The sequence below is a fragment of the Talpa europaea genome, assembly GCF_964194135.1.
Source record: "Talpa europaea genome assembly, chromosome: 8".
NCBI classification, from domain to species: Eukaryota; Metazoa; Chordata; class Mammalia; order Eulipotyphla; family Talpidae; genus Talpa; species Talpa europaea.
Genome location: NC_140075.1, coordinates 43,649,698 through 43,938,055, shown reverse-complemented (window position 1 = coordinate 43,938,055; position 288,358 = coordinate 43,649,698). Strand labels below are relative to the sequence as shown.

Sequence of the window (288,358 nt, the reverse complement as noted above, 5' to 3'; positions counted from 1 at the left end):
ATGTCTTCGAGAGTACTTATTCATTCTTCCATTTCATCTATTCTGCTTTCATTGCTTTCCCCAGAGTTCTTTAGCTCCTCCATTAATCCTTTGATCTGCACTTCTTTCACTTCCCTCTTTCGGGACTCAATTTCATTCTTCTGATCATAGATTATTTTTCCCTTATCATTGTTTTCCTTCATGACTTCTTTCATTTTTTTAATCATGGCAATTTTAAATTCTCTATCTGGAAGGCTCAGAAGTTCTTCCAAGTCACTGTTGTTGCATTCTGGTGGATGATTTTCTTTTGTGGTGTGTCTTTTCCCTGAGGACTTGCTTGGTTGCTTGTAGTTTTTCTTCTCCCTGCTGCTTGTTTTCTAATTTGTCCTATGCATTGGGACAATGTGTTGCTGGTACTGGCTGGCATTATTTGGTATGCTTTTTCTGGGATGTCGGTAACTGGTGGTCCAATCGAGTCAAAAACTGTTAGGCCAGAAGTCCAGTAGGGCAGTGGTACTATGAATATGTTAGTGGTCGCTGTCACAGAGAATCTCCTCCTTCTATATTTGTTTAATTCCAGAGGTGGGTCTTGCGGTCCCACAGGCTATCCTGGCCATGGCTGGATCACCTACTGGGTTCCAAATCACTGGATCCCTTCTGGGCTCCAACTGGCGGCCATACAGAGCCTGGCTTATGGGGGCTTTTCAGCTCATCTCTGGCTGTGGGGGCAGCCCTTTCCAAGTTCCATGCAGTCTAGGTGGGTTCCGGACACAAAGATACCTGGTCTGAAAATAATTTGCGTACTGTTAATGTTTTAAAGACACCTAAGTGTTGCTGATTTGTGAACATTTCAAGTAAATAATGCTGACCTAAATCTATCTAAACAAAAAATTGGTTGCCAAGCCATACATAAGATTTTGTTAGGCAGGAAAGAGAAAAGAAATCATAATGTAGGGCCTCCTTGGTGGCACAGTGGTTGAGCGCCACGCTGAGAAGCTGTCCGCAGCCTCTGCAGCCCCGGATCAATTCCCCGCTGGTCATGGAGAACCCCACATTGCGCAGCAGACCTCTCCTGCCTCCCCTGCTGCTCCCCTCAGCAGTGTCTTCACTCTGCCTGTTCTGCTCCCTGCTCTGGCTCTGGTGAATTCTCTCACCCTCCCATGCTTCTGACCTGTACCCCAGTTCTTGTATAAAATAAATAAATCTTTAAAAAAAAAGAAATCGTATTGTATCTAGACTTTAGTGAAGTCTTTTTGGAGAATTCTCCCTATGTATTATTATAGAAATATTGGTAATAGTAAAATTGGTGCACTGGAAACTAGTTGATGATCATACTGTGGTTGCTGATCTAGTTAAACTTGCAGAGAGATTTGTCAATAGTGGATGTTAGTCCCGGACTGTTCTTAGTCTTAATTTATGTTTCTATCTATTAAGTATTTGAAAGTATAAAATATAGGCTTATTCAATTTGTAAATGACATGACTTTGGAAGTTATCAAATTACTAGATGAATATGTTGCATGGATATTTTGGAAAATGAAACCAAAAATCCTAAGATGATCAAGACTCCAAGAGTGCAGGAAGATAAGGAAGGAAGAGAAGAAAACATGAGAGAGGAAATCAAACTTGCCACTCCATCTGCTAATATTTAAAATAAAATGTCAGTTTTAAAGGCAATTAATGCTACAAATGTTTTGTTTTTATTAATTTCACTTGTGAGTTTAAACACAGAGAATGGATTGCATTTGACTAACAGCAGTAGAATACTGGGTGAAGAAGATACACAGGCTTAAAGTAGTTCATTTTTTGCTTCCATATTATGAGGTCTGGCAGAGAAACAAAAATGAATATAAACAAACAGGACTACATCAGTCTAAAATATTTCTATACAGAGAAACAAACTATCATTAAAACAAAGACACTACTGAAAGGATGAAAATATTTGCACACCATATGTCTGGCAAGGGGCTGATATCAAAGATCTACAAAGAACTCATACAGCAGAACAAATGGCAACAAATAATCCAATGAAAAAACAGAAGAGCAAAATAGACATTTCTCCAGAGAAGACACACATAGGCCATAAGGCTCATGGAAAATCTGCTCATCACCTGTAATCAGGGAAATTAAAATCAAAACTACATGTGATAACTTTTTTTTTTAAATAGAGGCATGTTTTATTTATTAATTTATTTGTTTGTTTTGTTTATACATGCACTGGGTACAGTCAGAAGCGCGGGAGGGTGAGAGAATTCACCAGAGCCACAGCGGGGAGCAGAGCAGGCAGAAGGACCGAAGTACACTGCTGAGGGGAGCAGCGGGCGGCAGGAGAGGTCTGCGCGCCATGTGGGACCCTCCTCTGGTGGCCGGGGAGCAGCCGGGGATCGAACCGGCGCCGCAGAGGCCGCGGGCAGCTTTGCAACCCAGTGCTCAACCACTGTGCCACCGGGGAGGCCCTACATGTGATAACTTTTCCTAGCTGTGAGAGTGGCCTGTATCAAAAAGTCTAGAAAGAGTGTGGGGAAAACCCTTATCCAATGGTTGGTAGGAATACAGCCCTTATGAAAAACGCTATGGAGCATTCTCTTAAAATACTAAAAACAGATCTTCTATACTATCCAGTAATTTCACTCTGAGTAGCTACCTAAAGAAGGCAAAAATACTAACTCAAATGGATGTTTATGCAGCCCTAGGTTCACTGCAGGATTATTGACAATAGCCATGTTACGAAAACCCAGGTATCAAAGGACAAATGAGTAGATTAAAATGTGGTATATACACATAATAGAATACTACTCAGCTGCAAAAACAAACCTCTTGCCATATACAACATGAACAGGACTGGAGGGGATAATGCTAAGTGAAATGTCAGAAGAAGGAAGGCAATCACATGGCTTCACTTGTATGTGGAATATAAAGAAACAACACAGAATCAATCAAAACTAATCAAATAATAAGCCCTAGAAATCTATCTGTAGAATTCAGATTATCAGAGGAGAGATGGAGGCTGGAAAGCAAAGTGTGGAGAGAGCCCAATGGACTTGGTGGAGGACAGTGGTGGTGGGTGTAGTGTGGTGACATCATCTAAAGAGATGTTGAGCCTGTATCTCTGAATCATATATAATGTTCTAGAACAATGTTACCTCAATAAAAACAAACAAATAGAAGTAAGAGTCAGGGGTAGAAGGGATTGAAGAGGGTGGATTCTTTCCTTCCACTAGGGGCACCAACTGGTGGAAAGAAAGCCCTGGGGACCTTCACTTCAGCTGGCAGGTGCTAGGGAAGGAGAGGCAGTAACTCTCTGACAAATAACAAAACAAAATAGGAACTTCCCTCACTACTGATGTTAGGAAGTAGATTCCATATTTGAAGGCAAGTCAAAGTGCAGAAATAATTATGGAAACTCATAGCTTTGTGAGCAGCAGTCAGCCCAGGCATTGATCAGCACTGGCTTGTTGGTAACAATCACCTATTCTAGGCAAACTTCTCCAAAAAGAAGTTCTGATCTCCATTTGGCTGCATTGTTGGAAAAGAGGCAGGTTGTTTAATAAGTACCCTGTGTCCCAGTTTGTTCACAACAAAATGGGGGAAAACAGTGTCTTCAGTAACTGCTCCAAGTGCTCAGTGTGAACATTAAATGAAAGCTTGGCACAAAAAATCCTTTGAAATTACCACTTTATTTGAAAGGTACAATAGTAGTAATAGTATAAGTTGTTATGGGCTATCGCTACCCATTTAGCACCTCATCAATCTACACTAAGTTTGTTTTTGTCTGTATGGATGTCCTGAGTTCACAGAATTTTATCCTCCTAAAATCAGAGGATACTGCCCAAAACTGCTGATCTAGTTATCAAAAGTAATTATTTACCCACCTGCTTTAGGATGATTTTTAAAGGATATCGGGGAAAGTATGTTTAGAAACTGCTTCTGCATGTAACCATGCAGGTGCCCAGACAAATGAATGCATATATGTCCACATTCAGTGCATTACAGAACTATGTACCTGCATGAGGGGAAACAAACATACAGCATGAGGTCAGGTGGTTAGTAGGCCACTATTATTGTGGAATCTATATGGTCATAAAGAACTAGTTTTCTTTATTTTTCTGCTCTGCCTTCCAGAGCATCTATTATCTCATCAGTAAGATGGCTGGTGGGCTTTCAGTCATCATATACACTCTTATTAAGGACAGAAGCCCACACATTTAAAGGTCTTCTGGAAAAAAGGAGGTCAAAGAAATCATTTTGGCTTAGGCTTAAAGAAGTAGACATACAGGCATTTACAGATCAAGTTAAGGGGTTCGAACTTTCTTTAAAGGCAAGAAGAAAACAGAATAATTACCATTAAGGAAAAAAAAATTTGTTTCCAATTTATGAGCCTCCCCACGCCCTCCCACAACCACCTGCTGACACATATCAGAGACCTATTGTGCCAGGCCCGTGCCGCATGTTGAGAGTGAACCCCAGAACCCCCTTCCTTCCACCACCTGGCTATCAAGAATAAACAACACAGAACAGAGGTCTGCTGCTAGGGAGAGTAGTGTTCCTCTGATATGCAGGAACAGAAGGAGGGCTTAAAGCTAATCGAGCTTACTGATTCTTCAGTGGTACCCAGTACACTGATTAGTCTATCAAAGACATTCTTTGGTTTTGATTTTTGATTTTGGAATCTTTCTAGGTTTTCCATCTATGCTTACACTACCCATCCACTCTTGCATGTGTAGAGCCCTCTGCATACCAACCTTAGTTATTTAAAATTCCCATTTAATGGTTTCTGTGCCATAGCTGAATCTACTCTGATGGTCACTGATGGTCACAGCCTTTCAGACTGTATTTTCCTTTGCCTTTTAACAAGTTGCTTTTAACCTTGTAGTTTTTTTTTGTTGAAAACTGAACTTGGCCAATAGGAAGTAAAGTAAATCAGGCTTTAGCATGAGATGATTGAAATTATATTTTTATTAAAATACAATATTTGCTATAGTTGTAGGTTTGAGAGACTTCAAAAAAATTCCTCTTGTGTTTTTTGGTCTTCCGTTGTCTTTGAATTTCCCTAAGAATTCCTTGTTACGGTGTGTGTTTTACAGCACTTCCAGTGGTAATCAACTGTTCTTATACTGGACACTGTTGGTGTGGATGAGTGTGATAGAGGAGACATGTTCAATAATTTTATGATGAAATCTTTTAACAGGGCTGTGTCCCTGTCCTTCACAAGTATATCTTAGTTCCCCTCTCTCCATTTAGGTGAGACAGGAAGGTTGGGGAGGTTGTAGTCATAGAAATCTCCTTGCCCCAAGTAGGATAAGTCTAGGGCAAAATCTTTTCCCATAAAGTATGCTTCCATTAAATATGATGAAGGCTCTGGACATATTTCGCAAATTTTTTTTTAACTGCCTGCCAGAGCCACAGGAGAACTGGCTGTGTTCCTGGAGGAAAAACGCATGGAAATTTGGAGGCCTCTCTAAGACTACAGTCCCCAGTAGTTTCAGTCACTCTAGTCCAATCTCTCTCTTCAGCAATTCATCAAAATTATAATTTAAGCCTTCCTAGTTTATGGCTTTAGTGGCTTCTGCTCTGGGTAAGTAGTTCTTGGCTGTCACTCCCTGTATTCGCTTCTCTCTCCAGATTTTAGAGTGGGGAATTGCCCTCTAACCGCAGTTTAGATGAGTCTGAAATGTGTTAATTTAGTTTCTTCAGAGATAATTTACAAGCTTGTTATGTTGGAGCTAAAACTGAAAAGTCCCTTTAATTTCTAATCTTTAAGCAAAGATATTGCTGTACAAGATGGGTTCAAATTAGAATAGTACAAACTAAGTCAAGTTCTCATGTTAACTATTTTTTTTTAAGTTTGGATTTGATTTCTGAACGTTATCTCTAAAATCAATGTTTGACTAATTTCTCTGATCCATTTCTGTTGGTTGAGCGCCGCGCTGTGAAGCTGCCCGCAGCTTCTGCAGCACCATCTGATCCCCGGCCGCCGGGGAGGGTCCAACAAAAGAAAAAAAAAAAGACTTCAGTGTCTAACTGTAACAGGGTGGTCCCCAGGAAAGGGGGAGGTTCCAGGTTCCCTGCCCCACCCAAGGAAGGGTGGAGCTGAGCAGGAAGAGAAGCTGCAGAAGAGACTGAGGAAGGAAGCAGGATGGAGCCAGGAGACCTGGAGGAGGCACATGGAGCCTAGAGACACGTGAAGAAGCTGCGCTTGTCTTTTGGTCGTGGACTGGGTGACACAGATGTGGGTGAGACCCATGGGGAGGTGACCATGGCAGCTTTTATCTTGATGTTGATTTTGCTCTTTTCCTTCCGGGCTTGTCCGGTTGTTTGTGACCCTTTTCTGTGGGTCCCCACTGGAAGATGCTTTAGACTTGTGGCAGGCTTTGGGGCCTTGCTCTGGGCCAATCCCATTTGGATGGACTTTTACCCACGAGGGGACGGGTAACTTTGGGTGCTTAATTTAGAAACTAGACTCTTTGCCTTACCTGTATTGTTTCCTAGTTGCATTAAAGTTCCTTCCCATTAAAGTCTCCTATGTTTTGTGTTGATGCGGCGGATGGCAGAACCCATTTAGAAGAGGCAGGTTTGTGGGGCTTGGGCTGCCCCTCTCCCTGTCCTATAACATAACTTGCCAATAAAATTAACCAGACCAACCTGCTGCCATCATCTATCCACTGTGTTATCGGTACCTGGACCAGGTACTACAAAGCAAAATGAAATCCATGTGGCTAAGCTTACTTTCAGAGTTTATCAAGAGTTGGGGGTGAGGGGTAGGTGGTGATGTTGTAGAGCAACCCCGATACAAAACGGGGTGCCTGACTGTGGGTCCTCACCCGCGCGCTTAAAAGGACTTATCAATGCTCTACTGCAGGCACACGTGAAAGGTTAATAAAAGGTTTATTTACAAGGGAAGGGGAAATGAGGAAATGTACAGCTCAGGGAGAAAAGTGGGAGACAAAGTTTCCCACGTATTTGGTTTTTATATCCAACCTGGCTGCCCAACTCCACCCTCAGGTCCCAGCCACCCTCCCCTTGGTGGTGATGGGATTTGTCTTTCCCAGAGTCTTGATGGCTTTGGTCTGGAGTGGGGGTGGGGTCCACAAAGCCTGTATGGGATTATCTCAGGACATCCTTTCCCCCTAACAGTGAGACTAAGGGTCCTGGGAGCACACACTACCCACTGTGCCCACAGTTACCCAGCAAGGGGAATGGTGACCGTGTCTCTGCCGAGAATCAGGGCAGTCATCACCCTAGCAGGACAGGCACTGAGGGCTCAGATAATCTGTGCTTGGCAAGTGACTTTGGCCCCATGCACTAGACAGGAGCTTGTGTGTGTCTCTGCAGTTTCCACAGGCCTCGACCTGACTCCCAGCCACACCCACACCGGAGTTTAGCAGCTAAGGAAAAGCTTGCGCTCCAATGGCTTGCCTCAGGACATAAGATTTGAACCTACCGCCTGTCTCCTTTGGGCCTATAGGGAGCAGCCGCTCCAACAGCCCCCTAAGAAGCTCAATGCTGATTAGATCTTGTTGCATCCAATGGGGGGGCCGCGCACAGTGCAGGGGTGCGCCCGGGCTGCCGTTGCCGGGAAACCGTGTACACTCGGCGAGCTCTGCCTCTGGTTCCCGCTGAGAAGTGGTGGCTGCGGGAGGGTTTTCGTCTGCCAGAATGGTGAGCCGCTCCTGGGTCAAAAATTACTTACCTGTTAACTTAATTGTAGTTTAGAGCCTGTTTCTTAAAAAGGACTTGAAGTGCCTAAGCTGAAAATGAAGTGGGGCGCTTGTGTTTGCTTTTAGAGGCCTCGCGGGCTGGTACTGAAGGGTCTTCAGTCTTTTGCCTTTCCCCCACCCACACTGTATGAATCTACTCGGTAAACATGTTTTGCATGTTTTTGGAAATTTGGATAAAGAGTAAGAACCTCTGAGCAAACAGTATAAAAAGTCCAGGAAAGAGCGAATGAGTAAGTAGCAATAGACAGTGCGATCCCAAATGTTAGTGGGAAAACCGCTTCAGGCCAGCGCTTCCCGGCCTCAGGGGAAGGGCTGGGGTAATGAGGGGAAGGGGAACTTCTGTGCAGTGGTAAAGAGCTAAGTCTGTACCTCTCATGCCTTTGACTGCAAGTCCTGCTGTTGTCAAAATCACAGAAGTTTTTATTATGGAATGGCATTAAATGGTACTTAGAATTTAATGATAATTGTAATAGGTGGGATAGGGACATTAAGATACTATTACATTAGAAAATATATTTATAAGATGCATGCCTTTGACTCCAAGTACTGCTGTTGATTAGCTGATGAATCTTGGGTCAGGTTGCTTTTATTTTTTTATGCTGGTTGCATGAGATGGGAGTAATAATGGTACCTACCTTCATTGGTATCTCAGTACTTTTTAAATCTACCACATTTATGTTTTTTTTTTTTTATGGTACATATTTCTCTCAATTTAATAAGGAAGTAAAATTCCCTTTATCACTGTTTGCTTTATATCTTTGTATCATTTGTTACTTGGTCTTGGATCAATATATTTATTAAAATTAGATTTTGGAATACTAAAGTATGCATGCTCTTTTTGCATTATAGGCTTCCAGAAGGAGAGTTCTGAGTTTCACTGAAAGACACCAGAAATTAGTAGATGAACACTACAACAAAAAATTGCATGTTGATGCCTTAAAAAAGATAGAGAAGCAAGTCAGGGGTGAAATCGTGCATAATGAAAATGATGACCGAGTTGAGCGCAAGAGATTCCTCAGATTATTACAGAACCAACAATTTGAGTTGGATATGGAAGAGGCCATTCAAAAGGTAAGTTTTACTATTCATTCTCGTTATTTTTTCCTTCATTTTCTCCTTGAAAATGATGAGTGCCAAATGTTAATACTGGAATTGAGCAGAGAGACAATAGCATCAGCAAAGTTTGCCTCATTGTATGTCAGCCCAGTGATGAAGAGCTGCGTTTTTGAATCCTTAATATTAGCTGTGAAACCTTGGATAAGTTGCTTTTAGTTTTTATTATTTATAACAGGGGAATACTACTACTTCATAGGATTGTTTTAAAAATGAATGAGTAAATATGTACAAAGTCCTTGGAAGAGTGCCTGTAACAGAAAAAGTACTCAGGTTTATTTTTCATAAATGTGAAACTCAAACTTACTAACTTCTATAGTTTAGTCATATAAATACAATTATATTGCTTTCCATAAAATTCTAAATACAAAAATTTAAGAATTTTTTTAATTTACTTAGATTGACCAAGGAGAAACAGTTATTAAATTGTAGAAAATGAACACCTAGGTTTTAGGTATGAACTTTCTCATATTTATTTTATTTTATTTTATTTATTTTTTTTTTTTAGAGGCATGTTTTTATTTATTTATTTATTATATTTGTTTGTTTGTTTTGTTTATACATGCACTGGGTACAGTCAGAAGCGCGGGAGGGTGAGAGAATTCACCAGAGCCAGAGTGGGGAGCAGAGCAGGCAGAAGGACTGAAGTACACTGCTGAGGGGAGCAGCGGGTGGCAGGAGAGGTCTGCGCACCATGTGGGATCCTCCTCCGGTGGCCGGGGAGCAGCCGGGGATCGAACCGGCGCAGCAGAGGCCGCGGGCAGCTTCGCAACCCAGCGCTCAACCGCTGCGCCACCGGGGAGGCCCCTCATATTTATTTTAGAAGTATTGCCTTGAAGAATTTAGGCACTGTATATAATTCCTAAAATATGGGGATAATTTATTAGAAATTTCTGAGTAGTTTAGGTGATAAGACTGATAGAAAAGGGAAACCAATAAAAAAATGAGTTCTCATAAATGTGAAGAGGCTGTTTTGATATTACAATTATCTTTTGAGTGGCTACTATATGTTCAACATTTTATAGGGTATTGTATGAAATGTCAAAAGCAAGTTTTAAAAATGGAACAGAGAGGGCCTCCCTGGTGGTGCAAGGGGTTAAGACGTAGCCTATGAAGCTGTTCACAGCCACTGCTGCACGAGTTCCATCCCGGCCAGCCAGGCAGCTACCCACATGGCACAGCAGACCTCTCCTGTCTCACCCACTGCTCCCCTTAGCAGTGTACTTCAGTCAATCTGCCTGTTCTGCTCCCCACTCTGTCTCTGGTGAATCCTCTCATCTGCCCACAGCTCTGGCCTGTACCTCAGTTCTTGTATGCATAAATAAATAAATCTTTAAAAAAATGCAACAGAGAGATATGAATACCTAGACAGGATTTTTTTATTCCTGAGCCAGAAGATGTGGGGGTTAGATTTTTTTTCCTCCCTTAATTTTAAAGAAAATCACACATATCAACTCTCTTCTGCATGTCAATAAGCATCTTATAAATATATTTTCTAATGTAATAGTATCTTAATGTCCCTATCCCACCTATTAGAATTATCATAAAATTCTAAGTACCATTTAATGCCATTCCATAATAAAAACTTCTGATTTTTGACAAAAATCTGCTTTCAAAGTTGATTTGTTTTAATCAAAATCCAAATAAGGTTTACATAGTCTGTTAGTTGCCTCTTAGTTTAAAACAGTCTCTCCATCATTTATTTACCTTCATGTTTTTAATGTGTTGAACTGAGGCCAGTTGTTTTATGCGATACCCCACAGTCTGAATTTATCCGTTTGCTTCCTTATTTGTTACTTTAGTTTATCCCACTAGCTCTTGTATTTTCTTTCAAAGGAAATTAGCAGTAAAGCTATGATTAGACTTACGTACACCTTTTTTTGACAAGTATTGCATAGGTGATGCTGGCCTTGATAGTGAAGTGTAACTGCAGGTATATGATGTGTGGTGTTACTCTGCTTTTAATGACGTTAATGTCCATGAGTGGATTGTAAGCAGCCTAGATCCTCCATTGTAAAGATCCCTAGCAAACCTTCCATGCTTCATATAGGGAGTACATGATATTAATGTGCCCTGTTTTGCTATTAAACTCAATCACTTGGTTAAGGTGTTATTTACCAGGATTTGCCTCTGTAATATTTAAAATGAAGTTATTTTAGAATTATTTTACACTTTGTAAATACTAAATACTTTGAGAGACACTTTGAGACTATCCAAGTATGCTGCTTCTGTTTAATTTTTGTCCACTAATGTTGAAATTCAGTGGTGAATCTTGCCTTCAGCAGTTACTACTTTCAGATACTAATGGTTATCTTCTATTTGCCTCATATCTTTTATTTACTTATTGGATTTTTTTCTGTAAGAGTTGTCCTCTCCCATATATTTACTTCTTTATATCAGTGTAGATTCATTAATGAATTATAATCAAAAGAATGGTATAAACAATACTTAATTTTGTTGTTCAGTTCCAATTTTGATCTTTCTCGGGGTGTCTGCTGTGCCCTTCTTACATGATCTAGCTTGTTTTGTTGCATTCACTTGCTTTCTGGTTCCACAAGATTTCCAGGCTCAGCTTATTATTTCCTTGCCTTGAAATCAGCCAATTTTCTTAAGGAGATTTGGTTACTTTTATTGGAGAACAGTACTTAAAAACCAAGCTCTGAATGATAAGGCATGCTCATCATTACTGGGATTTGACAGTTTTACTTTTAGACAGAAAGAACTAGAACTAAAAGTACACTCACCAGTGCATTCACACACATCTGCATTTACTTTTGCATTTATCTGCATGCATTTATTTTTTTATTTTTTAAATAAATTTTATTTTTATAGTCCCCATACAATTGCAACCCCCTTATTTTGACCCCAATCCCTCCCCTCCCCGCCCCACATAGTGTCTCTGGTTCATAGTTTTTTGTTGATTTTGATTTTCACTGTCTTATAGTTACTCATTTTCCTGGTCCCTTATTTAAGTTTTCTAGATTCCTGCTATGAGTGAGACCATCCGGTATTTTTCTTTTTCTTTCTGGCTTATTTCGCTGAGCATGATCCCTTCCAGCGCCATCCATGTTGCTGCAAATTGCATGTGTTTATCTTTTTTGAATGCTGAGTAATACTCCATTGTGTATATGTCCCACATCTTCTTGATCTAGTCATCTATTTTTGGGCATTTGGGTTGTTTCCAAAGCTTAGCTATTGTAAACAGTGCTGCTATAAACATAGGGGTGCAGGTGCTCTTTGGAATTGATGTTTCTGTGTCCTTTGGGTAAATACCTAGGAGTGGAATTGCTGGATCATATGGAAGCTCTATGTTTAGTAGGTCCAGAAATCTCCACACAGCTATCCACAGTGGTTGGACCAGTTTGCACTCCCACCAACAGTGCAGAAGAGTTCCTTTTTCTCCACACCCTCGCCAACATTTGTTGTTGCTAGTTTTTTTAATATGTGCCATTCTCACTGGTGTGAGATGGTATCTCATGGTAGTTTTGATTTGCATTTCCCTGATTACAAGTGATGTTGAACATTTTTTCATATGCCTGTTGGCCATTTGCATTTCCTCTTCAGAGAAGTTTCTTTTTAGCTCTTCTGCCCATTTTTTGACTGGACTATTTTCTTTGTTGTTGTTGAGTCTCGTCAGCTCTTTGCAGATTTTTGTGATCAGTCCTTTATCAATAGTGTTGTGTGCAAAAATGTTCTCCCAGTTGGTGGGGTTTCTCTTTGTTTTTGTTATTGTCTCTTTTGCTGTGCAGAAGCTCTTTAATTTGATGTAGTCCCAGCTGTTGATCTTTGCCGTCACTATCACTGCTTTGGGTGATGTGTCTGTAAAGATGTCTTTGATGTGCATATCACCTAATGTTTCGCCTATATTTCCTTCCATGTATTTTATGGTTTCAGGTCTTATGTCTAGTTCTTTAATCCATTTTGAGCTGATTTTTGTGTATGGTGTGAGGTAGTGGTCAAGCTTCATTCTTTTATCTGCATGCATTTATTATAAAAAACCAGTCTACCTTGGTACCACTCAGTACAGTTTAGCACCACAGGGGTCATGTTAGCCTTTCCCCATTCCATATGTATAACTTTCTCCAACAAAAGGGAAGCTGGCTTTCATTTTCTACAATATATTATTTTTTGATTGTTTCAACCCCAGGATACAAATAAAGTAGTTTCTGAATTGCTAACCTTCCCCCATGAATAACAAATTTGTTACTACAATATAGATTTGGGTAAGTTGTTTTTCACTTTACCCTTATAATATCTATTCAGACATTGTTTTCCAAGGTCACTTACATCCATCACTTCCTAAACACCTTTATAGTCATATGTGATTGATTTTTAATACATGTAATATGGCATAGTGTCCATTCCATTGACTGCTAACAATTATGGGGCTCCTTTTTGAAGTGATGAAAATGTTCTGGAATGTTGAAAACTTAAGTCCACATAAAAACCTGCATAGGGAGGTTTATAATTGATAAAACTTGGAAGCAACCAAGATGTTCCATAGGTGAATGTATAAATAACTCAAATGCTAGGGTATCTTTTGATGATATAAAAGGAAATGAGCCATCACATAATGAAAAGACATGAAGGTACCTTAAATATATATTGCTCAGTGAAATAAACCAATCTGAAAAGGCAACATATAGTATGATTCAAACTTTGATATTCTGGAAAAGGTAAAACTATAGAGACAATAAAAAGATCTATGGTCTCAAGGGATTGAAGAGCAGGAGGGCTGAAAAGGTAGAATAGGATTTTGAGGGGAATAAAACTATTCTGTACACTGTAATGGTAGATACATGTGAAAAACCATAGAATGGATTTGTCAGATAAGTTTGTCAAATCCCATAGACTATACAACAGCAAAGCGTAGATCTTGATGTAAGCGATGGTCTTGGGTGATAGTGATGTTGGTGTAGGTTCATTGATAACAAATGTACTTCTTTGGTGTCGGTTGCTGATTGTGAGAGAAGCGGTGCATGTGGTGGGGGCAGGGAGCACAGTGTATACGGGAACTCTTTCCTTTCTCCTCAATTTTGCTTAAACCTAAAACTGCTCCAAAGAACAAAAAATAGTCCATTTAAAATTTTAAAAATCTGGAACTAGGTAGGGGTGATGGTTGTACATTGTGACTATACTTAAAAACCACTGAGTTTATATTGTGACATCTCAATTTAAATATAGATTATTCCAAGAACATCATATAAATGGAATCAAACAATACTACCCTTTAGAGATTGATTGTTTTCACTGAACATAATTTGTACAGATCCATCTAGATCATTACTTCTTTCCTCCTTTTTTATTGCTGAGTTCTATTCCATGGTATGGATGTGCTATTTATTTGACCATTTATCTGGTGAAGGATGTGTGCATATTTCAATATTGGCTATTTTAAATAATATGCTGTGAACATTTGGATACAAGTTTTTAAATAAATGGTGTTTCCATATCTCTGGTATTTTCATTAATGACTTGAGATTGTAGTTGAGTTGTAAGGTAATTGCTGTTAGCTTTATAACAGTTGCCCTAGTGTTATCATTTTTACATTTCCACCCAGCATTTTGTGAGGCAGTTTCTCACCAGCACTTGGTTATGCCACTATTTATTTTAGCCACCCTATTAGGTGATGCAGTGACATACTACTGTAGTTTTAACTTGAATTTTCTGATAATGATATTAATTAAGGCTACCATTTTACCTGAAATGTACAAAAGAAAAACAAATGAATATATCCCAGGGAAGCAAAAGGCCAAATTCAAAACATGGGACATATGTTCTGTTTCCTACAATAAATCAGTGGCAGGGGGGTGGAGGAAGTTTGTTTTCGAGAATAAACGAGCCTGGAGAGAAATAACATGATGCAATAGGTATACTTTGAGACAATTGGAGAAACATGAATATGGACAAGATATTACTAAAGAATGATTGATTATTTAGACACACTGATGGCATGATTGTTAGAGAAGAATAAAATCTTCCTGGGTAGAGATCATTACTGACTTATTTACATGATAATGGCATATTTTGGATCTGTTTTAAAATACTGGAGCAAACAACAAAAAGTGAGAGTGGAGTGGAAGAGTGGAGAAGAGATTGCCAAAATAGGTGTAACTGTTGAAGATGAGTGATGGCCATCTGAGGGGTATTTTAATATTTAGATTTTAGTGATTTTGGTGGTATCTGATATTTTTCATAAGTGATCAAAAAATGCTTATTGAAATAACACCTGGTATTTTAAAATAAAACAATTTCTGTTACTCTGAAGGCATTTTCTGTTACAACAAATTCAACCTTGATGGAAAAAATATAATTTTGGAGGACAAATAACTTTTTTTTTTATTCAGGCAGAAGAAAACAAAAGACTGAAGAAACTCCAGCTTGAACAAGAAGAAAAATTGGCTATGGAATTGGCAAAACTAAAACATGAAAGTCTAAAGGATGAAAAGATGAGGCAACAAGTAAGAGAGAACAGGTATTGTGGTTTCTATAAATTTCACTTACTACTTTAAACTTGTATGAAATAGTTAGCACCTGATTTTTTTTTACTATCATTGTACACAGTTAATATTTTGCCTAGAAATACTGCTTTAAATTCTATATTCATTTCACAAAAATTGTATATGGAATAGGTTAATATTTAAGGTAAAAATAAACATTGACTCTTTCCTCTTAACATGTTTAGAATGACCTTTTATAAATAAACTTACAGAAGCCTACTCTTAAAATCTTTGGTGATAACTAACTTAATTTTATACCCTAGGTAAATTACCTACAGTATTTCTAGAAAGTGGTCACTTGTGGTTCAGCACTTCTAGTGACTAATAGGAACTTAATATTTCATTCAGTCCTGACTTTTTAAATTTTTTTTGAGCCTCTACTATAATTGCTTCATTTTGCAATTTTGTGTTATTACAGGTTACATTGAGGAAGAAAATTTACATCAAAATATTGCATAAACTCAATATAATTGAGTGAGAATGCTAACCTTTAAAAAAATTTTAATCTTTAAAAAATTTTTTTTAAATGAAGTACCATTGTTTTATACCCTTGTTAATATTTTGACGGTATAGGATTTCTTCCTCAGGTGTGGTCATCATAGTACTCCCACCACCATGAACACCCATAGTCCTTCACCATAGTCCATTGCACTTAGCCCCTAGCCCCCTTTATTCATTCATCTATCGATGATGGACACTTGTTTCCATATCTTGGTTGTTGTAAAAGTAATGCTGTAATGAACATGGATGTGAACATATCTTCTGATATGTGAATAAGTTTCTTTTGGTCTTTTTTGGAATAAATACCCAGAAGTTGAATTGCTGGTCATATGATAGTTTCATGTTTAAGTTTTTAAGGAACCTTTAAACTACTTTCCATTGTGTCTGCATCGATTAACATTCCTGCCAACAGTGCTCAAGAATGTTCTTTTCTCTACATCCCTGCCAGTACTAGTTATTCTTGTTTGTTTTTATTTTAATGAAAACTGCTCTCACAAATGTGGTAGTGATGCTGAACATCCTTTCATATACCTGTGAGCCATCAAAAGATACCTAGAGCCTACTTAGACAATCCTATTTTTAAAGAATTTCACCCCTATTTCAAAATTAATTTCCCTGTAACTTTCTATCATTTATCTCATTTCTGATTAAAAAAAAAAACCTAACAATAACAAACTTAGTTCTTTAGGACATCCTTTCATATTTATGAATTCACTAAATATTGGGCTGTCGGAAAAGTCATAATATATTTTTGCTTGAAAAATAGAGAAAATAACATCAAGACTTTCTGAAAACCCCATATTTTCTTGTTAGCTAAATGTCCCTCATTCCTTCATTTGTTTCTTATATAACATGGTTTCAAGCTTCTTCACCATTTTGGTTCTCCTTTTGATGTTTCCTAAAAAAAAAATTAAATAAATAAATTCTGCCACCACAATTATTCATAATACAGCAGGATAATGCTTAGTACCCCTAAAATGGTACTATTAGCCACATTTTTCTAGTCTGCTTCTTAATGGTAGCTAACATTGAATTATGTTTTAGGGACAGCTATATCCCCCTGCTGATGACAACTCAAGGCTAACTAAATGCTCCTCTACTTCTGTAATTGAATATACTGAAATTTTACTTTGATAGTTGTAACACTTTGGGAGCAAGCCTTCTGGAGACAATTATATGACTGATGGCTAAGCCTCAGTGTTTGAGCATCACGAAATTATATATGTTTGGCAAATGTATCTAGATATACATTTTTCTGAGTCCACAACTTTTATCAAATTGTTTAGGGTATTACTATTATTTGAACAGATTTAGAATTACGCTAACTTCATATTGCCATAGTCTCAAACTATGTTTTTTGGACCTTAATTGTTCAGTCATGTTAGCTACCATTCACGGTTTTATGTTATCTGTAAATGAAATAAATATTTCAACATCTTTGCTTAATTCACTGACATAAGAGTGAAATAGAGGAGCTTTCCACTTCAGTTATTATAAATTAGGTGCTTCAGATAAATGCTGCCTCTGAGAAAAGAATGTCTAGAGAAAGTATAAAAATAAGATCTGCCAGAGTGGTAAGAAAGCCTGGCATTTGTAGCTGCATTTCCTCTGAAGGTTTCTGCTGATTCCTTAAGTAAGGCTGTGAGTTCAGAAGTTAACAGTGCTTATAGCCAGTAAGCTTATGGTAAGGTGTAAACAATATGCTTATGATTTGTGCACTTTATCATATTTTACTTGACCAATACAGAATTTAACTAGATTTTATTAGTTATAAACAGATGATGATGTAATGTGTGAACAGGTTAGTAGAAAATGTTTAGAATAAAGCATGGAGAGACAAAATGATTGGAAAATATGGAATATAATGTTAGAGATGAGGGCTATAGTCAAAAATTCTAACAGATGTATAATTCTAGTACTGGAAGCAGAAATGAAAGGATGATGCAGAAGCAGTATTTGAATAGATAAGAATTTCCAGTATTTGAATAGATAAGAATTTCCTAATCACAGGCTAAAACATGATGGTGACAACTGCACCTTAACTTATCCTAACTGACCATTTCAAATCCAACAATAGAGGAAATCTTAAAAATCACAAAAGCAGCCCAAAAGGCGTTACTTTGAAAGGAGCAACAATAACAAGTATGACTGCATTTTGAACAGCAACAGGAGTTGAGATGAAAAAAAGCCCATCTATAATTATATACCTTGTGAAGATTTTCTTTAAAGTTAAGTCATTCAATTGAGAACTCTTTCAAATAGTGTGCTCCCTCCCAACATGTCAAAACTGCTAGTTTTTTAATAAGGCAAGGTAAAATTTTTGACTGTCATGCAGAAATGAACCATTTTTCTGATCAGTGTATTCATTTGCAAATTGGCAGGTCTAAATTCCGGTAAAAGTTTGCAGTGGGCCTTACATAGACCTAAATAATTAAAATTCATCCATATTAATATTGGCTCCATAAAACTAAAAGAGATACATTGTTAAAACCAGGGTAAATTTTTGAAAATAATTGAGTTCAAAACTCACTAGGCTCTTTAGTTGATGTTGAACATATTTTTTTAACCTAAGAAAATATTTAAAAGTCAATTTTATCACTGCTTTCAGTTACTATTGGGAAACTGCCTATTTTTGGAAACTCTATATTATAGCTCTTAGCAACTAATCACAATGGCAAAACTGATTATAATTTATAATTATTTACCATTATAATTGTAAAATTATATATTATTAGCAACTGTATATTTATTATAGTTCATATATAGCTTTATGAAAGCAAAAACAAGTACCTCACATAATTTGATTTGTTCAAGACAAAGTAGCTCAGAGGCAAAGATAGTCTTTGTTTATTAAATGTATAACCAGTTTCTTGCAGATTCCAGTAGTTATTTTCTAGACTGACAGTCAAGATGTTAATAAAGTCGGTGACATGGATTTAAAAGTGTCAGTATTTTCAGAAAAACAAAGAATTGATCACTAGTAACCTTGAACAAGCAATTCTTTAGGTGGAAGAATGAAAATCATCCCAGTATTAATTTCAGGAAGATAAATTTCAGTCATGTTAGCTACCATTCATGGTTTTGTTATCTGTAAATGAAATAAATATTTCAACATCTTTGCTTAATTCACTGACATAAGAGTGAAATAGAGGAGCTTTCCACTTCAGTTATTATACATTAGGTGAAATTTGAAGATGTAACTCATTCTTTGTGCCTGCTGGGATTTTAATATATGTGTGTGTGTGTGTGTGTATGTATGTGTATATATATACAAAGTGCTAAAAATATAGAAAACTAAAGCAGAAAACGATAGGAAGAAAATGCAAGGAGTTACAGTAGTCAAGTATTTTATTGTAAAAAATAATGGACAGTTTTTTTAGAGTTGAAACAAACATGTTGTGGTTGCTGTATTGAAAAATTGAAAATGAATATATAATTACATTAATACAGGAGAAAATGTGATCAGAAAAGAATCTAAAAAAGTTGTGCAGAAGAGAGTTACCATAACAGCCCTGAGTCTGACAGCCCTGGAAAATCATATTTAGGAGTTTGCTCCTTGAAAGCTGGGTTTTAGGAAGGTTCTTAACACAATGATGAGCGCCCAAACTGGGAAAACAGCATGGTTTATGCTGAACTCCTCTTTCCCTTCTAGGAGTCTGGAAATTTGGTAGATGCTAGGCAGAGTGCCCGTGTGACAGACCCCTCATAAACACCTTGCACTACCAATGTCCAAGGCTCCAGTGTGTCCACACCTCCACCAACACTTTAAAAATTTTTACTTTTATGAAAAATGTGTATCATTGTGATTCTGATGGGCATTTCCCTAATCACTAATGATGTTAAGTATGTCTTGCATGTGCTTATTCTCCATTGTTTCTTTTGAGGGAATCTGTAAGGGCTTTTGAATTTGAATTGGGTTCTACATCCTTTGTTGTTGAGTTGTAGGGATCCTTTCTATATTCTGAATATTAAATCTTGCTAAGTAACTTGCTTTGATATAAAACTCATCCACTATAACTTTTCTTTTAGCTTGATAATATTAGCTGGACAGAAATTTTAACCAGTATTGATAAAGCATCTTCTGTGACCCAGGTCCTAGCAAAAATATTTTAAGTGATGATTACTTAAAATAAAAGGGTTGTTTTGTCTAGAAAAATAATTACAATGTCCCATTTCACATGCATTCTGATTTTGCTTTGGATTAAGAGAGGCAAGTATTTTTTTCAAAATACTTAAAAAATAATGTCTTACCATTAAAATTTTTAATTTCATTTATTTTTAAAGAAAACGTGATCCTCAAATTAATTTTTTTCCAACAGTTTTGAAATCAGAGAACTGGAGAAGAAATTAAAAGCAGCTTATATGAATAAAGAAAGGGCAGCTCAGATTGCTGAAAAGGATGTCATTAAATATGAACAAATGGTAATCATGTTTGTGATTATGTTCTCTGTATTTTTAGCTTCATTTAGAAAACTAAAATTAGAGCAATGTTTTGAAAATTGTTAAATACTCTAAAAAATTTATGCTGTTAGGTTTCTCAAATACATTTACACTTTATAGATTATTTAAGGTATAGGAAATTATGGCTTATTTAATACTGGATCTTCTTAAATATCAGAGCCTTTCAAAGTTGAAATTAAGTTGCTGCTTAGAATGCACAGCTGTATTCGAGTAATTTTAGCATTCTTTACACTCTTTGACAAACCAATACAGTCCAAGTTACTACCATGATCAGTATATTTTATATTAATTTTCTTATTTTTAAAATGTTTCTAAAAGTGATATTTTATAATGCTACATAGGAAACTTTCCTGTTTTATAAGCAGCATTCTTCTTTTCTATTTTATCCCCTTTCTAACTCCTGACACATATGGTCAACTTCAGGACAAGAGTCACTCAGGGAAAAGTGTCTCAGACACACCAACAGCATTATGCTGTACAGTATAAAGCAGGACTTACTGAAGTAACACTTAGAGAGCTGGGTGTATGTCGTTACTTGTGCTCTCATTACACTGAGAGGTTAGACACACATGAAAGTTCCAATTGGATTATTAGTCTTTGACGGTCTCCTCTCATTTTTTGATATTAAAGCATTTTGGTGACAGAATTCACTCTTCTACATCCCTTTCAAAGATGATTTATGGCTATTAAAAAAAAGAGAGAAGTTGGCTAGAATACCATGGATTAAAAAAAAACGAGTTGTAGAACAATCAAGTTGGAGAATAATACGTATCACAGATCATTTGAATTTTTTTAAAAAAACCTGTACAGATACTTATGTGTATATATATAAACATGTATTTATATGCACAAGTGAACATAGCCACACACAGTACACCACCATGAGAGGAGTAATATCAAAATGCTGAAAGAGTACAGTACAGCAAAGGCATCAAATAAGAATATTGACCAGAGTGCATGTGTTAGGATAGAAAAAGTCTGGAGGGGGTTACACAGAGAGCTGTTAACAGTGATAACCTTGGATGTGGGAGGGGAGTGTGAGGAGACTTTAATTACTACAGATGTAGTTCTGTTCTACCCTTTCAAAATTAAAGTGGAACGTAAACAATCTACTGTTGGACCAGTAGTTTGCAATTTTAATTATCCTGATAATTGAGGTTATTAAAGGAAGTTTTAGATATTTTAATCTGACTCCTAAAAGCCCTGCTATTTTTGATTAAAATTGACCCACAAAAAGTTAAAGTCAAATACTCCTAGGGGGAATAGGTGTTAGAATATCGAGGTTATAGTTTTGGCTGCACCTTCATTTTCTTATCTGAAATGAGAACAATATACATCCATAAGTATGTGGTAATCTGTTCATAAATGTCTTTGTAATTTCATATTTTTTCTAAAGAACCTAGTACAATGTGTTACGAAAACAAGCAAAGAAAAACTTGATCAGATCATATTATCAGTGTATGTGTTAAAGGCATCAATTAGATCAGGAATGGTTTTCAGAAATTTGGCATTTGTACTTTAGTCTGTTTCTTTTCTATGCCTGATATTGCTAATCATTCTAGCATTTAGGATGTGATAAAATGGTTAAGGGTAATTTTCAGATTGCCTCAATATCTCAATATATTTAAATTTTTAAAAAGATTTATTTATACAAGAACTGGGATACAGGCCAGAGGCACGGGAGGGTGAGAGAATTCACCAGAGACAGAGCAGGGAGCAGAACAGGCAGATGACCGAATTACACTGCTGAGGGGAGCAGCGGGTGAGACAGGAGTTCTGTCTTGCCATGTGGGAATCTCTCTGGCCAGCCAGGAATCGAACCAGCACTGCAGAGGCTGTGGACAGCTTCACAGCGCTGCACTCAACCTGCTGGGCCACCGGGGAGGCCCTAAAGTAGCTTTTCAATGTGTTCTTGAAGGACTGCCAATGGAGTGAGGCTCTTGTGTAATCAGAAGGTTGAGTTTTAAATAGGTAGTTGAGTATGGATCATTACTTTTTTTTTTTCAACTTTTTTAAATGAGATTTTTTTTTTAAGATTTTATTTATTTATACAAGAGCTGGGGTACATGCCAGAAATGCAGGAGGGTGAGAGAATTCACCAGAGACAAAGCAGGGAGCAGAACAGGCAGAAAGACTGAAGTACAATGCTGAGGGAAGCAGCAGGAGAGGCAGGAGAAGTCTGTTCCCTGGCCGCCCAGGAATCGAACCTGTGCTGCAGAGGCTGCGGACAGCTTCACAGCGCTGTGCTCAACCCGCTGCACCACCAGGGAGGCTCTAATTTAAAATTTATTTTAAAAATGATTTCAGAATGCTCAAATCAAGGCATTTACCCTTCAGGAAGCAATACTGTAACTCAGGGAATGCCTTAATAAGTGAATTAAAAATTATAGAAAAGAGGTACAGTGACATATGCCACCCATTTAAGTTAAAAATAATTACAAAGGACCTTTAATAAATGAGAAAGGGCAGACTTGAAAGTCAGTGGTAGGAAAGAAAATTCAGGCTGGGGTAACAGAGCTGCTCACACCTATTTAATAAAACACCTGTATGAAAAAGTACCATCCTTACTCTGAGATGCAGCTGACACAAAATGGAACTAAAATTGTAGAAATTGCCTCCAAGTTTTAAATAGGAAAAAAAAGATGACTGCTGATCTGGCAGTTAACATCGTTAAGATTTAATAAAGATTTCTACTTTTACTTACTGTTTTCCAAATGTGGAGTTACTATCTTCATCACATATTACCTTAGGGAGCTCCTGAAGTAATAGAAAAGCCTCTTTAGGGTTTGATTCATTCTTTAAGCCCTTTAAGTGGTAGTGACTTTCCTTTGCTTTTCACCAGACAGGTGAAAATATTTTATGTAACAGATTTTATAATATACAATTACATATTCAAAAATATTATGATATACTGCGCTCCTATGTGAAAATGGAAAGATGAATTTTGTTACAATTCCAGAAACGTGATGCTGAAATAGCCAAAACCATGATGGAAGAACAAGAGCGAGTAATAAAGGAAGAGAATGCAGCAGAGGACAGACGAAATAAAGTGAAGGCACAGTACTATCTTGACTTAGAGAAGCAACTTGAAGAACAAGAAAGAAAAAAGCAGGAAGCTTATGAGCAGTTGCTGAAAGAAAAACTCATGATTGATGAAATTGTTAGAAAAATCTATGAAGAAGATCAATTGTAAGTTTATCCCAACTTTCTTACATGTCTAAATAGGTATATGAAATTAATTTAGGCTTCTTGGGAAGAAGTGAAACTCCTAAATATTGCCTGACACATAGTTAGCCCTCAGTAGATGTTATGATCACATAACAAATGATTACATGGTAATTATCAGATAACTAATGTTTAGCACGTGACTGAGTGACTAAACCCTTGTTTCATATGCCCATATCATATGTTAGAGGACTTGTTTTTGATGAATTTCCTTGTTAGACAGTTGAAGTGTAGAGTATTCTGAAAGTTAGGTAGACAGGGTATAGTCTTTGAAATGAGATGCGTGACACTTCACTCAAAGATTACAGAAGAGGCACAAGTAGTAATTGGAGAAGATTCATACCTGTTATTATATGATGTGGTACGAATTTTAGTGTTGTATGAATGAATAAACAAGCAGAAAAATAGGAAAAAGCACCTTTCCCCTTTACTGACTAAAAGAAATGACACTTTCTGATTATTTCTGTTACTATAAAACGCTACTGTTTCTTAGGGAAAGACAACAGAAGTTGGAAAAAATGAATGCAACTCGGAAGTATATAGAAGAGTTTCAGAGAGAGCAGGCTCTCTGGAGAGAAAAAAAACGTGAGGAAATGGAAGAAGAAAACAGGAAGATCCTCGAGTTTGCCAACATGCAGCAACAAAGAGAAGACGACCGCATGGCCAAAGTTCAAGAAAGTGAAGAAAAAAGGATACAGCTTCAGAATACAGTAATTGAATAACCACTTTTTTCTTTTATTTATATTTTACATCTTTTTTTCATTTTTTCTTTAGTGTTTGCTTTTCTCAGTAGTCCCCATAGTTTCCACCACCAGTTCACCCGTGCACCATCTCCATAGTCCCTTGTGCTCTTCCCGCCCTCTTTTTGACCCCTCTCTCTCCCCCTCCCCTGCAGAATGTCTGATTTATAGTTGTCTATTTTTGGTTTTGTTTTGTTTGACTAACCACTTATTTAGCACTGCAGAAATCCTGAACTGTTAGAGAATTTGGTTACTGTGTGTGTGTGTGTGTGTGTGTGTTGTGGTGGTTTTTTTTTTTTTTAATAGCTGACTCAGAAATTAGAAGAAATGCTGCGGCAACGTGAAGATTTGGAACAAGTGCGACAAGAATTATACCAGGAAGAACAAGCTGAAATACATAAGAAGAAACTAAAAGTAAGTTTTGGAAGTTGAGGAAGTATTAACCTAGAGAATAATAATTTGAGATGAACCCAGACATTTAAACAGACTAACATTAATAATTTCACTATATGTAAATGGTGTAAACATTGTAATGACGAGAAATTTTCAGGCTGGATTTAAAAAAAAGCTAGATCCAGGCAGCATTCACAAAGTACATAAAAAACATGATGCAACTATGTTGTGTAAAAGAAACACAATTTAAATATGAAGACACATGTAGTTTAAAAGCAGAAAGATATATTGATACTATACAAATACTAAATCAGAAGCAAACTGGAGTGGAACTCGTGATAATAGGGCAAATTCATCTCGAGGATATAATAGTGCTAGAGGTATATGAACCTACATTAAGCTTTCAAATACATGAAGCTGAACTATTAAAAGCAAAAAGAGAAAGACAAATCCAAAATTACAGTTGAAGATTTCAGAGATTTTAAAAGATTTATAACTATGCTGTATATTTTCCTCATTAATAGGCTGTATAACTTAACCATGAAATCACAGGTTGTAGTGTAAAACAATAACAAAGTTGACCTCAAGTTAAAATGATTTGCAGCTTTATTAAAACACATTTAGCATATCTGTATGATTCCATTTCTGGGATCTTTTTTTTTTTGTATTTATGTGTGGCCCCCTCCACCAATCCCATACAGTTTTGATAACTGAGGCCACTTAATAAGTCTTTGATTGTTTTAGTTCTTCTGGTTTCTTTGTCTTTCCATATAAATTATAGCATTATACTGATTCTATCTACAAATAGTACTTTGATGATAGGAATTGCATTAAATCTGAGCATCAATTTTGGGAGAATTGACACGTTGAATCTTCCATTTCATGAACACATTGACGATTTAGATCATCTTTGAATTTTTCATCATATTGTTTTCAGAACACAAATCCTATGTTTTGTTAGATTTACATCTAAATTTTTTTTTTTTTGGAGCAATTATAAATGGAATTTGTTTTAATTTCAGTGTCTATATACTCACTGCTAGCAAACTGACATTTATCTTGTATCTCATGGCTTTGTTGAATTTGCATTTTTTTCTATAGTCATGAATATACAAATACGATCAGTTTTAGTTCACCTTATATTGCCCATTTCACTGTCTACCCCTATGTTAAGGATGATGAGAATAGACCTAAGCTTTCTGTATTGCCTGTCTTAACATTTTTACTAAGTTGAAGCCCATCCCTATTTTTCAGGTTTATTTTTAAATGAAAGGGTATTAAATTTTGTCAAGTCCTTTTTCTATGTCTATTGATATGATCATGTGGTTTTTCTTTAGCATGGTGAATTGACTTGATATTTTGAGAATGGAACCAGTTTTGCATCATTAGAATCAACCCCACTTAGTCTTGGTATAATTTAATACATTGCTGGAATCTGTTTTCTAAAATTTCATTTAGAATTTTTAATGTGCATGTTCAGGAAAAATATTAAATTTTAGTTTTCTTCTTATACTAGTGTGAGGATAATAAATAACCTTAAGTATCTCCTTTCAGAGTAAAACTCAAACTAAGATACCTCGGAATTTCTTGTTCAGAGTTGTTTTATAGCAAAATATTTCAAATTATTTAGATAAGGGATCTAAAATCTCATGGATTTTAGAACTTAAAAGAAAGGAAGATTATGCAGTTTACATTTTATATCTACATAATCCCAATTCAGCCATATCTAAGGAATACATGAACACTTTTCTTGTTGAAGAAATACAATGATGTTTTATCTTGCCAAACACTTCCAGATGTTTTCACCATTGTATTAAACTAAAATTTATATGGGAGATGGATGCCAGGAAATGTCAATTTCAAGTCATTATAAAATTTCTGTGTGCAAAGTATGGTAAGCTCTGAGGATTCCAAACCTGAGACAGTATCTCTGCCTTCAATGAGTCTTTTAATGTCTGTATATGGTAGCTAAGCACAAACTATGTATTATAAAAACACTACGTGCCCAGTATCCCAAAGATACTCTTCACCCTTTTTGGTGAAGAGATAAGGCATGTACATATGAGATAAATGGTGGAACAAATAAATGGTATAAGGCCAAAAAGAGATAAATGAGTTAGACCTCCTAGAAAAAACTTTATGAAAAGTCTTTTTTAAAGGGGGTTGGAGAGAAGTGAAGAGATTGAATACTCAATCACTGAATCTTTATAGCTGATACTGCAGACTCTCTTAAAACCTATATCAACCCTTTTTAAAAACATTTTTGTCTTGTAAAGGCAAGTTAAAATTATATTTCATTTCTTTTAGATAGAATTCTTCATATAACCTGGTTTAATTCCAACAGCCTTCTCCCCCATTCAAAGGTATGAACATGGAAGAGAGCTACATGAGATGGCAGCCACATGCAGCATGAGCACGTCTTTGGGCATAGCTTGGGTAGAGCCAGAATGACATTTGAGCACTGGGATGGCAGCTACATTTCCTGGTCCTCCCGATGATCTGTAGTTAACCCCTTCTAGTTTGCGTTACTTTGAAGAGCCCTGACCATACAGTTTGATGTCAGGGAAATATTGTGAATGCTTTTAGGATACTGGACTACTTGGCATTTGTGTCAGAATTGAGCAACATTGGTGAAAGAATTTGAAATTTACATCACTCCTAATTAAAAGCAAAAAAATGTTATTGATAGAATATATGTGTTAATCAGGGGTGATTACTGTGAATTTTTTGGTTATGCTTGAAATTTTTCATAAATGTTGCAGAAAAGTACTTTACTTCAAGTAAATCTGAATTTCCCTGAAAATTTGATTATCATTGCAAGATTAATGTTCTGAAAAATAGTTAAGTGATTTGAGCAAGTTTCAGGGAAGCCTGAAAAGATAATTAGTTGGTACAAATTTCAGACCAGTTTTTATACAGTTAGGTGTGCAAAATAATTTTAAAGTCAGCTTTTTCCAACGTAGTTAGGTAAACATATACAAATTAACATTCCAAAATATCCTGGTAGCCAATTTGTTTTAAAGGATGGGGCAAAGTGTTATCTTCAAAAGGATTACGTTTTCAGTTTTATTTCATATTGTAACACTAAGCTTAACGAAACTATCCCATTCTTTTATATATCTGCTAAAGAGAAAGTTACTGAATTAACTTTTCTATGTATTACCGTTTAGGAAGAAGCAGAAGAGAAATTGAGAAAACAAAAAGAGTTGAAGCAAGACTTTATTGACCAAATGGCAGTGAAGGAAATAGTACTCCAGGCTGCAAAGGAGGAAGAGGAGGTCTTCAGGAAAGCAATGCTAGCCAAACTTGCTGAGGATGATCGAATAGAATTAATGAATGCTCAGAAACAAAGAATGAAGCAACTCGAACACAGGAGGGCTGTGGAAAAACTGATTGAAGAGCGTCGCAACCAATTCCTTGCTGACAAAGTAAGAGATATTTTCTGGGGTTTTTTTTTTTTTTTTAATTTTATCATTGAACAGTAATCAGCACATCTATTCACCTACTAAACATTTACATGAGAACCTTTTTATTTGCCAAATGTTATAGGTCTGTCTACTAATCATACTATATATTTATATATATCTGTAGAGAAAATATTGCTTATTTCTATGTGTTAGAGATTGATTAGAATAATTACGGAAATCCTGATAAAAGAGCCACGATGTCAGCTCTAGAGGCTTTTTACCATAATAGAATCTTTAACAAGTGGAGAAAATAGTAACCTAAGAGTGAGGTGATGAAGACCTAGACTGGAACAAGTTAAAGGAAAAGAGTTTATTATTTAGTTTTTTTTTTTTTTTTAAATTGACCATACAGGTTAAAGTAGGAGGATGAGTTAGAATAACTCAAAGGTTTCAATTATGAGAAACTTGAATACAAATGCTGTCATGTTTTGAGTTGGAGCAAAGATATATAACTTCAGCTTTAGTTGAGTTTGAAATAGAAATGCAAGTTGAAAATACCCTCAAGGCAGTAAAATAGAAGAGCAAAGCTTAGGTTAAGTTTTCTTTAGAAATGCAGAGAGGCTCAAGCTGATTCCTCCAAACAGTCAAATGGCCAGGGACTGAGTTTTGGAGAACATTCTGACTAAGGAGGTAAAAGGAAAAATCGTGACCACAAGGTCAAGGAATGGTCAGAAAGATGAAGCCATCTGGATGACTGAGAGATCAGCTGTCTTTTGCTGTTGCATAAAATGTTAGGTTACTTAGGGTTCAATTTTTGGCTCTTCTGTTTTTATTCAACTCATGCCATAGTTCTGTTGCCATATTTCCAAATGCCTAAAGGACATATTAGAAACCTAAATTCTCACAAGTTTTGTAAAAGTGAACTGAAGTTTTTCAATTTCTGTAGCCTGAATCTTGGTTAAAGATAGCATATTCACTCAGTCACCTAAGCCTATTACCTTTACCTTGTAAAAATCATTCCTGTATTTTTTCCCTTTCCTATCTAATAATTTTTAGTCCTATTGATTCCACATCAGCAATAATGCTTAAATCTTTTTTTTCATAGCTTAGTTCAGACTTTCAGTACCATTACTGTGGACTACTGACATGGTCTTCTAGCTGGTCTCCTTGTGACTCGAGTTCATCTGACACCAGTTACTATGCTTAAAAAGAAAAACCAACTCATGTTCTCCTTAAACCAAGTAGATTACTACAGCACAGAATTCTAACCCCTTAGCATTGATATAAGCCAATTATATGTAGAATTACATATAAAGTACCTAGCATTTTGCCTGGCTAATTGGTTATGTACTTTAATAAAAGTAATCAATAAGGTGATTAACAGTGTCAGAACACAGTAATCAAGGATGTTAAAAGGCTTTCCAATTTGATCTAGAAGGCTTTGAATATTCATGTGTGGCTGACTTTAACTATAGACCATAATAATCAGTCTGAAAAGTTAGCAAGACAACTATAAATAAAACTTTAAAATATAGGACTTTTAGATAATTTGCATAATTTTAAATTGTTACTGTTTCCAATATGAAGCTTTAAGTGTCAGCAAGATTGGGTCACATTGTAATTTTGAGCCAAGGGTTAAGGCTGGGTTTTCATGATCATGAAAGGCATTAATGCATTCCATTTACAATTCTATAGTTTTTAAGTCTGTTTAGATTTCAGAGATATTCCATTTCATAAAACTATCTGTAACAATTCAAAAAAGGTATGAAAAACAGTTTGTCTCAACTATTTACCCTAAGGAAAAGCCTATATACTACCTAAATTAAACCGCACATACGTAATCAGATAAATATAACAGGTGAGCTTTCCTCTCAACATGACACTTGCTTATTTTCCCCTAATAAAAACTTAGTCCTGTTGTGATCACACATGACTAAGGAAGTATTACAAAAAAAATTTCAAGTACAATGATTCCATGTTAGAGTCTATTACCTTATTTTAGATAAAATGAGATCAACTCAACCCTTTGATTCAATAGCAAGATGAATGACACTGTAAATCTTTCTGCAGTTAGCTCTCAATGCTACTGTTGATTTTGTTAAAACAAATACATCTAATGATTTTAAACAAGATATTCTCATGAGAAGCCATTCCATGTTTAAGTAGCAATGGATATGGCTGAAATCTCCCATCTTCTGTAACTTTGAAGAGCTATGAGGTAATACAGAAGAGCTTGACTCCCATTGTAGTAAAGAAAATACCCTTTCTGATCTAAATGACTTTGATAAGAATTGTCTGAAGAAATGACTTGGTTATTTCAAAGTTTAGCATCAATATTACTTAAAAGTAATCCTTCACAAGAATTTAACCAATTTCTGCCTTTAGCATTCTTCCCTATCCAATAGAATGATTTGGATACAATTCCATAAAAGTTCAATTAAGCCTGAGAACTTTTCAAAGCTACAGAATTCTTCCATATTTGATGGCACATAATTTTGGTGATTATAAAAGCATATTTACAACTCCTTTCTGTATGAAGCCTGTGCTTGAAAAAAATGAAATTTTTATCTTTTACATATATTCTATTTTACTTTCTTTTGATCTTACACTGAAAATTATCTTCAGTGCCTGGTTTATGGTAAGCACTCAATTTGTTGACTTAAGCAGGAAATCACTTCTTTGAATATTCCCTTAGTAATGAAGGTGTTTTCCTGAAAGCATGTACTGACCTACCTAGAATCCCAGTCATAACTCTTGTCCTTGTAACTTTAAAGGAATAGTGACTGTAAAAGATATAGATATGTGAATATATAATATACACAACATATATACATTACCATCTTTTGACGTTAGTGTCCATAAATAGTTCATCAATTATCTAATTCATTGCAAGTATAATTTTATTTGAAAACTACTTAAAACAGTCACAAAATTCATCTTTTATTTATATTTAAAGCAACATGAAATAGAAGAATGGCAGTTGCAGCAAAGAAGACAAGGATGTATTAATGCAATTATTGAAGAAGAAAGAGTAAAGCTTCTCAAAGAACATGCTACAAAATTACTAGGATATCTCCCCAAAGTAAGTGATATTTAATTCAAGGTATAACCGGTATTAGGAATTCAAAGATTCTGGCTTTTGTTAGGCAACAAGTGGAATTTTGTCCTGTTTATTAGATATCTCCAAAATAGGAGTTTGACTTGGCAAATCCTTAGAAGTTTATATATATTTACTGATTTTAACTTTCAGAGATTCTTTTCCCCTTTCAGTCTAGGTGCTCTAGAACTAACTGAAGCAATTGTGATACCAATTACAGAATTTTCTTGTGTACAAAGTAATACCAACAACAGTCACATACTTGAACTAAATCTGAGACAGATCTGCTGTCCGATAGGAGAGAAGATTGTTATAACTAACTAGGTAGAGGTAACTTTGGTTTAGAAAGTACTTTAAGAAATAGCAAGCTTTCACATATGAAATACTATAAAATGAGTTTCATAGGCCCTTTTAGCATCTGGACTTATGTAAATAAGATTTCCATCCTAATGTAGAAATTGTGCCATTTGGTAATTCAATCAGAAAAATTGAGTGTAATTTTGTGTTCAATCCAGTGGTAAGGAGAAGCAAATCTGAGTAATTGCCTGACCACAGGATCTTATAGTCTACTTGGTAGACAGAATATGGAATATGTTGATGACAAAAGTGATATCTGAACCCAAGAATCTCCCAGAATATATTTTTTGTAAGGAAATAATTATGGAAGCAGGGGCGGGACCTAATAAGCCTGCTATCTTTAAATGACCTAAAGTGTCCTTTTGGATACTTTACATCCTTTTAGATTACAAGAGAAGTAAATATTTAATTTTGCTTTAGGGAGTCTTTTACCTATACTAGAAAGGAAAAGTAAAAGAGCTAACTGTTAAGTGGCTAAACTCTTTAAAGCTAGATTCATTCTAACAAGATTGAATGTTTGCTAATTAGCCTGAGAACTATGAGGCAAGAGCCAGTCCCATGTATCAGTCTAGCCAAGCTCAGTCTTTTTGACTCGCACCTTCCTCAGATATTGCAGGACTATTTCAAGACAGCACACAGTATACATTACATTTCTTCCCATTCTGCCAATCCAAGCAGCAATGCTTACAGTAGTACAAAGAGCCCAGGTTCCTATGCTGGAGCTGATAAATCAGGAAATTGTTTTGGTATCTACACTCAGCATATCAAGGTACCATTTTTCAAAAGTAGTGAATTTTTAATAAATATTGAGTTCCATTAACTTGGAGATAGTTTTATAAATTGCTATCTATATTTGTTAGTTTGCAAGCATTTAATTAAATAGTCTGACTTTCAAATTAATGCAAAAAACATTTTTCTTGTAGGGAGTATTCAAAAAACAGGATGATATTGATATGCTCGGTGAAGAATTTCAGAAAGCCTATCAGAAAAGGCGCGAAAATTGTGAAGAGAAGTGATACCAACGTTTGGGAAAACTTGGATTCTTTTTCATGTTACCAGTAGATGTCAGTGTAACTTTTGTTTTACTGTTCAGTAATATTATTAAGGCTCCATCTTATTAGGATTTTCTAAAACATCTCTATTGGAAATATAAAAAGTGTTTTCTGATAAATTAGCAACAAAACTGCTTTTGATCATACTGTTTTTGTACTGGTAATCTGAAAAGCTGAATTTTCACACCTACCAGATTACAGTATTTCATGTAGATAAAATTCAGGCTAAAACCCAAGAGACTAACTTCACACTCACCTGCTGTCCAGAAGTTTCTTTCTTCATCCCCTTTTCTCAAGACAGCATTTATCCTGATTAACAGAGCAGTTCACCTTGGGCTACAGTTAGTGCTATGCTATGTGTTTTCTTCACTGATTTGGCCAAGGAAATAAATATTTAGAATTTGGGTTTAAAATATCTTTCTGTATAGTATAAAAAAGTAAATTCAAAGACCTTTATTACTTATAGTGCAGTTAAAAGGGGGCTAGTAGAGCATAAAGACAGAAGTCAAAAGAAGTTCTAACAAGGATATTATCAAAGACTAAAGTAGATCACCTAGGAATTTCCCCATTCAAGTGCCTTCATAAATTCCTCTTCAGTGAAAGACAGCATCTTGGCGGCTTCAATATGCATCTGTTTTTTTTAAAAAAACAGTATTTTATAATTTAGCATTGAGTGAAAACATAGGAAACTTGTAAAGATGTATTCAATTGTAAGCACTGTTGTAAGAATGTATAGTCCAATAACCATATTTGAAATGGTAAATGTACTCATAGATCAACCTATCAAAGACTATTTGTCCAGTGATAGTATTGAACCAACCTACTTTTGAGAGAACAATTCAATGATACTGTAATAACCTTGAAAACAGGAAAATGGCAGAGCCACCAATGCATGTTCTTACCATCAGATGATGTGTGTCAAAAAGGGAATTGCAATGTTTTGGAATCTTTTCTCTCAAGGTTTCAAGAGGCAAACGAATCCTCTAAAATAAATTCTTGCATATACTTTCCTTACCAGTTTTATTTAGACTCACCTTCTGCCTTTTTAAAACATCGATTAATTTTAATTGTTTCTTGAATCCTATCATTAATTCTCCTTTTTGTTTTTCTAGCTTCTTGTTTTCTGATTTTAATGCTTCAATTTTTTTATGTTCTTCATTTGCAATATCCTGTGCAAAGGAAAAAAACTTTTCTTGAATGCTGCAATCTTTTAATAGAGAAAGTTATAAAACGAGTCATCACAGAAATGTCACTAAAACTTTGATAACTCTTAATGATCAGCTCACATTTTAAAAAAATGTTTTAAAAAACAACTCAGTTATAAAGTAGCATAAATTGGATCAACTTTGCTGAGGAAATGAGACAAGTCAGGCTGCCAGGGTGGTAAATATTTCCAGGTAAGAATCCTGGAAAGAATGGTGCCTCAAAATCTGAATGCATTTTCCTTCATATCCTTGGCAGACACATAAATAACTTAGCCTGCAAATGTTAAGACTCCTAGGAATCCATGAATAGTAATAGGTGCGGACTACGGAGAGAATTCAGCTACTGCTCATGACAAGGAAGACAGTGCAGGAAAAAAAAGGTGATCCTTAAGACAGGTTAGTAAGTTATTAAGCACACAAAGATTGATAAATGTTAAAGGAAGTCCAAATGGAAATCTTAACCTATAAAGAAGATATGTTCATTTTTTAAAGGATAACTGAGCATGACATTCACAAGATTAAGATGCTTTATACCATTGTTCCCCTACAGAACACCCATGGAAACACTAAATATACAATATACACACCAATGTAGCTTTATGAGAACACTCAAAGTAAACAGCAGCATCAACCAGGCAAACACGTGACCAAAATAAAGGGTGGCATTTATGATCACCCTTTCACTTCACCCTCCACCCTCCTGGGCACAGTGGAATGAAGCCTTTCAATTCCCTTGAGATGGAAAGAAAGAGTGAAACTTGCTTATGACCTCTGTATTGTCTGACTCAGAGCATTAATGGAATGGTGGCAGTTTGGCTATCAGGATAGAGGCTGCTGAAAGTAGTGGTGGACATATGGGAGCTTAGAGGGCAGAGGAATAAAATACAGCATCTGAGGCTCTGACAGGAAGAGGGGCTGAGAGTATTAGGAAACTAAATGAGAAAAAAGCTTTAGGACATACCAAAAAAACACAAAGTGGCAGCAGGATTTCCTTATCAGGAATAACTTTGAAAGTAAATAGTCATCAAAATATAGCTAAAGACATATGTAGACTGGAAGGATGGAAATAGATATTCCATGCAAATAGTAGCCAAAAGAGAATAGGGATGGTAATATCAGACAAAATAGACTAAGCAAAAAAAGTTACAGGACACAAACAAGGGCATTCTGTAATAAAAAGGTTATTCCTCACTGGTGAATATGCACCAAACATCAGGGCTTCTAAATACAGTCAGATGTTGCTTAATAGTATTTAAGTCAATAGTAAACCACATGTACAATAGTGGGCCCAATGGGCTGTAGCATATAGCCTAGTGTTTAGGTTATAACACTTAAGTTTGTGTAACTGCATTCCATGCTATTTGCACGAAGATGAAATAAACAAGACATTTTTAGGATGTGTCTCCATTATTAGACCACCATGACTGTATATGAAGCAAACATTAACAAAATTGGGGGGAGAAATAGATGGCTAAACAGTAAGAGTAGACTTCAGTAACTAATTTCAATAATGGCTAAAACAAGACAGAATATCAGAACTTGAAAAACCCTATAATCAACTGCATTTATAAAAGATAGAACATTCCACCCGACAATACCAGAATTCATTTTTTTCTCAAATGTACAAGTCACATTCTCCAGAATGGATCCTGTGTTGGTTCACAAAACAAAAAGTTATTAAATTTAAAAAGACATTATATAAAGTATCTTTACTATTCATAGTACAATGAAATTAGAAATCAGTAATAGGAGGAAACTGGAAAATCCAAATCTGGGAATTTAACACCCTAACAACCATTTACCTAAACTAACAAAAATAGAGAAGATTCAAATAATGTCAAGTAAAATCAGGGATGCTACAACTAATGTTATAGAAATAAACTTTTAAATGAAAGCAGCCATTTAAAGGAATACTAAATCTCCCAACAAAGAAAAGGCAGGAGCAGGTGGCTTTACAGGTGAACTCTGTCAATTGTTTCTATGTACTGACAGTAATCCACATTTAGGAAATTCAGAAAACAATTCCATGTAAAATACTATCAAAAAGAGTAAAACAATAGGAATAAACATAATCAAGTAGGTTAAAGAGTTATGTAATGAAAACTTCAAAACACTGTTCAGACACAAATGAAATTGTGGACTGAAACACTTAATATCATTAAATGTAAACACTACCCAAAGTTAACTACCAATTCAGGACAATCTATCAAAACTCCAATGGTGGCGGTTACAGAATTTGAGTCATTATATGGAATCTTAAGGAACCAAAATAGCTAAGCATTCTTGCAAAAAAAATTAAAGTTGGAAATCACAGTTTCTGATTTCAAAACTTATTTCAAAGCTAGAGTATTTAAGACAGTGTGGTACTAGCATAATGAAATATGTAGACAAATGGAGCCCAGAAATAAATCCAAACATTTAAAGTCAAAATTTTTTCTTTGAAGAAAACAGAAAGAGCATGAACAAAATATGCACACCAACAGCCCATATACTACCCTTCACTCTACCATCCCACACCTCTGCACCTCTGGTAACCTCAGTTGTTAACGTACACTAGTTTGTGTTTTGCTTTGTCAGCTCATCTACTTTGTTTCCTGATATCACCCATATAGGTGAAAACATCCAGTATTTATCATTCTGGTGATTGCATAGTCCCTCAAATTTCTTACATTTTGCTGCAAATGGCAAATGTTCATGTATACTTATAGCTGAATAGTACTCCACTATATATATGTACCACATCTTTCGCCAGTCACATTTTGTGGGCACTTAGATTGCTCCAATAACGTAGCTATGTAAACAGTGCCACAATAAACATTATGGAACATATGATTCTTGAGCTGATGGTTTCATATTTTTCAGATAGATACCCGGAAAGGGGCCTTGCTGAATTAAACAGTATTTCTATTTTTAGTGTTTTAAAAAGCTCCACACCTCTTTCCACAATTGTTACACCAATTTACATTCCCATTAACAATGTGTATGGGGGGGGGTTCCTCTATCTCCACATCCTTGCCTTTTAAGGTAAAAAGTTTTGACAAGGATGCTAAGACCATTCAAAAGACCATTATATCAAAGGCACAGGAAACAATAGGACTACATATAAGAAAAAATTGTGTGCATCAAATCAACTGTGTGAAGACAACCTACATAATGAGAGAAAACATTTGCAAATGAGATCTATATAAGGATTTAGTATCTAGAAAATGAAAAACTACACATTAGTAACAAACACCTAATTTTAAAAATGGACAAAACACAATTATAAGAAATAAAGGTACTGTCACAGTAATACTAAGGGATATTAGTACTCCAGCTATGGAATATCAGTAAGACAGAATAAACAAGGAAACACTAGCCTTAAATGAGGAGATAAACCAAATGGATTTAATATGTCTATAGAACATCCCGTAAAAAGCCCCACGAACACATTTTTCTTTCAAAAGCACAACTTCAAGAACAGACTGTTATGTTGGGACATGACAACTCTGAATAAAACTACAAAGACTGAAATCATACTCATACCAAGTAATTTTTCTGACCCTAAATCTGTAAAGGTAGAAACCAACTATTAAGGAAAAAAAAAACAAAACAGGACAAGCCATAAATACATGAAGAGTAAACAATATGATGCTTAATACCATCTGGAGTAAAGAAATTAAATAAAAAATACTCTAAAGAAAACAAGAATACAAGCCATCAGAATCTATAGGATGCAGCAAAAGCAATCTTAAGTGGGACGAGAATTAAAGTACGGGCCCACATTAAGCAAGAAAAATCTCAAATATTTTAATACTACACCTAAAGCAACTTGAAAAAGGACAAGACCAAAAATTAGTAAAAAGGAAGGAAATAAAAACAAGAGCGGAAATAAGACATCAGAAACACTGTACGAAAGATCAATGAAACCAAGATTTCGCTCTGTAAGAAGATTAAGTTGATAAACCTCTACTTGGAATAACAAAATAAAAGGAGTGATAACAATAAGAAGTGGAAATCAATGTGGAGAATTATCACAAATGGCATATAAATACAAAGTGCCATGAAACTATTATGAACATTTATACACCAATAAATTAAACACTGAAGAAATGGATACATTTCTAGATCAGGATAATTTACCAACACTAAACCAGGAACAAACAATAGTGGAATAAACCAGCCACAGGTATGGAAATTGAAAACAATAAATCTCCCCTCAAGGAAAAGCCCAGGACCAGACAGCTTAACAATTTCTATCAAACCTTTGAAAAAGACTTTATGCCCATCTTGCTTAAATTATTTCTAAAAATCCAGTAAAACACTAGTACATCTTACAGTAACATTATCTTCACACTTAAACTAATAGACAGCACAAGAAAATTCCAGACCAACATCCTTAATGAATGTTCATACAAAAATCTTCAAATCAAATTCAACAATATATCACAAAATTTATATATTTTATGATCTAGTGGGATTTATCCCAAGATGTAAGGACAGTTTAATATATGTAATACACTTTATCAACAAAAGATAAAAACCATATGATAATATTGATAAAAGCAAAAAAAAAAAAAAAACCAACTGATAAGATTCACCACCGTTTTATGATAAAAACTCTAAACAAGATGGGAACAGAAAGAACATACCTCAATATAAGAAAGGCCATATATTACAAACCACTGGCCAATATGATACTTAATGGTGAACAACTGAAAACTTTTCCCTTAGGATCAGGAACATGACAAGGATGCTAACTGTCACAGCTTCTGATTAGGTTAATATTATAAGTTTTAGCTAGTGCAATCACACAGCAGGAAATAAAAGACTCCAAATTGGAACAGAAGCGATGAAATGATCAATACTCCCAGGAGATATGACATATATAAAAACCCCTAAAGACTCCACCTAAAATCTATTAGAAGTAATAAATGAATACAGCAAAGTGGCAGATTTACAAAATCAACATACAAATCCATTACATTTTTATACACAATGAGAAGAAATTCAAAAAATAATTCAGAATTGTTTCAAGAATAATCAGCTATCTCAGAATTAACCAAGGACGTGCTAAGTATCTCAGAATTAACCAAGGACGTGAAAGACCTATAGAATGAGAACTACACGACATATTAATGGAGCTAAAGCATGACTTAAGTAGATAGACATTCGTTGCATGGTCGTGGTTGGGGAGAACAAATATAACCAAAATGGCTACCTAAAGAAATACATGAATTTAATGTAAATGCCATCAAAATAACAATTATTTGAAAAAATTAAAATTAATATGAAACCATAAAAGGCCTCAAATAGTAAAAGCAATCTGAGAAAAAAGTAGAGGTAGAGGCATCATGTCACCTGATATTACCCTATAAAGCAACAGTAAATACAACAATATGGTATTGGCATAAAATTACACACATGGATCAACAGAACAGAATTGACACCCCAGAAGTATATCCATGTACAGAGCAATACTTAATCTATGATAAAATAACAAAGACCAGGTACAATGGGGGAAAGGGAGAGTCTAACAAATGGTGCTGGGAAAACTGGAAAACCACATGTAAAGGAATCAAATTGGATAATACTCTAACTCCATGCACAAAAATAAATGAAAGATTTAGATATAACACCTGCAACAATTAAATATACAGAAGACAACAGTGCTGATAAATTCTGTGACATCAACGATTAAATATGTGCTTGGAGACTTGACAAGGGAAATAAAAGCAAAAATAAACAATAAAAGCAAAAATAACTGGGATTACCCCAAGTTAAAAAGTATGACTAATACCAAGAAAAAAAAAATGGAGGAGACATCACTAAGATGGTGACAGGAAAATGCTTTTGCTCCTAAGAGAAAGCTACCAACTAGTCAGAAACAGATTATATAAAGTGCATGGGTGAGAGAATCCTAGTCTATGGTTATGCTTAAGCACCCCCTGAACCAACACAGACATCAGAAAGGACACCAGAGATAACTATACCTCAGCATAATGGGACATGGGTGGAGGGAGATGTGTGCTGGCGGCAGTCTACGGCAATGGAGGAGGGATGCTGGCCCAGCCAGGGCCCCAGGGGAGGAGAGAGCAGAGATGGTGTGGAGGCACATGCCCTTTTCCCCCAGTGAAACCTAAAGTGGAGGTGCTAAGATGGTCCACATGGACCAGGACCCAACAAGAATAACAGCGAAAGCTCTCTAGGCTGCATTCTCCCTTCCCAACCCCTCAAGATCTATACTGGCACCATTAATTATGCCAACAGTGGATAGACTGCCAAATTTCAAATCTAAGCCTAAGAGAGGAGGGTTAGCAGCAGTGTTACATTTGTAAGCCAGGCATCCCCTTCACATCCATGGCATTAGCGTAATCCCCACCTCCCACCCCCACTGACATGGCATCAGATACCTACCACCCTAAGCATCTCATCAGCCAGCAGTAACCATAAAATTAAATAAAAATATGCCCATAGCACCATGTAGGGTAAATGGTTTTCAGGCTTTTCTGCCTTGCTACCATTAGGATTACCCTGCCTGATGGGGCCCCTGCAGTTGTTACATTGTTGTGTTGTTTACTTCTGTGGGCCATGGGAGGAGTATTGAGATAGTCACTGAGAGAAGCAGGAGAAGAAGCAGGAGAGAGAAGGGGAGAAAAGAAAGCCAGAGAAGCCCAGAGTGAAGACTTGCTGGGGGCCTGGAGGCCTACTAGCCTCCTGGCCCCCCGGCCCCCCTGCCTGCCGTGTACCTGTTTGCCACACTACATGTAAAGCTCAATAAAAGCCTGTTAAAGCCATGGAGCGGTCTGGGACTCCTTCTTTACCTGGTCTGCTCAAATCATAGAAAGCCTGCTCTGTACTCATCCTGCCTCTACACATCACCAGTTGGAAAAGATAAGCAACTCAGTTGCAAATTGCTAATCCAGATTCCAAGTAGGCATAGTATACAACACCAGCCATTTGAAAGTTGACTGTAATAAGACATCACAAGGACAGAATGACAACACTCCAGAAACCAAACTCAGTAATGCATGGAAGACTGTATTGTTCCAACACAGAAATTCAAAATAAGAGACTTAAGGAAGGTGACAGCAGAGGAAATACCCTACTTTACCCCGAGAAAAATGGACTGAGAAAAGTCCAGGTGGGCACTTGACTCATAGGATCCTACAACTTGGGGCAAAACGGAGTGCCTCAATCACTGGGGACCAACACTGCATATACCAAAGGAGTCACTGAAGAAATTTAATACTGGGAAACAAAAGCATGAGCTGGAGAGAGGCTTCCACTTGGGCAAAAACAGCAGTTCATATCTGCACCTGAAGGAGGAGAAACCGTGTTATCGATCTAACTGTGAGAGAGATGGGTAAGAATACTGTAGTAAGCCAGGAGAATGGCTCCTCATCCATTTCCTCCCACAGTGGGCAGACAGAGGAAACTGAGGAGACACAGTGAAGTCATTCTGGAACTCAGAGGCTCCACGTAAAGCTTAGTCCACTGAACACAAACATGCAGGTCTTGAACTGAAGAAGAGGCCAGCAGTAACACAGGCAGAGCAAAGCCCAAGCGCAGCATTCTCCTAAGTGACTGACGGTCCAAGACACTCCCCCCAACCACTAAAAACCCAGCTACAGATTAGTTCTTTCTGATATACAACACCATCTACTGGAAAAGTGGGAGCTCTGCACTCGTAATAACAGTAGTCAGAGTAAATAATGGGGAGATTAAAAAAAATTAAAAAATGAAATAGCTATCAAATACAAAGATACAATACTATTGAGTGAAACAAGTCAAAGAGAGACAAGAAAACACAAATGCAAATTAACGAGTTCAGTATTAAATATCAATGAGCAGAAGGTACAAACTGAAGCTTTAATTAAGAAACTAATAGAAGATGACATCACCAAAACTCAGACAGAGGTGGTACCTTCCTTCGTGCCAAAAAGGAGCATGTAACAGTTAACCAGAGGGACACTACACTGAGAGACACCCATGCAATAGTGTGAAACAGATACCCCATGGACATCAGAGAGCAACACAGACTGCAGACAAGAGACACAGGGGAGTCATTAAACAGGAGGCCGCCGGACAGAAACATCTGGAGGCAGCATTCCAGGGTAGGGGACACAGCAGGGCTGTTAGCCAATAGCTCTGGAAAAGAGAATGTATACAAAGTGTATACATCCTTAAATGAGATACACATATGGAGACGCTGGGGTGTTCTACATAGATTGCATTTCTAGTAAGGAAAAGGACAGATAAAATGCTCTACATTTACCACCCCCCCCCCCCAACATACACACACTCCTTGGAAGTGGTACTGAATTTCTGAGGTGCACTGACAGAGGAAAGACTGCAATCTCAGATTTGGAAACAGAGGAGTGATACCAGCAATGCCACACACTTTTGCAAATGCTCTCCCACCACCTGCTCATTCATACCAGTTGCTGAATCTCTCTGGATCCCTCCCTTATCCTAATTACACAGCTATTGCAAAAGCAGGTGTTAGTATCTATGAAAACAAACAGGGACCCCTCAAAAAAATCATATCAGACCACAGTGACACAATTAGAAGTAGACCTTAAGTTACTGCTACAGATATTTTTTAAAAATAGGGAAATTTAAAGCAGCAAGATGGACATTAAAAATATATATGGTATCTTAAGGCCTCAAGGGAATAGGACATCACAAGGAGAGAGTAAGTTTGCAAAATCCAAGCACAAAGACATAGAAGATTCTATTTCTGATTAAATAGAATTCAAAATTAAAGAAAATCAAAGAAATAAAACACAGGAAGGCAAATAAAAGTGATATAAGAGTACTCAGAGACCACAAAATTCAGAAAAACTATTAAGTTCAAAATTAATGAACTGAAAGTAGAAATTAAAGTTTTAAATAATAATGTATTTAGAATGTAAGGAATTCAATAAATTGGATCAAAAACTCTAGAGAAAGTCATGGAAGCAGAATAGACCAACTGGAGGTTCAAATCTGTGACCTTGAGGATAGTAGCACACAAAGGATCTAAGTGGAAAGAGAAAAAATATGTAAAAACAAATCAATAAACACATCACAAACTATTCCAACTGTTAGGAGAGTCAACAGATATCCTCAAGGGGAACAGAGAGAGTAATGGTGAGTTTATTCCAAGTAATAAAAGGAAAAATCCCAAACCTGGGGAAGAAATTGCATATACAAGTTCATTAAACTAAAACAACACCTGATATCTAAGTGCAATGCAACCTAAATCAAGACACATCATAGTGACACTACAATAATGAATACTGAAGGCAACTTGGGAAACAAAGCAGGTAACTTATACTCCCATTAGGCTTATCAGACTTCTCAGCAGAAAACTATAGACAAGAAGAGAATGGGATAATATACTCAGATGAAAATTGTATGTCAAGAATACTATATCCCACAAGATTTCCTTTCAGAAAAGAGTGAGAAATGAAGACCCTCCCTGACAAACACAAGATGAAGCAGTTTGCCACTACTGTACATCCCCTACAAGAAATTTTGAAAACAGTTCTCCTACCTAAATCAAAGTGCAGAAAGACTAAAAAATATGTGTAAGGAAAAAGAAAAACCAAGACATAATAGCACTAGTAATTTCTCATGTATAAATAATCACCTCTAATGTAAATGGACTGCACTAATGGATCAAAAGGCACAAAGTAACCGGTTGAATCAGAAAATAAAATCCACCTTACTGCCCTCTCTCCTGGACTCATCTGAGACCCAAAGGTAAACATCAGCTCAAATATTGGAAAACAATCCTACAAGGAAATGGTTCCCTAAAAGTGGCAGGGAAAGCCACAGTAATAGATAAAATAGGGCCTCCCTGGTGGCGCAAGGGGTTAAGACGCAGCCTACGCAGCTGTCCACAGCCTCTGCAGCATGAATTCGACCACCGGCCAAGGAGCAACCCACGTAGCGCAATAGATCTCTCCTGACTAGCCCACTGCTCCCCTCGGCAGTGTACTTCAGTCAATCTGCCTGTTCTGTTCCCGGCTCTGTCTCATCCCCCACACCTCTGGCCTGTACCCCAGCTCTTGTATGCATAAATAAATTTTTTTAAATCTTTAAAAAATTATATTAAAAAATAGATAAAAGAGACTTCCAGCTAAAAAAGGCAAAAAGAGACAGGTGTACACTATATAACTATTATTAAGGGATAAATCAGGAAGTTATAACATTCATCAATATATGCACCAAGTGAAGGAGGATCAAAATATATACACCAACTATTAAACCTAAAAGCAGACATTTACAGCAACACAACTGTAAGAGACTCCAACACCCCACTTGTATCAATGGGCAGATCAACCAGACAGAAAATCAACAAGGATACAATAGCATTAAGTGAGGAGTTAGACCAGAATAGGTTTAGTAGATATGCATAGTGACTACACGCCCAAATAACTAAGTACACAATCTTAGAGCACACACTGAAGGCACACAGATCATTCTTGAGAATAGAATACATTGGGCCACAAAACAAGTATAAAGACTGAAAATATATTAAGGATATTCTCTGACACAATCATATCAAACTAGAAATCAACCACAAAAAAAGTGGGGAAAACCTCAAATATGTGGAGACTAACACTCTAGTGAATGACTGATGGCTTAATGAGGAAATGAAGATGTAAGTTAAAAATACCCGAAGACAAACAAAAATGAAGACTTAGTTACTAGAACCTATGGAATGACACAAAAGCCATGCTAAAAGGGGTTTATGTAAGAATACAGGCCTATAGCAAAACAAAAAGGATTTCAAATAATGTACATTTATACCTTAAGGAACTAGAAAAAAATGAAACCAAAAGCCAGTAGAAAGGAAAAAAAAATTGGAGTGGATATAAGTAAAATAGAAGTTACAAAGGCAATACAAAAAGATCAAGGAAACTAAAAGCTGTCTATTTTAAAAGATAAATAGACAAATCTTTAACTAGGCTCACAAAGGGGGAAAACAACTTAAAATACAAACAGTAACAAAAGAAAAGTTACAGATGTCTCAAAAATACAGAAGATCGTGAGACTACTGTGGATATGTTAATGGCAATAAAATAGCATAGAAGAAATGGACAAATTCTTAAAAGCATACAACTTTCTGAGACTGACTCAGGAAGAAACAGAAAACCTAGAGACCAGTTGTTAGTAAGGAAACTGAAACAGTAATCAAAAGCCTCCCCAAAAAACCCAGGACCAGATGGCCTCACTGTGAATTCCAGGAAAACTTTAAAGACAAGTTACCAATCCACCAGTCTCTAACACAATATTAAAGAGGGACTGCTTTCAAACACATTATAGAAGACCAGCATTACTACCAAAGGACAAGGACATCACACAAAAGAAACTAAAGATCAATATCCTTGTATAATAGAAGCAAAAATCATGAACAAAACTTAAGCAAATCAAGTTCAATATGTTAAAAGGATCACACTGCATGATCAAGAAGGATTTATTACAATGATTCAAGGATGGTTCAACATATGGAAATCAAATATTCACATCAACAAAAGGAAAAATAAAAATCATATTATGACATCAACAGATGCAGGGAAGGCATTTGACAAAATTCAAAGTTCATTCCTGATGAAAACTCAAAAATGAGGATAGAAAGAATAATAAAGGGCAAACCCACAGCTTAAATCAGACTCAATGGGAAAAACTGAAAGCTTTTCCTCTAAGAGTAACCCTTGATTTTAGCTTCTCCCTTATTCAACCAAAACATTTCTAAGGTGACTTCTGTGTTGTTAAATCCAGCATTTTCTTAAGAACTCAAAGAACTTGACCTCTCAGTAGTATTTAACATTGCTGATCACTTTTTTAAAAAAATAATGATACTCTTCAAGGCTCAGCTCTAGGCCCTTACTTCACTGTCTCCTCTCTCTTTCCTATCTTCCTAGTCAACAGGAATGGCATCACTTACTAACTCTGCATATGTTAGTATCTTGTTACCATACCAACTTTTGATGTCTCCTATTGGACATCTCAGAATAACTTCAAACTTAACTAAATCAACTTAATCTTCCTCTCCAAACCTCTTATATGATTTCATATGTCAGTGAATGGCACTATTTGATTCTCAAAGTAAAAAGAAAAATTCCATAAGCTTCCCTCCCCACAATTCCATACCCAGTTTATTATCAGGTCACAGTGGTTTTCCCTCCTAGACTCATTTTGTTACTTAGTTTCTTTCCATTTCTACCACTGTCAGTTTAGTCTAAGTAACAACATCTCCCATATGCACTGCTGCTCTTAACCAGTCTATCTGCATCCATTCTGGCCCATTCCAATCAATACTACACTTCCAATCCACAACAGACACAGAGAAAGTGTTTCCAGATACCTATCTGATGATGACATAGTCTATCTTCAACTTTTTCAAAGTATCTGTGTGCTGGCTCTGCACTGCTCTTGGAATACATAACATGGCCTAAGGGACCTAGAAGGTTTGGCTTCTACTTGTTTTTGAAGCCTTACTTTGCAACCCTCCCTGCACAGTCATCCTTGCCTTTCATCACCTTGTCTTCTTTGTTACCAGAGATTTTTTACGTACCTTTTCTTCTGTAAAATAATCTCTTCCCTAGAACATAATTCCTTTGTATTATTCAGATTTTCATTTAGAATTACATTTTCAAAAATGTGTTTAATGACCTAGTTACCTGCTCAAAGTACCATGAATCCTTCTTCATAGCATACACCAGAGCTGCACATAGGTTTTGTTTGTTGAGTGCTGAAATAACACTGATCTCCACTACTAGAGTTTATAATTATAAGGACATTTTTTTTAAAATCACTGAAATCACTGTTCTTTCCAGCTTCTAGTAAAGATCTGGTAGGTACCTAGCAGGCCGTCGTAAACATTTCTAAATGAATTAATAAAGAATTAGAAATTATCTCTTCCTAAATGAAGTGATATTGGTGACATTTAAAATGAACAACACAATGAGATACCATCTTACACCAGTGAGAATGATACATATTTAAAATCTAGCAACAATAAATGTTGGCGAGGATGTGGAGAAAAAGGAACTCTCCTGCACTGCTGGTGGGAGTGCAAACTGGTGCAACCACCATGAAAAGCTGGATGGAGGTTCCTCAATCTGTTAAACATGGAGCTTCCAAATGATCCAGTGATTCCACGCCTAGGGATCTCTTCAAATGACACAAAAACATTAATCCAGAAGGACACCTGCACCCCTATGTTTACTGCAGCCGTTTACAACAGGTAAGCTATGGAAACAACCCAAATGCCCAAATATAGATGACTGGATCAAGAAGATGTGGTATGTACACATCATGGAATATTACTCAGCAATCAAAAAGGATAAACTCATGCCATTTGCAGCAACATGAATGGTGCTGGAAGGGATCATGCTCAGTGAAATAAGCCAGAACAACAACAACAAAAAAAAATCAGATGGTCTCACTTATAGGAGGAATGTAGAAGATCCAAATAAGGGATCAGGAAAAAAAGTTATAATAAAGTAAAAATCAAAATCAACAGGCCAACAATAAACCAGAGACATTCTGCAGAGGGGGAGAAGGGAGTAGGATCAAAACAGGGGTGGGAAGAGCACAAGGGACCATGGTACAGTTCACAGGTGAATGGGTGGTGGGAATTTCACAGGGACTAGAACCAAGATGAAAATACATACATTGTACAAAAATGAAAAATGATATAAAAACTAAATAAAATAATTAAAAAATAAAATAAAATGAACTTCAAGCCACCAACTAATCCAATGCCATGTTTTTTAAATAGAATTCTAGTTAAACAATCACGTAGTTGTCTTCCATCAGTCCTTCAGTGTGTTTCGGAGGCAATCACTGCTCTAGGCAATGAGGCACAGTGTGAATGACAATCAGGGCTCCTGCACTCAAATAGCATCTGGTTTAAGCTGTTTTTTTGGTTTCAAAAGTTTGTTTTCTAGCCTCTATGAAAATTATGTTTATCATTATTTTTTAAATAAATGGTTAATTTTCTAATGACTATGAAACAATTCTGTGCTTTTGCATGGAAACCTTATAATTTCATAAACATATAGATCTGAATCATTTTAATTATCTACCAAACAATAATTATGTCTAATCAGAATGAGAAGCAATGTACAAAGAATTAAAATGGAAAACTATACCTACTCACAAAAGAAAAATACACATATAAATTAGACTCTAAGGAAAAACTTAATTCATATCCCAGAAACATCAAAGATAAAGTTAGAAATAAGGCAAAATAGTTGGAAAAAAATCAAATTTAAGATACTTTTTTCAGAAACATTTAAAAAATTTCTGATCTCAAAACATCTACTTGATAGCAAATAGTGGGATAGCACCTATAAGATAGACTTGGGGTGAGATGTTTGCTTAAGAACACTTTTAAGGGCCTCCCTGGGGGTGCAAGGGGTTAAGGCGCAACCTATGAAGCTATCTGCAGCCACTGCAGCACAAGTTCAATCACTGGCCAGGGAGCTGCCCACATGGCACAGCAGACCTCTCCTGACTCGCCCGCTGCTCCCCTCAGCAGTGTATTTCAGTCAGCCTGCCTGTTCTGTTCCCCACTGTCTGGTGAATCCTCTCACCCCTCAAAACTCTGGCCTGTACCCCAGCTCTTGTATGCATAAATCTTTAAAAAAAAAAAAAAGAACACTTTTAAGTAGTTTTATAATAGTACTAATGGTCTTGAACTCAATTATTCTCATACCAAGTCCCTGTTACTTGAATTTACAGAATGGCTGGCTAGAATTAGAATCGTGTGTTGTCATAGAAACAAGTTTTTCTTCCTACTTCTTTAATGTGTATGGAAACCAAATTAACAACCAAAATCAGCAAATCCTGACACATACATGGCTATTCCATTTTATTCTCTTCAAAATCCCTTTAAAATGTACCAAATTGGTGCATTCTCTAATACCAGCTAGTAATAGATGAGTAAAGATGTTACGAAGAGTTCCTAACTTGTTCGTTTAACCACCTCTGTTACAAATCTATTACTGTTAAGTGTTACTAATTTAATCCAAAAGGTATCATCTGTGTATATAGAACAAGGGCGATTCCTAATTTTATCATCTAAGATACATTAAATTGTCAGATATTATCCTAAGGGAAAGATTCCAATGAAGCATCACTTTCAGATTGACACAGAGCCAAAAGCTGATGGCCAATATTTAATAAAGATTGTACAAATGGCTTTCATACACATCACTATTGGAGCCTTTGGTTTTTTTCTTACTTAAATCTCTGCCAGGCAGTGGTCAGATCCTGGGGATACAATGATGGCCCTTATCCTAGCTCTAACAGGGCTTATCCAAGTGTCCTCACAGCAACAACAGCATCACCATCACCTGGGAACTTGTTAAAACTGCCCATTCTCAGGCCTTATGACAAATCTACTGAGTCAGAAACTCCAGGAGCGGGGCCCAGCCATCTGTTTTAGCAAACCCTTCAGATAATTCTGACATGAGCTCAAGTTTGAAAACTATACCCTTAAAACAGCCCCTTCCGTTATTTTATATTAGGAAATCGAGGCCCAGAGGAGGATTTAACAGATTTGAGACAGATGAGACTTTACTATAGCATATAATGAGGATTTGTTGGATGATAAAACAATGATTCCTCCAAAGAGTTGTACTGTCACCCAATTATGGCACTAGCCCAAGCAATGTAATCCTAACTTATTAAAAAGGCACATATTGATGATGACTATATCTCTTCTGAAAGAGAAATGTTTATAACATCAAAATTAAAAATTTTAAATTATTGTTTTGGACTCTTGCATCAAAGAGGAAGTAACCAAAGATGATCACTACCAAAAGTATTAAATTTTTCCATACCTTGTTATTTTGCCTTAATTTACTTAACTCCAATTTATATTTTTCTGCTTCTTCTAGAGCTCTATTCAAGCGAACTTCTGTAGTACTTTGATAAGTGGCAGCCTGTTTTAGTAATCTTCTTTTATTTTCTAGTTCCTGTACAGTGAAGAGATATATGGAACATTTGTAAAGGTATTACAAATTTAATTTTGCAACATTTCACATTTACACAATCCTTCCTCTCATATTTTACACACACACACACACACACACACACTCACTCAGAAGCTGAACACTGAGGTCTCAGGGAATTCTTACCCTCAACTGGGATGAGGAAGATATACCCTTAAACATGTAGTCACAAATTAGGCTTTCCACATCACTTATTGTGTGGATTTTCTTCTTTTTATTGATCTAAGATACAATATACGTCTTCTATGTTTACTTTATAGTCACTTCTTCATAGCAATAGATCTTCCTTTGTGAACTTCCCAAAATGCCAATGTAAAACACAAGTTTTCATAAGTACTATTTTCATGTAAACCTGTTAAGGTCTGTCATTTAAGAAAATACTTATTTAGATACAGATCATTCTACTTTATTTAGCCTTAAGGAAAAAAACCCAATTTTGAGCACAAACAACAGAACTTATTTTCCACATCTTGGGATGAGTGTAGATTTGAATTTCTGCAAATAAGATGCTGCTACAGGCATCTACAGGCCACGCTGAGAAGACACGATCATAAAGGATGAACTCCAAGCACCACCATAATCACAATCCTGCTGCAGATGTGAACTTCAGCTACACCACCAGTACTTGAATCTCTCCTGCCCCCAAGCCTTTGCTCATGCTCTCCTTCTGCCTCACTCCCTCCCTATTCCTCATTTTTACCTGGGTAGCCCCTACCATCCTTAAGATCCCACTCAGGATATGCGTGAGAATTTTTCACATAAGGATCCTACAAGAAACCTTTCCTCACTATCCTCCCAGAGCAGATCAAGTACTCTTTCTAGAGAGCTTTAACGGCATCTTGAAATACATATATCACAGGAGCTGCTGTGTGGAACTGAAACTATTCATTACTTCACTGTCCCCTCCCACAATAAGCTCTATTTCCACAGTGTTTCAGTGGCACAGAAGAGGCACTAATGACCTTTACTGAATTTATTTTGTAATACTTAACTCACTCTTTTGTATCCCCTATAATGCCTAACACACAAAATCTTATACAGAAAATACATTACACGGAATTAAAATGATGGAGTTAAAAATACAGTTGTCTGTTTTCTTCTTTTACAATTTTTTCTCCTGGCTGTATCACTGTGTTTTATTTGAAAACTGATCTCCCTGGCTCTGAGTAATTAAGGGCAAAACAAAACAAAACACATGCTGCTCTTTATGTAGGCTTCTAAACAAATCAAACTGTGTATGGATACCATCTGCTATCACCAGCCTTCTTCACAGCTTTGTGGGTGGTAGCTACACTAGGAGCGAGCCTGATTTATCTCACTGCACACATGGAAAAGACAACGATTTTCATTAGCTACTAAGTCCACAATTCTTGCTGCCTCACTTCAGCTTCCTCTCATAAGAATAAGGAAATATATTTTTGCCTTTCTCTTTCCTGCTGGTGACTTTGTAACCTACTTTATAGAAAAATGAAAATCCTTCACCACAAGATACCCCCACCTCCGCATCTATTCTGCACCCTTCCTGAGAGTACTTGAATCTCTCCTGTCCCCCTTGAGAGAAATGCACCCTTCTTGAGAGAAGTGAAAGAGAAAAAGAATAGGAAAGTAGGAAAGTTTTGCTACATGAGTAAATTCATGAAAGAAAGGGAACACATATCAAAATCTTGAAAACATTTGTTTTCAAACATACTCAACCACTTCTTACAAAGTGAAGATTGTTACACAAGAGCTTGTATCTTGAACATAGTCAATAAAGAAAATCTATCCTTACCAAAAAATTAAGTAATTTACATGTTCCTAGAAAAAAAAATTATGAAAAAAATCTCAAGCTCTAATGAATGCATGGACCCAAGAAGAAATAATTTGCCTTTCTCCAATAATTTTTTGAGTATTCATAAGGCACTGAAAAGGGCAAGAGAAGAGAAAAGTATCAGTAGCCATAGCACGTGACAAAATGGAGTAAAACAAATTGCCCGAGAAGTCAAATGAGGAAAAATAAGATGTGGACAAATAAATGATGAGACAAGGTTCTAAAATCAAGTGGTTAAGATACAAAACCAATGGACTTGGAATAGGAAAACCTGTCAGCTGTGATAGACTGTTTCCATTCCTGAAATTGGAAGTAATGATATTTATGCCTAATAGGTTTTACTTAGTCACCACATTTATTAAGCACTTACTAGGTGCCAAGTACTATTCTACATGACAGGCACACAATAATAAAAGTTCCTCCTCTCACAAACGTGCATTCTAGTGGACAAGACAGATGATAAACACACATATGCACACATTTGGGTAATATCTGGTAGTGATAAGGGCTATGAACCAAAATAAAGGTAAGAAACAGCAATAGTGACAGGTTTAATTTAAGACAATAAAGTTAATGAAAGATTTCCACATGGAGAGATGATTTATGTATGTAAAGATCTGGAGCAATGAAGACAAACTGAGGCACAGAAATCTTTTTAGCATGTTAAGAGATTACCTAAGTGGCTGAAGTGGTTTCTACTGAGTGACAGGCACATTGCCAGGGCTTGAGATAGGGTAAACAGGCGGGGTAAGCTTAGCTGATTTTGTAAGCACAGCCTAGGAATCTGGATTTTTGTTCTGAATGATATAGGATGTCTTTGAAAGAGTTTTAGTAGGGTGTATGTGTTTGTGTATGTGTTGACCTTGGTTTTATTAAGGAATATAGTAGTCACACTGGCGTTGCTATTAAACGTAGGAAATCCAATCTAGGAAAAGAAAATTAAAAAGACTTATATGTACTAAATAAATTAAATTGATAATTAAAATCTCTCCAAAAAGAAGTTTCCAATCTGCATGGTTTTAACAATGAACTCTGTCAAACATAAATCAATTTAACAGAACAGAGTCCAGAAAAAGATCCACATAGACTCAATTCCTTTTCTAGATAGGTAATGTGTATTGAAATGGAAAAAGAACCATGTTTTCAATAAATGCTGATAACCTTCATAAGGAAAAAAAGATGAATCTTGACCCTATCCTCATGCCATATATACTTGAAATAAATCATAAATCTTTTTATATATAATATATACACATAAAAACCAAAACCATAAAACTTCTTTAAGAAAACAGGAGAAAATCCTCATGACTACCTTGGGATGGGCAAAGATTTCTTGAAAAGGATGAAAAAAGGCACTATTCATTATGTATATATGAATTCAACAAAATTAAAAATAGTTTATAAAACCGTATTACTGCAATAATTTTTTTAAAAAATAAAAATTTCTTCTTCTTGAAAGACACTGAAAAAAATAAAGTCACATCAGACTAGGAAAAACTATACACAATACATATTCTTCTAGCAAAGGAATTACATAAGAAAACATATATAAGAAAAACTCTTACTATAGTGTTTTTCTCAATGGACAAAAGGTTTGTACAGACACATCACCACCACAAAAGAATTTCTCTGAATGGCCAATAAGCATATGAAAATGTTCAATGATCAACAGTTACAAAGGCAACACAAACTGAACTGTAATAGGTACTACTCTTATGCCTCCAGAAAGGGTAAAATTAAATTGACAATACCAAGTGTTGATGACGATATACTATTATTCACTCATCCCAGTATATCAAAAATATTATAATTTCTACATGTAATCAATGTAAAACTACTGAGTTTATTTTACCTTTTTATTCTTCTTTGTCTTAAGCCTGCAAAATCTCTTGTCTGTTTTATACTTAGAGCAAGTCACCATTTGAACTAATCACACACAGTGAGTGGCTACTACACTGGCTTAGGCTATTAGATACTATAATTTTTATCTCTAGATATGTAGGCAAATGTGGTACATTCATATGTTACACTACTCAGCAATGAAAAGAATCTCAGAAGATGGAAAATAGTCGGCAGTTCCTCAAAGGCTTAAGTCTAAAGTTACCAGCAATTCCACTCCTAGATACACATCCAAGAGAAATGAAGATTATCCACAAAGTTGTGTTCATAGCAGCATCATTCAAAACAGCCCCCAAAATAGAAACTACTCAAACATCCATCAACTGATAAACAGATAAATAACATGTTATACCTAGAAAAACAACTATTATTCTATAAGGAATGAAGTATTAATATGTACTACAATGTGCATGAACCTTGAAGAAATTATGTCAAGGAAAATATGTCAGTCACAAATAAAAATAGTTTATAAAAAGTTTTACTGCAATAAAATAACATTTTTAAAAAATTAAAAAAATTTTAAATCATACATAATGTATGATTCTATGCATATGAAAATGTCCAAAATAGGCAAATTTATCAAGACAGGAAATAGATTACAAATTGCCTAGGGCTGGAAGGTATTGAGGAAGAAGGTTTAGCTTCTGGTAGCTGAAGGGTATGGGAGTGTCTTTTGGGGATAAAAATGTTCTGTGATAGTTGCACAAATCTGAATAAGTGAAAAGTTACCAAATTGTGTACTTTAAAAGAGTCAGATATACTGTGTGTGAATCTCAATAACTCTATTAAATGTTCTCCTCATATGGAGACAATTACTATCAAATACTAACACGAAATACAAGCAAATATCTAGCAAATACTAACAAAATAACTGAATAACCAAAAGTGATGTCTATACAAACATGTAACTTCAATATTTTAGTTTATTTTGGCATTATGTTAGGAAAAATAGCAACTTTTTACCCTTTCCACTGAAGACAGCTGTTGCTGTAATCCATCACATTTTTTGATTGCTTCTTCAAAAAGTGTTTTATATTTTTCTGCTTGAGATTGTTGCAAATTAATTGTTCGCTGCTGTCTCACACAATCTTCTTCAAAATTTTTTACTTGAGACTTTAAATCCTGAATTTCATCCTCCTATAGTTATCAAATTATAGATTACGTGAATAAACATGAGGATTCAGAATCAGAAAATAAAACAGGGAACAAAAAGGAGCTTCATGTGGTATTTGATAATACCCATTTCATGAGAAAAAATAAATGACTCCATCTTCATCTGCAAAAATGGATGTGAGGGGCCTCCCTGGTGGCGCAAGGCATTAAGAGGCAGCACTATGAAGCTATCCGCAGCCACTGCAGCACGAGTTTGATCCCAGGCAGGGGGGTGACCCACATGATGCAGCAGACCTCTCCTGCCTTCCCTGCTGCTCATCTCAGCAGTGTATTTCAGTCAGTCTGCCTATTCTGTTCCCCACTCTGTCTCTGGTGAAATTCTTTCACGACCCCTCACCCCTGGCCTGTACCACAGTTCTTGTATGCATAAATAAATCTAAAAAATGGAAGTCAGGGCCTCCCAAGTGGCGCAGGTGGTTGAGCGCTGCACTGAGAAGCTGTCCGCAGCCTCTGCAGCTCAGGTTCGATCCCGGATGGCCGGCGAGAATCCCACCTGGCGTGGCAGACCTCTCCTGTCTCGCCCGCTGCTCCCCTCAGCAGTGTGTTTCATCAGTGTGTTTCTGCCTGTTCTGTTCCCCACTCTGTCTCTGGTGAATCCTCTCATCCTCCCGCACATCTGGCCTGTACCCCAGCACTTGTATAAATTAAAAAAAAAAATCTTTAAAAAAAAAGGAAGTCAGATGCTTTATTGGTATTTAATAGCTCATACTTGTAAGTCTAATAGAGAATTCTAATTGCTAACAATTTTTAAAAATTCTTTAGTTCTTAAAATTTAACATCCCAGAATAAAGTTCAGTACTTACAATTTTTTAATTCAAAATTTAACTAGGAAATGTATCTTAAGAAGCTACTTCTAAAAAATAATTTAAATTGCTTCTGAAATGTTTGTGTTAGAGCATTTATTTTGAGAAGTTTTTAAACTTACCTTTTTATTACATTCACATACAACCTTATCCAGTTCCTCCTGCATAACATGGAGTTTGGCCCTTAGAAATCTGATCTGTGCTTCTGTGGAATGAAGTAATTGTATTTATTGTACTTCATTAAATCTGAGATATCATCAAATGTGAACAGACGATTATTTTATGAGGTAAAAATGTTCAAGATGGTACTGATGCAAAAATCCTCAACAAAATTTTAGTTATCAGAATCCAACAATGTATCCATAAGATAATTCACCACGACCAAGTAGGATTTATGCCAGGGACACAAGGATGGTTCAACATCCGAAAATCAATCAACGTTATCCAACACATCAACAAAAAGAAATATAAAAACCATATGATAATATCAATAGATGCTGAGAAAGCTTTCGACAAAGTGCAACACCCATTCATGATAAAAGCCCTTGAAATTCTTGGGATACAAGGAACATACCTCAACATCATAAAGGCCATCTATGACAAGCCAACAGCCAGTATCATTCTCAATGGTGAAAAGCTGAAAGCAATTCCATTAAGATCTGGAACAAGACAAGGATGTCCACTCTCACCATTGCTTTTCAATATAATACTGGAAGTCCTAGCCAGGGCAATAAGACAAGAGAAAGACATCCAAGGAATCCAAATAGGAAAAGAAGAAGTCAAACTATCACTATTTGCAGACGATATGATATTATATATAGAGAACCCCAAAAACTCCACAGAAAAGCTAATTCAACTCATCAATCAGTTCAGTAAAGTGGCAGGATACAAAATCAACACGCAAAAGTCAGTAGCCTTCCTATACACAAACAATAAATCTGAAGAAGAAGAAATCAAAAAGACCATCCCTTTTGTTATTGAAACAAAAAAAATCAAATATTTGGGAATAAATCTAACAAAAGAGGTAAAGGACCTATACAAAGAAAACTATAAAACACTGTTAAAAGAAATAGAAGAAGACACAAAGAAATGGAGAGACATCCCCTGCTCATGGATTGGAAGAATAAACATTATTAAAATGGCCATCCTTCCAAAAGCAATATACAGATTCAATGCTATTCCAATCAAAATTTCAATGTCATTCTTCAAAGAAATAGAACAATTATTGATGAAATTCATATGGAATCACAAAAAACCCCGAATAGCCAAAGCTCTCCTGAAAAAAAAAGAAGGGAATGGAGGCATCAGACTCCCAGACTTCAAACTATACTACAAAGCCATAATCATCAAAACTGCATGGTATTGGAACAAGAACAGACATACAGACCAATGGAATCGAATAGAAAATCCAGAAATAAACCCACAGATTTATGGTCAACTAATCTTTGACAAAGGAGCAAAGAATATGCATTGGAGCAAAGAAAGTTTGTTCAATAAATGGTGCTGGGAAAACTGGGTCGCTACATGCAAAAGAATGAAGCTTGACCACCACCTCACACCATACACAAAAATCAACTCAAAATGGATTAAAGAACTAGACATAAGACCTGAAACCATAAAATATATAGAAGGAAATATAGGCGAAACACTACGTGATTTGCACATCAAAGACATCTTTACAGACACATCACCCAAAGCAGTGATAGTGAAGGCAAAGATAAACAGCTGGGACTACATCAAATTAAAGAGCTTTTGCACAGCAAAAGAGACAATAACAAAAACAAAGAGAAACCCCACCAACTGGGAGAACATTTTTGCACCCAACACTAATGATAAAGGACTGATCACAAAAATCTGCAAAGAGCTGATGAGACTCAACAACAACAAAGAAAATAATCCAGTCAAAAAATGGGCAGAAGAGCTTAAAAGAAACTTCTCTGAAGAGGAAATGCAAATGGCCAACAGGCATATGAAAAAATGTTCAACATCACTTGTCATCAGGGAAATGCAAATCAAAACTACCATGAGATACCATCTTACACCAGTGAGAATGGCACATATTAAAAAAACTAGCAACAACAAATGTTGGCGAGGGTGTGGAGAAAAAGGAACTCTTCTGCACTGTTGGTGGGAGTGCAAACTGGTCCAACCACTGTGGAAAGCTGTGTGGAGATTTCTGGACCTACTAAACATAGAGCTTCCATATGATCCAGCAATTCCACTCCTAGGTATTTACCCAAAGGACACAGAAACATCAATTCCAAAGAGCACCTGCACCCCTATGTTTATAGCAGCACTGTTTACAATAGCTAAGCTTTGGAAACAACCCAAATGCCCAAAAATAGATGACTGGATCAAGAAGATGTGGTACATATATACCATGGAATATTACTCAGCATTCAAAAAAGATAAACACATGCAATTTGCAGCAACATGGATGGCGCTGGAAGGGATCATGCTCAGCGAAATAAGCCAAAAAGAAAAAGAAAAATACCGGATGGTCTCACTCATAGCAGGAATCTAGAAAACTTAAATAAGGGACCAGGAAAATGAATAACTATAAGATAGTGAAAATCAAAATCAACAAAAAACTATGAACCAGAGACACTTTTAGGGGGGCGGGAGGGGAGGGATTGGGGTCAGAATGGGGGGGCTGCAATTGTATGGGGAATATAACAATAAAATTTATTTAAAAAAAAAAAAAAAAAGAAATATAAAAACCTTGTGATAATATCAATAGATGCTGAGAAAGCTTTCGACAAAGTGCAACACCCATTCATGATAAAAGCCCTTGAAATTCTTGGGATACAAGGAACATACCTCAACATCATAAAGGCCATAAATGACAAGCCAACAGCCAGTATCATTCTCAATGGTGAAAAGTTGAAAGCATTTCCATTAAGATCTGGAACAAGACAAGGATGTCCACTCTCACCACTGCTTTTCAATATAATACAGGAAGTCCTAGCCAGAGCAATAAGACAAGAGAAAGACATACAAGGAATCCAAATAGGAAAAGAAGTCGTCCAACTATCACTATTTGCAGATGATATGATAATATACATAGAGAACCCCAAAAAGTCCACAGAAAAACTAATTCAACTCATCAATCAGTTCAGTAAAGTGGCAGGATACAAAATCAACACACAAAAGTCAGTAGCCTTCCTATACACAAACAATAAATCTGAAGAAGAAGAAATGTAAAAAACCATCCCTTTTATTATTGAAACAAAAAAAATAAAATACTTGGGAATAAATGTAACAAAAGAGGTAAAGGACCTATACAAAGAAAACTATAAAACACTGTTAAAAGAAATAGAAGAGGACACAAAGAAATGGAGAGACATCCCCTGCTCGTGGATTGGAAGAATAAACATTATTAAAATGGCCATCCTACCAAAAGCAATCTACAGATTCAATGCTATTCCAATCAAAATTTCAATGTCATTCTTCAAAGAAATAGAACAATTATTGATGAAATTCATATGGAATCACCAAAAACCCCGAATAGCCAAAGCTCTCCTGAAAAAAAAAAAAGAAGGGAATGGAGGCATCACACTCCCAGACTTCAAACTATACTAGAAAGCCATAATCATCAAATCTGCATGGTATTGGAAGAAGAACAGACACACAGACCAATGGAATCAAATAGAAAATCCAGAAATAAACCCACAGATTTATGGTCAACTAATTTTTGACAAAGGAGCAAAGACTATGCATTGGAGCAAAGAAAGTTTGTTCAATAAATGGTGCTGGGAAAACTGGGTCGCTACATGTAAAAGAATGAAGCTTGACCATTACCTCACACCATACACAAAAATCAACTCAAAATGGATTAAAGAACTAGACATAAGACCAGAAACCATAAAATACACAGAAGGAAATATAGGCGAAACACTACGTGATACGCACATCAAAGACATCTTTACAGACACATCACCCAAAGCAGTGATAGTGAAGGCAAAGATAAACAGCTGGGACTACATCAAATTAAAGAGCTTCTGCACAGCAAAAGAGACAATAACCAAAACAAAGAGAAACCCCACCTAGGGGTTCCTAAATGTTCCCACTAGGGGAACATTTTTGCACACAACACTAATGATAAAGGACTGATCACAAAAAACTGCAAAGAACTGATGAGACTCAACACAAACAAATAATCCAGTCAAAAAATGGGCAGAAGAGCTAAAAAGAAACTTCTCTGAAGAGGAAATGCAAATGGCCATACCATCTTTCACCAGTGAGAATGGCACATCTTACACCAGTGAGAATGGCACATATTAAAAAAACTAGCAACAACAAATGTTGGCGAGGGTGTGGAGAAAAAGGAACTCTTCTGCACTGTTGGTGGGAATGCAAACTGGTCCAACCACTATGGAGAGCTGTGTGGAGATTTCTGGACCTACTAAACATAGAGCTTCCATATGATCCAGCAATTCCAATCCTATTTACCCAAAGGACACAGAAACATCAATTCCAAAGAGCACCTGCACCCCTATGTTTATAGCAGCACTGTTTACAATAGCTAAGCTTTGGAAACAACCCAAATGCCCAAAAATAGATGACTGGATCAAGAAGATGTGGTACATCTACACCATGGAATATTACTCAGCATTCAAAAAAGATAAACATATGCAATTTGCAGCAACATGGATGGCGCTGGAAAGGACCATGCTCAGTGAAATAAGCCAGAAAGAAAAAGAAAAATACCGGATGGTCTCACTCATAGCAGGAATCTAGAAAACTTAAATAAGGGACCAGGAAAATGAATAACTATAAGAAAGTGAAAATCAGAATCAACAAACAACTATGAACCAGAGACACTCTATGGGGGGTAGGGGGCGGGGAGGGATTGGGGTCAAAATAAGGGGGTTGCAATTTATGGGGAATATAAAAATAAAATTTATTTAAAAAAAATGTTCAAGATGGGGAGTCTAGCAGGAGATCCCTAGTTGGGAACACTAAAGAACAAATCCACCCTACAGAAAGGAAGGTTTCATATCTCAACCCTGGCAGTAAAGAGGGCAAGAGAAGAAACTTGACTGAGAATCTGAACCACAAATCAGCGCTAACGTAAGTTTCCAGACTGAATTTATATGTACCAAAGTGGTCCAAAATACTTTATGCAGAATTTAAAGTGGTTGCAGGTAGGTTAATACCCCCAAGTATCTGACAGACACAAATACAAATCTTATCTAACAAAAGCCAACTTCAGTACAGGTTACTGTGGCTATAAAATGCCACTGACAGTAACACACATCCCATGTAATATGTGTCGTAGAAGTAAAGAAATATACTAGTATCTTACCACTGAAGCTTGCTTCTATCCTTCTTAAAATCTACCTTAGTTATTTCATTGCAAGCAAGAGTTTTTTATTCAACAATACCAGCAATAAATCTTTGAGGTTTATAAAATAAAAACCGAAGTTAAAACTCATCTCTAATTCATTCAGTCTTTCAATGAAAAAAAAAAAAAAAACACATTAAGTTTCTACTATATTCCAGGCCCAATAGTGATTTATAAGCTTTGCCCTCAGGAAGCTTATCTTGAATAAATACTCTGAATTGTCTCTGAGAAGTCATTAGGATACATCCCGCACAGCACAAAAACTCTCCATAGATAATTCCTGTTCCAAAGCTCCCAGGATTACCACAAAGTTCACCAACTACAGAGGCTCTAACCTTGCCTAGACATCACTAGCCTCAATATTCCTTCTGGCTTCTCATGTAACTCCAGCTTAGCAGAGGATATAAAAAGAAAATGATATATTTTAAAGTGTGAAATTTTCAGCATTTGGTGGAGGAACAGAACAGCATTTCTTCCCCCATTTCTTTCTCTCCCCAAATTTAAACTCAATAGTTTCTCAAAGAGATCAGTGGTCTCATCTCATGAGTCTAATCAGCAGTCTGTGCTACTAAACTGCTTTTTGATCTTTTCATCACCCACATAACCCAGCCACTACAGGCAATCATCTGAAATAAAACTCTCCCAAATGAGGAGACAACTATTCTGAATAGGGAAGACAGGCAAAGTGATTTAAAAAAAAGAAGTGATTCAGCAATAAAAAGAAAGTAGCCATTTCAGATAGCCAATTTGCACGGGCTCCCTATATCTGGGAGCAGGAACAATGTTAAAGGGCCATCCACGGGTACTGTACTGAGGAACAGCTAACATCTGACCATGTGTTCTTCAAAGCATCTTAACAGTCATAAAGGCAACTTCCTGCTCTTAACCTATCTGCCCTCCTGACAACCAGCCTCAGAAATATGGTTAGGTCAGCAAGTGTAATACATGCATAAATGAAGTACTCCTCATGCATGACTAACATACCACACAAAAATCATTACACATACAAATTATTATGATTTTCAAGAATCAGGAAATTTTAAAGATAAACCTCATGATCACCTAATACACGCTGCTTAATTTTCAAATGAAATTTCTACTACAGAGAGCCAAGTGATTTGCTAAAAGTCACAATTATAGTTAAGGATTACCTATGTTCATATATACTCATTATTTTGTTTACAACAGCATTGGTAGTGCCTCATAAATTCAACAATTTTAGAGGAATTACTGGCAACTAACAGATTTTTTTAGATGATCAATTTTATCATTTTTTAGTAGTAAGCAGTTTATAGAAAATTATATTCATCAGAAAACTCATTTATTTTACCTTATGTTTCATCAATAATTCACTTACTTTTTTGCATGTGTTGATTTAACAGTCAATAAACACAGTGACATTAAATGAAAGGAATTCAAAGCTATTTTTTCTTTCAAATTTTAATGATAAGCTATGGTACACTTTAACCTTAGTAAGTGGTCAATGAAACCAATAGTATATAGTATCTATTTTTACTTTTTTTTAATGGAAAATATCAAACATAACATAAAAGTGGAGACACTAGTGCAGTGAAATCCTAATTATCCATTACCCATCTTCTACAATTATACTAATAATCAATTTTTTTCCTCTATAATCCTACTCATTCCTCCCACTATCATGTCCCACTAGATGATTCTGAAAAAAAAAAAAAAAAAAAAAAGCAAGATATCACAATTTTTTTTAATGTAAGAAAAATAGCTCTTATATATCTTTTTCTAAGTAACTGTCATATAGGATAGAAATAAAAGAAAACCTACCTGTTCCAATGTCTTTACTAACACCACAAAAAATATCATCTGCATCATCAGGTAGGCCCTCTTCTTCCATTTGCCCTTCAATTTTGCTAATTGTTTTTGCAAGAGAAAAATCTGAGAAGTCATCTGGTATGGCAACATCATTGGCAGTATGTACATCAGAGTATTTCAATTTTATACTAAAAAAAATCAATATATACACATATTATATATTATAACCACATATATATTAAAGACTTCCAGATATGACTTAATAAAATATCCAAAAGCAGATCAAATTATAAATTTAAATGATGAAATTGATAATTGATATATATTTTTTTTTAACATTTTTTTATTCAGGCAAGACAGAAGAGGTCTGCTGCACCATGTGGGTATCTCCCAGGCCAACGGGGATTGAACCTTCACTGCAGAGGCTGTGGACAGCTTCACAGTGCTGTGCTCACCCGCCTGCCCTAGCAGGGAGGCCCAATAATTGATATTTTCAAAGACTACAAGAGGTTGCATAGACTTTCATTCCTTGTAAGTCACACAACCACAATGCTAAACAAGGCTTTATGAGGCTATTCGGATACTGCCTCCAAACTCAGCTTCCTATGTCAACTCCAGCCTTTGGCTTTAATTATACCTGCTACCGGAGAAAATTGTACAAAATGGTATCTAGCCATAATTGTGCAAAAAGTGAACTCTTTTTTGTTTGTTTGTTTATTTATATATTTATACAAGCACTGGGTACAGTCAGAAGCGAGGGAGGGTGAGAGAATTCACCAGAGCCAGAGTGGGGAGCAGAGCAGACAGAAGGACTGAAGTACACTGCTGAGGGGAGCAGCGGGTGGCAGGAGAGATCTGCGCGCCATGTGGGACCCTCCTCCAGTGGCCGGAGAGCAGCTGGGGATCGAACTAGCGCTGCAGAGGCTGCTGGCAGCTTCACAACCCAGCGCTCAACAGCTGCGCCACTGGGGAGGCCCAAAAAAAGTGAACTCTTGAAAAAGAATTAGAGTCAAAAGTTATTAGCTCAATAGCAAAAAATTTTTTCTACCTAAAGAAATACATTCTAACCAGGATGAAAGCTAACCAAAAAGTTGAATTTTTATTGTTTAATAAGTTAATGGAAGAAATATGAAATACAAGTCACTTCTAAAGGCACTGAAAAGTGGGTGATGCCTAATACATCAAGTTTATGGTTCTAAAAGTCTTAATTTTTTTAAAAAGATTTATTTATTTATGCATACAAGAACTGGGGTACAGGGCCTCCCCCGGTGGCACAGGCGGTTGAGCACCACGCTGTGAAGCTGTCCGCAGCCTCTGCAGCACCAGTTCGATCCCTGCCAGCCGGTGAGGGTCCCACATGGCGCAGCAGACCTCTCTTGTCGTGCCCGCTGTTCCCCTTAGTGTATTTTGTCAGTCTGCCTGTTCTGTTCCCTGTTGTCTCTGGTGAATCCTCTGACCCTCCCACGCACCTGGCCTGTATCCTAGTTCTTGTATAAATAAATCTTTAAAAAAAAAACTTAAAAGAAAAAAAGAACTGGGGTACAGGCCAGAGATGTGGGGAGAGGATTCACCAGAGACAGTAGGGAACAGAACAGGCAGATTGACTGAAATACATTGCTGAGGGGAGAAGTGGGTGAGTCAAGAGAGGTCTGCTGCGCCATGTGGGTATCTCCCTGGGTAGGGATTGAACTCAAGCTGCAGTGGCTGTGGACAGCTTCACAGTGCTGTGCCTTAAGCCCTTGCGCCACCAGGGAGGTCCCCTGTGTGTAATTATTTATTTGGACAAGTGGTAGGCCTACAAATCTAATAACTTACTGTGAATAAGAAACTGGCTGGCATTACCCACTGCAAGTGTGACCCTCCTTTTCTGGAAATCTATACTCGAGAACCTCTTGGGTCCCCTTTTTATGCCTTATTTTTCACCAAGAAACAATGGAAAATAAATTATAATGGTACTGTAGTCTTTATTTTGAGCAGGTCAAATAATCATCTGTATCTAAATAGACTCAATAATGTATGGCACTCTGTTATAAACTCAAAAAGTAAAAGACAATTTAATCTATTTGAGAAAATTAGGCAGAGAAAGATACCTAAGTAGTGGTCTTAGTTCTAAGAAAACATCTCACTAATAATATTTAAAAAATTTCAAATATGGCAATTTTGCTTTAAAAAACAAAAAAATGTTCATTAACTACAATAAGACACTTCTGAGTAGAAAATATTTTAAATTATTGAATGTTAGTAAAATATATACAGTATAGTTTTATGAATTTGGGGTTTAAAAAGATTTGGAGAAATAGAGTTCGGTAGTTAATGATGATACTATGAATTATACAACTAAAAAATGAAAGTAATACTTTTAAAAGTGTACTGTACCTTGAATTTGTTTTCCTTCCTTTATTTGCAGAGTGTAGTTTGTTTTGAACCTTATTTACTAGATCAGTGTTTTTTTTGGTCTTTGACTTCATGAAGAAAAATTTAAAATATTGATTAGATTCTAATCATTTGCCAAAGGAAACACTTTTGTAACACACAGAACTGCTAGTTTTCTACATAAAAGAATTGCTATGCTCATAGAATTAATCAATTGTATTTTAAAGAACCCCAGAACTGTATACCTGGAAAAGACCTAAATATCACTATGACTAAGAGATTCAAAGATAAAGAAAATGAGTCCCATAGATAAGAATATTCATCTTGCCGGAGGAAATTAAACTGGATGTTCTGACTCATAGTATTTAACTTGCACTGATAATTCCCCAGACAAGCTTTTACTTAAACTGGTCCCTCGGCCTAGATTCTCACAGATGGGAAACTTGTAGATCCTAGTAAGTCCAGCAGCACCTGGAACAGTGATCTAAACACTCTAAATATTTAAAATTAATGAATAAAAGTTCTTTGTATGAGTGCCTTTCTTAGTCAGATCTTCTACATAGCCAATCTGTACTTAAAGAGAAAATTAAAATTCCTTAGGTTACAAACTTCACTTAGATTTTTTTTCCAATGTACCTCTAAATTTTTCAGTGAATAAAGACAAAAATTATTCAATTTCTTTTACAAACAATATTTCATGAAGTCATTTCTTCTGTGTATTAAGGTTTATATTCTATTTCCATAACTCACATCCCCTTTCTGTTTTGTCTAAGTATATAAAAATCACCTAAATTCTACAGAATACAATTGCATTCACAAAAAGTGTGATTTCATACCTTTGTTTCTGAATGTAGATGAACTGTCTCTTCAGACAATAGACCTCTACAGACCAAAAATAAACTTCATACATTAACCATATCAGGCTGAGACACAATAAAATCCAACAGTGATTACATTTGAAAGGAAAACATACAGCTAAGAAGCTATGAAGTAGGCCTTGCTATAATTTTAGTTATGCACATGCCAATTTATTTTAAATGCATGGCACAAACAAGAGAAGTGCTTTAATTACCTTCGAGAAGATACAATACCAATAGTTTTGCAGGAACATGCAGGACAAATTTTAACAAATGGAACTCATAAAGAAGAGTATTGTCTACACACAAGGATTACCTATTTTACAAAATGATTCACAACAGGACTTTTCATTGTGAGCCCACTCAATGTTATCCTTTATCTAATGTACTTTAATACTTGTTCAGTGTCTGTTTCCCCATTACAATGTGAACTCCATGAGGAGAGGAGTTATATCTGTCTGGTTTACTACTCTACCTAGTACTTTGCATAGTGCTAGGTATATAAACCCTTAAACTGGCACTAATACTTGTTAAATGTATGAATAAATACATCTAAAATATAATTCATTCTATGTCAAGGTTTTCAAAAATATTTGGAAGTTTAAAACAAAGTAAAAATAGGGGCCTGCACACTATTTATAATAGGCAAAATCTGGAAACAACCCAAATGCCCAAAAATAGATGACTGGATCAAGAAGATGTGGTACATATACACAATGGAATATTATTCAACAATCAAAAAAGATAAACTCATGCCATTTGCAGCAACGTGGATGGAGCTAGAAGGAATTATGCTCAGTGAAATAAGTCAGAAGGAAAAAGAAAAATATTGGATGGTTTCACTTATAGGAGGAATATAGGGAAACCAAATAAGACATCAGGGGAAAAAATAGTAACAATACAAAACACAGCAAAACAAAAACAAACAATTATAGACCAGAGACATCATGTAGGGATGGGGCTGGGGGAACACAGGGGACTGAGGTGATGGTGGACGGGTGAACTGGTGGAGGAAATTCTATGGGGACTACACCTGATTGGGGGTGGGGGTGGGGGAAAGCAAACTGTTTAAAAATGAACAATGGGCCTCCCCAGTGGCACAGCAGTTGAGCGCTGGGCTGCGAAGCTGCCCTCAGCCTCTGCAGCGCCGGTTAGATCGCTGGCGAGGGTCCCACATGGCACGCAGACCTCTCCTGCCACACCCACTGCTCCCCTCAGCAGTGTCCTCTGTCGTCTGCCTGTTCTGTTCCTGGCTCTGGCTCTGGTGAATTCTCTCACCCCCCCCCCCCCGCGCTTCTGACTGTACCCAGTACTTGTATAAATAAAAAAATCTTTAAAAAAAATAAATAAAAATGAACAATGATGTAAAATATACATAAATTAAAAATAAAATAGGGGTCTGCAAACTATGGCCCAGATTGAACTTACAACATCCATTCACTTATACACTGGTTAAATGACTTTTACAGGACAACAGCAAAGTCAAGGAGTTGCAAAAAAGACTATATAGCCCACAAATCCAAAAATATGTACTACCTGGTTCTTTACAGAAAAATTTTGTCTACCTCTGATCCACTGTCTAGATCATCCCCAACAAAAACAGGTGTAAGCATTTCTGAAAACCTACCACATTAATAGATATTGTTGCTATGAAGAAAAAAAAAATAGAAAACTATCATCTCCCCTGAGAAACTAACCATAGTGGAGTACATAAAAACAAAATTACATCAGATGCTACCTACTAAACTAATAATGCATAGGGGTTTTTCTCAATATTAGACACAAACATATACTTAACATAGATAATATCAACTACAACCTCATAAGAATTATGAATGGTTGCAAGAAAAAAATAAGACTTAAAATATTTTAAAATTTCAGAGGTTGCTTAATCCTCTTATGTAGGACATGAAAATATCCCCAATTTTTTTTTTACAAGATTTACATATCCTCTTTGATCACCTTCATTTCAAAATAATATTTGTCATTTCCTTACATTTTGTACCTTTCATTTCCCCTCGACTTGCTCCCTCGGGTTTGGCAGAGTGATATTATTCCCCAAAGTAATGAACTTAAACATAGTACTCTGACCTTTTTAAAATCTCTCCATAAAAGGTTTGAATGCAGTAAGACGGAAATGATTTGTGTCATAAACCTCGCTTTTAGCAGGCTGAAGGATAAGTATGCAAGACAATTGAGAAATTAAGTTCTGGCTTCCCTACCATATTGTTTGGCAGAGAACATGGATGTTGGACACCTAAAACAACATATACTGCCTAACTGTAATCATTTAGGTGAATTATCACTGTTCTAAGTTAAAATGGATTCTCTTTACACAACTATCTTTCAACAGTTCCCAAGTTAAGAGCCAAGCTATCATCTTTCACATGATAAAAGCCATCTGTTTAAACAGTGGCATTTAAAAAAAGACCACCTGACCTAGGTAAAGAAAAGTGTCACCACTTTACACCTACGAAAAATTTAGTAAATGAAGAAAATCAACAGATTTATTTTTATGCTTGTGAAATTGGTCTGTCGCTTCAACAGAATCTAGGATTAGCTGTTGCTACCATCATTTCTATATTTTAGTTTACTAGATAGAAGGTAAGCCTAATCTTATTAAAATTCTACAATTTAGATTATGTAAAGCCGTTAAATCACATACCAAAAAATACCAGTGTTACGTATAATAAAAGTAAATAATTGCATAGTATATGCACACATATTAGATATGTATGTATCAAATAAAGTGATAATCATTTTTATGGAATTTGTTTTATTTAAAAATTAAAAGCAACACACTAAGCATTAATTCCTTGGGAGCAGTACCTGTCTGTTTACTCACCACTATATACCACCAGTAGCTAATGGTGTTCAAAATTCTTTTTTCTAGATTTCTTGAAATATAATTTGCATGTAGCAAAATATTCTTTTTGGTATCTAGTTCTATAATTTGAAAAACTTAAATGGTAATGTAAACACTGCAAAAACAAGATAGAGAATATTTCCATCATCCCAAAAAGTTTCCTGGTGCCCTTTATAATTATTATCCTCCACCACTAATCTGATTTCTGTCCATATAATTTTACCTTTTCAGAATGTCAAATAAATGGAATTGCATAATATATACATTTGTTAAGTGTTGTTTCTTATACATAGCACTCACTTTGATGCTGTATCAGTATTTCATTGCTTTTTATTGTCAAGTAGTATTCTTCTGCATGGATATACCATAATTGCTCATCCATTTACTCCTTGATGGATATTTGAGCTAGTCTAAATTTTTTGGCAATTATGAATAAAGCTGTTGTAAACATTTGCATATAGGTTTCTGCTTGAACATACTTCATGTTTCTTGAGTAAATAACTACAGAAAATTGCTGAATCACTTCAGAATGCAAAAGTTATTTTTTGGTAAAATGAACAGTGTCCCAACATTTTAAGTCAAATAAGCTGTCCCTTAAGTAGCACATCTTTTTTCTTTTTTCTTTTAAGTTCCTAAGTCCTCAGGTATGTTCAAAAACATACTCTCGTAGAGCTGTGCAACTCTCATAGCCTGCTTCTTCATCTTAGAAAACTGAGAGGACTACATAGTTCTTTTAAAATTTTTTACAGTCACAATTTCAAGTTTCAGTCCATTACTCTAAAGGTTTCTTTGCTGGTACAACCCTCAAAAACTGAGTTTCCTACCGACTAGATTATAGTCAGTTTTAAGTATCATTAGCATACCCATAGTTCTTCCCCAAATTAGACTTTTTTAGAATTCTATTTCTTTACCCTGAACACTTCTGTCCCTTCCTCCGCCTTCTTTCTCCCCATTCCCCCAACCTTTTAAAAATAAAAATGGTTTACTCTGAGTTTCAGGCTTCTGTGGAGAGGCTATACCTTTAGTCAGGTCTTTGCCATGAGTGATTTCTTAAAAATATTTTATATATTTCTTACATCATTTTTCATTTTTGCACAATGTATGCATTTTCATCTTGGTTATAGTCCCCATACAATTCCCACCCCCCTTATTTTGACTGTAATCCCTCCTACTCCCCCCCCACACCATGCCCCCACATAGTGTGTCTGATTTATAGTTGCTTGATTTTGATTTTTACTTTATTATAATTAGTCTTTTTCCTGGTCCCTTATTTAGGTTTTCCAAATTCCTGCTGTGAGTGAGACCATCCAGTATTTTTCTTTTTCCTTCTGGCTTATTTTGCTGAGCATGATCCCTTCCAGCGCTATCCATGTTGCTGCAAATTGCATGAGTTTGTCAAACTGGAAAGATTCACTAGGCCCTCCAGACACTTATGTAATTCTTGCCCTGAAAACCTTAAGTCATTGAAACATTTGGTCAGTGATTGTGAAGAATGCACCTGAAGTCTGGCGTTTGTCTTGAGGTTGTTCTTTAATAGGCTTTGCTCGTCAAAGCACTTTCTCTATTTTATCTCACAATATTTGTGGCTAACTCTATAAAGCACTTTCTCTATTTTATCTCACAATATTTGTGGCTAACTCTATAAAGGGTCATCAAGACTCTGGCCTGCTGATTTCTGTCAAGGGAACCAAAACCATTCAATGGGAAAAGAATGGTTTTATCAAAAATGGCGTTCAGACAACAAGATAGCCACATGCAGAAGAATGTTCATGCCTATGTTATACTAGATACAAAACTTAACTCTAAGACCTAAATATAAAAGCTAAAACTATAAACCCCCTTAAATGAAAACATATGGATAAATGTCAATGACTTTAGATTTAACATTGTATTCTTAGATATGGCTCCAAAAGCCCAAGTGACAAGAAAAGATAAACAGTGATGTAAAAAATATATATGTGTGTGTGTATATATATTTTAAAAATGGCGTTTGAGAAATTAAGTCACTTACCTTAAACTGTAATCATCATCTTCATATGATTTAACTTGTGTGGAAGTAGGCCTAGAGTGTACCTCTTGCTGATCTCTCTAGTAAAATGAATAAAGAAGACATATAGAGAAAAAGAACTAGAATATATTTAACTGTTTCCATCCTATGGTATGAAAATAAAAGTCTATAACAATGTAGTTCCACATTTCATTCATTCTGGGTTAAGAAAGTCAATTCTCAGGAAAAATGTAAGTGTATAAATGTCTTCTTATGATCTTATCTGACCCCTGCTTCCCTATTATATTAGAATCTCCCATCTTGTGTAACATTCAAAACAAATTAGACTCACAAGAAATGAAAATATATCTGTTTAATGGGTAGAAAAACTTTTCTCAAGTTAGACAAAGCTTGAATGTTAAGACCAGAAAGATGCTGAAAATGAAGCACTTACGAGTAAAAGGTTCTGGCAAAGATCTAACAAGAAGTGAAAGTGAGTAAACAAAAATTCAACAAGGCAAAAGGTATATCCTTTAGTTTCTGTGGGGATAGGATGTACTTACTCGCCCCTTTTCCCAGCTCATCCCAGTTTTATGCTACACTCTTGTTTGAAAAAAGAAAAGGTCCTTATTAGGGGACTCTGAGCACAATACATAATGAATCCCTCATTCTACCATAACATTGGGTTTCTTTGTTCAAATATTTTCCTATTCTTCAGATACTGGCAAGGTCTAAGAGACAAATAAAAATATCTAATTACAAATGCAAGTTAGCAAACTAGTAACCATTATCTAAATGTATTAGTTGCAATGTTATATATATTTCTCATTCCAGAATTAAAATAAAATATATTACCTATTATTCCCTATCCCCATCAACTCCATACTACATGACCAGGGAGAGGTGGATTTGAAAAAATGATTATGATTAAGTTAGAGTGAGAACTGAAAGATTTGAAAGCACTCTATTCCTGTAAGGAGTGCTGCTTTATCTTATTAATAGTGGGAATGTTGATGCATAAAGAGGAGTGCTTAAAGTAGGAACCTTCAATTTGGTACTCAAAATGAAGCCAAAAATGCCTGCAGTCTAGTGAAATTACATTACATTCTTCCTAACTTTAAATCTGATTATGGTCTAGCTCTAAGAATTTGAGTTATATCCCACTGAAAAGTTTAAAAAACAAACTCCACATATACACAACGGAGTATTACTCAGCAGTCAAAAAAGATAAACTCATGCAATTTGCAGCAACATGGATGGAGCTGGAAGGGATCATGCTCAGCGAAATAAGCCAGAAAGAAAAAGAAAAATACCAATGATCTCACTCATAGCAGGAATTTAGAAAACCTAAATAAGGGACCAGGAAAAAGACTAATTATAATAAAGTAAAAATCAAAATCAACAAGCAACTATAAACCAGAGACACACTATGAGGCGGGGCGGGGGGGGGTGGAGAGGGGGAGGGAATAGGAGGGATTACGGTCAAAATAAGCAGGGTGGGAATTGTATGGGGACTATACCAAGATGAAAATGCACACATTGTGCAAAAATGAAAAATGATGTAAAAAATACATAAAATAAAAGAGGAAAAAAAAAAGAAACAAACTCCCACCAGAGTACAAATTAACCAGGAAAATGCAAGTGAAAACCACAATGAGAAACCACTTCACTAGTGAGAATGGACCACATAAGCAAGCTAGAAACAAATGCTAGAGAGGATGTGGAGATAAAGGAACCCTCTTACACTGCTACTGGGAATGCAAACTGGTCCAGCCACTACAGAAAGCTGTGTGGAGGTTCCTGAGAACACTAAAAATGGATCTACCATAGTTCCAGCCATTCCATTCCTAGGAATCTACTCAAAGTACACACACACAAAAAAAACTAATTTGAAAGGAAACCTGCACTCCTATGTTTATTGCAGTACAATTTACAATGGCTGAGATAATGGAAACAACCCAAATGCCCCAGAATAGGTGAACAGATCAAAAAAAGTCGTGGCATATTTACGCAGTGGAATATTGTTCAGCAATCAAAAAAGACAAACTCATGCCATTTGCTGCAACATGGATGGAGCTGGAAGGGATTATGCTAGCCAAATTAAGTTTGAAGGAAAAAGATAAATATCAGATAGTCTCACTTACATATGGAATATACAGAAACCAAACAAAAAGTCAAGAAAAAGACAAAACTAGCAAGCTGATCACAGATCTGAGGCCTACAGCAAGAGAGGGGGCGGGAAGGGGGTCAAAGCAGGAAAGAATACTATGGCAATGGCTCATGGGTGATACAGTAGCGGGTAAACTATGGGGAGTACATTTGAGGGGAGAAACCTATTACTGTACAAAAATGAACAATGATGTAAGAAAATAAAAATAAATGACTATACAAAAACATTAAAAAGCTAGCACTTAAAAGGCATTACTTAAAACTGTACATTTACTTACAATTACTGCCTCAGCTTGTCGAACCAGATCAGCCGTCTTTGCCTCCAATTCTGCATTTAAACGCCTAAAAGCAGAAAATAATTTATTAGAATATGAAGATTCTCAAAAAAAGCAATTAACTTTCAGCAATGACACATTAGCAAATATATTAAGCAACAAATGCCAAAACACAGATGTGACATTTTTATTCTAAAATTAACAAACATTAGGACATTTTCCAATTTCCATGACTCCTTTGTGGTAGACTCTCAGACAGTTTAACTCTTGGCTTCTCTCTGGCCCTTACTTCAGGTGAAATGACCTATTTGGGTAGAATAATCAGTAAGGGTTCAACACAGTTCCACTCTCCATCTTCTGGGATCAACTCTAACTAGGATCATGAGTGGGGCAAGATGGGGAAGGAAAGGCCTGGATTGGCCTAGAATGCTGCTGCAAGGAGGGATATAAATCTGTGGTTTAGTGAGCACACCTAATGTGGTACATATCTCAGTACATACTTCAATATCAGCTTCATCAGAAATAAAGATGATGATGTCGACCTCCACCTGTCACTCTTCAAAAAATTCTCCCAGTCTGTTTGGAATGTAGCAAGGAATAGAAATACTACTTGTCCATTAAGGTTGCAAATATACCAACAGACCAATGGAATAGAACTGAGACCCCAGAAACAAATCCACACCTATATGGACAATCTACAATAACAGAACCAAAAACATACATTGGAGCAAGAAAAGTCTTTTTGATCAATGATGTAGGGAAAACTGAACAGCCATATGCAAAAGAATGAAGCTGGATCCATATTGCACACCACACCAATATTGATAAAACATAAAGATGTAAGATCTGAAACCATAAAACACATAGAAGAAAACATAAGCAAAACACTTCATAACCTTCAATGATACCTTCATAGATATTTCTCCAACAGCAAGGAAACAAAGAGAACATAAACAACCGGGACTACCCAGTTTAAAATGCTTCTGCATTGCAAAAGAAATTGTAACTAAGATAAAAAGACACCCAGGTGAATGTGAAAAAAAAAAATGTGTATACCATACATCTAACAAGGGGCTAATATCAAAGATCTCAAAAAAAAAAAAAAAGAAAGAAAAGAAAATAACCTAATCAAAAAATGGATATAAGAGCTAAACAGGCAGTTTTCAAAACAAGACATACAGGTGGTCAACAAGCATATGAAAAAATGCTCATCATCACTCATTAGGGAAATAGAAATGAAAACTGCAATGAGATATCATCTCACTTCTGTGAGAATGGCCCATATCAAAAAGACCCAAACCCCCAAGTGCTGTGAGGATGAAGAGAAAAAGGAACACTCACAATGTTGGTAAGATGGGCTCAGCTCCAATGGAAAGCAATATGGAGATTTGTCAAGAGAGTAAAAATGGATCTACCATATGACCCAGCAATTCTACTCTAAGTATCTACCCAAAGAACACAAATAAATGAATTTGAAGGGCAACTTGCAATACTATGTTCATTGCAGCACTATTTACAGCAGCCACGATATGGGAACAACCTAAGAACCCCAAAGCAGACCAGTGGATCAAGATGTGCTATATATTCACAATGGAATACTACTCAGTGATCAAAAAAAATAAACTTATGCCACATGCAGCAACACGGATGGAGCTGGGATTATGCTAACTGAAACAAGTCAGACGGCGGAAGGCTAATACCGGATGGTGTTGCATATGTGGAATATAGAGAAACCAAACAAAGGGTCAGATAAGGTCTAAGCAGACTGCAGAACTGAGACATTCAAGGCGGAAGGAAAGAAGTGGGGCGGGAGCATCATGGGCTATGGTGGTGCACTGTGGGTACTTTGGTCCTGTGAGCATTATGGTAACAGCACTAGAAGAGAGGTGTTGTATACTTCTAAAATACAAACAGCATAAATCAAAAAAAGCCAGTGTTAGTAGTTACCCTATTATAATAAATCAATGAAAGTATTAAAAAAAACCCAAGAGTTCTGGTAACAGACAAACCTGTTTGAATTTGAAATATGGTTATACATTTTACTTCATAATTTTGATGAAGTATCTTAACCTCAGACTGGTATTTACAATAATAACACTTCTTTTTTTTTTTTTTTTTAAAGATTTATTGATTGATTGATACATACATACATACAAGCACTGGGTACAGTTAGAAGCATGGGAGGGTGAGAGAATTCACCAGAGCCAGAGCGGGGAGCAGAGCAGGCAGAAGGACCGAAGTACACTGCTGAGGGGAGCAGCAGGCGGCAGGAGAGGTCTGCGCGCCATGTGGGACCCTCCTCCGGTGGCCGGGGAGCAGCCGGGGATCGAACTGGCGCTGCAGAGGCTGCGAGCAGCTTCGCAACCCAGCCCTCAACCGCTGCGCCACCAGGGAGGCCCTACATTTATTTTCTTAATGTTTGGTATTATATGTTATTCACGCATTTTCAATCTTGCCCATCATCATTTCCATGTACTCAGTCTGTTTAATAATAGTAATAATAATGTTAAAAAGACCACAAGAATGGCAGTACCATTGAAGAAAACTGTTTCAAAGGAAAAACTGGTCAAAATCCTACCACATCATGCAATCATTTTTACTTCTACATTACCTTCTAATTTTCATTATAGGGTATATACAATTTTTACTGTTTTCCCCTAGTAATACAGAATCTGTTTATCTCAAAATCTTTATAACTAGTGCTTTAAATTGCTAATTTACCAATATTCTAATGAGTTGTAATTAACATAATGTACTGAACTGTTCCTACTGTTAAAGCCCCTTTTCTACTTTTAAAGGCTAAGACTAATAAACATCTTCAAAAGCATGTTTTTTTTATTCTATTTACAGGTCACATTTTGAAGGTCACATTTACATATTCTATTTACAGGTCACATTTAGGCTTTTTTGAAGTTATCTGAAGGAAATATTTTGAGCAATTTTAAAATTGAGATTATCTTTGTTGTTTTTCATAGATATAATTCAGAAATGACAAGTCCCACTTCCAGAAGAAAAAAAAAGACAACAGTACCATATCCCTTCTTGAAACAGCCTATTTTTTTTTTTAAGATTGACTTATTTATTTATACTAGCACTGGGTACAGTCAGAAGTGCGGGAGGGTGAGAATTCACCAGAGCCAGAGCAGGGAGAAGAACAGACAGACTGACGAAGTACACTGCTGGGGGGAACAGCGGGTGGCAGGAGAGGTCTGCATGTCATGTGGGACCCTCGCCCGGTGGCCAGGGATGGAACCAGCACTGCCGAGGCTGCGGGCAGCTTCACAACCCAGTGCTCAACTGCTGCGCAGCCGGGGAGGCCCCCAGCCTAATGTTTTAAGAAATATTTTTATATCTTAGGAGGAATTCATAAATATCTAATAAGACAAAGTTGCATTTAAAATGCTACTACCTGATTTTTCACATTTCTCTAACAAGAATCATGAAAACCTAAATATAAGCTTCTGGTAATACAGTAGACTGGGATGACTCACAAGTCTATTATCCTCTAAACCCATGGAAATGTTGAATAAATTGGAATGAAGGAAATATTACTAAGCTCAAGCTCAGGCAAGGGAAATACCCTGGCACTAAAAATAAAACAGCATTCAAAATGAGCAGTAAACAGAACAGGAGCCAAAACAGCTTACCAGTTAGAAACTGATGCACATGTGGGAGTCATGCAGGGCTACACCTGCGAAACAGACTGCCTACACCCTACCCATAACCTTAGGTGACGGGAAATCAAACTAGAGCCATGGGTGGAAACTGTTCACTTGTGAGTAATCAGAGCACGCAGGACAGCAGCCCAAGTTCACCTTACCTGGATGGTGCAGAGACCCTATGTGAAAACTCTAAGATAGAAAGTTCCCAGGAAGCAGTGAAAACTCTGATAAACTAGAAAAATTAAATGCAAAACCACCACCCTAATGGACATTTACTCTTCTAGAGCACATGGAAGTCTCTAAGAAAGCAAATCCCACTAAAGATGACTTTACAAAGGTAACAAATTCATAAACAAGTCATCAACATGGAAAATCAGCAGAGACAACAAACTCTACCATAAAATGTGGAGATAGTAAAGCAAAATTTTACTTTGGGGCATGGGGGGGGGGCAGCAAAAATAGAAAACATTAGGCAAGAATCAGACATTATTACAAAAGAACACTGAATTTGTTAAAGAACAAATAGAAATTACAAAAATTTAAAGTCACTGAAATTAAATGCTCAAAATCAGTGAATAAATTGAATAGAATGAACTGAAAAGGGAATGAATTAGAAGACAGATATGCAAATATCACCTATGAGGTGTTACAGATAAAAGGGGAAAAATACAAAAAAGCAGAATGTATGATAAAAACACATGCATATCTACCTAAAACAAAGTGCAGAAGGAACTAGAATAAGAAAATGTCAAACTATGAAGAGATAATTATTATGAGACCTTTCCAAAACCGGACATATGGATCTCAAGCACAATTAGAAAAACAAATCCACACACCTGTACACATCAACAGTGAAACTGCAGAACTTCAATGACAAATAGTATTTAAATTATCAAAGCAATTATGTAAAAAACAGAAAAAGTCCTTATAGTATTATTATCTAAAAAGCTACTAGGAGATGGCATATCAGCATTGCTAGAGTCCAATGGATATGAAATGGTACTTTAATAGACTGTAGGAGAAAACACTGATCATCTACAATTCTATGTTCACTGAGCTATCTCTGAAATGCAAAGTAACAAAATTTTCAGAAAAGACTGGAAAATTTAAGACTCAGAGAACACAATTAACTAGCTTAATCTAACAGATTAGTCACCAAAAAGCGTTTATTTCTATCACAGAGCACAAAGGATATTTACAAAAATTGACCATTTACCTAATCACAAATAATTTTAATACATTTTAAAAATCAATACCATATTCTTTGATCGCTGTTCAATAGATTTTAAAAAAATGAAACATATGCTTTAGAATTAAAAGCAAAATTCCTAAATATTCACTATGAAAATCAAACTTTAAAACAAAATTACAAAAGAATAAAAATATATATATATATATCAAAACAGGCCCTGAAATATAGATAAGCTGTAACTGGAGAGAACTTTATAAAAATTAATGGTTTTTGTAAAAATAAAATTAAAAGTGAAACTAAAAAAAAATCCACCACAAATAGAAGATTGTGGAAGAATAAAGACAAATGAAAATTTTTCAAGTTGCCTTGAGGTAAAATTGGTGTATAATATTGCATATTATTTAGAGGCATAGGACCATATTTCCTAGGATGCATGTCACCGCACAACACCCACCACCCGTAAGTGGCTTTACCATAAGCCACTGTGACCAAAACCTCCACACTTTGTTTATCCCTCTCCTCCTCCCCATCTTGTAGCTCAAGTCTACAGTCAGGTTTGGTTTTGTTTCTCTGTATTTCACTTAAAAGTGACACAATCCAGTATTTGTCTTTCTCCTTCTGACTTACTTCATTTAGCATCATCCTCTCCAGTTCCATCCATGTTGTCACAAATGGCAAGAGTTCCCTTTTTTTTTTCCCCCCTATAGTTGAGTAGTATTCCATTGTATATAAACACACCATTTTAATCTACTCATCTGTCCCCGGGTCCCTGGACATTTAGGTTGTTCCTATAACGTGGCTATTATAAATAGTGCTGCAATGAACAAAGGAGCTAGAAAAACTATCAACTAACCAAAATTTATCCTGGAAATAGTAATCATTAAAGAAATTGAAAATAACTCCCTCAACAAAAAGCCACATCAGACTCAGTTTCACCATTTTAATCAAAGGGCAGATGATCCTTGGTTACAAAAAGCTTCCAAGAACAGAATAAAACAAAAAGGAAAACTATTCAGCTTATTTAGTGTGGTTAGGAGAACACTGTTGTTATTACAAGGAAAACATTAGAAAAAAATGTAAGATTGATCTTACTCTTGTTAAAGACACATAAAGCAATCAAATCAAATGGTCTATAAAGATATACAAGATATGTACTTGTGTGTTAGAACATTAAACAAGGGGTACATAAAACCATTTTATCAACTAATTAATTTTGGCGGGGGAGTTTTGGTAAGACAACCTTCATACAAAATAGGAATGGGAAATAACATCCTTAAACCTGATAAAAGGAATCTACCAAAACTATATGGCAAACCTCAAATGTAATCATTAAAAGCAGATTCCATAAAATCATAACCAAGATAAAGACAATCACCATCACTTTTTCTGTTCCATATTGTACTAGGGATACTAACCAGATTCCAAATAAATAATGCATCACAAAATATAAAGGGACAAAACTTAAAATTCATATCTATCTGCCTTAATCAAAGGCCAAGGGCCTCTATAATGAATGAAAAAGAGTTCTATTAACCGATCACTTGGATCTATATAAAGGTGTAGGGTCAACACACAAAAATCAATGGTGTGCCTACACATCTAACCAATAACCAATTAGAAAATGTAGGAGGAAAAAAGTCATTTCATTATAGCAAGAAAAATTTATATAATATGCAAAATTTCTGATGAAGGACACCAAAAATGGACATGTACCATTGTAGGGTAAGTAAAGTATCAGGCTTTTCCACCCTCCCACCATTAGATTAAATGCATGCCTGATGGCGGACACCTGCCATCAGGCAGGTGGGCATACGTAGGTGGGTTCACCTGGGCTGAGAGACTGGGCTCATAAGGGTAGCGTCACGGGATACTGATGAACAGAACCACCAGAAGAAGAAAGAGAACGGGGCCACGAGAGAATGCCAGAGAACCCAGGAAGAGTCAAGACTTGCTGGGGGCTGGGAGGCCTGCCAGCCTCCCAGCGTCCCAGCCTGCCATGTACCTGGTAAATCCCAATAAAAGCCTGCAAAAGCCACCGAGGGCTCCAGAACTCTCCTTTACCCGTCTGCTTGGGTCACAGAAACCTGCACTGTGCCATTCTGCACTACAACCCTATTAGTGGAAAGGAAGATTCAATAGCATAAAGAGATCAGTTCTCTGCAAATTATATAAATCCAAGATGATTGGCATTTATGGGCAGGGGCTGGCAGAGGGCAAGAGAGGTTTTTCCTACCAGTTATCAAGACCAATTAAAACATGTCACATAATCTTTATTATTTAGTTCTCTGGTTATATAACAGGCATAAAGCTTGAAAAATCTATTGACTGGAATGATAAGCATATTCCTTAGTCTTCTCAGTGATTATATTTCTTTCAATTATTTGACATGAACTGATTGTAGGAGATTCTGGACTGAGGTTGCAGAAAAGTATTATGTTCTGAAGATTGAAAAGACATCCCAAAATGCTTAATACCAATATACGTGGCAAAATAGTCTAATAAACTCATTCTTGCCTGTGAGAAACTTCTGCATGGTGAACAAACAGCTTCATACAAAGCAGATTTGCACACTCACAGTACAGATAACAGAATAAGTAACAACTAGGCACCTTTGCCACAAAACAACTTCTGCTACAACAGAAAAGCTCCTGTAGCTGACTTTTAAGCAGGACCATATTCCTCGCCACACAGCAGATCCAGGTGAAAAATACACCCTTGAAGATCTAAACTAATTAACTCAATCAATGCAGTTATTTAGTGCTATCTGGTGATGGTAATGAAAATAACTACTTTGTATTAAGCACAGCTGACTCAACTGTATGTGGACAACAAACTTTTTTTTTTAAGACTTATTTATGCATACAAGAACTGGGATACCGGCCAGAGGTGTGGGGGTGAGAGGATTCACCAGAGACAGAGTGGGGAGCAGAACAGGCAGACTGACTGAAATACACTGCTGAGGGCAGCAGTGGGCAAGACAGGAGAGGTCTGCTGCCCCATGTGGGTCACCAACCTGGCTAGGGATCCAACTCATGCTGCAGTGGCTGTGGGTAACCTCATAGTGCTGCAGTCTTAACTCCTTGCACCACCAGGGGGTACCCAACAAACTGTTTTAAGTGCACTCTCAAACTGGAAGAGTGGGCCTATTTCATCAAAGGGAGGCTGATTATGGTCCTACGTGTCTAGGTCCTAAATGCTAAAGTCAGCACACTTCAATTTTTACTTTAACTGTGCTTTAATTTTAAATACATATCATATGCTATGTATTTGAGGAACTGCCAGGATGTTTTGCAATTTCTAAATTAGCTACTTTAAAAAGACTTGTTAAAACATAATTTTGGGGAAGTAAAACTATATACAATGGCAAATAAAAGGTAGGGTCTCCAATCTTGTGAACTTATTGTGCATTGGAAGAAATAGACAATACTTAAGCTAACAAATGAATATGTTGTAACAAAGTATACTAATTCCAAAGAAAAGTTAAGACAATAAAATAACCAGGAGCCTATTTAGCATGTCAAGGAAGACTACTTTGTCATTACAGGTAGACGACTTGTGAGACTGCATTCAAGGAATGACAGGAACTAAAAGGTCGCTGAGACTGGAGGCCAAGAGGCAAAAAGGAGAAGGTACAAGATCAAACAAGAGGCAGAGGCCAGGACTGACAAATTTTTGAAGTGCAACAGGAAACCACAGGAAAATTTTAAGCAAAGTAGTAGTGACTTGATCAAATTAAAAATATTACTCTGGAGTGTGAAAACTGGGGAATGAAGAGTGGAATGCTCTGAGAATGAAAGCAGGTGTGGTCAGGATAAGTGTAATTACACTGAGAGCAGGTAAGGTAAGCCTCCTTACCTCCACCAAACGTGGATAAAGACGGCAATTCCAAATGTGCACTAAGAAAATTCAGAAACCAGCCTCTAAGAAATTTCCATCTGCAACTCTAGGAACTTGAAATTAAGTAAAATCACTGAAACTAAAAACTGAACTAGTCATGGTATTTCTGCTACCCAAAACCTTCTAGCTCCTAGTAGCATCTTGCAAACATATTTACTAGGATTAAATTTCGCCCTTGGAGGACACAGGTGAACTCAAGGGAAAGAAAAAAGGGGAGAGGGGAGTGCAGAATATGAGGGTACAGAAGTCCAGGGACCAGGAAAAGTACTTATAAGCAGCCTTATGTGGGTGAAAGAAAAAAAAAGGCTGAACTGCCGACTTTCTTACTTATATTCCTCCTCCTGGGCGAGGAGGTCCCGTCGACGCACCGCAGGCTGCTGAACGCGTGGCTGGGGCGGGGTCCCCGAAACGCTCCGTCTCTGTGAAAGGGACATTCTTTCAGACACGAAGTCCAGCGTCCCGGTAACCTAGCGGCCCTCTAGGCGTCTGGGGAGGAGCTAACCCTGAGTCTGTAGCTTCTCCCCGCCATCTTTTGTAATGCGACGCTGTTACCGGGGCAACGACGCAACGTCTCGCGAGACTTCCTGCATCTCAGGTGCTCTCCAGTCTGCGGCTGTACCTGGATCCCCTTTGGCGCTCAAGGCGGAGGGTGGTTTTAAGGTGCCGGCTGGGAAGTGGGCGCAGCAGAGGTCCGCGGCCCAGGCACTGCCAGAGCAACCCAAGCAGCCAATGAGGTGCGTCGACTTAAAGGTGATTAAGAGGAGGTTTGGAGGGCTTTCAACCAAGAAAGGCAGGTTCATTTCTAATAGTCATTAGGAGGCAAGCTAGTCAAGCCCCGGAGGGTAAATGATTGAAATAATTGTCAGGCTTTTCTGCCCTCCCGCCATGAGAATTGATGATGGATCCCTGCGGTCCTCAATGCATGCCTGATGGCGGGCACCTGGAGTAGGTTGTGGGCATGCCTAAGTGGATACACCTGTGCTGAGACTGGGCCTATAAGGGTGGTGTCACGGGGATGCGATCAGAGAGAAAGAGAGACCAGAACAAGTCAAAGAGCGAGACCAGGAGAGAATGCCGGAGAGCCCAGAAAGAGTGAAGATTCGCGGGGGGCTGGACAGCCCGCTCACCCCCCAACCCCTGCCTGCCGTGAACTGGGTAAACTCAACAAAAACCTGAAAAGCCACCAAGGGCTCCAGGACTCCTCCTTCACCCGTCTGCTCAGACCAGAGAGAACCAGCTCTATGCCTTCCTGACACTACAAGCCCCAACTCTGTTGTGCTTTTCCAAATTTAGTGATCCATCCCACCCCACCGTTTTTGTTTAAAATTTATTATTCAGTAGGATTTCAAGTTCCGATTTCTTACATTTATTTACAGCATGGTGTAGAGGCAGGAAGACCACAGTGCAGGTTTTTTATGATCCAGCAGACCGGGTAAAGGAGGAGTCCTGGAGCCCTCAGTGACTTTTGCAGGTCTTTTATTGGGGTTCACCAGGCATATGGCAGGCAGGGGTGCTGGGGGGCCGGGAGGCTGGCAGGCCTCCCAGGCCCCAGCAAATACTCTATCTGGGCTCTCTGGCGTTCTCTCTGCTTCTCTTCTCTCAGCTTCCCTTTGTTCTTGGCTTCTCTACTCCTCTGCTTCTTTCTCGGCTTCTGCTGGCGTCTCCATGACGCCATCCTTAAAAAGCCCAGTCTCAGCCCAGGTGAATCCCATCTACCTATGCCCACACCCTATTCCAGGTGCCCGCCATCAGGCATGCATTCAGGACCGCAAGGATCCATCATCCATCCTGATGGCGGGAGGGCAGAAAAGCCTGATACTTTTTACCTTACCCTACACATGGTCAAGGGCTTAGCCTCTCAAGTCAGTCTGCAGAAGGGCAAGGCCTATGTGCACTTACCTGTTATTATAGTTATGTGATCTTGGGCAAATCACTCTGTAGCTAGACTACTACATCGGTGAAATGGAAGTGAGAGTAATGCCCGTCTCATAAAGTTAATATAAGGAATAAATGCATATGTGCTTAGGATTATGCCTGGAACACAGTCAAAAATTTCAAATTGTTTTCATAAAATTTGGGAGTTCAGAAATAAATTTTTACATATAAGGTCAACTGATCTTCAGCAAAGGTGCTAAGACCATTTATGAGAAAATAGTCACTTCAACAAATGGAACTAGGATAACTAGATTTCCTCATGTAAAAGAAGCATCTCCTTTGTTGGGGTACCTTTGATAAAATTAAAATAGAGTCACTGCATTTTGCTCAGCAGAACACTGCTGGGAGACATAAAGTAGATAAGGAAGGGACTGTGATAAAACCAAGGGAGCCAGACCCTGAGTCTACATGACCTAGAGCTATCAGACTTCCAGAGAATGTGGAAACAAGGCAAACAGAACCCAGACATCGCCTAAAGGCAGAAGCTAGCTGAAAACCTGATATTCCAATTGATAACACCAGCAAGAACCAAATCCCCAGGTCAGAATAAGCCTGGAAAAATAGGGTATAAAAAACAAACAAATACACCAAATCCTACCTGGGCATGGACTTCTCCCTGATCTTCTCCCTACAACACCCTTATCTTATGTACAAAAATTAACTCAAAGCAAACCAAAGACTTAGCCCAGAGAGCTAAAACTTAAAAGTCCTTTTAAGTCAATAAATGATACAATAAAAATTAAAACTGTTTTGTTTCAAAAGATTCCATAAGATGAAAAGGCAGACCACATAGAGGAAAATTTTGCAAAAATCTTATATTTCCTAACAGACTTGTGTCTAAAATACACACAGAACTAATAAAACTCAAAAAATGAAACAACATACAACTCAAAAATCAACTGGTCTTCAGGGAAATGCAAATCAAAACCACAATGAGATGCCAAGTCATATCCACTAGGATTACTGTAATAAAAAAGATGGACAATAGCAAGTGTTATTGCAACAGGGTGGTCCCCAGGAAAGGGGGAGGTTCCCTGCCCCACCCAAGGGAGGGTGGAGCTGAGCAGGAAGAGGAGAAGCTGAAGAAGAGACTGAGGTAGGAAGCAGGATGTAGCCAGGAGACCTGGAGGAGGCACATGGAGCCTAGAGACACGTGAAGAAACTGCGTTTGTCTTTTGGTCGTAGACTGGGTGACACAGATGTGGGTGAGACCCATGGGGAGGTGACAATGGCAGCTTTTATCTTGATGTTGATTTTGCTCTTTTCCTTCCGGGCTTGTCCGGTTGTTTGTGACCCTTTTCTGTGGGTCCCCACTGGAAGATGCTTTAGACTTGTGGCAGGCTTTGGGGCCTTGCTCTGGGCCAATCCCATTTGGATGGACTTTTACCCACGAGGGGATGGGTAACTTTGGGTGCTTGATTTAGAAACTAGATTCTTTGCCTTACCTGTATTGTTTCCTAGTTTTATTAAAGTTCCTTCCCCTTAAAGTCTCCTATGTTTTCTGTTGATGCGGCGGATGGCAGAACCCATTTAGAATAGGCAGGTTTGCGGGGTTTGGGCTGCCCCTCTCCCTGTCCTATAACATTATGAAGCTGTGGAAAAATCCAAACCCTTGTACAATGTTGGTAGCGATATAAAATTGTACAGCCACTGTGGCAAACAGTCTGGCAATTTTTCAACAGTTTATACACAGAGTTACTATACAATCCAGCAACCAACTACTAGGTATACCCAAGAGAAATGAAAACTTATACCCACACAAAAAGTCGTGCACAAATGCTTATAGCAGCCTGCAGCGTAAGTGATTATCAGGCTTTTCTGCCCTCCCACCAGTAGGATTAATCATGGATCCCAGTGGTCCTACATGCATACCTAATGGTGGGCACCTGCAGTGGGGTGTGGACATACATAGGTGTGGACACCTGGGTTGAGAATGGGCTTATAAGGGCGGCATCATGGGGAACCAGAAGAATGAAAGAGAAGTAAGAGAAAACGGGACCATGACAGAACGCCATAGAGGCCAGAAAAGAGTGAAGATTCGCGGGGGTTGGAGGCCTGCCAGCCTCCTGGCCTGCAGGCAGCCCTGCCTGCCATGTAGCTGGTTGCCACACTACAAGTAAAAGCCTAATAAAAGCCTGAAAATCCACCGAAGGCTCCAGGACTCCTCCTTTACCCCTCTGCTCAGATAATAGAGATCCTGCTCTGTGCCCTTCCTGCCCCTACACAGCATTACTTAGAATAGCCAGAAAGTGAAAATAACCCAAATGATCATAGACATTAAAGTATATTCACACACAGGAATGTTATTCAGCATCAAAAAGGGAATAAAATGCTGATACATACTAAAATACAAATGAGCCTTTTTAAATAAAGCTACATGAAGGAAGTAATTCACAAAGAAAACATATTATCTAATGCCATTCCAATATGACCATATATTACATGAAATATCCAGAATAGGCATAATCTATAGAGACAAAAAGTAGGTTAGTGGTTGCCCAGGCCTTGCAGATGCTGGGAGATTGACTAAGGGGTTGCAATGTTTTTGGAGAGGGTTACAAAAACTGTTCTAAATTTGATTGTGATGATGATCAGACAATTCTATGGCTATACTCAAAGCCAATGAATAATACGCTTTATATGGGTGAATGGTAGGTATATAAAATATAACAATCAAGGGCCTCCCTGGTGGCGCAGCGGATTAAGCACTAAGCTGTGAAGCTGTCCGCAGCCTCTGCAGCGCGGGTTCAGTTCCCGGCCTGCCAGGGAGAAACCCACATGGCGTGGCAGACCTCTCCTGCCACACCCGCTGCTCTCCTCAGCAGTGTCTTTGGTCCGTCTGCCTGTTCTGCTCCCCACTCTCTCTGGTGAATTCTCTCACCCTCCCGTGCCATTGACCTGTACCCCAGTTCTTATATAAATAAATAAATCTTTAAAAAATATATATCAATCAAATTGTGAAGACATTAAAACAATGGTTAAAAGATGGAGGGATGGAGAAAGATACACTAAACTAATGCTAATAACTAAAAAAGTCAGAATAGCTATTTTAATTTCAAATGAAGCTAAATTCAGACATGGGAAATAATCAGGGACAAAGAGGAGACATAACAATCCTTAACGTGTATACACCTAAAAGCTGGACCTTGAAGTACATGAGGCAAAACTAATAGGCCTACAAAGAGATATAGAGAAATCCACTATTATATTTGGGGACTTTATCACCCCTCTTTCAGTAATTGATAGTTCAAGCAGGCAGAAAATCAGTAAAGATATAATTGCCCTGAGCAGCACTATCAATCAAATTGAAGTAATTGACATTTAGAGAATACTCCATACAACAACAGCAGAATACACATTCTTCTGAAAGTCAGAAGAAACATTCACCAAGAGAGGTCACATCCTGTGTCATAAAATGCACATTAATAAATTTAAAAGAGCAGAAATTGTTTTAGTTTCCTAGGGCTGACTCTGTAACAAAGTACTGCAAAGTGGTTGGCTTAACATAAAAGAAAATTATTATCTCACCATTCTAGAGGCTAAAATCAAAGCTTTAGGAGGACCATGTTCCCTTTGAAACATTTAGGGGTGCATCTTTCCTTCCCAAGTCCTAGGATCTGCTGGTGGCTATCACCCCTTGGCATTCCTTGGCTTGTAGCTATATCACTCCAATCTCTGCCTCGATGACCACATAGTATTCTCCCCATGTGTTAATGTATTAACATGGCAGTTCCTCTTCTTATAAAGACTCCAGTCATTAATTTAGGACCCTGTTTCATGTCTGTCTCAGCCTATCAATAGTGGTGCTATCATCTAGGAATGCTTGGGGGCACTCACATCTGTGCTCAACTGGGATGTCAGAAAAGTCATGACATATTTTTCCTATGCTTTTTCTTTTTCTTTTTCTTTTTTTCTTTTTTATAGAGGCATGTTTTTTATTTATTTACTTGTTTGTTCGTTTTTCGTTTATACATGCACTGGGTACAGTCAGAAGTGCGGGAGGATGAGAGAATTCACCAGAGCCAGAGCGGGGAGCAGAGCAGGCAGAAGGACCGAAGTACACTGCTGAGGGGAGCAGCGGGCGGCAGGAGAGGTCTGCGCGCCATGTGGGACCCTCCTCTGGTGGCCGGGGAGCAGCCGGGAATCGAACCAGCGCTGCAGAGGCTGCGGGCAGCTTCGCAACCCAGCGCTCAACCGCTGCGCCACCGGGGAGGCCCTCCTATGCTTTTTCAAGCAAAAATGCAAAGTGTCTTTTCCAACAACGCAAACTTGTGGTGCGCCCTCATCATTTCTCTAATTAGAGCAGTGTTGTGGTTGGACTGGCCCTTGAGGTTCTATTTAGGCCTGCAAGGTATACCACAGCAACAACCATCAGGAAACATTGAAAAAGCAAGATTAATTACTCACAGACTTCAGAGGATGCCTGGTATGTGTGGGGCCATAGAGTGAGGTAACATAGACAGTGAAAGTAAACTGGGGATCTGCTATGTTGGGGTGAGGTGTATCCAGGTTTTCATGGATTTACACTTTATGGTGAATCAGGGTGTGGGAGAGGAAATGTGGAGTCACTCAAGCAGTCATCTATCTAGTTTATCCAGGGCTTTCTTAAAGGTTAACTCATAGGTTACCTCTGAGTGATGGGGGAGGCATGACTCTTTATCTAGTTAGCATTAGTAGGATGTCATTCAGCTAGCAATGTGTTTTATTTAAAATTAACATCTTTGAAATAGATGACTTGGCAATCAAAGTTTAATGTCAAGTACTTACATTACGATCAAAAAAATTTATTGCTAGGTGCTTACACTACAGACTCAGAATTGACTATTGAATAATTTTGGCAGGCCTTGAGGTATGGGGCATGTTCCTAGTTGATTGGTAGCTGGCCGTGGGATGATTAAGGCACAGGAATATTGCCTACTGGGTTTACAGGACAGAAGAGATATGACTCTGGATCAGTTAGTTTGCATAGCAAAATGAGTCTCCAGAGGGAGCACTTTGCCATCTCAAAGAATTGGTTAGCCACATGACAGTCTCCACAGTCAGAAAGGTTTTATTTTAAGATGTCCTAATATCATAATACAGAAAAATTTAAAAAATTCAATACTATTATCAGAAATGGAATAGGGATTATCATTAATGATCCCATGGAAATTAAAAGTATAATAAAAAATACTATAATTATATACCTCCAAATTCATACATTAGATAAAATGGACAAAGTCCTTTAAAAATGCAAACTAGCAAAAATTATACAAGGAGAAATAGATATTCTGAGCAGTTAAGGACTGAGAAAATAAACTCCCAAGAAAAAAAAGCACCAAGCCCAGGTGGTTTCACTGATGAATTCTATCACACATTTAAGGAGGAAATGATACCAATTCTCTAGAAATTGAATCTTCTAGAAAAATGAAGGGAACAGTTCCAAACTTATTCTGAGTCCCATAAAGGATAGTATAAGAAGAGAAAACTAAAGAATGGTTATCTTTCATGAATACAGATTCAAAGCTTTCAAAGAATATTAGCAAATCAAATTCAACAACATGCAAAATTATACAATACAGCCTAATTTATTATAGACAAATAAGCATGGGGCTTAATATTTTAAATTCAATATAAGTCAGCAAATCAAAAGGATAAAGATGAGTAATGTAAATTTATGCAGCAAAGTTTTTTTGAAAATCCAACAACCTTCATGGTAAAAATTCTCAGGTAAAAATTCCAGGTATAGAGAACATCCTCAATTTGATAAAGAATGTCTATAAAAAGGGCCTCCCTGGTGGAGCAAGGGGTTAAGTACAGCACTGGGAAGCTTTCCGCAGCCACTGCAGCAAGTTCATCCCCAGCAGGCCAGGGAGCTGACCCACATGGCGCAGTAGACCTCTCCTGTCTCACCAGCTGCTCCCCTCAGCAGTGTATTTCACTCAATCTGCCTATTCTGCCCCCTACTCTGTCTCTGGTGAATCCTCTCACTCCCCATACCTCTGGCCTGTACCCCAGTTCTTGCATGCATAAATAAATAAATCTTAACAAAAACTAAAAAAAAAAAAGAATGTCTATAAAAAACCTACAGTTAATAACATACTTGACTGTTTGACTATGAGAAACTAGATGATTTTCCCCTAAGGTCAGGAACAAGGTAAGGATGCTATCTTTCGCCATTCTTACATCTTACTTAAAGATCTAGCTAGTAAAAAGACAAGAAAAAGAAGCAAAATGTACACAGATTGGGAAGGAAGAAATAAAATGTCTTTGTTCAGAGATGACATGAGTATCTACGGAGAAAATTCCAAAGAACTAACAACAACAAAAACCCTGGAACTGTATAAAATGGATGACCCTTGAGAACATGCTAAGTGAAATAAGGCAGACACAAAAAGACAAACAGGGTAAGATTCTACCTATATGAGGTACCTAGACTAGGTAAATTCAAAAACAGCAAAATAGAATAAAGGTTACCAGAGTGTGGGGGAGAGAGAGGATTGAGGAGGTTTGGTTGTTTTTGCTTGCTTGTTTTTTAATTCTGTTTTTATTTCATTTTTTAAATTTAATGCATTTTCTTACATTGTTGTTAATTTTTGGACAATGTTTGATTTCTCCCCTCAGGTGTAGCCCCTGTATTTCTCCAACCACCATGGCACCTGTGATCCACTGCCATAGTCCCTTGTGCTCTTCTCTGACCTGTTTTGACCACTCTCCCTCCCACTGCCCTATTGTAGGCCTCCGATTTAGGGTCAGCTTGCAAGTATTGTCTTTCTCCTGACCCTATGAAGAGTTATTCTTTTTTTTTTAATTTAAATTTTATTTTTATATTCCCCATACAATTACAACCCCCTTATTTTGACCCCAAGCCCTCCTTTTCCCACCCTCCATCCCCCAAAAAGTGTCTCTGGTTCATAGTTGTTTGTTGATTTTGATATTTTCTTTCTTATAATTATTCATTTTCCTGGTCCCTTATTTAAGTTTTCTAGATTCCTGCTATGAGTGAGACCATCCGGTATTTTTCTTTTTCTTTCTGGCTTATTTCGCTGAGCATGATCCCTTCCAGCGCCATCCATGTTGCTGCAAATTGCATGTGTTTATCTTTTTTGAATGCTGAGTAATATTCCATGGTGTATATGTACCACATCTTCTTGATCCAGTCATCTATTTTTGGGCATTTGGGTTGTTTCCAAAGCTTAGCTATTGTAAATAGTGCTGCTATAAACATAGGGGTGCAGGTGTTCTTTGGAATTGATGTTTCTGTGTCCTTTGGGTAAATTCCTAGGAGTAGAATTGCTGGATCATATAGAAGCTCTAAGTTTAATAGGTCAAGAAATCTCCACACAGCTCTCCATAGTGGTTGGACCAGTTTGCACTCCCACCAGCAGTGCAGGAGAGTTCCTCTTTCACCACATCCTCGCCAACATTTGTTGTTGCTAGTTTTTTTAATCTATGCCATTCTCACTGGTGTAAGATGGTATCTCATTGTAGTTTTGATTTGCATTTCCCTGATTACAAGTGATGTTGAACATTTTTTCATATGCCTGTTGGCCATTTGCATTTCCTTGAAGAGTTATTCTTTTTTTTTTTAACGATTTATTTATTTATTTATACAAGCACTGGATACAGTCAGAAGCGCAGGAGGGTGAGAGAATTCACCAGAGCCAGAGTGGGGAGCAGACCAGGCAGACTGACAAAGTACGCTGCTGAGGGGAGCAGCGGGCGGCAGGAGAGGTCTACGCGCCATGCGAGACCCTCCTCCGGTGGCCATGGAGCAGCCGGGGATTGAACCGGCGCTGCAGAGGCTGCAGCTTCGCAACCCAGCGCTCAACCACTCCGCCACCAGGGAGGCCTTGAAGAGTTATTCTTTTTATTTTTTTTAAATATTTATTTATACAAGCACTGGGTATAGGCAGAAGCGCGGGAGGGTGAGAGAATTCACCAGAGCCAGAGCGGGGAGCAGAGCAGGCAGAAGGACCGAAGTACACTGCTGAGGGGAGCAGCAGGCGGCAGGAGAGGTCTGCGCGCCATGTGGGACCCTCCTCTGGTGGCCGGGGAGCAGCCAGGGATCAAACCTGCGCTGCAGAGGCTGCGGGCAGCTTCGCAACCCAGCGCTCAACCGCTGCACCACCGGGGAGGCCCTTGAAGAAGTTATTCTTAATGGGTACAGAGTTCCAGCCTGGTGTGATGAAAAAGTTCTGGAAATGGATAATTGAAATCATGGCATAACATTATGCAAATATTTAATGCCACTAGACTGCTGAAAAAGTTTAAATGGTAAATTTTGTGTTATATATATTTTATATAATTAAAAAAAATCCCAAAGAGCAGCATCCTATAATGTATCTGATCAGTTCTTCTCAAAACTATCAAGGTCATCTGAAAGAAAAAGTTTGAGAAACTGTCATAACTAAAAGGAGTCTAAGCAGGCATGGCAACGAAATGTGAAGCGCTATCCTAGATAGCATCTTGGAATACAAAAAAAAAATATATGAGGCTAATAACCAGAACAATCTGAATTGGTTATAGACTTTAGTTAGGTGATAATGTGTCAATAATGGGTCATTAATTCTAACAAATATTCCATACTAAAGTAATATGTTAATAATAAAGGTAATGGTATATATGGGAACTCTGAACTATATTGTGAAATAAGCAAAACTGATTCTGGAAATAGGTAATCAATAATAAATGGACTAATGCCCATAAATGGAATGTCCTCAGAAAATACAGCTTAGGTCTATAGTAATATGGAAAAGTTGCTCTAAGGTAATAAAATGATAGCTCTAAGTTACTACTATAACTGAAAAAGACTAGAGTAGTTATAGATTAGTATTGTCCCTACACTGCTAGCAAAATCAAACACAAATCCTCTTCAGAGAAAAATATCCCCAATTAAACCAAACAGATTCCTGGATTAAGATCAAGAGAACATGTCACAAGTAGTAAGAAATCACAAGAAATAAATATTTAGAACTTGCAAGAAATTCACATATTAAAATTTTAACAGCTGAAATAAAGAATACCTATTTAGAAAATATTTAAAGAAATAAGAAATAGAATCATAATCATGAGCAAGCAACAGGAGCCTAAGCAACGACTAAGCAGATGAAACTGAGAATAAAATGAAACTTCTAAACATTTTATATTTATTGACCTGAAAATACTCAGTAGATGGGTCAAGTGGCAGAATAAACACAGATAATTTATAAGCCATAAAATATCTAACAAAATTATACAGAATAAACAGAATGGTAAGGGCATGGGACCATAAAAATATGTCAAACCATTAGAGAAGTTACACTGAGAAGATCAGTTATATAATCAGATTCCAAGAAGAGCAGGTTTTGAAAATTAGAAGCAGTATTACAAAAGTTAATTGCTTATAAGTTTCTAGAATTGAGGAAATGAATTGAGGAAATGCACAGATTCAATAAGCACAGAGTAGCAGAAGGAGGGTACATTTTGAAATCTATTTCTAGACCTGTCATAAAATCCAAAACACCAAAGAAAAAGAGATCTTTAGAGCTTCCAGAGGGAAAAAAAGGCAGGTAACCTACAAAGAGGCAATTAGACTGAATACTCATGCTTAGGTAGAAACAATGGAAGCCAGAAGATGGTAAAATAATGAGTGAAATCCCAAGGTCATAGCCCATTATAATGGGAATTTAGATTAAGTATAATTGATGATTAACCACTAATTAATAATTAATAATGAATGATTAACTCCCTCTTTCTAATCCCAATTCACAAATTGGGTAGGATAAAGTTATCATCTGAGTGGATGCTGTAGAGGATGTGGAGGAAAGGGTAAAGCTGGGTAAAAATTAAACAGAGAGGAAGAGGGTGAGTCTTCTTTTGTTGCCAGTAAGTATCCTTCTAGCCTCACCTCCTTTTATTAGACAGTCTAGATGAGTCTCAGTTAAACAGGAGAATACCATAATTGCTAGCACTGACCTAGAAATTCTAGCCAGTATGACAAGATCCAGAATTGGCACCATTGGCATTTATTTTGAAGCAGATGGTCACCAACAAGTGATGCCAAACCACAACTAAGATAAGCAAAGATTTTAATTATAGAGCCAGACCCCTAGAGCTTCTAGTCAATCAATTAGACAAACTCAGATGACTCACTAATTTTATTTTCACAATAAGCCCACTCTTTTCACACAATTGGAAATTTTTATCTTCACTAATCTTATTGTAATATTTTATTCTATCTTCAAAGTGATCAAAGAGAATGATTTTAGTCTAGAAATATGTCCACACTCACAAATGCTATATTGCAAGAGTAAGAGGGAAATAAAGATATCTTCAGATAATAAAACCTAAGAGATGTACAACCCATGTTGATAGTAAAAGAAGTTATACAAGACGTACTTTAAAAAATGACAAACAAGGGCCTCCCTGGTGGCATAGCGGGTTAAGCACAACACTGTGAAGCTATCTGCAGCCTCTGCAGCACCAGTTCGATGCCAGGCTGGCCAGGGAGCTGCTCACATAGAGCAGCAGACCTCTTCTGACTTGCCCGCTGCTCCCCTCAACAGTGTATTTCAGTCAGTCTGCCTGTTCTGTTCCCCACTCTGTCTCTAGTGAATCCTCTTGTCCCCCACATCCCTGGCCTGTACCCCAGTTCTTGTGTGCATAAATAAATAAATCTTTTTTAAAAAGACAAAATAAGTAATACCAGAGGAATGCCTTGAGATGCCAGAAGTATGATAAGCAAAAAAATGGTAAATATATATAAAGGTCTAAATAAATAATTTTTTCTAAAATCCCAATTATGAATAATGCCTAATTTGTGATTTTTTAAAAAAAGGAACAAAAAATTGGATTCTTATCAAACTGGAAATAGAAGGGAACTTCTTCAACATGATAAAGAGCATTCCTTGCCCCACCCCCAAAAAAACCTTCATCTAATATTTAACAACAAAAAATTCCCACCCAAATGTTTTCCCCCAATATAAGGAACAACACATAGATTTCCACTCTCATCACTCTTCTTCATAATTATACTAGAGAACTGTAGGTTCTGCCCTGTGCAATAAGGTAAATTAATCAATTGATCTACCTCGGAATGGAGAAAATAAAACTCTCTCTATTCATGGATATGATTGTCTCTTTGGAAAAATTCCAAATAGCCTATTTAAAAATCCATGGAACTACTTCATGAGTTTAGCAAAGTTATAGGATACAATGTCAATATACAAAAACTTATTATAGTTGTATTACTTGCAAATCAAAGTTTAAAATGCAGTACTATTTACAACAGAACACTTACCAAAAAAGAAAAGCAAAACAAAACCCCATGAAATGTTTAGGTTTAACTCTACCAAACTATGTCAAACTGTATGTAACCTAAAATTGAAAATAAATTAAAAAAAAAAGCATAAAGGCATTCAATGGAGAAAAAAATGGCCTTTTAAAAAAGAAACATTGCCAGAAGAATTATAAATCCATATAAAAAAAGTTAAGCTGGATCCATACTTCACATCATATAAAAAATAATTTGTCGGTGCCTCATGAAGTTAGACAGCTCCATATATCAACAATCGATACAATTACCCAACATAAATGAAAACATGTCAAACACAAAAGGCTCTGGGTTCATTAATATTAAAATCTGCAAAAGGCAAAGCATGTGGCTGAAAGCAAATTTATGGTTGCCTAGAATTGGAGATGGAAAGAAAGCATGGATTAGAAAGAGCCAGAGGAAATTTTAGTTTTTGAAAATGTTCTGTATCTTAATTGTGGTGATAGACCCATGCTTATCTAAAAATGCCCAAATTCATTAAACTACAAAGTTAAAATGAATTGTCTCATGCTGACCTCTTTTAAAGAATTTCTTATGATTTCTTTGTTTTTTTTTAATTTTTTTTACCACACCATTCTCTTTTTGCTAGATATTTTCCACTTTGCATTAGATATTATTTTAAGTAAATAATTTTAAATCACAATTTAATCACTGTCCAAAATTTCTTTTAATAATTATTTGATTTCTTTTAAATCAACCTTAAAAAAAAAACTATTATTCACAACTCACAAAGTTATAGATTGCAATTTTTAAAAGTGGCCTGTATTAATTTGGTGCTGATGTGATTTTACAATTTTATGTAGATACCAGAAAAAATTTTTAGTTGAATAATAACTGTTATTTTCATTTTTTTAACTTAAAAATATACAAGATAAACATTTTTTTTGTGTCTTCTCTGGGTGGTAACTATTCATTTTTCAGTAGACTAGTCATGGTTGGCTTCAAGGGAATTAATCACCACCAAAACAATAGCATACACACCAAGCAATAAATCAAATATAATGTTTAAAGTAATTATAAGTGGATAGAAAGAATCCAAGTAAGTCCAGTCAAAACAATAGAAAAGGGTTATAAAATCAACATAATCTTAATTTCTCTCTTCTTTGATATGTGTACTAAAAAGTTTTAAATATTTTCTTTGGCAACATAAATTCACTAACACAAATTCAATTCATGTAAGGAAAGTTCTTCTTCACTTACAGAAAAAGTTACCATTATTAAAATATGGATTATCTAGTCTATTTGGTATGATAAATATAGATGTGTAAGTAAAACCTATCTATTTATTGAAATATTTTGCTTTAAAATTATTACCAGGAAAAACATTTTAAGTTAATCTTTAAGAAAAAGACTAGTGCAATGCTATACAATATGCAATAGGAAAGTTAACATCTTATGAGTCGTGCTGTATACATAAAATGAATAATCAAGAAAAATTCCTTTCCATCTCACTGCTGTTCTTAAACATAATAATCTATTTTGGGGAAGAGAGATGGTTTCTGTATGTTCTTCCTCAGCAGATTGGCAATTGGCAGCAAACTACAAGACACACTGACAGCAGCTTATTCTTTATTGTGTATTTTTCAGCAGCTGTTTCCTACCTTCAAACATTGTGTAATTAATGTCACATGAGGTCAGACAGAGTGTTAAATCTGTAGGCCTTCCTGAGCAAAAGTGGAATACTAGCTATAATTATTCAAAATCTTCTCTGTGCCAGTGTTAATGTGCAATAATTATTAGCTCTCATTGCAAAGCTGCACCATACTTTGATCTGTCATCCCCTAAATGACAGAGGTCTCCTCAAGTCCTGCCCTGATAATACCAATTTTCTGGTATCTTTCTGATAATACTTGTCTACCTACGGAATGACTAAGAAAATTGTCCACAAATCAAATCAGGGAAGGCATGTATCATGTCTCACTCTGCCACTTTTGAATAAGGAAGTATGCCGTGATAACAATGATTTTGATTAGTCCTACTATAAATGGAACCTGTAAATTTTTAGTAGTCTTCCATAATTCAATTCCACAAATCTTTGGGGAAAAAATTTAAGAAAGTTTGTAATTCTCTGTAGTTATCACATCTGTTGTAATATTATGTTTCAGGGTAATGAGAAAGAATAAAATGTAACATTGGCTATGGAAACATTGTGAAAACAAACAGGAATTTAAAGGATGTTGCAAATTCTGGGTCTTTATCCAATAGTGTTCATCACTCTGCATCTGACATAAATAAACAGTCATAGCTGATTCAATAATGTGGAGCTAGTAACTGGATAGAGAAAGGGCTTGGCAGGGTGAGGGCAAGGGAAATTGATGGGAATTAAGTTTAATATGTATATAAAACAAATACAACATGGAAAATGTGAGTGTCTTAAGAAATCCTTAACATTATCTATAAACAACCCCCATCTATTCAAGATAAAGTATTTTTAAAGTTCAGATTATACAATGGAATAAAATTTTTGAGCAGAATAAAGTCTACGATAGGCCTATATTATAGAGAAATGAGGAAGCAGAATTTTAAAGAAAAGTTTAAAAATTCTCTCCAGATTGTATGGCTTATTAACAGTAGATTTGGTATTAAAAGCCAGGTTTTATGATCCCAAGCCCATTGATCTTTTTACTATAAATGTTTTTCAATTAGAGTAGTATTTTTATAACCAATATATATTTCTTATTTATAATGTGTTTCACAATCATAATTTAACCTTTAGAAATGCTAATAAAACAGATTTTAAAAAACTCCTGTTCTGACATCATGTATAACAGCCAACTATAAAAAGTATAAAAATAAAATACTTTGTATTTTAGAGGTGTAAAACTGGGCTGGATTGGAAAATCAATTACATGTAACCTGTAAGTTCGCAGTTCATAAAATGTTTAAAATTATGTTGGAGGAAATGAGTCTGAACAATGTAAATGTTAAGACAGCAATATGATAGAATTTCTGATTAAGGAAAGGCTAAAACATGTAGAAGGCAAAATTTCATGAAGTCTTGATAAAACTTCATGGAGAAGGAAGGACTTTACTTAAGGCCTTCAAGAATTTGTTACATGTGGAAAATATTGGGAAACAAATCATTTGGATCTGGAAAAAAAGGAAGAAGAGACTGGAATGTTAAAAAAAGGCAGTTTATGGTGGGTAGCAGTGGGCAATAAGGTGTGAATGATAATTAAAAGATAATAGAAGGCTCTTGAACATGGGAATACTACTACAATTTAAAAAGAAAACTTAAAAGAAAAAAAAATACATCCAACAAGAATGAATAAAAAGAATAGAAGGAATATGTAGGGGTCCTGGCTGAAAACTATATTGGTAATCTAGGCATTTAAAATATTTGAAAGAAACAAAATCAAACTTTGAAAGACAATGGTAATGTGCAAAGAATATCCTCTTAGACTCAGAAAGATCTGGGTTTGAGTCCAGACTCTGCTACCCATTAGCTGTAAAACCTTGGTATAACTATTCTGAGATTCAGTTTATTGGTAAAATGAAGAAACCCATTCTATAGGATTATTTGGACAATGAATAAGTGGTAGATATGATTTTTTAAAAATATACTAGATTCATAATTTTTGCACATTTAGACTCAGCTATGCTAACAGTTAGGCTCTTCCTTTGGGAAGCCTCATAACCAGCGTTGTTAACCAGTGGAATGGACTGTCAGCGTTGTTAACCAGTGGATTCTTCATTACTAATAAGCATTCAAGCAGAGGCTGAATGAGACTATGTATATGGACATAGTAGACAGAATCTGACATTGGATGAGACATTTGTTATGACTTAAATGCGTAATTCTAAAATTTATATGGTGAAATACTAACCACCACTCCCCTGCCCCAACACACAATGTTATGGTATTAAGAGGTGAAATTTTTGTGAAGTAAACAGGATTACATGAGGTCATGTGGGTGAAGCACTCATAAAGAGAATTAGTGCCCTTATTAGTGCTTGCTTTCTCTCTCTGCTCCTTGCCTTGTCAGGATACAATGAGAAGTCAAAGTCTACAAACTAAAAGAGAACCCTGACAAACAAGCTAGCGCTCTGATCCTAGACTCCCACTTTCCAGAATGGTGAGGAGTAAGTTTCAGTTGTTTATAAACCACCTCATCTATGGTATTTCTGTTATGGCTGCTTAGAGGGACTAAGATAACACCAAACAACATAATTTCTCCAGTATTAAAGTTCTATTGTTGAAGACTTTGAAATAATCATTGTATCTGTTATTTCTTACAAGTAGCAGCTAACAAGTTATCAATCACTTAGCACACAGCTTAGAGAAGAGGGGTTATCTATACTCTTCACCCACAGTATGATCCATGGTCATGAATTAACAGCGTCAAAACTACCTGGGAACTACTAAAATACAGGCTCTCAGAACACATCCCAAACCTACTGAATCAGAATCTGCATTGTAACAAGATCCTCAGGAGATTTGTAAGCATGTTAAAATTTGAGAGGTGCTTCTCTGGACTTTTTAGGATTATGTGGTATATTTCCATGTTATTTTAACTAATGGGGCTCTATTGTGGACACAGAGGGAAGACCTTTGAAAGAAAATAGTTTTAAAAGCTGTTCAGCCAACCATAGAGAATGGGAGTGTCAATAAAGAAATAACATCACATTAGGAGTCAACTTACCTCATCATTCCCACAATAGCATTTCATTGCTCCTAATTCTAGTGCTCCACCATAAAGGTACAGTCTTGAGGCTGCTGCTCCTGCCAATGACAAAATAATCCTTTCAGAGAAGATGTCTCACTGCTACTCTCTAAGAGAAATGTCTCTGGCAGTGGCCAATAACTGGCTCTAGGCCACCACATTCTCTTTTAAATTGAGGAAACAGGTGCCTGGTATCATGCTTTGCTGAATTTTGCCTCCCTCACTGGGGGCCGCATGTGCTGGGACCACCACAGCACTCATGCCCGTACCTCCCACAGCTAGATCCACAGTAGTCAGCTTTTCAGGATACCACTTTTAGCCAAAGTTGTAAAGATAGGCTCATTTACCTATTTGACTGATTATTTGCTACCTTTAGGTCTCATAAGCTATGGCTGTGATATGAATCCTGTAAACCTGAGACTGACTGTTTATGCTTAAGGACTGTTGCTGGTTTATATGTTTATACAAGGGCTATGGGTACATCAGACACTCAAATATTATCACAAAGTTTCAAATATCTGTACATTCATCTTGCATAATTCCTCTAAGGATAGGAAAGAACTTACTTTATCTAAATTTAGGTGTTTTAGAGAATGAACAAAGTTAAAGAAAAGATGGAGTGGGGAAATCAGTGAGTCAAAGATATTTAAAAAATACATATTTCAAGCAACCTTAGGATGCAATTATGAACATAATATTTATTAAATGACTTATTTCAGAGTTTTCGGGGGAATAACTAAAATTTTCTGCATGGAAAGTTTATTTTCAAAATTTTAAAATAATATATCTCTGATGCAACAATAGAAGTGTTTGCTGCTTTCCAATAACCTGATTTAAAATTTCACATGGTAAGAGTACTAAAACCAACAGAGATAATAAACAAGAATAGAATTGCCACCAGCTACTACATTGTCAAAAGAAGAGTAAATTATATACCAAGATTTATACTAATGGGAGATACTTGCAAAGTTAGAAATAGAAATGCAACAATTAACATCTGAGTTTGCCTGTATTTAACACCTCATCATTCAACACTTTCTATTGATAATTCATTCCTGTCTGGGTCTCCTTTTAAATATCACATGCTAACTTTCTGAAAATGAAGTGCATTTCCCAAAGCACTGAAGTCTCTCCTTATTTAAACTTTAGAATATATTTAAATTCATTTATAGGAATATCTTCAGACCAAGAGTTTCATCATGTACTTATCATGTTTCCTCTCCTACTTATTTCAAGTACTAAGGTGGATGACAATAGTGTCCGACGTGCCTCGAGAGCAGTTACATCTTAGAACTTAAATGAATATAAAAGAAATGTTTTGTATACGTTAACTTGGTAGTTTAGTTGAAATATCATCTTTAATAAAGGAAATATATAATTTTAAATAAAATAGTTCTTTTTATACAAAATCTTTGTGACTATATTTTATTTTATTTTAAGATTTATTGCATTTATTTATGCATACAAGAGCTGGGGTGTAGGCCAGAGGTGCAGAGGGGTGAGAAGATTCACTAGAGACAGATGGGTAACAGAACAGATGGATCTACTGAAATACACTGCTGAGGGGAGCAGCGGGCAAGACAGGAGAGGTCTGCTGCTGCTGTAGGTTAGCTCCCTGCCCAGGGATTGAACTCATGCTACAGTGGCTGCCAATAGGTTCAGAGTGCTGAGACTTAACCCCTTGTGCCACCAGGGAGGCCCATGACTATATTTTAAATGACTTCATGAAACCAAAATTTTTTTCAGTTCAATATTTCAGCAATCGCTAAATCTGATTGCTTAAGGCATTTTGCTGAAACTAGGATCAAGAGTCTCTAGGTAGGCCTAAGTTTTTGCCTAGCTAGAAACCTAGAGATCAGTCCAGAGTTGCCCTGTTGTCCCTTCATTCTTCTCCATTCAAAACATTATTACACAATATGCAGGTATTGCCAAACCATGCAGCTGGCTGCAGTCCAACTCTAATGTGGTTTTAGTTCTCTGTGATAAAATTTTTTTATGTTAAAGTGCATCTCCACGCTTCAATATTTTGAACACAAATCCAGAGGCTTTTGCATCTAATCAGATATCTTCTTCAAAGGAGGATAGGGTTCTCACCCTTTTATAATTGCTTTTGGGGCTAAAATGGTATCTTATCATAACACCATTATCTCATTTGAGACAGGTTTATTAGGCAGGTCTTTTTTTTTAATCAGAGTTAATAAAGAGTAATCTGGCATAAGTTTCAAACAAAGTTACTTTGGACCTATGGTGTCCTTTTTATTTCTGTAATGTGAAATATATCTTTCTCAGAAAGATACACAAAACAATGGTGAAAAGTCGGTTATTGGGCCTCCCCAGTGGCGCAGCGGTTGAGCGCTGGGCTGCGAAGCTGCCCGCAGCCTCTGCGACACGGGTTCGATCCCCCGCTGCCAGTGAGGGTCCCACATGGCGCACAGACCTCTCCTGCTGCCCACTGCTCCCCTCAGTAGTGTACTTTGTCAGTCTGCCTGGTCTGCTCCCCACTCTGGCTCTGGTGAATTCTCTCACCCTCTCGCGCTTCTGAATGTACCCACTGCTTGTATAAATAAATAAATCTTAAAAAAAAAAAGTCAGGAGTTATTCTCTACTTTCTCTCAAGAGAGAAGGAACAAATGTTACTCATAATATCCTAAGTGTTTGGGGTTTGATAGCCTATGAAGGAAAACTGACCAATGAAGCTATGTAAATGTTGTACAGTGCTATTCTTTCATCTTATGCACTCCATTACCACACATCCTACAAACACTATCTTTAAACACTCGTTAAATGTCATATCCCAACCTGCCTTGACCTAAGCTCACTATCAGTTAATTGACCATATTCTAAACTTATCCATCCCATTGGCATTTTCACTTTAGTTAGGAGGTTTTTAAGGACAAATGCAAACTCAAGGTCTACTTCAATGAAACCATAATTGTGATATTTCTGGGACCAGGACAGATGTATCTCCAAGCAAAAATAAAGTTTAAATGGTTAAAGATCACTAGACTTAAGGTCAGACTCACCCAGTTGCAAGGCTCTTCCACACTAAGTGACTGGAATCTGGAAGTAATTGGTGTGAATGGAATGAGAATTCTCCAGACACTATAGGCACTCTATGCAGTTGCCTCCTTCTCTGGCACCCACCATTAAATGCCTACACAAGAGGAAACAGATTCTACCTCAGTTGCAAGTTTGAATTATCATTCTCACTGCTGTACCTAGAACCTTTCCCAGAGTCCCAGTCTGCCTATCTCCATAAGTATGCAAGAGTCAAATTGTCATGTCCACGGAACTCTGTGGTTTAAACATCTGGATGCAACACACCAACAGGGAGCAAAATCATAAAAATTAAATAAATACATAGATATGTATATATAAAAGTATCACTAGAGAATTCAACAAAATATTTAGTATATGTACCAGATGATATATTAGACACTAGGCATATAGAGATAAATAAAATGGGGTTCCTGGGCCTCCCCTAGTGGCGCAGCGGTTGAGCGCTGGGCTGCAAAGCTGCCCGCAGCCTCTGCAGCGCTGGTTCAATCCCCAGCCACCGGCGAGGGTCCCACATGGTGCGCAGACCTCTCCTGCCACACCGGCTGCTCCCCTCAGCAGTGTATTTCATCACTCTGCCTGCTCTGTTCCCCGCTCTGGCTCTGGTGAATTCTCTTACCCTCCCGCGCTTCTGACTGTACCCAGTGCTTGTATAAATAAATCTTTAAAAAAATAATAATAAAACAAAATGGGGTTCCTGAGTTCAAATTCTTACAGTCAGTTTGGTAAGAAATAAACATATAAGTAATTTCCTAAAATATAATAAATGCAATAAGCAAATGTGACACAGGATTCTTTGAAAGCTAAAAGGAGGTACAACTAACCAACCCTTAGGTAGCTAACTAACTTTCAACCTAAAGGAGAGGGGTTGTCTTAACTAATTTTCTGCTGATTAGTTGATGTTCTTTACATAAAAAGAGACTCACATTCTAGGATGATTCAGAAATGTATTCAAATAACACTTTCACAGATAACAATTTGAAACTCTGGGCACAAAACAAAACAAAAAAACCAAGCCTCTGTCAGCACTGACAGATAATCAAAAGAAGGCAATATAGGTAGTAAGTTATTCCTGGGTAAAGTAAGTTTCCCATTTTTTGTAGCTTTTAACCTGAGGGCAAGATGGCGTTCACACATACAGAGTAGCTTAAATGCTGATAGAAGACCTGGAGTTTTTTGAGGACAGAGTTTGGGGCAACAGAAGAACATCAGAGAGGTGGAGCCTAAAATTCTGTGTATAAACTACCCAAATCTCTAACTGATCACTGACCCTATAGTTCCAGTCTTATGCTGATATCAAGCAGCTCATCTAAAGATGGATAAGAGATTTGAGGTGTTTCCAAAGACAGAAGGTTTTCAGACTGAGTCTGACCAACATAATCTCATGCTAAACATTGGAAAAATATAACAGAATACAGATTCTCCACACATCAGTAATCACATTTTCCAAAGTACAATGCAAAATTACTTGACATATGTAGAAATGGGAAAATATGACCCATTTTCAAAATAAAAAGCTATCAACAGTAACCAACATTGAGATGACCCAAATATTGGAATAGCAAACAAGGAAATTGAAAGAAGTCATTCTAACCATCACTAGAGAAATTTTGAAAAGTTCATTAATTAGAATGAAAAGAAGAATGGGGATGACAAAGGAAAGGGTCATTCAATCTGAAAATAGATCATTACAGATAATTCAACATGAACAACAAAGAGAAAAAAGTTAAAAATATGAACAAAAATTCAGGGGCCTATAGGACAATAGCAGAACTTTAATATGTGATATATTAAGTTCTGAACAGCAATAGTTCTATTTCCCAAACTTGGTAAAAGAAATAAATTTACAATTTTAAGAAGTTCAATGACTACCAGCTAAACAAACTGAGGGAATTTATCCTCAGTAAAAACCAATTTACAGCTTAAATTTCTGGTATCATTGTATTGGGCACTAATCTGCATGGCCTGTCTCTTTTATAGGCCCTACTTAAAGCTCAAGCCTTCTAATTAATACCCTCATATCTTTGACAACCACTATTTTAACTAACTGGTAGAGAGAGATTAGACAGTCTATGCATAAACCTACCTATATCCAGTGATAGAGCTAGTTCTAAAACTGGCTGAGTTTTAGAGTCCATCAGATATTCTCTCAGGAATTTGCTTATTTTTTAATTTTATTTATTTATTTATTTATTTATTTATTTATTAAAGATTGATTTATTTATGCATGCAAGAACTGGGGTACAGGCCAGAGGTGTGGGAGGTGAGAGGATTCATGAGAGACAGAGTGGGGAACAAAACAGGCAGATAGACAGAAATACACTGCTGAGGGGAGCAGCGGGTGAGACAGGAGAGGTCTGCTGCACCACGTGGACAGCTCCCTGGCCAGGGATCAAACTCGTGCTACAGTGGCTGCAGATAGCTTTGTAGTTTGCCTCTAAACCCCTCGCGCCACCAGGTAGGCCCTCTCTCAGGAATTTAAATGAAAGAATCCCAAAATTATAAGTTCTTTAACAATAGAAGTCAAGGCTGAAAATTGATATCAGAGAAACTAAAATGCTCATGCAAGCCTGAGAACTAAAGATGATACACGGAAGGTAGCAGAGGCACTCAGAACAAAGTGACCCTATAGTTCCAGAGAGGCAAAAAGAACAATTTGACAGTTAGATCTTCATTGTTTTCTGTGTCTGGAATATAACAGGGACACAATAAATATTTTGTTTATTGGAGAAACAAAAGAACAAGCAAATAAATGAGTAGAGATTATTTTTCATTGCCAGTTTCTGTAATGCAAAGTTTCTTATGGCCTTGTTTTCCAGTTCTTCAGAATTTCCTGTCCTCACTATTGTCCCAGTACTGTTTCAGAGTACACCTAACTCCACTACATCACATTTCATGAAGTCTCTTAAACATCAGTATTTTTTTCCACACTAAAAAAAACTGAGCTCAGTGACTACCAAGCTTGTTGCATTTTTTTTCCTCAGCATCTCCAGTCTCCAAAAGGTCAGAAATTCTCAATATATACCAGTAGCATTGATGGATACATTTTGACACAGGAAACCAGACAGCCTTCCCAAGTATTAACAGTTTTTTGGTTTGAGTACCTCATGTACCTCATGCAGCTTTGATTACTCAAATTTTGAGGGTTACGCTCCTTCTGTTTCACTCCTTTCCTGCTAAAAGCACCTGTATTCTCTGTAGGTTTCAGTCTTTGCAGTCTGTTTTGGATAGCTCCGTAGGCTGCTACTTTTCCTAGACCAGGTGTTCTGTTTGGATCACAGCCTAGGTGACGTGAGGAATGGTGATAATGCGCAGTCATCACTACCGAATGACTTTCTATACTCCAGATCTGTAACTTTGCCACATTTATTTCAGAATAACACAGCAAAGTGTCTGAGCCACTAGCAGAGAAGTCTAGCACAGAGATCCCATTCTACAACAGGAAAATATCTTCTTTTGCACCACGGAATTGGAATGGAGGAATAAAAGGAAAATGAAGTTTTCCTTTAAAAACCTTTTTTTAAAGAAGGGAGATGTTTTTCTCCCTTCTACTGCTTAGAATTGCATACTGTTCTACATTCCACTTGAAGAAGGAAGTAAGATAGATGATTAAGGAAACAGAAGCAATTAGTCTATCACTGGAAAAGAACATTAAAGGACAGAAAAACAGAATAAAATTCTCAGTGCCTAAGTAACATATGAAATAATTAAAGCTAATTGTTTCTGAATTATCCAGCTAAGGCATATACTTAAGTCCTTTATTTCTGAATTTTTCTTCCTTCCAATTATATTTAAGACATAGCATCTGAATTTCACATGCCCCTTCAACAAGTATCATTTCTCCCATCACACCACCAAGCTCTGTTGAACATAACCTAAACAAATTACATAATTAGCATGTGCTTAAATACATGAGAATGAAAGTGTATAGAGCTGTGGTCTAAAGTAAGCTGCTCATCTAAAGAAATTCTACTGAATTCTACTTATATGCTTTTACAAACTTTGTGTACAGGTGCTTCAAGGCACTAGCCTGGAAAAGACCAATTAAAAACAAACAAACAAACAACTACCAATGGTAATAAAATCATCTTTTTCTGTCAGGTCCCCAGTACGTAGAGTCTCAGTTCGCCTATTTCTTGCTTTCCAGCAATTTCTGTCCCTAACAGGCCATTTGCTGGAGGACTCACAAACTTTCCATCACATAATAGATGCCAGTTCATGTCATCTTAATCACCTCAATTTTAAATTAAACTCTTCTATTTTGAGATAATTGTAGATTCACATGCAGTTGTAAGAAATCGTGCAGAGAGATTCCATGTGCCCTTTACCAAGTTTCCTCCAATTACAATATCTTATGAAACTATGACAGAATATCACACCCAGGATATCAACATCTACCGTCAAGATATAGGACATTTCCATTACCACAGGATCTCTCATGTTACCTTTTATAAACCACAACCACTTTCCCAACACCCCCAACTTTTAATCCCTAGCAACAACTAATTTCTTTTCCATTTCTATAAATTTGTCATTCCAGGAAAGTTTTATAAATGCAATCATACTGAATGCAACCTTTTAAGATTGGCTTTTTTTTTTTTTTTTTACTTAGCACAGGTTATAATTCACCCATGTTGTTGTATATGTATCAACAGTTCATTCCTTTTTCTTGCTGAGTAGTATCCTTAGTATAAATGCTTGTAGTGTTTTTAATATTTCACTCATAGAAGAAAACCAAGGTTGCTTTCAGCTTGGGGATACTATGGAAAAAAGCTGCTATAAACATTCATGCATAGTTTTTTTTTTTTCTTAATGTAAATATAGCATTCATTTCTCTGGGATAGATTCCCAGGAGTGGAATTGCAGTGTTGGCATGTTACATGTTCAGGTTTTTTTTTTTTTAAAGATTTATTTATTTATACAAGAACCAGGGTACAGGCCAGATTTGCAGGAGAGTGAGAGGATTCACCAGAGACAGAGTGGGGAACAGGACAGGCAGACTGATGAAATACACTGCTGAGGGGAGCAGCGGGCAAGACAGGAGAGGTCTACTGCACCATGTGGGTTTCTCCCTGGCCAGCTGGGATCGAACCTGCGTTACAGAGGCTGTGGACAGATTCACAGTGTGGCGCTCAACCGCCTGCACCACCAGGGAGGCCCTGTTTAGGTTTTTGTTTTTAAAGAAACTGCCAAGCTATTTTTCAGTGACTATACTATTTTCCATTGTCACTACTTTAATTTTAGTCATTCTGACAACTGCATAGTGATTCATATGATATTAATTTAAATTTATATCCCACTAGTAGGTAATAATGTTGAATATCTTTTCATATGTTTATTTGCCATTTGTATACCCACTTTGATAAAATGTCTCTTTAAGTCCTTTGACTATTTTTAGTTAAATTGTTAGCATTTTGTTTTTTGTTGTTGAGTTTTAGCAATTCATTACACAGTCTATACACTAGTCTTTTATCAACAAGTGGTTTGCAAATATTTTCTCATTCTGTAGCTTGTCTTTTCACCCTCATATCAGTCTTTTCATCAACATAGTATTGGAAGAACAAGCTAGAGCAACTGGGCAAGAGAAAGATAAAAGAGGAATTCAAATAGGGAAAGAAGAAGTAAAACTTCACTACTGGGAAATAGCATGATAATAATCAAAGAAAAATGTAAATACTCTTCTAAGAAACTGGTAAATCAAGAAATCTGTACAATAAAGTGGGAGGCAACAAATACACATAATTGGTTGCATTCTTATATGCAAACAAGCTGGAAAATAAATAAAGAAAACAGTCCCACTTATAATTGCATCCCAAAATAATTAAATACCAAGGAATAAACTTTAAACATTGGTGAAAGATCTATTCAGCAAAAAATGTGAGACAATTATAAAAGAAACAGAAGACACAAAGAATAGAAAGATAGTCTGTGCATGAATTAGAGGAATTAACACTGTTAAAATGGCCATCGTATCCAAGCGCTACACAGATTCAGTGTAATTTCTATCAAAATTTCTGTCATTTTTCAAAGAAATAGAACAAACTGAAATTTAATCCATGACAAAGGAGCCAAGAGTATATAATGGAGAAAGGAAAATCTCTTCCAAAAAGTGGTGTTAAAACTGGACAACCATACACAAAATATTGAAACTAGACCACTATCTCATGTCGGAGACTTTCAAAATCCAGACTTTGGGCTTCATCATAGGAATAGGCATAAAATTGAATCAATATTAATGTAATTGAAAAAGCTCATTTGTCAAAAACACCAATAAATAAGAAAAGTTGGTTACAGGCACATATGATAAATTAGGAAAATCAATATAAACTCAGAACATTTTTTAAAAGAACTGTATTTCCCATCTCTATCTCTGTGATTATCAGCAATTTTACCACCACCAACTTTCATGTGTACCTTAAGTTCACATTAAGGATCTCTTATGAAAGTCATCATTTTAATGTTTATGATTCTTTATATACTTTACTATAATTTTTCTTTTTTGTATATTCTTATCATGACCTTTCAAAGACTAATACTTTTTAAATAGTAATTATTAACATGCTATTTTTTTACTCAAATTATCATAGTTTGATCAGTGGGAATATTTAACAGGCTCCACATTTGTTTTCAGTATTACTATAAAATTAAAATAACAATAAAATTAACAAGGAAATGTTGGAAGAGAGGAAACAACAGGAAGAGTCTCAGACCACTTTTTTTTTTTTTAAACTTTCTAGTTACTGCTGAAAGTACTTAAGAGACAGATATCCCAGGTGTTGGCAGTAATGATGAAAGTGCTAGTAAATGACTAATGCAGGAATCTAAGAGCACACTTCCCTTGTTTTAAGCCGGGAAAAGTCTGTAGTATGATTTATACTCTATAGGACCACCCCCCATTGTTCAGGCAAAGGTCAGACTTCATTTGAGATCACATTATGCACATACCCCTTTCCTATTCTCTTCTTTTCATGAAGTGTGCTCATTCAATAAATCACATATAGAAAATCCCATACATACACATTGGTATTAGGAATGGGTTAGGAAGCAGACTGAGGATGATATTTAGAGAGTGATTCACTTGCTGATCAACTGCCAAAGAGGATCTCTTTGCTACTGGTAGGTGGAATACTGGTTAAGTCCCTGGTATGTGAAGCAATCAAATCATAAAGATTTTCTAACTGTGGCTAACTGGGGTAGGACTTGGGAGGGGATTCACTGGCTTGTAGAATAGCTCTATTATTTGAGAAGTATGGTGGAAGTGACAATTATGATTGTGGAACTGCATAGTTGTTGCTGAATATCATAAATTCTTTGAAGTGGAAAAAAAATGTGAGGCTTCTTAATAGCAGTGATATCCTGGAGTAGTAGAGGCTACTTGGCAGCACCTAGTTATCAGAAGCAAGATAGGTATAATCATTCTTTTGGGCTATCAGGATAAAATGACAGCTAAAGAAGCTTATCCATGGAGATCTATAGAGATGGCTACTAGAACACAATGTATTCAGGAGGAAGACAGAAAGGGATCCAACAAAGGTATTGCTTAATATAGACAATGAAAGTGATATATATATTGCTGGATGAGCAAAAGCTGCCCCAGTGGAAAGATACAATTTCTTACCTAATTTCTAGACCCGACGCAGTTCTCAGACTCAGAAACTATCAATTAAAAGGGAAGCCAGGTCCCTCGAGGAATGACACTACAATAAAATAGCAAGTGTATGTCATAATGATACCCCAAAAGACTTTTCTCAGGAAATTATAAATGAAGGGAAAGACCCATAGAATTCAAGTTCTGATAGATGTTGGATACAAGGTCTAAGTGAATGCCCAGTTAAATGCCCCATGATTCAAAGTGTTATCATGACTTCTCTGTTAGAATAAGGAATGAGGTCAAATACTAAGTGGAATCTTGGCTCAAGTTCATCTCATGGTAAGTTCATTATTCCAAAAATAAAAATAAAAATTAACAAATCATCATTTCTGTGCTACCTTAATATGTAATTGGAATGGACAAACTCAACAATTGGCAAACCCTTATATTGATAAGTGCTATTGTAATAGAAAAGACCAAGGGGATCCCCTTTTTAATTGCCCTCCCCATCCTTAAAAGACTGCCAAATCAAAGGTAATTCTTCTTAGAGAAGGAGTAGCAGAAATTAATGCCATACTCAAAAATTTGAATAATACAGGCTTGGTGGTATCCATCATATCTTTGTAATTGTCTAGTCTGGCCTGTAAAATATGAGGCAGATAATAAATCAAACTTAACTAAGTAGTCACTCTAATTGTAGCCACTGTGCTGGATATAACATCTTTGTTATAGCAAACTGACACAGTCTCTGATAAGTGGTATGGGGCTATTAATGTAGAAATGTTATTTCCAACGTCTAGCAGACAGGAGAAGCATAAACAGTTTGTCTTTATATGGGATGGGCAACAGTATACATTAATGGTCTTGCCCAGCACTAGGTTAACTCTCCTATATTCTATTATAACATAGTTGAAACTACCTGGACCATCTGAACATTGCATAACACTTCACATTATTCTATGACATTAACACCAAGTCAGTCAGACTGAATGAATAGGAAATGGATATGGATGTATGGAGAATACGCCATACACCTTGGGAAGGCTACACACCCCCAAGTATAGAATAGAGAACCTATGAAAACTCAAATGTCCTATCAGTAGAGTTCTTAGTAGTCTGGTGATCTGGGACATTCTAAGACATTCCATCTAAATTAAATAATGACATATGGGTTTATATTTCCTGCCTAAGGTTTCCTAGCAAATACCCACTATACAAATCTTAGTCCAAGGGAGTTATTTTATAAAGTGGGTGAGGTGGTAGAGCTGTGACCATGATTTCACTGGTCCTATGACATACTGTACTAATCCCAAAACTTCAGGCCTGATAGAGAGATGACACAAACTTTTGAAAGCACAACATCATATAAGGATGAACCCATCCTTCAGGATAGGGTTGACACCTTTAATCAATAATGGTGTATGGTGATAATTTTCAAAACAGGGGGACCCAAGATTGAGGACGTAAGAGAAGTTTTCTTAGCACTCAAGTATTTCCTGTCACAGCAACTTCATGTTCTGTAGGCTTAGAGGTTCTAGTTTGCATATGGGAAATGCTTCCAAAAAGGGACACTGTAATAGGAGCCTCATTTAACTTTAGGTATATCCACCACCTGGTCATTTCAGATTCCTTGTGCCAAGAGGCTAGCACGCAAGGAAAGGAGTCTCCATGTTGGCAGGGTAATTGATTTATTTTTAGTAGAGCTGCCATTACACAATGGAGGAAAGGAAGGCTACTTTGCAGTTAGTAGATCCACTGGAATGCCTTGATAATTTCCTTGCCCAATTTTGATGGAAAATGGTCAAATGCAGTTCCCATAGCCTAAGACAGGCATTGTAACTGAGGGCTCAGAATTCGCAAGGAGAGTCTGGATAGCTCCACCAGACCAACCACTTCGCCTAGCTAAAGGACTAGTTGAATGTTAAGGGAATATACAGTGTGAAAGAAGAGAGTGATGATAAGAATCAGCATCAAATACAATATCAGGACTTGGAAATATCCCCACTAACCTTCTTTTGATAAATTATCCAGGAAAAAGAGTAAGCAGCAAAAAGATAAGCTGTCTCCAGATGAGGTGAAGTTATGTTTCTCAGAATGTTCCTTAGACTACGCTCCATTAAACTTCCTGCATGCAAATCTCCACTCAGTCTTTTTCCCAGAAAACCTAACCCAATACAATATTATATCCACTGATCAAGTTGAGGGCATGGGAATATGATGCATAATTTAGCTCTGCTATAAACAAACAAATCACAAGGATTCTGAGGAGAAAAAGTACTCCATCCATGCAAGTGCACATGGGTGGCCATGATGGCACTGAACAGGTGCTACTGAGCTAGAATCCAAGTCAATCTTCATAAATATAAAGAAATGGATCCTAAGTTGTGTTAGTGGCAATAAATGAAGCACACAAAATGGAATCTCTGGAACCTAAACGGCTGTGTCTTGTGATATAATCAATCATAAGATACAGTGTTTAAATACGAACTTATGTATATTAAGTATTTTTTCTTTTTATTAATTAATTAATTACACTATTCTTACATTGTTGTGGTCCCCACAGTTCTCACGCTACCATATTACCTGTCAATTATCACCATAGTCCTTGCAGTCTTCTCTCTCCTGTTTTGACCCCATTTCTCTCCCCTCCCTTGTTGTATGCCTCAGATACATGGCCAACTTGCTAGTTTGTTTTTTTTTTAATTTTTAAGATTTATTTATTTATTTATACAAGCCCTGGGGTACAGTCAGAGGGGCGGGAGGGTGAGAGAATTCACCAGAGCCAGAGCAGAAAGCAGAATAGGCAGAGTGACAAAGCACACTGCTGAGGGGAGCAGCAGGCGGCAGGAGAAGTCTGTGCGCCATGTGGGACCCTCCTCCGGTGGCCGGGGAGCAGCCGGGGATCGAACTGGCGCTGCAGAGGCTGTGGGCAGCTTCGCAACCCAGCGCTCAACAGCTGCGCTACTGGGGAGGCCGCAGCTTGCTAGTTTTAACTCTTTCGTTTGATTTCTCTATATTCTGCATATAAGTAAGACCATCTGATATTTATCTTTTTCAATCTGTGTTATTAAGTAATGTTTTGAATAGACATAATTAATATACAACATGAGTTGCAGCTGTGTAATATAATGATTGAGATTTGTATACAATGTGAAATTATCACTACAATAAGTCTATTTCCTACCTATTCTTAGAAATTGTTTGAATTTGCAATACAATCTTATTGCCTATGAATATCATGCTGTACACAATATATCCATGAGAATATATTGTAAATTTGTGCCTCTTGATCCCCTTCACCCATTTTTGCCCACCTCCCCAAAAGCCCGCTCTTCTGGTAACTAACAATCTGTTCTCTGTGTCTACGAGTTTTGTTTTGTTTGTTCTGTTTCTGGATACCAAATATAAGTGAAATAATAAAGCATTAGTATTTCTCTGCCTGACATTTCACTTAGCATGATATCCTGAAGGTCACCATTGGCATTTGAGTATATATATATATATAGTACTGTTTATATCTTTTAAGCATTATCACAATATATAGTCAATTGGCAACTAAACCAAGTATAAATTCATTGTTCATTTTGAGATTGAAACAAATTCATTGTTCATTTTGAGATTGAAACAAAGTATCTCCCTTAAGTATAGCAAAATCCTAGAATGAATCTAAATGTTCAACCAAGATATTAATTAAATAAATTATGTACAGTATATCATCATTAGTGATGATAAGAGCAGATTTATATTTGCTATCATTAAAAGATGTGATACATAGTACTACTAAATACCAAAACAGACTGCAAATTAATATTGTGGAATGATTTTATTTTTATAATTCATATTTAGATAAATACACAACTAGAAAAAATTCTGAATGGACGCGCAAGATGTTGATCATTGTAATTATTATTATTTTGCTTATTGTGTCAGAATCTGTTAGTGTTCGGTGCAGTACTCCAGCCAACTACTAACGGCTCTGTGCCTGAGAGTTCTTTATTTCAGAACTGTGGAAGATAGCTTACTTCTAAGTAGTAGGCTGGAAATGCTGAGGAAAGAGCTCACCCCTGAGGTAGCATAATTCCAAGACATTTATTTTGCAGGATTTTCCAGGGTTACTCCATGAGATTTCTCTGCAGTTGCCCATGTGATACCTGCTTTAATCATACACCCTTCATTGGCTGAGTATTACTTCCTCACTCCCCTAAGATACTTTGCATTTCCCAAATAATCTGCTGACAATTAACTCCTGGTTTCTGGCATACTCATTTTAAGAAATTTATCTGTAATTTTCAAATGCTTCTATTAAAACTCAGATTATATATGGAAAAATTTTAATTAATGTTTAAATCATTTTATATTTTAAACCTAAATGTTTCATCAATCATATATATCAAAACATAATCAGAAAAAAATAACACATTCTATGTTCTTCCATAAAGTTATTTGCTTATACATTTTTGTTTTAGAGTTGTGACAGAGAGAATTTTGGACCAAGATGGTGATAGAGGAGGTTACTTGCTACTGCCCCAAGAAGAACAGTTAACAACTAGTGGGACTCAAATCTCCATGGATCAGGGATAGACTAGAGTAACCCTTCCACCTAGAAAACCAAAGAGGGGACATGAAGGAGATTCATATTTTACTGGACAGAAGATGGGTGGCAAAAGAGCATCGAGGCTGCAGTCCAGGGTGAGAGAGACAGATGGCAGGCTGTCAGCTGAGCCACAGGCTCTGAGGAGAGGACAGTGGCAATGGTGTGCAAGTAGTCACCCTTGACCCATGTTTAGCCACACAAGGGAGGTGAAGTGGTTCCACATAGGGTGAGGCCCTGGTAAAGAGGACAACAGAGAAGGGGTTATCCCCCTCCCCGTCACTCCCCTCCCCGGGCCAGACCTAGGGACTGGTACTTGTGAAGTGCACTGAGAGCACAGAGACTTCTGACTCAGCTCTGGGACCCCAGAGAGGAGGGACATCAGCAGTATCATGAACATGAACCAAGCTCTTTTGTCCAGCATGCTTGTTATGTGGTTGGATTTTTCCACACCCCTTCCTCACCATTCTGATAGAGCAGCTATAAATATTGGCATTGGTACCTATGGAAGTTAGCAGAGGCAAATAAATAAATAAAACCAGAACAATACTTAGTGAAAAAAATAAAAGTAAATCAACTCACTAAGTCGCTGATCTGGATGTCCAAAACCCAAAAAATTTAAAGCAGCAAAATAGGCAGACAAAAAATTATAACACATGGCAACTTGAGATCTGGCAACATACTCCACAACATTGGCTGCCAGGATGTCTTTGGGGACTCAATTTCAAGAACAAGGAAAAAGAAAACAAAATAAAAAAATGGGACAGCATGAAACTAAAGAACTTCTGCACAATAAAAGAAACAGGTATTAAAATGAAAAGGCATCTTACCAGACAGGAGAAGATATTTGCAAAGCACACATCTGCCAAAAGGTTAATAGCCAAAACACACAAAGAAATCATAAACTCAATAGTAAAAAAATAAAATTAAAAAAATGGGCAGAGAATCTGAATAGACATTTCTCTAAAGAAGACATATATATAGCCAGTAGGCACAAGAAAAGAGGCATCTCTAATTATCTGTAAGAATGGCTATTATTCAAAAGACAAGAAACAGCAAGTGTTGGAGAGGATGTGGAGAAGGGAACTTTTATACACTGTTGGTGGGACTGTAAATTGGGGCAGCCATTATGGAAAGTAGTATAACGATAACTCTATAAATTTAAAACAGTAATTTATAACCCAATTAGCCTTCTTTAGGGTATTTTCCTGAAAAATGTGAATGCACTTCGTGAAGAGACACTTGCACCCCATGTTTACTGCAGCATTATTCACAATAGCCAGGAGCTGGAAACAACCCAAGTGCCTGTCTACTGATGAATAGGTAAGGAAGATGTGCTGTATATACACAACAGAATACTATTTATCTGTAACAATAGTGAACTCCTGCCATTTGCAACAACATAGACAGGACCTACACAGTATTATGATTAATGATACAAGCCAGATGGAGAAAGAGAAACACTATATGTTTTCATGTGTATATGGTATATATAGAAAAAACTAAATGAACTGAATAAAACAAAAATGATTTTTTCTACTACAAGACCCAACATAAGACTAGTGCTTACCATCCACAGAAAAACTAATTAAACTAATCAATCAGTTTAGTAAAGTGGCAGGATACAAAATCAACACACAAAAATCAGTAGCCTTCCTATACACAAACAATAAATTTAAAGAAGAAGAAATCAAGAAAACCATTCCTTTTATTATTGAAACAAAAAAAAAAAATCAAATACCTGGGAATAAACCTAACAAAAGAAGTAAAGGATCTATACAAAGAAAACTATAAAACACTGTTAGAAGAAATAGAAGCAGACATAAAGACATGGAAAGACATCCCCTGCTCATGGATCAGAAAAATTAACATTATCAAAATGGCCATGCTACCAAAAGCAATCTACAGATTCAATGCTATTCCAATTAAAATTTCAATGTCATTCTTCAAAGAAATAGAAAAAATATTGATGAAATTCACATGGAGCCACCAAAAACCCCAAATAGCCAAAACACTCCTGAAAAAAAAAAGGAGGGAATGGAGGCATCACTCTCCCATATTTCAAACTATACTACAAAGCCATAATAATCAAAACTGCATGGTATTGGAACCAGAACAGACACACGGACCAATAGAACCAAACAGAAAACCTAGAAATAAACCCACAAATTTATGGTCAACTAATCTTTGACAAAGGAGCAAAGAATATGCATTGGAGCAAAGAAAGTTTGTTCAATAAATGGTGCTGGGAAAACTGGGTCGCTACATGCAAAAGAATGAAGATTGACCACTACCTCACACCATACACAAAAACCAGCTCAAAATGGATTAAAGAACTAGACATAAGACCAGAAACCATAAAATACATAGAAGGAAATATAGGCGAAACACTACATGATATGCACATCAAAGACATCTTTACGGACACATCACCCAAAGCAGTGATAGGAAAGGCAAAGATAAACAGCTAGGACTACATCAAATTAAAGAGCTTCTGCACAGCAAAAGAGACAATAACAAAAACAAAGAGAAACCCCACCGATTGGGAGAACATTTTTGCACACAACACTAATGATAAAGCACTGATCACAAAAATGTACAAAGAGCTGACCAGACTCAACAAAAACAAAGAAAATAATCCAGTCAAAAAAATGGGCAGAAGTGCTAAAAAGAAACTTCTCCAAAGAGGAAACACAAATGGCCAACAGGCATATGAAAAAATGTTCAACATCACTTGTAATCAGGGAAATGCAAATCAAAACTACAATGAGATACCATCTCACACCAGTGAGAATGGCACATATTAAAAAAACTAGCAACAACAAATGTTGGCAAGGATGTGGAGAAAAAGGAACTCTCCTGTATTGCTGGTGGGAGTGCAAACTGGTCCAACCACTGTGGAAAGCTGTGTGGGGATTCCTCAACCTACTAAAGATAGAGCTTCCATATGATCCAGCAATTCCACTCCTAGGTGTTTACCCAAAGGACACAGAAACATCAATTCCAAAGAGCACCTGCACCCCTATGTTTATAGCAGCACTATTTACAATAGCTAAGCTTTGGAAACAACCCAAATGCCCAAAAATAGATGACTGGATCAAGAAGATGTGGTACATATACACAATGGAATATTACTCAGCATTCAAAAAAGATAAATACATGCAATTTGCAGCAACATGGATGGCGCTGGAAGGGATCATGCTCAGCGAAAAAAGCCAGAAAGAAAAAGAAAAATACCGGATGGTCTCACTCATAGCAGGAATCTAGAAAACCTAAATAAGGGAGCAGGAAAAAGAATAGCTACAAGAAAGAAAAAATCAAAATCAACAAACAACTATGAACCAGAGACACACTATGGGGGGGGCGGGGAAAGGAGGGGTTGGGGTCAAAATAAGGGGGTTGCAATTGTATGGGGAATATAAAAATAAAATTAAAAAAAAAACTAGTGCTTACCAGAAAGAAATGGGGAAAGGAGATGGTAACTGGAACAAAGGGACAGTTGTATGGTGAAGAATAAAAATAGACTTTTACTGTTGGACTTAGAGTAGTTATACACATGCTGATATTCAAGGATGCACACCTGAAACTCAATCCAACCATGTAATTTGTGGGGTAGATATGTATATAATGTAATACTATATATATATATTACAATTGAATGTTTCCTCATAAAAAATATTTTTAAGTTGTCACTGGTGCATGAAAACTGCTTTTAAATATCTAAGTAAAGGAAAACTCAGATATATTCATCATGACACCAAAGAAAGCACTAGGAAAGAGGCTAATAGGTAGAAATTAGACAAAAAGAATTTCTAGTCAAATAAAAGCCTTCTAGCCATTAAAGGTGCCCAAACTGTAATAAACTGTCTCTGGGAAAAGAGCGTTTCAGTCAGTGACAAGTGATAGTGCATAAGTAAAAGCAAAATAACCGCTTGACAGGGAAAGTTGGCCTCAAGGATCTTTATGATCCCTTTCAGCATGAAGAGTCTCTAACTCAAGTCTAAGTCTTCAAACTATGTGACTATCAGAAAATCAGTTATACTTTATTCCAAATGATATCAGGAATGTTGAATTTCAGGACATATGTTCATTCCTAGACTTTCTGACCTGAGCACAAGGATCATTGTAGTCCCTGTAAGAGCTGTAAATGCACAGCCTCCAAGCATAGAAATGGAACAAGATTTAGGATACCGAATATATCACTAAATTTGTGTCCCAAAGTGTTGACTTTAAAATTTTCTTTATTAAGGGGGTCACAAGTTTCAAATTTCCAGTTATACTGGACAGTTGCATGCAAAAGAATGAAACCAAACCAGTATTTCACATCATACAGAAAAACCAACTCAAAATGGCTGAAAGACTTGCATATAAGACCTGAAATCATAAAGTCCACAGATGAAAACATAAGTAAAACTTCGCGACATAAGCCTCAGTGATGTCTTTGCAAATTCATGTCAACAGTAAGGAAAACAAAAGAGAATATAAACAACTGGTACAACATTAAATTAAAATGCTTCTTCATAGCAAAAGAAACTAAAATGAAAAGACATTCTACTAAATGGGAGAAAATATTTGGATACAATATATCTGGGAAAGGCTGATATCAAAGATCTACCAGAACTCACATAACTCAACAACAAGTAAGTAAATAACCCAATCAAAAAATGGACAGAAAAGCTAAACAGGTACTTCTCCAAAGAAGACAGGCAGATGTTAAAAGGCACATGAAAAAATGATTATCACCTATCATCAAGGAAATGCAAAACAAAACCATAATTATCTAACACTTCACTCCTGTGAGAATAGCCCATATCAAAAAGTCCAGAAAGAACCAGTGAAGAGTGGAGAAAACATAACCCTCTAACACTGTTGGTGGAAATGTAGACTGGTCTAGCCCCTATGGAAAACAGATCCAGCAATTCCACTCTTAGTTATTTACCTGAAAAATATAAGAACAAAAATTTGAAGGAAAACTTACATTGCCATGTTCATAGCAGCACTATTCACAAATAGTAGTTAAGTTACAGAAACACTTAAGTGCTCCAAAACAGATGAGTGGGTCAAGAAGATGTGATATATATTCACAATGGAATATTATTCAGCCATCAAAAAGACAAATACATGCCATTTGCCACAACATGATTGGAGCTGGAAGCGATTATGCTAGGTGAAATAAGTCAGGAGAAAGACAAATACTGGATGGTGTCACCTATGGTGGAATATAGAGCAATCTGACAAAAGGGTCAGACAAAGCCAAATTTAAAAACTGAAACTTGAAAGGAAAGCTACTATTGGGTTATTGGAAAAGCTGTAATGTATTTTTTTGCTTGAAAACAAGGAGGGCCTCCTCGGTGGTGCAAGGGTTAAAGTCTCAGGGCTATCAAGCTATCACTAGTCACTGCAACATGAATTAGATCCCCAGCCAGGGAGCTAATCCACCTGGCACAGCTGACCTCTCCTGTCTCGCACCCACTACTGCCCTCAGCAGTGTATTTCAGTAGATCCTCCTGCTCTGCTCCCCACTCTGTCTCTGGTGAAACCTCTTACTCCCCACATCTTTGGCCTAACCCTCAGTTCTTGTATGCATAAATAAATAAATATTAAAAAGAAAAACATAAAGAAAAATATGCCATGACTTTCCCAACAACCCAATATAACTGAGGAATACAGGGGTGGAGAGATGGGTGTGGTGGTGGTGTAGGTTGAGAATAAAGTACAGAGGAAGCACAGGGACTACAGTGGTTGACTATGGGTACCTTGGTGGTAGGCACACTATGGTAATTATACCCAGTGGGGACATCTTATACTCCCAATATAAAAATAATGATGTAAACCAAAATTACCTCAATCAAACAAACAAGCAAAATCCAAATAAATAAGAAATAGTAGTGGCCTTGGTGTAACATAAAAATGTTTTTATCAGGGATTCTAAATTTCACATTCACCTACAAGTTTACATCATCAAAACCAAATGACTACTGAATAAACTGCTTTAAATAACCTATTCTTTAAAAAAAAAAACTTCCAGTTAGAAAAATCATGTGGATAAAATGTTTTCCAGGGTGAAGACAGTGAATAATGTGGTGTTACATATTTAAAAGTTGCTAAGAGAGCATATGTGAAAAGTTATTACAAGAAAATAAATTTTGTTATTGTGTATAGTTTTATACACTTCTTAATATATACAAATATGGAATCAATTTTGTATACCTGAAACTAATATAAGTCACGTATATATCAATTTTAAAAAATTGCCATTATTAACACTGGCTAGATTCGGACCATGAATAGGTTCTATTTTATGCAATGTTCCAGCATTTGAAATACCTTACATGTAAACCAGGGATCATCTAGAAGTGGTCAATTTGGACAAATAGGAAAATTCTTTAAGTATCCTTCTGGCTAGAGAGCAAGCCACATGGTGCAGCAGACCTCTCCTGTCTCTCCCGCTGCTCCCCTCAGCAGTGTATTTCAGTCAATTCGCCTGTTCTGTTCCCCACTCTGTCTCTGGTGAATCCTCTCAGCCCCCCCCACTTCTGGCCTGTACCCCAGCTCTTGTATGCATAAATAAATAAATCTTTAAAAACAACTATAACAACAACAAAACTTCTTCCTTGACCAACATTGTGAGAGAATAGAGAAAAGATGAGTCTATGTGTAATACAGTTAACCCCCTTAATTTTGCAGATGAGTAACTTCCTTGTGTGGTTAAAAGAGATTAGAAAATATGGAATCATAAAAATGGAAAATGGGTAAGCAGAGAGCAATAAATATGGCTAAAAGTAATAAGGATTTTTTAGTACATTTGGAATCCCAAGTTCTCTGTGCTATCATCTCCATAAGTTACAGACTTTATAGATCACATATCTCATGTGTGTTGGTTTGGAAAATATGGCTCTGTTAACCATGGCAATGAAATTTCCAAAGGGTCTTAAAACCCATGCCTAGTAACTCTTTCCCCACTAACTTGTGCGTTAACCTTGAAAATGTTACTTAACCGTTCTAAGCCTTCATTTAATCCCATGTAACATAAAGACTATATGATTTTAAGTTTTCAACATTAACATTTTGTATTTCTACAAGGATGAAGGATGTACCCAAGTCTTATGCTCTTGTGTTCATAGAAGCATGATTTATATACAAAGCTAAATTATAAAAACACCTAAGTGTGGGGCCTCCCTGGTGGCACAAGGGTTAAGTTGCAGCACTATGAAGCTATTCACACCTCCCCAGCCAGGGAGGTGACTCACATGGTGCAGCAGACCTCTCCTGTCTCACCCACTGCTCCCCTCAGCAATGTATTTCAGTAGATCTACCTGTTCTGCTCCCCACTCTCTCTGGTGAATCCTCTCACCCCCTGCACCTCTGGCCTGCATCCTTGCTCTTATATGCATGAATAAATCAATCTTTAAAAAACAAAACAAAACACCTAAGTGCCCCAAAACAGATGACTAAAGAGAGCATATATACATCTAATCAAAGAATGAAAGGCCTTATAAAGCAGACTCTCTGTTTCACCTGGTGCATTCCCAAACTGACTTAAGCTGGTTTGATTATTAATTATTATTTGGCAATTATTATTAATGCAATTATTTGGCAATTATTAGATTGATTATTTGGCACCTTTGTTCCTCCCTCACACTTATCTGGCAAAACAATGACTCTCAATTAATTAAACTATCTGCTTTCTTAATTCATATACCTGGACTTCTGTATACTATAGAGAAAAATCAGAGTAGTATGTTTTGAAGCCAAGAAAATTTGTTAAGCCCCCAACTTCAGCTAGATTTCAAGTTGCCTAGAAGCATTTCTTTGTGTACCACAATGTCTATTTCAGGCCCAAGAATAAGGAATGTAAAGATATATCACATCTATCATTGCAGTAATGAGCCAGAAATGGGGATCTGGCTGGGCAACAGAACAGAAGTTTTGCTCTCACCTATTCTGTTCACACCACAGCCCTCCCGAGCCACCACCATCTCTTCACGGCTGCAATGGCTTTCTTGCCTCAATATTTACCTCTAAGTATCTGTTCTCCATATAGCAACTAGAGTAAGCTTTTCAAAAATGCAAATGAGACTAGATAATTCCTCTGCTTACTCTCAATGGCATCCTTCCATACTTAAACTAAAACCATTTTTATTAAGGCTTATCAGATTCCACAGATCTGGCTGCTCCCCAATTCTTACCTAATCCTCTCTATCCACACTAGTGTCCCTGGCCATTTTCTTTTCTTTTCTTTCTTTTTTTTTTTTTTTTGTTGTTCAATTTTATTTTGTTATTTTTTTTAAATAAATTTTATTTTTATATTCCCCATACAATTGCAATCCCCTTATTTTGACCCCAAGCAAACCTAAAGCATGTGCCCACCCATTTTGTGCATGCTGCGGCCTCTAACTCAAACACTCTTCCTTAGTTTGTCATGGTATATATACTACCTCACTTTAGGACTCTGTTCATATGTCACCTTCTTCTACCTCCATACCAACCCTCTCTCTTCTACCATTTATCTGATCATTGAAAAAAATCAGTACTCGAGATTCTATATATTATTGTATTTGGGGAATTTTAATGCTGCAAGTTACATAATTCCATTTCTACTGTGTCATTAGGCCTACAACATGCCTACACATAGATAGATAGAGATATCTTTGTAACCATCAGAAAGATAAAAACTTGTTAAAGCAACAGTCTGGAATGACAAGGAGGTGGTGCATGGGAGAGGAGACTGTTTATCTGGTTTTGCCCGTTCGGGTCTCAGATATTTAAATCTATTTTTTAATCTTACACACAGTAGTATTCTTTGTGATAAACATGTCCATGAATTTGACATCTATGCCGAGAGTCAAGTATCCATTCCCACAATCAAGATATAAAACAGTTCTTTAACTCCTCAAGATTCCCTCATGCAGGCCCTACCTTTGTAGTCAAATTCTTCTCTCACCTTTTATCCACCTCCTATAATCTTTGATCTGTTCTGCATCCTTGTAGTTTTTAGACCCTAGAATTTTATTTTATTTGCTTTATTATTTTTTAATTAATTAATTAATTAATTAATTAGCTAATTTATACAAGCACTGGGTACAGTCAGAAACGAGGGAGGGTGAGAGTATTCACCAGAGCCAGAGCGGGGAGCAGAGCAGGCAGAAGGACCGAGGTACACTGCTGAGGGGAGCAGCGGGCGGCAGGAGAGGTCTGTGCGCCATGTGGGACCCTCCTCGGGTGGCCGGGGAGCAGCTGGGGATCAAACCGGCGCTGCAGAGGCTGCGCACAACCCAGCGCTCAACAGCTTCACCACCGGGGAGACCCTAGACCCTAGAATTTTAACTATAACTATTTCATTCCAGCTAGTTAAAATGTCTACAGGAGTTACTGAAATCTGGACTTGATGATAGCAAAATAATTAATTCTCCATGACTAAAAGATTGTTAGCTTTAGTATAGATATACTCAATAAATGACAAGCACTTTTGAGGAAGGTAATGTCTTCTCATGGCAAAACCTCAGCTGGGCTGGTTAGAATTATTTCTTATCTGACTTAGCTCATATTCCTCCTCTTCTGCTTGTCAGAGTGCTGCCAATTTTCACCTAATATCTGTCCCTACCCTTCTTCATATAGTTTTCTGTTTGTAATGTGCTTTACACCCGTTGCAGTATTTTTCTTTTTAATTTACAAATGCCCATAGTTCTTTTTAGCACAGAACCATAGCCACTGAATTTTGGAAACTGACTTTATTATGATGATCTTTGCAAAATGTGAACTACCTACTCAGTTCCTGTAGCTTCCTGTCTTTCCTTCTGGGTCCTTGTAGGGTAAATGGTTTTTCAGGCTTTTCTGGCCTCCTACCATTAGAATTACCCTGCCTGATGGGGTACCTGCAGTTGTTATATTGTTGCTAACTGACTTGTTTACTTCTGTGGGCCATGGGAGGAGTATTGAGACAGCCACCAAGAGAAGCAGAAGCAGGAGAGAGGCAGGAGAGAGGCAGGAGAGAGGCAGGAGAGAGGCAGGAGAGAGGCAGGAGAGAGGCAGGAGAGAGGCAGGAGAGAGGCAGGAGAGAGGCAGGAGAGAGGCAGGAGAGAGGCAGGAGAGAGGCAGGAGAGAGGCAGGAGAGAGGCAGGAGAGAGGCAGGAGCGAAAGAAGCCAGAGAAGCCAAGAATGAAGACTTGCTGGGGGGCTTGGAGGCCTGCAGGCCTCCTGGCCCCCTCCCCCCTACTCCTGCCTGCATTTATCTGTTTGCCACACTACATGTAAAAGCTCAATAAAAGCCTGAGAAAGCCACCAAGGGCTCCAAGACTCTCCTGTACCCGCCTGCCGGATTATAGATAACCTACACTGTGCCTATCCTGCCACTACAGTCCTTCACTCGCAGTCTGTGCTCCCAGCTTCAGGCTGCAGTTGTGTCTTAACTTAGTAGTTCTGTGCTCTGCCCTTGGTTCTCTGGTTTGTAACATCTGTATTTTGTGTGTGCTGGGACAGAGAGCTTAAGTGCTAATGTCCAACTTCCAGCCTGCTTAATGAGGCTCTGGTGTATTCTTCCTTGACCATTTCACACCCACTAATCATTCCCATCCTCTGGGAACTCTGTCCCATGAGATAAATAGTGGAATTGAGTTTGCCAAGAGTAAGAAATAAGATGCAACAAAAACAAGAAAGTTCAGAGACTGGGACTACGACAGCTGCAGCACCAACACCAGGGGCTAACATACCTGGCCGACCAATTGCTGAGTAGCTTTAACAACCACTGGTAAGTCATAAATCTGCATAGGCTTTGTTCCAGGCGTATTAGAGGGTACACACAGGGTTCTAACCCTGAATTCACCTTGGAGGCCTCTTTATTTCCTAGTTTCAGCCATTCCTCCCAAGATCTCTGAGGAATATAGAAGGAAAACAAAGTAGCACCATGCTACCTGGTTTTCCAGGACAATGCTGGGTGTCCAGGTATAATTAATCATAGTACCTTTCACCCTCAGAGTGTACCTATTTTGATTATAAAGTTAATGGCTACCCTATTTATATACCACATACATATTCAACATGAAACTCTCCCCATTCCACCAGATCTGGTGAGAATATGGAATTATTTGAAATTAGAGGAGAGTGGTAGAGGGTCAAAGTCATTCCTAGTATTGATAGATAAAATTGGCAGGTAAATATACTAACACTTCTCAGAAATGAAATTGCATAATCACAAAGGGAGTTCTTAGGATTTGGAATTTGAGTTTTCACAAATATAGACTAATGACTACTAAGACCCTGAAACTAAGAGTGACCTCCTCAAAAACGATTGTAGTCAGCGGGTTAGAAGATGCAGGAAAGCCATGTATATTGTATCAGAATTGAGATCAACTCCTTAGTCAATGGCTGAAGGAGGAACTGAAAAATATAATCTAAACTAGTATGACAGAGGTTCTTATCTTGTGCTCCATGGATGGCCTTTGGGTTCTAGGTCACTTTTACAAATTTTAAACAAAATTTCTCATGTATATAAAATTTTCTGAAGGTATATCTATAATTTTCATCAGATTCTCAAAAAGTTAAGAGGGCCTCCCCTGGTGGCGCAGCGGTTGAGCGCTGGGCTGCGAGGCTGCCAGTAGCCTCTGCAGTGTGGGTTTGTTCCCCGGCCCCCGGCGAGGGTCCCACAAAAAAAAAAAAAGAACCAATGTTCTGTGATGTTTTCACTCCCAGTATATACATTAAAAGATAACGAGTATCTTATTCCGTGATGGGTTTGGTCATTCTTAACACATCTACTACTAGTTTCACAAAATCCTGAGTTAAAGAAGTCTTAAGTGGACTGGGTGGGCCCTATCTGAATTTTAGAACAATTCCAATACCCAGAGTAGAGAAACTAGATAAACACCATTTTTTTTTAACTTTTTTATAAAAGATTTATTTACTTATTTATACAAGCACTGGGTACAGTCAGAAGCGCGGGAGGGTGAGAGAATTCACCAGAGCCAGAGCGGGGAGCAGAGCAGGCAGAAGGACCGAAGTACACTGCTGAGGGGAGCAGCGGGCGGCAGGAGAGGTCTGCGCGCCATGTGAGACCCTCACCTGGTGACCTGGGATCAAACCGGCGCTGCAGAGGCTGCGGGCAGCTTCGCAACCCAGCGCTCAACCGCTGGGCCACGGAGGAGGCCCTAAACACCATTGTTAATAAAATATGCTCTTACTGCTTATTTCTGTCTAGGTATGTTGCTCTTTACTGAAGCCTTCTTAGGATAACATAGAGACAGTTTTGCACTTTCACCATGTAAGTAAAATACTACAAAGATGAGAGATGTGCCATGCATGAGAAAATAGACTGGCCTTGCAATGCCATCTGAGGACACTTTGTTCCTCTTGACTTTTGGTTTAGTTTTTTCCTTTGGTTATTGCATTTATGAGCAACATGAGTTAGTCTGTGATTGGTTTATATGGTTCCTACTAGAAATAAAATAATAAGTTGTAGTCACCTCTACCCCTGCCACAGTAAATCTCATACTTGCTCCTTTCCATTGTCTGGATATTTTGTAAAAGTCACCTAGTACCCAAAGGCCATCCATGGAGCCCAAGATAAGAACTTCTGTCACATTAGTTTAGATTACATTCTTCAGTTCCTCCTTCAGTCATTTGACTAAATTGTTTACCGTCTCTGGACCTGAGGTTTATTATCTGCCAGACATGAATTTGAGCTTAGGATTTTGCTAGACATTATAGAAGGTTCCTTCCAGTTGTGTGATTTTATAGCTTTGTATTTCTAGAAAGACATCTGAGTTTATCATTCTTAAGTTTATACAGCATACTCCTAGGAAGAGAGGCCCTTTTATGTTCATTTAGGATGATACCAATAAGACAAAAGGTAGGCCTTCCCTAGTGGCCAAGGGGTTAAGTCTCTGCTATCACTGCTGTAGCCTGAGTTTGATCCCTGGCCAGGGAGCTAACCCAACTATGGCACAGCAGACCTCTCGTGTCTCTCCCACTGCTCTCTTCAGCAGTGTACTTCAAAAGATCAGCCTGTTCAGCTCCTCAACCTGTCTCTGGTGAATCCTCTCACCCCCTGCACCTCTGGCCTACACTCCAGTTCTTCTAAAAGGAAAAAAAAAAAAAAGACAAAAATTAAAGATAAAAAAAAAAAGATTGTGCAATTTAGGCAGATAGGGAGGGGGCTATCTGGAAAACCTTCCTTATCCCAAGTAATCTTTCTTCTTCTCCCTGGAAAATACTAACCTTATTAAGATTCAAGAAATCTATTAGGACCACTTACAATAATGGAGGGGACCATCACATACTACAGGATACAGACAGAATAACTAGGAGGGGAAAGAAGCAGAGTACATATTCTCAAGTGCACATAGTACATTCTTAAGGAGAGATCTTAGGTTAACCCCTAACACAAGTCTCAGAAAACTTAAAGACTGGATTCAAACACAGTTCGTTCTCTAGCAACAATGGAATAAAATTAGTAACAGAAGGACCACTCTAAGCTATGTGGGAAATGAATAACACACTCCTTATCAACTGGTCAGAGACTAAACCATAAAGGAAATTAGAAAATGCTTTGAGATAAATGAAAACACAATATAAAAATTATGGAACACCACTAGGTATATGCATAGAGTGAAATTTAAAGATCTCAAATCAATATTATAAACTTTTGTCTTAATAAACTAGAAAAAGAAGATTAAACAAAATGCAAAGCAAGAAGAAAGAAGTAATAAAGATGAAAGTTGAAATGAAATAGTAAATAGAAAAATAAGAAGGAACATCAAAAAACGATGTTGGTTCTTGGAAAAGACAAACAAAATTGACAATCCTTTAGCTAGACTGATAAAGAAAAGACATGAGATTCAAATTATTAATAACAGAAATAAAGAGGGGATATCTACTTTCTTACAAGAAGTAAAAGAACAACTGTTTGCCAACAAATTTGGCAAATGATTAAATGAACATATTCTTGAGAGACAAACTACTAAGATTGACACAAGAAATAATACAAAATGTAAATAAAACCATAATATGTAAAGACATTTAATTAGTAATTAAAAAAGGGGGGGAGAGAAACCATGCAGGTCCAGTGTTTCATTAATGAATTCTGACTCAACTTAAAAAAAAACCCACCAATTCTTTTTAAACTCTTTCATTAAAAACAAAAAAGTAGGAAATACTTTCTAACTTATCCTATGAAGGTACTATTACCTATATATCAAAATCAGACAAAGATATTGCAAGGGAAAGAAAACCAATATTCTTTATTAATATAGGTGTTAAAATCCTTGACAAAATACTAGCAAACCAAACCCACCAATATATCAAAATGATGATACAACATGACCAAGCAGTATTTATTACTATGAAGGAAAAGTTGGGTTAATGTCAAAAAAGTAATTAATGTAATTTAAATAGAATAAAACCCAAAAACCAATGTGGTCAATAGGCACGCACAAAAAAAACTTGACAAACCCCAACACCCTAAAATAAATAAATAAATAAAGTACAGAAGGAAATTTCCTCAACTTGATAGAGACTGCTCACTAAAAAAAACACAGCTAACATAATGTGTGATGATGGAGACAATATTTTCCTCCTAATAATTCACTTAAAGGTGAAAGACAGTACTTTCCCCCATCAGAAATAAGAATATGATGTCTTCTCTGGCCACTTTACTTCAACATTGTCCTGGAGTTTCTAAACAGGACAAGAAGTCAAAAAAGAAAAAGATAAAACATTCATATTGGAAAAGGGTAAAACTACCTGCATTTTCAGGTGACATGATGTTATATATAAAAAAATCCAAAGTAATTCAAACAAGATATTCTTAGATCTATGAAAATTATTCAGCAAAGTTGCAGAACACAAGCTAAGTATAGAAATATCAATTTTTTTATGCTAGCAAAGAATTATCTGAAAAGGAAAGAAAACAATTCCATCCACAATCGCATCAAAAAGGACAAAATACTAAGGAATAAATGTAACAAAAGAGCAGACATAGACAATGGAAACTATAAAATATTATTTAAAGAAATTAAAGAGGAACTGAATAAATGGAGGGAAGATTTAATATTGTTTACATGGTAATGCTCCTCAAAGTGATCTATAAATTCAACACAATCGCTACCAAAAATCCAAATAGTTGATTTTTTTTTTTGCAGAAATTGACTGATCCCAAAATTCACATGGAAATACAAGGAATCCTGAATAGCTAAAACTCTTACAAAATAAGTTGAAAGACTCACACTTCTCAATTTGAATACTTACTATAAATCTACACTAATCAAGACAAAATAGTAGTGCCATAAAGATAAATACATAGAGCATTAGTGTAGAATTAAGGATTCAGGAAAAAAAAACCTTCTATTTATGGTCAATGGATTTTTGATAAATCTCGGATTTCCATATAAATCGATGGAGAAAGGTTAATCATTTCAACAAATGGTGCCGGGACCACTAGATACCAAACACAACACATAAAGATTAATTCAAAACAGATTACAGGTTTCAATGTAAGAACTAAAACTAAAAAAAACTATTGAAAGTATAGAAATGCATCTGCATAATGTTGAATTAGTCAATGATTTCTTAGATTTTATCCAAAAGAACAAGTAACAAAAGAAAAAATAGACTGGACATCAATAAAATTAAGAGCTTTTATGCTTCAAAGGACATCATCAAGAAAGTGAAAAGACTGGATTATTTTCTTTGTTGTTGTTGAGTCTCATCAGCTCTTTGCAGATTTTTGTGATCAGTCCTTTATCATTAGTGTTGTGTGCAAAAATGTTCTCCCAGTTGGTGGGGTTTCTCTTTGTTTTTGTTATTGTCTCTTTTGCTGTGCAGTAGCTCTTTAATTTGATGTAGTCCCAGCTGTTTATCTTTGCCTTCACTATCACTGCTTTGGGTGATGTGTCTGTAAAGATGTCTTTGATGTGAATATCACATAGTGTTCCAGTCAAAAAATGGGCAGAAGAGCTAAAAAGAAACTTCTCTGAATAAGAAATGCAAATGGCCAACAGGCATATGAAAAAATGTTCAACATCACTTGTAATCAGGGAAATGCAAATCAAAACTACAATGAGATACTATCTTACACAAGTGAGAATGGCACATATCAAAAAAACTAGCAATAACAAATGTTGGCGAGGGTGTGGAGAAAAAGGAACTCTCCTGCACTGTTGGTGGGAGTGCAAACTGGTCCAACCACTATGGAGAGCTGTGTGGAGATTTCTGGACCTACTAAACATAGAGCTTCCACATGATCCAGCAATTCTACTCCTAGGTATTTACCCAAAGGACACAGAAACATCAATTCCAAAGAGCACCTGCACCCCTATGTTTATAGCAGCACTATTTACAGTAGCTAAGCTTTGGAAACAACCCAAATGCCCAAAAATAGATGACTGGGTCAAGAAGATGTGGTACATATATACCATGGAATATTACTCAGCATTCAAAAAAGATAAACACATGCAATTTGCAGCAACATGGATGGGGCTGGAAGGGATCATGCTCAGCGAAATAAGCCAGAAAGAAAAAGAAAAATACCGGATGGTCTCACTCATAGCAGGAATCTAGAAAACTTAAATAAGGGACCAGGAAAATGAATAACTATAAGAAAGTGAAAATCAAAATAAACAAAAAACTATGAACCAAAGACACTCTATGGGGGGTAGGGGACAGGAGGGGAGGGATTGGGGTCAAAATAAGGGGGTTGCAATTGTATGGGGAATATAAAAATAAAATTTATTATTAAAAAAAAAGTGAAAAGATGACCCACAGAATGAGACAAAATCTTTTCAAATCATGTATTTGATAAAGGTCTAGTATCCAATTATAAAAAAAAAAACTTATAGCTCAACAGTAAAAAGAGACAATCCAATGAAAGAAAGGGCAAAGGATCATTCAAATGGACATTTCTCTAAAGAAATGAGAGCACATGAAAAGATGCTAGACAGCATTATTCATCAGCAAATGCAAATCAAAACCACGAGATACCATTTCACACCCAACAGGAAAACTATAATAACAAAGATGGACAATAACAAGCATTGCCAAGGATATGAAGAAACTGGAACCACCCTACACTGCTGGTAAAATATAAAATGGTGCAGCTGCTCTGGAAAAGTTTGGCAGGTCCTCAAAAGTTAAACATAGAGTTGCCTTATTAGCCAGTATTGTCTTTTTCATTTTAAATTCAGACCTTCTTATTTTTGCTGTGGCATGCCAGTTGTTAAAATATTATTTCTTTCCCTCTGACATTTATTTTTTTATTGTATTATGTGACCCATTATTTTCATTTTTTGATTTATGCTGAAGAGGTTTGAAAACTTATGTCCACAGATTGAGCGCTGGGCTGTGAAGCTGCCTGCAGCCTCTGCAGCGCAGGTTTGAACGCCAGATGCCAGCAAGGGTCCCACATGGCGCAACAGACCTCTCCGGCCACGCCTGCTGCTCCCCTCAGCAGTGTACTTCGTCAGTCTGCCTGTTCTGCTCCCCGCTCTGGCCCTGGTGAATTCTCTCACCCTCCCGCGCTTCTGACTGTACCCAGTGCTTGTATAAATAAATTAAAAAAAAAACGATGGAGAAAATCCTTAAAAAATAAAATAGCCAGGGCCTCCCTGGTGGCGCAGTGGTTGAGCGCTGGGCTGTGAAGCTGCCCGCAGCCTCTGCAGCACCAGTTCCATCCCTGGCCACCTGGCGAGGGTCCCACATGGCGGGCAGACCTCTCCTGCCGCGCCTGCTGCTCCCCTCAGCAGTGTACTTCAGTCCTTCTGCATGCTCTGCTCCCGCTCTGGCTCTGGTGAATTCTCTCACCCTCCCGTGCTTCTGACTGTTCCCAGTGCTTGTATAAATGAATGAATGAATAAATAAATAAATAAATCTTGGGGGGAAAAAAAAGAATTGTTTAAAAAAAATTAAAAATAAATAAAAAAGCCAGACACAAAAGGCTATATATTACTCCATTAATATGAAATGTCCAGAATATGAAACACAGATACAGAAAGTAGATGAGTGGTTATCAGGAGCTGAGGGAGGGGAGAGTGGGGAGCATTGGCTAATGAATAAGATGTTTCCTTGGAGGGTGGGGGTGATGAAAATGTTCTAAAAGTAGGTAATTGTGATGACTGTACAACTCTACAAATGTGCTAAAAACACTAAATTGTATACTTTAAAGGGATGAATTTTATTGTATATGACTCATATCTCAATAAAACTTGTTTCTTACATGTCTGGCATAGAGTAGGCATTTAATAAACGTCAGCTAGTTCATTCCCATTAGCCTAAATTCAGATAACAGAGCTGATGCTGTTTCCTGCCAAGGATTTAACAACTTTAATACTCTTCAGCCCTGGCAGCAGTCAGGGGGTGAGGCCAGAGGGTAGCCAGAGAGGGAAATTAGAAACAGCTGTCTGAATTATTGGACTGGGGAGAGGAACTTTGTTAAAGAACAGAGGCTCCAAAATTAGGGAACAGATGTAAATTCTCTCACCAGAGGCCATGATATAACTTGGGAGTGTGGGGAATTGAGACAAACGGCCAGTGACTTGTGATCTAGGGCACCCCAAAACAATTAACAGCTTCTTATGTCCTCGCTTCTGAGTTTCATGTGGTAGGGCAAATGGTTTTTTATAGTTTCATTTCTTAATAGAGTGAGAGCAGGTATCCTTTGCTTAGATTTAAGACTTTTCTAGTCATTTTTCTGCCAGGAAACGCTATTTAGATAAATAATTACATTATTGAGCTTGTCAACAAGGAACAACAAATGAGAATTGAATCTCTAAAATACTTGACCCATACCCTAGTTATTAGTGGGAGGGAAATGTTGAAATCTGCTCTATTAGCAACAGGTAAACCAAAAATAACTACAGTAATGGACTGTATAAGTTTTCACTCAATGCAAACTCTTATGCAGATAAGAAAACTATGTATTTATTAATTTAATCAATACTATTAAATTCTTGTGGGAACAGAACTAAAATACATTAAGAAAATGGGATCCAGAATGATAAAACCTTTAAGTTTTATGATTGTACACGAGTGCCTTTGAAAAGCAGTTTCATTAAGGAGGCGGGAAGAGTGAGTGAGCAGTTAAGTGAGAACAGTGTGTATGGGATCCTTTTCAAGTTTAGCAATAGACAGAAGTATAGATGAGATAGCTTGAGGAAGAAGCAGAGTGAAATATCCCTTTTTTTTCTTATTGAGGCAAAACTGATTTACACCACCATATATGATTCAGAGGTATAGGATCATACTCTTTTTTTTTTTAATTACCTATGATTTAATAACTTCATTAATATGGAAATCTTTTCCAGCTAATCTTTTTTTTTAAATAATAAATTTTATTTTTATATTCCCCCATACAACTGCACATGCCCCATTCTGACCCCAATCCCTCCCCGCCCAGCCCCCACCCCCCAAAAAGTGTCTCTGGTTCATAGTTTTTTGTTGATTTTGATTTTCACTTTCTTATAGTTATTCATTTTCCTGATCCCTTATTTAAGTTTTCTAGATTCCTGCTATGAGTGAGACCATCCGGCATTTTTCTTTTTCTTTTTGGCTTATTTCGCTGAGCATGATCCCTTCCAGCGCCATCCATGTTGCTGCAAATTGCATGTGTTTATCTTTTTTGAATGCTGAGTAATATTCCATGGTATATATGTACCACATCTTCTTGATCCAGTCATCTATTTTTGGGCATTTGGGCTGTTTCCAAAGCTTAGCTATTGTAAACAGTGCTGCTATAAACATAGGGGTGCAGGTGCTCTTTGGAATTGATGTTTCTGTGTCCTTTGGGTAAATACCTAGGAGTGGAATTGCTGGATCATATGGAAGCTCTATGTTTAGTAGGTCCAGAAATCTCCACACAGCTCTCCATAGTGGTTGTAGGATCATACTCTTCAGGTGTATATTACCCCACCACACCCACACCAAGGTACCCACTGTCCTACACTATACTCCACTGAGCCTCTCACTTCTGCTCATTCACTCCTTCCCTCCCCGTAGCCTCAGTGCTATAGTCAGACATCTAGGGTTTGTTATTGTTTTGATTTTACTTGACCCTCTACCTGGTTTCTCTATTTTCTTTTGACTTATTTTCCTTAGCATACTCCCCTCCAGTTCCACACACATTGTCACAAATGTCAAGAGTTTACCTTTTTATTTAATGAGTAGTATTCCATTGTGTATATATACTACATCTTCCTAATACACTTATCAGTCTTTAGGGAACATGGGTGTTTCCTTAACTTGGCTATTGTCAACATTGCTGCAATGAACACAGGAGTACATGTTCCCTTCAAATTAATGGTTTTGCATTCTGGTTGGTTGGTTGGTTTTCCTTGCTGTTGGAGATGAACTGAAGATATTGTGGTGAAGTGTTTTGGCTTTCTTTGTTTTTTATGGTTTCAGGTCTTATATTCAAGTCTTTAATCCATTTTGTGTTGATTTCTGTTTATGGTATAAGATAGTGGTTTAGTTTCATTCTTTTACATTTGGCTTCCAATTTGTCCAGCTTCACAGTGGTGTACTTAACCCCTTGCGCCACCAGGGAGGCCACTCTATCTCAATTATTTGGAAGAGTTTGAGAAGTTTAAGCATTAGTTTAATCTTTGAAAGTTTGGTAGGGGCCTCCCCGGTGGCGCAGCAGTTGAGCGCTGGGTTGCGAAGCTGCCCGCGGCCTCGGAGGCGCCGGTTCGATCCCCAGCTGCTCCCCGGCCACCGGAGGAGGGTCCCACATGGCGCGCAGACCTCTCCTGCTCCCCTCAGCAGTGTACTTCAGTCCTTCTGCCTGTTCTGCTCCCCGCTCTGGCTCTGGTGAATTCTCTCACCCTCCCACACTTCTGACTGTACCCAGTGCATGTATAAACAAAAACAAACAAATAAATAAATAAAACATGCCTCTATTTAAAAAAAAAAAAAAAAGAAAGAAAGTTTGGTAGAACTCACTTGTGAAATTATGTGGTCATGGGCTTTTGTTTTGGGGGGAGACTTTTGATTACTGTTACAATTTCCTGCTTGTATTTGGACTACTCAGGCCTTCTATTTATTCCTGACTCAGTCTTCTTAGAGGTTTTTCAACTTACTGGCACACAGACATTCATAGTAATCTCATGATCCTTTACTTTCTGGAATTTCTGTTATAACTTCTCTTTTATTTCTGATTCTACTTATTTGAGTTTTCTCCCCCCCCCCCTTTTTTTTTCCTTTGTGACTCTAGCTAGAAGTTTGTCTCTTTTATCTTCTCAAAGAACCAACTTTTGATTTCATTGATCTTTTGGAATTTTTTATTTCTATTTCATTTATTTCCGCTCTAATTTTTATTATTTCTCTCTATTGGCTGTTGGTTTTATTTGTTCTTAATTTTCTAGTCTCTTAAGGTAAGAGATACAATTGTTTATTTGAGCGCTTTCTTGTTTCTTAATGAGGGCCTGCACTACTGTATAGTTTTCTCTTAGTTCTGCTTTTGCTTTGACCCATAAGTTGTGGCAGTTTGTGTCCTCAATTTTCATTTGTGTTTAAGTATTTTTTTAATTTCTTTTTTTATTTCCTCATTAACCCAATAGTCATTCAGTACTATTTTTTTCTGTTTTCTTTGTGTGAATGATAAAATTGTGATCAGAAAAGTTACTTGATATGATTTCCATATTCATGAATTTATTAATACATGTTTTGTTACCCAACACAGTCATTCTGGATATTGTCCCATACACAATTGAGAAGAGTATATATTTTGCTTTTGTGGGGTGTAGTATCATATAAATGTCTATTAGGCCCATATGATCAGACTTGTTGTTTAAGAACATTACTGTTCCATTGGTGGAAGTGGGGTGTTTAAGTCCCCAACCACTAGTGTGTTGCATTAGCATCCATTTCCAAATTTGATAATTGCCTTATATATTTTGATGCTTCTTCATTTGAGGAATTTACTTCAATGAGTGTTATGTCTTGCTGATATATTGTACCCTGAATCATTACATAGTATCCATCCCTTTCTCTTATTACCTGTTTTACTTGGAGGTCTATTTTATCTGATATAAGCATGGCTGTCCCTGCCTTTCTTTGGGTCCCATTTGCTGGTAAGATTATTTTTCAGCCCATTACTTGTAGTCTATATTTATCTTCGGAGCTAAGGTACAATAGAAAGTTGTAAGAGAACAGAAACTTGGATTCTGTTTTCTGATCCAACCAGCCACTCTGAGCACCTTTTGATTGGTGAATTCATTCCATTAACATTAAGGGTGGGCCTCCCCGGTGGCGCAGCGGTTGAGCGCTGGGTTGCGAAGCTGCCCGCGGCCTCTGCGGCGCCGGTTCGATCCCCGGCTGCTCCCCGGCCACCGGCGGAGGATCCCACATGGCGCGCAGTACTCTCCTGCCGCCCGCTGCTCCCCTCAGCAGTGTACTTCAGTCCTTCTGCCTGCTCTGCTCCCCGCTCTGGCTCTGGTGAATTCTCTCACCCTCCCGCGCTTCTGACTGTACCCAGTGCATGTATAAACAAAACAAACAAACAAATAAAATAAATTAAAAAAACATGCCTCTATTAAAAAAAAAAACATTAAGGGTGAGTATTCATATATGAAAGTCAACTACTGCCATTTTGTTCTTAATGATTCCATCTAGTTCCTTATTCAGTTCTTTGTGGATGTTCTTCTCTTCAATTTAGATACAAGAGGTCTTTTTTTTTTTTAGGTGAAGTCTAGTATTCATAAATTCCTTCAGCTTTTGTTTGTCTGAAAAGGCTTTTATTTCTCTCTTATATCCGAAAGAGTCTTGCAGGATATAGTGTTCGTGGGTAGAAGTTTTTATCTGTAAATATTTTGTATTCATCATTCCATTCTTTTCCTGCCAATAGTGTTTTCTCAGAAGAAGTCAGATGGAGGTAACTTTATGGGTTATCGGCAACCCCCCTAGCCATCTTCAATATTCTTTCTTTGTCTTGAACTCTTGAAAGTCCTGTGTAGGTATAGGTCTCATTACTTTTAGGTAACCAGATGCTGTTGTTTGTGGGATTTTTTTGCTTGTTTGTGTTTTAGCTTCATGCTTTAGCTCCTTTTCCAAGTTTGGGAAGTTTTCCTGTATCATTTATTTGAATAAGTTGGCTGTTCCCTTTTCTCTCTTTCTCTTCTGGAATACCAATTATTTTTATATTTCTTTTCCTAATGGTGTCAGATAATTCTTGAAGAGTTTCTTATTTTTCTTTTCTTCTTTTTTCTTCACCTGAATTTTGTGCATTACCATATTCAAGGTCACTGTTTCAATATTACATTTAGTCTATTCCATAGCTTTCTCCAGATTTTTTTATCTCCTTTATTGATCTTTTTACATCCTATGTCTCTGTTATTTTATTACTTAAAGCTTGATTGCCATCTTCTATACATTAATTTTCTCAGGACAGTCATTTATTTTTCTGAGTTTTCTTGTATATCTTTGATAAATTTTTCTGAATTTTTTATCATGGCTATTATGAACTCTCTATCTCCTAGGAAGAAAAGATTATCCAAATCTCTAGAGTGGGGTTCTGAAGAATGTTTTCACTCTATAGTGAAATATTTCATTGAGGACTTAAAAGTGTCATGCTACATTTTTCTTTTCTTTCTTTTTATTTATTTATTTAAGTTTATTTTATATATATTTTTACATAATTTTTCATTTTTGTACAATGTATGCATTTTTATCTTGGTTGTCATCCTGTAAAAATCACACCCCCCTTGTTTTGATCCTACTCCCTTCTCCCCACCCCCACCATAGTGTGTGTCTGGTTTATAGTTGCCTGTTGATTTTGATTTTTACTTTATTATAATTAGTCTTTTTCCTGATCCCTTATTTAGTTTTTCTAAATTCCTGCTATGAGTGGGACCATCCAGTATTTTTCTTTTTTTTTCTGGCTTATTTCGCTGAGCATGATCCCTTCCAGCTCCATCCATGTTGCTGCAAATGGCATGAGTTTACCTTTTTTGATTGCTCAGTAATATTCCATTGTGTATTTTTCTGTCTCCATATTTTGTAGCTTTCTAGGTTCCTGTTTTTTCAAGTGTCCTAAGAATGCAGAGTCCACTTATCCAGCAGATGGTGCTGTGTGTTAGGGAGAACTGATGTGCAGTTGCTGAGAGGGGGTGGGGCAAGGTCCTAATGGGGGGTTCAGTAGCTGGTGAAAGTGGTATCCAGGAGTGGTTCTTGTTTGTGGTGCTGTTGAAAGTTCTCCTCTCTGGATATCGAACTCAAGTCTCTGTAACCTATGAGGTCATACTGTTGCACGTCACAGAATGACCTCTTGTTCCATATGGGTGTGTGAGAGGGACAGTCATTCTGGGCCCTAGCCTCTTCATTGAGAACCCAGCCTGCCTGGGACACCCCAGTTCCTCCATATGTATCTACCCTCAGTCAAAGGTGTACCTCCACACCATTCCACTCTCCCTTCCCTAGAACTGACAGTCAAACATGGGAGCACAACACCTAAGCTTCCACAGCAAGCTCCTACCCTGGCTACAATATCTAGGCACCTCTCTCTACCCATCTTTTGTTGTATAGAGTTGAATTTCTTCATTGTCCCTTCTCGCATGGTCAGTGTTGGTCTCCAATGTTGAAGAAGTGCTCTAGTTTCATCCCACATCATGGGATCCTCTGAGTCAGTGTCCCTCTGGACTGTTTTCATATTATCCTCCTAACAGTGAAGCAGGGACCCTTCTATGATGCCATCTTCCTTTCTTCTTCTACATACTATCTTATTTTTCTGATTATAAAACATGGGCCCACCGTAGATAGTTTGGAAGGACAGTGATGTTTAATGGGGGGGGGAGTGGCTTATAGCCATTTTACAGATAGCCAACAGGCACATGAAGAAATGTTCATCATCACTTAGCAAAATCAATATCATCTCATACCTATGAGAATGGTCTATATTAAAGAGACTAGAAACAACAAATGCTAGTGAGAATGTAGACAACAAAGAACCTTCACACACTGTGGAAAGTAAACTGCTGCAGTCTCTATGGAAAATAGTATAGAAGCGCCTCAAGAAATTAAAAATAGACCTAACATATGATTCAGCAATTCCACTTATCAGTATTTATCTGAGAATATGAAAACACTAATTCAAAAAGATATATACACCCTTATGTTCATTGCAGTTCTATTAATTATAGCCAACATATGACTGAATAAAGAAGATGTGGTATAAATACATAATGGAAAACTACTTAGTTAAAGAAAAAGATGAAATTTTGCTTTTTGTAACAACAAGGATATAACTTGAGGGGATTATGCTAAACGAAATAAATCAGAAAGAGAACCATAAATGATTTCGCCCAAAGCGAATGAACAGACAAAACAATATAAAAACAAACATTTGGATTTTGACAACAAAAATAGGGGGAACAGAAGCAAATGGTGGAGAAGATTCAATGGTCTGTGGTGAAGGGTTATTGGTATTCTAGTGGTATGTGGTGGGGTAACATACATTGGAAGTAGTGTGAACCTGTACTCTAAAAACATATACAGTGTTTTAAACCAATGTTGGGGTGGAGTGGGAGGAATGGCTGAAAAGATGTATTTGTGTTATTGTTATATTGTAACCAGATGTATTCACCCATTCAAGTATCCATGACTTCATTCATTCAAGAAATATGAAAAATGTTTTTCTAGTGCTTGTGCTAGACATAAAGATCTATGACAAAGTAATTGACTTCCAGGTATGTATATTCTAGTTGGAGAAGGTAAATAAAGCATGTGGCATTTTGATTTTGAAATTTTGTGGAAAATTAATCTGGCTAAGTAGAGTGTTAAGTATTGTTCATTAAGAGAAATAATTGCTATTGCTGTCAAACACTATTTTCTATTTCAGGTATTTATTCTCAAGTTTGTTGCTGGTAGGTAATAGGTAAAAAAATGGACATAGTAAAAAATCATTCAAATGATACAAAAGAATATTAATTTTTAAATATCATGTGCATATGTATTTCTTACACAAGAAGTACCCCAATTTTCAGGCACTAATTTTTACTTCATTAGCTTATTTACTTATCTCCAAAACTTCTATCCCTATCCCCATGGAATTCAATATGCAGAATTTGGTAGATAATCCTAAATTGTCCTAATACTTAACCAGCTGTCATTCTCTGTTCTCTTTATGGAATCTCTGCAGTGGTTTCTGTTTTTCGGGGTTTTGTTTTGTTTCATTTTTGCCTATGATGTATCTATCTTTTTTTTGTTGTTTGATTTTTCCATTTCATTTTTTTAAAGCCTAATCACATAGCCCAATAGGAATCTAAAAATCCTTATTTCAGCAGCTTCTAATCTGCTACTGAATTCTTTCCAGACCTATGATTTAACATCTGTGTTCAATATTCTAATCTACTGACAATGAATGGAGCTCAGCTTCCTTCTTTCAACCTAGGAGAGCAACTTGAAAAAAATAATAAAAGAAGTAGAATAATTGAACTCATCAGCTTTCTGCTTTGAGATCTTTATAATACAGCTTCATTATTTTGACGTGAATTCCCCAGACATTGGACTCACCCTTATTCAAATTTAAGGGCAAAAGCATCCCAAAGACAAATATAAATTACTTTTGTATTACTCAACCTCTGCTTCTGATATAGACAATTGAGCTGACATTATATTTTACATGGTGAAAAGTGATACCTTTGGCTAGCAATTAGCTTTTTATGTAATTTTGAGATATTGTAGCCCAAAAAGATAGAATACAGACGTGTTAATAATTCTTTTTAATATTACATTTAAAATAACTTTAAAATTAGGTCATAATGAATGATTCTTGAAAAATCCCCAGCTAATTTTAATGCCATAGCTTTAAATAATGCTGAAATACAATGGCTTCATCTTGAATATCTGACAACCAAATTGATACTAATTAAAGCAACCTGTGCAATTTTCCTCAGGCTCTAAAACAAAATGGAATTTGAAATTCAGTAACAAACTAGAATGACTGTCACAAAATTAGATAATATAATTAAACGATTTTAAAAGAAGCACACATGTAACAAAGTAGAGAAGAGGTAGCTCTACACTGCATTATATGGGATAGAATTTATGTGAATTTTTAAAAAGATAAAATACTACAGTGCATTTAGTGGTGCTGATGTTGGTCTAAGCATGACCCTGAGGTACTCTGGGGGCTCCACCCAGAATAAGTCAAGAGGAAGAACAGATCCAATTACAAGGTTTGGTCATAGGGCAGCAAGCTGGTGCTCAAACAGCAGGTTGGGCCTCCCTGGTGGCACAGGGGGTTGAGCACCGCACTATTAAGCAACAGCAGTATCTGTAGTGTGAGTTCGATCCCCGGCTGGCCAGGGAGCAACTCACATGGCGCAGCAGACCTCTGCTGGCTCACCCGCTGCTCCCTCTAGCAACGTATTTAGTCAGTTTGCCTGTTCTGTTCCCCGCTCTGTCTCTGGTGGATCCTCTCACCCCCCACATCTCTGGCCTGTGCCCTGGCTCTTGTATGCACAAATTAATAAATCTTAAAAAAAAAAAACTTCACAAATAGCAGGTCCATCACTGTTGCATACGAGTCCATCCATTTCAACTGGTTAGGGTTTAGAGAGTAGGAAATGATGTCAAATGAGGCAGTAGTTCTGGGTTTCAGGAGCAGAGGTGTAACAAAACCTTACATTTGCAGAGCATAGGATTCAGGCCCCCAAGAGCAGGTTGTTTGGTTCAGTGCTTCAGTTCCAAAGGGGGACTTGAATTCAGAACAGTTAGCTGAGGTGAAAAATCAATGAAATGGCCTGGGATAACAAAAGGGTGAGCTACTTCCTGCCACAAAAAAACCTAGTCTTGAACAGCAAGAGTAATCCCATACTCCATGACTCTGGTTAGAATCTTTTAGGTACAAAGATAAAAGTAACAGCTGCAAGATAGTTAGAATATAGTGAGGCTGAATGTCAAAGTGAGGGAAATTTCCTTCAAAAGAGCAAGGCCAGTGAAGGCAGAAACTGATGAGACCTCCAGAAGTTGTTCATGATATAGAAAGAATGGAATACCCAAAAAGAATTGTTTGTACTTGCATACTTTCAAAAGAAGGGGCAGCTTAACTGGTACATCCAGTTAGGACATCAGAGTGGTGCCTTCTTAAAGGTATTTACAGAGTTAATATTTTTAAACCCAAAATGTAATGAGAGCTAATAGTAATAGCTAAATTCACCTCTATTGGGCCAACAAATTTTTGTAAATAATTGATAATGCTTTCAGCAATCTGCAAGTAGCAGACTTATAATATTTTACAGAAGAAATATTAAGACTCAAAGATATAATAATTGGATATCAGTTGCTCAGTTAATAAGGTGCTGGACTACTTCTGATTTGAGTAAAGTAGTTAAGAAGAATAGGTTATATTATAGAATAATATATATACAGTTTATTATGAGCTAACATAAGCAAAAAAATTCATATGCATTATATAATTAAGCTTACTTGTTTATATACATGTATATATGTATATATATAGCTGTGTAAATATATGTGGGTGTATGTGTGTATATATGTGTGTGTGTGTGTGTGTATCAGAAAGAAAATAAAATCAAGCTTCACTACTATGATGTCCTAATGCTCACTGGTCCTTTCTCATTCAGATGTTAGTGAAATCTTCAGATAATTCTCTGTCTTGGTTTCTCAATATCTGCATTTGAACTTCCCCAATTTGGCCTATAGATATATTATTCCCAGTTCCTAGGCTATTCTGCATGAAATAGAACTTGTGTTTAAATCTGATGATATCCAAATCCCAAGGTACATTACTTTCATGTCTTTGGATCACACTCAAACATTACCATGGAGGCTCCTACCTGCCACACTGAAGCAATTGACATCAACACAAAATGATAGGAAGGTATGTAAGGAATAGGTAATGTTATTAACTGGGATAATAAAAATTTCAAATAAAACTAGCATAGACTCCTCAAAATTATAAAGGAGACACCATATATATCTGTTCCCAGAAGTTTCACTATAAAAGAATATTTAAAATTAATATCTAGGGCTTCCCTGGTGGCACAGTGGGTTGAGCGCAGTGCTGTGAAGCTGTCCAGCCTCTGCAGCATGGGTTCGATTCCCAGCCAGCCAGGGAGATTCCCACATGGCACAGCAGACCTCTCCTGTCTCACCCACTGCTCCCCTCAGCAGTGCTTTCGGTCCATCTGCCTGTTCTGCTCCCCACTCTCTTTCTTGTGAATATTCTCACCCTCCTGCACCTCTGGCCTGTATCCCAACTATTGTATAAATTAAAAAAATAAATCTTAAAAAAATTAATATCTAATGTTCATTAGAAACTCAATTTCCAAATTTAAAAAGTTACAGAGTTTTAATATGTTTATCTCTGTGTCAGACAAATAAGGCTACAAAACTAAGATATCACTAACTTCTAAGAAAAATAATATCAGATATGTTAAGTAACAAAAAGCATAACACGGGCAGCTAGAGAGGAGGGTCAGGCCTCCCTGGTGGCACAAGGGGTTAGGATGCAGCACTGTGAAGCTATCTGCAGCCATTACAGCACGAGTTCAATCCCCGGCCAGGGAGCTACCCACATGGCGCAGCAGACCTCTCCTGTCATGCCTGCTGCTCTCCTCAGCAGTGTATTTCAGTGCATCTGCCTGTTCTGCTTCCCACTCTGTCTCTGGTGAATCCTCTCACCCCTCATATATGGCCTGCACCCCAGGTCTTATATGCATAAATAAATAAATTTTTTTAAAAAATAAATAAAAATAAAGAGAGGAGGGCCAAGGTTAAGAATAAAGGCAGACAAAAATAGATGACTGGATCAAGAAGATGTGGTACATATACACCATGGAATATTACTCAACATTCAAAAAAGATAAACACATGCAATTTGCAGCTACATGGATGGAGCTGGAAGGGATCATGCTCAGCAAAATAAGCCAAAAAGAAAAAGAAAAATACCAGATGGTCTCACTCATAACAGGAATCTAGAAAACCTAAATATGGACCAGGAAAAAGAGTAACTACAAGAAAGAAAAAAATCAATATCAACAAACAACTATGAACCAGAGATACTCTTTGGGGGGGAGGAGAGATTGGGGTCAAAATCGGGGTTGCAATTGTATGGGGAATATAAAAATAAAATAAATAAAGTGAAAAAAAAAGAATAAGGGCAGAGTTTCTGATACAGGAAAGGGGAGGAAGGAAAAGAAGTAGCATCAATAATAACCTTAATGGAGAAGCAGAGCAGATTCCAAGGCCTAGAAAATGCTGGTGAAAATTAAACATCTTGTCATTCATCCCACCAGCTCCCCTCTCTCCCAAACCCAATCAAATGTACTGGCAGCCTGTGCTCTGCTCACCTGGCCCTAGTGATGACTCCAGAAGTAGAGATGAAACCAGGGTGTGAGGGGTTAGCCAATTGTACAGTTTGGAGAAAAATTATCCACACAGACTGCCCTCACATATGATGAGAGCTACAACTTTGAGGGGTTTCCAAAGCCAAACCCAGTTTTGATAACTTGCCTAAAGTACTCAAAATATATTGAAAGCTGATATACCCATACCTTTGGGTTATTACAGGATTAAAAACAACCAAGAGAAGAGATACACGGAACAGCCCAGGAGGGGTCCAAATGACAAGATCCTTCCTGGCTGTTCTTTCCACATGGAGTCAGGCCATCATGTGTGACAATAAATATGACAAGCCAAGAAAGCCCACCCCGGACTATGGTGATTAAAAAGTTTTTATTGGGGCGTGATCCACATGAGTGGCTGACTTTTAATCTCCAGCCCCTTTTGGAGTTGGGTTGATGTCTTTTGCCCTCTGGAGGCAAAACTGTTACCATGTGACCAAAACCTCCATCAAAAATAAAATTTTTATACAGATACCATGTGGGCTAAAGCCTCCAGGTGGAACAAAGACACTCCTACTATGGTGAACATTCTTTTATTTATTTATTTATTTTATTTATTTATTTATACAAGCACTGGATACAGTCAGAAGCGCAAGAGGGTGAGAGAATTCACCAGAGCCACAGCGGGGAGCAGAACAGGCAGACCAATGAAACACACTGCTAAGGGGAGCAGCAGGCGCGGCAGGAGAGGTCTGTCGCGCCATATGGGACACTCGCCGGTGGCTGGGGATCAAACCGGCGCTGCAGAGGCTGCAGGCAACTTCACAGCCCAGCGATCAACCGCCTGCGCCACCAAGGGAGGCCCTATGGTGAACATTCTAAGAGCCTAAAGATCACCTCCCTGTATTTGAGGGTAATGTACAGAACTTTCTTTGGGTAAGATTAACCTTTACTTCTTATGGGGTCAATCAGAATTCTTCCCTCAGAATTTTCTTTAGGGAGATAGAGAAGAAGGATCTGTCTTAGTTAAGATTTCTAGAAGCAGTATTTGAAGTAGGATTCATGTGTAAATGGCTTATCATGGCAGGAGAAACATCCTGTGAAGAAAACATCTTGATAAAAAAAAAAGAAAGAAAGAAAAAGTCCTGATTAAAAAAAAAAAATAGTTTCAGCTGAAGTCTACCCACAGCTGGATCCCACAGGAAGTTCTTGAGCACAATTACCCCTGAGAATTGACCCATCTTGAGAAGGGATTTTGTACCCCCATATAAGTTAGTCACAGGTTGTGGGCCATCATGGTGGCTTCTGTTAAGCCACATTTTTCCAGGTATTTCCACCAGAGGCAGCAACTAGTAGTCGAAAGCTATTATCCAGAGTTGGGTGTAGCTGAGTCAATATTTAACACAATGGAAGCAGTTCATTGACCTATATAAAGGGAGGCATGGGTGGGTCACCAGCAGCATTTCTATAGTTCATACCTTATGCAGCTCAGATCAACTTGCCCATCATAGTGAGTTCACTCTAACTAGTTACAGCTTCTTCAGGATTCTGGATGCTCGCAAGTTTTGGAAAAAATGTTTCAGAAGGAGGGACAATGGGACAGACTTCAGCCTCTTGCTGCTACTACATCTGATCACAAGATCAAACACACACTGTCTCCCTCTCCTACCACTCATTCTAGATTTCCCTCCTGTTGGAAAGCATTTCCACTAGTCTAGGTTTGCCTGGTGGAATGACTCAGATCTCACTGTGAGCAAGATTGAAGCCCTTCTTGAGCTGTGGTTGCTACTTTTGCCTATCTATAGTTAAAATAGGTAGAGGACTACTAAGAGATGCCACAGTGGATCAGTTGAATACCAAACACATTTCTACTTCTTTATGTAGGAGTACCTTTAACCAGGTCTACTTCTTCATAATGATAAAGGTCAGTTACCCCTGCCAATGTGGTAACTACTTACTTTGTCTATTAGCTGTTATAGAGGGACAAGGAACACACAGTGACCAGGAAGCAGCTTAACTTTTAAGTTTACAGTTATTCTATGTTCCTTGGTGGAAGCACTCCAACCCCCAAGAAATATAGACTTGTCCACCACAGATCATAAAGCTTCAAGAATAGGAAGACAAATTCTCCAGATGGGTCATTCAGAGTGATGCTAAACAGAGATAGATACTATTTCTCCCCCTCAGTTCCTAAACCTATGTATTCTAACTACTAGGGATATAGCACCATAAAATAATCATTACTTTAAGATATATAGAGTATTCTCAAGTATAGCACCCCTTCCTCACATGGGAGTTGTCTCCAAACTAGCACCTCAGTCAGCTGAAACGTCAAGAGAATTTTCCACCATATTATCAAATTGACAGTTTTTGGGTTGTGCTGCATGTGGTGTGACCAGTGGGTTTATAGTCATGTAAAAGTTGTTTCATCTCCTTTGCCATAAGATAGGCTCATTATTCTAAGGAGATATTTTGTGGGATATCAAGTCAGTAAATCAGTCTGTGAGCCCTCAAAGTGTAGAGTTAGATTAGGCTCTGTGAACAAGAAAGACATGCTCATACTCAAAACAAGAATGACTCTTTGTTCTTGCAAAGGTACACATTATCTCATTGTGCCACCAAATGACTGCAAGGAAACCAAGCATTCTCCTCAAGGAAATGCAAATACTCCTGACAACTATTCCAAATAACAGCCTGTACTGTTGGCACATCAGTTCCATACCACACTCTATGGTCATGACTGAGATGAGATTTGCAACAACTCTGACATAAAAGATCTTTGACATATATATTTAGAAATGTGTCTCAACCTACACTATGGTCTGTAAATGAAATAAATTCTAAATTTATCTAAAGCATCTTGATGCATGAAGATCATTTTCTCATTTAGCAGTTTTCCATTTTCTCTAAGTTAGTTTTACCTTTGAATGCTCTTTGCTAGATAAAAAGAAAACAAGATCTACCAAGTTCTGTTTTTAGTTAAGATTGCTTAGCCTTCCCAAAATAGCTAAAGCATATCTTTTCTACTCCTTTAAACCAATTTAGTCTAAATATCCTAGAAGGAAGTAGGAGAAGAGGCACTTATCTTTAAATTTTCACTGGAACTCCAGTCTTCAGTCTTAGAGATTCATGCCACATTCTGCTGTTTATCTTTTAATTATATGCTATTCCCTCCATTATTTTAAGTTTAAAACCAGAGGAACCAGAAAGGACATGGTCTCTCTCTCCAGAGATGCCAATCTCAATTATCCTCATTTCCTTGTCAGATTTAAGACCATAATTGTATTTCCCATTTTTGAATTATCTATCTTATCAGAGAAGAAATTTTCCTCAGGGCTAGCATGTATCTACAGAAGTCTGAGCATGAGAGAATATCATCTCATAATAATCATAGCAAAAATAGAAATAATGGGTAGATGGGAAATTCATTTAAAAACTCAGGGTTTGTTTGGCTGTTCCTAAAAAAAAGTTAATAGAATTACCAGATGAACCAGCAATTCCAACCCTAGGAATATACCTAAAGGAAGTGAAAACATGTCAAACAAAAAATTGTACACACATGTTCATAGCAGCATTATTCATGATAAACTAAAAGTGGAACCAATCCAAAGTTAGCCAACTGATGGATAGATAAATAAATGTGGTATAAACAGATGATGGAATATTATCTGGCACATAAAAAGAAATGAAGCATTGATATATAACATGGATGAATCTCACACACATGCTGAGTAAAATAAGTCATACATAAGAAGTTCATAATTATGTGACTACATGAGACAATCCACCTATCAAATAGAATATATTAAGTAAAAAGAAACTACAATGTAAATACATCATAGTGAAAATTCCAAATAACCAAGGTGGTCTCAAAGGAAACCAGATATAAAAGATTGCATTTAAAAGATCAGTTATACTTATCACTTGTTTTGAAATAGTAACAATGGAAGACAATAGAATATCTTTATGTGTTCTTAAAGGGAATAACTGCCAACAGAGAATTCTATTTACCAAGGGAAAACAATTGTGCGAATAAAGGCAAATTCTAAATGCATACAGTCCCCTCCCAACCCCACTATTAAAAATAGGAGCATTCTCATGAAACCTTTCGTAAGCAGAAATGGTGTAAAGCAATTACTACAACTTATATGGAAATTTTTTGAGAATTCTCAGACCTTAAAATGAACCTAAAACACTATACCAAGTAACACATAAAACCTCAAGTAACATTAATATGTAGTAAAATCAGGAATTCTGCAATAAGTACACAGCCTGCATAAAGGAATTCTGGAGAAGGAACTTGATGGGATCACTCTTGTTGTTTAGGGTACATGCTGCCTCTAGAGCAACAGCTTCAAAACAAATGCTGAACACTCTTTGCTTTTCACCATTGCTGTAAAAGTGAAAATCCTCTTCAGATTTCATTCAGTTACTGAGACCAGGCACTAATGTAAATCTTTCATAAAAGTAAAGTGATTTAAAATCAACTTTCAAAAAACAGGAGAGATCTGTACTTCAGACAAAAGGAAGACATTCTTCAAACAGAAGAAAGAACAAAAAGATGAACACATATGAATTAAATCCAAATGAACAATGACTTAATAAAAGAGAGAGACTAACATGATATAAAAGAAAATTACAACATAGAATTCAGAAAGTGAATAATACATAGTACAGATGGAAAAATGAAGTTAATGTGTTTAAAGAAACATTTTGCTGGAGGAGAGTAAAGACTGATTATACTTTGAAAAATTGGGTATAAAATCTAAAAAAAAAATTTTTAACATTTTTAGAAATAAAATCTTTACTGAAAGATTCGAATGCTTGAGATAGAGCACCCATAATTGAATGCTTCAACTGAACACAAACATAGTATTAAAGTGGAATTGGTTTCCAATAAAATATAAATTATTTAGTTTAAAATGTTTGTGATTGAAATATTTTTATTTAAATTTTATTTTTATATTCCCCATGCAATTACAACCCCCTTATTTTGACCCCAATCCCTCCTTTCCCCGCCCCCCACCCCCCATAGAGTGTCTCTGGTTCATAGTTGCTTGTTGATTTTGATATTTTCTTTCTTATAGTTATTCTATTTCCTGGTCCCTTATTTAAGTTTTCTAGACTCCTGCTGAGTGAGACCATCCAGTATTTTTCTTTTTCTTTCTGGCTTATTTCGCCGAGCGTGATCCCCTCCAGCTCCATCCATGTTGCTGCAAATTGCATGTGTTTATCTTTTTCGAATGCTGAGTAATATTCCATGGTGTATATGTACCACATCTTCTTGATCCAGTCATCTATTTTTGGGCATTTGGGTTGTTTCCAAAGCTTAGCTATTGTAAATAGTGCTGCTATAAACATAGGGGTGCAGGTGCTCTTTGGAATTGATGTTTCTGTGTCCTTTGGGTAAATTCCTAGCAGTGGAATTGCTGGATCATATGGAAGCTCTATCTTTAGTAGTTCAAGAAATCTCCACACAGCTCTCCATAGTGGTTGGACCAGTTTGCACTCCCACCAACAGTGCAGGAGAGTTCCTTTTTCTCCACAACCTTGCCAACATTTGTTGTTGCTAGTTTTTTTAATATGTGCCATTCTCACTGGTGGGAGATGGTATCTCATGGTAGTTTTGATTTGCATTTCCCTGATTACAAGTGATGTTGAACATTTTTTCATATACCTGTTGGCCATTTGCATTTCCTCTTCAGAGAAGTTTCTTTTTAGCTCTTCTGCCCATTTTTTGACTGGATTATTTTCTTTGTTTTTGTTGAGTCTGGTCAGCTCTTTGTAGATTTTTGTGATCAGTCCTTTATCATTAGTGTTGTATACTAAGCCATAATCATCAAAACTGCATGGTATTGGAACAAGAACAGACACACAGACCAATGGAATTGAATAGAAAATCCAGAAATAAACCCACAGATTTATGGTCAACTAATCTTTGACAAAGGAACAAACAATATGCATTGGAGCAAAGAAAGTTTGTTCAATAAATGGGGCTGGGAAAACTGGGTCGCTACATGCAAAAGAATGAAGCTTGACTACTACCTAACACCATGCACAAAAAACAGCTCAAAATGGATTAAAGAACTAGACATAAGACCTGAAACCATAAAATACATAGAACAAAATATAGGCGAAACACTACATGATAATGCACATCAAAGACATCTTTACGGACGCATCACCCAAAGCAGTGACAGTGAAGGCAAAGATAAACAGCTGGGACTACATCAAATTAAAGAGCTTCTGCACAGCAAAAGAGACAATAACAAAACAAAGAGAAACCCCACCGACTGGGAAAACATTTTTTCATAAAATCTAAAAAAAATTTTGTTGTTACCATTAAGAGACTACCTAATGTATAATACCCAAACCAGAAAAGATGCATAATTTTAAAAAAATTAAAAGCAGTTTAAAAAGCAAGAAAAGAAAGAAAAAGAAACAGAAAAGGTAGGCCAAGAAGAAATCACAGGACCTGACCAAGAACTAGATGATAGATTTAAATGTGAAGATGTTGGAAATTTAAACCTGAAGATGTTGGGAACTACCTGACAGACTGAATGCTTTAGGAAAAGTTCAGATTCAGGTTGGGTAAAACAAGTCAATATAACTATATGATGTTTATAAGAAACACATCTAAAAGATTCTAAGAAAAGGGTAGAAAATATATATCATGTGAGGGGCCTCCCCAGTTGCACAGCAGATTGAGCACAGCACTTGATGCCGTCCACAGCCTCTGCAACATAAGTACGATCCCCACCAGCCAGGGAGATACCCATATGCCGCAGCAGACCTCTCCTGTCTCACCTGCTGCTCCCCTCATCAGTGTTTTTAGTCCATCTGCCTGTTCTGTTCCCGCCTCCGTCTCTGGTGAATTCTCTCACTCTCCTGTGCCTCTGCCCTGTACTCCAGTTCTTGTATAAATAAAATAAATCTTTTTAAAAAAATGTATATCATGTAAATAAGAAACTCCCTCTTAAAAAGTTAATGTATCTGTTACTGTATTAATATGAAAATGCATATACAGAAATAAAAAGAGCTATGTACACTAGATAAAGATCATTTCATAATGAAAAAGGTGTAGTTGGCCAGGAAGATAAAAGCATTTTAAATCTGTATAATCCCAACAATATAGTCTGAAAATGTTTAAAGCCAAATTTTGCCAAATTCATATGGTGAGACATTTTTAGTGCACTCCTCTTAAAAGTTTAAATAGACAAAAAATAATATATGAAAGACCTGATTAAAATCCACAAAATTGACCTAAATAAGGGATGTTGTAAAACACATATTTTTCCCAAGCACATATGAAACATTATCAAATATTTCAAGAATGTTATAGGGTACTGTAAACTGTGCTCACCATGCTGATGTTAGATCCCCTCTTATGATATTTGAACCATTCCAGTAACAACTCCCATTCCCCCCAACCCCTGGCAACAATCTGCTCCCTGTTTCTATGAGCTCAACTCTTTTAAGTTACACATATGAGTGAGCTGGTACAGTATTTGTCTTTCTTTAACTAATTTCTCTAAGCCCAATGACCTAAAGTTTCATCCCCATTGTCACAAATGGCAGAAATTCCCAACTTTTTATGACTGAATACTGAATCATAAAATATAACCTAATCACATTTTCTTTATATATATATTGACACTTTCTTTATATACAATATATATTCTTTATCTATTCATATAGTATATATAATTATAATATATGATATATAATACTTCTTTATATATATTTCCATATTTCTTTATTCATCTGAAAACTGACCCCTAGGTTGTATCCCTGTCTTGGCTTTGTGAATAATGCTGCCATGAACAAGGGAGATTGTTATTTCATTTCCTTTGAATATACAAATAGAAATCAGATTGCTCTATCATATGTAGTTCTATTTTTAATTTTTGAGGGATTGCCATGTAGTTTTCAATAAAAGGTATACCAATTTACATTATAACCATCAGCACACATCTTCACATCCTAGCCCAAACTTAACTGTTGTCCTTTTGATAACAGCCTCAGAACAGTGATGAGGAGATATTTTATTGTGGTTGGTTTTCATTTATACTTCCCTAATGATTAGTAATGTCAAGTACCTTTTCATGTTCCCATTAGCCATTTATGTTTCTACTGAGGTCCTCTGCACACTTTTAAATTGTGTTACAATTAATCTTTGAACAACATGGGTTTGAAATGAACTTATATGGGATTTTTCTCATAAACAGGCAATGTAAATTTATAGTATCCATAAAGTACAGTACTGTCAATGTATTATCTCATCCTTATGATTTTCTTAATAACATTTTCTTTTTTCTAGCTTTCTTTACTGTAAGAATACAGTGTAGAATATATAAAACACATCTTATATGTTAATCAACTATGTTATCAGTAAGGCTTCTTATCAAGAGCAGATTAGTATTAGTTAAGTTTGGGGGGAGTAAGAATTTTCCACAGATTTTTGACAATACAAAGTGGGGGATAGGTGTCTCTAACCCCTGAATTATTTAAATGTTAACTGTGTATTTGTTTTTTACTATAAAGGTATATAAATTCCCAATATATTCTGGATATGTAGTCTACAAATATTGCATAAATATTTTCTCCCTTTGAGTAGAGTGTCCATTTATTTATTGTGTGTGGGGTTAACAATGAAATAAATAATATCCTTCATCTCCCTAACACCAAAAGCACTTCACAGAACTCCAACTTTAGTAGCAAGGCTTATGAGGGTATGGGGAGGGAAATGTCTCCAAAATGCTTATTTATCATTATAGTCAGGCCACATCTGCTTTTCTATACATAGACTTAATATTTCTGAGAAACTTGCTTCACATTAAAATAATTCTATTAGGTATGTTCTGATATTTGGCAAAAAGGCAAAGGGTTGATTATATACCTTTTTTTAATTTTTATTTTTATATTCCCCATACAATTGCAACCCCCTCATTTTGACCCCAATCCCTCCTTCCCCCCCACCCCCCCCCATTGTGTGTCTGGTTATATACCTATTTAATGGCATTGCAGAGCACTAATGGTTTTGACCAAGGATTACTGAACTAGAGAGGGGATTTTTACTCTTACTTTGACTTACTGATTAGGGTTAAAAATTATGTATTAATTTTATAAAATTGTGTATTAACTTTGGATTCCCCTCTGGATATAAAGAAAAAAACTAAATGGTTATGACTTTCTTACTTTGTCAGATATTAATCAGGTTGTATCTGTTAACAAATTCATTTCAGCTTTCCTTTCACTAGATAACTATACGTTGTTAGTTCCTCAAGCCCTTCCTTAGACCGGTATTACCGCCTTCATGTTTCCATCAATAATGAGTTAAGAAATCATTGACTATGCTCACTATACTTGTATAGGAAACAAGTTTTAATTTTTTTAAATTATACTTTGACATGTCTCATGTTTAACACATAGTTTATTTTTGAGGCCAAAACTTTCTGTGTGTCATTCTCATCTCAACATCTTCTTAACAAAATATGAAGATTGATGGTTTCAAATACTGTAAAACATGAGACAACTATAAACTCTTGAAGCATATTTCTAAATATAAATATCGATTAAAGCATTTTCACAGACAGTATTTCTTGGGTTTTTTTTTTTGTTTTGTTTTGTTTTAAAGATTGATTTATTTATTTATACAAGCACTGGGTACAGTCAGAAGTGTGGGAGGGTAAGAGAATCCACCAGAGCCAGAGCAGGGAGCAGAACAGGTAGACTGAAGTACACTGCTGAGGGGAGCAGCGCGCCGGGCAGAAGAGGTCTGCGTGCCATGTGGGACCCTCCCCAGCGGCCAGGGATCTAACCGGCGGCGCTGCAGAGGCTGCAGGCATCTCCGCAGCCCAGCGCTCAACCACTGCGCCACCGCGGAGGCCCTCTTGTTATTTTTAAAAGCATAAAAGTTACGCAGTAATTAGAACGAATGGATAAATGACACAAAAAATCACATTTTTAAAGACACTGGTGTAGTATGGAAGGAAATGGACCAGATTATATCCCAGAGTGGGTTGACCCCTGTATAGCAAACTTATACTGGCAAAGAATTTTATTCCACAAGGGGACTGGCTATTTGCAGGCTTGGATTAAGAACTGGGTGTGGTGCAGGTAGAGGGACTAAAGTGGATGAGAGAATATCTGTCAATCATTTGCTGGTTGCAGAGGGTGGATGACAGAGAATTTGGGTTCAAAACAAGTGACATATTTTCCCTATAGAATATTTAATCCATAACAATGGAAATAGGCCCACAGATGTTAATGATGGCGGAAATGTGGACAGATTGTATAAAAGCTTGGAAATTTTTAATACAGAACCAGAAGCTATGAAAAAAAAGAATCGAATAGACATTCTACAACTGTAAAACAGAGTACCTGAAATTAAGAACTTACTGGTTAGATTTAATAGACTAGAAACTGTTAAAAACAGGATTAGACTTTAAAGATAGTATTCAGAGATATCAAAAGAAAGCAAATACAAACTGAAGCACAAACGGATTTGAGGGAAAGACTGGGCAGAATAAAACAGCATAAGAGGTACCTGGGATAGAGTTGAGTGGTCTAACATAGGTAACTGTAATCCCAAAAAAGAAGTAGAGAGAGAATGGAGAAGACACAATTATTTTAAAAGGCATTGTGGCCAAAAATTTTATGAAATTGATGACAGAAATAAAAAAGTACACATTCAAGAAGTTTAGAGATGTCCAAAAAAGATATATACAAAGTAGACCAAACCTATGTACATTATAGTCAAATAGCTAAAAGCCAATGAAAAAGAGAAAATTATAAAAACAGGAAAGGGACACATTTTCTGCAAAGAAGCAACAATAAGATACTGAGCTGAATTTTCAATAGACTTTATGGATGCCCAAAGTTAATGGAATGATATATTTAAGTGTTGAAAGAAAAAGTAACTATCAATCTAGAGTTCTATATTCAGTGAGGAAATCCTTGAATAAGAAGGCAAAATAAAGATATTTGAGGATATTTAGGCAAGCAGGTCTACACTGTAAGATAAATAAGTTTTTCAGGTTAAATGAAAATGATCCCAGATGAAAGCATAGAATTGCATGAAGGAAGCATAGAATTAAATGAAGCCACTTGTTTATTGAAGAGTTCAGAAAAGTAAATATGTGGATAATATAAAAGAATACTGACTATTATAATAAAGTCCTATGTTTAATCAAATATAGAGAAGTCAAACATAGAACAACAGCACCAAAGGAAAGAGAGACTCATCAATGGCAGGAGGGAGATAAGGCCACTAAATAAATTGGTATGAAGAACTGAGCTCAAAAATTTTTTTATTTCATATATATTTTTACATCATTTTTCATTTTTGCACAATGTATGCATTTTCATCTTGGTTATATTTCCCATACAATTCCCACCCCCCTCATTTTGACCCTAATCCCTCCTCTCCCCACTCCCCCATAGTGTATCTCTGGTTTATAGTTGCTTGTTGATTTTGATTTTTACTTTATTATAATTAGTCTTTTTCCTGGTCCCTTATTTAGGTTTTCTAAATTCCTGCTATGAGTGATCATCCGGTATTTTTCTTTTTCCTTCTGGCTTATTTCGCTGAGCATGATCCCTTCCAGCTCCATCTATGTTGCTGCAAATTGCATGCTTATTTTTTTTTTTTTTGATTGCTGAATAATATAGCTCAGCTATGGAAACAACCCAAATGCCCAAAAAATAGATGACTAGATCAAGAAGATGTGGTCATATACACAATGAGCTCAAAATTTTTAACAAATTGCTGAAAGCTGATGTGGGTTAACATGAGAGTATCAACTCCTTAGAAATTTGAACCCATTACCAGGTTCTCCATGAGGGAAAATTAATATAGTTATATATCAATTATAACCGAAAAAGCATTTTTAAGCATTACAAGAAGCATCTTGAACCAGACAAAATAAGAAATGAAGATAAGGATAAATACTCTTTTTATTTTAATTGCTCAAAATACAATGGACAATTTATTTTTTTATTTAAATATTTTATTTTATATAATTCTTACATCTTTTTTCATCTTTGCACAATGTATGCATTTCCATTTTGGTTACTTTCCCCATACATAGCACCCCCCCTTATTTTGACACTAGTCCTTCCTTTCCCCACACCTCCCTCCCAACCCCCCTGTAGTGTGTCTCTGGTTTATAGTTGCTTGTTGATTTTGATTTTTACTTTGTATTGATTAGTCTTTTTCCTGGTCTCTTATTTAGGTTTTCTAAATTCCTGCTATGAGTGAGACCATCCAGTATTTTTCTTTTTCTTTCTGGCTTATTTCGCCGAGCGTGATCCCTTCTAGCTCCATCCATGTTGCTGCAAACTGCATGTGTTTATCTTTTTGGAATGCTGAGTAATATTCCATTGTGTATATGTACCACATCTTCTTGATCCAGTCATCTATTTTCGGGCATTTGGCGTCCTTTCATAGCTTAGCTATTGTAAATAGTGCTGCTATAAACATAGGGGTGCAGGTGCCCTTTGGAATTACTGTTTCTGTGTCATTTGGGTAAATACCTAGGAGTGGGATTGCTGGATCATATGGAAGCTCTATGTTTAGTAGTTCAAGAAATCTCCACACAGCTCTCCATAGTAGTTGGATCAGTTTGCACTCCCACCAACAGTGCAGGAGAGTTCCTTTTTCTCCACAACCTCGCCAACATTTGTTGTTGCTAGTTTTTTTAATATGTGCCATTCTCACTGGTGTGAGATGGTATCTCATGGTAGTTTTGATTTGCATCTCCCTGAATACAAGTGATGTTGAACATTTTTTCATATGCCTGTTGGCCATTTGCATTTCCTCTTCAGAGAAGTTTTTTTAGCTCTTCTGCCCATTTTTTCACTGGATTATTTTCTTTGTTTTTGTTGAGTCTGGTCAGCTCTTTGTAGATTTTTGTGTCAGTCCTTTATCATTAGTGTTGTGTGCAAAATTGTTCTCCCGGTCAGTGGGGTTTTTCTTTGTTTTTGTTATTATCTCTTTTGCTGTGCAGAAGCTCTTTAATTTGATGTAGTCCCAGCTGTTTATCTTTGCCTTCACTACTGCTTTGGGTGATGTGTCTGTAAAGATGTCTTTCAGGCACATGTCATGTAGTGTTTTGCCTATATTTTCTTCTATGTATTTTATGGTTTCAGGTCTTATGTCTAGTTCTTTAATCCATTTTGAGATGGTTTTTGTGCATGGTGTTAGGTAGTAGTCAAGCTTCATTCTTTTGCATGTAGCGACCCAGTTTTCCCAGCACCATTTATTGAACAAACTTTCTTTGCTCCAGTGCATATTCTTTGCTCCTTTGTCAAAGATTAGTTGACCATAAATCTGTAGGTTTATTTATGGATTTTCTATTCGATTCCATTGGTCTGTGTGTCTGTTCTGGTTCCAATACCATGCACTATTTTTTTTTTTATAGAGGCATGTTTTTATTTATTTATTTATTTGTTTGTTTTTGTTTATACATGCACTGGGTACAGTCAGAAATGTGGGAGGGTGAGAGAATTCACCAGAGCCAGAGTGGGGAACAGAGCAGGCAGAAGGACCAAAGTACACTGCTGAGGGGAGCAGTGGGCGGCAGGAGAGGTCTGCGCGCCATGTGGGACCCTCCTCCGGTGGCCGGGGAGCAGCCGGGGATCGAACCGGCGCTGCAGAGGCTGCGGGGCAGCTTCGCAACCCAGCGCTCAACCGCTGCACCACTGGGGAGGCCCAATACCATGCACTTTTGATGATTATGGCTTTGTAGTATAGTTTGAAGTCTGGGAGTGTGATGCCTCCATTCCCTTCTTTTTTTTTTTTTTTTTTCAGAAGAGCTTTGGCTATTCAGGTTTTTTGGTGATTCCATATGAATTTCATCAATAATTGTTCTATTTCTTTGAAGAATGACATTGACATTTTTATTGGAATAGCATGGAATCTGTAGATTGCTTTTGGTAGGATGGCCATTTTGATGATGTTAATTCTTCCAAACCATGAGCAGGGGATGTTTTTCCATTTCTTTGTGTCTTCTTCTATTTCTTTTAACAGTGTTTTATAGTTTTCTTTGTATAGGTCCTTTACCTCTTTCGTTGGATTTATTCCCAAATATTTGATTTTTTTGTTTCAATAGTAAAAGGGATGGGTTTTTTAATTTCTCCTTCTTCAGATTTATTGCTTGTGTATAGGAAGGCTACTGATTTTTGTTGATTTTGTATCCTGCCACTTTACTAAACTGATTGATTAGTTGAATTAGTTTGTGGAGTTTTTGGGGTTCTTTATGTATATTATCATATCATCTGCAAATAGTGATAGTTTAACCTCTTCTTTTCCTATTTGGATTCCTTGTATGTCTTTCTCTTATCTTATTGCTCTAGCTAGGACTTCCAGTATTACATTGAAAAGCAGTGGTGAGAGTGGACATCCTTGTCTTGTTAACAATGGACAATTTAAAGCAAAAATAGAAACACTGTATTTGGAGATTAAAGAACATGGAAGGTATGATGTAAGAAAACAAACTGGAAAGAAGAATTAGGCTTGAACTGTTATAAATTTTCAACATTACACATACAGAGATATAATATTTGAAGCTAGAGGATGATTGATTAAGACATGTATTATAAATTCTAGGTGAAATGCCAAGAAATTAAATGAAGAGTAGAATAAAATAGATTTATAAAAAATATTCAATTAATTCAGGAATAGGAAAAAGACAGAGCAAAGAAAAAATCGAATAAATAGAAAACAACTAGCAAGATAGTAGGTTTAAATCTGACCACACAATAGTTCCATTTAATGTAAATGGTATAAATACACTAAACAAAAGATATTCCCAATAGCAAGACCTTTGGTAAACATAAAATCATGCATCCATTATGGAAAACAGTTTGGCAGTTCCTTAAGAAGTTTAAAATAGTTGCCACATGACCCAGCAATTCTACTTCTAGGTACATGCCAAAAGAATTGAAAACAGATGTTCACACAAAAACTTACACAGGAATGTTCATAGACAACAATATTCACAAGAGCCAGAAAAACTACTATGGAAAATATACAAATGTCCATCGGTTGATGAATGGATTAATAAAATGTGGTATATTGTTCCTTCACATTTAGGAATGAAGAATTGATACATGCTATACTATTGATGGACACTCAAAACATACTAAATGAAAGGAGTTAGACACAATAGGCCACATGTTATATGACTGTATTTATATCCAAAGGCAAATTCATAGAGACAGAAAGTAGGTTAATGGTTGCCAAGCTTAAAGGGAGAGGGGAATTAGAACTGACTAGTAACATATATGGGGTCTCTTTAAGGGATGATAGAAATGTTCAGGAATTAGTGAGTGATAATGGCTGCAAAACATTATTTATAATCTAAAAATCACTAAATTATATACTTTAAATTGGCTAAAATGATGAATGTCACATTATGTGAATTTTTCTGAATAAAAAATCATTTCACAAAAGAATCTACTTCTCTCTATAAGAAACTAAATAAAAAGATATAAATAACTCAAAGCAAAATGGTTGAAAACTCATATCCAATAAAGCACTAAGAAAACTATACTATTTTTAAAAAGATGAATCTTACCTTTTGCAACAACATGGTTAGAAGTTGAAGTAATAATGCTAAGCAAAATAAGTTAGAAAGAAAAAGACCAATGGTTAAATAAGTTAGAAAGAAAAATACCAAAGGTTTCACTCATATGTGGAATATAAAGAAACAAAGTAAACAAATAAACAAAATAACAAGAACAGTTCTTGGACTCTAAAATCAAACAGTGGTCAACAAAGGGGAAGAGGAAGGGCAGCAGGAAGAACTGGTAGAGGGGGTCAATTCACCAGTGAGGAATGGCATTAGAACATTGGTGGTGGGTAGAGTGTGGTGTATACATATCAAGAAGTGAAGCCATATTCCAAGCATAGTTCTGTAAAGCAGTGGTAGATAAATTTAAAAATGCACACAGTTGCATATCAAAATGAGACAGCCTAGGTAAAAGAAATTGTGAGCTGTTAGGATGAGGTGCCCCAAGGCCTATTTGAACACGTAGACTAAATCACATATTGGTAAGCACTGTCCAAACAACTTGGTCCACCACAGTGACCATGAGGTACAATGCTAGACAAAAGCATTAGATTTGCTCTAACAATTATCTCACAATTTCGTGGAGGGAGAAGGCTAAGATCTGGCATGTGTAGATGGAATGTAACCTAGCTATGCATGCTAGGTAGAGCCTAACCCAGAATGAGCTTGATGCTGCTTTGGACTTCTGACTCATGGACTTACCCTTTAAATATCTCCTCCTAACTCCCTTCCAGGAACCAGGCTAAATTCTCCTTTCTGGCACAGGTTCCCTCATGCATGAGTCTCTAAAAAAACATTGCTTGGTTCAGCTACGCCTAACACTCTGGTGAATTATCTCCCTAGAGTTCAAAGGACACAATCTTTGGAGTCAAGGCCTATAACAAAAGGACAGATTTAAGGACCTTCATAGTACTAACCATAGTGACCCCAAAAAGAATAAAACCCAAATACATATCAATAATAGAATGAATAATTTGTGTCATGTTAATATGATAAAACATTACACAATAATGAAAACAAACTACCAGTACATGCAGCAACACGGATGAAACTCATAAATCCATTATGCCCAGCACTAAGGAGTATATAAAGTTCACAAGGAACAGAACCAGTCCATGTTGTTAGAAGTGAAGGCAGTGTCTGCCTTTATGAAGAAGTAGGTAATAATCTTGAGGAAGAACAAGAAGAGTTTTTGGGGAACTGCTAATGTTCTACTTCCTGATCTGGGTGGTGGCTACAGAGGTACACTCACTTTGTAAAAATGCATCAAGATGTTTTCTTATGATTTGTGTATTTTTCTGTATGTGGGCTATGCTTCCATTAAACAGATATTGAAAGTACTGGGGAGAAGGGAGTTGTAATAGCATTATTAATATCAGAAAATAAGACTTCAGAAGGGAAATATTTCCTGGGATAAAGGGGGAAATTACATAATTGACAAAGGGATCAATTCACAAAGAATACACAGAAATGCTAAGTGCATATAAGGATTTTCAGAATACAGGAAACAAACCTGACAGAATTGAAAAAATATAGACAAATCCAAAATTATGGCTGGCAATTTCAACATTTTTCTCATGTTTCTGACTGTGTTAATAACACAATTAAGCTGAAAATCGCTAAGAAATTAGAAGGCTTGAAAAGAACTGTCAACCAACTTGACCTGATATTCATAGAACACTTCATTTACCATAGCATATTAGTCATTCTTTTCAAGAAATTATGAAATATTCATCAAGACAGACATCAAGATATTCTGGGACATAAAACAAACAATAATACATCTAAAATAATTAAAGTCATCCAAGGTATTTTTTTGGTCATAATATTAAAGTACAAGAAATAATTCTGGAAAATAGTATCTTCCATTTTTGGATGCTGTCACACCTAGAGAACAAGTAATGAGGTGCAGGAAACTATACACCACTAGTCTGGCATGCTGACTACTACTAACACCTCCAACCCTTGCCTCTAGTGCACTTTAAATTTCCATAACCATGACTGACTCTGAGTACCTCAAAACCAATAAAAAAGGAGAAGTCTTTGAATTAAAGGCTGAACTCAACAAATGAAAAGAAAGAAAAGAGGAAGGAGGCTGTGAAGAAAGTGATTGCTGATATCAGTGTGGGGAAGAATGTGAACTCTCCCCGGATGTGTAAACTATTTGCAGACTGACAATCTGAAAATAAAGTCTCTGTATCTCTATTTGATGAACTATGCAAAGAGCCAGTGAGACATTGCCATCATGGCTGTCAAGAGCTTTATGAAGGACTGAAGATACCATACCCTTGGCAGGATTGAAACTTGGGGTGCATTAGGTGGACAAATATATAGAATAGAATATTTCTGTGAGACCCTCTGCAAGTGCTTGAAGGATGTAGATGCTTATGTTCAGAAAACAGCAGCAGTGGGTGTTAAAACTCCATGATATCAATGCACAAGTGGTGGAAGATCATTGCAGGATCTTACAACAGATTCAAATCTAATGATGGTGGCTAATGCTTTAGCAGCATTACTGGAAATCAGTGTGTCTCACCCAAAAAGCAACTTACATGCTCTGAACCCAGAGAACATTCATAAACAGCTTACAGCCCTCATGAGAGCACCAGTAGGCCAGGTTTTCATCCAGGATTGCCTATCTAATTACAACCCTAAAGATGATCAGAAGGTTCAGCGCATCTATGAGTAACTCCCTGATTATCTCAGGATAGCTCAGTAGTAGTGCTTTCTGCAGTAAACATCCTAATGAAATTTTTAGGGTTGTTACCTAATGACTCTGACTACTACAAAGTGCTACCGAAGAATTTGGCCTCTTCACTTGTTACTTTGCTGCCTGGGGAGCCAGAGATCACTATGTTGGCCTGAGGAACATCCACCAAATAGTCCAGAAAGATCTGAAAATTTGAAGCAGAAATCAGTCTTCATTACGATGTACAATGATCCCATTTATGATAATCTAGAGAATTTGGACATAATGACTTATTTGGCATCCTAAGCCAACAGGTCTGGCAGAACTGAAGGAATATGCCACAGAGGTGGATGTTAACTTTGTTTGCAAAGCTATGAAGGCCACTGGGTGGTGTTCTGTCAAGGTAGAGCAATCTGCAGGGCACTGTGTAAGGACATTGCTTGATATCACCCACACCAAAGTAAATTACATCATCCAAGCCACAATTGTTGTCATCAGGGACATCTTCTGAAAATATCCTCAGCAAGTATGAAAGAATCATTGCTACTCTTTGTGAGAACGTAGACTCACTGATGAGCCAGATGCTCAAGTTGCTATGATCTGGATTGTGGGGGAATATGCCAAAAGAATGCAGATAAGTTACTAGAGAGCTTCCTGGGTTTTCATTATGAAAGCATGCAGATGCAGTTCATTCTGCTCACCACCAGAGTAAAAGTATTTCTCAAGAAACACAGGAGCTGGTACAGCAAGTCGTGAGTTTGGCAATACAGGATTCTGATTATCCTGGCTTTCAAGACTGGAGCTATATTTATTGGTGACTTCTCTCAAAGGATCCTGTGACAGCCAAAGTAGTTTTGTCTGGGAATTCACTGACCTCTGAGGAGATAAATATTATTGAACCCACTACTGCATAAGCTAATCTGCCACACTGGTTCTTTGGCCTAGGTTTACCTTAAGTTTTTCAATGCTTTTGCACAAGGAAATCATAGAATCCATCATGAACACTTGCAATAAGTACTGATATAGGCACTATCACTGTCACCAAACTGGAACAGCCTATCACCTTTCAAGGTGACCTTCTAGAGAACCTTTTAAACCTTGACCTCAGTGCCCCAGTCAATGTGCTATACGTATCCTCCCTGCAGATGGGAATGGTGGATCTCTTGAGAAGAGGACCAGATAGTCTGATGGGCAATCTTTAGTCTTTTTTTTTTTTGCATTGAAGAACTGGGGTGGGGGGGGGGTAGGCCAGAGGTGCAGGGGGTGAGAGGATTCACCAAACACAGAGTGGGGAGCAGAACAGGCAGAGTTACTCAAATACACTGCTGACGGGAGCAGCAGGTGAGACAGGAGAGGTGTGCTGTGCCATATATGTGTTAGCTCCCTGGCTGGATTGAACTAAGGACATAGCAGTGATAATGCTAAGACTAAACCCATAGCAGTGATAGTGCTGAGACTTAACCCTCCCACCAGGGAGGCCTACAATCCTTCATCTTATCATTAGTATCTGCCCACTTTGCTAGTTCAACTGCACTTGTTGTGGTTAGCTGTGCTCTGAATGACCTATTTGAAGTCTCCACATGGACAGGCATGGCACCTGGTGGATAGGGCACTTAAGGCTATCTGGCTGCCTATAGTAAAGACTAAAGGCTTTGGCAATTTCATTGATATTTACTCACCACCAAGGGCAATATACACGGGCATGAAGTTTACCAACAAAGTTCTACAACACATGGCAGACTTTGCAATTAAGTTTAACAAGAATAGCTGTGGTGCCATCCCCAGCACTCTGGTAATCCATATACCACTGACACCAAAACAGGTCACTGATGTCTCCTTGCCTCTCAATATCTTGGATCCAGTCATGAAGGTGGAACCTCTGAATAATCTGCAGGTGACCATGAAAAATAAAACTTATGCCTTCTACTTCAGCTGCCTCATCCCACTCAAAGTGATTTTTGTAAAAGATGGCAAAATGGAACACCAGGTGTTCTTTGCAATGTGGAAGGACATTCCCAATGAAATGAACTTCAATTTGAGATTGAGGAATGCAATCTGAATGCTCACACTGTTTCCAGCAATTGCAAAACAACAATGTTTATACTATTACCATGAGGAATGTGGAAGGGCAGGACATGCTGTTCCAATCCCTGATGCTCAGTAATGACATTTGGATTTTAGTTGAGCTACATATTTATCCAGGAAACCTCAACTGTATGCTGCTGCTGAATTATAGAGCTCATGAAGTCTCTCAATGCATCTATCAGGTCTGTGATAGTATTTTGAAAAATTAATAGACTGGTCTGGTGCCCTTCTGTCACCCTGTGAGCAGTGAAAGCCACGAACTCTTAATGGGAAGAAATTCATTTGTAGTGTTGAATTTGAACCCAAACACACTGAGACCACCCACCAAGGTAGCGACTAGTCTAATCTGTGCTAACATTAGAGCACAACTTGTTAGATAGTTTTAGCTTCTGATGAACATTTGTAACCACTGCTTCAATCACTTCCCACCTCTTGCCACCTGCTGCTGCTATCCTTACTAACAGGTTTATCCATACTGTGCTAATAATGGCTGGCATTTTCTAGTGTGGTTTTGATATTTTGCAATCAAAAGCTAATTTAAAAAGCAGAAAAAGGCAAAAATATTAAAGTTATGTAAAGTGTCACTGAAACACAAAAATATATATTGGTCCCATTTGAAAACTGAAAAACTTCTTCTAAATAACAAAAAACAAATCATACCTAATTAATTAGGGAGACAGAGAGATGACACCCTGCAACTGCAGAATGCACATTCTTTTCATGCACATGAATCATTTACCAAACTATCGTATATAATATGCATAAAATAAGTCTGAACATACTTCAAGAAATTGAAATTTATAACACATGTTCTCTGATTTGGACCAAGAACTCATGACATAAGATGACTAGAAATAGAAAAATAACAAGAAAGTCAAAAAAAGTTTGGAAATTAAGCAATGCTATTCTAAATAATCTAGTAGTCAAGAAAGCACAATGAAAATTAGATAATGAAAATACAACAAACCAAAATTTATGGGAAGTAACTAAAGCAGTGTGTGCTGATCATTATTTGTTGACTTTCAGCTCCATATTCTGCCTTTTTTGCCTGCTTTGTAAAAACAGGTTTGGACGCTTTAAATATTTTTCCTTGCCAGCTGAAACGTTATCATTAGATGTCACTGAATATACATTTCAGGAAGGAAAACGTTTTGCTTCCTGGTTCTGTTGTGCTTGCTAGACAAGTTTCTGCAGCACACATTGCTTACTCCAGCATCAGGCTTCAGCAGTGCACAATGTCCAGCAGCTTCCTCATGTGGTTTTATAGCAAAATGCCTCCACAGAGACTTCTACCTGCAAAGAGTTTTCCCTGGCACCCTAAAGGGTATATTCCCGGTATGTTCCAGAGGGTGGATTTCCAGTCCATTTTAGCAGTTTTTAGTACCACGGCAATTTCTCTGTATACAGTGAGCCACAGCTCTGCTTTTTACAACGAGGTCTGGTCCCAGGCCTGTGAAAGTCTCTTTTTTGGGTGTGCTATCTCAGCTCTTGAAGTAATGGATGTTCCCTATATTTCCCTATATACTATTCTTATTATTTTTCATAATCTTCTTTACTTCTTGCCAACCAACCCCTCAATACTGAAATCCCCTGCTATGGTTAATAATTCTTTATAGTAAACCTTTTCTCTTCAAATTATAATTCCTTCTGATAGGACAAATTCCTTTGCAGTACTTAGAAGAAAATTGGCTTTAAATGCTTACATTAGAAAAGGAAAACAATTAAAAGTCAATGTCTAAGTTACCAACTCAAGAAGTTTGAAAAGAATGGAAAATATGAGACAATGAATATAAAGGTAAATATACTGATAAACTAGAAAGCTGATAAAAATAAAGCAAAATTAACAAAGTGAAAAGTTGGTAATTTAGAATACCAGTAAATTTGATAAATTCTTTGCAAGACCAACCAAGAAACAGAATGTACAAGTTACTAATATCAGAATGAAATGATGATATCACTGCAGATGCTACAGAAGACAATACAAAGTTAGTACGAACAGTTTCTAATAAATTTATAAATAAATTTGACAACCTAAATAAAGTGGATGCTTTTCTTTCAAATCAATTATCTAAGTTGTAAAAAGAATAATCAGGAAATCCAAATATATGAAATCTATAACTAAAAACCTATCCCCAAAGAGAATTTCAAATATATATCTCTTTAAAGGTGAATTCTCCCAAAATTTAAAAAAGAAATTATACCAATCTTACACAACTTCTTATAAGTAAAAGAGGACCTTTTTTTCTGAACAAATAACTCAATCCACAATATCTAAAAAATACTAGCAAATCAATATGAGAAGATACATAACTATATGAAAATAAACAGTTCAAACAAAATGAACAAAAACTTGAGCACACATTTATAAAAGAATGAAACTAGACTACTATCTCATATCATACATAAAGATCAACTCAAAATGGATAAAAGACCTGAATGTAAGACCTGAAACTATAAAATATATAGAAGAAAAGATAAGCAAACAGTCCATGGCATACATCTCAGAAACATCTTGAAAGACAAAAAATGAAGGAAAAAAAATGAAGCAAAGAAAGAAGGAAAAAAAATAAATAGCTGGGACTACATCAAATTAAACTAAAAAGCTTCTGTACAGCAGAAGAGGCAATAACCATGATGAAGAGACACCCCACAGATTGGGAGAAAATATCTGCACTCCACAAAACTGATAAGAGACTGATATCAAAGACCTACAAATGGAGGGAGGAAAGGAGGGAAGGAAGGAAGGAAGGAAGGAAGGAATCCAATTAAAAGGTGGGCAGAAGAGCTAAGAAGACATTTCTCCAAAGAGGTAATGCAAATGGCCAACGGCATATGAAAAAATGCCCAACACCCCTTATAATCAGGGAAATGCAAATCAAAACCACAATGAGATATCATCTCACACCAGTAAGAATGGCTCACATTAAAAAAAAAAACTAACAATAACAAATGCTGGTGAGGATGTGGAGAAAAAGGAATTCTTTTACAGTGCTAGTGGGAAAGCAAACTGGTCCAACCACTATGGAAAGCTGTGTGGAGGACGCTCAAATTTCTAAAAATGGGTCTACCATATGACTCAACAATTTCACTCCTAGGAGTCTACCCAAAGAACACAAAAAACATTAATTCAAAAGGAAACCTGCATCCCTATATTCATTGCAGCACTATTTACAATTGCTAAAATATGGAAACAACATAAATGGCCAAAAACAGACCACAGGATCAAGATGTGGTATATACACACAATGTAATACTACTCAGCTATCAAAAAAGATAGATTTACGCCATTCCAGCAGCACAGATGGAGCTAGAAGGGATTATGCTCGGTAAAATAAGTCAGAGGGAAAAAGAAAAATATCAGATGGTTTCACTTATAGGAGAAACAAAGGGAAACCATACAAGGGATCAGGGAAAAAAAAAGACAAAACTAGCAGGCAAACTATAGATCTGAGATATTCAGCAAGGGAGGGGTAGGGAGAGGGACCAAAACAAGAGGAAAGCGCACAAGAGTCTATGGTGACTATTCATGGTCTTGATGGTCTTAATTTTATGGGGACAACACCTGAGAGGAGAAATCAAACATTGTACAAAAATGAACAACAATGTAAAACTATAAAAAATTTTTTTTAACGATTTATTTATTTATTTATACAAGCACTGGGTACAGTCAGAAGCATGGGAGGGTGACAGAATTCACCAGAGCCAGAGTGGGAAACAGAACAGGCAGACTGACGAAATACACTGCTGAGGGGAGCAGCGGGCGAGGCAGGAGAGGTCTGTCCCGCCATGTGGGACCCTCGCTGGTGGCCGGGGATCGAACTGGCGCTGCAGAGGCTATGGGCAGCTTCGCAGCCCAGCACTCAACCGCTGCGCCATCAGGGGAGGCCCTAAATAAAATTATTTTAAATGGGCATTAAGTATATAAAAAAAAAAAGGTTTCATATGATCAGTTACCAGGGACATGCAAATAAAAATAAAACCATGATGAAATATCAGTGCACACTCACTAGAATGGCTGAAGTGAAAAAGATTAACAATATGATTGGCACTAATATGAAATAGTGACCAGAAAGACTGATAATATGGACCAACCAGAACTGGAACTTGGATATATTACTAAATTGTTACAGATTGTTACAATCAGTATGAATCACTTGGGTCTACTAAAAACTACCCTCTAACCCAGCAGTTCCAGTAGTAGTTATATAAAAGCAAAACATGCAGTGGTCTTGTTCTCTGCTGTCTCTTCTCCCCGCTGATCCCGTACTGCTGTTGCCATCCTCTGGCCCTCTGTCTCCTTGAGAGTGAGTACCATGCCTTCAATAAAGTTGCAAAGTTCTGATGAAGAGACATTTGAAGTTGATATGGAAATTGACAAACAATCTGTGACTATCGAGACAATGTGTTGGAAGATTTGGGAATAGATGATGAAGGAGATGATGACCCAGTTCCTCTACCAAAATTTTTTTAAAGATTTATTTATTTATGCATACAAGAACTGGGGTACAGGCCAGAGTTATGGGGGGAGAGTGAGAGGATCCACCAAAAACAGAACAGGCAGATTGACACTGCTGAGGGTAACAGTGGGCGAGTCAGGAGAGGTCTGCTGAGCCATGAGGATAGCTCCCTGGCCAGGGATCGAACTCGTGCTGCAATGGCTGCAAACAGCTTCATAGGTAACCTCTTAACCCCTTGCGCCACCAGGGAGGCCCTCTTCTACCAAATGTTAATGCAGCAATATTTAACAAAAGGTCATGCAATGGTACACCACTGCAGGGATGACCCTCCTTCTCCCCCTGAGGATGATGAGAACAAAGAAAAGCAGACAGATGATATTCCTGTTTGGGATCAAGAATTCCTGGAAGTTGACCAAAGAGCACTTTTTGAACTTATTCTGGCTGCAAACTACTGAGACATCCAAGGTTTGCTTGATGTTACATGTGAGACAGTGCCAATGTGATCAAGGGGGGAACTCCTGAGGAGATTCCCCAAACCATCAATATCAAAAATGACTTCACTGAAGCAGCAGCAGGCCAGGTACCAGGGGTGTGAAGAGAAGTGAAATGCTGTGCCTGCCACTAAAACTGCAAGGATTGTTCCAAATACTAGTCACACTGCTGTTTATAATAGTTAATATTAGATAAACAGTAGACAAATGCAGCAGCCAATCAACTGTATTAGCAGAACATTAACCTCAGCACATGTGTAGTTAGAGTACAAATTCTAGACCTATGGCTGTCTCTTCTAGTATGATTAAAAGTTACTTTTTTCTTTGTTCTGAATAAAACTCAACTGCATATTATCTGTAGAAAGTGATAATCTGGGCTTTCCCTATTTTTGTAAAGTGATTCTGCCTAAATTATTGGCCAGTTAATTTTAGTGACCTTTTGAAAGATGGCATTGTAAATAAAAGCAACTTGCAAAAAGTTTTCTGAAAAAGACGAGAAACACATGAATATGTCACACAAAAGACATGTATAAAGCAGTTTATAGTAGTTTTCTTCAAAATATCCCCAACCTGGAAATAACTCAAATGTCTATCAACAGTGTAATGGATAAACTGTGGTACAATCATACAATGGAAAACTACAAGGAATAAAAGAGAACTGATAACATGAATGAGTATAGCAGACATGACAGTAAAGAAAATTAGAAAGAACACCAGAACACACTTTCTGATTCCATTTCTACAAATTTCAGAGATAGGCAAAATACACTGATTATCTCTGATGATGAATACAATTAAAAAGTACAATGGAGCATTCTGGGGAGTAAAAGCATCCTACCTCTTGATCTGGGTAGTGCTTACACAAGTAATGCATTTGTGTAAATTCATCAGGCTATTATCTGTAATTTGTTCACCTTAGCTTCAGTATGTTTATTTCAAAAAAGCTTTTAAAATCACAGTTTACATGTATATTTACTGAATGACTCAAACAATACTGAAAAATATAAAGTCCAACATTAATACTGTCTTCATTTCCTGCTCCACTTTCCTGTTGTCTTCCCTAAAGAAAACTATTGTGTGTAATTCCAAATTACTTTTATGCATTAAATATATATATTTAATATATACATATAAGTACTTATATATACATACAAGTACACATATATGTAACATTATATTATACACACAATCATGCTTTCAAATAATTCTGTAATTTTATTTTCACCCTAAAAATAATCTTGCAGCTCTATGTCTAATGCAAGTCAGCCCCATTTTTTAACTTCGGTGTAATGTTTCCTGGTATCAATGCAATATAATTCAGTCATTTCCTTTCTATGGATATTAGATTAGTCCATTTGAAACAATGCTGCAAAAAACAGTTCTGACTTTTCTTTGATCACACAAACAAGTATTTTGTGCTCTATGAACAATTTCTTTTTGAAATTGTTGAGTAAAAGAAAATTATAGAGGAAATATTTTGGTAAATTCTGCTTCCCAAGGAAGTCTTACAAATTACATTCTGACCAAACTGTGCATGAAAATAACCTGACTCTTCAGTCCTTATAAACACTGGACGTTAACCAAACTTTTAAAAGTGTGCCAATTCTATGGGGTAAAACAATATAATTCACTATCATTCCACTGTTATTTCAAATTATAGTTCTATTCATTGCATATCTTCTTATTTAAGTGATTATATGCTTTGCACATGTTTATATCAGGTTGTTCACATTTTCCTATTGATTTTTGATGATTATTATATATAATAAGACATGCTAAATTTTTTTCTTTGTTTGCTACCTTTAATTTTTGTTTTTCTCATCACATGGCATTGGCTAGGATTCTCAACACAATATTTAAAAAAACTAATGGAAAAGCTTTAATATTTCAGTAGGTATGATGCTTGTGATTGCAGATATCTTCGTTAAAATAGAGAAGTTTCTACTTCTGGTTGCTAAAGTGGTTTTCTTTCTAATCAAAAATAGGTGTCAAATTATATCAACTGCCTTTTTTGCATCTCTTAAGATAATTATTATCTTTTTTCTTTCATTTGAATATAATGATTTGCATTAATATATTCTGAATTTTGAATAAGTCTTGAACACCTTGGCTAAATTCTACTTAATGATGACATTTAAAAAATACATTTCTGATTCATTTTGCTAGCACTTAGGATTTCTGTACCTGTGTTTATAAATGTGGTATGCTTTGCTTGTCAAGTTTTAAAATCTGGGCCATGTCAGTCCCCATATAAATGAATTAGAAAACTTCCTAATGTCCCATGTATTGGGTTAACAATAGATCATGGAGCTTATCTGCTCCTTACTGGTAGGACCATCTGTGTTCGTTATCTTTTATTACAAGAATTAAGGTTTTGACTGCCTTTTAATGTCTTCAGTGTGTTTTGTTGTTGTTTGCTCTTTTAAGATGTCTCCCTTTGGATCAAAATTGGTAACCTACTTTCTAGAAATCATTTTAATCTAGATTTTTGTAATTTATTAGCTTAAATTTAGTATTTATCGCAGACGTTTAGAATCCACCCTGTGCCAATAGTTTTATCGCCTTCTCATTTGCAATGTTAATAATAATTCATTCTTTCTCCCCTTAATCAGACATTTTAGGGCCTCCCTGGTGGCACAGTGGGTTGAGCGCAGTGCTGTGAAGCTGCCCGCGGCCTTTGCAGTGCCAGTTTGATTCCCAGCCAGCCAGGGAGATTACCACATGGCGTGGCAGACGTCTCCTGTTGCGCCCACTGCTCCCCTTAGCAGTGCTTTCCATGGTCTGCCTATTCTGCTCCCTGCTCTGTCTCTGATGAATTCTCTCACCCTCCCATGCCTCTGGCCTGTACCTCAGTTCTGGTATAAATAAAAATCTTAAAAAAAAAATCAGACATTTTAGATTTTTGACATCTTTAGTTCTTTTCAAAGAATCAGCTTTAGTTGTATTCAAATACACTTTTCTCCCTCTTTATTTCATTCATATCTAGGTTTTTCTTTATATATCTTGCTAATCTATAAATCTGTTCCTATTTTTTAATATACATATTCAAGGTCATATTCTTTCTGAGTATATGTAGATTTCAATTTGTGTTAATCTCTTGTCCTTCTTGTTAGAGTAGTTAAATATATCAGCTCTGGGCCATATTATCTAGGTTCAAATCCTAGCTATGGCATTATGGACAGTGTGCCCTTAGGTATGTTATTTAGAGTTTTGTATTTCAGTTCCTCATTTGTGAAATGAGATGATAATAGAACCAACCAACTTCTCAGGATTATTGTGAAAATAAAATAAGACAACCCATGCAGATCAGTTACCATGATGCTGGTTGCAGTAATGTTTAATAAAGTTTAGTTATGGTTATTTCCAAATAATTGATAGCCTAATTTAAAATTTCATTAAAGTTATTTAAAATTAGTTATTTGAAAGTGTTTTATTTCTAACTTTATAAAAATTGTTCCTTTTTGTTTATTAATTCCAAATTTCATTGCAGTGTGATCAAAGACTGTGACCTGAATGATCTCCTGTCTGGGAATTTATGAATATTTTCTTTGGGTTTTAGCAGCTAGTTAATGTTGCATGTGTTTGAAGAGATTGTGCATTCACTGTTGATTGTTACAATAGTCCTTTACAGCTATTCAATCAAGCTTCCTTATTATATTATTCAAATCCTCTCTACCCTGACTTTTTTTCCTACTTGATCTGTCAATTTCTGAAATATATGCTGAATATTTCCAAAGGTATTGTGTATTTTTCATTCTTCCTTATATTTTCATCAGTTTTTACCTTATAAGTTGTATTATAAATATGACTTTTGATGTTTTATTGTAAGGTGTATAACAGTTCATTATTAATAGAAATTAATTGTATCTTTCACAAAAATTCTTTATCCTATCAAATCCCTTTCACATTAAATTCTTTTTTGTCTAACATTAATGTTACCATACTTACCTATTTTTAGTTTTTGCCTGATAGATCTTTGTATGTGCTTTTATTTTCAATCTTTTTTTAGGTGCATTTCTTCTAAATAGATTATGCTTAGATATGTTGGTTTTTTAATCAAATTTAAGATTCTCTATCTTTATTAAAGAAATCATATACATTTGTCATGTATAGTGATTATTGATGGTTTGATTTTTTTTTTTTCCTACCACCTGTGTGTGTGCTTATGTGTGATCATGCTTTTAGAATTTCCCTCTTTTCTCTTCATAATGTCTTGTCTCTGATATCTTTATGTTGCAATATCTAGAACATGGTTTGCCTTGCAGGCCAAATCTGTCCTATTGAATTTTTGTAAATAAAGATTTATTGGAACACAGTCATGCCCACTTAATTACAGCTTATCTATGGCAGCTCTCACACTACAGCAGCACAGCTATAAAGACCACAAAGCTGAAAATATTTACTGTATGACCTTTTAAAGAAAAAGTTTGCTGAGACTGGATCTAGATTTCAACTTTATATTTATAATTTTTTTTTAGATTTATTTATTTATTTATACAAGCACTGGGTACAGTCAGAAGCGCTGGAGGGTGAGAGGATTCACCAGAGCCAGAGCGGAGAGCAGAACAGGCAGACCGACGAAATACACTGCTCAGGGGAGCAGCAGGCCTCAGGAGAGGTCTGCGTGCCATGTGGGACCCTTGCTCGGTGGCCAGGGATCGAACCGGCGCTGCAGAGGCTGCGGGCAGGTTCGCAACCCAGTGCTCAACCACTGCGCCACCAGGGAGGCCCTATATTTATAATTTTTAAATATGCACCACATTTAGACAGTGACAAGCAACTGGATTCTTTCCTTCATCTTTCTTGGATTTATTATTATTTTGTTAAAGTTTATTCTATCATCTTTTTAAGGAGAGTCTACTGGTGATATACATCTGCTAAACTATTTAATTTCAAAACCATGTTTTTTTTTTTTTTTTTTTTTTTTTTAAGATTTATTTATTTATTTATACAAGCACTGGGTACAGTCAGAAGCGCGGGAGGGTGAGAGAATTCACCAGAGCCAGAGTGGGGAGCAGAGCAGGCAGAAGGACTGAGGTACACTGCTGAGGGGAGCAGCGGGCGGCAGGAGAGGTCTGCGCGCCATGTGGGATCCTCCTCCAGTGGCCGGGGAGCAGCCGGGGATCGAACCGGCGCTGCAGAGGCTGCGGGCAGCTTCGCAACCCAGCGCTCAACCGCTGCGCCACCGGGGAGGCCCTCAAAACCATGTTTTTAATTTCTAAGATGTTTCATTTTCATGGGCAAAAAACATCCTGAATCTCCTTGAGGATAAAACTGTTGTGTTTGTAATACTAATAAGCATATATTTTACTTATAAAAATTATTCTAAAAATTATAAGCTTAATTTGTACTTATCTTTTTCTTTTCTTTATTAAAATATAAATATTTTCTTTTAATTATTAACCTTTTTTCCTCAGATATTATTTCTCCTACTTACTGGGTTTGATGGTTCTACTTTGTACTTTATAAATAAGAACCCCTGTTAGCATTCCACTTCTGCTTAAGGTGGGTTGAATGGTGATTAAAGTGAAAGGGAAGTTCTACTATTGAGCAGAATGCTTATTTTCAAGGAGAAATCTCCCTGAGCCTACTCAGGTTCATTGCTACTATTCTGTTATTTAGTTCCCAGGATCCACAGCCTTCTATCTTTAATTTGTGGGCAAATACAAATGGAAAAGGGAATGGACCTGCAGTACAGTTGCTTCAAGTAAAGTATCTCAATTAATCCCTTTTGTCATTCCCCTGCTACCTTGTCCATTGAATCTACTCTCTCTGACCTGGGAGCTTCCCTGAAATTGCTTTTACTTTTTAGCAGTATTATAAGTATCTATAATTCAATTGCTAGTTTGTTCCTCAAGATCTGACACCATCTTCTAAAAATTTCTGATACACTAATGGCATTTTTTGTCCCCAGTCCCATTACCCATTATTTTTCCCCCCTCTCCCTTCCTACCATCGCTCAATCTTTTTCTGTTATTTCGTAAGATTTGGTACAGGTAAGTTTCCTTCAGTCTGACATCTTTATTTAATCTTCACATACAGGATTTCTAACTTAACTCTTTCAAATCATCATTAAGTATAATTTATTTGTGGGTGGTAATGTACAATTTTAACATTTTTATTTCAAAACATTTTAAAAGCTACTCAGAAAGAATATTTTTTAACATGAAAAGAAACTGAGAGCTCTACAATATCACTGAAAGGGGTTCAAAGTGATAACATGACTTTCACTAACTATAGTGGAAAGGGGCATTCAGTATGAGTCACTTGCCTTTAAAAACAGATTGAGCAGTCTAATTAAAAAGTTTTCTTTCACTGGGCTCTGAGACACTGGTTGCAGAATAGGTGTAATCATGTAGCCACCTGATAACAAACTGGACAATTTATCTAGTAATCTGTGACACTTGTGACATTTTCAGTCAGAAAAAAAAATTTATCTAATAAGCTCGTCCTGTTCTGGAATTGTATCCCCACCTCTGCATGCTGAGTAGTCTGCTCAGATTGCATCACGGGCTAACTCTAATAACAGAGTTAGAGTTACTTCCTAGAATAGCTAAAAAGCATAGTCCCTGACTCCACCCCCTCCCCAAAATACACACACACATTATTTGGGTGTTTAAGTCTCTGGAAATGATAGTGGTCTCATTGTGTTTTCTTTAGGGATCTCAGAAGGTGTCTGTGTTTGAAACACTTATGAATTCTTTGAAATTTCCCAAATGGTTATTAACACTTTCTCCCTCTCTCTTCTTTTCCAGTCCCAGCGCTGCTATTTGCAGGGGTTGCTGTCAGACGCCTCTGCATACTCCCAGAACCCTCTATGGGCACTGTGCTAGTTATTTTCACAAATATTACCATCAAACCCTCAGTATAACTGTGAGAAAAAACGGTTTCCCCATTTTTGTCAGTTTGAAAGCTGAGGTCCAAAGAGTGAAGAATTTGCCTGAGACGACAAATTCTCAGTGGCAAGTGGCAAGTGGTGGGGCTGTAATTTTGAGCCTGGACTTGTAAGCTCCAGAGTTATAGGAAGAGGAAGACTCAAGCATGGCCCAGTGAAGAGTGTGGATCTGAACTCAGATGGACAACTAGAGGCTGAAGGCAGAATATAGTTCTTCTCCTTAAAAGTAACCAGACTGGTCAAAGTACCTTTAAAATGTAGAATCCTAGCACCAGATGTCAAGCTGAAAAGACAAAGTTATTAACTATTTGGGCAATTTTTGTGAAGTCAGAGAGACATGAATTTTAAGTATGAAATAACCAAGCTCTCAGCTCCTGCACTACTATTATGGATAGGCTATTGAGTTTTCTTTTAAGCCCATTCTCCCTTTTTGTCTTACTCTGCTGTTTTTTTCTTGACCTAAAAAAAAATGAACCCTCTCTAATCCAATAACTCAATCAAATAAACAAGTGTTGTTTAGTTATATGATAGGTACTATGCTACATATTGGGGAAGTGTGTGTGTGTGTGTATACTTCCTGACCTCATTGTTCACAGTCCTAGAAGTGAGGGGTGGGAAGGGTAGATGTAAGAAATCAACAAGTCTACAATTACCATATAAAAAAGCATCTCTCACATAGGCTACACAAAGCACTGTAGGAACACAGAGAGAAAAAAAAAAACACAGATAATCTAATTTATAGTAATGAGGAATGGATAGGGAAGACTCAGAGAAGATGCAATTCTTGACATATGACTGAGCCCCTCAGATGGTTAAAAACCATAAGTGTATATGGAATACTTTTTCAGGAAGAGAGATTCATACCAAACTATGGGAGCAATGGAAGCCTTCTACTGGGGATCTGAGAAGATGAATCAAGCGCTCGAATTACACTGGAACCTAAATGAACTTTTAGTTCCTGAGCTCTCTCTCAAGTCTCTGTGAGGTCACTTGTCTGTCTTGGTGATTATTCTGGATTTTCCCAAGACTTGGCCAACAACCTGTCCTTCCTCATTTATGCCTACTTACTCTGGAGCTCCATCAGAAAAAATTCTCAGTTCCTATCAATCCCTGGCCCTACTGCTCCTAATATTACTAAGCAACTATCTTCTATTCTGTAATCCTTTTCAGCTTGTCCATGTGATTTCTGCTTACAACCACTTCTACAATTCGCTGTTATCTACTGATTTCTGAGCCTATCATCTTTTTCTGTCTTTCAGCTACTATTTTTACTGAAACCTGCTGAATCCTCCTCTAGAGAGAGGATTATATCCACTCATATTCTCCAAGAAAGGAATAAATTTGTTAATTAATTACTAATTGCTTCCTTGGGCAAAGGTCTTATATTCAGCCAGCTCATAGGTCACTGTTTAGCCAGAAGTGTTTGTTATGCTCTTGTATCAGATGCTGAGCCCTGTTCCAACCAGGCATCAGGAGTTACAGCAACAAAGATAGAGGCTTGTGGCAATAGAGCCCTGTAGAAGGCAACTATAGGAGACAAACTTAGAAATGGATGGTGGATATTGCAGACAACCTGATGCTCGGTTGACTCAGGAGGAAGATGCTACAGATAGATTAGAGGTGCTATAAATGGAAAAAACAAAAATATTTTTAAAAAGTACTGACATCAACCACAATACTCTCTTGATATAACTTTAGATAATGGTTGGGGGAGGATGAAGAAAGATAGAAATAAATATATTTATGTACAAATAAATATACCCAGGGAAAGAAAACAAGTAGATCTACTTCACAGGAAATGGTCTTTCCTGAGATGTATATGAAGAAATTCCAAAGACTTTCTCTTCTCAAATGCATGAATACGACATAAAGAATGTACTGAATGTGATGGTTAATTTTATGTGTCAAATTGGCTGGCTAATGCAGCCAGTTAAACAAACATGAATCTAGGTGTTACTGTGAGGGTATTCTGTAGATATGGTTAACATCTGCAACAGGGCCTCCCTGGTAGTGCAGGCGGTTGATCACAGTGCTGTGAAGCTGTCCACAGCCTCTGCGGCGCGGGTTTGATCACCGCCAGCCAGCAGGTGAGAACCCCACATGGTGTGGCAGATCTCTCCTGTCCCGCCCACTGCAGTGTATTTTATCAGTCTGCCTGTTCTGTTCCCCGCTCTGTCTCTGGTGAATCCTCTCACCATCCCGCAGATCTGGTCTATGCCCCAGATCTTGCATAAATAAATAAATAAATCTTAAAAAAAAATCTGCAACAGCTGACCTTAAGTAAATTAGGAGATTATCCTTAATAATCTGGATAGGTTCCATCAGGTGACTCATAAGAGCCAAACTGAGATTTTCCTGAAGAAGAAGGAATTCTACCTATGGACAACGGCAAGTTTCTGGTCTGCTAGCCAGCTTACAGATTTCAGACTTGGCAGTCCCCATAATCATGCAAACCAATTCCTTTAAATTATATAATAAATACTATAATAAATATGCAATTATAACATTCTGGTTGTCCTCTGGTAGAACCCTGTCTTATGCAGTGAGTATGGAAACACATGTGAAATTTGGTATCCAATGTAACTTATTATCAGTCGTTCATGCCAAGAACGCCAGTCTCCTGTGGTGTTTCTTCATGTGTATGCTCTTTTTTCTGTTCTGTTCAATTATTCTCTATTCTTTCTTCCACCACAAATTCCTTCCACTCCCTTATACCCTAGTTACTATTGCAAGCTCTCCATGAAGCCATCTCCAAGGACTTTAGCTCCTTTAGTTCTATTCTTTCTCTAAACACCCTCAGTAGATGTTAGCTGTACCATTCACTGTTATTCTAAATTTTAAGTAGCTCACCTAACACTGTTTTGTAAATAGTTCCACCACTAATAGGTATAGATTTGCAAGTTCAAATTTGGGTGTGCAATAAATGTCACATTTTTTGTTAAATTAAATTTACCAAGACTTAAGTGATTGCAATGCTAAATCTGCTTAAGTAGAAGGAAACGCAGTCACAGTCATTGTTGGCCTTCCCTCCCTACCTAGGAATGCACAAATATTTGAAAAATGATATTGAGCCTAGAAATTGGAGCTGACAGAGTTTGGCATCCTCATTGTTCAAGAGTATATGGTCCTTAGAAGTCACACAATTCCTCTGCACATGAACCAAGAATGATAGGGGAATCCAGCCTCCCTGAGGGCATCATGCATCTCTCTGAAGTCTGGATATCTTCCCGGGTGTGTCTAGGAAGAAAAGCTGGTGTCACCACTACTGGACTCTTATCCAGTTTGGGGAATTGTTTCTTTTTCTAGAATTCCGCCTACCCACCACCGCTCCTTTCTTCTTGCTCTCGTTCTCATTCTTTTTTTTTTTTTTTTTAAGATTTATTTATTTATTTATACAAGAACCAGGGTACAGGCCAGATGCGCAGGAGGGTGAGAGGATTCACCAGAGACAGAGCGGGGAACAGAACAGAACAGAACAGCAGACTGAAGAAACACACTGCTGAAGGGAGCAGCAAGCAAGACAGGAGAGGTCTGCCCCACCATGTGGGACTCTGCTGGCAGGCCAGGATGGAACCCGCGCTGCAGAGACTACAGACAACTTTGCAGTGCTGCACTAAACCACCTGCGCCACCAGGAGAGGCCCCCTCTCTCTCATTCTCTTGTTCCCCAGATGCCTTCACTTTTTTTATTTTTCACCTCCTAGCAAAATGTCATTAAGGAACAAGGAACCTGGAGGGAAGATTGCTAGGTATAATTCCAGGGATTGCACTGACATTTCAATCTAAGGAGTTACGGTCCAGAAGGCTTCATTTACACTGGAGTGGTGTCCCCCTACAGTAGTCTAAGAGTCAGTTTCTGACAGACAGCTTCTGCCTAGGAACACAAAATTCCTTTGAAGTCTGTTTGGAATAGAGGAGAGGAGAAATATAAGGAGAACGCAAGCCAAATTAATAACTTAATAAATTATTCCTTTACACTCATTTTTTCATTTGTCCATGTATTTTTACTTTAAAAAAAAAATGTGTGGGCTCAAAGGTCTAGTTCCAATTAGATTATGAGCTTCTTGAAGATTAGAACAGTACTGTATTTGCCACTTATTTAAAAAACTCTCTGCGATTCCAGAATGATAATTTGCATGTAACAAGAACTTAAATGTGCCTTGAAATGAACTGAGGAATGAGAGTTTGCGGATTACTGATTAGCCTCTACCAGTTCAGGCTGCACCGACACTAACTTCCTCTTATAGGATTGGCTCTGGTGTCTTTTCATTGTCACTTCTAGAGTTAAGTAAATATGCTTTTTCTTTACCTGCTTCTGTTCACAGCTGCTACTGGCCTGAATTTTCAAGATATCACATTTCTACTGTGGATCTTTCTGGTCTGAAGTAAAAGTAAACACTTCCTTTAAAATTCAGACAGATATGAACTTGAGCCTTCTTTAATATAAAGAGAATTGCAGATCACAACATAAACATGTATATGGTAACAACAGTGGAAAATTTCTAAGCAAAATCAAAGCAGAACCTGGCATTCATTTTCATAATACCTTTCACTTGAATAGCCAAATACATTATGAGAACTTTATCCCATTAATCCTTAGAGATAAGTAAAGGTACCTGAAAGAATGGCTTGTATAGATAGGATTGCATAGCCAGGTAAGTGTGACAGCGTTGTTCAAATCCTGCTGCTTTGCCCAGTATTTGAATAGTTAGGCGATTTTGCACAAACCATTGTTTAATGACATAATGGAATATGTGTGCTTTAGCAGGCGAATTCACATTTTACATCATACTTAAGTGAGCAAGTATGGCATTGAGAAAATTTACCCAAATTTGCCAATATGCAATTGGTGTTTGAACCCTCCAGCTTTTTCTGTTGTACTCTTGCTTCCTCTCTTATTGACCTCCTTTATCTCCTCCCTACTCCCCTCTCTCTAATGGCAATAAAACTAAGACTGAAAACTCAGTCACATTACAACATTGGAAATTAATATATCAGTTCCCCCAGGACTACCTGCATTTTGAAAGACAATAGCCTAGACTGATAGGGACTTTCTGATATGGCAAGGATTTTTTTTTTTTTTGAGGTGGAAAACTTCTTTCCTTATCCTGTTAAATAATAACATACAATTGATTATATATACTCCTAGAGGGAAAAATCTGTGATGGAAGAAAGCAGAGGAAGTAATGATCAGGGAGAAAGAACATGAGGAAATACTCAATTTTTATTTTTAAAGGAGAATGGATAAAACCTTATCTTTTCCAGATCTGTAAACCACCATAATGTGTGGAAATAAAATGAACATTTAAAGTACTTAACCAACATTATCACTAATGAAATCTATTTTAGGTTTCATCTTCCGTCAGAATAATCATAACTAGTATCACACAGCGACATTTGGTAAAATGGACCATGTCTCCCTCCCCTTCCTTCTACACTCCATTAAAGATCTGAGTACAGAGCTAACACTGGGTCATGCATTATCTGCTCATCCCTTGTGCCCTTTCATGGCTGCACACCAGTGCTCATGCTGCTCCTTGACCTAAAATCGTCTTCCCTCACCACTATGCCTATTGAATGTCTATTCATCCAATGAGACCCAATTCAAATGTCAGCCAAGAAGCTTTCTCCAAATAGCTCTTTCCCCCTGAGCAGGACCAATTCCTCTCTCCACTGTCTCCATAACATTAGTAAACATATTTTAGAACTCATCATCTCGTATAATTAATATGTTATGTTTCTCTGTTTCCCAGGATGTGAACTAATTCAAGTTGGGACAGATTTTATTCACTTAGCCAGTTATTATTTTCTATGCCCCAAACTAATACACATCAATACATGATACATGCATATGCTACAGTCTAGATAATATAAAAAATTATAGTTTGATAAAGGACGCAAGTTTTATGCACATAAGAAGCTAGGAAAATTAAGATTGGTAACTACTGAATTCTACAAATACTAAACACCCAGGAATAAGGAATTGTGCCCCATAACTATTAGGAAAAATAAAACATAGTCGCTACCTTTGAGGGGCTCACAGTCCACATTGTAGAAGATCTTTATATGTGGCAGCACTTCTGCAGCTTAGATATCTCTTTATACTTCTCCTCCTAACAGTCCTGTGGGATAGATTATTATTTTCATTTTTATAAAGATGGAAACAGAGGGTTTGAATTCCCAGATGTTCTGACTGCAAGACCAGAGTTTTTCTCCCCCCACTACATCAATGTTTCTCAAAATTTTCCACTGGCATATACTTTCATAGGGAGAATAAATTGCCACTTCTCACAGATGGGAAATACAAGCTTAAAGTATAGACTGTTATCTTAAAAATTCATGCTTACTATAATGTTTTTCATTACTTCTCACTGGGTGAAATGAAGTTCTGAGAAAATGAGCCACACTGATTCTGGGTCCTTGAGGGTCCTTAACACATGGTTTCACAACCACAGCAGTACACATACAATTTAAGAAGTACGTGGCTAAATGTCACCTTTATTCGGGGATCTCCCCCTTCTGGGGTGTGACAACGTGGAGCCATCATTCTCTTTTGGCAAGGTAATTAGAACCTAGGGGACTTGACAACTTTTTTCAGTGCCTTTTTACTTCCTCCATCTTTCCCATGGATAAATATCTTAGATGTACAGTCAAGATTGTTTGGTATGACCTTAGGATTTGACTTGAATCCAGACCCAAGGTTCTGGGTAACTTCATCAGGTTTCTTTTAGGTTTCTGCTAGGGTAATTTAATTCACAATCCTTTCTGAAGGTTAACAAAACACACTGTACTTCCAGATACTAATTGTGTAGTGGATGCTTACCCTTTCCTTCCTATAAGATGTCTCATTCTGGCAACTAAAGTCTCTGCAGTCCTATATTGCCTGTCATACCTCTCATTACTGGTTGAACCTAAAAGAGTCCCAGATACTTCCTTCAACAGCCTCTTGGTTCAAAAGGTTCCATAATGCATCCTTCCTTCTCAGCACTGCCACTAGAGTGCTGCTCAGGGTTGTAGCTCTGCTGAGCCCTCTAGTGGCTGCAGAGGTGAACTGGCTCTTTCATGGAACCTATAAAAAACCTCTTCAAAAGTTGCACTCTGGAAGTCAGTCCATGTGACACTCGGTAGCGAAAGTCTTTTTTTTTTCCTCTAAGTCTTGGTTCTCAGTTTCCTTTACTTAAGGCCTTTGGCAGGTCTCAGACACATGACCTTTCTTGGATGAATCTCCTCTCCCTAGGCTCTTCCCTTTGCAGGTGTGACAACGTGGAGCCACCATTCTCCTTTGGCAAGGTAATTATTAATAGAACTTGGGGGACTTGGCAACTTTCCTCAATACCTTTTTACTTCCTCCATCTTTCCCATGGATAAATAGCTTAGATATACATTTAAGATTTTTTTTGCAGTATGATCTTACTTTCAGTATGACTTGCCGGCTCTGGAAGTAGACCTCCAGGCAGGATTCAAATCCTGACTCCCTCATTTATTAATTGGGTCACCTTAAAATTATATTTAACCTTTCTAAAGTTTTTCTGTTTCACCTGTAAAGTAAGGAGCACATGAGCACCTACATTATAGTTAGGGGAAGAATAAATACGATAATATGTGGGAAGGGAAGTACTAGGCCTGACACACTGAAAGTGTTTAAAAACATCACATACTTGTATTCTTCAAAGCTTCTGTCTAGTGCATATAATGTCTATCAGTTGGGTACAGAAAAATACTGTTTATATAGGACACAAGTGTACATCTACAAAATGAATTCATAAACAACCTGTGTTTCCCTATAGTGGTTAAACTGACAGTGATCATAGGTTATGGAAAAGGAGGCTCTTTTGTGCGATGCCATCAGTGCATCAGAACTCAGAGACACCCAAGAGGCCTGGACTCCCCATGCAGGAGTTATGTTTGCACACAAGTGTCTTCCTCACTGCCCCCCACCTCCATTCATCCCACCATGTGCCATCTTTCATGGGGAAACTGGCAGTAGAACCTGTGGGCCAGGCTTGAGGGAACCATAATGCAAAAGCAAAGGGATCTAGGCCAAGGGTGGGAATTGAGCACTCCAAAGCCCAGAAAGCCGAAGCCAGATTCCTCACCCATCATGCGTCAAAAGGGTGACAAGAGTCTCATGCCCAAAGTCCAGGCACGGCAGAAAAGTGGTCAGAAAATCTGACAGGTAGAAACCTAGAGGAAACTGACATAAAAGTTAAAGCTGAAGAGCTTTTAATAACTACAGGTCCAGAGAAAGGTCAGTGTGAGCTGAGCAGCTGTTCCATCTGGTGCCAGAGGCCATGGCTGTTGTCTTCTACTCTCAGTTTAAGCCTCCCTGATCAGCCCCACCTAGAAAAGCCAATTCTTCTGCTCTTAAAGGGGACTTGCTTGTTTGTGGCAGAGAGTCTCTTCTCAATGGGCAAAGCTCTCTCTCAAGTATGAAGGGGGGTGGGGAGCGAGAGTGCGTCCAGGGGCTCAACTGGCTCCGAAGCAAGGAAGGAGTTTCTATGGCTGGAGGCTGAGCCTCCATGTTGTGAGAACAGCATGCGTTTCTTTCAGAGGCAGGCAGGGGCCTCGGCTGCCAGGGACCCTGACAAGCCAGGACTTGAGCAGTGCCTTGGAGCTTGGGTTGGCTAGAGAGCCATACACAGGAGGGAGGGCATTCCTGGAAAGGGGGGTTGGGGGGTGGGGAGGTGTGGGGAACAGCATGAGCAAAGCCTTGAAGGAAGAATGAATCTGCAGCGAGTTGAGAATGGCTTGGAGACTTCACTGATTGGAGCCGGGAGTTCTTGCAGGGGGATGGAGGCAGCTATGATTGGACAGCTAAAGTGGGGCCAGATTTGGAGGGCTTTGAATGCCCGACCGAGAAACCCTCAACCCAGCTCCTGCCTTGCGATTTCCGTTCAAGACAGAATTACCTAAAGGGTGGTTAATTCCAACGGGTGTTCTTCTTTGGGGGCTCCTGAAAAACTCAGCTCCCCCTCTTACCTGCTTCAATTCTCTTCATGTATCCAGTGAAAAAGTAATCCTCGCTTGTCGCGGGGAGAGGGGCTGCTGTGGATTCATTTCACATTTCACCTTTCTCGCTTGGAAGGTGCAAAAACAGAGAAATCCCACGTCCACGCCAACTAGGAAATTTGGTTTCTCCTCCTCACGCAAGTTCTCTCCCCCCACGCCTCCCCCAGCGCGGCCAGTCCCCGCGCGGGCCCCGGCGGCGCGCGTTCGTGGCCCGGCCGGCCCGCGCCGCCCTCCGCACCCGTGCGTCCCCCTCCCGGCCCCCCGCGCCCGCGCCCGCACCCCGCACCCCAGGTCCACGCCCCCCCGGCGGAGCGGTAGGTGTTTTGCCGTCTGCGCCGGGCCGCAGTGCGGCTGCGCGCGCGGGCTGCCTCCGGGGCTGGCAGGGCCGAGGCGGCGGCGGGCCCGGAGCGGGCGGCGTCGGCGGCGCGGGGAGTGGCGGGAGCGCGGTGTGGGGCTGCAGCCGCGCGGGCCTCCGGAGAGGCGCGCCCCGGGGGCGAGAAAGGAAGGCCGGGCCGCCGAGTGCCCGGGCGACCGTCCTCGTAGGATTTGGGGGGGAGCCTTGCCCCCCCCACCTCGTCTTCAGACGCCCCCTCCTCACTCCCCCCAGCCCCGGCCGCTGACGGGAAGAGGCGGCGGGGGGCTGAGGGGCGCCGCCATGCCTCTCCCGCGGTGAAGCGCCCCGGCGGTGAGGAGCCGCGCCGTCTCCCCGGTGATGTCCCCCAGGCGGCGGGCGAACGCGACTCACTCGAGCCCTGGGGTAAAGGCCTAGTTGATCCAGCTTCCTTCCTCCTCCTCCTCCTCCGCCCCTCCCCCTCCCCACCCCGGCGCCCTCCCCCCTCCCCGCGTCTTCCCTCACCCTTCCCCGCGCCCCCATCTTCCCTCCCTCCCTCCCTCCCTCCCTCCCTCCGGCCCACCCCTCCAGCCGCGATGGCAGAGGAACAACAGCCGCCACCACAACAGCCTGATGCCCATCAGCAGCTTCCCCCCAGCGCCCCCAACTCGGGGGTGGCTCTGCCAGCCCTCGTGCCTGGGCTGCCAGGGACAGAGGCCAACGCGCTGCAACACAAGATCAAGAACTCCATCTGGTAAGAGGAGCCTCCATCGCTGGGGTTAAAAAAGCCCAGCACATTGCTGCTGCTGCTGCTGCTGTTGCTGCTGCTGCTGCTGCTGCTGCTGCTGCAAAGGGGGTGGGGGGCGGCGGCGGGCGGAGGAGCTGGGAGGAGGCGGCTGATGCTGCTTCCATTGAATGTGGGTATCCAGGGTCTGGTGCATATTTATAGGACCTCTGGATGTGTGGGGACTTGGCTTCAGCCCCCCCGGTTTCCAGAGCCTGAAAATGCTACTATCACCTCTCTCAATTGTGAGTGCAGATAAGCAAATTACTGGTGTTTTTCACTGAGGTGTGCGAGGAATATGGGTCGAAATTAAGGCATTTTGCATGATGGCAGCTTGCATTTGGGGCTGGAGAATGGGAAATGGGTTTCCTCCTTTTTGCAGTCATAGAGGGAGGGAGAGTGTATGGTGAATGTTAACCAAATCCTGGATCCTGGTCCTACGGGGAGGAAGAATGGTGGTGTGAATTTTCACCAAGTAGACATTGTGTGTAAGAATATTAATATGCAGCATAAACCTAATGTGTCTTTCAGTTGGCTTAGCTGTTCTTTGTGGATGTTTTTGGCTTAATTCTGACGTTAAATTTCTCTTCCAGAGATTTTGTTGTTTGCCTTGATTGTAAAGAAAGGGCTTTTGGGTGTATTTTAAGATGGTAGTTAGTACTACCACCTTAAAGTGATTTTTTTTTTAATTTAAAAAGATGTCTTTAATTTAAAATAAATGTTTTACCATTTCGTGTGTCTTTTTTTTTTTTTAAGAAATCATAGTTGAAATATCCTCTCCAATTCTTAAGTTTTTTTTCTCTGAGAATTTCCAGTATTTCAGCATTAAACTCTGAAATGGTGGGTGATAGTCTTCTAATAATTAAATACAAGCAGTTAAGTCTGTCCTATGTTACAGCCATGCAAATATTCTTTGAATATAAACTTGTATTATTTTTGTGGGATTCTCATTTAACTGACTTTTAAAAGTGCAGTGCTAGTTCTTTTTAAAAATGAAAGCAATATTTGGAATTGGGTCTAAGAGATTGCTTTTAATAGAAGTTTAAAAATAGAATTAAATGTGTAACAAAGCTAATTTAAAAAATGAAATTTTGCATGTCTATCATGACTACTAACATATTAAAGCTTTTATATTGCCATTTAAAAATAAATGTATCACAAAACAAGTGTATTGCAGCACAGTATTTATATATTTTAAAGCAGTGACAATATTTAAATGCAAAATCAAAGTTTGTTATATAGTAATTTCCACTATTTTCTTGGCATACGTATTGTCATGATGCTAATAGGAAGTAGGTCAGTGCAGGCTTTAATAGTTTCATTCTATACAAAAGTTGGCAGTTGAGTATCTTGCTTTCAGTTTTATTTTTAAAATGAAGTTTAAATATTTTAAAAAGGAGGATTTTTTGGCTTTGACTTTGGTAAGTGGCAACTTGAATAGGTCAGATAAATGGTAGTGTGTGTGTGTGTGTGTGTGTGTGTGTGTCAGTGGGGGGGAGGGGAGACAGTGAGAATTGATGGATACCTTCATTCACCCCTTTCTTAAAGTGGTAGTGTTGGAAGAGATGGTTAATCTCACCTTCAAGGTTTCAGAAACCGAAATGGCTTTTCCCCACTTTATTAACTGGATATAACTTTGTGTCTCTGAAGTCATGATTGAATTAAGCACCTTGGTTTTTACATTCAGGTAAGGGAAATATTCAAGTTAAAGAACTAAAACCTTTTAAGAAAAGAAAATTTTGGAAGTTGAATTAGTAATGTATATTTTAATTGATGAGAACAGTAGGTAAAAGGAAACCTCACTTCACTTATTTTTAAAATAAGAGTGAGTGATAACTGAAGTATTTGAATATTGTAACAGTGCTCTTTTGGTAAAGTTGTGATGAAATTACTTTTAATTGATAATTCACATTCATACACCCATTACAACTTAATTGTGCTGACTTTAATGTGAGAAAAACATATCCTGTCAGGTTTTGATACTTGCTCTAAAAAAAATAATGTGAATAAGCACCATAATTCCCAAGTACAGTTTTATCCTTTTTTTTTTTAAATTGTAATGGCACACTTACTAATACTTGATTTTCAACTTTTGAAATCCTATTTGTCAAAATGATTTCTTTATATTTTATAGAAAACTTCAGAGTAAACAACATTCATGAATAATAGGCAACATTAGTGAATATATTTAATAGGTAGTCGCAATGTTCCTTGCTCCTAAAAACTGAATTTATGTTGTTACTATGTAAAATAAAGACATTAAAAGCGAAAGTTCCATTATACCCTCGCCTCTCCAGAAATAGTGTATATGTGTTAAAATCATTTTTAATAGATTATAATTCTTTAGGTAACTCATTTCACATTATTTGAGAATATCAGTATTTTTTTACAGATTATTTTATCACGTGATAATGCTCTCTTACTACTTCCCATATCAAGCTTTGGCACCATTACTAGTGAGAATTTTTAATTACATTAAACAGAAATGCCTTATTTACAATTCATCAAATGGGTTTTGCATTTAGATTCGTTACAGTTCCAAAATTACTGGACTTGCAGATCACAAACAAGTCTGTACTTGTCCTATTCTACAAATATAGATGTAGGCATTTAGCTAGACAATGAGTTATTTATCGGTTCATAATTAATTTATTAAACTAAGTGCTGTTTGATAAAAGTATGACCGTTGTCATTTAATTATTAAGCGAGTTTTTTAAAAAATTAAGTATTGTTGAAATCATGTTACTTAACAAGGATCTGAAACTGTATTTCTTAAGACTTGGAAATACATGTTTATAAGGTAGTTGCAGAAAATAAAGATTCCACTAACTTGATAGTGTTATAATACCTGTGTAATACAAATATTTTCAGTTGATTTTCAACTGAGCCCACACCTTTCTTAATGGTCTTCATTCCCATTCCATAGACAGAGGACCAAATCACTACACTCCTTACAGACAGAAAGAAGATTATTTGCAGAGTGTCTTTTAATAGTGAATATTCTGTAAGATTGTTATTTATATTTTCAAGACAATAGAACTCTAATATGAACTTTTCATTGGAAAAAGAAAAATAATAACCCAGGTCTTTTTTTCTAAATGAAGGCCTATATGGCAACCTAAAACAAAGTGACAGTCCAACCTTACAGCAAAGTTATTTTACTTATGTTGCATTCCTCTTTTGGTTACCTAAAAAAAGAATATCAAAGCAAGTTTTACCTACCTCTTAGCTCCCACTGTGTTACTAATTTGAAAAAAATTGTATTTTGTTTACAATTTAAAAATTGTATTTTGTTTAGTGCTTTTTCCTCTTCAAAGCAGTTTAACTTGAAATCCTGAGAGAATAAAATTGCTTTGGAAAAGACAGGATAGAAAAAGTGTGGTTAGTTATGTTTAATAATAATCTTACTACCCAGGGAAGTGATTAATATATCTGCAAATACGCTGTAACACAGAAAATAAATCATTACCTAAAAGCTTGAAAGAAACCCTGATGTTTTATTGTAGAAAATATTCTGAATAATACAGTATTTACTCAACAAATTTATGGCTTTTTAAAAGAATCATTTATTACTGTTATTTTTACTTTTTAACTATTTGCAGATAAGAACTCATCAACTATTTCTTAAAGTGGTATTTTAAGATGTGTTATTCTAACAACTCTGTGGAAACAGATGAATGGAATAATGGAAGGGATAGTATTCCTCTGATTCATCTGAGACCTTATAAGTCTCTTATGAAAGATACACTTGGAATACAAAGGCAGCGCTGCTGCCTGAGAGCCTTGTCTTTATTCAATCCTATATATTACGTAGACTGCTGAATCTGATACATTTTGCACATAGAATTATGTATGTGGACCATTTCAAATGTTTTGTAAATTCTAATTTAAACCCAAATTGAGCAATTTTGTTTTACTTTCTTACAAATGAGCAAAGAATGGTGATCTATAAAGTTTACATAGTGATGCCATATTAGTCCTGATTTATGCCCTCTATCCTAGAACTTACTTTAACCATAAATCCATGATCTTCATTTTGCTTTAAAATTAGAATGAGTAGGTCATCAACCAGCTTTCATATATTTTTGATTAGTTGGTTGACATGCTACCAGCTCTGAGTTAAGCCTTCTAAATACCGATCACAAAAAAAGACTTTTAGGTCCTTTTGGTTGCCTGTGTATTGAGCCTAGCTGTGATGGTTGTATCCCAGCACCTAGTATTTCCAATTCTAGAAAGAAGGCAGTTCTTTGCCCTCCTATGATTTGAAACTAATGAAAATTGTCTTCCTCATTGACCAGAAAGGCAAGTTAAGCAATTTCAAGGCCCTCCATTTTTCTGACCATATTTAGCTTAAGTAATGGATATGTGTGTATATAAATAATTGACTAATATGTTCTCCCCATTGGAGGAGTCTTGGATGATGTTATATGCAGAACTGATTTGGTTTCTAACTTACTATTAGTTTTTGGTGGTGTTGGGTGAAATGAGTTTCACTGTGGTGGAAAAGACAGAAGGCTGTTACTATGTAAGATATGCTTTGAATATGAATTTATGTCAAGTCACTTTTGTGTGTGTGTGTGTGTGTGTGTGCCCGTGCAACCCTTGCCGGCGACCGTTGAACAAATCGGTGCTGCAGAGGCTGTGGGCAGCCTGGCAGCCTAGCGCTCAACCGCTGCGCCACCAGGGGAGGCCCTGTCAAGTCACTTTTTAATATTAGAAAAATATTGCTCATTAAGATTGTACAAATGAAAATATTTAAAATTAGCAATCATTTACTCAAATTAGAACAATTGGAGCAAGAACAGTGTGTTAAGTACTCACCTGATTACATGCTAGAGATTGGCATTTGAGGAATGCCCATTAACTTGTAATATTAACTTTGTCATATTAACCTAAGCAAAAATTGGCAGTAAAATATCTTTATTCAGTTAGGGAACCAGGGAAAGAGGTGACAAGTGCCACAGTGTTAATTGTGGGATGAGTAGGCCTTAAGTTTCCTTGTCTGCAAAATGAAAGGTTTATACTTGACCTTGCAAGTTCCTTCACCTTTAATTTCTGTGACTCTGTTACTAAATGGCTATTGACAGGAATAATAAAGCATACCATTAGTAAAAGGCTAACAGAATGAACTTACCACAGGCAATCAGTGAAACAATTTTAATGGATGGATTATTAGGATTTGTTGGTGTTTCCTTGGGTATTAGCCCAGGAGGACTTTCTGAAAGTGTTATTCATTTATTGGTTACTTTACAAGAGTTCTTTTATGTGTTATTCTTTATGTAAATGCTTATTGATCATGTATTACATGTAAAGTATTCTAAGAGCTGTTATTGATTATACAAAAATTTGTAAGACTGTACAGTAATCCCTATTTTTGGAGAGTTTACTAGTTTACTAGTCGTTCGTTGAAGGATTTCACTCCAGAGCTACTTGTGGCTTGTTCTGTTTATAAAGAGGTTCAGAATATACCTCACGTAAGTTGTAGTTACATTTTCCTGCAGTAATAATGTAATATTTTGAGGCAGTAGTGAATATTATATTTTAAAGTTGGTTATATAAATATAAAAGGTGTATATTCTTTTCAGAATAATTTAGGATTGAGCTTCACAACTTTTCTTCTTTAGAATTATAAGAATGTTGGGCTTCCCCGGTGGCACAGCAGTTGAGTGCTGGGTTGCAAAGCTGCCCACAGCCTCTGCAGTGCCAGTTCAATCCCTGGCTGCTCCCCGGCCCCCAGAGAAGGGTCCCACATGGCGCGCAGACCTCTCCTGCCGCCCGCTGCTCCCCTCAGCAGTGTACTTCGGTCCTTCTGCCTGCTCTGCTCCCCTCTCTGGCTCTGGTGAATTCTCTCACCCTCCCGCACTTCTGACTGTACCCAGTGCATGTATAAACAAAACAAACAAACAAACAAATAAACATGCCTCTATTAAAAAAAAAAAGAATTATAAGAATGTTTTTCAGAAAGTAAAACAATGAGATAATTACTCCATACCTCTAACCAAATTAGACCTCTAACCCAGTATCTCTCTTCCATCAGTCTCGTTACATCTGGTCTTTCAGTTGCTTTCTCTCTGCTTTCTGGAGGGTTCTAAGGGTTCAGGTTATAGATGATCAGCAAGGACAAATAGGTGGAAGAATCTTCCTGTTGTGGGCAGGTAATAAATAAGGAATAGTAAACTCTAAGGTCTTAATTCACTTGATTGATGACTATAAGATTAAAGTAGTTAAACTTACTCTTACCCCATGTGAATAAAAACCTCAAAACATGATTTAACTTTTGTATCTTGAGACATTTACTTTTTTCCATGTCATGAACAATATACCTCCTATTTATAAGAGGAAATAGAAAACATAGTAATGTTTGGTAAATTGTGCACAATACTAGTTATCAGGCATCAGTTACAATAGGTTCTATATAGATTACAAAAAGTTGTGTGGGAGGTGAGGTTCTATATTCCTCCTACTGAGAACAAACTGAAACCATACAGATATCCTTGCTCTTTGAATTTCTATTTTGTTCCTGAATTTGGAGAGAGTGACAGATTCTATTCTGTTATGTCTTGGAATTTTGGAAGTCAAGAGTCCAGGTGGTGTGAAATACCATCTCCTTCAAATAGTCTTCTAAAAAATATATATATATATATTTGACCCCATTTGTAGTCTGACTTTTGGGTACAAGGTTTTAGATAGCAAAGGATACTTTCACACTCATTTCAACACAGGATTTAAAAAAAATTAGTTTAAAACTTGCATGCTAAGTCTGATTGATTAGGGATGCCTACCAAAAAGCATGGGAATAGGAAGTGATGGCACATACAGCTTGTTATTACCTCAATTTATATTTATATAAATTTATATAAATTTCTGAAATTTGTAACTTTGAGAATTCACGGTCTGTTGTAGATAAAGCATCAGAATTAGTGGTTTCTTGCAGAATATGAATCCCTAGGGCAGTGCTATTGCCATTAGTGATACCTAACATGAAGAAACAAATCAAGGCTAGAAATCACTTGGGTTTGTGTTTCTATTTCTCTGTTTGCATTTTTATTTTTCTGTGGAATTCCTATTTTCATTACCTTGTACTGACAAATACACTACAAAATGAAAACCGGGGATTACTGTATTCAGTGACTACTGCAGCTTGCACTAGCCATAGCCCTTTTCTTTGCTTTCTTTCATTATTTTGTTTCTCTGCTTATGCTAGTTTCTTTACCTGCTGCCTTAACAACCTTTCCCTTTTTTCTGTTAAATATGTGTGTCTAATATATGTGCCACTGCTTGTGTAAAACTTTTCCCATCTCCCAGGGAACAATGACTTGAGTAAATTAATTTTTTCACTAATCTACACAGGTCTTACCTGAAATGAGTCAACTTTAGTGAATTTTTACTGAATTTAAATGAAACCTTTTTTTTACCAGAGGCAGAGTGGGGAGCAGAACTGGCAGAATTACTGAAATAAACTGCTAAGGGGAGCAGTGGGTGAGACTGGAGAGGTCTGCTGCACCATATGGTGGTTAGCAACTTGGCCCAGAGGCCATAGTAGTGATAGCACTGAGAATTAACCCCTAGGTCACCAGGGAGGCCCTATTCTTGTTTTCTAAAGTGCATAGGAATTCAGAGACTGAATATACCTGAAACAAAGCAATCACTGCTTAATAAGTAAATTCCAACTTGACAGTAAAATATTTATGTATGGGGTAGCCAAGAACTTGCCATTGTTTTTGCAATCTGTATGACATTTTAAAACTCTAATTGTATAAGAGTGTCACTTCAGTGCTATCTTGCTTCGAGTAACATTGGTGCTTTCGGGAGCCTGAGAAATGTATTCAAACAAGATACTTCAGTTAATATAAGTGAATCGCTTGCTTGATTTGATTGCATTCACTAGATACTATTAATTGCATATGTGTTTAAGCAATCTATGATCTAAAATTTATAGATCAGATTATTAAATGCATGGTCTCTTTTTTGTGCAGCAGGAAATTTTAACAGGCAGCATTTTGGGCAAATTTTATACTCAAAAAATTTCAAAGAGGGCCTTCCCGGTGGCGCAGCAGGTTGAACGAAGCACTGTGATGCTGTCCGCAGCCTCTGTAGCACAGGTTTGATTGCCGGCCGGCCAGGTAGAGTCCCACATGGTGCAGCAGACCTCTCCTGTTGTCACCTGCTGCTCCCCTCAGCAGTGCTTTTGGTCCATCTGCCTGTTCTGTTCCCCACTCTGTCTCTGGTGAATCCTCTCACCATCCTGCGCCTTTGGCCTATACCCCAGCATTGTATAAATAAAAAATAAATCAAAAAAATTTTTTCAAAGAAATGAGAATGCCAAAGACTAATTAATCCTGGACTTACAGAATCAAGTGGTCAAGCAAAATTGAATTCAGCACATACAAGAATAGAAGTATTAAAAAAGCAATGACACTATCCCTACCTTTTAAACATTCACCTTTTAAACATTTTAAACATTCACCTCTTGTGTGGTGATTTTATGCATTATCAATTGAATATAACAAAATAAGATGTTGTTGATTATAATCATGGTGTAATAAATTGTATAGACAAATACATAATTAGATGAGGACAATTCTTTAGTGGCAAAATTTAGGATAGTGGCTTTAACAAAAAATCAAGAAATGGACTGCTGATCCGTATACACTTAACATTCTGCTTCCTAGGAGATCTTTATTCCCATTAGTCAGAATTAGACTCAGTTGTTGATGATAGTAGTCTTGTCAGTAATAAGAATAGAGGAAAATAGTATAGGAAAAAATTTGCTTGCATGCAATTTCCATCAATAACAGTGCTTTCATCTGAATTTTAACATACAAAGGTAAAAAAATATAAAGTAATAGTAGAGAAGAAAAGGAGGTAGGAAGACTTAGAACTAGAACAAGGACCAGGAATTGTTCCAGTAGTAGTAGTCTTGGAAGAGAATTCTGTACCCTGAAATGATTTGGTGAATGACAGCCACTTTGAAGAGGATAAGAATATTTGGTGTGGAGTCTCTCATTTGGCCCATACATTGGATGCTGTATCTTGGCACCTGTATATACTTCTCCATGATCAGAGGCAGTTGCTTTTCCCTTTAGATTCATCCCTTGGCATATATTTAGGGAATTTGTTCTAACACATACCCCATTTCTTTTTCTTTTTTTTTTTTAATATTTATTTATTTATTTATACAAGCACTGGGTACACTCAGAAGCGCGGGAGGCTGAGAGAATTCACCAGAGCCAGAGCGGGGAGAAGAGCAGGCAGAAGGACCGAAGTACACTACTGAGGGGAGCAGCGGGCAGCAGGAGAAGTCTGCACGCCATGTGCGACCCTCCTCTGGTGGCCGGGGAGCAGCTGGGGATGGAACCAGCGCTGCAGAGGCTGCGGGCAGCTTCAAAACCCAGCGCTCAACTGCTGCGCCACTGGGGAGGCCCAACACATACCCCATTTCTATCAGCAGCATCAGGCTGTCCTTTTCCACAGTTAGCATCATAAGATTGTTCTTTTCCTGTGACTTTATATATACTTAAGATCCATAAAGCAGTAGCAGACAACATTGGAGAAAAAAAGTTGTTGAATAAAACAGAGTTGATATCTCAGGGACTATTTATAGTTATAAGAAAAATAAAGTGATTAGGTAAGTGAATGAAGAATGTAAATACTCATTTAATAATAATATCAGCAATTAATGAATATGCTTTACTCTCAATAATTAGAAATCAAGCAGAAAAATACCGGTTTTCTAACTCCCTCGGAAAAAGATTTAAGAAATAACCATTGCTATCTCATCTTACCCTTGGTTTTTTTATTTTCCACCCCTCATATCCCTCCATTATTATTCAGTTGTATGATATTTGTAGGCCCACTCATTTTGGTGGAATATGTTTTTATGTTTAAAAATACATTTTAAAAGTGCTTATTGTTTTTACACTTAGGTGATAGAACAATGTATCATTTTCCCCCTACTTCTTCAGATTTTCTTGAATGAGCAAGCATTGTTTTTAGTTTAGAAAAATATCCAAACAACTATAGAATAATGCTTTTTATTTACCCTGCTACTCTTCCTTTAAACAGCATTCTCTCTTTCAGTTTACCATCCTCAATCTGCTAGATTGTCTCTCTGATCTTGTCCTTTTTAACTCTTGCAATCTGGCTTCTTTTTCTTGCCAACCCAGTGTCTTTTGTCTTTTCATTATGCTCCAACTTTTCTTCTTGTTACTATGATTTCTTCTCATGTTGGAAATTCTCATTTCATTACTCATTGAGCGCATCCTTTGTGGCAGCTGCTCTGCCTGACATTGGAGATTCTGTGGACAAGGAGACAAGAACCCTGTTTTCATACATCTTATCTCTGATTAACAGTACATTTTTTCCTGCTTCTTTCCTCTACTCTTCAGTTGTGATATCCAGACACTTATTTCTCAGCTGTTTCATTCTTTTGCGCTTTTCACTTATTTGCTGAAGTAAAAAAAAAATAGATGGACTGACCAGACATTTCTGAGCAAATCTTCTCACTCAGTCACCAGAGTACAGGTAGCTGTCACTATCACCTTAAACTTGGCATTTTCATGTAATCCTTCTATGCCCTAGTACTGTTATAGAGCAACCCCGATATAAAACGGGTTTCCTGACTGTGGGTCCTCACCCACACACTTAAAGGGGACTTATTAATGCTAAACTGCAGACATACACAAAAGGCTGATAAAAGGTTTGTTTACAAGGGAAGGGGAAATGAATACCTCAGGGAGAAAAAGAGGGAGATAAGTTCGTAAATGCGTCCTACCTGTTCTCCTGACCTGGAATCCCATGACTCGCTGAGCTGGCGAAAAACCTAGCACTCAGGGTGACCAAGAGGTGGACCCCGGGCCACAAGGCCTGTCAAATTCCCAAACCCGGATCCTAGTTGCTTAACTCCGCCCTCAGGTCCTCGCAACCTTCCCTTTGGTGATCATGGGATTTGTAGTTCCCAGTGTCTTGATGGAGTGGGGGTGGAGTCCACAAAGCCTGTATGGAGTTTGCTCAGGACATCCTTTCCCCCTAACAGTACCTTGCTGCTTCAGTATGATTCTATTCCCAGTTATTCAACTTCTTTTGACAGTAGGTAACTACTCTTTCTTTATTCTACCAGGCTAGTAGTGTTGGCTTCCTATTTAATTTTTCTTGTCATTCTCATATCTGTATTTCAGTAAATTGCCAAGCTTGCAGTATCGCTTAAGTTTCTTCCTATTTTCACTGCTAAGACCATAGTTGAGTGTTTCACCATTTTATTGCTAAATTATTACAGCAGCAATATAATAGCTGTTTCTTGTGCCTGGACTTTCCTGCCAATGAACTCTGCTGTATATCCCTGCTATAAAAAGTGGTAAATGTCGTTCCCTTCTAATGTGCAGTAATTTTGTTTTGGCTAATCTATCACACCTAAAGATTTCCATCTCCATTCTTTAGCTTCTCTGGTCCATTTTGACCTTTTCTTAACTTTATATTGTATAGTAAGTTCTGTGCAATTAAGTACTAGTCACTCTTAATTTTTCACTTTTGCAGTTTTAATAAACGTCAATCTCTGAAGCTAAGGACAGTACCTTTTGCATCTTTGTATATTTCTCACCTAGTGGTAGGTATTAATGAGTACCATTTTGTTTACTGTATTGTTAGGGGCACTTAATTTCTTTTCTGTGTATTAGTGTCTGTATTTTTGATATATTTAATGTGGTCCTTTTCTCCCCAAACAAGTTATTAAACTCACACTGCATTTTACAAAATAAATAATAATTGAGGGATTTTTTTTAATGTATTGGTGAAACTGAAGCAATCATTTACTTGAATTCTCAGTTCAACTTGTCAAATGTCTTTCACTAAATAATCTAGATTTAAAAATAATGTGTTCCAAATGAGAGCATTTGTCCCTCACTTTAAAAAAAACTTTGCAGATGACTAGCATATTTAACCTTTCAGGAACGAGTATACAGCAGTATTATTTAGGTTTTGTGGACTGATTATCTTTCCAAATTAGTTACCGAGAAACAAATTTGGAATTTGAGAGACCCCCTTAATATTGAACTGGGCATAACTTATTTTATTAGCAACACCTAAGGCTAATGCAACTTGTTGAGTCATGGCCAAAACCTAAAGACAGTAAAGGAAGCCTGTGAGTAAGGGCAATAACTAAGGGGGATAAATTTATCTGGGAAGTGAGGAGTGAATGACTGAAATAGGAAAACAATTTTGAGCTCCTGAAGTGTTCCGAATTCATAAACTAGGGTAGTCTGTGCTGGACCTTTTTAATTATCTAACATTTGTCCTTTTGTTTGTTTGATTTGTTTTGTTTGTTCTGATAGATATTTTTAGTTTGAGAGACATATAACAGCTAGTTCATCTTTTAAAAGACCCTTTCATCCTTAATGTTGTATAATACTACTTGGTTTATTAGAAGTTTTCAAATTGACTAATCACCGTCACCTGGGAACTTGTGAGAACTGTAAATTTGTGGGGTTCACCTCAGGTTTACTGTACAGATATTCTGGGGGTTGACTAGTATTCTTTCTTTTACTAGTCCTCCAGGTGGTTCTGGTAGATATTGAAGTTTGAAGACTGCTGACTTAGAGGCTGTATTTTCTAATTAACAAATATTTCTAGTTTTAGTATTCTCAGGTCTTGAGAACCCCAGGTAGAGTTAATAATTCCTTTATTTTAATTTTCATTATATTTGGGCCTCCCTGGTGGTGCAGCAGGTTGAGCGCAGCGCTGTGAAGCTGTCCGCAGCCTTTGTAGTGCGGGTTAGATTCCCGGCCAGCCAGGGAGATTCCCACATGGCTCAGCAGACCTCTCCTGTCTTGCCCGCAGCTCCCCTCAGCAGTGCTTTCCATCTGTCTGCCTGTTCCGCTCCCCGCTCTGTCTCTGGTAAATCCTGTCATCCTCCCGTGCCTCTGACCTGTACCCCAGTTATTGTATAAAAAAAAAAAACTTTCATTGTTTTGAATGAATTCTGCAGTGACGTCATTTACACTGTTATAAAAGAGTTACATTAAGCTGAAATTTGTAGTTTCATTAGTTGTCTATTAAATGAATTTGTGGATGAATTGACAAATAGAAATTAAACAGATAATGCATAGTCATTGCATGCAACCCTGGTCAACAGTTAAAAAACTTACAGATAGAGAAATACAAACTACCAGTGTTCATATGTGCAGTAAAGTAAGAGATGTGTAACCAGGAATCATCAAGCTTCAGAAGACCAGATAGCAAATATTTTTAACTTTATGGGACATAGGATGTGTTGCAAGTATTTTCCTCTGTAATTGTAGTAGGAAAGTAGTCATTGACAATACATCAAAGACTGGGTATGGCAAGATTTGTTACACTGCTGGCAGGATTTGGTCATTGGCATTAGTTTGTAGATTCCTCTTTTCCATTGCCATGCTAGAAAAACTGTTCAAAGAATATAGATAATAGTTTTTAGTCTGCACTCCTTTTGGCATGCTTTTTTTTTTTTTTTTTTTTTTATTATATTTGTTTGTTTGTTTTGTTTATACATGCACTGGGTACAGTCAGAAGCGCGGGAGGGTGAGAGAATTCACCAGAGCCAGAGTGGGGAGCAGAGCAGGCAGAAGGACTGAAGTACACTGCTGAGGGGAGCAGCGGGTGGCAGGAGAGGTCTGCGCACCATGTGGGATCCTCCGCCGGTGGCTGGGGAGCAGCCGGGGATCGAACCGGCGCCGCAGAGGCCGCGGGCAGCTTCGCAACCCAGCGCTCAACCGCTGCGCCACCGGGGAGGCCCTGCACTCCTTTTTATTGACAATGAATAATGGTCACTTTTTCAATATTGTCTTGTAATTCTCCCATGGGTGAGCCCAGAATTATATCCAAAACATATCAGAATGCAAACCAATGAGAGTTATATTTCAGTCATAACTCAGCACCCAGCGATAATAGTAAAGTATATTGACTTTTGTTCTGGGCTGACACAAAAAAACTTGGAAGTCCTCACTTCTCTCATCACAACAAGAAAAAAAATTAGCATTAACAACTTTTAGATCTGTTAGAGTTAAGGTCGCAGAGTAAACTGCTTACTGGAAACTGGAGACAAGTGGATATAAAGAATCATACCTTATAGTGCAGATGCCTAGGAGTAGAGCCGGCGAGTGAATTCACTATAGTTGAAAGCACTTTAAACTCTTATTGATGAATTACTGAAGGCCCATGGTGGCCAGCTTGAGAGTTAAAAACTGCAAAGAAGCCCAGTCTTAGGGGACTTTCCTGATGTTTACTTCCAGGAGCTCTTCTCCCAGGTTCTCCCTGTAAAGGTCAGAGAAAAATCTCGTATTTCTGTTTGGAGTTAGAGGCAGGAGGTAGGGAAGTAACCATTTTGAAAAATACCAAGAATTCTGTTCTCTTTAACAAGGTCTGCCTCAAGGGAAACTAGTTTACCGGTGCCTAACCAACTGGGGTTTTACTTTACCCTAACTGACCTGGGAGAAGGAAAATAGCAACTCCTGTCTTCTCTAGTCTTTGACCTGGAGGAAAGGAAATACCCAACTCACTAGAAGTCTGAGACCTAATCATAGGACAATAGACTATTGCCTCCATATCTCCACCCCCCACTTTACTACCACATCAGCAGAGCTCCTGTATAATAATGGGATTACAGCTGAAACAACTGTAAGCTGCACACCTGATTCAAGGAGTCTCTAGGGACTCCCAAAGACAACATAGGAGACAAAAACAAGGACATAGGAGAAAATTTTAGCCTCTGACACCACAGCTACGGCAAACAGTAAACACAGCCTTAACTCCTAGCCAAATAAATATAAAACCTTATACTAACAGCCTGTCTGCCTCAGTTCCTTTTCCCCAACATCTTTCTGGTTTTCAGCAAAAGTTACAAGACATGCTAAAAGCAAAAAACAATCTGAAGAGGTAAACCAAGCTTCAGAACCAAATTCAGATAGGACACATTTGGGGATGTTCAGACTGAATTAAAAATTGCTATGATTAATATGATAAGGACTAATAGAAAAAGTGAGCAATTTACAAGAACAAATGAGTAGTATAAGCCAAGAGATGGAAATTTTAAGAAAAAATCCATAATTAATGACAGAAATCAAAAGCAACAGAAATGAAGACTACCTTTGGTAAGCCTGTTGGTAGGCTGGACATTAATAAGGAGCAAATCAGTGAGAGTGAAGATATGTCAGTAGAAATATCCAAAACGAAAGTGCAAAGCAAAAAAAAAAAAAAAAAATGGGAAAGAATATTCAAGAAATGTGAAACAGTTGCCAAAGGTGTAACATAATACATAATTGGAATACCTGAAGGAAAATTATTGACAGACACCGAACCATAGATTCAGAAATATTAGAGAATACCAACTGGATAAATAACAGAAAATCAACATCTAGACATGTTTTGCTCAAACTGCAGAAAAATAAAGACAGAAAATCTTGAAAGAAGCTGAGGGATTAAAAACCACCTTAAAAACCACCTTACTTATAGAGGAACAAGAATAAGAATTACATCAGACTTCTCTTCAGGAGACATGCAAGTAAGAGGAGCGTGGTTTTTAGTGTTGAAAGAAGAAAACCACCAATCTAAAATTCTTTATCCAGTAAAATTATCTTGTAAAAAGAGAAATATTTTCTTAGATAAAAATTGAAGGAATTTAACAGACCTGCTTTGCATAAAATGTTTAAAGAGGCTCTTCAAAGAGAAGGAAAATGCTACTGGTTAGAAACTCAAATCTGCATAAAGAAAGGAAGAGTAAGAAGGAATAAATGCATTCAAATTCTTTTATTGTCCTTGAAATTGAGCTAACAGATAATTGTTTATTCAAAATAATGCATTTGGTATTATAGCTGAAGGATAAGAGAAATGAATGGCAAGCAGTGTTACAAGGGAAAAAAGGGAGGAATTGGAAATACTCTTTTAAAAAAAAAAAGGTTTATTTATTTATGCTTACAAGAGCTGGGGTACAGGTCAGACATGGGGGGGAGGGTGAGAGGATTCACCAGAGACAGAGTGGGGAACAGAACAGGCAGACTGACTGAAATACACCCCTGAGAGAAGCAGCGGGTGAGACAGGAGAGGTCTGCTTCGCCATGTGGTTTCTCCCTGGCTGGCCAGGGACCGAACTTGTATTGCAGAGGCTGCAGATCGCTTCATAGTGCAGTGCTTAACTCTTTGCACCACCAGGGAGGCCAGGAATTAGAAATACTCTTAAGGTGCTTGGACTAACTGAAATGGTCTTGTTATTAGAAAGTGTGCTTGGACTAGTCATAAAATTATATTGCAAATCTTAAGTAACCAATAGAAAGATTTTTGAGGGCAGTATATTTGATATGCTAAGAAAGTAGAGAAACTGGAATTGTATAAAATGCTCAAATAAAACCAGAGTTCTCTATCTGTAATCACTTTCATTATGAATGTTCTAAATACACCAATCATAAGACTATCAAAGTAGATGAAAAAAAGACCCTACTCTGTTGAATAAAGGTATACCATTCATAGACCTTGGTACTTTATCATTAGTAACCAGTTACTTGTAACATACTTCATGAATGTGTTGTAACTTTGAATTTGAGAACGTTTGCTATAAAAGTTGCAAGTAAAAGATGAGGTACTTTTACTTGCAGAGAACTTAAAGGGAAATGGCCATATTTTGTGACCAGTTTGTGTATAAACTTTTCTCTGTGTACAATTAATTCCACAGGTAATTATTGCACACTTCTTATGTAGACTCTGGTTTTTTACTAAGCATCTTTCATGACATAGTTTACAGATCATTAAGTTCACTAATTTTTAAACATACAATTCAGTGGTTTTAGTGCATTTACAAACCTGTGCTGTCATCATGCTTTAATTTCAGACTTAATTTTTTTAAACTATTTTTTTAAAGATTTTATTTTATTTTCATACAAGAACTGGGCACAGGAGGGTAAGAGGATTCACCAGAGACAGAGCCAGGAGCAGAACAGGCAGACAGCTGAGAGGAGTAGCAGGCTAGACGGGAGAGTTCTGCCACGCCATGTGGGTATCTCCCTGTCTGGCGGGAATCGAACCTGCACTACAGAGGCTGCAGACAGCTTCTCAGCGCTGTGCTCAACCCACTGCATCACCGGGGAGGCCCTGAAGTAAACTTTGTAAAGCAGTTTAAAAGTGAACTATATTGACTGGATCGCTTAGAAGTGAAAAGGTTATTTAATTATAATGCTGATGGAAACTCAAAGACAGTAGGTAGTGTTTTTGTTTTACACACTGATGAGACTTAACAGTAAGATGGGTTTCTAGGAAATCACAATGAAGTTACACTTGGTCTATTCTTTTTCTTTGCATTTCTTTTCTTGTTTTTATCCAATCTTTCAGTCCTGTTGATGTGCAAAAAATCTCTCTTCTCTTTAGAACTGTATTGCTAAGGAAATTGTCTAAATATTGACTTGAGTTTCAGCATAACTGGTCAGACACATCTGTGAATCTTCTTATGGCACACTTTATATTCGGGCATTTCTATTTTATGCATTTATAATTATAGAGCACTTTATATCAGCTGTTACGTTTTCTTGTAACATATTTTGAACTGGTGAAGTGCTTGTACTCTCCTAAGTTAATTTTCTGAAATGGTTAGAAAAGAAAATTTCTCTGCTAATTACAAATTTACAAAATAAAGAAAACTTTCATTTTAAAATTGTGTGCATCTAACAGTTTTAAAATGAAAATAATCAGAATTTTTTAAAAAGGTATATAGTGGTCTGTCATAATACATTCTGAAAGTAGTTCCTGAGTTTACCATTCAGGTCACATAATCCTTTGACATTGTTTTGTTTATCTAGTAAAATGGGACTAGTTATAGTGCTTTTACCTTATAGAGTTGTAGTAGAAATTAAATGAGATAATACCTATAAAACTTACAAATGCTTAGAATAGAATCTGACACATTGAAGTAAATGTTTACTGTTATTTTTTAACCATGATAAAATTCAAAGAATGTTTTCACTTTAACATATCTGTTTACAATGTTATATTAGTTATATGTGATTCTTACTGTGTTGTGATATTTGCTATTTGAAGGTAGAGTTTTCCCGGCAGAAGGAACAACAAATGGTTAGGTGATGACAGTGGCAAGAGTGGCTATGTAGCATTAAGGTCAGAGGTAAAGGAGGGGCAAATTTGTGTAGGACTCTGTGTGTCTAGTAAGCACCTAAGACTTACACTTTCATTCTGAGTTAGGCATTGGAGAACTCTGAGCAGAATGACATGACTCAACTGGTGTTTTGAAAGACTCACTGGGCTGCTGTGTTGAGAAGAGATTATAGAGGAACAAGGGCAGAAACAGGGAGATCAGGCTGTGCTAAGTTACTGACATTATACTCTGTGTGTGTGTTTGTGTGTGTGTGTGTGTGTGTGTGTGTGTGTAAGATGAAGTAAATACTTCTAAATGTTACTAAGTGGTGGCCCAGGGTGTTGCAGTTAGCTATAAGTAATTTTCTTTGTATTCTCTACTTTCTATTTTCTTATTTAAGAATTTTAAATAACAGTGTTTTTGTAATCATAAACAGTAAGTTACAATTTTCTTTAGAGCCATGATAATAAAAAAAAGATGTAGCATATTCAGCTCTTTGACTAGAGGGACATACTCGCATATTAAGTACAGTTTCATAAGTGCTATTACTGAATTTGAAAGATTTGCCATCAAAGAGACTGATTGTTCATAATCTGGTCATTGGAGTATAACATGAACCATGAAGTATCAGCAATTTGCAGTAAATGACCTAACTAAATCAGTAAAAAGTGAGAATAGTAATATAAAACATTATACATAATTTAATTATTTTTAATAACTAAGTAAAACTATATGTTAATAATAGAGAAAATATTTTAAAGAACATGCAAATGATTATTTCTGTAATAATCTAGTAGCCTTACTGTGCTTCCTGATTTCCTATTGCAGTGGGGTTTTATAAGTTACTATTTTTGAAATCTCAAATTTGTGTTTAAATGATTAGATAGTGGTTTTAATAGACTCGACCCCCAAATAGGATTTTTAATTGGTCTTTTTCCTTCCTTCTTTCTCTTGCTGTGCTTTTGCCTGGCTCACACACTTCCAACCCTCAACAACCCTTAGTAAATATATAATTGTTCTTCAGAACTCATCTAAATTACAAAAGGAATTTGTCCTGGATCTGTAAAGTAAGTTAGGTCCTTAATCACTCCCCATCTAGGTTCTAATTCTTGTAACCAGCATTACAATTGTAGTAAAAATAATTATACAGTTTTGTAGTCTCCTCACAGAGGAATATCAGTACCATAAAGACTGGGATTGTAACTCTCACTTACAATTATATTCCAAAGCAGAAAGAATTCTTACATGTATGCCAGAGTGAACTCAATAACTATCAGCCTTCTTTTAGACTTCTTTTGTGGTCTTGTGCAGTTGTGTTTCTATCCTGCTGTTATCTTGCACTGTTTCCCTCTGCATGTAGTATCTAAAGTTTTAAGATACTAAGTATTAGTGTACATTATAAATGATAAAAATAGTATTTTTACCAATAAAATCTTGTTTTGTTGGCACGCCATTTCAACAGTATGAAAATGTAGCTTTCCCTTTTCCCCCAGTATGGTAGATTTATAATATAATGGATTTTACATAATATAATACAGTGTTTTACTGTAAACTGTTCAGTGTTCTTAATAGGGATTTGTAAATTTCTTTATAATTTCCCTGTGGGGGCTTAGAGAAAGAGAAAAAACAACTTTGTGGTATCACTGCCCATACCTTTTTTTAAATTTATGTATTTTTACATCATTGTTCATGCTCCTCTCAGGTGCAATTCCAATAATTTTTTTTTTTAAGATTTATGTTATTTATTTGTTTATTTATTTGTTTATTCAAGCACTGGGTACAGTCAGAAGCATGGGAGGGTGAGAGAATTCACCAGAGCCAGAGCGGGGAGCAGAGCAGGCAGAAGGACCGAAATACACTGCCGAGGGGAGCTGCGGGCGAGACAGGAGAGGTCTACCCTGCCATGTGGGAATCTCCCTGGCCAGCCGGGAATTGAACCAGCGCTGAGGAGGCTGTGGGCAGCTTCGCAACCCAGCGCTCAACTGCTGCGCCACTGGGGAGGCCGCCAATAAATTTTTAACCTCAGGAAATTATGAAACATCAGATTAGTATAGTCTGACTTCAGTGTATAAGGGAATCTGACATTTTGACAATCTGTATTTAACTGTGATACCTAAGGCTTACTTTTAGGATGAGGTGGTTTCTTTCTTAAAGGCACAGAATTCTAAATAGTGATTTTTTTTTGGGGGGGGTCTATCAATTTTTTTAAAAGATTTATTTATTTATGCATACAAGAGCTGGGATACAGGCCTGAGATGCCTGGGGTGGGACAGTGGGGGCGGTGGTAAGAGGATTCACCAGAGACAGAGTGGGGAACAGAACAGGCAGACTGATGGAAACACACTGCTGAGGAAACAGCAGGCAAGACAGGAGAGGTCTGCTGCGCCATGTGGGCCGGCCAGGGATTGAACTTGTGCTGCAGAGGCTGTGGATTGCTTCATAATGTGGTGCTTAACCCCTTCCGCCACCAGGGAGGCACTGGTCTATCAATTATTTAAAAAATATTTCTTTTTTTTTATTATTAATTTTTTTTAATTTTTTTTTATAGAGGCATGTTTTATTTGTTTGTTTGTTTGTTTGTTTTGTTTATACATGCACTGGGTACAGTCAGAAGCGCGGGAGGGTGAGAGAATTCACCAGAGCCAGAGCGGGGAGCAGAGCAGGCAGAAGGACCGAAGTACACTGCTGAGGGGAGCAGCGGGTGGCAGGAGAGGTCTGCACACCATGTGGACCCTCCTCCGGTGGCCGGGGAGCAGCTGGGGATCAAACCGGCGCCGCAGAGGCCGCAGGCAGCTTCGCAACCCAGCGCTCAACCGCTGCGCCACCGGGGAGGCCCTAAAAAATATTTCTTACTTCTTTTTTTTCTTGGCAAGTAATAAAATTTTCATTCATGACTTCTTGTTCTCGAGAATTTTAGTTTTTTTTTTTTTTTTTTTTAACAAAACAAAATGCCAAAAGAAAATGCTGAAAAATCTCTCCTGTTTCAAACTGATCTGAGAAACCTCTAAGCAGGAAAAACACTACTTTAGTTCTTTAGTTGATGGTTTACTGTTCTTAAACCCGTTTTTTTGGGGTTTTTTTTGGTGCCATTTTTCTTTTGGGACGTCAGTTTTGTTTTTATGCTTTTCTCTCTGAAGCGTTTCATACAGTATATGTACAACCCTTTATAGCTTTTCATTTTACATATCAGAAAATCTTTAGATACATACTTGAATACTAGTAAGTAATTATATCAGAACCACAACTTTGTAGGTCTTAACATAGAGCATAAGTATTTAAAGCTTTCTCTATTACTTACTCGACTCTATTTCTCTCTTTGCTTTGTTATATTACATCTGCTTCTTTAAATTTGTATTTTTTTATAACTATGGATCATCTAGTCTAAATCATGAGATTATTCCCAGTAAATTGTGAGGGGAACTATTTCCCTCACAGCATTCATGTTAATATAGCACAGATGTTTATAGCAGATAATTTAGAACCTCCTACTTAGTCTTCCTGTCTTTTAATGTTACTTGTATTTTTCTCTATTCCTTTTTGTTCTATTGTCCTCTTTTGTTCTTATCCTTTCCACTCTCTATGTCTTTTTCTGTGTCTACCAGCTTTTCCCCATCATAAAAGAAAAAAGTATGTAATTTATTAAAATTTCATGTCTGCTTTTCTTATATTTAAAGTCTGAGCAGGGCCTCCCCAGTGGCGCAGTGGTTCAGCACTGAGTTGGGAAGCTGCCCGCAACCTCTGCAGCGCCGGTTCGATCCCCAGCCACCGGTGAGAGTCCCACATGGTGCACAGACTTCTCCTGCCGCCCGCTGCTCCCCTCAGCAGTGTATTTCGTCAGTCTGCCTGTTCTGTTCCCCGCTCTGGCTCTGATGAATTCTCTCACCCTCCCACACTTCTAACTGTACCCAGTGCTTGTATAAATAAATAAATAAATAAATAAATAAATAAAAGTCTGAACAGTTGATAGCTTTATATTTGTCAGGTTTTGAAGCTTGATGGGTTGGTTAAGAAAAGATACATTGCACTTTGATATGAAAAAGGTTATGCAAAATCAGATAATAATATACTGTAGGGCCTCACTGGTGGTGCAAGGGGTTAAGCACCACACTATGAAGCAGTCCACAGCTTCTGCAACACGAGTTCAATCCCCGGCCAGCCAGGGAGCAACCCACATGGAGCAGCAGACCTCTTCTGACTCACCCACTGCTCCCCTCAGCAGTGTACTTCAGTCGGTCTACCTGTTCTGTTCCCCACTGTCTCTGGTGAATCATCTCACTCCCCGCATCTCTGGCCTGTACCCCAGCTCTTGTATGCATAAATGAATAAATCTTAAAATATATATATATATTGTAAAGAAGATGTGTGTCAGTGGCAAATTTTTTTAAAAGATTTTTTTATTTATGCATGCAAGAGCTGGGCACAGGCCAGAGATGCAGGGGGTGAGAGGATTCACCAGAGATACAGTGGGGAACAGAACATGCAGACCGACCGAAATACACTGCTGAGGGAAGCAGTGGGCGAGACAGGAGAGGTCTGCTGCACCACGTGGGTTGCTCCCTGGGAGGCCTGCTCCCTGGGAGGCCGGGGATGGAACTCCTGCTGCAGAGGCTTCGGATTGCTTCATATTGTGGTGCTTAACCCCTTGCGCCACCAGGGAGGCCCATTAGTGGGCAAATTTAACAGAAGGAAAAGCTTGTGCTAGGCTTATTACTTGCTTGCTTTAGTCTTCCATTAACAAGGCTGCCAAATTCCAACCAGTTGAAGGCAGAGAGAATTAAACTGAAAAGACCCTTTGGGATTCCTCACTCTTCAAGTGAGATCTGAAATACTATGAATTCTCTAAAGTTTCTAACTATTAGGATGGAAGGATAACTTATGTCTTGCTTTATTTAAATAATAGAATAGATTCTCTATGGTTGTTTACAATCAGTTTTTTACATGAATTGGAATGAGTATTTCAGCTCTGCCATTGCAGTATGAAGAACACAGAGATTGTTCATACAGCTGCTCTCCCCTAGATGAGAACAATGAGCTAAGAGGAATTATACCTGAAATAGAGCCAAAGAAACTTTATAGGAAAATCATTCTGTGATATCAGTGCTGCAATACATTTGCTACTTGATTATATAACTGAAGTTACATGTGTTTAATCTTTACAATGACTTAAAGAGATGAATGAGCTCAGGAGTGATTATAGCAGATTAAAAAGACAAGATTTTGTATTTCAGTCTTACATATTTTGCTTGTTATGGATATGCAGCTGTTATATTAAAAAGTATTTAATGGTGAAGTCTTTTTTTTTTTTAAAGATTTATTTACTTATGCATACAAGAGCTGGGGTACAGGCCAGAAGTGTGGGCAGTGAGAGGATTCACCAGAGGTAGAGTGGGGTACAGAACAGGCAAATTGAAATACACCACTGAGGGGAGCAGTGAGCAAGACAGGAGAGGCCTTCTGCTCTATGTGGGTAGCTCCCTGGCCGGGAATCAAACTCGTGATGCAGTGGCTGCAGATAGCTTCATAGGTTGCATCTTAACCCCTTGTGCCACCAGGGAGGTCCTAATGATGAAGTCTTGTTTGTTACTGTTACTCATGTTATTTTTTTAAATTTAGAATTATATTCAAGTTGTATTTCAATTACAATACAAATTACTTAAAATGCAAATATAGGGCCTCCCTGGTGGTGCAAGGGGTTAAGCAGCACACTATGAAGCAATCCGCAGCCTCGGCAGCATGAGTTTGATCCCCGGCCAGGGAGAAACCCACATGGTGCAGCAGACCTCTCCTGTCTCGCCCGCTGCTCCCCTCAGCAGTGTATTTCAGTCACTCTGTCTCTGGTGGATCCTCTCACCCCCTGCATCTCTGGCCTGTACCCTAGCTCTTGTATGCATAAATAAATAAATCTTTAAAAACATGCAAATATAATGCATCGTATATGTAATAACAAATATTTGACAGTCAGGAAGATTATATAACACAGTCATTAACACAATCCAGGTGAATAGTTAAATGGAAAAAATTAAGATGATTTAAAAAGCTAGAACAAAATAGAAACAATAATCTTCTCTTGGAGTAAAATATTCTTTTTTTCTTGGTGTGAAAGATTTCCCTCTGCATAGTCAAGGACTGTTTCAAGACCAGCGTTAGTCTACTCTAGTGTACTGTATTCTTGCCAGTTGCCCCCCCCCCCCATTTGCCTTGTACTTCCAGTGTAGCACTTATCACAGTTTGCATGTACTGTATTTTTTTTTTACTGTGTATGTCTTCCTTTCCCAGTAGATGTTGAGCCCCTGATGTGCAGCAACCATATCTTATTCATCTTTGTATCTCCCACAGTGCTGTGTTAGGAAATATTTATGGTCTTAAGTTGATTTAAATAATGATTTGTCACAGTTTGAACCTCAAGTTAGAAGGATAATTTAATCCATTTTTACCCATACACACTTCTTGGTTGATATGTAATCTTAAGGGCCTTTTTAAAAAAAAATAACATTTTTTTACATCTCAAAAACAAACCACTTTAGTCATAGAAAACGTAAAAAAAAAAACTGTATAAAGTTTTTTTATTCCTTTTTTCTATAAATGTTTGTTTTGGTTTAGTTTAAATCATATTGCATAGCGTATCCTTCCTTAATATTCCATATAATCATTTGTCCAACAACTATTAATTAAGTACCTATAGTCTGGCAGGAATTCTTTTAGAATTCTGGGACTGTAGCAGTAAACAAGAGTCAAATTTATCTGCTTTCATGAAGCTTGCATTGTAGTGGAGGAAGGACAGAATAAACAATAAATAAAATTATATAGGCTATGTGAGATGATGTTAAATTCTCTGAAGAAAGGCAATATAGGAGGAGGAGGGTACATGTTAGGGAGATGATTACAGGTTTAAATAGATTTGTCAGGGAACTGTCTGGTAGCATTTGAATAAAGATCGGAATTACGAAGTGGTATCTGAAGACACAGCATTTATTTAAAGGTGGGACCTAAATATGCAACAAAAAGAGAATGCAAGTTACTATTTTAAAATTACTCTCAAGCTTTTACCATATAGTAATAAAGAGATCTTGTTGTCAAGTTAATGTATAATGACTTGGGAAAATGTCTCCCATGCAAAATATAAAACTGATTTCTTCCAAATGTTTAAAAAGATTGTATATACATGTATATATACAATATATAGAAATATATGAATATAATTAGAAGAAAATAATAATTAGAATAAAATAGTAGATATTCTTTGTAGGCTATGGTCTTGGTTTAAACTTATTTTTGTATTTCTCTAGTATAGGTTTAAATGAGTCTATTAAGATAATCTTGGAAAGTACTTAATTTATTTTGGTACATTTTAATGTCTAGTCTTTAATGAAATAATGGGCATCCTCTCCATAATCAAGTATAAAACTGTATAAGATATGTAAAACAGGGCCTCTCTGGTGGCGCAAGAGGTTAAGCACTGCACTATGAAGCGATCCACAGCCTCCTCAGCATGAGTTCAATCCCTGCCAGCCAGGGAGAAACCCACATGGTGAGCAGACCTCTCCTGTCTCGCCTACTGCTCCCCTCAGCAGTGTATTTCAGTTGGTCTGCCTGTTTTGTTCCCCACTCTGTCTCTAGTGAATCCTCTCACTCCCCCACATCTATGGCCTGTACCCCAGCTCTTGTATGCTTAAATAAAAATAATGAATCTTAAAAAAAAAGATATGTAAAACAACTGGGCTTTCTTAATATTAGATAGCAAAGCATAGGGTTGAAATCCTTCAAAGAAGGAAACTCAACAGGTGAGTTCACTTTTAGCTTTCTAAGTTGCAGCTCAAAGAAGTAGAGCCCAAGTAGAGACAAGAGATAAAATGAGATGGAGGGAAAAGTGTTGTAGTGCATGACTATTAAAGCAGCTAGAGTTGGTGAGGCTGATCTGGAAAGGAAGGAGTTCCTTAGAGAAAGGGCTTCAGAAATTTCCACAGGGGTCTCTATATTCTTTGGCTGAATATTGAACTACACATGTGTACCACAAGTCTCTTCAGAAAACAACTTCTGGGACCTATAAGTCAAAAATGAGAGGCAAATAATTGTTGAATGTAGCTAAAGTATATACAGTTGTTCATTAAACTGTCCTTTCAGATTTTCTTTGCTTTATTTTTATTGTAAAAAAGTTATAGAACACCTCTGCACAGCTGACAGTTTTTTCAAAAAACTACAAAAGAAAAAAAAATTTAAAGTACTGAGGACTGGATGATAATGGAAAAATTCTCTATCTAAAATTATAGATGCAACTAACTGGTACTTAGAGAAATTTGTAGCTTTATTGGCTTTTACTGGAGAAAGTGAAACATTAATGGTGTCAGCTTTCAAAGATTGATTTTTATTTTACTTATGCATATAACACGGGTATAGGCCAGAGGTGCGGGGGGAGGGGGGGTTGGGGGGGTTCTGTGAGAAGATTCGCCAGAGACAAAATGGGGAGCAGAACAGGCAGATCTACTGAAATACACTGCTGAGAGGAGACAGGAGAGGTCTGCTGCGCCATGTAGGTTAGCTCCCTGGCCTGGCCTGGGATCCAACTCACGGTGCAATGGCTGAAGATAGCTTGATAGTGCTGAGACTTAACCCCTTGCACCACCATGGAGAGCCAGCTTTCAGTTTTAGATGAAAATTAATCAGAATTAACCCAAGGAAAATAAGGAAGGAAATAATAAAGGTAATAATAGAAGTGGATTAAATAAAAACTAAGATATAAGATCACATTTGAATGGGTTTCTTTGCAAACATGTGTTAAATGCTTAAGAGTCAGGAATGATGGCTCAAGAAGAAAAGTGATATTAGGAATAAATAACGAGACATAGTTATAGATCAAAATAAGGGAAATTGTAAGCAACCCTGATCTCAGTAAATTTTAAAAATTGAATATAATGGGAAAATTCTAAAAAACTAAATTACTTCAATAATAGAAAACCTGATTACCCTACAACCATTAAGGAAGTCGAATTAGTTCTTTCAAAAAACTGCCTACCATATCCCAGTAGTTTTAAAACTAAAATCTACCATATACTCAAGGAACAGATAATTTTAATCTATGCAAACTCAGAATTTAGAAAAAGAGGGAAGATTTCCTGGTTGTTATGAAATAAAATATGTTAAACTCCTTTTATATTCATTGTCAGGAGGTAGAGCCTAATTCCCTCCCCATGAATGTAGATCAGACCTAATGCTACAATCCTAACCAAAAAATGCATTGTGACAGCATGGGACTTTAGAGAATAGTTCATAAAAATCACTGCAGCTTCTTCCTCACTCATTCTGGTGGATTCCATATTCTTTGAGAAGCCAGGTACTTTGCATGAGGATTCTCTACATGTGGCAAGACCTGTATGGTGAAGAACTAAAGCTTCATGTGAAGGGCATGTGAATAGACTGTCTTAGAAGTGAATATTGCAGCCCCTGCTGACCTCCTGACAACCCATTGACAGAACCCAGCCAGCCAATCACTCCCATGTTACTGATGCACATAATCATTAGATAACAAATATTTGTGGATTTTTAACTACTAAGTTTTTTAGTAATTCATTGTACAGCAAGAACTAATATATACCCTTGCTCATTTTGTGAGGCTAGAGTTATATGGTACATAACCCAGCAGAACATAAAAATGGCCTTAATTTTACTGTGCCACTCAAACATAGGAACAGAAAATTCAAATCAAAAATTAGAAAATTGAAGCTGAAGATATATTTAAAATTTGAGATATTTAACCTGAACTTATTGCAGAGTACCAAGTTCTTTAGAAAATCTAATCATATAATTTACCGCTTTAACAGATAAAAGAACACAAATTATTTGATTAACTGAATTAATGTAGGAATTTAATAACATTCAGTATCTTTTTTGTGACAAAAATTTTTAGCAAGCTAGGAATAAAACTTCCTTAACTTGCTAATGGTATCACCACTAATGACAGAAAACATACCTATCAGTGAAAAAGATTTAAAAGACCCTCTTTAAAATTAGAAACAAGATATAGGGGTGATGATTATTGTGCAAAATTCTTAGTATATCAACAATGAAAAAATAAAAGAAATTAGAAGAAATAAACATAATCTAGAGAGAAAATTCAGGATACGTAAAAGGTATTGAAATTATTAAGATAGTCAGACAAAAACATTTGCTAAGACAACATTATGTGCAAGCCTTTATTTTAAAAGATTTCAAACCCTTATTGGAAGATTTCAAAGAAATTAGACCTCAATAAATGGAGAAGTGTACCATAAAGTTTTTTCATTTCTTACCAAATAGGTCTATAAATTCAATGTAATTTTAATGAAACTAGTGTTTTTTCCAGAAATCATGCAATCTGATACTAAGCTTTTTGTGGAAGAGAAAGTGCCTAGAGTAGCCAAAAAGCTCTTAAAGAATGACAGGATTAAGAACTTGGAATACCAAATGCCAAGACTAATTGTATGACTTTGGTTTTTATGGCTCAGGGGTTCCAATTTCTCCTTGCCAATACTTGTTATTTTTGTTTCACTTTGTTTTTTGAGAGTAGTCATCCTGATGGGCATGAAATGGCATCTCATTTTTTAACCTGTGAATGTCCAGTTATTCCAGCATGATTTATTGAAAAGGCTTTTTTTCCTTCATTGAATTGCTTCTGCACGTTTGTTAAAAATCAGCTGAGCATATTTGAATGACTCTGTTTCTAAGTTATGCTCTGTTTTGTTGATCTTTGTGCCTGTTACTGTGCCAGTAAAAGGGTAATATCAACTTCTTTAAATGAATTGGGAATTTTCCCCTCCTCTTCTGTTTTCTTTAAAGACTATAGAATTGGTGTTAATTCTTAAACATGTGGTAGAATTCTCTAGCATTTGGAGCATTTGTATTTTTAATTTTTGTTAATCTTATATCAACATAGTTAAAGTGAAAAGATATCACCAACTGAGAGAAGATAGTTGAAGCACAACTGGAAGATTAGTATTTGAAATACATAAAGAAGTGCTATAGATAATTTAAAAAGAGAGAGCAAATTTAATGGCATTTGGGCAAAAAGCAAAACCAGAAATTTCACAAAGAAACATGGTTTTAAAAAAAAAACTTGAAACATGCTCGGATGTGTTAGTTCTCAGAGAAAGCAAATCAAAACTTTTTTCATACCCACTAGATTGGTAAAAATTAAAATGTCTGGTGCTACGCTACTGTCATTTATAATGATCTCTTGAATATTTTGTTAAATGTCAGCTTCATTTTATGTAGTCTTTCCTTTGATTCTGTAGAAAGAACAGTAATCCAGCTTAGAGATTTGTACAGGTCTGAAAATATTTTTTGGTATTCTTTGTTTTACCCATGACACCATCTACAAGCCATAGAAAAATTTCCCTTCTTAGGTGAAATAATTCTCTTTTTACTTTTGCTGTCTTAGTTGGCACTCATACAGGTATTTTGGATCCCTTTTGGTTCTAGACAATGCAGTGGTTTTAGATGTTTCTGTGTACGATAATTACTATGGTTGCCAAGTTATTTTTTCAAACTTTGTACTATGAAGCTCACAAAATTCTTAAGCATGACTAGTTTCAGCACAACAGATTTTGAATCAGATGCGTTTTCAATACTCATTCCCATTTGATTTTAAAGTTTCTTTTTGGTCTGTAGGAAAATACAACCAAAATAAGGTTTTTTTGTACAATTTTAATAAATCTTGTATTCCACAGTTGTCTTACCTGAATATAGGAATAGCGTGGTATTAAAGCTCCATAGGTGGACCATTGCCCTTTTTTTACTTTACCATATCAAAAGGGTGGTCTTGATACTATCCTTAGTGTTTATTTTGGGACGTTGTTAGGAAGTAGGTCCTCAAAGCCTAACCCAGCAATTCTCTCTTTAATGTCCTTACCAATATTATACTAGTGATTCTCCTTGGGGTTGTAGGAATATAGTCTTACCTGTGCTTCTAGATCAACATTTTCCAACTTTGGATACTACTTAAAATGATCCATGAAAATCAAGTTTCTTTATTAAATTAGCGATAGAGCTCTTTTTCTACCTTACTCTAAAATGGTCACAGTGCATATTAGCACATTAAAGTCCATGAGTGGTCCTGTAGTACAGGGGTGAGGAAACCTAGGATTTGTTTTACTCAGGAATTACTTGAATAGTCATTACTTTTCCCCCGGGATACCTGTTTATCTCAGGAGGAACAGTCCTCACAAAAGGCATCTCTTGGATACCACAGTATGTCACTAATGTGTAACCTTACAGCTCTCTGTGTATTTCAGATGGCCATGTGACAGCTTGTAACATTTTCAGACTCCTTTATACTGACCATCTATCTTCTGCCTATGTTATGTTGTACTCTCTTATTGATTGCAACACATAGAGGTTTTGTCACCTGTGATTCTTGGTTTTAAGCAAAGGACAATTAGATTAATTTAGTGACTTATTTGGGTTTGCACAATGTTGAAATACTGATTACTTTACTGTCTAGTAAAATCTAGAAGGGAATTATTCTACATGTATTATTATTGAAGGCAGTCCACCTGGAGGGTTGGCAATTTTATATAATTTTTAAGGATTAAGTCCTATAATTAAAGGGCAATAGATGTGCTGTTCTGTCTATGCATGCCCACCTCTGGAGAATCATCAACCTTTCTTATGTTCTTTTAAGTATAGCCTATAAGTTGTACTGTGCCATAGACCTGCACTGTCCGTTACACTACATGTGGCTGTTAAAGTCCTTGAAATATGATTAAATTAAATATTGAGATATATTGTTAGGTATAAAATAACTATTTCCAAGACTTAGAATGAAAACAGGATCTGGAATATTTCAGCATTTTATATTAATTACACACTAAAGTTGTAATATTTTTAAATATCAACATTTATTAAATTTAACTGTGTATTTCACTACTTAATGGGGTTACTAAATAATTTTTAATGATTATTGTGGCTTGTATTACATTACTGTCAAACACTGAGACTTTACACACTTTTTCCACCAACTGATAGACCTGAGAGAACAAATCTCATTGTTTAGATTTTTATAAAGATTTCCAAAACCCCCAAAAAATTCTGGGGGGAATTTGAAAACATAAGAACAATGATTCTGATTCCACAAGTTTTTATTAAACCTAGGACAAGATTACTACTATAGCTTTATTTTTTTTTAAGGTTTATTTATTAATTTGTTTGTTTATTTATTTATACAAGAACCAGGGTACAGGCCAGATGTGTGGGAGGGTAAGAGGATTCACCAAAGACAGAGTGGGGAACAGAACAGGCAGACCAAAGAAATACACTGCTGAGGGGAGCAGCAGGCAAGACAGGAGAGGTCTGCCGCGCCATGTGGGACTCTCGCTGTCCAGCCCGGATCGAACCAGCGCTGCAGAGGCTGCAGACAACTTCACAACGCTGCGCTCAACTGCCTGCGCCACCAGGGGAGACCCTACCATATCTTTATATGAGGAATCATGTTTTAGGCATAAGGAGAAAGATGAAAAAATCTGGGCCTTTTTAAAAAAATAAATAAAATGTATCTTGGTATCTTTCTTAACATCCTTTGAATGTATTCCTTTTTTAAAAAAAGATTTGTTTATGCATACAAGAACTGGGGTACAGGCCAGAGGTTTGGGGGTTGTGGGGATGGATTCACCAGAGATAGAGTGGGGAACAGATCAGGCAGGCTGACTGAAATACACTGCTGAGGGGAGCAGTGGGTGAGTCAGGAGAGGTCTGCTGCACCATGTGGGTAAGCTCCGTGGCCAGGGATCAAACTCATGCTGCAGTGGCTACGGATAGCTTAATAGGTTTTGTCTTAACCCCTGGTGCCACCAGGGAGGCCCTGAATGTATTTTTTAATCTCTTTAGATAGCTTTATGCTTTGTACACTGAAACAACATTTTTGGGTCAGGCCCTCTACTTTTGGTTTTTACTGTGCTTTGGGGAAGAATATTTTCACTATTAACTATCAAATTGATTTTTATGGCTTTTCCTTTGATCTTGACAAAAACCCTATGATTTGGGAATTAAATTGAGAGCAGTAGGACATTGCATTTGGTGGCTTCAGTTTTTGGAATAGATATTGGGGATACTGAATGCTTTGCTGCCCTAATAAAGTCTAGAAAAAAGTAATAAACCTTGTCTTTCAAAAGCAAAGACTATATACGCAAGACTCATTTCAACTTCAGTTTTAAGAAATGTCTTAGTAACTGTTTACGTGAAACATTAACATAGTTTCTAATCTGCACTTTAAGCATCTTTCCCTGAGTCTGCCATATTTGAGGAAACCTCATTTTAACTTTGATAGCCTACAATCATTCCCACTTTATTTTCTTTCTTTCAAAATCTCAGCTAAGCTTCTAATTAATACTCAATACCATTGTTTGGTTTAATGCTTTCAAGTTTTAAAAGACTGACAGACAAGTCATCTATTGGTGATACTAAGCACATCCAAATAAAATGAGGTTACTTACCTTTATCCCCACTTCTTGTTGTTTCAGTTTAACAATCTATTTTATCTCTCACCCCATTTGCTCAGAATGTAACATAAGAAGATACTGGACAGGATGCTTGTATAACTCTATGAAGCTTTGCGGGTCACTAATTTTCCTCCCTGAGCTATCAACATGATACTATTCCATCTTGTTTCTTTTAAAAGCTTTCTATGTTTTTCAAACAGTAAAATATATGAGGGTTTTTTTTAAGTTTGAATAGAAAAGAAAACCTCTCAAAATCTCCCAAAGGGAACAGAGTTCCCCTCATACATGGGTCTCTATGTATATACACTCCCTCACTTTTCATCATTTTTATGAGCTCATTATCTGTTTTGTGGGTCAGGCAAGTTTAACTGTCTTTGGAACCTGAGACTGCCCCTGTAGATCAGCACCAAAGAGAATTGAAGCCCAGCAGAAGTGTATGACTTTGGAGCTAGCCAACCTATTTACTGGCAATATCTAATCTTTTTATGGAGAAAGAAGTTTCAAAATGATGAGAGAGGGAAGCACAAATCTTCTTCTTAATTAAAATCCCAGTGTATAATAGAAGCATGATTGTAAAGTACAATAGTAACATTTTTACTGGATAATGGGGCCAAATAAAAATCAATGTATGACCTTGCACAAGTCATTTAATCTTTTTGATCTACTATAAGTGACAGGGGTGGACTAGATTTAGTTTCACCTGACATTTATTAAGCATCTGTTACTTGCTTATTATTGTAATATGATTTTTATATAAATTTTCTTGTTTAATCTTCACAAAAATAACTTTGGAGGTGCTGTCACTACCTCAAGAAAAAAGTAGAGGACAGAATTGGAAATCTGTTCAAAAACCATGGTTTTTTCCCTACTGCATGTACTATGATGTTTCTTATTAGGTAAATGTATTGAAAGATTTTTTTACTTTAAAATGTGTATCTTGTGTGGGCCTCCCCAGTGGCGCAGCGGTTGAGCGCTGGGTTGCGAAGCTGCCCCCAGCCTCTGCAGCACCGGTTCTTTCCCCGGCCACTGGGTGAGGGTCCCACATGGCGCGCAGACCTCTCCTGCTGCCCACTGCTCCCCTCAGCAGGTATTTCATATGTCTGCCTGTTCTGCTCTCTGCTCTGGCTCTGGTGAATTCTCTCACCCTCCCGCACTTCTGGCTGTACCCATGCTCGTATTAATAAATAAATAAATAAATCTTTTTTTAAAAAAAAGCTATTAAAAAAAATATGTATCATGTGAGCAAATGCTTTCCTTTTATTTGACTTCACATTTGAATCCTGTTGACTATTTGAACTTTTATTATCAACTTGAAAATTTGTTTGCACTGAAAAAAAAATTGGCCAGTACATAGATTAGGACTAAAGAGAACAGTAGTATTTGTTCAGTACCCTGCCTTCCCGAAGTACAGATATTCCTAATCCCTTTAGAGCATAGTTTAATTTAAAGCAAATTAAAACTCAACATTTAGGGCCTCCCCGGTGGTGCAGCGGTTGAGCGCTGGGTTGCGAAGCTGCCCGCGGCCTCTTCAGCGCCGGTTCGATCCCCGGCTGCTCCCCGGCCACCGGAGGAGGGTCCCATATGGCGCGCAGACCTCTCCTGCCGCCCGCTGCTCCCCTCAGCAGTGTACTTCGGTCCTTCTGCCTGTTCTGCTCCCCGCTCTGGCTCTGGTGAATCCTCTCACCCTCCCGCGCTTTTGACTGTACCCAGTGCTTGCATAAATAAATAAATAAATAAATAAATCTTGAAAAAAAAAAACAAAAAAACCTTCAGGAATATGCTGTCTATGAGTCGAGGAAAACAATCTTAAAAAAAAAAAAACTCAACATTTAAAACAATGGGCAAAAATATAAATGTACCTATATGTGGGAAAAATGCAAAATGAGGAGAAATAATTGATTAGAAAAATAAGTCATCCTCTAAACTTTCAAATACTAACAATCAGTATCAATGATTGTTTAGTAAACATTGATTAACTCAATAGACATTGGTTATAATGGATAAATCTGATTTTTTTTAAAGTTTTTTATATAGACTTTACTTGTGGAGTTAAGTCCTTTTTAATTCTAATAATAGCAAAAGATTTTTAGGCCTTAAACAAGTCTTTTTTTTTTCCTTTGGAAAGTATATACTATGCACTCTGCATTTCTAATCTTTTATTTTGAAAAATTTCACTTGTATGTAAAAGAGAACAGCAGTGATTCCTCATGCCATTCTTATTCAGCTACAGCTAGTGTATAGTTAATCATATATGTATGACCCCATCTGTAACCCACCGAGTGGTTAAATCCCAGATACCACATTTCATCTGTAACTATAGCTATATGATTACCCACTACTAAAATAGCAGTAATTCTTTAATATCATCTAGGGTATTAGTGCTCCACTTTCCTCATCTCATTTTTTTTTCTTTACAGTTTGTTTAAATGAATACCCATGCATTGTTTTGGTTGATCTCTCTTAATTTATAGGTCTTCTTTTGAATGTTTTCTTATAGCTTCTCATTGATGGAAGAAACCTGATCATTTGTCATCCAGAGTTTCCCATAAGTTGGGTTTTGCTGATTTTATTCCTATAGTGCGATTTATATTTCTCTTCCCTCTGTTTCTTATATGTTGGTAGGTAGGGGTAGTGGTTTGATGGTACTAGATGTAGTTTGATGGTACTAGATGTAGATATGTAGACATGCTTCAGGATTTCAGCAGGAGTACTTCATAGGTAGTGTTATGTATGTCTATCAGAAGCTAAGCCCCCTTTCACTCCTAGGCAGCATGCTTTCTTGATTATACTGATTCTACTGCATGTAGTTGCTCTAGAAAGCTGTTTTTCTATTGAGGATCACTGATACAAAAGTCTTTCTTACTCTCCCTTTCTTTTCTAGTGTACCCTTCCTGTCCCTCCTCAACCCCTGCCTCCACCCCTCTCTTGATCTCTCGTTTGATTTTCAGGTTAGGAGTTGTTGAGAAGAGACTATCCATCCACCTGTTGTTTGTTCCCAGATTATTTCATTAAGAGTATAGAAACCAAATGACCATTGTAAGTAGAGTAAATGCAACAAACATACTTGTAAACAGCTTTTCCAATCAATCTGGATTTCCTATGGCACAAATAACCACCTTTCCTATAGGAAAGCTTCATCCAGAGTTTGCTATATCAAATTCTTGCTGTATTTTTGCCCCCTTTTACTTAGGCTTTCATGAATATTCTAAGACGACAACATGATAACCACAAGTCATAATTAAAATATGGTGTTCTGGATTTTGAACCAATGCAGTACCAAGAAGGCCACATTCTCATCCTGGGGAAGAGAAAACAGAATCAGTACTCATTTGCATCAACAGTATCTTTGCCTCCAGAATTCCAGAGTTCTGGAAAACCTTTCTTCCTGCAGTCCACCCCTTTGATTTGTATAGTTCTGATGCTTAGTTTTTATCAACTACCATGATTTAAATACCTTTTCTTCATACTCCTACCCTACCTAGCCTCCTTTTTGCTCCTTTTCCTTCCCTCATTCCTCCTTTTATTGATCACACATTTATAGTTGCCTTGTGTGTACCATGAAAAGTGTTAATCAACTTAGGAGACAGATTAACAAGACAGGCCTGTCTACAAGGGAAAGAATGAAATGCTATGACCTATATTTATCTTCTTAGATGAGGGGTAAAAATACATCACACAGAATCTAGGAAAACTCAATCCCAATCTTGAAAGCAAATATTTAGAAGAAAATAAATCCGTTTGTGAACTATAATAAGGAACTATTTTTAAAAACAAAATACCAGGCCTCCCTGGTGGTGCAGCGGGTTAAACACAGCTCTGTGAAGCTCTCTGAAGCCTCTGCAGCATGGGTTCAATTCCCTGCCACCTAAGGAGATTCCCACATGACACAGAAGACCTCTCCTGTCACGCCCGCTGCTCCCCTCAGCAGTGCTTTTGGTCTGTCTGCCTGTTCTGCTCCCCACTCTGTCTCTGGTGAATCCTCCCCCTCTCACCTCTGGCTTGTACCCCAGCTATTGTATAAATAAAAAATAAATCTTTTAAAAAAAAATACCAAAAGCACTTCTCATGAGGAAAAATATTAATAAATTTGAATATATAAAAGCAAAAGCTTTCTGCAAAACACTATTAAAAAAAACTACAAATGAGAAGATATATGTAGTTCATATAATTGGGAAAAGATTAGTATCCAAACTATAAAGAGGACTCACAAGTAAATGAAATAATAAAGGCAAACAACTAAATAGGAAAACAGAGAAAAGCTGTGAGTAGGCAGTACGCAGAAGAAGGCTTAGTGGTTAGTAAGCATATAAAGATGTTTAATTTTACTAATTCAGGAATGCATATTAAAATAACTACACATCAGATTGACAAACATTTGTCATTATCAGATTTTGGAGAGGATAGAGAAGAATTGTTTTCATTCACAAATAATGGAATATACTTTGAAGAACAATTTAGCAACACTTAGAAAGTTGAAGAACAATATCTATAAGGTTTGTATATGTTTGTGTCTGAGAAAAAGTCTTGCAGTGTGTATAAACAGTATTGCCAAATGTTTGTTGCAGTTTTGTTTGTTAAGGGTATAAAGCTGGAAATACATTGATTCCATCATTCAGGGATTGTCTAAATAAAAAGTGGTATGTTCAAACAATGAAATACTGTATGTGTGTTAGTTTATTAGGATTGAGTGCCTTAAACAACAGTCATTTATTTTCTTAAACTTGCGGGGTCTAGAAGTCTAATATCAAGGTATCAGCAGGCTTGATTCTTTCTGAAAAGTATGAACAAAGGATCTCTTCCAAGTCTCTCTTAGGCTTGCAGGTGACACTCTCTCTCTGTCTCTTCACTATATAAAAGTAGGCAAAAACTGTGAACAATGACTATTTAAATAACTATTTTCATCACCACAAAGTGAAATTACAAATGCATTAAGCAATCATTTCCCATTCTCCTGTTCCCTCAGCCGCTGGCAACCAACAATCTGCTTTCTTTCTCTCTATGGATGTAGATATTCTGGATAGTACATATAATTGGAATAATACAATATGTGACCTTTTGTGTCTACCTCTTCTAGCATAAAATTTTCTAGATTCATCCATGACTTAGCATATTTCAGTACCTCATTCCTTTCTCCGGCTGAATATTCCCTTGTATGGATCAATCATATTTTGTTTATCCATTCATCCATTGATGGACATTTGGGTTGTTTCCAACTTTTGGTGCTTGTAAATAGTGTCTATATTTATGTGCAGATTTTTGTTTGAATACTTATTTTCATTTCTCTAAGTATATACCTAGGAGTAGAATTGCTGGTTCATATAGTTTAACTTTTTGAGGAAACAGCAAACTTTTCCAGCATAGCAGCTAGGAAAGCAGCTCTACCATCTTAGATTTCCACCAGCATGTACATTGGTTACAATTTCTCCCCATCCTCACCAACAGATCAGTATTTTTAAGAAGTCAGACTAAGAAAATGAAATAAAATGTCTGGGTGGTAGGATTCAGAAAGTAGTTTCTATTGCCATTATTTTATAGTTTTCTGGATACACTTTTTAATTCTACCCTTGTAGAATTAACTATTATTACTATGGTTATTTTCAAACATCAAATTCAGATCTAATTTGAGCAAATTGCAGGTACATGCATTCATTAGGGACAAATACAGTATAAGGTGAAAATATGCTTTACTATGCTTGACGGTTAGCTGAGTCATCATCCACAAAAATCTGAAGTCAGTATATTTTTTAACAAAATGTAATGATTTGTTTTGGTAAAAATGGAATTAAGTTTCTTCCAGTTGATATACCTCTCCTACCTCAGATTTTTCCATGGGTGAAACCTATTGTCTATTTCCATAGGTGAAATCAGTATCTATTATTCACATATCTCTATTTCTGCAACAGAATTTTGAATCTCATGGATAGGAATTGTGAGTCACTCTGAATTCAGACTTAGGTACCCCAAATAAATGTAGAAATAGTATTGAACTTTTAGATGGGGACAAATCTGGTAGGGATGAGTGTGAGTCTCTTAGACTGTTATCTGTAGTTAGCATTTTATAAACAATTTGTTAAAACTGAAAACAGGTTCTAAAATGTTTCTAGCAAGCAGAAGTCTCTAAATATTCTCTTAGGCATACTGTTATTTATAGTGTACTATGTATACATATAAACACACCCGCAAGCATACATTACACACTATGTATGTTTGACCCACTAGTGCTAATATAGCTATTGTAACATTTAAATCTGAAGAAAGGGAAATTTACATGGTATTTTTGTGAAGTATTTCTGTGAAGTAAAATGTTTTAAAAGAAAATTTAGTAATAAACTGTGTCTCTTCTGTGTGGCTCACTAGGTAAAGTTTTACCTGACTTTACTTTGTAATTTGGTTTAGAGCAAGCAAAATATGCCTTCTCGAACTGTATCTCTCTTCATTAAATTAATATATAAACTCTTGCCTTTTCTCTACTCCATTGGTCTAGGATTAAGGTTTTATGTTATAACATTGTGGTGATATGACTTTATGTGCACAGCTCTTGAACTGAAAGATTTGTAAGTGATTAGCATGTTCCATTAACTCAGTAATGATACTCTCAAAATTTTGGTACCATTATTTTATTGTTGTTTTTCTCTATTACCAAAATGTCAGATTGATGCTATTAAAAATTTTACAAAAGTAAAAACTTTTTAAAAAACCAGTGATACCAAAAGTTTTAATGCATGTCAAATATAATTATCAGCAATTTAGAAAGTGTCAAAAAATTTAGAAAAATATTAATGTTAAACATGTTATCGGTTGAAAATAAATTATTTGCAGGTAAAATTAACAAAATAGTTTATTCAAAAATAAAAAGAAGCCATTTAAACAAATATTAAAAAGTTACTCATTATCTACCTGTTTTAAAGTGCAGGCTCAAATATGCATCTGATTTATTATTGATTAGTGAGTATTTTTTTTTTTGGATGTTTTTCCTGCTGATGTGAAAACACTCTGAGTAACAGTGAAAAAAAAATGGTTAGTTAATTCCAACTATTTCAGATACATCCATAGATGATCTCACTTTTTATTTGATAACTTTGAGGATTTTTTTTAGCATTCATTAAAAATTTCATAGATTTAATTTCTATTTTTGATGAAGGTTTTGGATGCTTATAGTTGAATAAGTAAAAAAGATTTTACAAGACTTGCTAAGAAAACCCATAATTCCCCAACCACTTAACTCATTGATTGTAAGAGAGAAACCAAGTAGAATAAATATTACCTCCTGTCTTCTTTTGCTCTCTTACCTTCTTCCAATGACTGATAGTGACTGGAACCAGAGAGGGAGGGAGCGATATAGAAACTGTGCATAAAGGCCAGCCTCCAAGTTGTTGCAAAAGGTGGAGAGGAGATCTGGAAGGGCAAACAGAAAATATCCAACTCTGAATGTTCTCTTTAAAAAATATAGAGTATCCAGTTTTTACTTTTCACCTTTGTGAGGATTAATTTTTTTTTGTTTTTTGCATAATCTTATTTCTTCCAAATAGGGATTTTGTATTCCATTTTTAAGGAGACTGTTTTGTCACTCATATCAGACATTTTCTTCAGTTGTATACTTTATCTGAGTATACTTAAAAGAAAGGCATAAAAGTTTATAGGAAGCTCCTTGCAAGTAGATGGAGCTTGTAGTAGGACCCAAAAATTTGCATTTCTAACTAGTCCCAGGTAATGCTAGTCCAGGAATTTTTTAAGAACTGCTGCTCTCGGCAGTAGATTAGTTCACATCTCTGAAAGGGAAAGACAGGAAAGAAGAGGGAAAGTTAAGCTGCAATGCTAGAGAGTTCTGAAGCGGAATGCCCCTTTATATCCCTATGTTGATCAACCTTTAGGTGTGGACTGTCCCTTGAAGCAGATTTGACATTGAAGAGTGAAGTTTTCTTCAGCCTAGGCAATTTCCATAGGGCTTTTTGCTGGAGGCACTGTCAACAGCTGGATGCCAAGATCCTTCTCTAATGAAAATGGAAAATGAGCAGTAGTGTATTACAGAGTCCATACCTACTCCTTCCTATCCAGTGCCCAACCCTGTCTTGAGCCAACCACTTTATTAATTTTTCTTTCACCACAAATTAATTATGCCTATTTTAAAACTTTATATAAATGGAATTATAAACAGTGAACTATTCTGAGTGGTATTTTTGCCTCAGTATAGATTCATCCATATTCTATATATCAGAAGTTCTTGTTTTATTTTGCTTTTTTCATCGCTGAGTATTCCTTTCTACAAATACACCACATTTTAATCTATTATATGGATTACCATTTGGATTGTTTTCGTTTAGGGCTAATATGACTGAAGAATCTGAACATTGTTGTATTAAGTCTGTTATGTAGACACACAACTTCATTTCTTTTGAATATATATCTGGAGTATAATTGTTGTGTTATAGAATAGCTTTATGTTTAACTACAGAATTTATCCAGAGCATCTTTTGCCTTTCACATTTCCACCAAGATGCATGACAGTTCTGGTTTTTCTAAAGTTTTGCCAACTTTTGTCATTTTCAGTGGTTTTAATTTTAGCCATCGTAGTGATCATGTAATAGTATTATTGTGATTTGATTTGCCTTTCCTTGATGACTATTGACGTTGAACATGTGCTTGTAGGAATTCAGTATACATTGTGGGCATAAGTCTTTTTGTCAGGTAAATGGTTTGCAAATTCATTCTTTCCATTGGTGGCATATTTATTTTCTTAAATGATGTTTTGTGGTAAATAGAAATTGATTTTTATGGTAACGGAGTTTAATTAGTTTGTCTTTAAATGTTTATTGTTTTGCGTCCTAAGGTACCTTTGCATATGCTCAGATCATGATATTCTCCTATGATTTCTTCTAGAAACTAAGTTTTCATGGCTAATTTTCGGTAGACAGATCCATTCATCTATAGATGTTTCTAGTTATTCCACCAGCATTTGTTGAAAGGATTTTTCTTTTTTTTTTTTTCAATTTTTAAAGATTTATTTACTTACTTATACAAGAACCGGGGTACAGGCCAGATGTGCGGGAAGATCTGCCTGTTTTGGTCCCCGCTGTCTCTGGTGAACCCTCTCACCCCCTGCACCTCTGGCCTGTACCCTAGATCTTGTATGTATAAATAAATAAATCTTTTAAAAAATAAAAATAAAACTTGAAATGTAGGTACAATTTAAAAATTTGAGGTTACTGATTACATTTACTGAAGTGAGATTTAAATGTTAATTTTTTAGTTCCTCTATAGCTATATGCAAATGTAAATAACCCCTTTTTGTTACATTTGTTTGGCTCTAGAACCTTTTTTTTTTTTTTTGCATGGAAGAACTGGGGAACTGGGGTGTAGGCCAGAGGTGCAGGGGAGAGGTAAGAGGATTCAGCAGAGACAGAGTGGGGAACAGAACAACAGGTGGATCTACTGAAGTACAAAGCTAAGGGGAGCAGCAGTGAGACAGGAAAGGTCTGCTGCACCATATGTGAGTTAGCTGCCTGGATGAGATAGAACTCAGCCTATAGGGGAGATAGCACTGAGACTTAACCCGTAGGCCACCACGGAGGCTCTCTAGAACCTTTTTGTCAATGTTAATTTAGTTTATAACATCTTTTAAAGGTTGTATATAAATTATCTCAATATTTTGTACAGTTTCATTGTATTTTCACTTGTGTTCTACAACAAAATCCAAATCACAGTTAAATATTTTTAATACTAACTTCATTTTTTGTATTAATAACTATATATTCATGTAGATGAATATGTAGTGACTTTCTTTGTGTTATTTATTTCTGATTATATTCACCCTTTAATATATTGTCATATTAATGTGTGTGTGTGTGTGTGTGTAGAAGAAGTGGGGTGTAGGCCAGAGGTGGACTAGTGAAAGGATTCACCAGAAACAGAGTGGGGAGCAGAACCGGTGAATCTGCTGACATACACTGCTGTGGGGCACAGCAGGTGACACAGGAGAGATCTGCTTCGCTATGTAGATTAGCTCCTTGGTAGGGCATGGAACTCACGTGGTAGTGGTGATAGCACCGAGACTTAACCCATAGACCACCCGAGAGGCCCTGCCATATGAATCTTTATTATTACTGTTAGTTCTGAGGGGGTAGGCAGGGTATGTTTGCCTGTTTGTAAACAGAACAGATAGAGGAGGGGAAGATTACTTAGTTTACAGTAAACCTTTAACTTAGCTACATATATTTTACCATTACAGTGTTTTTAAATGTTAAAACATACAGATTGGCAGACATACAGTAAAAATCATAGTTCATCTAAACATTGTATCCTGTTTAGTTAGTAAAATAGTACTGTTTGTTTAATAAAATAATATATCTGCAATTTGTATACCATTTAAAGCTTATTTAAAACCTCTGTCATATCATAATTTAACAACAGTAGGTTGAATGTAGAAATTAATAAAATGGTCTGACCATGCTTTGAATTTAGTAGAGATATTGGGAAATAGATTTTTGTTTTGCTTTGTGAAAATGCTGTTTTTGGGTACAATGATTAATCTTAATAGGTTTTATTTTTTTCAGAGTGGGAAAGACTAATTACCATATCTCAGAATTTTTCAAGTATGTAATAACTTTATCACTCTTACTAACCTAAATTTCTTTTTCTTTTAGCAAAACTGTACAATCTAAAGTGGACTGCATTTTGGTAAGTAAAATAACTAATTTTAAAGTTGTTCCTATAAAGTAAGTTTATATTACCTGTATGCAAAACATATTATTCTAGAGTAAATAATGATTTCAAATATAACACGTTATTGAGTAAAATTTGGCATTTAATTACAACTCTAGGCTGACCTCTGTGTAGCTATCTAGATACTTTATTATAACTAATCAATAATGAAATATAAGGATATGAACCAAGGTTTTTGATAATTGCATATTTTTTAAATTTCTTAGTTTTTACAAAATGATCATTTAAACATTTAATAAGGATATTTATTTTTCTATTCTGATAACTTTTTTGAGAGAAGATTTAAGATTTCATGGGTTAATTTTGTTGTAATAGCGTATCTCTCATGTTTGGGCTGCGAGACAAAAACTTCAGTCAATAGTTTAAATTTAGGTTGCGCTTATGGTACATTTATCAGAATTTGCTTAAATGAAACCTCTTTAAAATGCTGCCTAGGGACCTCCCCTGGTGGCGCAGCGGTTAAGCACCGGGCTGCGAGGCTGCCCGCCAGCCTCTGCAGTGCCAGTTCATTCCCAGCCGCCGATGAGGGTCCCTCAAAAAAACAAAATAAAATAAAATGCTGCTTAGGTTAGCTTTTGTTGCTGTAATTTGCATGTTTGAATTGATAGTCTTAAAGAATTAAAGCCACAATCATAGTTTAAATTTAGACTGTAGTCATGGTTTCTTAATTCTTAAACATGAAGGAAAAAGCCTCCAACTCTTGGGATACTTGATTAATACTGAAATCTCTGCTGATGGACTAATCCCTAGGCTCTAGAGCGTTCACTGACTCTGCACTGTTAGATTTCTCCGTGTCAATGTGGTTAATCCTCTTTCCGTACTGGTGACTTAAGAACTTTCTTATTCAGATTTGGATCTTCCTTATGAGCTAACTTTTTGGGGACAGTGAGGAGAAGGTTTTAGTGTCTAGTGTTGCTATAGTATGGGGTTTCTTATTAGCTTATATTATTATTAGCTTATTGTTAGGTGAATAGATAGAAATAGTTCACAGCAGAAGAAGCAATTTGATCCTTTCTTGTGTGTTTTTCTAACCTAATAGCTGAAAAAGAGAACTTGGTAGGTATGTTTTTCTCTTTTCCTTTCACAGTATCCCTCTGTAGTAGGCAATCTTTTTATCTCCCTTTTGCAAACATAGAAACTTACACTTTTTTTTTTTTAAGAACCTGATGCTTTTGTATTTAGTTCAGAGATAATTTTTGAATACTTTGTCTGCCAATGCTAGACTTAAAGGTATATAAAATTAAAAAACATATTCCTACTCTCAAGAAATTCAGTTTGTTGTCAAAATATTCACCAGTGCTACTGTAAGACCAAAGAAGGTGGTGATTAGATATGGAGAGGTCACCTTGCCTCCAACCACCAGAGCATTTTCTTTCCCAACTCTCAATCCATTATTTATCCATCACTCAGTAATTATGGCATAATACTATGTACTAGACCCTGTTCTGGGTATCAGACTATACAGTGATAAACAAAAAAGATAGAGTTCCTAAGATCACTTAGAGTTAATGTAGAATTACTCAATTTTTTCTTTTCATTGAGAAAATAAAGGCAAAAAAACTAATATAAATTATTTTTAAAAGCATTTTAAATGCTAAATAAGAACAAAAATGTTTTTTAAAAATCTTTCAAATACTCATGTTTTCATATTTTAGCAGATATTATATATATAAAGGACAAGATAATATAATTTCTATCTCTTGAATCTTAAATTATGTTGAGTGAGGTAGGCATTAAATGGTCAAATGAACATTATTACTTCTAAAAAAGATAAAAGGCAGCAAGTGATGGTGAATAGGGTAACTTTGGATAGGTTGACCAGAAAAAGCCTCTTTGAATAAATGACATTTGAGGGGAGAACTCAGCAATAAGAAATCATTCTTGTGTGATGATATGCCTATTATCATAAGCTAGACAGAATGAACTGTAAGTACAAAATTTCTGAAGCAGGACTGAGTTTGGGATATTTGAAGAATACAGAGAGCCCGGTGTTCTAGAAATTCCAGAGGGAGGGAAAGAGGTTCAACTAAGGATCAGTTTAGGTAGGGCATAATTAGCTATGGTAAATAGTGTGTAGAAAACCAATTACAGAGTTTTAAGAAGGAGAACAATATGGTCCAAAATTTTAAAAATAACCTGTTGATGACAAATGGGCTGTAAAGGGACAACAGTGAACACAGGCAAACCAGTTAGGCTATTAAGAATTCCAAAGAGAATTCAAGACTCTTACTCAGATGATGGCAGTGGAAGATGGGAAAAGATAGATTTAAGGCAAATTTCAAAAATAAGGCCAGTAGGCCTTGCTTGCTTGTGGATTGAATAGGGAGAGAGGAACCAAAGGCAATTCTTTTCAGTCTAAAAAATTTTCGTTAATATTTTATGAAGCAGGTTTGCATGTAATGAATTCTCTTGGTCTTTATTTCTGAATGTCATTTTTCCTTCAGTTTTACTAGATATAGAATTTTTGTTTAACAGATTTCTTCTTTCATTGCTTCAAATATGTAATTTTATTGTCTCCCACCTTCATTGTTTCTGAAGTGAAGTCACTAACTATATAACTTACCTGTACATGTCGAGTTGTTTTTCTCTTCCTTCTATATATTCATTCACTTGCTTGTTTACTGAACCATGTACTCTTGATTTCAATAATTTGGGCATTATGTGTATAAGTTTGGATTACTTTGTGTTTATCCTGCTTTGAGTTTGATAAGCTCATATTATAGGTTAATTTAATTTGGGAAAGTTTTAGCCATTACTTATTCAAATGCTTTTTGTGTCCTTCGAAGTCTCCTCTCCTTATAAAATTCCCATTATGTATATGCTGAAAAGAGTCAGTCTCTGATTATTTTTCTTTGTCTTCATCTAGTTTCTCTACTTTATTAAGATTCCCTAGTATTTGTCATCATATTTTCCTTTATATATTTAAACACAGGCACCCTCATCTTGATAGCACTATTGTCCAAACCATGTAGGATAAGTTATGCAAGCAGTTCCAGGCAAGAATGACATAAACTCTCTTTTTAACTAAAGTTCAGCCATTTTTAATAACTAAAACTACACTCAACCTATTTGCCTTTAGTCATCTTTCAAAGCCCTAAAATTTCTCTTTTTGACCATTTAGATCACTGTATAGTTATTTGCAGGGGAGAATTTGCTGACCTCTTCACTCCACTTAGTCCAGATATCTGAACCTTCTCACAGAAAACTTACTGTATTTTCTGGAAGTTTTATGATTTAACTTTTCTGTTAGTTCTCTCAACCATTTTGATTTAAATCATTTAAAGAGTTTGGTATAGAGTGAATAGCAATATTTAATTTTCTCCTAATCACCTACTGTATCACTCTGTATAGGTCTTTTTCTAGACGTTTTTAAAATATCAATTGCTATCTCTGTCCTTAATACATCCCACACTGTCTTGTTTACCTGAAAATCTTGGGATCAGGTAATGGTTCAAATTGTTTTGTCATTTCCATACAAATCTTGTCGATTTCTATCCATAAATTCCAGTAGAATTTTGATTGGGATTACTCTGCTTTAAATCAATTTGGGATTAATTGACATCTTAATGACAAGCTTTCTAATCTTGAATATGGTGTATCTTCACATTTGTTGGTTCTTCCATAATCTCTCTCAGCCATATTTTGAAGTTTTCTGTGTACAGATTTTGTGTATATTTGTTGAAATTATTCCCAGATAGTTTAAGGTTTTGGATACTGTCATGGATGTCATCTAAAATGTTTGTTATCCAATATTTTATTGCTCATATTTATTTTGACCTTGTAGTTTGTAAGCAGATTAAATTCACATGTTAGAGATAGTAGCATTTATGTAGGACATGAGGGTGGAGTCTTAGGATTTTTGCCCCTGCTCAATCTCATTGTTCATGAATAAGTAAAAGCTTAATTTTATTGCAATCTAAAGATCTGTTTATTTTTCTAACCCTGTTGTACTGCTTAGACCTCCAGAACAGTGTTGAGTAAAATTGGTGAGACTAGATTCCCTTTCCTTGTTGTTAATCTTAGGAGTAAACCATCTGTTCACTCATTCACCTTATAATGTTGGTATTCATTTTTTCATGGATGGATGCTGTTTTCAAGTTGAGCATGCTTGCTGCCTTTGTTCTTATTTTGCTAAAATATTTTTATCCTAATATATATATTAGATTTTTTTAGGTAATCGTTCTGCACTTGTTGAAATAATAACATAGTACTTCTCCTTTATTCTGTCAATGTGGTTTTTTAAAAGTAACCCAGCCTTATATCCTTATGATGAATTCCACATGATGCATTATACTTCTGTATATTGCATTGTATTTTTGTAAAATTCTGTATTGCACTTCTGTTTGTTGTTGCATATATTTTGTTCGACCTTTTATTTGGTGAAGCTGAAAGTATTGCTTCAGTATCAGGTACTCCAATTTGGCTACATACAAAGGTTCATTAATAGCCATTTTAAGGATTTAATAAAATACATAGATCCATTCAACCTTCTGTGTTCCCTAGTGAGTTCTTTTCCACTGTTCTCTACTAAAACAGTTTCTAACTTCTTAAACTCAAGCTGAAACCCACCTCTTATCCCACTTTTAGCAATGATCTCATCTCTGAGAAAATAGAAAGATGTAAGTGTAGTTGTTCCACAAAATTAACACTTTTTATTTCCGTTGTGATTGTTGTTCTTTTCTCCACCTGTTCTTGTCTTCTCTTTTCTGCCGTTCCCCAGACTGATCTCTTTCTGCGTGGCTCTGGAATTCTATCTTTTCCTATCAGAATTCAAATCTCTCCTGATTTTTTATTCTCTCATTTCCACTGACTTTTCCCATTAATAGCTAAATGCTTAATATTTTCCATCTATCAGAATTCATCCTGAAATCCACAACCTTTCTCTAGCTAACCACCTGCCTTCTTTTTGAAAGAAGAAAGTCCATTTATGTCCATATTTGTAACTTACCAGGAAAAATCTAACTTTAATTCTAGGGCTCTCTGACTGACCAGTATTCCAAATGAAAAAGTTATTGCCAGTTACTTGTAGGCTTAAAGAAAATACACTGTAAAAAATCCCACTCACTCACCCCAACAGGTTGGTTGACTTAACATATATATGGGCAAGTATATATATATATAACAGATTCAACAATCTAGATGAACAAATTCTTAGAATCATATAACTATCCAAGATCTAACAAAGAAATAAAAAAACCTGAACAGACCAATTACAAATAAGGAAATTTAAACAGTAATCGAAACCCTCCCAAAAAACAAAAGCCCAGGACCAGATGGTTTCACAAGCAAGTTCTACCAAATACTCAGAGATGAACTAATGCCTATTCTGCTAATTCACTTTCAGAAAGTTGAGAAAAAAGGAATACTGCAAAATAAAAACATTTTACGAGACCAACATCACACTATTACCAAAACTAAACAAAGACCACACACACACACAAACCTATAGGCCAATCTCCCTAATGAACATGGATGCTAAAATCCTCAATAAAGTCTTAGCAAACCAAATCCAACAATGCATCAAAAGGACTGTACACCATGATCAAGTGGGATTTTTTCCCAAGGACACAGGACGGTTCGACATCCAAAATTCAATTAATGTAATTCAACACATTAATGTAAAGAAAAAAAAATATGATCATATCAATAGATACTAAGAAAGCATTTGATAAATTTTATTTTGATTCATTAATGATAAAGTCCCTTTAAAAACTTGGGATTGGGCCTCCCTGGTGGCGCAGCGGTTGAGCGCTGGATTGCAAAGCTGCCCGCGGCCTCTGCAGTACCGGTTCAATCCCCGACTGCTCCCCGGCCACCAGAGAAGGGTACCACATGGCGCGCAGACCCCTCCTGCCGCCTGCTGCTCCCCTCAGCAGTGTACTTCGGTCTTTCTACCTGCTCTGCTCCCCGCTCTGGCTCTGGTAAATTCGCTCACCCTCCCACGCTTCTGACTGTACCCAGTGCTTGTATAAATAAATAAATAAATCTCAAAAAAATTAAATAAAAACTTGGGATTAAAAAGAGCATACCTTAACATAATAAAAGCCATATATGACAGATCCACAGATCGTCATTCCCAAAGGTAAAAAACTGAAAGCCTTTCCATTAAGATCTGGAATACGACAAGGATGCCCACTCTAACCACTGCTTTTCAACATACTACTGGAAGTCCTAGCTAGAATAATTAAGCAAGAGAAAGACATAAAAGAAATCCAAGTAGGGAAAGAAGAGGTAAAGCTATCATTATTTGCAGATGATATGATAATATATAGAATGAGCCCCCCACCCCAAAAATTGACAGAAAAACTAATTATAGCAATAAACCATTAGTTCAGTAAAGTAGCTGGTTACAAAATCAATACACAAAAATTAGTAGCCTTCCTATATGCAAACAGTTAGTCTAAAGAGGACGGATTTAAGAAAATCATCCCACTTACATTTGTACCCCAAAAAATTACCTGGGAATAAACCTAACAAAGGAGGTGAAAGACCTATAGAAGGAAAAGTATAAAATATTGGTAGAAGAAATAGAAGACACAGAAATGGAAATACATTCCCTGCTCATGGATTGTAAGAATCAACATCAACAAAATGGCCATCTTACCCAAAGCAGTTTAGAGTCAGTGCAATTCCAATAAAAAAATCTCAATGACATTCGTCAAATAAGTGGAAAAAATATTGCTGAAATTCATATGGAATCACACACACACACAAACAAATAACCAAAGCTTTCCTGACTAAAACAGGGAAGAACAGAGATATTACATTCCCAGAGTTCAAACTGTTCTACAAAGCCATTATAACAAAAATTGCGTGGTACTGGAACAAAAACACATAGACCAGTGGGTTCAGATTGAAAGCTCAGAAATAAAGCCAAACATATATCATCATATAATGTATGACAAAGAAGCAAAGAATATCCACTGGAACAAAGAAAATCTTTTCAATAGATGGTGCTAAGGAAACTCGACTGCCATATGCAAAAGAATGAAGTTAGACTTCTATCTCACGCCAGACACAGAAATCAACTCAACATGGATAAAAAAACTTGGATATAAGACGTGAAATCACAAAATATAGAGAAGAAAACATAGGAAAAACACTGACATAAACTTCATAAACATCTTTGAAGATATGTCTTCAGAAGCAAGGAAAACAAAGGAGAATACAAGCAGCTGGGGCTTCATCAAACTAAAAAGCTTTTGTACAGCAAGAACAACAACCAAAATGAAGAGATACATTGGTTCAAAGACTAATAGGAGCAGATTATTCCTAGTTCATCACAAGCTTCAATCACAATGTTGTCAGCAACAGAACTGCAAAGAATGGCAGTATACTCCACACCACTCCTTTTTAGTTCAGTCTGCGTTATCCCTGAAAGGAAAGAACGCATCATACCTTATAGAAACATCACTAAGTTTGTAAACCCATTCCTTCTATTGGGCTTTGGTTAATAATTCAAGAACTTTGTCAAACAGTGCCTTCCACTTTTCCAAATCTTCGTCCTCACCGATAGTTCCAGTATCATATTGATTGATGGCACTGTATATTTCTGCTCTCTTCACTCCAGTTTCAAACTTTATTGAAAGCACTGCAAGCATTGTGCACTGTATCCAAGACTGCTGTCCTGCTCCAGTACCAGTAACTTAACCATTCTTGGCATAACACACAAAGTTATACTGAACATACTTGAAGATTGGTGGTGACGGTGAGCTATCGGAACATAGCTTCTGGCAAATCTTTATTCTTGTCACCCCACTGCTAAATAATGAACTTTCAGTGGCACAATTATTTCTCTTCTAGTTTAAATGAAGACCAAAGAGAGTTTGAACTTCATTTTCATCTTCTTTATAAGACTGATCTGAGTGACACAGTACCTCTCATTTTTCTTTTTAGAAAGTTTTTGCAAATCTTCTTCATATGCTGAGGCCAACAGTATCATTGGATAATTTTGGCAGTAGGGACATCACAAACATCAGATAATATGCAATAAAGTCACCAAATGAAAACATCATATCAGCCCTTCTTGCTCTTGCATATGCAGTTGATATGGCTGTAAAGGTTTTGTACAAATAATGGACCATACAGACTTTGGCCTCACCTTCACTAAGTGGAATTCCAGCAGCAGCACCTGGAATTGACATATTTAAAACAGGCAGCAGCTGGAATGCCTAAAGCTTCTTTGAGTTCCTTCATCAGCTGCCAGGCGTTTTCATAGCATCACACAAGTTTATGTCTAGGGACTCCATTTAGAACTGTGATGGAAAGCTTGGGATTCAGTGTATGCAGTCTGGCAGAAGTTTGATGAGGGTTCGTTCCACACCTCAGGAGCATCTGAGGTATTCCTTTACTTCTTTGCTTCATTTATTGTACCACATGAGTAAAAGCCTTCAAGGCTAACTGGTGTCTTGGTTAATTGGTGCCCTTACTGTCAGAGCCTGCATTTCCATGGACACAGCCACTTGGTCCTCTGGTTCACACACAATTGCCGTTCAGGTTTGGTTTTGGGCTGCTGCTCTGAGTAGGATGACTCCATCAGTATCACTCTGCCCAACAGCTTCCCAGTAGTAATCTGGAGAAGCCACAATTTTCACAAAGGGATACAGATTACAAATGACAACTCTTGTATGAGTGAAATCAAGTCTGGCCAAATTGGAATTGTCTTCTGGGATATTATGAGCCAACATTCCAGTGTGGACTGCAGGATGCAAGGTTTTCACATGCCTCTCCCCCTCAGACATTTCAGGAAGTCCTGTCAGCTCAGAGACATCTGTCATGGCTAGACCAGCATCCCTGAGAGTTTTTGCAATCCTTCCAGAAGTGACCAAATTCAAACCCACAGCTAGTTGTCTGCAATTTCCACAAGGACAGTTATGTCAGAGACACTGAAAAAGACAAACTGGATGAGTGTCATGGCTGCAGGTAGTGGGGTTCCAGAGAGTCTTGATTTTAAAACATATGGTTGCTTAGAAATGGACTGGATAATGAGGCAAACCTGGTCCAGCAAATCTAACCATTCTGGTGTTTGCGGAACAAACACTGTTTGGTCCTGCAAGCAATCAGGTACAGGCCCTATAGACTAAAGAAGCTAAACTGGAAAACCACAGGATAGATCTCTTCCACAGAGGTGTTTTATTTGGCCCTTAATTTTAACATTGGTTTTATAAACAAGTATTGGGAAGGCTCATGAAAAAATTTGATGTCTCTTTTTCTCTTGAGAACTTAAGACACTCAACAATAATTTCCATGTGACAACAGTTGGCTGGACCTAAGTAGCAGTTATCCCTCACAGACGTGACATGTGCTCTCTAATTTGTCCATTACCTGACTCACATTTAAGTTTGTGCCTCTTTTGCGGCAAGATTCTTCCAAGAGCCATTCTTTACAGGGTTGGGGGAACCATTATAATGTGTATAAGAATAGATAGTGAGAAAACAACCACTATATTTGTCTTACTTATGTGAACTCTTGCTACTGTTCTTACCCTGGCTGGCTGTTCCTACAGCCAGTCAATGGATAGCAAAAACTAGAATAGAACAGAGAAGGATTGTGACTCTTGAGAATCTTTACTATTATATTAGCCACTGTACAAAACATTTAATCTTCTTCCCAATGAAGCTTTCCCTGACCACGTTTTTTTTATTTGTTTGTTTGTTTTAGTTTTAACATCTTCCAATACTTTTCTCTTCATAGCAATTATCATCTTCATGTAATAGTGTTTTACTTTTAAATTTTGTTGATTGTCTACCTGGTATAAAATGTTAGGTCATAACTTAAAGCATAATAAGAACTCAGTGCTGGATAAATGAATGAACGAGCATTCAATTTTTAAACTTTCCAAGTCTGTCACATGGCTATTGTTTTAAAACCATGTGCCTACTTATTGCTCAAGTGTTGGGGGGAAACTAAAAGATACCTAAGTATTTAGGATATCTGCTTCCTGAGAACCAGGCTGTTAATAATGCTGCTAAAACAGGGGTGCTTGGTAGGTAGTGCAAGAGGAAGATGGGATACCCAGACAGGCCAGAATGGCCTAGCCAGCTGCCCGGATTCTAAGACAAGAGCATCCCCCAGAAGGCCAAAACCAAAACCAAGGGCTATAGCAATACAACACCTACACAGTAGGGGTCTATGAACTATAGCCAAGCCGAGAACAGGTCATTGTGTGTTCTCACCCGCATGCACAATTGCAAGAGACCTCAGGGTCCAAAAATGACAACCATGGGGTTTATTCTACAAACAGGGGAAACAAAGAGCTTACTATAGCCACAGGTGACTGGCTTTCTCACCCAGATAGTGTCAGTGATGGTTGCCAGTGGTCATCATGAGTGCCGGACAGCACTGGCCAGTAGTAATGGTCGCTACTGGTCCCCCAGAGGCAGTGTCAGAGACACCAAGTGTTAACAGCTCTTTGTGAGTTGTTGGACAACCCCAACTACAAACGAGCTCTTTAAGATACCAGGCCCAGGGCCTTTGGTGCTCCCTTCATGCAATGTCAGAGACAGGACAGGAGACCCAGTCTCTGACAGAGGTCTTTGGTTGGCTTCTCTTCCTTCTTGGAGGTTGAATGCTTCTTTTCTTTTTCTTTCAGCTTCTGATCTTTCTTCTTTCTTCTGAGGCTGAAACCATCTGTTCTTAACTCCCTCTGACCCTGGGTTAGATCCTCTTTCAGGCTGCTCCACCCACAACTCTGATTGGACCATTTTTCCATCCTGTGGCTGATTGGACCATTTAGCACCAGTCAACTCATAGCGCACACCTGATTGGTCCATTGCACAATCCCGGAAGTACATGGTTGCATAAAAGGGCTCTGAGAAGCAACTCCCACAATTGACAAAAAAGCAAGTTGCTAGGCTCTGAGGAGCAACTGCCACAACTGACCTGTGGTAGAGCAGCAGGATGAGAGAACACCATCGCTGCTGCTGCCGGCTCCTGCCACTGAGGCAGCTGGGTTCTAGTAACACTCCCAGGAGTAAATCTGAGTAACTCTCCCATGGGATAATTCCTAACAAGAGGCACATCTCCTCTCCTGCCCCCTAGAAATTTATATCATTGAGGGGGCATAAATGTGGGGAATACCATTTGAAAAGACTATCTTCCTCCCATTCTTCCTTTACTGGAGAAAGTGTGCTTTCTCAAATGACATCCTGCTGCCACTGAAAGCTAAATGATGACCAAGGTCAACTTACTGACCCATTTAAGGAATGTGAGACTGCCATTTAAGGAATTTTGAACCTATTATTCCAGATGGAGGGAGGGAGGGAGGGAGGGAGGGAGGGATGGTTGGATGGATGGATGGATGGATGGATGGATGGATGGATGGATGGATGGATGTTATGTATAATATACATATTACATATACTAAGCACACGCATTATTTTATTCACTTTTTGGTATAGGAGAATAATACAGTTAAAATATTCTTTGGTTGTTTTCTTCCTGGTAGGTAGTCAAGTGGACTAAAGTGCTACTACCATCCAAATTTTGAGTTCTGTAACTTTCTTCTTTCATAATTATGAAGAATGCCCTAACCTTTGTCAACTAATTTTCAAATTTACTTAACTGTCACAAAAAGCAATAGGGAAGAATATAATGGCAATCTATTACCTGAAAATAAAAAACCTCAGTTTTCATTAATGAGTTTATTTTCAAAGGATGGCATTTTACACAAAAGTGTGTTCTGAAGGAAAGCAAATGAACTCTTAAAGTATTCTACTTTATCCATCTTAGCTTTCATTTCAAACTTACAGAAAAGAAAACCCTGAGAAATTAGAAAAGGTCACTGGGAGCAGAGAGACGGGAATTGAAGAAGTGACCTTTCCTCTATAATCTTGAAGAATTACCTAGAAAACCAGTTTTTTGGAATCATAATACTGGGTCGTCAGAAAAGTAATGATGAGTTTTTTTTTTTTTTTTCTGTTTTTCAAGCAAAAATGCGTCGTGACTTTTCCGACGACCCAATAGTAACTGGGCTCTCAGGGACCATTCTTTTTCCATTACGAAAAAAGTTAAACAGGATGACTAGAAAGATCTAAACCTTATCCTTCTTCCCAGTGCTTCCACCACTATCACTGACCATCAGTAGAACCATAGGGTCTTTTCAAGCAACATACAGAGACTGCCTCACCTCAGTGATCCAGAGAGGTACTACATGATTGTCACCTTTTAAGGAAATTTACTGTGGGCTGATGTGTTCTCTCTAGAGCTGGCTCTCATTTGAATCCTATTTCGGATGGACTCAAATCATTTGGTTTGGGTACCCTCTGCCTATTTGAACCCAAATATCTACTGTGAGTACTTTTGCAATATGCCCTTGTCTCAGTATTTCAGTTGGTCCTTGGTTATTCTGGTGCTTAAATAGCCAAGATACATGCTACTTTGTAGTTTCAGTTTTAGAGATTCAGCTTCCTTTTTTACTATTAATCCCTAAAAGATACCAGTATATTTTAAATTACATTCATTAAAAATTACCTCTGTTAGATACAGTTAATGTCCTTGGCACTCTCTCTAACTTTTTTCTTTTATAATTTAATCTAAACACTTGATGTACAGAACCTTCTAATCTATCCATCTGGGGGTGTGAAGTTTTAGTGCTTACATTGTACCCCCCACCCCCAGTTTCTCTAAGTTTGATTATAGTTCAGGCAAGTTGAAAGGGTTTTTTTGTTTGCTTGTTGGCTGTTTTTCAAATTGGTCTAAATTCCCTAAGTCACCCAGCAAAATTAATAAGAAGACAGACTGAGAAATATATTTTGGCTTTTGCTGAAACTTGCTTTTCAGACTTGCTTCATTTTTCCTTAACTGTACCCTAGTAAATGATGTCTTTCAGATGAACTCAGATCATATTATCTGTTTCAGAATAGATACTTTGAGCAGAAAATTAAACCATTCTCATTTTACATCTCGTGTAGTAGGTTTATAGAGTAAATCCTAACATAATAAAAGTATAATAAAAATAAAATTACTCTTTATTTGATTTGTATTTTCTAGAGCCTTGAATAGAAAAAGTTACTTCTTACATTGTTTGTAGTAGGCAACTCGGTAGAAAATCACATATACCCACACACACACTTAATTCTCATTAGCAGGTTAGTAATCTGCTATTCTAAGCAGTAAGATTGGGGAAAAAAGAGTCCTTACATCTTGACCTTTTCCTCTGCCTTCCTTTTTCAATTCTGTGGAAGGACAGATTTCACAACTAATGGAGCCTAAGAGAATATAATACCAGATATGTTGATTTTTTTTCCGTAAATTAAAAAAGATTATACAAAATATGGTTCAACTTTCCCCCTTTTGGTCCTTTTATCAGTAATGCTAATAAAAAAAGCGGCCTTTTAGTAATTGTACTTATGAGTCAGTGTCACCTAAGGGAGTGGAAATAACTTAGAATTATTTTTATATTTTGGGTTTTTTGTTTGTTTGTTTTTTTTTATAAAATCAGGTAGACATATTCATATGGTTCATAAGGTTATCAGTATATATGTTTTCCATCCATACATGGTTACTTAATCAAAGAGGCAGTAAAACTTGAGAATTTAGGTTATTGGATTTTAAGCTATATATTCTGAATACAAGTTTATGTTAAACCTTTTTTAAAATAACTTTTTCTAATACGAGTTTGAAAACTAAGGTTTAATGGACCAGTTATGGACAGGATATCCTGCTTGGCTGGTCCTTTTCCATTAGAACTCAGTTAATGTCAGCCTGGCCAGTTCTTTGGAAGTTGTTTATGCACCTCATCAGGAGAATGTCTGCTTCTTTCAAAAGTGAAGATGATGATTCCTATAAATAATTTTAGCATGAAAGCTCCTGAAATTACATTCATAATTGTTGTTATTAATCTGGTGGTTAAGTTGTATGTTTTGTGTGCATTAGTTTCATGATCTTGTTGTTTAAAAAAACAACACCACCACCACCTAGGGCCTCCCCGGTGGCACAGAGGTTGAGCTCTGGGTTGTGAAGCTGCCCGCAGCCTCTGCAGCACCGGTTCAATCCCTGGCCACCAGGCGAGGGTCCCACAAGGCATGCAGACCTCTCCTGCCACCCACTGCTCCCCTCAGCAGTGTACTTTGTCCTTCTGCCTGTTCTGCTCCCTGCTCTGGCTCTGGTGAATTCTCTCACCCTCCCGTGCTTCTGACTGTACCCAGTGCTTATATAAATAAATAAATCTTTAAAAAAAAAAAGATTTATACAAAAAAAAAAAAAAACCACACCTAAATAATACCTGAGAAGGAAGATTTTCATAACAGGAAATATATTACTACGGAGAAATTTATTTCAAACAGGAGAAAGTACTTCTTATTAGCACTTGAAATTGTAGAGTAAACCTGAATTGAAGATGATTTCTAAAGATAGAAGCAGTTCTCTTCATTCAGACTGACTTATAACTAACTGTATTCTGTGCCAGTAAATACTGGGAACATGTTTCTTTGCCATCTGCTTGAAGATCTTCAAGTTCTGGTAATAAGATATTCAAAATGCCACCTGGTATCATGATAAGTATTATTATATAAATATTATTCTGAAATGTATTATTGCTTATATCAGATCTTTGGCAGGAGAGTATATAATGCAAATTTTATCAAACGTAGGCTTTTATTTGAAAAGAGTAAATTATTTCTTAAACTTCTTATAATATCTTGATTTTTTTTTTCAAATACTATTAAAAGGATATTAGCCTACTAAAGAATTCCCTAAAAGAATTCTAAAATTCTGTCTTTTAGGATTCTGCCTCAAAAGGTGATTGAGTTTGGACATACCAGGATCTTCAGTCTGGTTGTTGGGGGCAGGAGGGGGAGGATAAAATTAGATACTGAAAAATATTTTTTAAACAATAAGCAAATATTACTTTATTGAGTATAAATTCCTGAGTAATTGGTTTGGCCCAGAGTAGAGAAACAGACATACTCTAGGATCATGTGTACAAAGCATATTAGAGTTAAATTTTTAACTAGGCTTTTTTTTTTTTTTAAAGTAAAAATTGTGTAAAAACATGAAGGCTATATATTTTGAACTGGTACTTCTCAACCTTTTTTTTTTCCCCCCCCATGTCCAGTTTTGATAAGCATAAATATCTTATGTTCTTGTTAATATAATTTGCAATTTTGTAACAAGTTAAATACTAGTCTAAAAATGTATAAGGAAAGCTTTTATAATTATACAGAGGAGCCTTTTGCCTCTCCCCACATTTTAATCTTCATATATAAAAGAGGTCTTCAGTTCTCTCAAATGTGCTAGAGGGAAATGTCTAACTTTATGTATCAGTTGGGATGAGCTAGACTATGCTTTCTTAACAAAGTAAGCCGGAAATATCAGAGACCTGACCACAAGAATTGTTGTTCAAATATGTACTGTACAAATCCATGAAGGCCCTGTTCTGTATAATCCATTGCAAACCCACAGTGACAGCCATTGCTGTCTTAGCCTCACCAGAGAAATACATGACTTCCAGGGTGCTACAAAGGGAAAGAAAGGTTAGAAGTAATAACATTGATTTTTAACTGTCAGCTGAGAAATAAACTACATCATTTGCACTCAGTTCATGCTAATTGTAAAGGGAGGCTGAGAAATGTTGGTGAGCAAATGGATTATTTGATGAGCTGTGTCTCTGTCCCATGTTTTTCTCAGCACTTTACGTGCACCTTAAAAGGAATTAAGTAGTCCATGTTAGTAGTTCTTTATCAGCCAAAGCTTCAGAAGGGAAGAGGATTGAGTGGTAGGATTGGAAAAACCAAACCTCACTTTGGACCTCCAAAAGTAACTTGATTTTGTGCAGTTTTGCATCACACCTTTGTTTGCCCCAGTATCACAATATCAAAGTGAATGTTGAATCTAATGTTTACTATAATTGTTTCAGTACAGGATGTGCAATATCAAATAACCATGTAGGTCATTTGTAACATTAAATCAATAGCAAAAGATTTGTTTTTGTAGCCAGAGGTTCAAAAAACAGCCTCATGAATATATGTTTATGTAATTGGGATGATTTCACAAAAGATCTGCTCATTTATTTGGGAGTAAATGGAGATTTTTAATAAAAATTCTCCAAAATGGTTTACTGGAATGTTTTGACATCTAAATCAAATTTTAGTTCAAATATTCCTTTTGGATGTCTTCTTGCAATGCAGTGATTGAAATATATAAGCGACACATGTAATAAGCTTTCAGGAAAGATCATCAACCTCAATAGTGGTTGGAAAAGGGAGATTGTAACTTGGGTTCATTTAGCAGACTAGATAATATTTGTGGTTCCTCCTAAACTTAGAACTATTTTCAGTTTGAGAATTTCTTCCACTTAAGAATATGAAGACCTTTAAACCTAACAAATACGGATTTTAATGTTTGTCATTAGAAGTTTCATGTTAAATAATCAGATAGGCTTGTCAAATCTTTTAAGCTCTATTAAAAATTGTAATTTTTCATTGTTGTAAAGCACACATAATGGAAAATTCACCATTGTTAATATTTAATTTATTTACTCTAGTCCTAGCAACTATTAATCTTTCCCTCTCTGAATTTGCCTATTATAGATAGTTCATAGAAATGGAATCATACAATTTGTAGTCTTCATGTCTGGCATCTTTTAGTTAGAATAATGCTTTCAAGATTCATTCATGTTCTAGACATGTATCAGTACTTCATTGTATGGCTAATTTAAAAGATTAGAACTTTAAAAGTTTGCACAGTTCATCTTTTTTTCTAATGCTCTAAAAATAGACCAGTTTTATCTTTTATTTCAGAAATTCAGCCAAATATCCAGTTTTTTAGACAACCAGTGAATCTAAGTATGAAACAGAAAACTTTTATTCTTAACATTTAAAACTTTACAAAGCATATCAAATAATCTGATGTTTAACATACTTACCACGTGATAGTCTTCCCTTGGTAACAAATAAGGTTAAAATCTTTTTTGAACCACTGGTAATTGTTTTGAAAGATAATGATCAGCCATAAATGATACAGTATATTCTAAAATCAGACATCTTCATGGTGAACTCAGACTTGTTGAACTAGAATGCCATGACTCATTTTGTTTCATTTGCTTCGTAGAATTTTTGTAGTAGTGTTAGTGAACTGTCCAAATATTTGTGTTGAGCCCCTTCCCCAACAAATGAGATAATATCTGACAGTTTCTATTAAGAGTTCTTTATTTGAGGGGGAAAAAATGGGACTATGGGTTTGATCTTTTTCAACACTTTTTTTTTTGTACATCCATCCATCTTTAAATCATCACTTTGGCTCCTTATTCCTCTCTTAAATTATATTCTGAATTCCTCTGGCATTTCTTCTCTATTCTGAAATTCTCTTTTCTTTCCTCTAGTATTTATAAAATTTGAAAACTGTGTAGAATGCAAGGTTTCTTCTGTAGTATGAAGGTTTTTTTATTAGTCATCAAAAATTGTTTTATATTACATTTTCTCAGACTTCGCCCATAGTGATATTTATACTTTTTTAGTGTAACATACAGATTTTATATGATTGCATTGTTAATATTAATGGATGATGATAATAATATCCAGCAAAAAGTATTTTAGGAACTATATTTTAGGCAAACAAGAAGAGAAGTTGAAGGTAAGGGTACAAGCTGATTAGAAATTTTAGTAATGTAGGAATCTTTCTAAGTTCCTTAAGGGTGAGAACTATTGTTAGGTTGTTCATCTGTGTATTTCCAGAGACACACAGTATAAGTTCATATTTATCATTTGTAGAGCATAGCACAAAAAGATTAATGAACAAATAAATGAGTAATGAATTCTCATTTTTTTTTAAAAAAAAGATTTATTTATTTACACAAGCACTGGGTACAGTCAGAAGCGCGGGAGGGTGAGAGAATTCACCAGAGCCAGAGCAGGGAGCAGAACAGGCAGGCAGACGAAGTACACTGCTGAGGGGAGCAGCAGGCGGCAGGAGAGGTCTGTGCGCCATGTGGGACCCTCACCCGGCAGCTGGGCATCAAACAGGCTGCAGAGGCTGCGGGCAGCTTTGCAACCCAGCGCTCAACCTCTGTGCCACCAGGGAGGCACATGAATTCTCATTTTTGTTGAAAGACAAACAACTGAAGACCTAGACTAATATGGTGGTAGTCAAATTTAAGAAACTAGAAGAATATGAGAGTTAAGAGGGATAAATAAAAGATTAAAGTGGAATTCACCAAGAAGAGCAAAATTAAGCAGACTCCAACACTGAACTCTGGGGGACTGGAGAAACGAAGGTGCTAAGTAACAGCTGAGAAAGGAAATGTGTGTGTGTGTGTGTGTGTGTGTTTTGTTTCTTTGAGGGGAGAAGTATGTATGAAATTACTGGTATATCTATAAGTATTAGAACAACAACTAGTTGAAAATACTCCATAAACAAAGGGATGGAAAAAAAAGTGGATTCGGTCTTTATTTGCATGTAATTGATAGATTAAATCATTGTGTGGATGATTAACCTTTTGAGAATGAATTCTGGTAAGAATTATAATAGGCTGAGTTACACCGTTATTAGGGTTTTTTTAATTGGTTCTATTGTTTGATCTGTGCTTTATTATCTAAGAATGAAATCTGCCACCAGAAATGCCAATAATCTACACATTTTCGATTATAGTGGAGTTTGCTGAAATCTGGCTAATAAAATTTTATTGTAGATATTTTTATTATGATAGGACTTTCGACAATGTTTAGAACTATTATGTGGCAAACTCAGTTGGGGGAAAAAAGCTATTCCACCTCTGTACAGCAGAAATTATTTTGAAAGGTACACTTATAGACAAAATGATTTAGTTGCAGAACAATGGTGAAACTTTTTACAAATTGGTTCTCCAAATAGCAGCTTCTGTTGCATGTCAAAGAATAATTCTATCTCTGTAGTGTGGAAAGGGTTGTTGGCTCTACTTTAGTATTTTAAACCTATTGTCATCTGTAGGTGACAGTAGCATCATCAGTCATATGTTCTGTAGATATTTGAGATTTTGGAAAGGATTCTAGAAATCATCTTAGCTATTTACAGTTGAAAGAAAAATTTATCAGAGCACCAAAGCCCATTAGCCAGTTAAGATGAAGTAATAATAGTCTCCCCATCCCCAGCCAACTACTTTTCCTGTAATATTATACAGTTCTTCTTCTTTAAATGTAATTAAAAATGAGAAACTTTTGTCTGAACGTTAAACTATTTTTTATACTTAGAATATAAAAATTAATAGGAAAATACCATTTTTATTTTTATGTGCAATAAATTTATCAAACAAACTACTGATGAGAAAAGTTCTAGATTTTGTTTTCTTTGGCAGATGATTCATGTTATCTGGTCTATATTTAAATAGTCAAATTTTTTTGTAGAGATGTTTCAGTAAATTTTTTTAGAGAAGAATCAAGGGTTTTTTAAATGATCCTTTTTTTTTATCTTTTGTAACCAGCAAGAAGTTGACAAGTTTACAGACCTAGAGAAACTCTACCTCTACCTTCAGCTGCCTTCTGGTCTCAGCAATGGAGAAAAAAGGTATAGCTGTTTTTGCCTTTGCTCAAATTACAATGTTTATAGGACAACCCTTGCCTGTATGTGTGGTATGTTTATTGTGATTCTTACTGTTCTACAGAATTCCTAAAATTATCAAAAAACAGAATGGCAAGACAAGAGATGATTTCAGTGTTTGATCACAGTTGATTATTTACTTAGAATGGTGCCGACTCATTTGTGCACTTGGGTAAATGCTCGTAATACAACTTGGGTAGTTTATAAACAGATTAGTATAGTTATACAGTGTAAAGGATTGTGAATATTGAACAGACCTGAGAAAAAACAGTAAGTATTGTGAAAAGTAGAGTACAAGAGTTTTAGCTACTGTCAGGTGAGCAAATCACAGAAAGAAAAAGTAAAAATGCTTGTATGCAACATGATAAATGTAAGATGTTTTAAGTACTTGGAAGCATTACTACATTTTCATTATTAAAAGTCTAGGAAGTACAGAAAGAAGTTGCTAGTTCATGCATTCTATTCTTAAAAAGTTTCTTTACCCTTTTTGAGTATTTCTCTTAATTTATTTCTTTTATATATGTTACCTTTAACATTTTGTTACTTTAAAATTGTATACAAAAAAGAAATGAAATAAAAATTCTATTTACTGTTGACCTTTTCTTCCTTGTACCCCCCCAAGAAAAAATTTGTACCAAAATTTATAACTACTTAAATCATTTTATGTCCTAGAAACTTGCTCAGTATATTCTTTGACATTAAATAAGTTGTTTTTGTAACTCACTGAGATGAATACCAGAATCAATAGAAGAGCTTTCTTCATAACATTTTGGTGTCCATTTCATAGAAATACTTCTATGAAACTATTTCATAGAAATAGTTTATAAGTGACACTGCCATATAATAAAAACTAAGGTGTTTGGTAGAGGTATTGATCTGGAAAGGGGAGTCAGTTACAAGAAAGACTGTAAAGGAAGATTTGTCATTTCATGATCATACCTGGTGTGATTCCAACCTGGAGCATACAGTAGTTTAGAAAGATTTTGATGTTTTCCATTACTTTGAAAGTTTGATTATTTGGTAAATTTAAGCAAATGAACAGGCAAGCAAGAGAGGAAATATCCACTAGGAAGTAATTTGGGCCAAAACCAATAGCTTATATTTTTAATGCTCTATCTCCTATGCCACTTTATAGACCATGTGGAGGGATTAACTTCAGTCAAACACTAACTGTAGAAAATGGCTCACATCCACAAGCGGGACAATGTGTATACAAATAACTAGGCATCTATTATACATCCTTAGTTTGGCTTGTTAATTTATATGCTTTTGTTTTACTATTAGTGATCAGAATGCCATGTCATCTAGTCGGGCACAGCAAATGCATGCCTTTTCCTGGATTCGAAATACGCTAGAAGAACATCCTGAGACTTCACTGCCCAAACAGGAAGTCTATGATGAATATAAGTAAGTAGTATATGTGTACATCAGGCATGGCGATGTATTAAAGAGCTTAAATGCTATATAGTGATTTGTTTTATCTTTGGTGTGAATACCAGACTAATTTATGGGAATTTAATGTAGACATCTCTAAGATTCCTGCCCTCTCTCATGTACTTAGTAGCATACACACACACAAACACACACACAATAAGGGACAAGATTATGGAGTAAAAGGACTTCTAGTGTTATTTTGGATGATGGAGGAAAGTTTGATGGTAGAGAAATAATGACACAGGATTGCTGAATAAAAGGATTCTTGTAGATTTCTACAGGTGACAAAAAGTTGTATTTGAAGTTAGAAGGAGACTGGAAGGCAATAAATAAATTAGTGCATAAGGAGAAACTAAATTGTATTTTGTATTTAGACCTTTAAAGTCTAGACTTTCATGAATCCAAAACTTTTCTAATCCTTCTCTGTACCAATCAAAGAAAAAGAAAAGTTTCTGGAATGTTATGAATTACTTATGGACAAATAAGTTCAGTATCTTACACATGTTAGATACATATTTGATTTCCAGACATGAAACAAAATTATCAAAACTAATGAGCCCTTCTGGAAAGAACTTAATAGGTGCTAAATCTAGTCTTATATGTCAAATAAGTGCTGTTGTTAGCCAGTATAAGGTGATACAAAGGAATTACACTTACTTAGGAGGTTATTGGTATCTAAAAACAAAACTGTCTACCCTCATTCAAAATGTTGATTACTTCACCTTAAGAAAGAGAATGCAGCTTGAGAAGGTCTAGAGAAAAATGTCTGAAACACTCAAGGAAATAATGTTAAATGGAAGAAATTTTGGGTTTTTTTTTTTCCCTTTAAAAAATTAAGCTAAGAGTGAGCGTGATCCAAGTCTATAAAGTTCATCCTGACAGTAATACAGTAATTTATTGAAAACCTATTCAAGTTTTATTCACATGTGGTGCAACTGGCACTGGGAATTTTAAAAGTGTTCCTACTGTTTCTCCAATGTTGACACCTACTACTTTAGAGTACTGGTTCTCATGAAGGTATATTTGCCCTCCCTCTCACTCCAGGTATTTGCCAATGTCTAGAGATATATGGTTGTCAAAGCTAAGCTGTGTTAGATGGTGGATACCAGGTGTGCTATTTAACATCCTACAAAGCCCAGGAAAGCCCCCCAACAACAGAAATTATATCTGGTCCGTTATAAAAAATGCTATGGCTAAATACCATTTTGTTGGAACTCTTGCTGCATCTGTGAAATTTGATTGTTCAAGCAGATGTTTTGTATTTTCCAGCCTAGTCTGTTAGAGACTCTTTTTTTAAGCATGAAAGAGAGGGACACACAGACATAGATGTAGGTAGGAAAGTAGGTAGGTAGGTAATAGTAATATCACTGATTTTTAGTCTCTTTAAGGCCTTGAATATCCTTAGTTTTTCCATATTACTTGTATGATTGATGTTATACTGGCAGCAAAGAAGTACTTAAGGTACCAATACACTCTATCCTTTATAAAATTGCTTAAATAAGCCATATTTTAACATTATTTTAACAAAATGGTGATAATCAGGACACTTTATATTTATTTCAGTACGTGTTAGTTGGCCTCTTTTACCAAATGTTTTGTTGATTGGAAATGAACTAGTCTGAAAAATATAAAGAACTGTTCAAAATGTAATTAATGTATTAAAGTGTGTATGAATTTTTATTCATTGATGCCTAGCTTCAGGAAAAAACATTTCAATTTTTTTTAAATTTATTTTATTTATTTATGCATAGAAGAACTGGGGTGTAGACCAGAAGTGCAAGATGTGAGAGGATTCATCAGAAATAGAGTAGGGAGCAAAACAGATGGATTTACTGAAATACACAGGTGAGGGGAGCAGCAGGCAAGACCAGAGAGCTCTGCCATGCCATATGTGGGTTAGCTTCCTGCCTGGAGATCAAACTCAGGCCTCAGCAAAGATAGCACTGAGATTTAACCCCTATGCCACAAGGAAGGCCCCACTTCAGAAAAACTTTTAAGGACAAATACTGATGGTTAATTATAAAAGTTTAAACACTGTCCACTATATTTGTTTTTTAATTAAGTTCTGTAATTACACTTATGAATAATAGAAAGACACCTGTGAGGTCAAACTAATTTAACTGCATACTCTAAGTAGGATAGGACTATCCTAACTTGGAGTTTCTCTACCCTGCCCCATTTATGCCATATAACCTGCTGTATTTTTGCAGCTAAAATAAAATTAAGAAATTACATAGGGGCTACATAGGCATTTTTATTTCACTTTATTAAATTTGCCTTTTATATAAAGTGTACAGGCTACTCCAACTTTTCAAACCTTTAACAAGGTAGTTTGTCCAGATATTTTTGTTTTTACTTTTCACTGGGTTCCTCTGTTAAAGGATAAAGAAGGGAAAATGAGGATGAATAAATACAACTTTACAAACAACGGGGTATTCCTCCATGGGCCATCCGAGAGCAGAAGCAGTTTACACTGAATCTCTACTGGATCAAGAAGACCTTAAATAATGAATTACCCATAGGAGCAAAATTCCAAGCCATTTAGTTCAGCAAAAAAATCCACATAAGCATTTAGTATATGTGCTGCCGAAGTGAGTATCACATAAGCTTTTAATAAGGACACTTTATTGTGGGTAAATATATTTTTAAGCTGTATTATTAGATACAGAGTTTTTGGTATCATTTACAAATGACTCAGAAAGATCTTTATAAATAACATACTGGAAAGAACATCCCAATATTGTAACATGGCCAAAAACCATAGTACACATTATCAGAAAAAGAACAAAACTAAAAAAACCAAACATTTCACCCTTTACAAAACCAAAATGCTGCCAGGTAATGCACCTTGGCACTCTGCCAAGTAAACACTGCACAAGACCTTCATGAAATCCTAGTTTTGAAGATAACATTTTTTTTTATAGAGGCTTGTTTTATTTATTTATTTGTTTGTTTGTTTTGTTTATACATGCACTGGGTACAGTCAGAAGCGCGGGAGGGTAAGAGAATTCGCCAGAGCAGGGAGCAGAGCAGGCAGAAGGACCGAAGTACACTGCTGAGGGGAGCAGCAGGCGGCAGGAGAGGTTTGCGCGCCATGTGGGACCCTCCTCCAATGGCCGGGGAGCAGCTGGGGATCGAACTGGCACCGCAGAGGCCACGGGCAGCTTCGCAACCCGGCGCTCAACCGCTGCGCCACCGGGGAGGCCCCGAAGATAACATTTTTTAATATTGCTAATTTTTTTTTTCATTGTCATCATCATTTATACTGAAGAATTACTTTGTTTTCAGGGCACTTTCTCCTCCAACTTCCTATTATAAAAAATTTCAAAAATAACTGAAATTTTGAAAGAATAATGCAAAAATATTCATAAGAAAGAGTAAAAATGCAACCATTTTCAACAAAATAGAATTTGAGAGAATTATGTGCAGCAAAGTAAGTCAAATGATTAAAACAACTACTGTACATCTACATAGCAGATGATTTGACAGCAAAACACTTTCAAAAAAAATAGTAGACATAAACATCCTGAGAACTTTGGGATTAAGAGGAAGGGGGAATTGTATTAGTACTCAGTGCTACAGGTTTTGGAGTACTACCAGGCAAACACAGGAAGTAGAAGGAGAGTTTCTAAGTAGAAAAAGAAATGAAACTATCATTATTCATAGGTGATATGATATGTGGAAGATCCTAAAGACTCCATCAAAAAACTATTAAAACAATAAGTGACTATAGCAATGTCAGACTACAAAATCAGCATACTAAAATCCATAGCTTTTTTAATATACAAACAATAGAAACTAGAGGTCTTAGATGGCAACATAAGAAGATGGAAGAATATCCCATGCTCCTGGATAAGGAGACTCAATATAATCAAGGTGACCATCTTTTTTGTTTTTTTTTTTTTTTAAGTTTTTTTTATTTATTTTATACAAGAACCCCAGGGTACAGGCCAGATGTGTGGGAGGGTGAGAGGATTCACCAGAGACAGAATGGGAACAGAACAGGCAGACTGACGAAATACACTGCTGAGGGGAGCAGCGGGCGAGACAGACGACAGGAGAGGTCTGTCATGCCATGTGGAACTCTCCCCGGTGGCCCGGGGATCAAACCGGTGCTGCAGAGGCTGCGGGCAGCTTCGCAGCCCAGCGCTCAACCGCTGCACCACCAGGGGAGACCCAAGATGACCATCTTGCCAAAAATAATACACAAATTTAATGTAATCCCTATCAAAATCCTAGCAATATTTTCCAGAGAAACAGAACCAAAATATTTGAAATTTAATATGAAACCACAAAAGGCTTCCAGTTGGAAAAGCAGCTCTTAGAAAAAAGGAGAGAAGCAAAGTTACCATGTTACCTTACGTCAAACTTTATTATAAAGCAACAGTTTTAAAAACAATATGATACTAGCACTAAAATAGATACATGGACAACTGGAACAGAATTGAAAGTCCAGAAGCAAATCCACACATGTACCAGCACCTAATCTATAATAAAACATCAATGTCTGTAAAATGAGGAAAAACTGTCTATTTAATAAATGGTGCTGGGAAAATTGGAAAGCTACACATAAAACAATGAAGTTGGATTGCTCACTTATAATATGCACATAAACAAGTTCCAAATGAAAGAAAAATTCCAGATGTATAAAAGATAAAGACATGTATCCTGCAGTAATCAGCTGTAAGAGGAAAAGCATTGGCGATATGTTCCATGATATCAGAAATAAAGATTTTTTTTGATGACTCAACCCCCTTTGGCAAGAAAATTAAAAACAAAAATCAACAATTGGGATTCTTCAAGTTAACCTCTTCTCTACAGCAAAAGAAAATATAAGACAATTAAATATACTGTTGAGTGGGAAAAATGTTTACCTATTATATAGTCGATATGGGATTAATATCTAAGATAGATAAAAAACGTAATTCAACAATAATAAAACAAATAATCCTATTAACAATCTGGGCAGCAAATGTGAATTGACAATCCACCTAAGAGGATATCCAGAAAGCCAAAAGATATGTGAAAAATATGTTCATCGTCACTTCAATAAAAGATGCATATTAAACCTCACACTCATGAGAATGGTACATGTCAAAAAGATACCCAACAACAAGTGAAAAACAGAACCCCTATTTTCACTATTTGTGGGAATGTGAACTTGTGAAGTCATTATGGAAGGCAATCTGGATTTATCTTAAAAAATTAAAATGGAAATAACCATATGAATCAGCAGTGCTACTCTCCACAGAATATGGAACCAACATCAGCAAAATTTATATTCCCACAATATTCATATTAGCAATAGCTGCAATAGCTAGGATATGGAAGCAGCCTACATGTCCTTCAAAAGTGATTGAATCAGGATGTGGTGCATGCATGCATATATAGAGACATAAGAAAGGGTGAAATGTCATCATTTCCAACAAAATGCAGGGAATTTGATAGAATTATGTATAGCAAAGTAAGTCAAAATGATAATTTGATAACATAAAACACTTTCAAAAACTAGGGCATCGAAATACCTCCTGAGGACTCTGGGGTTGAAGGGGGGGGGGCAGGGAAAGGGATAAGACAGAAGTGGGGCTGAGGGGGAGGCCAGTCTTCCGGGTGCTGTTCTAGGAGCGGGGTATACACACAGTTTCTACCCTCAAGTTGCTTTCCTTCTAGTGGAAGTGCTGATGGAAGTGGTGACTCATAGGCAATAAAAACATAAAATATGTAGAACCTATGGGAACTACAAAGGAAAGAAAGTAGTGATACAATAGAGTGATGGGGTGGGAATGGTGTACTTCCTGAAATGTGGCATCTAGGAGTTGTGTCGGTAGCTGAAAAGTGAAGGAAATAAAAAGAGGTAGGGGGAGAGAAAGGGACAAGGGAATACAAGGGTTGGTGGTGGAGAAAAATTATCTTAAAGATACTAGTGGGAAAGAATTATAGATATGATGCTAAGACTACGACAATTGCTTTTGTAACTATAATACTTTTATCACAGATAAGGAAATTCTGTAACCCATCTATTACCTGGCTTGGAGCCAGTTTTAACATAAAAAAAATTACCATTTTTGTATACTACATCACTGCTAATCATTTGAGAACAGTGAAACCTTACTGAGATGCAAATGGAATTAGCTAGCTCATGTCCCAGCAAATGAGTCACTTTTACTCCCCAGTCTAAAAGTATATGATTCAGATTCATTCAGCAGTAAAAATCCCAATTTGCTGCTTTTTGTATATTAAGAAAATTATTTACAGTAGATGCAATTACAAATTTTTGTTTCGCTTTTTAGATTTTTATCTTTTCAGACATAAATCATATTATAGAATAGTGTCTGACATTACACAATTGAGTGAATTTCAGTTTATTCATGGGATTATGCATCAGCTACCACTATGCCAGAATATTTTGATTACTTTCCCAAAGTAATTAAGCCCCATATCTATTATCACTACCAGTTCTTCCTTTCTCCCATTCCCTAGTAACAAATGATCTTTCTGACTCTGTGAATTTGCCTATTCTGGAAATTTCGCATACATGGGATTATATCAGTATTTCATTCCCTTTTAAGGCTGAATAATATTCAGTAACATAAATATGCCACGTTTTGTTTATGCATTCTTCAGTTGATAAACATGTGCATTGTTTCTACTTGTATAAATATGCTGCCTCTAAACATTTTTCTATGAATTTTGTAATAATTTATTTATATATATTTTATATCATTGTTCATTTTTGTACAATGTTTGCTTTCCTTTTCTCAGGTGTAGTCCCTATAGAATTTCCATCACCAATTCACACATGCTCCATCACCATAGTCCCTTGTGCTCGTCCCACCCTCATTTTGATCCCTCTCCCTCTCCCTCCCTTGCAGAATGTCTCTAATTTATAGTTGTCTGTTTATTTTTGCTTTGTTTTGTTGTGTTTTTTTTCTATGAATTTTTGTATGGTTATGTGTTCAGTTTTCTTGGGAATATACCTAGAACTGGGCTTGCTAGATTATATGTTTAACCTTTTTTTAATATTTTATTAAATCTCTATTTGGTAAATAGATTAAAACTGATGGGGTGATTTGTGGTACATGAGTTTCATAAAGAGAATTCATAAAGACAATATAGCTCTGTTTTATTTATTTATTTATTCATTTTTTTTTTAATTTATTTATACAAGCACTGGGTACAGTCAGAAGCGCAGGAGGGTGAGAGAATTCGCCAGAGCCAGAGCAGGGAGCAGAGCAGGCAGAAGAACCAAAGTACATTGCGGAGGGGAGCAGCAGGCGGCAGGAGGGGTCTGCGCGCCATGTGGGACCCTCCTCCGGTGGCCGGGAAGCAGCCGGGGATCGAACTGGCACTGCAGAGGCTGCAGGCAGCTTCGCAACCCAGCGTTCAACCGCTGCGCCACCAGGGAGGTCCAAGATAACTCTGTTTTATTTCACTATTAAAGTGCTTTTTTGTAAGCAGGTGAATAGGTGCCACAAAAGCATTCAAAAAAATCATATAGTTAATCAGTCATTACAAATATTCATTGACAGAAAGACTTCTCGGGTAATGCTTAGTTATTTATCTCTTATAACTATGATTTTGAGTGTAATTTAGCTTACAGATTCCACAGTTCTACTTTACTATTTCTTGTGTGATTGCAGTGTTTTTAATGCATGTGCAAACAGAACACAGTTTTCCATTGTTTGTTTTACTTGTCGCTTCTGAGATTGTAGGTAAAGTGACCTATTAAACATGAATAAAAAATAGTTTCACTTATCTAGAGTTCCACATTCTGTGGAATTCAGTTATAGTTACAACATCTGGAATTACTCCTCAAGGCACAATCTTTTACATGAACTTATTATCAACAGATTCTCTTTGTGCAGTCTTATTATTATTCAGTAAAATAGCTTCCAGTATAAATAGCTTCCAGCTAATAATTACCTACACAAATTGTTCACATAGTTATTCTCTTAATGCCAAATTCTAAATGGAAGTTCATTTTTTTCTTGTTGCTATAAATTTAGACATCTCTTAACTTACATGGTGCATGTCAGTTAAAACTTTTTTCCCAGCATATATACTTGCCTCTTTTTTTTTTTTTTTTTTTTTTTTTGATTACAGTAACATTGCTTTACAGCATTGTGTATGATTTAGAGATATGTAGGATCACACCCGTCAGGAGTATTTTACCATACCATATCCACCACCCAGGCACTGGAAGTACTCCACCATAGTCCATTGTGCTTCCTACCCTACTTTACTCTCCTTTCCTCTTCCTTCTCCAATAGCCTCAATTCTAGTCAGATTTCTAAGGTTTGTTATTGGTTTGTTTTTTCCTATCCCTTTGTTTTGTTTCTCTGTGTTCCACATGTAAGTGACACCATCTGGTATTTGACTTTCTCCTTGTTACTTATTTTACTTAGCTTAATCCCCTCCAGTTCCATCCATGTTTTTGCAATAGTCAAGAGTTTATCCCTTTTTTATAGCTGAGTAGTATTCCTGTGTGTGTTGTGTGTGTGTGTGCGCACGCGCGCGAGCGCATGTATCTTCTGATCCACTCATCTGTCTTTGGGCACATAGGTTGTTTCCATAATTTATTGTAAATAGTGCTGCAGTTGAACATAGGAGTGCATATATCCCCTCAAATTAGTGTTTGGCAGATCTATTTTTAAATTTTGAGAAATCTCCATACTATTTTCTACAGAGGCTATACCATACCAGTCTACATTCCTGTCAACAATGTACAACAGTATATATTTTATTTCCTAGCTTTGCCTTTCAAACTTCTTCATTAGTCTATTTCCTTAACTGTTGTTCTCTGTCTTGGGCAATCACAAAGTTGATACTTGCCTATGATTATTTTTTACAACTTCTCTTCCATATTTTCCACTCCTCATGGGAGAAAGCTTTTGCTTTGGGCAAGCTCCAAGATGAGTTAGATACAGTTTGTAGGCGAAGTCTTTCATAGAATCCACAACACAAGACAAATAATAATAATTCTTTGGGAATGAGATTTGAGAGAGCACCATCTGTTATGTTTCTTCTGGTGGTCATGAGGCTGAACTGGGATATGGTTTGTTACTTCTCAAGGCTACTCCTGGAGAATGGGGGAATCAGACCGGGCAAGTTAAAATGACAGAATGCCTTTCCTACTCAAAGTCAGTCATTTTTCTTGGATAAATGCTCCCCCACTTTGCTGCAGGCCTTGGGTTAATTTCTGGAGTTGAGACATTGATATTGATCAGCTTTTCCAGTTTTTCCATTGTTTTTTAGAGAAGTAAATTTCACTTCTCCTTACTATGCAGTTTCCACTGATGTCACCAAAAATGTAAGATTAAAATCCATGAATGTTAAAGGGCCAGAAATATTAATGTGCAGTTAGCTATCACACTTCATTGAAAACTGAAATGGTCAAGTAGGTGAATAGCCATTTTAATCATAAATGATAAAAACTGTTCACCCTGGAAGATGAAGACGACCTCTGCAGAGACTTTCTTTAAAAGTCTGTGAAACGTATAAACTATGAAAAAGACTCCATCTAATTTGTTTCCCATTGCTGTAAAGTCCAAAACATTTTATTCATTAGAGGAAAGTAGCATTGTACAGTAAAGAAAGATTGGATTTTGGAACTAGCAATATTGAAGTTTGAGTAGTTACTTATGCAAGTCCTGGGGCTTGGTACCCATAGGCAAGTGCTTAATCTTTAAAGTCATTTTTCTTTCTGTTCCTTTGTAAAATGTAAAAATACTATACTGTTTTTGTTTAGATAAAAAGGTTTATGTGCAAGGTTTATCACAATGCCTAGTGTATGGTAAACCCGATATGTGGCAGCACTTGTTACTATTGTACAATCCAACATTTTGTCCTGCCTCATGCCTCATATAAATCATATTTTGTATAAACTTCTCTTCTTCCTTCCTGTTTTTTACCATTCATCCTACACGTTAACTATTTTGAACTTCTCAGATTTCAAACACACACACACTATTCTTCTCAATTTTTGTTCATATTTTCTTCTACCTGAAATAGGTCTGCCTCACTTGCCTACCATGTGATTAAACATACTTATTTTGTTAAGACCCAGGTTTAGTCCACTTTCTTCATATGCCATTATATCCTTTATTATCGACTTGAAAATCAATCCCTTCTGTAATCACATGGCTCACCTTATTTGTATCTCTGTCACATTTTGTGGAAGTGTAAAATAAGAAGAATGCACACATTGTAGTTGTGTGAGTTGGTAAATTTTCACAGTGAATATACTGATGTTAACATCCAGATCAGTAAACTTACAATCATCATTATCCCAGAAGGCCCCTTGTATCCTCTTCCTCAGCAATATGTTGGTAAGATTTGTTTTGTGTTATTTAGGTTTATTCATTTTTATTGCTGTTCTGTATTCCCCTTATGAATATACATCACAGTTCTTTGTCCATTCTACTGTGTATGGACACTTGGCTTCTACTAGGGTTTTAATTCACAGTTCCTTGATGACTCATAAAGTTGAAATACATATATATGGCTAATTTAATATCCTCTTGTGTAGAAGCTTTTTAAGTCTTTTTCCATTTTGCTCTTCTCTATAATCATTAAACACAGGTAAATATGTGTTATTTATTTCTAGTGATATTGTTTCTAGAAGAACACCATACTATATTCATTATAGCTGTATTTATTGATTTGAAATTTTATGCAACAAAACAGATTGAGGACTGATGAGCATTTTTTAGAAGGAAACTTTTAAAAATGTTGCAGTATCACCAGTGAACATATATGCATTGAATACCCATCATATATAAAGGTCTGCTTAGACTTCAGTGTTATATAAAGATCCACTCACTAACTACCATTGCAAATCATCTTTACTTCTTTGTTTCTTAGTTTCCCATCGACCAAATGGTATATTTATACAAGATGATGTTGGAGTTCATAAGAGGGTTTTTTTTTTATGTATACAAGTTTGTTTATATCCAAATTTTTCCTTTTACTAACATGATTTCATGAATGTTTGTGACTTTTAAAGAACTATAATGTAGTAAAACTGGATTTGAGTGGAATTTCAGAAAAGAGAGGATGGTTCATTAGGAATTCACTGAGTCAAAACTAAGGTCCCCTCCTTTAGAGTGTGTTTGTTCCTAATCTATATGCAGTTGATAATCTCTATATTCATATATTCTGAATATTGTGTGAGGTTAATTTGAAACAAAGAACTAAGACAACCCAAAAAAAGGAAATTAAGTGTGCCAGTAAGTTTGCTCTTTGCAGCATGATCACTATACACAGTCTTCATTTAAAAGAAAATCCAAATTGACCAAAAAAATAGTATTTTTCAATGGCTCTTTCATAGACAATAGTAGTAATAAAAGCAGTTCTTTCTTTTTACTGAGATTGAATAAACACAGATTTCTTTTTCAAATGTTAAGAATTTTATCAGATGGCTACTTCTAAAGTTTGGTTTCTTTGTTAGTAATTTATATAAACTTTGACCTGTAAGTCATGATTCACCATGATTGAATCTTTTTCATGGGATTATTAAGTAACTTTTTTTTTTTTTAAATTTTAAAATGAGGGTCTTCCTGGTGGTGCAGGCATTAAAGACAGAGCTATCAAGCTATCACCAGTCACTGCAGCATGAGGTCATTTCACCAGCCAGCCAGGGAGGTGACCCACATGGCACAGCAGACCTCTCCTGTCTCGCCTGCTGCTCCCCTCAGCAGTATGTTTCAATAGATCCACCTATTCTGTTCCTTACTCTGTCTCTGGTGAATCCTCTCACCCCCTCCCTGTACCTCTGGCTTATACCCCAGCTCTTATATGCATAGATAAATAAATTTTTTAAAAATTTTTAAATGATTGAAAGGAAAGTCAAGTTGGAAGGAAAAGCCTGGTTAATATGGTCATATATGATCATCTGTTTATATATACATGAAAATTTAACTCTTTAATTTGTTGGGCCTCCCTGGTGGCCTAGGGATTAAGTCTCAGTGCTATCACCGCTAACAGCCTGAGTTCAGTCTCTGGACAGGGAGCTAACCTCATATTGCACAGAGGACCTCCTGTCTCACCTGCTGCTCCCCTTAGCAGTGTATTTCAGTATATCTGCCTATTCTGCTCCCCACTCTGTCTCTGTCTCTGGTGAATCCTCTCATCCCCCATGCCTCTGGCCTACACACCAGTTCTTCTATGCCAAAAATAATAATAATTTTTTTGACTACAAGCATTCTTTCAGAAATATTGTTCATTATGTAGTTACTGCAAAAATAGGATTAATCACATGTATTTCATAGGTAATATACGATTTTGATCTATTTCATATTGATGTTGTTGACTTTATTCTTTCATATTGTTCATTATATAGTTACTACAAAAGTAAAATTGATCTTTGAAAGGTAATGTTAGATCTCAGTCTGAGTTCCACTTAATAGTTCTAAATTTTTCTCCAGGAACTAGACTAGAAGACATCATACCTAACCAACAGACTTCTGTAATGTTTTTCCAGCGTGTTGCTTACACTATGCTCTTGTGCAATATTCTTGCCAAATGCCAAAAACTTTTTAGCTTTGCTATAGACTTAGTTGTCTATCATTATTCTGTAGAGAACAAGGAACAATAAGAAAAATCTGTTTATGATCAAGGTCAAGCACTTTCAAAGAGTTTTTCTCTTCAGAGCCTCAGTATCTAATTACACTTAAAAATAGTGGAGGGTTTCAACAACTGTTCCACTTTCAAAGGCTAAAGCTAATTAGATATTTGACCCTATTACGTTTCCGTCATTTGCTTTCCAGATTACCCTATAAATGTATTGTTCAATTGATACTTCTAAGGAAATATATTTCTACCATGTCTTGGGACCTCCCTAAGTTCCCATATCATTCGTGGTGATCTTAACATGAATTTAAATTTCATGAAAATAAGTATGGGTCTTGGTAAAAAATAGGACTTTTAGTCTTATTTGAGTTTTGCACAGTTATAATCTGAGGCTGAATTCAGTGTTAGTTGACACCATGTCTTCCTCAATCAATCAGCAGTTCCAGTTATGAAGCAAGAAAATGAGATGTAAACTAATGAAGATCTCATCTGGCTTGTTTTATAGCACTGGATTCAAAGATACCCTATAAATACTTAGAGTGAAAACAGAATCATTGAACATCTCTTCCCAGTGGGGAAGGATCCTAATAATGAAATTCTTTTTCTTTGAAAATAGAAACACTAAAAACTGAATAAGCCACCCCACAATGTAGAGTGGTTCCTTTCCTCCCTCCTCCCCCAATCATGGGACATGTCCACTTCAGGTAACCATCGTTTAGGTGTATGGCCTTTCTCATACCTGGCAGAAAGTTGAAATAGGCAACTTCTGAACTTCTACTTTTAAAATTTAGCAAAATTTAAGAACTTGAGGTACCTGTTTCTTTTGCTTTTAAATTGAGACTTTTTCCTCTTTGACATGTGAGATGTCAAAGTATAGAATTTTGAATCACAAGCAGTTTTAGTCTTAACATTACCTGCTATTTAGAAGGAATAACTTAAAGTCTTTTTCATATCTACAAGGTACTTTTTGTATTTATGCACTAAAGAGTATCTTAAAATTAAGGTCACTGTAAAAAAGAAAATCATTTTTCCAGAAGTTGAATTCTCCTCTTTTAGTAGAATAAGTAAGAATCAAAAGGCAGATGAAATCAATTGGTCACATTCTGAAATCACACTTGGAATTCTTTCAGTTCAATAGTAAATTTTGCATCGATCATCTTGATAATGTGCTAGCCTTTCCCCTACCCTTTCTGCCCAAATAAAAAATGTTGGTATCCTATATGAAAGATTATTAAAATCCAAATCACAGGGAGACTAGAATAGCTGTATCTCTCTTTAGACTCATTGCCTGACTTCTCTATTTGATTGCAGTTTAAAGCTTCTTGTGGCTTTTAATGTGACATAGTAAATGTCATATTAAGGCTTAATGTGACTTCAGTTTTGAACCTGATAGGGAAACTATAGTGGAAAACCAGATACATATGGTCACTATCCTTGTTGAGCTTTCAGTCTAATAGAGGTGACAAGTAAATTGAATGTTACTTAATGATATGTCTTGGGGGAAAATATGGTGAGGTGATAGCAGGTGTGGCAGGAGGGCACTGCTTTAGATAGCTAGTCAGAAGAGACACTTAAATGTAACATATAAGCTGGAAATTGAAAGTGTTCTAGAGAAAGGAAACATGTCCAGTCCCTCAAGCACAGTCTCATTCACATTTTCCTTCTGTGCTGGTTTAAACCATAAAAATGACTAACTTGCTACTGAAATGGTTATGATTTGATGCAATTAAGTTATCAGCACCCAAAATTAATCACCCATTACCTTGCATCTGTTCTCTCCTTGATGCATGATCCCTTCAGATTATCACATATAGTCTCAATTTAAATATGATTTAAATTGGGTGGTGGGGTTGAACAGAGATTGCTGGACCTTCTGGACCTCTCTCTGTGCCTTTGTTTTTTTCCTTATTGGTAAAATAAGAATATTGGTGTAGATAATCCCTGAAGTCCCTTTTAGTTCTAGCATAAAATGTTCCCATTTTAAACCAAGTAGCATTGTCTCTATTGTCTGATGTATATAATGCTTATATTGGAAATTATCCCAATGTGAGCTTGATACAAATGTGTAGAAACATATAGCCCTACTGGTTCTGCTGAATATACTTACTTCAGAGGGTAAAATTGAATGTAGTTGGAAAATTTTGGACTGCCATTATCTCCTACTGCAAGTATTTTTGAAAGCGATGTTACATATGTTGAGCATGAAATGAACTAAAACTGTGTTAGTTTCCAAAGAATGATAATCATGTATGAATGAAAATTAGGTGAATGACTTGATAAATTTCTTCACTTTGTCATAAGGATCAAATTGTATTGAAATAACACTGTGTTATGTAATTTTTATTTCTATTGCTGTAAATTGGTCTCTCCTTTTGCAGGAGCTATTGTGACAATCTTGGTTACCATCCACTAAGTGCTGCTGACTTTGGAAAGATTATGAAAAATGTCTTTCCAAACATGAAGGCACGTCGTCTGGGTACAAGAGGCAAATCTAAATATCCTTTACCATAATGGTTTTTAGTAATTTCTTTAAGTTGTTACTTATTATATAACAACTATTGTTATAGTTCAGCTAGTAACTATATCTAGAAATAAATTTAAATCAACAAATACAAATAACTCACAAGTTCTTAGTAGAATAATTGCAAATGTTACTTTCCAAGCTATTTCTCAAAACTGCAAGAGAAGTTTAACAGATAGTGGTAATTGGGGTTATGGTAGGTTTCACCATATTCTGTGACTGTAATGTGTTCTTAATAGTCTGATCTTCTTTTCCTTAGCAATGAGAATTGTGGTACAGTAACATAAATTGGGTCAATAAAAGTGGAGAAAGATGTAGTGTATCTTCTTCCTCCAATTTAGAAACATGGGGATATCCTTGGCAAAATACACAACATTCACAAAAATTTCTTGTGGAACTTGTAGTGGACGACTAGTGTTCTCTTTAAATTACTTTTTGGCCAACTTTTTAAAGTCTGTTTTAAAATTAAAATCAGGGCAAGAGAAGGTCCCTTGTGATGGAGATATACTTAAGAACAAACAGAAGTAAGAAAATGAAAATTAAGAATTTAGTAAAGCGCTTCCTACACTTGGAAGAAGATTGTAAAATAGAGGTCTCTGTATCATATTAGAAACACATCATTCTCTCCTTCACTTCTTGACCTTTTTTGGAACATAAAGGAGATGGGAGGACGGAGAAATGGGGAAGGCTGCTTTTCTCAAAACAATTCCAGGTGTTCTTTAACTGCTTGTTGCATGACCTACCCTTGTTTCCTTAGTACAAACAAAAATGTCTTGATGTGTCTTTGGCATGTTACAGGTGATAATCCTGTGTGTTTCAGTGGAAAAAGAAATGAAAAGGTTAAAGTCCTTGTGACACTCTTAAGAGTTGTTTTTGTCCCAGTGCCCTGGGCTAAAATTTCTCTTCTCTGTGCCAGGTTTCCATCTGGATATTCCTTTCCTTCTGACCTGTTTGTTACTGGTGACTGGCACAGCTTATTAGGAATATTTATCCTTAAAATTTATAACAGATGAGGATCATTTTGTTTCATTTAAGACAATAACATTCTACAAGTACTATTCCAATTTCACAAGAGTAACATGTCCAGACTGTCTATTAAGGTTTCTTTTACTGAAGAACTTAGAAAATGCATGTTGATTTTATTCTGATTTCATACGTGGTTACTTTTCAAGTGCTCATTATATAAGCAGTTCACTTAATTTAGAGTCTTTTAAACCTTAACTGTTTATTACATATTGCTACAGTGGACTAAGGAAAAAAGCTTTTGTTCATATGCCAACACTGCCCAATCTTGACTTTCACAAAACTGGAGATGGGGTAAGAATTCTGCTTTTTCTTTTTAATAAGTAGTATTATACCTGAATATCAACATTGAAATTTATCGTTTAATTTGGATAAAAACAGAGATTGCCTTTTACAAAATTAATGAGCCAAAAAAATTCAGTAGTGACTGGAAAATGTTAGCATGTCTGACCTACATCGACATGGCTCATAAAATTAGATCCGAAGTTACTGATGTGTGGATACAACCATGATACATATTGATGGTATGTATATTTAAGTTGTAGAGTAATATGTATAATACTCATGTTTCCAGAAGGGAAAATATGGCTAGTGGGCATAGCAGCGGGGGGGTGGGGGAGGAGTTGCTGTTAGAAAAGGCTTTTAGAAAGATTCAGAAGATCTGTTAGTCTTCAAATATATCTAACAACCCATTACATATATTCACGGTACTGCCAATGAGTGAGCACCAGTATAGGCACTACACCTCTTATTTACTAAACTCTTCTTAATATTCCTGCCACGAGGTTACTTCATACTGCTTTGACCCAACAAATTTAGATTGTATCTTCTAGTTAAGAGTGTGTGTCTTGAAAGTGCTTCAATTTAATTTCTCTTAACTCACTTTTAAAAGTTAACTTTTCCTTTTTCCTTTGTTTAGTTGGAAGGAGCTGAACCATCTGGGCAGCAAAATATTGATGAGGAAGTTATCTCTTCTGCTTGCCGACTTGTGTGTGAATGGGCCCAAAAAGTGCTAAGCCAGCCATTTGACACAGTTTTGGAGTTAGCCCGCTTCCTTGTAAAAAGTCACTACATAGGCACCAAGTCAATGGCAGCTCTGACTGTAATGGCAGCAGCACCACCAGGTACAGAATGACTTTTATTTAACAAGCTAAAACTCACAAGGTATCATTATATTTAGAGTTGGTAGCAAAAAAACCCAGCGAACTTATTTATCTTTTGTGAGTTCACTCTTACTTCATATAACACTAAATTGAGATGGATTTGTTGGATCAGAAACAAAAATAATAAGATACTGATAATAGTTCTTTCATTATGAAGCTTAAAAATGTAGTTTTGTATGAATTTTATATGTATTTCAGCTCTGCTGAAATATAAAACTTTTAAGATTTCCCAAATGATATTCATTAATTTTTCCATTGCTTCTTTCCAATGTAAAGAGTACATGCATATGTACTTTCAAGTATATATGTGTATCTAAGTAATATATTAAATATTAGAAATGAAAAATAAAATTAAATTTTTAAAATGACTCGCTAGACTTCTATCCCAGAAACTAATGGTCATTCAGAATGATTTTTGGACTCTATGAGAGGTACTTTATTTCCACAAAAGATACATTATATATGTATATAGAGTATATAGCATTACTGTAAAATAACAAATGATTTTTTTAATATGCATTCGAGTATTTTCATTCAAATAGGAATTTTAGAATAACAGAATTGACAGTATTAATGGCATAAATGATTGTTTTCTGAATTAATAGTTGTGTAAAGTATCTGTTCTGATGAAATTTTTAAAATGTCTTACTTCAGTCATACCTTCTATTAAAAAAAGTGAATAAATTATCTTTACTCCTCTGGAAAATTAGCCTTTTTTGAAAAATGTAATGTTTTCCAGAGATGAGTCTTCTGATTTTTTTAAGATTTATTTATTTATGCATATAAGAACTGGGGTGTAGGCCAGAAGCGAGGGGGTGAGAGGATTCACCAGAGACAGAATGGGGAGCAGAACAGGCAGAGCTACCGAAAAACACTGCTGAGGGGAGTAGCAGGCAAGACAGGAGAGGTCTGCTTCACCCTGTGGGTTAGGTTCCTGGCCAGGGATCTAATTCATGCTGTAGTGGCTGGTGATAGCTTGATAGCGCTGTGTCTTTAACTCATGCACCACCAGGGAGGCCCCCTAGTCTTCTGATTATTAAAGATAAATATTTTTAAATCTCTAATAGATGTATACCAACCAGAATTATAGTCTCTTAAATAACTTTACTTTTTCAATCTTACCTTTATTTTACTTTTTTTTTCAGTTTATATTTGTTAGAAACTTCAGATATTTGTGTGTGTGTGGTATGAGTGTGTGCGCGCACGCGCGAGTGTGCGTGTGTGATCTGTCTTATTTAATCGCCACTTGAGGACCCACAGTGTCTTACAAAACCCTGTAATTATTTTTCCTGTCCTAAATGTGATCTATAAATCTGCTTTCTTAATTATACTTACAAAGGAGAAGAAAAATACTTGAACATTCTTATCTAGCTAGATAGATCACTTATGTTACCTCAGTTCTTTCCCCAGCAATCCTGTAAGGTTAGTGATACTTATTTCTGTTTTACCGATAGGAAACAGACTCAAAAAGGTTAATTAGTTTGTCCATAGACAGATAAGTAGTGGGACAGGATTTAAATCCTGATTTGTCTATGTCCAAAGTCCAGGTTAACTCCATTATAGCATATATTCATCTTACCTTCTGGCAAAATGAACTTTTAAAAGATATGTGTCCTTCAGCTTGCTGTGTTCTTTGTCTTACCCCTCCTGACACCTGGAAAAGTACTTAAACAAGTTGAGGACTTATGAGGTATCATGGGGAAAAGAAACCTCTCTCTCTACCTTATTTCCCATGTTATTCACAAATTCTGAAAGAAATGGGAAAGAATTGAATGAATGAATTTTTAAGGCATAAGTGTAAACAAGACAAGGGGTTTATATGTTTTTTCCAATTTGTTTTGAGGTAAACTTGGTTTACATCATTGTTTTAGCAGTTTAGAGGTTCAAACCTTTACAATTGTATGTTTTCGAGTTGTGTTTTTTTAAATAAAAATACAAAAAATTACATAGATAAATAGGTGTTTTCCTGTTTTTGAAAGTAGTCTGTTTGGGAGACTGATACTTTAACAATTGTATTATTACTCAAAACATTTTAGAATCGCTCCTGAAATTTTTTTCTCATCCATTGCCACATTTTTTGTCATTAATCTTCATCCTGAAAGTGAATTTAATTTTTTATAAATATAGTCTCCATATTAAGAACAGGTAGTGTTACAAATGTCCTTTTGTAAGTCAGCTGCTTGGAACTCATTCCTCTCCGAAACCCTGGCAGGAGGAATAAGATACTCGAGCTCTGAGCCATTGGCAGAGGCTCTCAGGGATGCAAATGGGCGATGCCAGGAGAGAACATTGGATTCAAACTGTATTTGAAGAGAAAAGATAGCGTTTAAGTGATAAAAGGGTGGTCAAAAAATGAGGGATTATTGAATATTGAGTGTGTGGGAGAGAGTTTATAGTCACTTCCTTTTCTGCTTCCTGTCTCCCTCTCCCCAAGTTGCTGTTAAAAGAACAAAATAAAGTGAAAAGCAGAACTTAGGCTGGGAAAGGAGGGCAGAATGCATCAGCAGGATATCGTGTTGTCCTCCCCCGTCTTTTCTCCACCGTTTTTTACCAACTGCGGCTAACTTTCTAATGACCTTAATACTACCCCCTAAATGTGAAATTGAATTTAAATTTCGATTTTATTTAAAAAATGAATTGTATGCTATAACTAATTTTTCTTTTTAAAAAAAAAATTGTGTCTTGCTATTATTTTACCATTCCTTTTTCTTAGTGTTGATCTTAGTATAGCTCAGTGGTACTTTTTTCAAAATATATTAATGTTAGGAAACTACCAAATTTTTCCTAGGTTATACTGGAATAATTTTATCATAGTACTTAAAATAATAGTACATGTTTTCATTTATTTCTTGTCTAATTAAGATTGTTTTCCCTATACAGGATTTTTCTTAGATATTTATGGTTTCAGCAAATATGTATTGCGTACCCTTTGTGGGCTGAGTATTAAAATCATGAAAATACATGAGTTTGTAATTAGATAAAGGGAAGGAAAAATTCACTGACATTTCTGATAAAATGTAAAAACATGCTATGTTGGCATTTATCTTAGCTTCTGTACATTTATACTGTAGCTACTCTTTTCAAAATCATCTGTTATTGTTGATTTAACTGAAACTGCCACCTGAGCTGAAACATATTTTAAGGCGTCAGTTAAAACCATATTGACAAATGTTTGTAAATTGGAAGTCTAATATGTAGACTTTATAAAAATACTGTGTGCATCCAATAATACCCATATATTCAAAGAAATTGAGTTTTAACTGTCTTCTGTAAAAGAGAGCATTTACTTACAGCTTTCTATTTATTTTCAGGAATTAGAGGAATTACCCAGCCTTCTGCTTTTATACCTACAGCTGAGAGTAATTCCTTTCAGCCTCAAGTGAAAACTTTGCCATCCCCTATTGATGCAAAACAGCAGTTGCAACGGAAAATCCAGAAGAAGCAGCAAGAACAGAAACTACAATCCCCTTTGCCAGGAGACTCCTCAGCAAAAAAATCAGAAGGCACAACAACCAATGGAGTGACTAATCTTTCTAATGGAAATCCTGCAATCCTTTCTCCTCAGCCAATTGGTATTGTTGTGGCAGCTGTCCCTAGTCCCATTCCGGTAATATCATTAAGTAGTGCTTGGCCTTACTGGGATGGTGGGAAATTAACTATAAGTGGCACAAAAAAAGGAGGCAAGTATAGGAGTGGATTGCGCTATAACCAGTATGTGCACAGAGAGGCATCAGCTTCAGACAGTTGTGTGACTCAGGATATACATTGTGGATTACAAAGTGAGCTTATAAAGTGAACATAAATGAAAATACAAAGATCCAAAACACAAAATATGCACATAACCGTAGAGAGTTTTTTCTTTATGTAGAGAGCAGTTATTTCTAGAGTCGTTTCATCTCTAGCAAGTCAAGATGACAAAATTGCAAACTTTTTTTGGTTTGAATTTTTTTCTTTTAACATCCACACGGAGTGAATTATAATGTGTATTGATAGTACTGTAGGTAAACATATCCCTGTGAGTTGCGGGACATAGGACCTTAAGCAATTTAGCAAGTCCCTGTTTAGTCAGTTTATTTCCTTATCACAAGTAAAGCTTATAATGTTCTCTTTCTGTCTCACACAACAGAGGTTATGATGAGAAGGGGCTTTTAAAATAAGAATGCATCATGCTTAAAGCAGGTTTTTTTTTTTATTGATGATATTAAGGAGACATTTTATCGTGCTTTTCTTGTTCTTATTATGTCATTAAAACATGGGATACCTGGTAAGCACAATATTGCACTATTCACTCTAGAGAATACTTGTATAGGCAGTGGTTTTATCTGAGACCTCATTACCAGTGGTTTATTACTAACATCCAATGTAGACCCATTTTATAAGACCGTCACCCCTGTGAATCATCTTGGCGTAGACTCTACTAGATACCTTTATAGTCGCATATTTCCTCAAGATTATATCTCATCTTCCTATAATCTCCTTGAAAATGTTTTGGTAAGTACTCATCACAAATATGAAGTTAATTAGTCTTACTAATTGAAAAATATCTTACTTTGTAATTGTACTGTGTTGCATTTCTTACAATATTTATGTGTCTGGTTATATAGAGCTGGTTTTGAAGAACTCTAACATAGAAACTATTTTTTTTTAGCATTGCATTTGTAACGCTATAATACCATATGGATATGTGAATTACTATTTATAGACTAGACTTACTAAATCTGATATTTTTTTGTTTTGTTTTCCACTTTTTAACAGGTCCAGCGGACCAGACAATTGGTAACTTCACCAAGTCCCATGAGTTCTTCTGATGGCAAAGTGCTTCCCCTCAATGTACAGGTGGTCACTCAGCACATGCAGTCTGTGAAACAGGCACCAAAGACTCCTCAGAACGTTCCAGCCAGTCCTGGTGGGGATCGTTCTGCCCGGCACCGCTACCCTCAGATCTTACCCAAACCAGCCAACACCAGTGCACTCACCATCCGCTCTCCAACTACTGTCCTCTTTACTAGCAGTCCCATCAAAACTGCTGTTGTACCCACTTCACATGTGAGTTCTTTAAATGTGGTGAAAATGACAGCAATATCCCTCACACCCGGCAATAGCAGTGCCCCTCTTAAACATTCTGCCTCAGTAAACAGTGCTACAGGAACAACAGAAGAATCGAGGACCTTTCCACAGATCAAGAATGGTTCTGTGGTTTCTCTTCAGTCTCCTGGGTCCAGGACCAGCAGCGCTGGGGGTACATCTGCTGTAGAAGTCAAAATGGAACCTGAAACATCATCTGAAGAACAGCCTGTAACGTGCCAAGAGAACCCTGATGGGACTAAAGGTCCCAAAACAACACCTAGTGCCCTTTCAGGGCAGAAAAGTAATACAGATGCAGTAGTGCAAAAACCTTCAAATGAAGGTGTCATTGAAATAAAAGCAACTAAGGTCTGTGACCAGAGGACCAAATGTAAAAGTCGCTGTAATGAAATTCTGCCAAGCACTTCAACAGGCAATAATCAAAGCACTCTCACTCTCTCAGTTGCCACTCCAAACTTAACTTGCACCAGCACCAGCTCACCATCTAATGGTGACTCAGTAAATAAAGACCCTAAATTATGCACTAAAAGTCCAAGAAAACGACTGTCTTCTGCATTGCAAGAGTCCCAGGTGCCTCCTGTAAAGAAACCAATTGTGGAACATCTTTCAGCAGTTGTCTTAGAAGGTCAGAAGCCAGGCAGTGTTAAGAAAGACCAAAAGATTCCGCATTCAGGGAAACCAGAAAGTTCAACAGCAGGTGCTCAGATTCCTGGTAAGGTATCAATAAATATCAATTCACATGCAGTGGCAAATCAACCTTTGAATTCTTCTGCTCTTATTACCAGTGACTTGGCTTCAGAACAGCAAACAACACCATCATCATCTCCAGATATAAAAGTAAAACTTGAAGGGAGTGTCTTTCTCTTGGATAGTGATTCAAAATCAGATGGCAGCTTTAATCCAAATGAATGGCAACAAGTCACTAAGGATTCTGAGTTTATATCTGCCAGCTGTGAACAGCAGCAGGATATCAGTGTTATGACAATTCCTGAGCACTCTGATATCAATGACTTAGAGAAATCTGTTTGGGAATTAGAAGGAATGCCACAGGACACCTATACCCAACATCTCCATAGCCAGATACAAGAATCTTCTTTGAATCAGATACAAGCACAGTCTGCAGATCAGTTACCTCTACAGTCTGAACTGAAGGAGTTTGAGCCTTCTGTTTCCCAAACAAATGAAAGCTACTTTCCTTTTGATGATGAACTTACACAAGATAGTATTGTGGAGGAACTTGTGCTTATGGAGCAGCAAATGTCAATGAATAATTCTTATGGTAACTGTTTGGGAATGACCCTTCAGAGTCAGTCAGTAACCCCAGGAGCGCCAATGTCATCTCATGCCTCCAGCACCCACTTCTATCATCCAATCCATAGCAACGGCACTCCAATCCACACACCTACACCCACTCCTACACCAACACCAACCCCAACCCCAACCCCAACCCCAACATCTGAAATGATTGCTGGATCTCAGAATCTGTCACGGGAGAGCCCTTGCTCCAGGCTAGCCCAGACTACACCTGTGGATAGTGCTTTAGGAAGCAGCCGACACACACCCATTGGTACTCCCCATTCTAACTGCAGCAGTAGTGTCCCTCCTAGCCCTGTTGAATGCAGGAATCCATTTGCATTTACCCCAATTAGCTCCAGTATGGCATATCATGATGCCAGCATAGTCTCAAGTAGTCCTGTGAAACCCATGCAAAGACCCATGGCCACACACCCTGACAAAACCAAGCTTGAATGGATGAATAATGGGTACAGTGGGGTTGGTAATTCATCAGTTTCCGGCCATGGCATTCTCCCAAGCTATCAGGAACTAGTGGAAGACCGTTTCAGGAAACCTCATGCTTTTGCTGTGCCCGGACAGTCTTATCAATCTCAATCCAGACATCATGATACTCATTTTGGTCGTTTGACTCCTGTCTCTCCTGTGCAGCATCAGGGTGCCACTGTAAATAACACCAACAAGCAGGAGGGTTTTGCAGTCCCTGCCCCTCTTGATAATAAAGGAACTAATAATTCTGCCAGCAGCAACTTTAGATGCCGGAGTGTAAGCCCTGCTGTTCATCGCCAACGTAATCTTAGTGGAAGCACCCTCTACCCCGTATCTAATATCCCCCGATCTAATGTGACCCCCTTTGGAAGTCCAGTAACCCCAGAAGTTCATGTTTTCACAAATGTTCACACAGATGCATGTGCCAACAACATAGCTCAAAGAAGTCAATCAGTTCCATTGACAGTCATGATGCAGACAGCTTTCCCCAATGCTCTTCAGAAGCAAACCAACAATAAGAAAATAACCAATGTTTTGTTGAGTAAACTTGATTCTGACAATGACGATGCAGTGAGAGGTTTGGGCATGAACAACCTGCCCTCCAATTACACAGCCAGGATGAATCTCACTCAGATTTTGGAAACAACTTCTGTTTTTCCTAGTGCCAACTCTCAGAATATGATAGATTCCAGCACTTCTGTGTATGAATTCCAAACACCATCTTACCTCACCAAAAGTAATAGCACCGATCAGATCAGTTTTTCTCCTGGAGATAATCAAGCACAATCAGAAATTGGAGAGCAACAATTAGATTTCAATAGCACTGTTAAAGACCTGTTGAGTGGAGACAGTTTGCAGACCAACCAGCAGCTGGTAGGTCAGGTCGCATCTGATCTCACTAATCCTGCGACTGACTTCTCTAGTGATATCAGGTTGTCTTCTGAACTGTCAGGCAGCATCAATGATTTGAACACTTTAGACCCAAATTTGCTGTTTGATCCAGGTCGTCAGCAGGGACAAGATGATGAAACTACACTGGAAGAATTAAAGAATGACCCATTATTTCAACAAATTTGCAGTGAATCCATGAGCTCTATGACTTCATCAGGTTTTGAATGGATAGAAAGCAAGGACCATCCTACTGTTGAAATGTTGGGTTAAATTGTGTTTTATAATATGTAGCACACTGTATCTAAAGACATATGTATTGTATTTGTCTTAATGGAAGTGCCTCCCGCAGCAGAAACACTTACTATTAATTGTGACATTTTAAAAGAGTTTGCTGCAGATGTGGTTTCTTCTTCAAGTAGGAAATGGTTAGACTTGCCTCCGTTCTTAACAAATTTCTGAAGACAGTAGGCTGTAGAACAAATATTAGGGTTTAAATTTTATAATGTTTCCCCATTTAATCACTTTGTTTGTTAGTAAACAATTGACTAACCAGCTTTTACAGAAACAGTATAGATCTTTATTTTAGTAAGTTCATTTTAATTCATCGTTTGCTCTGCACAGAACTTAGAGGAAACCATTGATTTTAGGTATAGGCTATTTTTTGTTGTTGTTGGCATTCTTTTAGATATGAAATCATAGCTAAGGTGAACTGTAGTTAAGAAGGTCTTCCTTGAAACAGGGATAATATTCAGGTTATTATAAGTATTTAGGCTTGAAGCATAGAGCTACTGTAGAATGAAAAATCTCTGTAGGACTTTCTGGGACTTCAGTATCATTTGCACCTACAATGAAGGGCTTAAATAGGAGAAAATAATGGAAAATTAGCTATTAATTTAAGGGAAGCAGGGCTGCATTAAATTTTTAATAGAAAAAGCAGGTAGCCATTTATATTTGTGACCTCGCATTAGTCTTATTTTCAAGTGTTGCTTTTAATATGGAGCACACATGCCACCACCACCCCCACACACACACACGTAACTCCAAACATTGTAGTTGAATAGAATAAATACAAGCATGTTGAAAAGTATTTTATTATTTGATATTTGAATTGGTGAGTTGAGAAGGAAAATGAAAACATTTTTCTTAGTTTCATCACAAAGGCAGCATGCATATATTAAAATTCTATTTAAGATTTATTTTGAAATTTAATTATAAAATTCTGAAGCCCTCACTTAGTAACTGATTCCTCCACTCCTCCTGAATTTAGTAATACAATTTGATCATGGGATACTTTTGGAAAACAAATGAGCAGGAGAGAGAGAAAAACCTGAACAAAAACATTAACACCTGAGGTCTGAAGTCACAAATGTTTATATCTCTGATGAAACAAAGGAGATATCAATAGTACTTGAAGAAGAGGAGCATTTTATTACATGCTTTATTTATTGTGAAAACCACAATTGCAAAAGAAGCACTCAGGATTTGTTTTAAAATGTTTCTCTATGGCTCCCATTTTGTTTTATGAATAATTATTTATGAATTTCATGTTGACAAATATATTCACTAGTTGACAGCTCTATTCACTTGAGTTTCAAGATCATTTTCAAAGAGATTTAAAAATTGACATTAAGTTTTTAAGCTAACATTAAACCTTTACTATGCTACCTTGAACCTAGCTAAGCTTTCCTTTACCTTAATTAGGAAGCCAATCAAAAGATTACAATCAATGAATATTTAACAAACATGATGAAGGGTTTAATTTAATAGGGTTTCATTGTTCAATAAATTTGCAAGGTAGATTATTAACATTTTGATAAATAAATGGTGCTAGGGTTGGCTCAGAGGTTTATATTGATATGTCCTAGTTATTGGCATTTGTGTGTGTTTGCTGTTATCTTGATTTTATGATCTTTTAGATTTTTTTTCTTAATGCTAGTTATTTCTTCACTGTACATTGAGACACAGCACTACTGCACACCAAAGTATGCAATACCCAAAGGAAACTGTGTGATTTCTTTTAACAAATGATGGGAGCCTTTCTATATGAGATACTCTGAAAAGGAGATTTTGAGGCCATTCTAATCCCTTGTTTACATTATTAGCTTCCTACTAATATAAAAATAATGGAATCTTTTTTGATAAAAATAATAAAGACTGGAGGATTTTAACCCTCTGTACAGTATTGCAGCAAACACTTTAAATTTGGTTGAATTCGTCCAGCAAACTTTCTGGGGTTCATATATTGCACTAAATTTGTTGAACCTGTGGTAGGCACATCTCTTAGGATAAATGCAACCAATACAGTCCACAGATTAAACTTTTTAAATGTGTTTCATTACGAAAAGACAAAATGTCATCAAAGTGACAGATAAAATTGTCTTATGTAGCAATGTGCATTGATCTCAATGAGATATTTCTATTTCTTATTCTCTTACATGAGAATATTACAGCAGGAAGAATTAAGTTTAGTTTGCTTCACCATGTTAATACATGATCACAAAATGTGCATGAGTGTTATTGACTTGTACAGTACTAGGTATTCCTGTAACCACTTTTTTTTCCTTTGGCTGTATTGAAACTGGTTGAGTGTTAACCAGGAAAGCATAGTTATTCACAAGTTATTTACTTTTTTTATGTTTATTAATTCTGCTTAGTTATTGTTGAATATGTTCTTTTCTCAGATTATTTTCATTGTTTTGATGTTTAAAACATGTTGCATAACGTTTATCATGATAAGATTCATGAAGTAAATAATTTTGCATATAATTGCAATAAGCACTGACTTTTGAACTGAAAAGAAGGAAAGTTGTTTTTTTTTTGTGCAGTGCATCTGAGGTTCATATAATAGTCTTGTACTATAATGTGCTTTACTACACCATAAATGACAAAAACAAGCCCTGTTTCATGTTTTCATTTAGTGCAAAAAGTCAGATTTCCCTAGTGTTTTTGTTGTCTGTTGTACCTGCTGAAACTACAGTAGTTGAATATTGCAGTAGCATTTCAGTTCTCTTTTTTTATTGAAAGTGCTCAAAAATTGTTTTTTAAATGTTTTCAAAAACAATTAAAAACATTTTATATGAAACTGAGTGGATCTTACGGTGATTTATGGGGTCTGTTTTATATTAGCAGCATGCCATTTTGTAGACAAACCTGATACACTTCTTCCATTGATTTGATGAAATTCAGAGAAGTGAATAATCAGCCCAAGGCAGAACAATGCTGCTCATGTGCTCTTTGCTATTAATGCAAAAGGATACAAGATACTACATTCATTGGAATGCTGCTGTTGGCTTATGATCAAGAGCTGACAAATAAGAATCTTTGAATATAATGAACCAGTAAAATTCTGGGGAGAAAAATATTGCATAGTACATTGGGTGCTTTGGGGGGCAAGTTAGAAAATGCTAACACAGGCTTAAACCATAAAGACACTTATTTTTAATTTTGGAGAAAGGTCAAGATTTCATCAATGATTCAGTCAGTATTAATAGCCAGATTCTGTCTGTCTTTGGTTCTGTTCCGACATCTTCAGCTTTGTTTTTCTGTGTCTTGCCTTCTGGCCCCAAAAGAGCAGACACCACACTATTATGTCTCCATACAGCCCAAACAAGGTGTTAAGAGCAACTCTCAGCTTTTCATTAGAAAGAAGAAAATCTTTGCAGAACTAAGCCCTTTCACCTCATCCCTACTTAGACTCACTGGGCAAAAGCAACTTAAAAGACCCACCATAAATCCAATTAACATAGGTTCTTCATTTGTCTTTTGTAGCTAGTGATGGGACCTATTTTTTCTGGAGTATGTCATCCACCTAAAATTAATCCAATAATCTAATAAGATCTTAAGATACATGCTCACCATGTACTTTGAGAAGTACCAATTAAAGGTATGTATAACATGCTACATAGAAGAAAAGAGGTAAGAATTCATATTCTTAAGCCACGAATAGGTCAAAAGAAGATTCATGCTGAGATCTGCTTTTAGAAGTAGTGTTTACTGGTGTAAACTTCACTGGTATCCCACCTTCCCTCTCTAAGTTGAAAATGTGGGTATTATTGAGTATCATAAATGCAGATTCAGCATTTTGCAAATTGTCCTCTACCAATTACCATAATAGAATAAAGTTTTGATTTTGTTAAATCTGTAGTGATGGGTCTTGCCATGCTATAACTGAATTTTTTATTTTTTTAAAGATTTGTTTATGCAAGAACTGGCCTACAGGCCAGACACACTGGAGGGTAAGAGGATTCACCAGAGACAGAGTGGGGAACAGAACAGGCAGAGTGACTGAAGTACACTGCTGAGGGGAGCAGCGGGTGAGTCAGGAGAGGTCTCTGCGCCATGTGGGTTGCTCCCTGGCCAGCAGGGGATCGAACTCTGTGCCCCAGAGTTTATGGATAGCTTCATAGGTTGCGTCTTAACCCCTTGCGCCACCAGGGAGGCCCTTCTGCTTATTTAAACATAGAATTCCTTTGTCATTCCATCACTGGCTTTTCTACTTTCCCTAGTCATTTCAAGCACTCCTGACACCTGATGACCTGCATATCTAAATTTTCAGTTTTGACCTCTGACTTCATCTCAAGATCTAAATGCACCAAATTGAAATTCTTTCCCTTTAACCCCAACCATCCCCTCTTCCTGTTACCATTGTTACTGTCATTATAGATATCTAACAAAGTTCATGTGCCCTTTCCTTCATCCTTTCATTATGTCAAATGGTTTCCAAGCTCTATCCCTTCAGGTACATATATCTTTGTTTCTTTCTCTCCTGACTCTGCTGTGGCATATGGATTAATTTCTCACTTGAATTACTGAATTACCTCTCACTTCTTGAATCATGTCTATACAGTGACACCATAGAAATCCTTATCTCAAAAACTTGTGATAGTCAGAAATCAATATTTACATATAAACAATAACCAGCTAAAAGATACCATGACAGACAAGATCCTTTTTTTATGGATTTATTTATTCATACAAGAGCTGGGGTGCAGGCCAGGGGTGTAGGGTTGGGGGATGGTGGTGAGAGGGCCCACCAGAGACAAGAGTGGGGAGCAGAACAGGCAGATCTACTGAAATGCATTGGTGAGGGGAGAAGCGGGTGAGACAGGAGAGGTCTGCTGTGCTATGTGGGTCACCACCCTGGCCAGGGATTGAACTCGTGCTGTAGTAGCTGCGGATTGCTTCATAGTGCTGACACTTAACTCCTTGCACCACCAGGGAGGCCCCAGACAAGATCCTTTTAATGCTAGCAACAAAAAAAGATCCAGACATGAATTTATTAAGAAACATGTCAAATTTATGTAAGGCAAGCTTTTAAAATATTTTTATTGAAAGACACAAGGTGGACCAGAACAAATAGAATGAGAATCCATGTCCTTAGCTGGAGAGATTCAACTTTATGATACCAGTTCTCCCTAAATTACTTGATAAATTTAACATGATCCCAAAATGTCGATGACAAGTTTTATATACATTTAAGATTAGAACATAGACAATTACAGCCCAAAAAAACCTGAAAAAAATAAGCAATCTTTGAGGGGCTAATAGTATAGGCCACTATCTACAAAGTCACATATTAGAGGCACATGCCAAGATCCTATTAGTGTCAAACAATAAATGACAAAATAGGGAAGATGGTTGCAACTACTGTACAAAGAGATAATGACCACATTATGAGACGAGCTCCTTAAAAGGGAGGAGTGGAAAAGCCAACAACCCAATAGAAAAGTGGACAAAAGACATGAATGAACAACTCATTTAAAAAAAAAAATGACCCTTAAACATAAAAATGCTCAATCTGACAGATAAGAGATATAAAAATTAAAACTACAAAGTTACCACTGCTCACCTCTCAAGTTAGCAAAAAATCTAAGTTTGATAGCATCCTCTGATGAAAATGGGGTATAAGCATTCAATATTAAGTAAAGGAAAGGAAGCAAATATTTATCCTGTCTTTCCTATGTGAGCTGTACCACTTGGCAGCCAAGTAACAGATAAGAAGGAGCTACTCCATATAAATATTGCAGCTAAGAAATGAGAGAAGAGTGATAAAATTCCAATATTTTACAACCCCAAATCAGTTTTAATTGAGACAATGGGCATCAGTGGCTACTAACAACCCAAAAAGAATGGTCATTATCTGCCTTATAACAAAGAAGACAACCCTCAAAGAAATAGTTCTTTGCTCCTAAAATTTAACTGAACTCTAATCAAGTATTTGTATCCAATAACCAATTTGCAGAAAGTGCTTAGATCGTGAAACACTGTATTACGGGATGCAAATCCAGAGTCTGGGGAACTACAGATCAAATATTCAATTTTCTTTAATTTCAAAGGGATGAAAGCTGACTATAGAACTGAAACATCCAGAGGGAGAGAGAAGGGAGTGGTAAGAACAAAGAAGGGAAGAAGAGCAATAGGCTATGGTGGTGGATTATGGTAATTATATTTGAAGGCAGGGGTTGGGGGGAACCCTGTGCTTCCAAAATCCCAATAGACTAACAACATCTCAATTTAAAAAAAAAAAAAAATGAGTAAAAGAAGCAATGGAAGGGCACTTACACAGATTAAAAGACTTTAAATGCACGTTAAAGTTCATATTAAATAAAAAAAACTATTGGGGCCTCCCCGGTGGTGCAGCGGTTGAGCACTGGGTTGCGAAGCTGCCTGCAGCCTCTGCAGCACCGGTTCGATCCCTGGCTGCTCCCCGGCCACTGAGGAGGTTCCCACAGGGCACGCAGACCTCTCCTGCCGCCCGCTGCTCCCCTCAGCAGTGTACTTCGGTCCTTCTGCCTGCTCTGCTCCCCGCTCTGGCTCTGGTGAATTCTCTAACCCTCCCGCGCTTCTGACTGTAGCCAGTGCTTGTATAAATAAATAAATAAATAAATTTAAAAAATAAAAATAAAAAAAAAACTATTAGTGTTTAGGGATGCACGTTTGGATGATAAAACATAAAGAGAAGAAAGAAAATGATTACCATGAAAATCAAAATAAGCGGATCTCTGGGATGACTACAAAGTTCTGTTTCCTCACCTACATGTTAGTTACAAGGATGTTTGCAGGCAATAATTTATTTGTTAAGATGTTTGTTCATGTGAGTTTCTATATATGTGCTATGTTTTGCAGTTTAATAGTTTATTTTTAAGTAGTATGCTGAAAATTGACAATCACAAAGGAATTTTTTTCTGTAACTGTTTTTAGGATAATCATATAGCCCTACTTGACACAGGAAAAAATTTTCTTTAGTGAAATAAGTGTAGAAATAATTGTCATCTGCAGAAGAGCCTTTGCCATCACTACCTATCTCAAAAAGATTCCTGTGGCACTGGTTTAGGGGCTCTGTGAAAGTCTTCTGCTTTGTGTGGACAAATGTGTGTGTATCTATAACCCCCATTAAACTGCAAGCTCCTGAAAGGCCCATTTCACTCTATGCCTCAAAGAATAGATAGAGCTCATAGCTGAGGCATTAACCTTGTTCCTGAATTGAACTGACACTGATTTTTCAGATAGTTTCTCAAGAAGGCACAAAGTATTAAGCTAAGAAATTGTTTAGTCTTCATATTAGCAAATAAATGGAACACTTATTATCTAATATCTCTTGCCTATTTAAAGACAGTGGATATTTTAATTGAAATACCAGATAATAGATCCAAGTTACCTACTGTCAATATGCCTGCTTTTGAGACCTGTAGAGGAGCCTGAGATGTTTGCATCTTGAAATACATTAATTTCTTTGCCAACCACAGCAGATGGCCACCCGTACTGCTTGTAACAGAAATTTAGCTGATTTGACAATAGCCTTATGGTCTTTCTGCTTAAACGCCAAGTATTTGCATTAAAGGAATATTTGATTAAGTTCTTTCATTTCTGTGAGTCTGTAAATGAGAATATCCTCAAATCCAACTGAATTCCCAATAAGAATATAATATTTTTATATTTTATTCTTAATTTGGTGAATGGAGTCTTTGAAATTATGCTATGCAAATTTATCATCCAAAAAAATTTCAATAACTCTCTTTAAAGGAAGGCTTAATGTAGGCCTGTATTTTCATTTGTGAATCAGAAGTGCTTCTCTTTCATCTCGGTGAGGTGGTCTTCACCATTAGGAAGAGAACAGGAGAATAACATTCATTGAGCACTATGGTATTTACCTTTATTTAACTTATTCCAAAATGCCAAGGTCAGTTTGGGGTCTTCAACATATACACAAGGCATGGAACTAGTTGCTGCCATTTCTCTGATCTAGTACCATACGACAGGAAGTCCCAGTTGTCTATAGGTCCTAGATACAAGCCACGTCTAGGTTTGTCCCTCTCCAATAATCCACAAGTTTTTTACATCATCACTTTTTATTTATTGACTCCTGGATCTTTCAGAACCCCATATAGCTGAGAAGTTAGACCAACTCCCTCCTAATCCAGAAGGGAAAATGGGAGTTGGAAATGTGAGGAAAGCAATGAGTTCAGATCAGTATTCAGGCTATCCAGCGCTTGGTCCAGTGATTTTTCCACTATAAATTCAGAGCCTTCCTGAAAATGCACAACTGCCTGAGGAGGTTAGACTAGATGAAGGAAATCACACAGTTCACTGTTACTTCAACTAAAAACACCCGACGCTGATATGCCCCTCACACCCTAAGCTGTTTCTCTCCATTTCTTTCCCCAACCACCTGGAAAATCAGATAACATCATGTGATGAGGGTGTTTGAGTTGTGACTGAGGATAAATCTCCCAGCAAAGAGACTTCCACTAAAATAAATTCACATTTGATTCCTTGTCACTATACCAGAGGCGACATGTACAGCAGAATGGTCTTCCTGAATGGATTTACCTTGTTATTAAATCGGGAGTCGAGCCTCCCCGGTGGTGCAAGGGGTTAAGCACAGCACTGTGAAGCTGTCCTTGGCCTCTGCGGCACTAGTTAGAACCACTGTCGGCCAGGGAGCTACTCACATGGCGCAGCTGACCTCTCCTGACTCACCCGTTGCTCCCCTCAGCAGTGTATTTCAGTCATTCTGCCTGTTCTGTTCCCCACTCTGTCTCTGGTGAAACCCCTCACCCTCCCACATCTCTGGCACCCCAGCTCTTGTGTAAATAAATAAAAAATCTAAAAAAAAAAAAAAGGTCTCCTTTATATCACATAAAGGTAGAAATTCCTAAGTAGAAAAAGTATAAATATTAATACATTTATAGTTCTTAGTTGTGGAAAATGTCCACAATCTTTCCTCAGTTTCTTGATAATCTCCATGTAATTTTAAATTTCAAATAAATATTTGAGCAGAGTATAATGCACTTTTTTTTTAAATTTTTTTTATAGAGGCATGCTTTTTATTTATGTATTTATTTGTTTGTTTGTTTGTTTCGTTTATACATGCACTGGGTACAGTCAGAAGTGCGGGAGGGTGAGAGAATTCACCAGAGCCAGAGCGGGGAGCAGAGCAGGCAGAAGGACCGAGGTACACTGCTGAGGGGAGCAGCGGGCGGCAGGAGAGGTCTGCGCGCCATGTGGGACCCTCCTCCGGTGGCCGGGGAGCAGCCGGGGATCGAACCGGCGCCGCAGAGGCTGCAGGCAGCTTCGCAACCCAGCGCTCAACCGCTGCGCCACTGGGGAGGCCCCTATAATGCACTTTTATGTACGTTTAAACAAGTATCCATTCACAGCCAATCTCATTTCATCCCTATGTCCTCCAGATTATTTTGAGGCAAATCCAATATATATCATTTATTTTATATATTTTTAACAATTTCTAATCCAATATATATCATTTATTTTATCCAATATATATCATTTATTTTATATATTTTAACAAGTTCTAACCAATGTTAAGCCAACAAAGTTTTTAGTATCACTCCTGGTTTTCAATACTCAACAATCAATCTAAACTTTGTTAAACATGGTTTCGTTAAAAATAAAGACATTTACTTATAAAATTCAGAAACATTTTTTAAGTCTTTACTATGTTCTGGACCTATTTAGAATACAGCTGGAAATACAACTGTGAACAAATAGATGAAACACCTTAATCTTTCATTCTTATAGGAAAAGGAATAATATAAACAAGTTAGAAAACTGGTAAGATCATTTCAGATGGCAAAAAAGACAGGAACAATGTAATGTGTGACAGTAACTGTTGGGTAAGAGGTGTGGTATTTCAGCTTATAACAGAAAATAAAAGGAGCTGCAATTTGAAGACTGGAAATACAGTGATCGAGGCAGAGAAAATCAGAAACAAAGTCTGAGGTGAGGAAGTGATGTGTGTCAGGGAACAGCAAGGAACACAGTGTAAATTCAGCACCGTGAACGAGAGGGACAATGTTAAGACATGAAGTTGAATGCAGCAGACAGTGACCCCCAATAAATCATGCCCTCAGGTGTTCTGCTGTTGGTATTCCCTTCCACATTGATCTGCAACTTTATCATGTGATTTTCATTGGTCAATAAGCACTTGCTCACTGAGGTTTGTCCTCTTGGTCATGCTCTCTGGAAGGTAGCCACCATGCTGAAAGTGACTTAGTCTGGACCACTGAGAGATTGTGTGAAGCTGTCGTCTGAAAGATGAGAATGAATCTCGGAGAGTCCCACCTAAACAACTTCCTAGATGAAAGCAGCCACACTAGGCAATCAACCACAAATTTATGAGAAAGGGTAATTGTTTTTAGCCATTACATTTTGGGATGTTTATTACACAGCAGTAATAACGGATACAGAAATTAGTGCCTGGAAATGGGGTAGTATTGTAAAAGAAACCTAAAACTGGTGATTTTGAGACTGAACCATGGTGGAAGGCCATAAGGCAAAGGCAGAGAAGAAATCTTTGCTGGGTCATCTGTATTTTAAAGTAGGGGAACAATTAGTAAAGCTGATGACTGTGGTACCTGAAAAATAGAAAATTTACTTAAAGAAGTTATGGACCTGGTCAAAGGCAATTTCCAAGTGGAATGTTGAAGGGATCAATTTGTTTCTTTTAATTGCCCTATGATAAAGCTTGTGAAGGCGAGATTAACCAGAGAAGGAGTATTTCCGTTTTCAATTGGAATTTAGAGAAAATATTTGCCCCTTAGGGCTTCCTGAGCTGGAAAATGTAACTCTTTCTCTTTCCCAGACCCTCGTGCCCTCCATGGGATTCCCAACATAAGAAATTGACTCAGGAGGGTGCCAGCAAAAGGTGTCCTTAGTCGAGATCAAATTGAGGATATGACGGTAAGACCTCAATTTTAAGAGTTTATGTCACAAAATAGAGAAACTGTCTCCAAAAGATGTTTAGATAGACATGTGACTTTTGTCTAATGAAGTAGATTATAACTTAATATACAGAAAATCTGCTACCTTTTAAAAGGAATGGTGCACACTTAGACTAAAGGAACAAAAACAATTCAAAAACAAACAAAACCAAACCTCTGGGTTCCAAATTTTGCATGAACAAGAAGCAAACTGAGAAACTACTCAGCTGCAAACATAGACCATTTCTTATAGAAAAGGAGAAAGATCAGTGGACAGAGTCAGAAAACAAACAAACAAAAAAAA

General features: G+C 36.8%; 3 protein-coding genes and 2 pseudogenes across 5 annotated transcripts in view; 3 read left to right on the top strand and 2 right to left on the bottom strand.

Moving 5' to 3' along the window:
* Nucleotides 1-32,506, top strand: part of MNS1 (meiosis specific nuclear structural 1) — a gene marked incomplete at both ends in the record, with an annotated part of 59,154 nt that extends 26,648 nt beyond the window's left edge. Inside the window, 9 exons of the mRNA XM_084240163.1 lie at nt 8,546-8,767; nt 15,157-15,284; nt 20,130-20,232; nt 23,231-23,460; nt 23,990-24,206; nt 24,543-24,650; nt 27,800-28,057; nt 30,993-31,118; nt 32,414-32,506. Coding sequence (XP_084096289.1) covers nt 8,546-8,767; nt 15,157-15,284; nt 20,130-20,232; nt 23,231-23,460; nt 23,990-24,206; nt 24,543-24,650; nt 27,800-28,057; nt 30,993-31,118; nt 32,414-32,506 — 1,485 coding nt within the window. The remainder of the gene's footprint in view (nt 1-8,545; nt 8,768-15,156; nt 15,285-20,129; nt 20,233-23,230; nt 23,461-23,989; nt 24,207-24,542; nt 24,651-27,799; nt 28,058-30,992; nt 31,119-32,413) is intronic.
* A 589-nt stretch (nt 32,507-33,095) lies between these two features.
* TEX9 (testis expressed 9) lies at nt 33,096-82,372 on the bottom strand (the record flags this gene model as incomplete). The annotated part of the gene is made up of 12 exons (XM_084239659.1): nt 33,096-33,173; nt 33,577-33,711; nt 49,575-49,709; nt 54,418-54,591; nt 55,553-55,635; nt 62,578-62,753; nt 64,942-65,027; nt 65,775-65,820; nt 70,673-70,749; nt 73,096-73,159; nt 82,171-82,262; nt 82,346-82,372. The coding sequence occupies 12 exons, from the start codon at nt 82,370-82,372 to the stop codon at nt 33,096-33,098; spliced, it is 1,173 nt and encodes a 390-aa protein (XP_084095785.1).
* Nucleotides 82,373-169,920: 87,548 nt separating this feature from the next.
* LOC311175260 (S-phase kinase-associated protein 1-like) lies at nt 169,921-170,659 on the top strand (annotated as a pseudogene). The gene is made up of 2 exons: nt 169,921-170,054; nt 170,318-170,659. The product of its transcript is annotated as an S-phase kinase-associated protein 1-like (transcript).
* Nucleotides 170,660-187,385: 16,726 nt separating this feature from the next.
* Nucleotides 187,386-277,105, top strand: RFX7 (regulatory factor X7; the record flags this gene model as incomplete). Its single annotated transcript, XM_084240390.1, has 9 exons — nt 187,386-187,543; nt 230,779-230,812; nt 250,251-250,333; nt 251,651-251,773; nt 266,749-266,877; nt 268,136-268,208; nt 268,834-269,038; nt 272,389-272,684; nt 273,833-277,105. The coding sequence occupies 9 exons, from the start codon at nt 187,386-187,388 to the stop codon at nt 277,103-277,105; spliced, it is 4,374 nt and encodes a 1,457-aa protein (XP_084096516.1).
* On the bottom strand, nt 238,110-239,771 carry LOC311176086 (bifunctional purine biosynthesis protein ATIC-like; annotated as a pseudogene). Its single transcript has one exon. The product of its transcript is annotated as a bifunctional purine biosynthesis protein ATIC-like (transcript).
* Nucleotides 277,106-288,358: the final 11,253 nt, after the last annotated feature.